Here is a 288,358-nt window from a genome sequence, read left to right as displayed (position 1 = left end):
AAGGCAACAGTGGTCAAGGAAAATCTCCTTCAAAAACTATAGGAAGAAACCTTGGGAGGAACCAAGACTCACAAGAGGAAACATCATCCTGGTGCCCTTAATACAGGTAATGAGTGGAGGACAGAGAAGCCTCTTAAAGAAGTTGTTACAGGTCTGTAACAAAAAAAAAAAAAACATAATATAAACAAAAAACCTTCATTCCATCATTAAACATGAATAGAACTATAAATAATTTTGTATCTTTGTTTCTTCCAGTGTTAGAAGAATAATTTAGACAGGTACATCACTGTTTAAATCTAAGGGACCTTGGTAGTTGGTCATTACAACAACCGGTAGTCCACAGCAGATTCACTGAGCCTGAAAGGGTAAGAGGAATGGTTGTGTCCCAGATGTGGTATTCTTTGACTCTTCTGATAGCTCTCTCCACCAGGATTCAGAGACGAGCTATGGCTTGTGTTTTCTCCGTGTCCTCCTTGCTGAAGCAGGTGGATTTCTTGAAGGGGGGGATGATGAGTGTTGCACCAACATCAGACAGCATCTGGTCAATGATAAAGCCCTTGTCTGCCCTTGTCTCCTGGTTCCAGTAGGCTGAGAATTCCAGACTGTCTTGTTATTTCTTTGTCAGACACTGCCCCTGTGAAGAGCTTTGAAACAAAGGTGATTACACCACATAGGGCAACACCTATCAGTGCTCTAAAAGTTGTGTGATTCTTGTACACTGAAAATGTTTCAGACTGGAGTGTAAGCGATGATGGAGTTTTGCATCTGATTTCTGTACAGTCCAGGATCACTCTTAACGTTTGAACAGTACTGTTTAAACTTCTCTGGCATGGTTGCTTGGACCTGTTCCCTTTACATCCAGGTTGGCACTGACCCCAAGACCAGGTATAAATAGTTGGCCCATGTGATGAGAACTCTGCTTACAGTTGTTGTGCTGACCCCAAAGATGTCTGCAAGAACCTTCTCTTTCAGGCCAACTGCAACACAGCAGCAGTACATGAACAATTCATCCACAAGTGCCAGTCTTTGGTTTGGACTTGGTTTCTCAATTTCCATCACACCCTCGTTCAATACTGTTCATTTGTTAAAAAACATCTGCAATACATTAGCGTATACCCGATTATTGGTTATGATTTTTTAAATTCCTGTTTGATTTTTGGGTCTGGGGTAAAAAGTAAAAAAAAAATACATAAACATTTTAGGTTTATATACTATATGTATTTTATACACACACTATGTTTTATACACGCACTCCTTTATAATCGTGTGTCCTGTAATCAATAGATTAACATAAATACTGCGTCCTGCTTTAAAAATGTGATTTGCATATCTGTCACGTGCTGCATGCCGGCGTGATGTTTGTTGGACACGCCCCCACGCGATGCGATGCTGGCGACTCGGCGACGGAGAGCGATTTTATCGCTTTCGGTGTGAACGCACAGTTAAATGCGAGGTCAGTGATAAGAGCAATGAATAGCCAACCATATGACCATAAAATAGCTTTATTGTAATGTGCTGTTATGGTACCAGACTAGGAGGGTTTGGGTTAGCTAACGTTTATATTAAAACTTGTCAGAAAGCTCTCTGAAACATAAAGTTACATTACTCTCTGGCCACGTCCAAAACTGCTACTACACTGAATGTGTAAAAAATAAAATATAATGAATAAAACAAATAAACGAATAAATAAAAGGACACCATGGTTTGAAGTGTTTTCAGTAGTGCAGTATGTAATGTTCCAGAGTGTGCTGTTTGGGACACGGACTGTCCAACATTAACGTTAGTCTTGTCTAGTCAGGAAACCTTAACATACATTTTTTGTCATTTCATTTCAGCATGCCACCAAAGAAACAAATAAAACCACAGGACACAACACTCCTGAGTTTTTTTTTTAAAGAGCGGAAATAGTTTAAGTAAATAATAATAATCAAACCTGTTATATTATTTTAAATATTATGTATCACCTTATTAGGAGAGTACTGGTACAAAGATACAGTAACAGTGCAGAAGCTGCAGAGATCATTCATGCTTTGCCTTCAGAGGTACATGGATTATTTGGGCAAGTGGAAGCTCTGGTTGCTTTTAGTAGTCCATGTTTCATCCTCTGAGGCAGAGAGAAGTTTTTTGGTTATATCTGAATATAATCCATACATTGCATGCATAATTTATTTAAAGTTTGTGGACAACAGTCATGTTGTATTTTGTTTATTTGCAATTTACCGTAATTCCACAAATGTTCTATGTCACTATACATACAGTGATTAACTACCTTGCCTACAGTGGAATCAGTTTATATTAATATTTTAGAGGATAGGATGGGCTTTGATTTGATAGCAAATGTATGTCTGTCTGCGGGTTAGGAGGCGCCGAGGCCGCTGGAGCATCTGGGGAGGAACATGGACATGCCCTTGCGCCGCCCCTCAGTCCCCTCTTCCTCCCCACATTGCCAATGGGGTCGGTCTGATGAGACATGAGGGCCCGACGCATAGGCTCATAGCACCCCCCCAAAAAAAGTCTTAGGAAAATCCACCATACTGGTGGAGAAGACCACTCCAGGAAGAGGTGTAGTAGCACCTACAGTCTCAGACATGCTGTAGGGCTGGGGGGCAACACCGGAGAACCTAGCCTGTAAGAGTTTGAAAAACCCCTCCACAGTCCAGGCTTCCTCCGTCCGGTGCGCAAGGATGATGTTTGCCCACTGAAGCGCCTTTCCCTGTAGTCTTGCCCTCATAAAGAGCACCAGAGCCTTTTCCGGTGGCATAGGGCATGTCAGGAACTGAAAATACAGGCTACATTGTAGAACAAAGGCATCAGCATTACGCTCCTCTCCATCGTACATGTCTGGGGAGTCAGTTAAAGAGGGCATTGCAACAGGTTTACCTGCAGTGTCCAAAATGAAACATGACTGCAAATAGTCCAGCTGTACCTGAAAGTCCTCATCATCTTTGGGAGGAGGCAAGCAAGCAACATGCCTCACTCCACTGTCCGCTGCGTTCATTGTAGGTCGGTTATTCGGTAACAACTAGGAGAGAGGGCTGAACGCAAGTGCGGACTGAACAATGAATTTAATGACAAAACTGATACATATACACAAAGCACACAAAACATACCCCAAGAATAATCAAACACCTAACTTATGAACCAAACAACACTAACAGGAATAGCTGGGTGGACAAGGCTAAATAAAAGCAAAGACATCAACAAGCAATACCCCTAGAGAAACCAAAGTCACACAAAATACAAGGAGTACATACAGACTAGTATTACAGACACAAAAGACCAAGATACCAAATCGCATACAAACAAGAGATTAAACACAAGACTTAAATACACTAACCGACCAAGGGACTCAACAAGACACAGCAGAAAGCAATAACGAGGGGGCAGGGGAGTGAAGACAGACACAACTAAGAAATTTCAAAATAAAAGACAAACAGAAGACATGACCGACAGGAGGGAGGCAGGACTGACACTGACCCATTTTCATGCCTGTTTAAAGACTGGTTTAGGCCAGTGGTTAGCAACAACCGAGAGGCCACTTCAGTCGCCGCTTTAAGTCATGCTGGTATTAAAAAATATTTTGTAGGTATTAAAAAGGTATTAAATTCAACTTAAGAATCTCTGTATATACCCTGATGTATTAAATCTGTATTTATATTACCAGCCTGTTACCTTAATTAATGAAATATGCAAACATTGTGTAGAAAAGGAACATTTAATAAACATTAATCATCAAATGAAATGTATTTATATAGTGGTTTTTACACAAAGCACCCTTATAGAAGTCCAGAATCATCAACAACAAAAAAAAAAACCCTGGTGAGCAAGCCAAAGGCAACAGTGGTCAAGGAAAATCTCCTTCAAAAACTATAGGAAGAAACCTTGGGAGGAACCAAGACTCACAAGAGGAAACATCATCCTGGTGCCATTAATACAGGTAATGAGTGGAGGACAGAGAAGCCTCTTAAAGAAGTTGTTACAGGTCTGTAACAAAAAAAAAAACATAATATAAACAAAAAACCTTCATTCCATCATTAAACATGAATAGAACTATAAATAATTTTGTATCTTTGTTTCTTCCAGTGTTACAAGAATAATTTAGACAGGTACATCACTGTTTAAATCTAAGGGACCTTGGTAGTTGGTCATTACAACAACCGGTAGTCCACAGCAGATTCACTGAGCCTGAAAGGGTAAGAGGAATGGTTGTGTGCCAGATGTGGTATTCTTTGACTCTTCTGATAGCTCTCTCCACCAGGATTCAGAGACGAGCTATGGCTTGTGTTTTCTCCGTGTCCTCCTTGCTGAAGCAGGTGGATTTCTTGAAGGGGGGGATGATGAGTGTTGCACCAACATCAGACAGCATCTGGTCAATGATAAAGCCCTTGTCTGCCCTTGTCTCCTGGTTCCAGTAGGCTGAGAATTCCAGACTGTCTTGTTATTTCTTTGTCAGACACTGCCCCTGTGAAGAGCTTTGAAACAAAGGTGATTACACCACATAGGGCAACACCTATCAGTGCTCTAAAAGTTGTGTGATTCTTGTACACTGAAAATGTTTCAGACTGGAGTGTAAGCGATGATGGAGTTTTGCATCTGATTTCTGTACAGTCCAGGATCACTCTTAACGTTTGAACAGTACTGTTTAAACTTCTCTGGCATGGTTGCTTGGACCTGTTCCCTTTACATCCAGGTTGGCACTGACCCCAAGACCAGGTATAAATAGTTGGCCCATGTGATGAGAACTCTGCTTACAGTTGTTGTGCTGACCCCAAAGATGTCTGCAAGAACCTTCTCTTTCAGGCCAACTGCAACACAGCAGCAGTACCTGAACAATTAATCCACAAGTGCCAGTCTTTGGTTTGGACTTGGTTTCTCAATTTCCATCACACCCTCGTTCAATACTGTTCATTTGTTAAAAAACATCTGCAATACATTAGCGTATACCCGATTATTGGTTATGATTTTTTAAATTCCTGTTTGATTTTTGGGTCTGGGGTAAAAAGTAAAAAAAAAAAACATAAACATTTTAGGTTTATATACTATATGTATTTTATACACACACTATGTTTTATACACGCACTCCTTTATAATCGTGTGTCCTGTAATCAATAGATTAACATAAATACTGCGTCCTGCTTTAAAAATGTGATTTGCATATCTGTCACGTGCTGCATGCCGGCGTGATGTTTGTTGGACACGCCCCCACGCGATGCGATGCTGGCGACTCGGCGACGGAGAGCGATTTTATCGCTTTCGGTGTGAACGCACAGTTAAATGCGAGGTCAGTGATAAGAGCAATGAATAGCCAACCATATGACCATAAAATAGCTTTATTGTAATGTGCTGTTATGGTACCAGACTAGGAGGGTTTGGGTTAGCTAACGTTTATATTAAAACTTGTCAGAAAGCTCTCTGAAACATAAAGTTACATTACTCTCTGGCCACGTCCAAAACTGCTACTACACTGAATGTGTAAAAAATAAAATATAATGAATAAAACAAATAAACGAATAAATAAAAGGACACCATGGTTTGAAGTGTTTTCAGTAGTGCAGTATGTAATGTTCCAGAGTGTGCTGTTTGGGACACGGACTGTCCAACATTAACGTTAGTCTTGTCTAGTCAGGAAACCTTAACATACATTTTTTGTCATTTCATTTCAGCATGCCACCAAAGAAACAAATAAAACCACAGGACACAACACTCCTGAGTTTTTTTTTTAAAGAGCGGAAATAGTTTAAGTAAATAATAATAATCAAACCTGTTATATTATTTTAAATATTATGTATCACCTTATTAGGAGAGTACTGGTACAAAGATACAGTAACAGTGCAGAAGCTGCAGAGATCATTCATGCTTTGCCTTCAGAGGTACATGGATTATTTGGGCAAGTGGAAGCTCTGGTCAGGTTGCTTTTAGTAGTCCATGTTTCATCCTCTGAGGCAGAGAGAAGTTTTTTGGTTATATCTGAATATAATCCATACATTGCATGCATAATTTATTTAAAGTTTGTGGACAACAGTCATGTTGTATTTTGTTTATTATTTGCAATTTACCGTAATTCCACAAATGTTCTATGTCACTATACATACAGTGATTAACTACCTTACCTACAGTGGAATCAGTTTATATTAATATTTTAGAGGATAGGGTGGGCTTTGATTTGATAGCAAATGTATGTCTGTCTGCGGGTTAGGAGGCGCCGAGGCCGCTGGAGCATCTGGGGAGGAACATGGACATGCCCTTGCGCCGCCCCTCAGTCCCCTCTTCCTCCCCACATTGCCAATGGGGTCGGTCTGATGAGACATGAGGGCCCGACGCATAGGCTCATAGCACCCCCCCCAAAAAAGTCTTAGGAAAATCCACCATACTGGTGGAGAAGACCACTCCAGGAAGAGGTGTAGTAGCACCTACAGTCTCAGACATGCTGTAGGGCTGGGGGGCAACACCGGAGAACCTAGCCTGTAAGAGTTTGAAAAACCCCTCCACAGTCCAGGCTTCCCCCGTCCGGTGCGCAAGGATGAGGTTTGCCCACTGAAGCGCCTTTCCCTGTAGTCTTGCCCTCATAAAGAGCACCAGAGCCTTTTCCGGTGGCATAGGGCATGTCAGGAACTGAAAATACAGGCTACATTGTAGAACAAAGGCATCAGCATTACGCTCCTCTCCATCGTACATGTCTGGGGAGTCAGTTAAAGAGGGCATTGCAACAGGTTTACCTGCAGTGTCCAAAATGAAACATGACTGCAAATAGTCCAGCTGTACCTGAAAGTCCTCATCATCTTTGGGAGGAGGCAAGCAAGCAACATGCCTCACTCCACTGTCCGCTGCGTTCATTGTAGGTCGGTTATTCTGTAACAACTAGGAGAGAGGGCTGAACGCAAGTGCGGACTGAACAATGAATTTAATGACAAAACTGATACATATACACAAAGCACACAAAACATACCCCAAGAATAATCAAACACCTAACTTATGAACCAAACAACACTAACAGAAATAGCTGGGTGAACAAGGCTAAATAAAAGCAAAGACATCAACAAAGCAAAATCACTAGAGAAACCAAAGTCACACAAAGTACATCTAATAGGGAATACAAAATACAAGGAGTACATACAGACTAGTATTACAGACACAAAAGACCAAGATACCAAATCGCATACAAACAAGAGATTAAACACAAGACTTAAATACACTAACCAACCAAGGGACTCAACAAGACACAGCAGAAAGCAATAACGAGGGGGCAGGGGAGTGAAGACAGACACAACTAGGAAATTTCAAAATAAAAGACAAACAGAAGACATGACCGACAGGAGGGAGGCAGGACTGACACTGACCCATTTTCATGCCTGTTTAAAGACTGGTTTAGGCCAGTGGTTAGCAACAACCGAGAGGCCACTTCAGTCGCCGCTTTAAGTCATGCTGGTATTAAAAAATATTTTGTAGGTATTAAAAAGGTATTAAATTCAACTTAAGAATCTTTGTATATACCCTGATGTATTAAATCTGTATTTATATTACCAGCCTGTTACCTTAATTAATGAAATATGCAAACATTGTGTAGAAAAGGAACATTTAATAAACATTAATCATCAAATGAAATGTATTTATATAGTGGTTTTTACACAAAGCACCCTTATAGAAGTCCAGAATCATCAACAACAAAAAAAAACCCTGGTGAGCAAGCCAAAGGCAACAGTGGTCAAGGAAAATCTCCTTCAAAAACTATAGGAAGAAACCTTGGGAGGAACCAAGACTCACAAGAGGAAACATCATCCTGGTGCCATTAATACAGGTAATGAGTGGAGGACAGAGAAGCCTCTTAAAGAAGTTGTTACAGGTCTGTAACAAAAAAAAAAACATAATATAAACAAAAAACCTTCATTCCATCATTAAACATGAATAGAACTATAAATAATTTTGTATCTTTGTTTCTTCCAGTGTTAGAAGAATAATTTAGACAGGTACATCACTGTTTAAATCTAAGGGACCTTGGTAGTTGGTCATTACAACAACCGGTAGTCCACAGCAGATTCACTGAGCCTGAAAGGGTAAGAGGAATGGTTGTGTCCCAGATGTGGTATTCTTTGACTCTTCTGATAGCTCTCTCCACCAGGATTCAGAGACGAGCTATGGCTTGTGTTTTCTCCGTGTCCTCCTTGCTGAAGCAGGTGGATTTCTTGAAGGGGGGGATGATGAGTGTTGCACCAACATCAGACAGCATCTGGTCAATGATAAAGCCCTTGTCTGCCCTTGTCTCCTGGTTCCAGTAGGCTGAGAATTCCAGACTGTCTTGTTATTTCTTTGTCAGACACTGCCCCTGTGAAGAGCTTTGAAACAAAGGTGATTACACCACATAGGGCAACACCTATCAGTGCTCTAAAAGTTGTGTGATTCTTGTACACTGAAAATATTTCAGACTGGAGTGTAAGCGATGATGGAGTTTTGCATCTGATTTCTGTACAGTCCAGGATCACTCTTAACGTTTGAACAGTACTGTTTAAACTTCTCTGGCATGGTTGCTTGGACCTGTTCCCTTTACATCCAGGTTGGCACTGACCCCAAGACCAGGTATAAATAGTTGGCCCATGTGATGAGAACTCTGCTTACAGTTGTTGTGCTGACCCCAAAGATGTCTGCAAGAACCTTCTCTTTCAGGCCAACTGCAACACAGCAGCAGTACCTGAACAATTAATCCACAAGTGCCAGTCTTTGGTTTGGACTTGGTTTCTCAATTTCCATCACACCCTCGTTCAATACTGTTCATTTGTTAAAAAACATCTGCAATACATTAGCGTATACCCGATTATTGGTTATGATTTTTTAAATTCCTGTTTGATTTTTGGGTCTGGGGTAAAAAGTAAAAAAAAAAAACATAAACATTTTAGGTTTATATACTATATGTATTTTATACACACACTATGTTTTATACACGCACTCCTTTATAATCGTGTGTCCTGTAATCAATAGATTAACATAAATACTGCGTCCTGCTTTAAAAATGTGATTTGCATATCTGTCACGTGCTGCATGCCGGCGTGATGTTTGTTGGACACGCCCCCACGCGATGCGATGCTGGCGACTCGGCGACGGAGAGCGATTTGATCGCTTTCGGTGTGAACGCACAGTTAAATGCGAGGTCAGTGATAAGAGCAATGAATAGCCAACCATATGACCATAAAATAGCTTTATTGTAATGTGCTGTTATGGTACCAGACTAGGAGGGTTTGGGTTAGCTAACGTTTATATTAAAACTTGTCAGAAAGCTCTCTGAAACATAAAGTTACATTACTCTCTGGCCACGTCCAAAACTGCTACTACACTGAATGTGTAAAAAATAAAATATAATGAATAAAACAAATAAACGAATAAATAAAAGGACACCATGGTTTGAAGTGTTTTCAGTAGTGCAGTATGTAATGTTCCAGAGTGTGCTGTTTGGGACACGGACTGTCCAACATTAACGTTAGTCTTGTCTAGTCAGGAAACCTTAACATACATTTTTTGTCATTTCATTTCAGCATGCCACCAAAGAAACAAATAAAACCACAGGACACAACACTCCTGAGTTTTTTTTTTAAAGAGCGGAAATAGTTTAAGTAAATAATAATAATCAAACCTGTTATATTATTTTAAATATTATGTATCACCTTATTAGGAGAGTACTGGTACAAAGATACAGTAACAGTGCAGAAGCTGCAGAGATCATTCATGCTTTGCCTTCAGAGGTACATGGATTATTTGGGCAAGTGGAAGCTCTGGTCAGGTTGCTTTTAGTAGTCCATGTTTCATCCTCTGAGGCAGAGAGAAGTTTTTTGGTTATATCTGAATATAATCCATACATTGCATGCATAATTTATTTAAAGTTTGTGGACAACAGTCATGTTGTATTTTGTTTATTATTTGCAATTTACCGTAATTCCACAAATGTTCTATGTCACTATACATACAGTGATTAACTACCTTACCTACAGTGGAATCAGTTTATATTAATATTTTAGAGGATAGGGTGGGCTTTGATCTGATAGCAAATGTATGTCTGTCTGCGGGTTAGGAGGCGCCGAGGCCGCTGGAGCATCTGGGGAGGAACATGGACATGCCCTTGCGCCGCCCCTCAGTCCCCTCTTCCTCCCCACATTGCCAATGGGGTCGGTCTGATGAGACATGAGGGCCCGACGCATAGGCTCATAGCACCCCCCCCAAAAAAGTCTTAGGAAAATCCACCATACTGGTGGAGAAGACCACTCCAGGAAGAGGTGTAGTAGCACCTACAGTCTCAGACATGCTGTAGGGCTGGGGGGCAACACCGGAGAACCTAGCCTGTAAGAGTTTGAAAAACCCCTCCACAGTCCAGGCTTCCCCCGTCCGGTGCGCAAGGATGAGGTTTGCCCACTGAAGCGCCTTTCCCTGTAGTCTTGCCCTCATAAAGAGCACCAGAGCCTTTTCCGGTGGCATAGGGCATGTCAGGAACTGAAAATACAGGCTACATTGTAGAACAAAGGCATCAGCATTACGCTCCTCTCCATCGTACATGTCTGGGGAGTCAGTTAAAGAGGGCATTGCAACAGGTTTACCTGCAGTGTCCAAAATGAAACATGACTGCAAATAGTCCAGCTGTACCTGAAAGTCCTCATCATCTTTGGAAGGAGGCAAGCAAGCAACATGCCTCACTCCACTGTCCGCTGCGTTCATTGTAGGTCGGTTATTCTGTAACAACTAGGAGAGAGGGCTGAACGCAAGTGCGGACTGAACAATGAATTTAATGACAAAACTGATACATATACACAAAGCACACAAAACATACCCCAAGAATAATCAAACACCTAACTTATGAACCAAACAACACTAACAGAAATAGCTGGGTGAACAAGGCTAAATAAAAGCAAAGACATCAACAAAGCAAAATCACTAGAGAAACCAAAGTCACACAAAGTACATCTAATAGGGAATACAAAATACAAGGAGTACATACAGACTAGTATTACAGACACAAAAGACCAAGATACCAAATCGCATACAAACAAGAGATTAAACACAAGACTTAAATACACTAACCAACCAAGGGACTCAACAAGACACAGCAGAAAGCAATAACGAGGGGGCAGGGGAGTGAAGACAGACACAACTAGGAAATTTCAAAATAAAAGACAAACAGAAGACATGACCGACAGGAGGGAGGCAGGACTGACACTGACCCATTTTCATGCCTGTTTAAAGACTGGTTTAGGCCAGTGGTTAGCAACAACCGAGAGGCCACTTCAGTCGCCGCTTTAAGTCATGCTGGTATTAAAAAATATTTTGTAGGTATTAAAAAGGTATTAAATTCAACTTAAGAATCTTTGTATATACCCTGATGTATTAAATCTGTATTTATATTACCAGCCTGTTACCTTAATTAATGAAATATGCAAACATTGTGTAGAAAAGGAACATTTAATAAACATTAATCATCAAATGAAATGTATTTATATAGTGGTTTTTACACAAAGCACCCTTATAGAAGTCCAGAATCATCAACAACAAAAAAAAACCCTGGTGAGCAAGCCAAAGGCAACAGTGGTCAAGGAAAATCTCCTTCAAAAACTATAGGAAGAAACCTTGGGAGGAACCAAGACTCACAAGAGGAAACATCATCCTGGTGCCATTAATACAGGTAATGAGTGGAGGACAGAGAAGCCTCTTAAAGAAGTTGTTACAGGTCTGTAACAAAAAAAAAACATAATATAAACAAAAAACCTTCATTCCATCATTAAACATGAATAGAACTATAAATAATTTTGTATCTTTGTTTCTTCCAGTGTTAGAAGAATAATTTAGACAGGTACATCACTGTTTAAATCTAAGGGACCTTGGTAGTTGGTCATTACAACAACCGGTAGTCCACAGCAGATTCACTGAGCCTGAAAGGGTAAGAGGAATGGTTGTGTCCCAGATGTGGTATTCTTTGACTCTTCTGATAGCTCTCTCCACCAGGATTCAGAGACGAGCTATGGCTTGTGTTTTCTCCGTGTCCTCCTTGCTGAAGCAGGTGGATTTCTTGAAGGGGGGGATGATGAGTGTTGCACCAACATCAGACAGCATCTGGTCAATGATAAAGCCCTTGTCTGCCCTTGTCTCCTGGTTCCAGTAGGCTGAGAATTCCAGACTGTCTTGTTATTTCTTTGTCAGACACTGCCCCTGTGAAGAGCTTTGAAACAAAGGTGATTACACCACATAGGGCAACACCTATCAGTGCTCTAAAAGTTGTGTGATTCTTGTACACTGAAAATGTTTCAGACTGGAGTGTAAGCGATGATGGAGTTTTGCATCTGATTTCTGTACAGTCCAGGATCACTCTAACGTTTGAACAGTACTGTTTAAACTTCTCTGGCATGGTTGCTTGGACCTGTTCCCTTTACATCCAGGTTGGCACTGAAACCAAGACCAGGTATAAATAGTTGGCCCATGTGATGAGAACTCTGCTTACAGTTGTTGTGCTGACCCCAAAGATGTCTGCAAGAACCTTCTCTTTCAGGCCAACTGCAACACGGCAGCAGTACATGAACAATTCATCCACAAGTGCCAGTCTTTGGTTTGGACTTGGTTTCTCAATTTCCATCACACCCTCGTTTCTCTGTGCTTTACTCCAGTACACCAACCTGGATGCTGAGGGAGCAACCGACTCCCAAAAGATCAAAAATACCTTCTCTGATGGAAAACGGGTGTAGAATCTGAACTTCTCATCAGTTGCACAAAATCTGTTGATTTGCAGGCCCCTGAGCTGAGATTCTAATTCTCTGACCTTGGCCTCCAATTCTCTGATTTTTTCAGCAGCAGCATCCAGGGCACCTGAAAAATGCCGACAAAAGCATCAGGGTAAAATGTCGTCTTTACAATACAGACATTTATATGGAAGCCCATTCCCACCACCTAAAGTAAAAAAAAACAGCACATATATTTTTTTCTCATTATTAAGTAAATTGCTATCTCATTATTTCGAGATACTAAGTCATTATTTTGAGATACTATAGTATATAATGACTTAGTATCTCAAAATAATGAGATAGCAATTTTTATTTTTTATTTTAGGTGGCGGAAATGGGCTTCCATACATTCAATTTATCTTCTTTATCAGAGCACTGTGTTTTAGAGCAGTATTGTGTAGCTCTTGTCGTGATAAAACGTTTAAAACGTGAGTCAGCTGCCCTCTAGTGGCTGGCTGCAGTACAACTTTTAACCCCGCCCATTCCCATGTTGGTGAACGGGCCGGACGACAAACTTTGAATTTTTATTACACGTAAAATAAGTTTTTTGAGCAATTATATTTTGTCAATTCTGTAAGACCCCATTGCGTTAGTATCTCTTCCAGTGTTTTTCTCTATGATAAACAGATTTTATAGAAGTTATTAAGTGTTACTTAAAGGGGTGTGGCGATAAGGTGATTGACAGTTAATAGCTGCGTTGGTTGACATCTAATACCAGACGCTCAAACGTGAACGCGAAACTCTCGACAGCAAAACTCTCGACAGCAATATTAAAACCTTTTACCTTTGTTTATTTTGTAAAACGTCAAAAGTGTCTATACTGGTGGGCGTATCCTAACAAATGTCGGAGCGGAGATAGGTCTCTGGCGGAGATACTGTCCTGCCTACCGGTTCTAATGCGCATGCTCTGGCTGCAATTTTCAAGATGGCAGCGTCCTTGTGGCCATCTTGGTGGCTTCAAAAACTCACAATGGGAGTCAACGGTGACGTACCGTCCATTTTATATACAGTCAATGTCACTGACCCGAGCTCTCGCCTCGCTGGAGCGGCGGGTAGTTTGCGCCCGTGTTAAACGCGAGGTCAGTGATAAGAGCAATGAATAGCCAACCATATGACCATAAAATAGCTTTATTGCAATGTGCTGTTATGGTACCAGACTAGGAGGGTTTGGGTTAGCTAACGTTTATATTAAAACTTGTCAGAAAGCTCCCTGAAACATAAAGTTACATTACTCTCTGGCCACGTCCAAAACTGCTACTACACTGAATGTGTAAAAAATAAAATATAATGAATAAAACAAATAAACGAATAAATAAAAGGACACCATGGTTTGAAGTGTTTTCAGTAGTGCAGTATGTAATGTTCCAGAGTGTGCTGTTTGGGACACGGACTGTCCAACATTAACGTTAGTCTTGTCTAGTCAGGAAACCTTAACATACATTTTTTGTCATTTCATTTCAGCATGCCACCAAAGAAACAAATAAAACCACAGGACACAACACTCCTGAGTTTTTTTTTTTTAAGAGCGGAAATAGTTTAAGTAAATAATAATAATCAAACCTGTTATATTATTTTAAATATTATGTATCACCTTATTAGGAGAGTACTGGTACAAAGATACAGTAACAGTGCAGAAGCTGCAGAGATCATTCATGCTTTGCCTTCAGAGGTACATGGATTATTTGGGCAAGTGGAAGCTCTGGTTGCTTTTAGTAGTCCATGTTTCATCCTCTGAGGCAGAGAGAAGTTTTTTGGTTATATCTGAATATAATCCATACATTGCATGCATAATTTATTTAAAGTTTGTGGACAACAGTCATGTTGTATTTTGTTTATTATTTGCAATTTACCGTAATTCCACAAATGTTCTATGTCACTATACATACAGTGATTAACTACCTTACCTACAGTGGAATCAGTTTATATTAATATTTTAGAGGATAGGGTGGGCTTTGATTTGATAGCAAATGTATGTCTGTCTGCGGGTTAGGAGGCGCCGAGGCCGCTGGAGCATCTGGGGAGGAACATGGACATGCCCTTGCGCCGCCCCTCAGTCCCCTCTTCCTCCCCACATTGCCAATGGGGTCGGTCTGATGAGACATGAGGGCCCGACGCATAGGCTCATAGCACCCCCCCCAAAAAAGTCTTAGGAAAATCCACCATACTGGTGGAGAAGACCACTCCAGGAAGAGGTGTAGTAGCACCTACAGTCTCAGACATGCTGTAGGGCTGGGGGGCAACACCGGAGAACCTAGCCTGTAAGAGTTTGAAAAACCCCTCCACAGTCCAGGCTTCCCCCGTCCGGTGCGCAAGGATGAGGTTTGCCCACTGATGCGCCTTTCCCTGTAGTCTTGCCCTCATAAAGAGCACCAGAGCCTTTTCCGGTGGCATAGGGCATGTCAGGAACTGAAAATACAGGCTACATTGTAGAACAAAGGCATCAGCATTACGCTCCTCTCCATCGTACATGTCTGGGGAGTCAGTTAAAGAGGGCATTGCAACAGGTTTACCTGCAGTGTCCAAAATGAAACATGACTGCAAATAGTCCAGCTGTACCTGAAAGTCCTCATCATCTTTGGGAGGAGGCAAGCAAGCAACATGCCTCACTCCACTGTCCGCTGCGTTCATTGTAGGTCGGTTATTCTGTAACAACTAGGAGAGAGGGCTGAACGCAAGTGCGGACTGAACAATGAATTAAATGACAAAACTGATACATATACACAAAGCACACAAAACATACCCCAAGAATAATCAAACACCTAACTTATGAACCAAACAACACTAACAGAAATAGCTGGGTGAACAAGGCTAAATAAAAGCAAAGACATCAACAAGCAAAATCACTAGAGAAACCAAAGTCACACAAAATACAAGGAGTACATACAGACTAGTATTACAGACACAAAAGACCAAGATACCAAATCGCATACAAACAAGAGATTAAACACAAGACTTAAATACACTAACCAACCAAGGGACTCAACAAGACACAGCAGAAAGCAATAACGAGGGGGCAGGGGAGTGAAGACAGACACAACTAGGAAATTTCAAAATAAAAGACAAACAGAAGACATGACCGACAGGAGGGAGGCAGGACTGACACTGACCCATTTTCATGCCTGTTTAAAGACTGGTTTAGGCCAGTGGTTAGCAACAACCGAGAGGCCACTTCAGTCGCCGCTTTAAGTCATGCTGGTATTAAAAAATATTTTGTAGGTATTAAAAAGGTATTAAATTCAACTTAAGAATCTTTGTATATACCCTGATGTATTAAATCTGTATTTATATTACCAGCCTGTTACCTTAATTAATGAAATATGCAAACATTGTGTAGAAAAGGAACATTTAATAAACATTAATCATCAAATGAAATGTATTTATATAGTGGTTTTTACACAAAGCACCCTTATAAAAGTCCAGAATCATCAACAACAAAAAAAAAACCCTGGTGAGCAAGCCAAAGGCAACAGTGGTCAAGGAAAATCTCCTTCAAAAACTATAGGAAGAAACCTTGGGAGGAACCAAGACTCACAAGAGGAAACATCATCCTGGTGCCCTTAATACAGGTAATGAGTGGAGGACAGAGAAGCCTCTTAAAGAAGTTGTTACAGGTCTGTAACAAAAAAAAAAAAAACATAATATAAACAAAAAACCTTCATTCCATCATTAAACATGAATAGAACTATAAATAATTTTGTATCTTTGTTTCTTCCAGTGTTACAAGAATAATTTAGACAGGTACATCACTGTTTAAATCTAAGGGACCTTGGTAGTTGGTCATTACAACAACCGGTAGTCCACAGCAGATTCACTGAGCCTGAAAGGGTAAGAGGAATGGTTGTGTGCCAGATGTGGTATTCTTTGACTCTTCTGATAGCTCTCTCCACCAGGATTCAGAGACGAGCTATGGCTTGTGTTTTCTCCATGTCCTCCTTGCTGAAGCAGGTGGATTTCTTGAAGGGGGGGATGATGAGTGTTGCACCAACATCAGACAGCATCTGGTCAATGACAAAGCCCTTGTCTGCCATGCATGCATCTCCTGGTTCCAGTAGGCTGAGAATTCCAGACTGTCTTGTTATTTCCAGTCTTGTTGTGCCAGTCTTTGGCTTGGACTTGGTTTCTCAATTTCCATCACACCCTCGTTCCTCTGTGCTTTACTCCAGTACACCAACCTGGATGCTGAGGGAGCAACCGACTCCCAAAAGATCAAAAATACCTTCTCTGATGGAAAACGGGTGTAGAATCTGAACTTCTCATCAGTTGCACAAAATCTGTTGATTTGCAGGCCCCTGAGCTGAGATTCTAATTCTCTGACCTTGGCCTCCAATTCTCTGATTTTTTCAGCAGCAGCATCCAGGGCACCTGAAAAATGCCGACAAAAGCATCAGGGTAAAATGTCGTCTTTACAATACAGACATTTATATGGAAGCCCATTCCCACCACCTAAAGTAAAAAAAAACAGCACATATATTTTTTTCTCATTATTAAGTAAATTGCTATCTCATTATTTCGAGATACTAAGTCATTATTTTGAGATACTATAGTATATAATGACTTAGTATCTCAAAATAATGAGATAGCAATTTTTATTTTTTATTTTAGGTGGCGGAAATGGGCTTCCATGCATTCCATTTATCTTCTTTATCAGAGCACTGTGTTTTAGAGCAGTATTGTGTAGCTCTTGTCGTGATGAAACGTTTAAAACGTGAGTCAGCTGCCCTCTAGTGGCTGGCTGCAGTACAACTTTTAACCCCGCCCATTCCCATGTTGGTGAACGGGCCGGACGACAAACTTTGAATTTTTATTACACGTAAAATAAGTTTTTTGAGCAATTATATTTTGTCAATTCTGTAAGACCCCATTGCGTTAGTATCTCTTCCAGTGTTTTTCTCTATGATAAACAGATTTTATAGAAGTTATTAAGTGTTACTTAAAGGGGTGTGGCGATAAGGTGATTGACAGTTAATAGCTGCGTTGGTTGACATCTAATACCAGACGCTCAAACGTGAACGCGAAACTCTCGACAGCAAAACTCTCGACAGCAATATTAAAACCTTTTACCTTTGTTTATTTTGTAAAACGTCAAAAGTGTCTATACTGGTGGGCGTATCCTAACAAATGTCGGAGCGGAGATAGGTCTCTGGCGGAGATACTGTCCTGCCTACCGGTTCTAATGCGCATGCTCTGGCTGCAATTTTCAAGATGGCAGCGTCCTTGTGGCCATCTTGGTGGCTTCAAAAACTCACAATGGGAGTCAACGGTGACGTACCGTCCATTTTATATACAGTCAATGTCACTGACCCGAGCTCTCGCCTCGCTGGAGCGGCGGGTAGTTTGCGCCCGTGTTAAACGCGAGGTCAGTGATAAGAGCAATGAATAGCCAACCATATGACCATAAAATAGCTTTATTGCAATGTGCTGTTATGGTACCAGACTAGGAGGGTTTGGGTTAGCTAACGTTTATATTAAAACTTGTCAGAAAGCTCCCTGAAACATAAAGTTACATTACTCTCTGGCCACGTCCAAAACTGCTACTACACTGAATGTGTAAAAAATAAAATATAATGAATAAAACAAATAAACGAATAAATAAAAGGACACCATGGTTTGAAGTGTTTTCAGTAGTGCAGTATGTAATGTTCCAGAGTGTGCTGTTTGGGACACGGACTGTCCAACATTAACGTTAGTCTTGTCTAGTCAGGAAACCTTAACATACATTTTTTGTCATTTCATTTCAGCATGCCACCAAAGAAACAAATAAAACCACAGGACACAACACTCCTGAGTTTTTTTTTTTAAGAGCGGAAATAGTTTAAGTAAATAATAATAATCAAACCTGTTATATTATTTTAAATATTATGTATCACCTTATTAGGAGAGTACTGGTACAAAGATACAGTAACAGTGCAGAAGCTGCAGAGATCATTCATGCTTTGCCTTCAGAGGTACATGGATTATTTGGGCAAGTGGAAGCTCTGGTCAGGTTGCTTTTAGTAGTCCATGTTTCATCCTCTGAGGCAGAGAGAAGTTTTTTGGTTATATCTGAATATAATCCATACATTGCATGCATAATTTATTTAAAGTTTGTGGACAACAGTCATGTTGTATTTTGTTTATTATTTGCAATTTACCGTAATTCCACAAATGTTCTATGTCACTATACATACAGTGATTAACTACCTTACCTACAGTGGAATCAGTTTATATTAATATTTTAGAGGATAGGGTGGGCTTTGATTTGATAGCAAATGTATGTCTGTCTGCGGGTTAGGAGGCGCCGAGGCCGCTGGAGCATCTGGGGAGGAACATGGACATGCCCTTGCGCCGCCCCTCAGTCCCCTCTTCCTCCCCACATTGCCAATGGGGTCGGTCTGATGAGACATGAGGGCCCGACGCATAGGCTCATAGCACCCCCCCCAAAAAAGTCTTAGGAAAATCCACCATACTGGTGGAGAAGACCACTCCAGGAAGAGGTGTAGTAGCACCTACAGTCTCAGACATGCTGTAGGGCTGGGGGGCAACACCGGAGAACCTAGCCTGTAAGAGTTTGAAAAACCCCTCCACAGTCCAGGCTTCCCCCGTCCGGTGCGCAAGGATGAGGTTTGCCCACTGAAGCGCCTTTCCCTGTAGTCTTGCCCTCATAAAGAGCACCAGAGCCTTTTCCGGTGGCATAGGGCATGTCAGGAACTGAAAATACAGGCTACATTGTAGAACAAAGGCATCAGCATTACGCTCCTCTCCATCGTACATGTCTGGGGAGTCAGTTAAAGAGGGCATTGCAACAGGTTTACCTGCAGTGTCCAAAATGAAACATGACTGCAAATAGTCCAGCTGTACCTGAAAGTCCTCATCATCTTTGGGAGGAGGCAAGCAAGCAACATGCCTCACTCCACTGTCCGCTGCGTTCATTGTAGGTCGGTTATTCTGTAACAACTAGGAGAGAGGGCTGAACGCAAGTGCGGACTGAACAATGAATTTAATGACAAAACTGATACATATACACAAAGCACACAAAACATACCCCAAGAATAATCAAACACCTAACTTATGAACCAAACAACACTAACAGAAATAGCTGGGTGAACAAGGCTAAATAAAAGCAAAGACATCAACAAGCAAAATCACTAGAGAAACCAAAGTCACACAAAATACAAGGAGTACATACAGACTAGTATTACAGACACAAAAGACCAAGATACCAAATCGCATACAAACAAGAGATTAAACACAAGACTTAAATACACTAACCAACCAAGGGACTCAACAAGACACAGCAGAAAGCAACGAGGGGGCAGGGGAGTGAAGACAGACACAACTAGGAAATTTCAAAATAAAAGACAAACAGAAGACATGACCGACAGGAGGGAGGCAGGACTGACACTGACCCATTTTCATGCCTGTTTAAAGACTGGTTTAGGCCAGTGGTTAGTAACAACCGAGAGGCCACTTCAGTCGCCGCTTTAAGTCATGCTGGTATTAAAAAATATTTTGTAGGTATTAAAAAGGTATTAAATTCAACTTAAGAATCTTTGTATATACCCTGATGTATTAAATCTGTATTTATATTACCAGCCTGTTACCTTAATTAATGAAATATGCAAACATTGTGTAGAAAAGGAACATTTAATAAACATTAATCATCAAATGAAATGTATTTATATAGTGGTTTTTACACAAAGCACCCTTATAGAAGTCCAGAATCATCAACAACAAAAAAAAAAACCCTGGTGAGCAAGCCAAAGGCAACAGTGGTCAAGGAAAATCTCCTTCAAAAACTATAGGAAGAAACCTTGGGAGGAACCAAGACTCACAAGAGGAAACATCATCCTGGTGCCCTTAATACAGGTAATGAGTGGAGGACAGAGAAGCCTCTTAAAGAAGTTGTTACAGGTCTGTAACAAAAAAAAAAAAAACATAATATAAACAAAAAACCTTCATTCCATCATTAAACATGAATAGAACTATAAATAATTTTGTATCTTTGTTTCTTCCAGTGTTAGAAGAATAATTTAGACAGGTACATCACTGTTTAAATCTAAGGGACCTTGGTAGTTGGTCATTACAACAACCGGTAGTCCACAGCAGATTCACTGAGCCTGAAAGGGTAAGAGGAATGGTTGTGTCCCAGATGTGGTATTCTTTGACTCTTCTGATAGCTCTCTCCACCAGGATTCAGAGACGAGCTATGGCTTGTGTTTTCTCCGTGTCCTCCTTGCTGAAGCAGGTGGATTTCTTGAAGGGGGGGATGATGAGTGTTGCACCAACATCAGACAGCATCTGGTCAATGATAAAGCCCTTGTCTGCCCTTGTCTCCTGGTTCCAGTAGGCTGAGAATTCCAGACTGTCTTGTTATTTCTTTGTCAGACACTGCCCCTGTGAAGAGCTTTGAAACAAAGGTGATTACACCACATAGGGCAACACCTATCAGTGCTCTAAAAGTTGTGTGATTCTTGTACACTGAAAATGTTTCAGACTGGAGTGTAAGCGATGATGGAGTTTTGCATCTGATTTCTGTACAGTCCAGGATCACTCTTAACGTTTGAACAGTACTGTTTAAACTTCTCTGGCATGGTTGCTTGGACCTGTTCCCTTTACATCCAGGTTGGCACTGACCCCAAGACCAGGTATAAATAGTTGGCCCATGTGATGAGAACTCTGCTTACAGTTGTTGTGCTGACCCCAAAGATGTCTGCAAGAACCTTCTCTTTCAGGCCAACTGCAACACAGCAGCAGTACATGAACAATTCATCCACAAGTGCCAGTCTTTGGTTTGGACTTGGTTTCTCAATTTCCATCACACCCTCGTTCAATACTGTTCATTTGTTAAAAAACATCTGCAATACATTAGCGTATACCCGATTATTGGTTATGATTTTTTAAATTCCTGTTTGATTTTTGGGTCTGGGGTAAAAAGTAAAAAAAAAAAACATAAACATTTTAGGTTTATATACTATATGTATTTTATACACACACTATGTTTTATACACGCACTCCTTTATAATCGTGTGTCCTGTAATCAATAGATTAACATAAATACTGCGTCCTGCTTTAAAAATGTGATTTGCATATCTGTCACGTGCTGCATGCCGGCGTGATGTTTGTTGGACACGCCCCCACGCGATGCGATGCTGGCGACTCGGCGACGGAGAGCGATTTTATCGCTTTCGGTGTGAACGCACAGTTAAATGCGAGGTCAGTGATAAGAGCAATGAATAGCCAACCATATGACCATAAAATAGCTTTATTGTAATGTGCTGTTATGGTACCAGACTAGGAGGGTTTGGGTTAGCTAACGTTTATATTAAAACTTGTCAGAAAGCTCTCTGAAACATAAAGTTACATTACTCTCTGGCCACGTCCAAAACTGCTACTACACTGAATGTGTAAAAAATAAAATATAATGAATAAAACAAATAAACGAATAAATAAAAGGACACCATGGTTTGAAGTGTTTTCAGTAGTGCAGTATGTAATGTTCCAGAGTGTGCTGTTTGGGACACGGACTGTCCAACATTAACGTTAGTCTTGTCTAGTCAGGAAACCTTAACATACATTTTTTGTCATTTCATTTCAGCATGCCACCAAAGAAACAAATAAAACCACAGGACACAACACTCCTGAGTTTTTTTTTTAAAGAGCGGAAATAGTTTAAGTAAATAATAATAATCAAACCTGTTATATTATTTTAAATATTATGTATCACCTTATTAGGAGAGTACTGGTACAAAGATACAGTAACAGTGCAGAAGCTGCAGAGATCATTCATGCTTTGCCTTCAGAGGTACATGGATTATTTGGGCAAGTGGAAGCTCTGGTTGCTTTTAGTAGTCCATGTTTCATCCTCTGAGGCAGAGAGAAGTTTTTTGGTTATATCTGAATATAATCCATACATTGCATGCATAATTTATTTAAAGTTTGTGGACAACAGTCATGTTGTATTTTGTTTATTTGCAATTTACCGTAATTCCACAAATGTTCTATGTCACTATACATACAGTGATTAACTACCTTGCCTACAGTGGAATCAGTTTATATTAATATTTTAGAGGATAGGATGGGCTTTGATTTGATAGCAAATGTATGTCTGTCTGCGGGTTAGGAGGCGCCGAGGCCGCTGGAGCATCTGGGGAGGAACATGGACATGCCCTTGCGCCGCCCCTCAGTCCCCTCTTCCTCCCCACATTGCCAATGGGGTCGGTCTGATGAGACATGAGGGCCCGACGCATAGGCTCATAGCACCCCCCCAAAAAAAGTCTTAGGAAAATCCACCATACTGGTGGAGAAGACCACTCCAGGAAGAGGTGTAGTAGCACCTACAGTCTCAGACATGCTGTAGGGCTGGGGGGCAACACCGGAGAACCTAGCCTGTAAGAGTTTGAAAAACCCCTCCACAGTCCAGGCTTCCTCCGTCCGGTGCGCAAGGATGATGTTTGCCCACTGAAGCGCCTTTCCCTGTAGTCTTGCCCTCATAAAGAGCACCAGAGCCTTTTCCGGTGGCATAGGGCATGTCAGGAACTGAAAATACAGGCTACATTGTAGAACAAAGGCATCAGCATTACGCTCCTCTCCATCGTACATGTCTGGGGAGTCAGTTAAAGAGGGCATTGCAACAGGTTTACCTGCAGTGTCCAAAATGAAACATGACTGCAAATAGTCCAGCTGTACCTGAAAGTCCTCATCATCTTTGGGAGGAGGCAAGCAAGCAACATGCCTCACTCCACTGTCCGCTGCGTTCATTGTAGGTCGGTTATTCGGTAACAACTAGGAGAGAGGGCTGAACGCAAGTGCGGACTGAACAATGAATTTAATGACAAAACTGATACATATACACAAAGCACACAAAACATACCCCAAGAATAATCAAACACCTAACTTATGAACCAAACAACACTAACAGGAATAGCTGGGTGGACAAGGCTAAATAAAAGCAAAGACATCAACAAGCAATACCCCTAGAGAAACCAAAGTCACACAAAATACAAGGAGTACATACAGACTAGTATTACAGACACAAAAGACCAAGATACCAAATCGCATACAAACAAGAGATTAAACACAAGACTTAAATACACTAACCGACCAAGGGACTCAACAAGACACAGCAGAAAGCAATAACGAGGGGGCAGGGGAGTGAAGACAGACACAACTAAGAAATTTCAAAATAAAAGACAAACAGAAGACATGACCGACAGGAGGGAGGCAGGACTGACACTGACCCATTTTCATGCCTGTTTAAAGACTGGTTTAGGCCAGTGGTTAGCAACAACCGAGAGGCCACTTCAGTCGCCGCTTTAAGTCATGCTGGTATTAAAAAATATTTTGTAGGTATTAAAAAGGTATTAAATTCAACTTAAGAATCTCTGTATATACCCTGATGTATTAAATCTGTATTTATATTACCAGCCTGTTACCTTAATTAATGAAATATGCAAACATTGTGTAGAAAAGGAACATTTAATAAACATTAATCATCAAATGAAATGTATTTATATAGTGGTTTTTACACAAAGCACCCTTATAGAAGTCCAGAATCATCAACAACAAAAAAAAAAACCCTGGTGAGCAAGCCAAAGGCAACAGTGGTCAAGGAAAATCTCCTTCAAAAACTATAGGAAGAAACCTTGGGAGGAACCAAGACTCACAAGAGGAAACATCATCCTGGTGCCATTAATACAGGTAATGAGTGGAGGACAGAGAAGCCTCTTAAAGAAGTTGTTACAGGTCTGTAACAAAAAAAAAAACATAATATAAACAAAAAACCTTCATTCCATCATTAAACATGAATAGAACTATAAATAATTTTGTATCTTTGTTTCTTCCAGTGTTACAAGAATAATTTAGACAGGTACATCACTGTTTAAATCTAAGGGACCTTGGTAGTTGGTCATTACAACAACCGGTAGTCCACAGCAGATTCACTGAGCCTGAAAGGGTAAGAGGAATGGTTGTGTGCCAGATGTGGTATTCTTTGACTCTTCTGATAGCTCTCTCCACCAGGATTCAGAGACGAGCTATGGCTTGTGTTTTCTCCGTGTCCTCCTTGCTGAAGCAGGTGGATTTCTTGAAGGGGGGGATGATGAGTGTTGCACCAACATCAGACAGCATCTGGTCAATGACAAAGCCCTTGTCTGCCATGCATGCATCTCCTGGTTCCAGTAGGCTGAGAATTCCAGACTGTCTTGTTATTTCCAGTCTTGTTGTGCCAGTCTTTGACTTGGACTTGGTTTCTCAATTTCCATCACACCCTCGTTCCTCTGTGCTTTACTCCAGTACACCAACCTGGATGCTGAGGGAGCAACCGACTCCCAAAAGATCAAAAATACCTTCTCTGATGGAAAACGGGTGTAGAATCTGAACTTCTCATCAGTTGCACAAAATCTGTTGATTTGCAGGCCCCTGAGCTGAGATTCTAATTCTCTGACCTTGACCTCCAATTCTCTGATTTTTTCAGCAGCAGCATCCAGGGCACCTGAAAAATGCCGACAAAAGCATCAGGGTAAAATGTCGTCTTTACAATACAGACATTTATATGGAAGCCCATTCCCACCACCTAAAGTAAAAAAAAAAAAAAAACAGCACATATTTTTTTTTCTCATTATTAAGTAAATTGCTATCTCATTATTTCGAGATACTAAGTCATTATTTTGAGATACTATAGTATATAATGACTTAGAATCTCAAAATAATGAGATAGCAATTTTTTTTTTATTTTACGTGGCGGAAATGGGCTTCCATACATTCCATTTATCTTCTTTATCAGAGCACTGTGTTTTAGAGCAGTATCGCGTAGCTCTTGTCGTGATAAAACGTTTAAAACGTTAAGTCAGTGCTTAATTTGTAAATCAAACGATGCCAGAACGCAAACAGCGGCATGAGACAAGGGGTCACTGATGCCAACAATGTCACCGGCACGCACACAAAACACAACGCTTAGGCACACAAATGTCAAAATAGCAAGCCAATTCGTATATATAAATGACTTTTAAATGATTTACGTGTGTTTTATAAGTGTTTTAAGTGCAGAAGTGCATTTAAGTGCATTTTCAAGTACTTTAGCCTAAATTCCAGCAATTTACAAATCTGAAACACAAAGCAACATTAAAATTTGTCAGGTAAATATTCCTTCCCCTGTTTTTGAGGGGTGTTTCTTTATACTACTAACTAGCACACTAAATAATGTGACGCGGCAAGTATAAACGCCTCCTCCTCCTCCGGAGGTTCGCGCGATGTGTGCGGAGTCGCGCGCTACGGTCACTCGCTAAAGTATAACTAGCTTTATAGGGGAGACGCCTAAAGGCATCGCTAAAAAGGAGGGCTCTTATGTGATTTAGGAAGCCTGAATGTGGCTCTTGTGTTTAAAAAATGTATTTTATAGAATTATTTGTTCAATTAATTGGTTTAACACAGACAGATTTCTTCATAACTTATAATTAGTAGGCTTGAAAGTTACCGGATCGAGGCAGACAGTTCCCGGAACGCACCCTTCAAAATGAAAGAGTTCCCGGATCCTGTTCCGGCAGGATCCGGCTCAAATTAAGCCCTGGTTTTAGTGTACTAATGTGCTAATATACTAATGTACTGAATGTGGTTATCTTGTTTTATCTGTGGCTAATTCCTTGCTGTCAGTTGCACCCAGTGGTGAAAATAAAAATTACATGTAATCAGTTGAACTCCCATTTCAGCTAAAGGTATGCTTACGGGAGTAATCACCACACCTTACAAATCTGTTTAGATGATTTTGTTCTTTCAAATTATAACCAAACATCACAAGCTTTTTGCTAATATCAAAACCTTTTTACTCTCCTTGTTTCCAACCACAATTCCCAGCAGGGCCGGAGTGGGCCACTTTTTCAGCCCGGGAGTTTCATGCCCAAATCCGGCCCAAAATTATTTTTCCCTCCTAATCGGCCCAAACTAGAGATTGACATGAGCCGGCCCATCGGGAATCCTCCCGAATCTCCCGATTAGCCACTCCGGCACTGATTCCCAGCAGCTATAGTTGTGTGAAGTTGATCAGCACATTTCTGGCTTCTCAGGATGTACCACAGCACTAATCAATTTTTGTGGAAGGCATATGACCTCTTTCAGGTACCAGACACTAGGTGGATGAGAGCCCATTTTGAAGATATCCCATTTTGTTTTAAAACAGGTGAAAATACCATATCTTGGCTGTCTAAATGGGCATAATGGCAGGTTGTACAATTTTACTGTTGGCATTTACCATGTCAATGGATGTGTTTATTTTGGCTTTTAAGGGGGTTGTTGGTGGAAAGAAGTTGCAGGATGGCACTCAAATCCCTTCTTTCAGAGAATACATGTATGATATGACACCACTCACAACTCATCTTCAATATACTCATTGGTTGCTTGACTGATAATTTAAAGCTAGGTGTCATGCACAAAACCAAATTACACAGTGGACAGGGAGTCAGGTGATGGGAAAAAAACAGTTTATTTTTTTACACCAACAGGGTATGCAATAACAAAGTCGTTGAGAACAACATAAAACCTTAATTTTGGAGTGTTGGATGTGAATCCTCCATTCGTGTCCCTTTCTCTTACCTTCAAGCTCCTCCCTCTCTTACACCTGGTAGCTGAACTGTCATGATGTAATTGTCCTTCATTCATCAGCTTTGACCCAAGTATGATGCTAGTAGGAAGCAGTTGAAGCAGGCTTTGACCCAACTATGACCTATGACCTCTCAAAGACTGTGGGTTGATGCTGAGGCCTCAGGCCCATTTAATGCTTTACATGGTTCCTTACAGTACACAATAAGGTGATGGAGGGATTCTGCATCTCAGATGCAAAAACCTAACTGTATCAGTCCCCTGATAGAAGTTTGTCATGACACTTGTCAGAAGAAATCTGACAACATGGATGAAGAACAGGATGATGTTCTTGATGACGGTTTCAGTGAAAGTGAACAAGCTCACTCTGGTCAGGATCAAAAGGATATTTACACAGATTCAGCCTATTTGATATGAGTGCTTTAATTCACCTAAATGCAGTATGAACCTAAAATGGATTTATGAGGAAATGGTACAGTGAAATATGCAAAAACTTACTGTTATGATAGTTAAGGGTTCATACTCTCATGCAGCAGTGGAATTCTTTTGGCATTATGGGAGACTTCTGAGAAACTGATAACCAATTTCTGAGAAATGTATCTCCAAGCCCTAACAAAATTAAGACTTCAGTGTGGATTTTTGAAAAATGGTACAGCAGAATCTGTCTACATTTGCCCTGGGGGATAAACAAAGGCTACCAATTCTTGGGTGGTAGTAGAATTTTTTTGGCATTATGGGAAAATTCAGACAAATAGGAAACCAGTCTCAGAATTAAACAAGCATTTAAGCAGAGATGCTAGGTGAGGGAGTGCAGTTATGACTGACACAGTCCCCAAACGACCGGGGCCCATTTGGTTTTTTCAAGCGGCCAAAATCCCTAGAACTGGAAACTGCTAATATTTAAGATGAGTTTTCTCCTAAGCACATCCCACATTAACCCCATACTTCTGTTTTCCATTCTAGAATTATCCATTACAAATTATTTTGTTCATAACTTTATTGTGTCATTTAAATCAGCAGGACTGGTTGTGTAAAGATCATGGACATGTAAAGGTATAGAATCTAGTAAATTATCAAGAAAATCTCATTTACAGTTTTTAATGGTCAGGTTGAATTTCAGTGTTCCTTTACATTTTGTGTGCACTGAGAAACCAAGTTATTGCTTAGGTAACATGCTATTATACTTTATTTGTTATATGAGCATATGGAAGCATTTCTTTTGTCTTGTCTTTAACACTTCCGCTCCTCACGCGCTCGTCTGCCTTCTCTAGAGCCTGGCGCACCAGACAGAGACGCTGCCGCATCTTCCCTGCAGTCATCGCCGTTGGGCTCAAAGGCGTCCGCGGTTGCCACGGGCCTCTCTAAAGCCACGTGCCCGTCGCCCCCCTGTGAGCAGAGGTCGTGGTTGGCCTCTGGGGGCGCCGTGGTGCCTTTCGTCACATGGGTGTCGTAGCAGTAGATGGGCTCCTCAGCCGAGGCCGTCTGGGTGCGAGGCGTGGTGTCGGTTGGCTTAGCTGGCGTCTCGGGGGCTGAATGGGGCCTGTGCGGAGGCGGGGACAGCGGGGACATGTTGAGTGAGAGGCTCGGACATCGCTTTTGTCCGTCCAGAGGAAGGCGAAGGAGGGAGCGTGGCATCAGAGCACGATGGCTTGGAGCTGAACAGAGAAGAAAAAGGCAGCAGTGTTACTCACTTCATCTACCTGCAGTGTTTCCTTTCTATTCGCTGAATGAGTGAATCTGAAAGATGACCAGAGCGGCTTGTGTACCTGTATGCGTTCTTTCTGAGCTGGGAGTCCAACCCGCTGGTGGGGCTCACCAGGGAAGATAAAGATGCTCCAATTTCTGTAGCCTGAACAACGCAAGCAACAAAAAGCTGTTAACGGCCATTTGATGGCTTCAGTTTACCGATTATATTACTTAATGGGTTCACAATTCCTCTGTCTAATTCCTCTTGTCTAATAGTATTATCTGAATACTGAAGCTGATGGAACTACACAGCTATAGCATTTCAGGAGTAGAACCAGGAAACCATGTGCTGTTTGCAAATATTCAAATGAAAGCATTTTTGGTCTTTAAATGTTAAAGTAATATAAAACATACATATGCAGAATTTAAAAAATACTGTGATAAAAAAGGTACCCCACCGAAAACACCATCGCTTAATCAGCTTTGACTGATCAATTTATACCTTATCACATGGTTTGAAGCCATTGACTTTATGGTGGCCATTTTGGGCACTGTGAACAAGTCCCGATCCGTTTTCTCGTGGGAGAATTCCGGGGAAGCAACTGGAACCGTTGGTCTTGGGCGTGAGGGAGCTTGAGCTGTGGAAGAGGGGACCATCCATCCCACCTTTCCCGTCGGATGCCTTGGCACCAGGGTAAGACTTCCCTGTGCCATTATCCAAGGCTCCGCCTTCCTGGTCGGACTCGTCGGATGACTCTTGGCCATACGGAACCAGGAAAGCTGCTCTATTGTGAGCGGCGGCGCCACCGTTCACCTGCACAGGCCAACTGAGGTCTGAGGTAGACTGTGGTGCGCTGGAGGAAGAGGACGAGGGCAGCGGGCGCAGGTGGGATGCGGCAGCCGAAGAACTGCAGGGGCTGGGCCGGCTCTTCGGGACGCTGCTGCTGTTGCTGCCGCCAGGCTTTGAGCCACCTTGGTCCTCCTTCATGGGAGAGTTATTCTGCAAAGTGAACAGCGGTCAGTTATGGGAAATCTGAATATAAGGAACAGAAAGTAAGAGTTTAACAGTGTAAACAAACAAAACACAGCCCTCTCAATTATACTAGTGAACAATAACAACCAGTTCCCAGTCAGATTTCCTGGCATGGTGCAGTGGTGCGGTGATACCTTTGCCATGTGAGGAGGAAGCTGTGGACCGATGACGGAGGTGGAGGTGAACTGAGGCCCGTTCACCTTGGCCGTGCTGACCGGGCGAGGGGAGCAATGACCGGGACCATGGGTCACAGAGTTACATAAGATCTGTTGACCTAAAAATGATGCATTGGGGGGGGGATAAAAGTGTATAAAATGCCTTTCATACCACTGCTCATTACTAGTTTGTAATGGATAATTGAAACTTGGAAAGAAAGTTGACCCTTATGCACCTGAGTGACATTAAGTTGGTATTAGTCCTCAGTAGTACAGTTGTGGTCAAAAGTTTACATACACTTGTAAAAAACATAATGTTATGGCTGTCTTGAGTTTTCAATAAGTTCTACAACTCTTATTTTTCTGTGATAGAGTGATCGGAACACATACATGTTTGTCACAAAAAACAGTCATAAAATTTGGTTCTTTCATAAATTTATTATGGGTCTGCTGAAAATGTCACCAAATCTGCTGGGTCAAAAATATACATACAGCAACAAAATTTGTCAATTTTGGTGATGTAGCGAGTTGTGTCAATCAAATTAGCTTCATGTCATGGCCTCTTCACTTCTTGTAAGTGATTCTGATTGACTACAGCTGTTGACTTCTCATGAGCCCATTTAAATAGGGCTCATTTGACCCAGTGATTAGACTCAGCTACAAAAGCTACAATGGGAAAGTCAAAGGAACTCAGTGTGGATCTGAAAAAGCGAATTATTGACTTGAACAAGTCAGGGAAGTCACTTGGAGCCATTTCAAAGCAGCTACAGGTCCCAAGAGCAACTGTGCAGACAATTATACGCAAGTACAAAGTGCATGGAACAGTTGTGTCACTGCCACGATCAGGAAGAAAACGCAAGCTATCACATGCTGCCGAGAGGAGATTGGTCAGGATGGTCAAGAGTCAACCAAGAATCACCAAGAAGCAGGTCTGCAAGGATTTGGAAGCTGATGGAACACAGGTGTCAGTCTCCACAGTCAAGCGTGTTTTACATCGCCATGGACTGAGAGGCTGCCGTGCAAGAAAGAAGCCCTTGCTCCAGAAAAGGCACCTTAAGACTCGGCTGAAGTTTGCTGCTGATCACATGGACAAAGATAAAACCTTCTGGAGGAAAGTTCTCTGGTCAGACGAAACAAAAATTGAGCTGTTTGGCCACAACACCCAGCAATATGTTTGGAGGAGAAAAGGTGAGGCCTTTAATCCCAGGAACACCATGCCTACTGTCAAGCATGGTGGTGGTAGTATTATGCTCTGGGGATGTTTTGCTGCCAGTGGAACTGGTTCTTTGCAGAAAGTAAATGGGATAATGAAGAAGGAGGATTACCTCCAAATTCTGCAGGAAAACTTAAAACCATCAGCCCGAAGGTTGGGTCTTGGGCGCAGTTGGGTGTTCCAACAAGACAATGACCCAAAACACACATCAAAAGTGGTAAAGGAATGGCTAAACCAGGCTAGAATTAAGGTTTTAGAATGGCCTTCCCAAAGTCCTGACTTAAACCCCATTGAGAACATGTGGACAGTGCTAAAGAAACAGGTTCATGCAAGAAAACCATCACATTTAGCTGAACTGCACCAATTCTGTCAAGAAGAGTGGTCAAACATTCGACCTGAAGCTTGCCAGGAGCTTGTGGATGGCTACCAAAAGCGCCTAGTTGCCGTGAAAATGGCCAAGGGACATGTAACCAAATACTAATGTTGCTGTATGTATATTTTTGACCCAGCAGATTTGGTGACATTTTCAGCAGACCCATAATAAATTTATGAAAGAACCAAATTTTATGACTGTTTTTTGTGACAAACATGTATGTGTTCCGATCACTCTATCACAGAAAAATAAGAGTTGTAGAACTTATTGAAAACTCAAGACAGCCATAACATTATGTTTTTTACAAGTGTATGTAAACTTTTGACCACAACTGTAGGTGGCTTGGCGCTGGGTGAAGACCCGTCTGGGTCGCAGCTGAGGCGGCGCACACACTTCCGCTCCTCACACGCTCGTCTGCCTTCTCTAGAGCCTGGCGCACCAGACAGAGACGCCACCGCATCTTCCCTGCAGTCATCGCCGTTGGGCACAAAGGCGTCCGCGGTTGCCACGGGCCTCTCTAAAGCCACGTGCCCGTCGCCCCCCTGTGAGCAGAGGTCGTGGTTGGCCTCTGGGGGCGCCGTGGTGCCTTTCGTCACATGGGTGTCGTGGCAGTAGATGGGCTCCTCAGCCGAGGCCGTCTGGGTGCGAGGCGTGGTGTCGGTTGGCTTAGCTGGCGTCTCGGGGGCTGAATGGGGCCTGTGCGGAGGCGGGGACAGCAGGGGAGCGATATCCTGAGTAAGAGGCTCGGACATCGCTTTTGTCTGTCCAGAGGAAGGCGAAGGAGGGAGCGTGGCATCAGAGCACGATCTACTGAGTCTGGTAATAGTCCTCAGTAGTAGGTCGCTTGGCGCTGGGTGAAGACTCGTCTGGGTCGGAGCTGAGGCAGCGCTTACGTTTGTCTAAGCTGTGGCCAGAGCGACACTCCATTCGAGGCTCCTCCTCCAAGTTGTGCCTCCTCCTCTTCTTTTTCATCTTTTTGTGTCGGAAGGAGCTGCTGTCCCCATTCCTGTCTGATGGGTCCCTCTCAGAACTCCTGCAGATTGAAAATGATTTGCTTAAGGAAACTGTAGTACACTTTCTGGCTTATGGTTGCTAGATTTTCTACAACAGTAACAGTTCTGTTTGCTGACCCCTCCTGGTCACACACAGTATAGCAATGGCCGTTCTCATGCAACATAAATAGCTCCTTACCTCCGCTTGTCCTTCTTCTTCTTCTTGGATTTCTTATGTTTTTTGACAGGCCGCTCTTCACATGGATCCTCCCTGTCCGACAGGCTACGCTTTTGTGCCTGGGGCCGCGGGGCAGGGCTGGCGGGGCGTGGTGCTTTAGCCCGCTTGTGTCCCGAGTCTTTCTTCCCAACATAGTACTCAAATGAGCGAGGGAAGTCACCTTGACCATTCTCCACATCCCGGTCTCGTTCGTCCTTGCTGCTGTGATGGCGCCGGTGGTGGTAGTGGTCTCGGCGGTGGTGGGTGTGCCCGTCCCGGTGGCGATCTCCCTCTCGCTCTCCAGGGATCCTCTCTCGACTGGCCGAGCGATCCTTATCAGTATGGTGGTCTCTGTTGGAACGATGGCGATGGCGATGGCGGTGCCCGTAGCGCTCCCGACTCCGGTTTTCCCGCTCGCGATAATGTCCCTGCCTGGATCTGCCTCGCTCCTTCAGGGTGGAGGAAAGGTGTGGCTGCCCAGAGTCTTTATCACACTTCCGCTCCTCACGCGCTCGTCTGCCTTCACTAGAGCCTGGCGCACCAGACAGAGATGCTGCTCTATTGTGAGCGGCGGCGCCACCGTTCACCTGCACAGGCCGTCTGAGGTCAGAGGTCGGGGATGCGGCAGCCGAAGAACTGCAGGGGCTGGGCTGGCTCTTCGGGACGCTGCCGCTGTTGCTGCCGCCAGGCTTTGAGCCACCTTGGTCCTCCTTCACGGGAGAGTTATTCTGCAAAGTGAACAGCGGTCAGTTATGGGAAATCTGAATATCAGGAACAGAAAGTAAGAGTTTAACAGTGTAAACAAACAAAACACAGCCCTCTCAATTATACTAGTGAACAATAACAACCAGTTCCCAGTCAGATTTCCTGGCATGGTGCAGTGGTGCGGTGATACCTTTGCCATGTGAGGAGGAAGCTGTGGACCGATGAAGGAGGTGGAGGTGAACTGAGGCCCGTTCACCTTGGCCGTGCTGACCGGGCGAGGGGAGCAATGACCGGGACCACGGGTCACAGAGTTACAGTCAATAAAAGTGTATAAAATACCTTTCTAAATATTCCACTATTCAAAAATCTGGAGCTGGTTTAAACATTAGGTTGAACTTACCGGATGTAGAACAGTAAATACGCTTGTTGGTTCAGCACTGATTGTATGTCGCTTACAGTTACTGATGCGTCGTTCATCTTATACCACTGCCCATTACCAGACTGAAATAAAAACATTATTCCATCCATTAGCTAGAGCAGAAACTCAGTGCAAAAACGCAGAGAATGCTGAAACCGCGCAGCACATCAAACCTTCACATAGCAGTAGTAGTGTCCGGCGTGGCAGCTAATCCCGGAGTGGACCAGCACAGCGTACAGGCCGTAGAGCTGTGGCTCTCCGTGGGACTGCGACATGAACGGACGCATGTCCAGATACTCTGGATACCTCACGTCCTGCACAGGGGGACAGAGAACAGTTGTGCAACGGCATAGATCACGTGCAACGACTAAGGAAAGTGTACAACAGTGCGGCAGAATTAAGTACGGTGGTCAAACCTTTGCAATTTTGCTTCCGTTGAAGTCGAAGCGCTTTAAAACAATGGTGAGCACATTCGAGCTACGGTGGACGGTAAATCTTTTTCAGGCATGAACCATTTTCTTACATCTACAAACACAACCAAATTCACAATGAGGACAGAAAAGATAATAGGCAACACAGACCACAGTAAATTCACCACTAGTGGTCCCATGACAACAAATAGAGCTTGGTTTATCTCCAGAGATAAACTGGTGTGCCTCAGACTTATCCAAGATAGACTTGCCGTGTGTTAAGGGACAGAAGTAAAGAGCACCTTTATCCCAGTCATCATCGTTGGGCACAAAGGCGTCTGCGGTTGCCACGGGCCTCTCTCCGTTGGTCTTGGGCGTGAGGGAGCTTGAGCTGTGGAAGAGGGGACCATCCATCCCACCTTTCCCGTCGGATGCCTTGGCACCAGGGTAAGACTTCCCTGTGCCATTATCCAAGGCTCCGCCTTCCTGGTCGGACTCGTCGGATGACTCTTGGCCATACGGAACCAGGAAAGCTGCTCTATTGTGAGCGGTGGCGCCACCGTTCACCTGCACAGGCCAACTGAGGTCTGAGGTAGACTGTGGTGCGCTGGAGGAAGAGGACGAGGGCAGCGGGCGCAGGTGGGATGCGGCAGCCGAAGAACTGCAGGGGCTGGGCCGGCTCTTCGGGACGCTGCTGCTGTTGCTGCCGCCAGGCTTTGAGCCACCATGGTCCTCCTTCATGGGAGAGTTATTCTGCAAAGTGAACAGCGGTCAGTTATGGGAAATCTGAATATAAGGAACAGAAAGTAAGAGTTTAACAGTGTAAACTAACAAAACACAGCCCTCTCAATTATACTAGTGAACAATAACAACCAGTTCCCAGTCAGATTTCCTGGCATGGTGCAGTGGTGCGGTGATACCTTTGCCATGTGAGGAGGAAGCTGTGGACCGATGAAGGAGGTGGAGGTGAACTGAGGCCCGTTCACCTTGGCCGTGCTGACCGGGCGAGGGGAGCAATGACCGGGACCACGGGTCACAGAGTTACAGTCTCAGTTTAAGATCTGTTGACCTAAAAATGATGGATTGGGGGGGGGGGAATAAAAGTGTATAAAATGCCTTTCTAAATATTCTAAATATAATGGTTTAAACATTAGATTGAAATGACTGGATGTAGAACAGTAAGTACGCCTGTTGGTTCAGCACTGATCGTATGTCACTTAGAGATACTGATGCATCGTTCATCTCATACCACTGCTCATTACTAGTTTGTAATGGATAATTGAAACTTGGAAAGAAAGTTGACCCTTATGCACCTGAGTGACGTTAAGTTGGTAATAGTCCTCAGTAGTAGGTCGCTTGGCGCTGGGTGAAGACCCGTCTGGGTCGCAGCTGAGGCGGCGCACACACTTCCGCTCCTCACGCGCTCGTCTGCCTTCTCTAGAGCCTGGCGCACCAGACAGAGACGCCACCGCATCTTCCCTGCAGTCATCCTCGTTGGGCACAAAGGCGTCCGCGGTTGCCACGGGCCTCTCTAAAGCCACGTGCCCGTCGCCCCCCTGTGAGCAGAGGTCGTGGTTGGCCTCTGGGGGCGCCGTGGTGCCTTTCGTCACATGGGTGTCGTGGCAGTAGATGGGCTCCTCAGCCGAGGCCATCTGGGTGCGAGGCGTGGTGTCGGTTGGCTTAGCTGGCGTCTCGGGGGCTGAATGGGGCCTGTGAGGAGGCGGGGACAGCGGGGGGAGCGACATCCTGAGTGAGAGGGTCGGACATCGCTTTTGTCTGTCCAGAGGAAGGCGAAGGAGGGAGCGTGGCATCAGAGCACGATCTACTGAGTCTGGTAATAGTCCTCAGTAGTAGGTCGCTTGGCGCTGGGTGAAGACTCGTCTGGGTCGGAGCTGAGGCGGCGCTTACGTTTGTCTAAGCTGTGGCCAGAGCGACACTCCATACGAGGCTCCTCCTCCAAGTTGTGCCTCCTCCTCTTCTTTTTCATCTTTTTGTGTCGGAAGGAGCTGCTGTCCCCATTCCTGTCTGATGGGTCCCTCTCAGAACTCCTGCAGATTGAAAATGATTTGCTTAAGGAAACTGTAGTACACTTTCTGGCTTATGGTTGCTAGATTTTCTACAACAGTAACAGTTCTGTTTGCTGACCCCTCCTGGTCACACACAGTATAGCAATGGCCGTTCTCATGCAACATAAATAGCTCCTTACCTCCGCTTGTCCTTGTTCTTCTTCTTGGATTTCTTATGTTTTTTGACAGGCCGCTCTTCACATGGATCCTCCCTGTCCGACAGGCTACGCTTTTGTGCCTGGGGCCGCGGGGCAGGGCTGGCGGGGCGTGGTGCTTTAGCCCGCTTGTGTCCCGAGTCTTTCTTCCCAACATAGTACTCAAATGAGCGAGGGAAGTCACCTTGACCATTCTCCACATCCCGGTCTCGTTCGTCCTTGCTGCTGTGATGGCGCCGGTGGTGGTAGTGGTCTCGGCGGTGGTGGGTGTGCCCGTCCCGGTGGCGATCTCCCTCTCGCTCTCCAGGGATCCTCTCTCGACTGGCCGAGCGATCCTTATCAGTATGGTGGTCTCTGTTGGGACGATGGCGATGGCGATGGCGGTGCCCGTAGCGCTCCCGACTCCGGGTTTCCCGCTCTCGATAATGTCCCTGCCTGGATCTGCCTCGCTCCTTCAGGGTGGAGGAAAGGTGTGGCTGCTCAGAGTCTTTATCACACTTCCGCTCCTCACGCGCTCGTCTGCCTTCACTAGAGCCTGGCGCACCAGACAGAGATGCTGCTCTATTGTGAGCGGCGGCGCCGCCGTTCACCTGCACAGGCCGTCTGAGGTCAGAGGTCGGGGATGCGGCAGCCGAAGAAATGCAGTGACTGGGCTGGCTCTTCGGGACACTGCTGCCAGGCTTTGAGCCACCTTGGTCCTCCTTCATGGGAGAGTTATTCTGCAAAGTGAACAGCGGTCAGTTATGGGAAATCTGAATATAAGGAACAGAAAGTAAGAGTTTAACAGTGTAAACAAACAAAACACAGCCCTCTCAATTATACTAGTGAACAATAACAACCAGTTCCAAGTCAGATTTCCTGGCATGGTGCAGTGGTGTAGTGATACCTTTGCCATGTGAGGAGAAAGCTGTGGACTGATGACGGAGGTGGAGGTGAACTGAGGCCCGTTCACCTTGGCCGTGCTGACCGGGCGAGGGGAGCAATGACCGGGACCACGGGTCACAGAGTTACAGTCAATAAAAGTGTATAAAATGCCTTTCTAAATATTCCACTATTCAAAAATCTGGAGCTGGTTTAAACATTAGGTTGAACTTACCGGATGTAGAACAGTAAATACGCTTGTTGGTTCAGCACTGATTGTATGTCGCTTACAGTTACTGATGCGTCGTTCATCTTATACCACTGCCCATTACCAGACTGAAATAAAAACATTATTCCATCCATTAGCTAGAGCAGAAACTCAGTGCAAAAACGCAGAGAATGCTGAAACCGCGCAGCACATCAAACCTTCACATAGCAGTAGTAGTGTCCGGCGTGGCAGCTAAACCTGGAGTGGACGAGCACAGCGTACAGGCCGTAGAGCTGTGGCTCTCCGTGGGACTGCGACATGAACGGACGCATGTCCAGATACTCTGGATACCTCACGTCCTGCACAGGGGGACAGAGAACAGTTGTGCAACGGCATAGATCACGTGAAACGACTAAGGAAAGTGTACAACAGTGCGGCAGAATTAAGTACGGTGGTCAAACCTTTGCAATTTTGCTTCCGTTGAAGTCGAAGCGCTTTAAAGCAATGGTGAGCACATTCGAGCTACGGCGGACGGTAAATCTTTTTGAGGCATGAACCATTTTCTTACATCTACAAACACAACCAAATTCACAATGAGGACAGAAAAGATAATAGGCAACACAGACCACAGTAAATTCACCACTAGTGGTCCCATGACAACAAATAGAGCTTGGTTTATCTCCAGAGATAAACCGGTGTGCCTCAGACTTATCCAAGATAGTCTTGCCGTGTGTTAAGGGACAGAAGTAAAGAGCACCTTTATCCCAGTCATCGTCGTTGGGCACAAAGGCGTCCGCGGTTGCCACGGGCCTCTCTCCGTTGGTCTTGGGCGTGAGGCAGCTTGAGCTGTGGAAGAGGGGACCATCCATCCCACCTTTCCCGTCGGATGCCTTGGCACCAGGGTAAGACTTCCCTGTGCCATTATCCAAGGCTCCGCCTTCCTGGTCGGACTCGTCGGATGACTCTTGGCCATACGGAACCAGGAAAGCTGCTCTATTGTGAGCGGCGGCGCCACCGTTCACCTGCACAGGCCAACTGAGGTCTGAGGTAGACTGTGGTGCGCTGGAGGAAGAGGACGAGGGCAGCGGGCGCAGGTGGGATGCGGCAGCCGAAGAACTGCAGGTGCTGGGCCGGCTCTTCGGGACGCTGCCGCTGTTGCTGCTGCCAGGCTTTGAGCCACCTTGGTCCTCCTTCATGGGAGAGTTATTCTGCAAAGTGAACAGCGGTCAGTTATGGGAAATCTGAATATCAGGAACAGAAAGTAAGAGTTTAACAGTGTAAACACACAAAACACAGCCCTCTCAATTATACTAGTGAACAATAACAACCAGTTCCCAGTCAGATTTCCTGGCATGGTGCAGTGGTGCGGTGATACCTTTGCCATGTGAGGAGGAAGCTGTGGACTGATGAAGGAGGTGGAGGTGAACTGAGGCCCGTTCACCTTGGCCGTGCTGACCGGGCGAGGGGAGCAATGACCGGGACCACGGGTCACAGAGTTACAGTCTCAGTTTAAGATCTGTTGACCTAAAAATGATGGATTGGGGGGGGGGGGGGGGGGGATAAAAGTGTATAAAATGCCTTTCTAAATATTCTAAATATAATGGTTTAAACATTAGATTGAAATGACTGGATGTAGAACAGTAAGTACGCCTGTTGGTTCAGCACTGATCGTATGTCACTTACAGATACTAATGCATCGTTCATCTCATACCACTGCTCATTACTAGTTTGTAATGGATAATTGAAACTTGGAAAGAAAGTTGACCCTTATGCACCTGAGTGACGTTAACTTGGTATTAGTCCTCAGTAGTAGGTCGCTTGGCGCTGGGTGAAGACCCGTCTGGGTCGCAGCTGAGGCGGCGCACACACTTCCGCTCCTCACGCGCTCGTCTGCCTTCTCTAGAGCCTGGCGCACCAGACAGAGACGCCGCCGCATCTTCCCTGCAGTCATCGCCGTTGGGCACAAAGGCGTCCGCGGTTGCCACGGGCCTCTCTAAAGCCACGTGCCCGTCGCCCCCCTGTGAGCAGAGGTCGTGGTTGGCCTCTGGGGGCGCCGTGGTGCCTTTCGTCACATGGGTGTCGTGGCAGTAGATGGGCTCCTCAGCCGAGGCCGTCTGGGTGCGAGGCGTGGTGTCGGTTGGCTTAGCTGGCGTCTCGGGGGCTGAATGGGGCCTGTGAGGAGGCGGGGACAGCAGGGGAGCGACATCCTGAGTAAGAGGCTCGGACATCGCTTTTGTCTGTCCAGAGGAAGGCGAAGGAGGGAGCGTGGCATCAGAGCACGATCTACTGAGTCTGGTAATAGTCCTCAGTAGTAGGTCGCTTGGCGCTGGGTGAAGACTCGTCTGGGTCGGAGCTGAGGCGGCGCTTACGTTTGTCTAAGCTGTGGCCAGAGCGACACTCCATACGAGGCTCCTCCTCCAAGTTGTGCCTCCTCCTCTTCTTTTTCATCTTTTTGTGTCGGAAGGAGCTGCTGTCCCCATTCCTGTCTGATGGGTCCCTCTCAGAACTCCTGCAGATTGAAAATGATTTGCTTAAGGAAACTGTAGTACACTTTCTGGCTTATGGTTGCTAGATTTTCTACAACAGTAACAGTTCTGTTTGCTGACCCCTCCTGGTCACACACAGTATAGCAATGGCCGTTCTCATGCAACATAAATAGCTCCTTACCTCCGCTTGTCCTTGTTCTTCTTCTTGGATTTCTTATGTTTTTTGACAGGCCGCTCTTCACATGGATCCTCCCTGTCCGACAGGCTACGCTTTTGTGCCTGGGGCCGCGGGGCAGGGCTGGCGGTGCGTGGTGCTTTAGCCCGCTTGTGTCCCGAGTCTTTCTTCCCAACATAGTACTCAAATGAGCGAGGGAAGTCACCTTGACCATTCTCCACATCCCGGTCTCGTTCGTCCTTGCTGCTGTGATGGCGCCGGTGGTGGTAGTGGTCTCGGCGGTGGTGGGTGTGCCCGTCCCGGTGGCGATCTCCCTCTCGCTCTCCAGGGATCCTCTCTCGACTGGCCGAGCGATCCTTATCAGTATGGTGGTCTCTGTTGGGACGATGGCGATGGCGATGGCGGTGCCCGTAGCGCTCCCGACTCCGGTTTTCCCGCTCGCGATAATGTCCCTGCCTGGATCTGCCTCGCTCCTTCAGTGTGGAGGAAAGGTGTGGCTGCTCAGAATCTTTATCACACTTCCGCTCCTCACGCGCTCGTCTGCCTTCACTAGAGCCTGGCGCACCAGACAGAGATGCTGCTCTATTGTGAGCGGTGGTGCCACCGTTCACCTGCACAGGCCGTCTGAGGTCTGAGGTCGGGGATGCGGCAGCCGAAGAACTGCAGGGGCTGGGCTGGCTCTTCGGGACGCTGCTGCTGTTGCTCCCGCCAGGCTTTGAGCCACCTTGGTCCTCCTTCATGGGAGAGTTATTCTGCAAAGTGAACAGCGGTCAGTTATGGGAAATCTGAATATCAGGAACAGAAAGTAAGAGTTTAACAGTGTAAACAAACAAAACACAGCCCTCTCAATTATACTAGTGAACAATAACAACCAGTTCCCAGTCAGATTTCCTGGCATGGTGCAGTGGTGCGGTGATACCTTTGCCATGTGAGGAGAAAGCTGTGGACTGATGACGGAGGTGGAGGTGAACTGAGGCCCGTTCACCTTGGCCGTGCTGACCGGGCGAGGGGAGCAATGACCGGGACCACGGGTCACAGAGTTACAGTCAATAAAAGTGTATAAAATGCCTTTCTAAATATTCCACTATTCAAAAATCTGGAGTTGGTTTAAACATTAAGTTGAACTTACCGGATGTAGAACAGTAAATATGCTTGTTTATTCAGCACTGATTGTATGTCGCTTACAGTTACTGATGCGTCGTTCATCTTATACCACTGCTCATTACCAGACTGAAATAAAAACATTATTCCATCCATTAGCTAGAGCAGAAACTCAGTGCAAAAACGCAGAGAATGCTGAAACCGCGCAGCACATCAAACCTTCACATAGCAGTAGTAGTGTCCGGCGTGGCAGCTAATCCCGGAGTGGACCAGCACAGCGTACAGGCCGTAGAGCTGTGGCTCTCCGTGGGACTGCGACATGAACGGACGCATGTCCAGATACTCTGGATACCTCACGTCCTGCACAGGGGGACAGAGAACAGTTGTGCAACGGCATAGATCACGTGAAACGACTAAGGAAAGTGTACAACAGTGCGGCAGAATTAAGTACGGTGGTCAAACCTTTGCAATTTTGCTTCCGTTGAAGTCGAAGCGCTTTAAAGCAATGGTGAGCACATTCGAGCTACGGTGGACTGTAAATCTTTTTGAGGCATGAACCATTTTCTTACATCTACAAACACAACCAAATTCACAATGAGGACAGAAAAGATAATAGGCAACACAGACCACAGTAAATTCACCACTAGTGGTCCCATGACAACAAATAGAGCTTGGTTTATCTCCAGAGATAAACCGGTGTGCCTCAGACTTATCCAAAATAGACTTGCCGTGTGTTAAGGGACAGAAGTAAAGAGCACCTTTATCCCTCTTATCCATTGGTTTCAAAGCCCTCTGTAGTACGTGGCCGAAGACGGCTTTTTGAGTTTTATGTGAAAATATTTTGAAAATGAGGCTGGCAGTTTGTATCCGCCTTCCTGAGTCTAAAGTTACTGGTCATGCTACTTTTGGAAAAAACACATGGTTACCCTGTTGGACAGCATGGTGGAGCAGATCTGAGCTGGGACACTTACTTGGTGCACTTGTAGGCATTGTCTCCATCAAGCTGCTCAGGCTTAACAAACTGCTCAAGAGCTTTGGTGATGGTTGGAGCAGTCTACAAAACACATGTAAACACGCTTAGGCACAGACACAGGGCTAAAGAAAATCTTGTCAAACTGATCCCATGATGCTTTACATCTCAGACACCAGTTTGGGACAAGCAATTATCAATTCACTGAGTAATCATTAATTCACTAAGACAGCAACTCTCATACAAGACTAAATTGTAAGCCAGACATGCCATGATTAGCAGACCTAATTAATAATCTAAACAAATGTCCACCTCACACATGTACACATGCACGCACACACTTTAACAAACTGATAGAATCAATTTCAAAGCCCAGATCATTTCTATGGACATCTTTATAAAAGATACAACAGAGTGACTGATGGCTACCTCAATGTCCAGTGCAATGTCCAAATACTGATCAAACGTATCAGATACTCCATTGCAGTTCAAACACTCCACTGTGAAATCAGAAAGAATATAATCAATTTAACTGATCAAAAACATCTCAAATAGCATTGCCAGTCATACACATTGAACACTTATGAAATAAATAATTTATAGTAACATTTTACAGTAAATACCATTTTACCATTTGATGTTCACAAATTGAAATGAAGTATGACTGACAAACTCACATCTTGACCTCAGGTAACCTCCAAATATCTGATGGATCAGAGTGGTTGCCTGTGTTTCCCTGTCCAGTCTGATTAAATAAAAACATCAGACAAGGCAGAAAATGTAATTTATTCAGATAGAAACTAAAACAAGAAATTAAAAAGAGAATATAAACAAACATGCAATTGTAAGAGTACAACCTTTAAGTGTATCTAAACGCCTTTCTGAATAACGCTTTCTAAAAGCACAAAGCAGAACAGAAATGAGGTCTGACGTGAAAATTGCCAGAAACTAGAACGACGCAGCGATTCCCTGATGGATTCATCTCCACACGTAACTGGTAAAGTCAAACGCTTCGTTCTGAATGTAGGCTGCTGGCTGGCCAGTAGTGGAGAGATGTTGAGAAGCAGCAGCTGGCACCGCATCAAAGCAACTTGGGAGAGAGCGCACAGCCCACATACAGAGCGCTGGTGGACTAACGTGTTAGCCACACATAAACAAGCTGTCGACTGTGGTATGGAAGAGAGGGGTGAGAGTAAACCACCCTGTATGCCTGTGCAGTTTCTGCACAAATGCAGAACTACTTCTATTTTCTTAGACCAACCTGGCCTCATTTAGATACAGGACAATCTTAATAACTGGTGGATACATCAGCAATTTTCTTCACACCGGTATCAAGCACCAGTCTCCGCTCTTTTTTCAGTCAGTGAAATGGAAAGCACAAAAAACGCCAAAAAAGGACCCTTGGATCCACGTATTTACTCTCCAAATAATATTAATAATAATAATAATAATAATAATAATAATAATAATAATAATACACCTGACTAACAGCCACAGCTGCACCTGCTAGAAGTGACATTTTTAAATATCTGTCTGCAAGAAGAGTCAAGTAACAATTCTGCGACCCACAGATATCCAACAAACATGCTAAGAAATAGATGAATGCTAAAATTTCAATAATTTAGCAACTTGAGCAATAATATAGGGTGTGGTCCAAGTAAACATACATGCTCCAAAACAGGCAGGACTCTTGCATAGTGTCCACTGTGTACCGCAAGAACTCATGAGCGTCTTCTTGACTCCCAAAACAGAAATGACTTGCAATACCTTTGAAAAAGAAAAGGAGATGGACCACAATTAGAAATGTTCATATTTAACGGTGCTCAAAGGAATATGATGTTGCTTTTGTCCATCACCATTTGCATACTCACATTTTAGTTCATTCAGCACACTGATGGGTTTAATGACTTTTCCTGAATTGGCAAACACCTGGGTGATGTGATTCTCCATGATGCACATCATGCAAAATCCAGGTTCATGACCTTCGGGGGAAAAAGAGGACTCAGAATTAAGGCATAATAAATATACAGATGGTATCACTAAATACCAGTAGATAATCTTGAAAGTTAATAAGCAGTTAATAAGCAGGTAATTAACACAGCCATGTTTCCAACCAAATGTTTTCTATGTATATCAATTAGAAAACCTTTACGGAAGCAAATAACATTGACAAACTCACAATAATGTTAAATAGTTTGTACAAAGGACAACTGCACCCCTTGGTTGATAAAGACTTCATTCAACAGATGGGAAAACATACAATAAACCCAAAACATCATAGCAAATGTTCATCAGATCTGCGTTTTGTCTTACAGCATTACATAGAAACTCTGAACACATTGTGAAATTAAGGACTGTGTGTAGATCATCCTGAGATGATCGAGATACTGAATGAACTGTTGCAGCCAATGGGAAGAAGCACACTCTGCTCCCAACAAAGACACCTGCTGGTTCATGCAAAACAGAGGCCTGCTGACACCTCTGTTAACACCTTTTATTGAACAGCCCTAAATATCGTCTCATACCAGTGGACACTCCATTCTTTACCCAACATTGGTCTAGACAACCAAGCTTAATTTCTGCTCCTCTCTTGTGATATTAGAAATGTTAGACAATTTACTCTTGTTCAACTTGCAGTCAGCTCATATAAGGCTGATTACATAATGATGCAAGAACTAAAACAGGCTACGTTGGATATGTTAAATACTTTAGAACCAAGATGTGTGGCAGGAGGAGAAGGATGGGGAGTGACTCACATGTTGTGGAATGCTCTCTGGACAGCATGTAGTTGGCGAGAGGAGCAGTGTAGGAGAGACACTGAAGGGCAGAGTTTAAAAAACACGTGTTGCCCAGGTTCTGTAGACCTGCTCCAATACGATGGACCTGGTTCCAATTTAAACAGAGGTGTTCTGCTGGGAACAGGACCATCTGGGGTAGAGGGATGCCATCGCCACTGGCAAGCACCACTACATGGACAAACAGAGGCATTCGTTACGGCTTTCGTACAGCAACACGGTTGCTTCAGAAATGCTTGCAGGACACAGAACCGGTGCATCCCTGGAACATGGAGTAAACGGTAAAGTACTCACCAGTCTCCTTGGGCTTATCTTCTCCATGGTCACTATTCATTCCTGCCAGATAGAATCAGATCGTTGAAGTTAGATGCACTTTTCAAGAACTCACCTGTGGTAATTGCTCAGAATGACACAAACAGAACATACATGCTGGCTGGGGGGGGGGGGGGGGGGGGGTCACATTGTTACAACTATTACTTGAGGTCTACTGCCTCAAGCTTGTACGATAACCTGTTTTGTTACTCAAAATCAAACAGTAAAATGCCCTCAAATTGGATACTCCAACCATTTTTTGGTACAGTTCACTGTTGAGAAATTAGTTACAGGTACATGCAGACATGGACGTAATTTTGTAATAAAAAGTGGGGGGGGTATTTAAATATTTGGTTTTAACCGTAAAAACTGGGGGGGTCCAAAACTGGCTTTTGAAAAAGTGGGGGTGACATGACCCCCCCTCCCCCCCCAAATTACGTCCGTGCATGCAGATACACAGGGTTGCCAACTCTCACGCATTGAGCGTGAGACACACGCATTAGACCGTCTTCACACGCTCTCACGCCACACATACGATTTCTCAAGCCGGAAAAAAAATCTAGTTTATTTACCTCTGATTCACATCTATGATTCAATGAGTTACTAGTTCGCTCTGGTGCCAACCACTGGCGATCGATCGCGATATAATACTTAATTTGTGTCCATTTTACACCCCGGCCGGTGACAACTTACGTTCGCAACCCCCCCACCCACCCACTGCGTGAGAAATCGGAAGTGTGGCGTGAGAGCGAGTGAAGACGGTCAAATGCGTGTGTCATTTGGCAACCCTGTTTTAAATGCAAAACACCAACCCAGGGCACAGAGGAAGCATGAGTCTATAAGATCATCAGGTCTATAAGAAAAAAAATAGAGATAAAAGCTATCACAAATAATTAAATACAATTGATTTAAATAGAACAAAAATTCAATAATGAAATGTTAGAAATAAATTTATAGAGGAAAACACATTATTAAATTTTAAATTAAATGTAGACATTTAAATAAAACGTTTGACATAAAAGATATAAAGTGCATCAAATCAAAGCTACAGAATAGCTGTGCTTTTCACTTGAGAGCTAAAACAGCTGAATAAATCTGTAAGGCATGGGAGCACATTTTTTCTGTTTCTGAAAGTGACTATAATCTGTGCAGATCTCATGACTTCAAGAAGTTTATTCCTCTTATATTCCTTTATTCTTATTGTAAGTGATTATGAACAAGTGATTATAAGAAGGGCTATGGTGCCATGTGATGTCATTAGAATGTGGGGAGAATGCATAAGAATTTGTGATGTCATGTCATGAAACCCGTTTCTTTTTAAAAATGTTTATTTGTATTTGCATTTTCCATGGCAACATGGAGAATGTTAACATGGTGGGATTTATGAAAATTGTGCTGAGTCAAAGAAATAACCCATGCTCCATTAATTATAATAATCAAAATGTCCTGTACACATGAAATAAAGAGCTTGAAAGTCACCAGTAGAATACATATATATATATATATATATATATATATATATATATATAGGTTATTTTTCTAAACCTTAGAAAACTACATACATGTGTATATTACATTTTTAATATAAATAAGCCTATGGAAATCAATACTCATAAGCAATGTTCACTAAATGTACTGTCTTATATAGAAGTATACAGGGTTGCCAACTTTTGAAGATCGCTTGGAGTGAGATTTGAACCTGGAGGAGGTGGCGAGTGTAAATTGGTGGCGAACGTAAGTTGTCGACGGGGGGTGAACATAAAATGGACACAAATTAAGTGTTATATCGCGATCTATCGATAAAATGGACACAAATTAAGTATTATATCGATCGCCGGTGGTTGGCGCCAGAGCGAACTAGTAACTAATTGAATCATAGATGTAGATCAGAGATAAATAAACCGGATTTTTTTTTTCGCCGTGAGATATCGCAAGTGTGGCGTGAGAGCGTGTGAAGACGGTCAAATGTGTGTGTCTCACGCTCAATGCGTGAGAGTTGGCAACCCTGAGTATAAAGTTATGTACAGTATATGAACATTTTTTTCTCACCATGAGTGGTAAAATCTGGCGTGTCCATGACGTGGTTCTGTTCCTGCCCAGGCAGGTCAGTTATCAGAGGGTAAAAACTCATTCTCAAAGTGAAGATTAGAAAATCGCATTAGATTGTAAATCGCAGAGCAAAATCTCATACGACCGGTTTTGAGCTTTTCAGCATCGAAACTGAAATCCAAACATTCCACCTTCCCAATCAAACATTCAAAACCAAACATTCTAAGTGGCTTAGCACGCGCGATGTCACGACTTCCAAATGTTTTAACCAAAACACCAAATCAGCCAGGCTGCTACAATAACCTGATGAATATGGAGCTAAAAATATGGAGCATAAATATTTGAATCTGAATTTTGTATATTTGTATTATATTTACATTACATTTAATACACTTGAAATATTTAATGGCGTAATTCATACATTTGAATTTTAACAATGCTTTTTTATGTTTTGAACTTGCGAGATGGTGAAATTTGCTGTTGGAAAAAAATAAATTTCAATATTACAACTTGCATTTTTCACATGAAAAAAAATTAGATCCTTAAATTCAAATCGCTATGATTCAAAACTCAGAAATACAGATTCAGACCCGCGATGAAACATCCGGGCTTCTCAGGAAAAGTAAACCTTAGAGCAATCCAACGCATTAAACCAATCACAGCGGTGCCTCACTCTCGGTCGCGTCTGTGGGTGAAGATCAGTCGCGTTTGTGGCGGAGACAACTAATGGAGCACAACGAGGTAAGTGCATCCAAAGTTATTCAGATTCAACGCGGCAAGTTTGATGTGTTGCGTTACGTAACGGTGGTTGCGTTATAACGCGGGGGAACTTTAGCTAGTTAGCTAGCTTGTTAGTAGAGGTTAACTAAGAGCTTTGGTTGGTATGAGCTGCTCTCATATAAAGAGTTTGAAGTGTACTGATTAACATTATCGTTTAAGTATGTGTTTCCCTGACGTAGTAACATTCATTTGTCAGAATGGTTGTAGGATAGAAAATAGTTAATTTTAGGGCATAAAACAATCAGGGTCTTGCTGGTTCTAGTTATCAGAACTAGCTACAGGCTGTAAAACGGGCAATACGTTTAAACTTCGCGTTTGGACCGTTCAAAAGTATCGTAGTAAATGGTTTGCTATTGGCAGTTAATGTTTTAAATGCATATAAAAAACAAAGGCATAGCAGAGTGTTTCAGAAGTTGTTCATGCCGCCATTTTATACATGTTTATTCATTCTTGTTAAACCCTTTATTTTCTTTCCACGATTGGCAGCATGGCGGGAATGCGTAGGATGCAAGAAAGGGTACAAATATTAGTTGTGTTTTCTTTGTGCTTGTAGGGAAATGCAAATGTTATCAGGTCCACAAGGAACCTGTTGTCCTTGTTGACCTCGCAGTCAGGAAGTGCAGCTGGCCCTAGTCAAGATAATGTCAGGTCTCTTATATATTTTAATGTAGTGAGCTAAATATTTTGTACTATGTGCTACAATACAAATAATATGTTGTGGTCAAATTTGTGAATAATGGAAATAATGAAGATAATGAAATGAAATTTTCAAGGAAGGAATAAAATACAATTGGCCTACAGGATATGGAACCACATCAACATTACTTTGATCAATACAGGTCAAATGTCAAGGTCAAAGATTAAGGGAGGAATTACTGGTTATCCTTTCTGTGGAGCGTCTAAGCTACATGTACTCGACCTGCAGGATGCGCGTTTTTGTACTGAACAAATTCACTCATTGCCGGTTCTCGGATGGTTATGAAATTTCACATGGTAGCAGTTAAGAGTTTATAAAATCTTCCTAACCATGAATTAATTCTGCCTTCGAACAGGAAGTTACTTTATTTAGCGCTTACAAATCACCTTAATCTTCAAAACTCCAGAACTTTTGATCTACTGAACGGTATATAACAGAACAAACACGAACATGTTCAACAAGATTTGATATGTTCGAAATTACGTAAATCACATAAAATTAGCCACTAATTCATTCATTTTAAGTGCGAGTCCAGCGAGACCACGAAAAAGTGGTCTGAAATTGCTGTTTAACAGATTTCTTCTTGAATGGGATACCAACCATAGACAGTTATTTCTGTTTCACTTATTATTGGCATCTAGACTAAATAATGCTCAACTGAATCTGAACTCTGTAGAGAAAACATATTTACCTTCCTTAAAGTGCTTTCAGTGCACCTTCCTGATCATGTTTCAACAGTTATACAGAAATAACTTCTGGTTCATTTGCAGCAAGTATAGCCATTATCAGTAAATATTCATATCAGTAATTTTTTCATCACCACCTAAATAACTAGCCCATAGTTAGTTCATTGATCTGATCTAAGAAGTACCATGCTCAGTTATTTATCAATTGAATCTTCAAAATCATGTCTAGCTTGCAAGATTTAGGCTGCAGGTGTTGGGCTAGACGTTTCTGTACCTTTTCAAGTCAAAAATTGTAAAGCATTGTAAAGCTTTTTGTATGAAAGAACAGTAGGAAATGTCTAGTCAATACAGCAAAAATATAGTCTGTAGTATTAATAATTTTAACCCCAAGAATTTGAGCCAAGATCTTTATTGTGGATGATAATAGAATGACCCTAATTCAGTTTCTGATATTGGAGGACTAAGTCCAGCACACCACCTTCAACTTGTTAATTGTTAATTCATTTACACAACTTGTTAATTTCTGTGTTTTTATCTTTTAAATTGTGTTTACCATATTAGGAGATGTTGCTGTTGGTGAAGGAGTGACAAGATACTTCTTTTCAGCAATTATTCAAAGGCTTAAAGCTGGCTTCAGTATTAATCTAGGTATGATGATCATTGTTACACATGTTTATTACTTTTTCTTGGAATTAGAAATGTTGACATTCGTGTCCATCTTTCAATTACAGGAAATACCGAAAGGACATGCCTATTTGAAGGTGAACCTGATCATCTGGTCCCTTCATCATCCCAGTTCCTCATTGAGGGTGACATGTTTCTAGTAGCTGGACGGATGCTGGGACATTCTTACATGGGGGGCCTCGGCTGCCTGGACTCAGCAGAGCAATTGTCCATGATTCACCTGAGACAGCCACAGTGCAAATAGAAGATTGTCCTGACCATGATATACGAGAAATCATCAAATTGGTATGTACATCATGTGTTTAATTTTTTTTTCTTTCTATTTTTATTGAAAAAGTTGTTGCAGCCATTTATGTCCAGGTTGATGGAGATGATGAACTCAGTGAAGATGAATGCCAGGCTGTCCTTGAATCTTTCTTGGGATCTACCTGGCCCAACCAATACAAACAGAAGGTGGCTCTTTGAACGCCTTTTGTCACATGCGGTAACATGCCCTATCTACACATTCCATTTCACTGCAAATTTTAATACATTACATGAAATTAAGCAGTATTGTATTGTGACTTTTGCCAAATCTGCAGGTAATTGGTAGACGATTGCGTCAGTTGAAACAAATTTGGAAAGGACTAAAGGAAACCAAGGTGTGGTCACTGTTGATTGAAAGGAAAGATGTGCAGGTTTTTCCAAAGGAAAGTGAATATTCACTTATGCCACAGGTATGTTTATGTACATATTTTTTAAAGAAAACAATTTTCGATAACACATTTATGTGGTGTACATGACCTAGACATATACAAACGGCAGGAGTCTTGAGTGCTTTTGTTTTTAAGATATTGCTCCCATACATACGCTGGCCCACTGAAAGCAGTGCAGATGATGATGATGACGACTGACCACTGGAAAACAAGTGTCGCATCTCGGGATATTTTCAGCAGTTCATTGAGACTGGTATGAGTTTCTTTCAATTATTATTGTGCTGTTAGCTTGTGCTGTTAGTGTTGTAAGTGTAGCTTTAGCACCTCCTATTAGTGATTTTGTAAATAGTCAGTAACATCACAGGAAGTAGAAAGTTCATGCATGTTTTACATGTGTTTGATGACTGACAGATAATCCACATGCATCTGCCTTCATCCTTCGTCTTTCGTGGTATCGTCTGTATGTATATTGTTTATTTACTTATATTTAGTTCTATCATGATATATTGCAATATCAGATAAATTTATTCTGTAGCTGTCATATATTATTGAAGCCAAATGTTTATAGTGCACTAATACAGTGTCAATGTATGCTATGTTACACTGTAGGGACCGTGTATTATTACAATAGTATATGTTGTAATTGTATTTTGTTGTAGTTTTTATTCAGTTTCACACTGATGATGATCATTGTTACACATGTTTATTACTTTTTCTTGGAATTAGAAATGTTGACATTCGTGTCCATCTTTCAATTACAGGAAATACCGAAAGGACATGCCTATTTGAAGGTGAACCTGATCATCTGGTCCCTTCATCATCCCAGTTCCTCATTGAGGGTGACATGTTTCTAGTAGCTGGACGGATGCTGGGACATTCTTACATGGGGGGCCTCGGCTGCCTGGACTCAGCAGAGCAATTGTCCATGATTCACCTGAGACAGCCACAGTGCAAATAGAAGATTGTCCTGACCATGATATACGAGAAATCATCAAATTGGTATGTACATCATGTGTTTAATTTTTTTTTCTTTCTATTTTTATTGAAAAAGTTGTTGCAGCCATTTATGTCCAGGTTGATGGAGATGATGAACTCAGTGAAGATGAATGCCAGGCTGTCCTTGAATCTTTCTTGGGATCTACCTGGCCCAACCAATACAAACAGAAGGTGGCTCTTTGAACGCCTTTTGTCACATGCGGTAACATGCCCTATCTACACATTCCATTTCACTGCAAATTTTAATACATTACATGAAATTAAGCAGTATTGTATTGTGACTTTTGCCAAATCTGCAGGTAATTGGTAGACGATTGCGTCAGTTGAAACAAATTTGGAAAGGACTAAAGGAAACCAAGGTGTGGTCACTGTTGATTGAAAGGAAAGATGTGCAGGTTTTTCCAAAGGAAAGTGAATATTCACTTATGCCACAGGTATGTTTATGTACATATTTTTTAAAGAAAACAATTTTCGATAACACATTTATGTGGTGTACATGACCTAGACATATACAAACAGCAGGAGTCTTGAGTGCTTTTGTTTTTAAGATATTGCTCCCGTACATACGCTGGCCCACTGAAAGCAGTGCAGATGATGATGATGACGACTGACCACTGGAAAACAAGTGTCGCATCTCGGGATATTTTCAGCAGTTCATTGAGACTGGTATGAGTTTCTTTCAATTATTATTGTGCTGTTAGCTTGTGCTGTTAGTGTTGTAAGTGTAGCTTTAGCACCTCCTATTAGTGATTTTGTAAATAGTCAGTAACATCACAGGAAGTAGAAAGTTCATGGATGTTTTACATGTGTTTGATGACTGACAGATAATCCACATGCATCTGCCTTCATCCTTCGTCTTTCGTGGTATCGTCTGTATGTATAGTTCTATCATGATATATTGCAATATCAGATAAATTTATTCTGTAGCTGTCATATATTATTGAAGCCAAATGTTTATAGTGCACTAATACAGTGTCAATGTATGCTATGTTACACTGTAGGGACCGTGTATTATTACAATAGTATATGTTGTAATTGTATTTTGTTGTAGTTTTTATTCAGTTTCACACTGATGATGATCATTGTTACACATGTTTATTACTTTTTCTTGGAATTAGAAATGTTGACATTCGTGTCCATCTTTCAATTACAGGAAATACCGAAAGGACATGCCTATTTGAAGGTGAACCTGATCATCTGGTCCCTTCATCATCCCAGTTCCTCATTGAGGGTGACATGTTTCTAGTAGCTGGACGGATGCTGGGACATTCTTACATGGGGGGCCTCGGCTGCCTGGACTCAGCAGAGCAATTGTCCATGATTCACCTGAGACAGCCACAGTGCAAATAGAAGATTGTCCTGACCATGATATACGAGAAATCATCAAATTGGTATGTACATCATGTGTTTAATTTTTTTTTCTTTCTATTTTTATTGAAAAAGTTGTTGCAGCCATTTATGTCCAGGTTGATGGAGATGATGAACTCAGTGAAGATGAATGCCAGGCTGTCCTTGAATCTTTCTTGGGATCTACCTGGCCCAACCAATACAAACAGAAGGTGGCTCTTTGAACGCCTTTTGTCACATGCGGTAACATGCCCTATCTACACATTCCATTTCACTGCAAATTTTAATACATTACATGAAATTAAGCAGTATTGTATTGTGACTTTTGCCAAATCTGCAGGTAATTGGTAGACGATTGCGTCAGTTGAAACAAATTTGGAAAGGACTAAAGGAAACCAAGGTGTGGTCACTGTTGATTGAAAGGAAAGATGTGCAGGTTTTTCCAAAGGAAAGTGAATATTCACTTATGCCACAGGTATGTTTATGTACATATTTTTTAAAGAAAACAATTTTCGATAACACATTTATGTGGTGTACATGACCTAGACATATACAAACAGCAGGAGTCTTGAGTGCTTTTGTTTTTAAGATATTGCTCCCGTACATACGCTGGCCCACTGAAAGCAGTGCAGATGATGATGATGACGACTGACCACTGGAAAACAAGTGTCGCATCTCGGGATATTTTCAGCAGTTCATTGAGACTGGTATGAGTTTCTTTCAATTATTATTGTGCTGTTAGCTTGTGCTGTTAGTGTTGTAAGTGTAGCTTTAGCACCTCCTATTAGTGATTTTGTAAATAGTCAGTAACATCACAGGAAGTAGAAAGTTCATGGATGTTTTACATGTGTTTGATGACTGACAGATAATCCACATGCATCTGCCTTCATCCTTCGTCTTTCGTGGTATCGTCTGTATGTATAGTTCTATCATGATATATTGCAATATCAGATAAATTTATTCTGTAGCTGTCATATATTATTGAAGCCAAATGTTTATAGTGCACTAATACAGTGTCAATGTATGCTATGTTACACTGTAGGGACCGTGTATTATTACAATAGTATATGTTGTAATTGTATTTTGTTGTAGTTTTTATTCAGTTTCACACTGATGATGATCATTGTTACACATGTTTATTACTTTTTCTTGGAATTAGAAATGTTGACATTCGTGTCCATCTTTCAATTACAGGAAATACCGAAAGGACATGCCTATTTGAAGGTGAACCTGATCATCTGGTCCCTTCATCATCCCAGTTCCTCATTGAGGGTGACATGTTTCTAGTAGCTGGACGGATGCTGGGACATTCTTACATGGGGGGCCTCGGCTGCCTGGACTCAGCAGAGCAATTGTCCATGATTCACCTGAGACAGCCACAGTGCAAATAGAAGATTGTCCTGACCATGATATACGAGAAATCATCAAATTGGTATGTACATCATGTGTTTAATTTTTTTTTCTTTCTATTTTTATTGAAAAAGTTGTTGCAGCCATTTATGTCCAGGTTGATGGAGATGATGAACTCAGTGAAGATGAATGCCAGGCTGTCCTTGAATCTTTCTTGGGATCTACCTGGCCCAACCAATACAAACAGAAGGTGGCTCTTTGAACGCCTTTTGTCACATGCGGTAACATGCCCTATCTACACATTCCATTTCACTGCAAATTTTAATACATTACATGAAATTAAGCAGTATTGTATTGTGACTTTTGCCAAATCTGCAGGTAATTGGTAGACGATTGCGTCAGTTGAAACAAATTTGGAAAGGACTAAAGGAAACCAAGGTGTGGTCACTGTTGATTGAAAGGAAAGATGTGCAGGTTTTTCCAAAGGAAAGTGAATATTCACTTATGCCACAGGTATGTTTATGTACATATTTTTTAAAGAAAACAATTTTCGATAACACATTTATGTGGTGTACATGACCTAGACATATACAAACGGCAGGAGTCTTGAGTGCTTTTGTTTTTAAGATATTGCTCCCATACATACGCTGGCCCACTGAAAGCAGTGCAGATGATGATGATGACGACTGACCACTGGAAAACAAGTGTCGCATCTCGGGATATTTTCAGCAGTTCATTGAGACTGGTATGAGTTTCTTTCAATTATTATTGTGCTGTTAGCTTGTGCTGTTAGTGTTGTAAGTGTAGCTTTAGCACCTCCTATTAGTGATTTTGTAAATAGTCAGTAACATCACAGGAAGTAGAAAGTTCATGGATGTTTTACATGTGTTTGATGACTGACAGATAATCCACATGCATCTGCCTTCATCCTTCGTCTTTCGTGGTATCGTCTGTATGTATATTGTTTATTTACTTATATTTAGTTCTATCATGATATATTGCAATATCAGATAAATTTATTCTGTAGCTGTCATATATTATTGAAGCCAAATGTTTATAGTGCACTAATACAGTGTCAATGTATGCTATGTTACACTGTAGGGACCGTGTATTATTACAATAGTATATGTTGTAATTGTATTTTGTTGTAGTTTTTATTCAGTTTCACACTGATGATGATCATTGTTACACATGTTTATTACTTTTTCTTGGAATTAGAAATGTTGACATTCGTGTCCATCTTTCAATTACAGGAAATACCGAAAGGACATGCCTATTTGAAGGTGAACCTGATCATCTGGTCCCTTCATCATCCCAGTTCCTCATTGAGGGTGACATGTTTCTAGTAGCTGGACGGATGCTGGGACATTCTTACATGGGGGGCCTCGGCTGCCTGGACTCAGCAGAGCAATTGTCCATGATTCACCTGAGACAGCCACAGTGCAAATAGAAGATTGTCCTGACCATGATATACGAGAAATCATCAAATTGGTATGTACATCATGTGTTTAATTTTTTTTTCTTTCTATTTTTATTGAAAAAGTTGTTGCAGCCATTTATGTCCAGGTTGATGGAGATGATGAACTCAGTGAAGATGAATGCCAGGCTGTCCTTGAATCTTTCTTGGGATCTACCTGGCCCAACCAATACAAACAGAAGGTGGCTCTTTGAACGCCTTTTGTCACATGCGGTAACATGCCCTATCTACACATTCCATTTCACTGCAAATTTTAATACATTACATGAAATTAGGCAGTATTGTATTGTGACTTTTGCCAAATCTGCAGGTAATTGGTAGACGATTGCGTCAGTTGAAACAAATTTGGAAAGGACTAAAGGAAACCAAGGTGTGGTCACTGTTGATTGAAAGGAAAGATGTGCAGGTTTTTCCAAAGGAAAGTGAATATTCACTTATGCCACAGGTATGTTTATGTACATATTTTTTAAAGAAAACAATTTTCGATAACACATTTATGTGGTGTACATGACCTAGACATATACAAACGGCAGGAGTCTTGAGTGCTTTTGTTTTTAAGATATTGCTCCCATACATACGCTGGCCCACTGAAAGCAGTGCAGATGATGATGATGACGACTGACCACTGGAAAACAAGTGTCGCATCTCGGGATATTTTCAGCAGTTCATTGAGACTGGTATGAGTTTCTTTCAATTATTATTGTGCTGTTAGCTTGTGCTGTTAGTGTTGTAAGTGTAGCTTTAGCACCTCCTATTAGTGATTTTGTAAATAGTCAGTAACATCACAGGAAGTAGAAAGTTCATGGATGTTTTACATGTGTTTGATGACTGACAGATAATCCACATGCATCTGCCTTCATCCTTCGTCTTTCGTGGTATCGTCTGTATGTATATTGTTTATTTACTTATATTTAGTTCTATCATGATATATTGCAATATCAGATAAATTTATTCTGTAGCTGTCATATATTATTGAAGCCAAATGTTTATAGTGCACTAATACAGTGTCAATGTATGCTATGTTACACTGTAGGGACCGTGTATTATTACAATAGTATATGTTGTAATTGTATTTTGTTGTAGTTTTTATTCAGTTTCACACTGATGATGATCATTGTTACACATGTTTATTACTTTTTCTTGGAATTAGAAATGTTGACATTCGTGTCCATCTTTCAATTACAGGAAATACCGAAAGGACATGCCTATTTGAAGGTGAACCTGATCATCTGGTCCCTTCATCATCCCAGTTCCTCATTGAGGGTGACATGTTTCTAGTAGCTGGACGGATGCTGGGACATTCTTACATGGGGGGCCTCGGCTGCCTGGACTCAGCAGAGCAATTGTCCATGATTCACCTGAGACAGCCACAGTGCAAATAGAAGATTGTCCTGACCATGATATACGAGAAATCATCAAATTGGTATGTACATCATGTGTTTAATTTTTTTTTCTTTCTATTTTTATTGAAAAAGTTGTTGCAGCCATTTATGTCCAGGTTGATGGAGATGATGAACTCAGTGAAGATGAATGCCAGGCTGTCCTTGAATCTTTCTTGGGATCTACCTGGCCCAACCAATACAAACAGAAGGTGGCTCTTTGAACGCCTTTTGTCACATGCGGTAACATGCCCTATCTACACATTCCATTTCACTGCAAATTTTAATACATTACATGAAATTAAGCAGTATTGTATTGTGACTTTTGCCAAATCTGCAGGTAATTGGTAGACGATTGCGTCAGTTGAAACAAATTTGGAAAGGACTAAAGGAAACCAAGGTGTGGTCACTGTTGATTGAAAGGAAAGATGTGCAGGTTTTTCCAAAGGAAAGTGAATATTCACTTATGCCACAGGTATGTTTATGTACATATTTTTTAAAGAAAACAATTTTCGATAACACATTTATGTGGTGTACATGACCTAGACATATACAAACGGCAGGAGTCTTGAGTGCTTTTGTTTTTAAGATATTGCTCCCATACATACGCTGGCCCACTGAAAGCAGTGCAGATGATGATGATGACGACTGACCACTGGAAAACAAGTGTCGCATCTCGGGATATTTTCAGCAGTTCATTGAGACTGGTATGAGTTTCTTTCAATTATTATTGTGCTGTTAGCTTGTGCTGTTAGTGTTGTAAGTGTAGCTTTAGCACCTCCTATTAGTGATTTTGTAAATAGTCAGTAACATCACAGGAAGTAGAAAGTTCATGGATGTTTTACATGTGTTTGATGACTGACAGATAATCCACATGCATCTGCCTTCATCCTTCGTCTTTCGTGGTATCGTCTGTATGTATATTGTTTATTTACTTATATTTAGTTCTATCATGATATATTGCAATATCAGATAAATTTATTCTGTAGCTGTCATATATTATTGAAGCCAAATGTTTATAGTGCACTAATACAGTGTCAATGTATGCTATGTTACACTGTAGGGACCGTGTATTATTACAATAGTATATGTTGTAATTGTATTTTGTTGTAGTTTTTATTCAGTTTCACACTGATGATGATCATTGTTACACATGTTTATTACTTTTTCTTGGAATTAGAAATGTTGACATTCGTGTCCATCTTTCAATTACAGGAAATACCGAAAGGACATGCCTATTTGAAGGTGAACCTGATCATCTGGTCCCTTCATCATCCCAGTTCCTCATTGAGGGTGACATGTTTCTAGTAGCTGGACGGATGCTGGGACATTCTTACATGGGGGGCCTCGGCTGCCTGGACTCAGCAGAGCAATTGTCCATGATTCACCTGAGACAGCCACAGTGCAAATAGAAGATTGTCCTGACCATGATATACGAGAAATCATCAAATTGGTATGTACATCATGTGTTTAATTTTTTTTTCTTTCTATTTTTATTGAAAAAGTTGTTGCAGCCATTTATGTCCAGGTTGATGGAGATGATGAACTCAGTGAAGATGAATGCCAGGCTGTCCTTGAATCTTTCTTGGGATCTACCTGGCCCAACCAATACAAACAGAAGGTGGCTCTTTGAACGCCTTTTGTCACATGCGGTAACATGCCCTATCTACACATTCCATTTCACTGCAAATTTTAATACATTACATGAAATTAAGCAGTATTGTATTGTGACTTTTGCCAAATCTGCAGGTAATTGGTAGACGATTGCGTCAGTTGAAACAAATTTGGAAAGGACTAAAGGAAACCAAGGTGTGGTCACTGTTGATTGAAAGGAAAGATGTGCAGGTTTTTCCAAAGGAAAGTGAATATTCACTTATGCCACAGGTATGTTTATGTACATATTTTTTAAAGAAAACAATTTTCGATAACACATTTATGTGGTGTACATGACCTAGACATATACAAACAGCAGGAGTCTTGAGTGCTTTTGTTTTTAAGATATTGCTCCCGTACATACGCTGGCCCACTGAAAGCAGTGCAGATGATGATGATGACGACTGACCACTGGAAAACAAGTGTCGCATCTCGGGATATTTTCAGCAGTTCATTGAGACTGGTATGAGTTTCTTTCAATTATTATTGTGCTGTTAGCTTGTGCTGTTAGTGTTGTAAGTGTAGCTTTAGCACCTCCTATTAGTGATTTTGTAAATAGTCAGTAACATCACAGGAAGTAGAAAGTTCATGGATGTTTTACATGTGTTTGATGACTGACAGATAATCCACATGCATCTGCCTTCATCCTTCGTCTTTCGTGGTATCGTCTGTATGTATAGTTCTATCATGATATATTGCAATATCAGATAAATTTATTCTGTAGCTGTCATATATTATTGAAGCCAAATGTTTATAGTGCACTAATACAGTGTCAATGTATGCTATGTTACACTGTAGGGACCGTGTATTATTACAATAGTATATGTTGTAATTGTATTTTGTTGTAGTTTTTATTCAGTTTCACACTGATGATGATCATTGTTACACATGTTTATTACTTTTTCTTGGAATTAGAAATGTTGACATTCGTGTCCATCTTTCAATTACAGGAAATACCGAAAGGACATGCCTATTTGAAGGTGAACCTGATCATCTGGTCCCTTCATCATCCCAGTTCCTCATTGAGGGTGACATGTTTCTAGTAGCTGGACGGATGCTGGGACATTCTTACATGGGGGGCCTCGGCTGCCTGGACTCAGCAGAGCAATTGTCCATGATTCACCTGAGACAGCCACAGTGCAAATAGAAGATTGTCCTGACCATGATATACGAGAAATCATCAAATTGGTATGTACATCATGTGTTTAATTTTTTTTTCTTTCTATTTTTATTGAAAAAGTTGTTGCAGCCATTTATGTCCAGGTTGATGGAGATGATGAACTCAGTGAAGATGAATGCCAGGCTGTCCTTGAATCTTTCTTGGGATCTACCTGGCCCAACCAATACAAACAGAAGGTGGCTCTTTGAACGCCTTTTGTCACATGCGGTAACATGCCCTATCTACACATTCCATTTCACTGCAAATTTTAATACATTACATGAAATTAAGCAGTATTGTATTGTGACTTTTGCCAAATCTGCAGGTAATTGGTAGACGATTGCGTCAGTTGAAACAAATTTGGAAAGGACTAAAGGAAACCAAGGTGTGGTCACTGTTGATTGAAAGGAAAGATGTGCAGGTTTTTCCAAAGGAAAGTGAATATTCACTTATGCCACAGGTATGTTTATGTACATATTTTTTAAAGAAAACAATTTTCGATAACACATTTATGTGGTGTACATGACCTAGACATATACAAACAGCAGGAGTCTTGAGTGCTTTTGTTTTTAAGATATTGCTCCCGTACATACGCTGGCCCACTGAAAGCAGTGCAGATGATGATGATGACGACTGACCACTGGAAAACAAGTGTCGCATCTCGGGATATTTTCAGCAGTTCATTGAGACTGGTATGAGTTTCTTTCAATTATTATTGTGCTGTTAGCTTGTGCTGTTAGTGTTGTAAGTGTAGCTTTAGCACCTCCTATTAGTGATTTTGTAAATAGTCAGTAACATCACAGGAAGTAGAAAGTTCATGGATGTTTTACATGTGTTTGATGACTGACAGATAATCCACATGCATCTGCCTTCATCCTTCGTCTTTCGTGGTATCGTCTGTATGTATAGTTCTATCATGATATATTGCAATATCAGATAAATTTATTCTGTAGCTGTCATATATTATTGAAGCCAAATGTTTATAGTGCACTAATACAGTGTCAATGTATGCTATGTTACACTGTAGGGACCGTGTATTATTACAATAGTATATGTTGTAATTGTATTTTGTTGTAGTTTTTATTCAGTTTCACACTGATGATGATCATTGTTACACATGTTTATTACTTTTTCTTGGAATTAGAAATGTTGACATTCGTGTCCATCTTTCAATTACAGGAAATACCGAAAGGACATGCCTATTTGAAGGTGAACCTGATCATCTGGTCCCTTCATCATCCCAGTTCCTCATTGAGGGTGACATGTTTCTAGTAGCTGGACGGATGCTGGGACATTCTTACATGGGGGGCCTCGGCTGCCTGGACTCAGCAGAGCAATTGTCCATGATTCACCTGAGACAGCCACAGTGCAAATAGAAGATTGTCCTGACCATGATATACGAGAAATCATCAAATTGGTATGTACATCATGTGTTTAATTTTTTTTTCTTTCTATTTTTATTGAAAAAGTTGTTGCAGCCATTTATGTCCAGGTTGATGGAGATGATGAACTCAGTGAAGATGAATGCCAGGCTGTCCTTGAATCTTTCTTGGGATCTACCTGGCCCAACCAATACAAACAGAAGGTGGCTCTTTGAACGCCTTTTGTCACATGCGGTAACATGCCCTATCTACACATTCCATTTCACTGCAAATTTTAATACATTACATGAAATTAAGCAGTATTGTATTGTGACTTTTGCCAAATCTGCAGGTAATTGGTAGACGATTGCGTCAGTTGAAACAAATTTGGAAAGGACTAAAGGAAACCAAGGTGTGGTCACTGTTGATTGAAAGGAAAGATGTGCAGGTTTTTCCAAAGGAAAGTGAATATTCACTTATGCCACAGGTATGTTTATGTACATATTTTTTAAAGAAAACAATTTTCGATAACACATTTATGTGGTGTACATGACCTAGACATATACAAACGGCAGGAGTCTTGAGTGCTTTTGTTTTTAAGATATTGCTCCCATACATACGCTGGCCCACTGAAAGCAGTGCAGATGATGATGATGACGACTGACCACTGGAAAACAAGTGTCGCATCTCGGGATATTTTCAGCAGTTCATTGAGACTGGTATGAGTTTCTTTCAATTATTATTGTGCTGTTAGCTTGTGCTGTTAGTGTTGTAAGTGTAGCTTTAGCACCTCCTATTAGTGATTTTGTAAATAGTCAGTAACATCACAGGAAGTAGAAAGTTCATGGATGTTTTACATGTGTTTGATGACTGACAGATAATCCACATGCATCTGCCTTCATCCTTCGTCTTTCGTGGTATCGTCTGTATGTATATTGTTTATTTACTTATATTTAGTTCTATCATGATATATTGCAATATCAGATAAATTTATTCTGTAGCTGTCATATATTATTGAAGCCAAATGTTTATAGTGCACTAATACAGTGTCAATGTATGCTATGTTACACTGTAGGGACCGTGTATTATTACAATAGTATATGTTGTAATTGTATTTTGTTGTAGTTTTTATTCAGTTTCACACTGATGATGATCATTGTTACACATGTTTATTACTTTTTCTTGGAATTAGAAATGTTGACATTCGTGTCCATCTTTCAATTACAGGAAATACCGAAAGGACATGCCTATTTGAAGGTGAACCTGATCATCTGGTCCCTTCATCATCCCAGTTCCTCATTGAGGGTGACATGTTTCTAGTAGCTGGACGGATGCTGGGACATTCTTACATGGGGGGCCTCGGCTGCCTGGACTCAGCAGAGCAATTGTCCATGATTCACCTGAGACAGCCACAGTGCAAATAGAAGATTGTCCTGACCATGATATACGAGAAATCATCAAATTGGTATGTACATCATGTGTTTAATTTTTTTTTCTTTCTATTTTTATTGAAAAAGTTGTTGCAGCCATTTATGTCCAGGTTGATGGAGATGATGAACTCAGTGAAGATGAATGCCAGGCTGTCCTTGAATCTTTCTTGGGATCTACCTGGCCCAACCAATACAAACAGAAGGTGGCTCTTTGAACGCCTTTTGTCACATGCGGTAACATGCCCTATCTACACATTCCATTTCACTGCAAATTTTAATACATTACATGAAATTAGGCAGTATTGTATTGTGACTTTTGCCAAATCTGCAGGTAATTGGTAGACGATTGCGTCAGTTGAAACAAATTTGGAAAGGACTAAAGGAAACCAAGGTGTGGTCACTGTTGATTGAAAGGAAAGATGTGCAGGTTTTTCCAAAGGAAAGTGAATATTCACTTATGCCACAGGTATGTTTATGTACATATTTTTTAAAGAAAACAATTTTCGATAACACATTTATGTGGTGTACATGACCTAGACATATACAAACGGCAGGAGTCTTGAGTGCTTTTGTTTTTAAGATATTGCTCCCATACATACGCTGGCCCACTGAAAGCAGTGCAGATGATGATGATGACGACTGACCACTGGAAAACAAGTGTCGCATCTCGGGATATTTTCAGCAGTTCATTGAGACTGGTATGAGTTTCTTTCAATTATTATTGTGCTGTTAGCTTGTGCTGTTAGTGTTGTAAGTGTAGCTTTAGCACCTCCTATTAGTGATTTTGTAAATAGTCAGTAACATCACAGGAAGTAGAAAGTTCATGGATGTTTTACATGTGTTTGATGACTGACAGATAATCCACATGCATCTGCCTTCATCCTTCGTCTTTCGTGGTATCGTCTGTATGTATATTGTTTATTTACTTATATTTAGTTCTATCATGATATATTGCAATATCAGATAAATTTATTCTGTAGCTGTCATATATTATTGAAGCCAAATGTTTATAGTGCACTAATACAGTGTCAATGTATGCTATGTTACACTGTAGGGACCGTGTATTATTACAATAGTATATGTTGTAATTGTATTTTGTTGTAGTTTTTATTCAGTTTCACACTGATGATGATCATTGTTACACATGTTTATTACTTTTTCTTGGAATTAGAAATGTTGACATTCGTGTCCATCTTTCAATTACAGGAAATACCGAAAGGACATGCCTATTTGAAGGTGAACCTGATCATCTGGTCCCTTCATCATCCCAGTTCCTCATTGAGGGTGACATGTTTCTAGTAGCTGGACGGATGCTGGGACATTCTTACATGGGGGGCCTCGGCTGCCTGGACTCAGCAGAGCAATTGTCCATGATTCACCTGAGACAGCCACAGTGCAAATAGAAGATTGTCCTGACCATGATATACGAGAAATCATCAAATTGGTATGTACATCATGTGTTTAATTTTTTTTTCTTTCTATTTTTATTGAAAAAGTTGTTGCAGCCATTTATGTCCAGGTTGATGGAGATGATGAACTCAGTGAAGATGAATGCCAGACTGTCCTTGAATCTTTCTTGGGATCTACCTGGCCCAACCAATACAAACAGAAGGTGGCTCTTTGAACGCCTTTTGTCACATGCGGTAACATGCCCTATCTACACATTCCATTTCACTGCAAATTTTAATACATTACATGAAATTAAGCAGTATTGTATTGTGACTTTTGCCAAATCTGCAGGTAATTGGTAGACGATTGCGTCAGTTGAAACAAATTTGGAAAGGACTAAAGGAAACCAAGGTGTGGTCACTGTTGATTGAAAGGAAAGATGTGCAGGTTTTTCCAAAGGAAAGTGAATATTCACTTATGCCACAGGTATGTTTATGTACATATTTTTTAAAGAAAACAATTTTCGATAACACATTTATGTGGTGTACATGACCTAGACATATACAAACAGCAGGAGTCTTGAGTGCTTTTGTTTTTAAGATATTGCTCCCATACATACGCTGGCCCACTGAAAGCAGTGCAGATGATGATGATGACGACTGACCACTGGAAAACAAGTGTCGCATCTCGGGATATTTTCAGCAGTTCATTGAGACTGGTATGAGTTTCTTTCAATTATTATTGTGCTGTTAGCTTGTGCTGTTAGTGTTGTAAGTGTAGCTTTAGCACCTCCTATTAGTGATTTTGTAAATAGTCAGTAACATCACAGGAAGTAGAAAGTTCATGGATGTTTTACATGTGTTTGATGACTGACAGATAATCCACATGCATCTGCCTTCATCCTTCGTCTTTCGTGGTATCGTCTGTATGTATATTGTTTATTTACTTATATTTAGTTCTATCATGATATATTGCAATATCAGATAAATTTATTCTGTAGCTGTCATATATTATTGAAGCCAAATGTTTATAGTGCACTAATACAGTGTCAATGTATGCTATGTTACACTGTAGGGACCGTGTATTATTACAATAGTATATGTTGTAATTGTATTTTGTTGTAGTTTTTATTCAGTTTCACACTTTCTACGTTATTAAACCTGTGGACAACCTGTGGTCTTCAGAGTATTAATGGAAGAGAAGTGTTCAACCTTGCTGCCAGTTCCTCCTCTGCACAGTGCAAAGTTGGAAGGACAGTACAATTATGGTGATTGCGTTACATTTTGCTATTGTTTGTTGGTTGGCGAGTACATTATTTACATAGCCCGCTAGCTAGTAGCCACACGGCAATCGCGGACAATCTCTAATAGTAGCAAAAAAAAAAAAGATGCAGCTCATTGTGAGCTATTTTTAGAACAGGCCCGCGGGCGACTCATGACGTCCTTGCGGGCGCCATGTTGGTGACCCCTGCTCTAGAGGATCTGTTGATTTTCTAAGTGGAAAAAATTTTCTTTGACCATGGTTACATTTTACCATATATATATCCTATATAGACATAAATATATATATATTAGTGGTGGGCCGTTATCGGCGTTAATGCCGTTAACGGCCCACCACTAATTTTTATTATTACTTTTATTAACATGCTGACTGTGCAAGCATTGTTACAATTGTGCATGTCTTTGAATGTCTGTTTACATTCTGCAGAGAAGTGTTTCTCTACTGTAATGCATAAACCCTTTTTTGTTACCATACACCACCTTTCATTAACAAAATATTGGTCACAAGTGACAATCTTGGAAGTACATAAACTTTTATTTGTGTTCTACTTGACATTGTGAATTACAAATAAAATTGTAATGAATACATTTAAGCTTTTATGGGATATCTTTATACTTCCTATTAGGAAACTACTAGTTTTAAGACATTGATGAAAACTTAAATGTTTAAGGCAATAGTGTCTTAACATTTCCAGTCTTTTCTATTTGAAAACGATCCACTGCAGCAGTTTTCTTGCCTTCACCCCCATCATCCTCCAAAACACATTCATAAACCTCTCACTCAAAGAGTCTGGTAGAACTGCACAGCAGCCATGTAGATGTCAGCACCACGTGACTGTGATGTTGCTCTGGGGTCAATGAGGTCTCTGAGTGCTGTAAACTGCTCTGCTGTAAGTGGACAGCCTGTTGCAGCAACATGAATTCCAGCATTTCTAATGTGAGGTAACCCACTGCTCTCCCAGTCAATCTCTGGGATGTCCAATGCCTAGATAAAAAATAAAAAAGCAAAAATCAAGGAAGTGCGTTGTACCAACCAATAGTTTGAGATTTCTTATAGTACTTAAACCTGACCTGGCTTAAACCAGGGGTTCTAAACCCTGGTCCTGGAGTACCTCATGCCCTACATGTTACTATTTACCCTGCATCCATACCACCAAATACGTTCATTAACAAACCCTCTATTAGGTTAAGGAGGTGTGTTAGAGGAAGAAATACACAAAAATATGCAGGACTGGGTAATCCAGGGTCAGTGTTGAATCAAAAAAACTTCCAAGTGTATTAGAGTAAATACAGACATGTGATGGGTAACAACATACCCACCTCCTCATTTTGGGGCTCCTGAACTGGCTGATAAACGTGTCCTATTGCCCACAGTTGGTTTGGAGTCCTGTTGCCTTCTGGTGATTGTCCCAGCCATCTTGAAAAATGTCTAGGTCATCTTGAAGTCTTGGTACAAAGGTATAATGGCAACAGAAAATGTATGTTTGGTCTGCCATGTCAAGATAGTTGCCTTCCTCAAGATAGTGGAGGACATCATAGTACACGCTGGTCACTGCAGTCCACACATCTCTCCATAATCTCTCGATACTAAAAAGTAAAAGTACTGCACCTCAGAAGACAGTAAGTACTGCTGTAGTAGCCTCCATTTACAATATGGAATGGTCCTGTTTCGAAATAATTACTTATAGAAAGCATGTTAGAATTCCTGAATAACATTAAAATTTGGGTTAAGGCCAAAACACAGGTAAAAGCATGTAATTTTTAATCAACTAAAAGCGTTAATTGTTACATTAAGAGCAGAAAAATCATCAAAGCCTACAATGTTACTTGAAAACAAGACTACAGTTTGTGTATCCTTAATCTCAGAGATCTTCACAGGATTAAAGAGAATATGAGAATGTCTGATACATATTTTGGTTTAAACGCACCGCTGGTTGTGGACACTTTTTCCAGAAATGAAACTGCTCCTCCCAGTACCACGGACTGAACATGAAGCGTGCTATCTGGACATTCTCAACTCCCTGATCCCCCCTTACTCTAGAATGTTGCAGAATATATAAAAATAAAAAATATGTGAATGGCACAATTATTAACTTAATGGTACATATTTGCTACTAAGCAAAGCACTAGCAATGGCAAGGTCATGGGTTTGGCTGAAACAATTGTGAAAATTTTGTAATTAAAAGAGCATTTAAAAAATATGTAAAATATTACAATATGCTCAACATTTATTGGAAAAAAAAATTAAAAGCTTAAAACAGTGTAATTGTCATTATGTGCACATTTTATAGAGTACTGTAACATACCTAAGAGGGAAGCCAAATAATAACAGTTTTCACATTGACAAGGAGTTAATGCTGGTAATGTAAGAAATAAAAACAAAATTTAAAAAGGTACTGCAATTCAATATATATATATATATATATATATATATATATATATATATATATATATGTATGTGTGTGTGTGTGTGTGTGTGTGTGTACAAAAACGAAAACAGTAAACACTTATCAAATATACAGAGAAGTATACAGATGCTGTTTGAAAACAACCCCCCCCCCCCCCCCCCCCCCGGACACCATCTTGTCAGCTACAGCGCTGCCCTATTACACCGTATCATCTGCCACAGCGAGACCTGTTCCAGAGGCCCGCCTGGGGCCTGCACCCGTTCCAGAGGCCCGCCTGGGGCCTGCACCCGTTCCAGAGGCCCGCCTGGGGCCTGCACTCGTCCAGCCATGCAGCTGTCCATCTGGTCCCTGTGCATGTTTGTCTTACCATTGTGTTAACCTCTTCCCCTACTCCCAGACCGCTCTCTTCTTGACTTCCATCTGTCTTCCTCCGTTATCCGCTCTGTCTCCCCCAGGCTCATTCCTATGTCTCAACCAGACCCCCCACGTTTGCTCTACTCCTCAATCCTGTTCCCTTGCCCCAACCAGTTTCCTGTCCTGGCTGCCCATTTGGGTCAGAGCACTCCGCGGGGTGAGACACTTCTCACCCTCAGTGTTCCCCTTCCTTGTATTGTTTACCTGTTCCATGCCTGTTCAGCCCCTCGTTTGTCATGTTTCATCTGTGTCATGTTCCTGTCTTCAATTAGTTTACTCTAGTCTTTGCCAAGTCTGCAGCCATCTTTAAAATGAATGGTTCATAACAAAATGGCAGTGGATTCTGTATATTAATACAAGCTTTTCATGTGTACAAAATTGTATGCGTTTATGGTAGCTTATGTTTGTTGAGGGTTTTCTCTTAACCCTCATGTTGTCTTAATATTCTGTATATACCCCGTAAAAAATGACCATGGCAAGGAAAAACTCCAGGAAGAACCCATTCTCCATTGGGCGCCCAAGGTAAGTGACTTGCAAACATTAGTTAGCTAACTAAGTTAGCCTACTCTGTACTAGCTAGTAGCTAACAAACCTGTTAACTAGTGGTAATTATAGCAAGTAGCTGTTAACGGAGGGCTATTTATCTAACGTTAATGTAACAAAGTAGTACAGCATATTTTCAGTTTTAAATGAGAATGTCAAGATGTGTCTGTAACAAGCCTTTAGCTCTCCACAGGTGAAGTTGTCAGTAAGCTAATCAAGCTAACTCTCCCCCTTTCAAATGCAGTGTCAGATATAGTGAATGAGGAAGTAGTGGTGCAGGCAAGGTGTTACCGGTCGATGAGAAAAAACGAGGAGCCCCATACACTACAGGTTTCTCAATGTTCAGGAGTCCGAAACGATGCCCTACTCCGTATTCCTTAGAAACATCCACATGCATTAGCCGGTGCCCTCTAGTGCATTATATTTTATTTCTTCTTACACACCTGATAACGTGACCAGTGAAGGTAGCTACAGGGCAAGTGTTCTAATAAACTGGCAACTCTTTGTATATCACAAATGAGTAGAATCAGGTTCACTAAATGAGGGCAAATGCAGAAATGTTAATGCTGTGGGGCAGGGGCGATTTTAGGATCTGGTCTTTAGGGGTGCCCAGCCCCCAGTGCTCACAGAGGCACAATACCAAAGTATTGCGCAGGTACAGAGCAAGGTTTTTGCATAATATAATATTTAAAAAATGTGTTGAGCCAGGGGGTGCTGAGCAACTTCACGGTGGTGCTTTAGCACCACTAAAAATACCCTAGCCTCGCCCCTGCTGTGGGGTCCTCAGGACTGCTGTAAGGATTGCCACATCATTGGACACCTAAGTCTAATGCAGTGCATGGTAGGATTTAAACTGTTCCTCAGTTTAATTTCAGGCACACAAAAAAAACAAATCTCAAAACTATGTAGTGAATAGGGTGCAGTTTTGGACAGTTTAAAGTTTATAATTTGTTCCTTTCAGTTACATTGATCAGCCAATACATGTTGGGTTTCCAAATTTTGCTTTAGTTTTAAACTGAAGCTGCAATACTAATGTGGCTATTAATTACTGAAAGTCAAGAGTCACCTGAATCCTTAAGTTCTATGTCTTGAATCATATCGACTAGTCTGAACTCCCTACAGATCTTGTATGCTGTTTTAGTGGATTGAGGTAAGTTTTGGGCTTGTAGTTATGGAAACGGTTTGGGTGATAATTGGCATCCAGTGATTCAAAGTCTTTTAAGCTTTGCGGCTCCATTTTTTTCACTGAAATAGGGGAAAATGTTTTTGCCAATCTGCTACACTTAAGTGGAAAATTGTGAGAATTAGATTTTTTTAACTTAACCATTCCTTATGAGTGAGTGTATTCTTATAGTGTAACATCTGCATCTTTTATTCTAATGTTGTTGTTCTTTCTTTCAAGGTTGTACTGCAAGCAGTTATGAAGCCTGTGGTGTTAAACAGCTTCGGCTTTGTGTAACCATTTGGTTGCACTGCTTTTTCAAGCTGCACACTACAGCACAATGGGGGCAAAAACAGTGCCACCACCACTATCATGCACTAGTGTCCTTCAAACATGGCACAGACCAAGGAACCAGGTAAGATGTCTGAACCAGTTTGATAGTTTAAAGTTTGCAGGTTCAAATTGTTGGTAAACAGTTGCATCCTGCAGTCAAGCAGTTGGTCTTCACAGTATATTAGTGCCCGTGTACGCCCCATGCTATATACTTATACTATATATGACATTCCCATACTTGCATGGGACTGTTATGTCTGATATACCAAACAATGTCAGTGTCACTGCTGTGAATGTGGTACAGAGGGGGTATTTTGCAGATCAGCTGCGGCTCTGCAGACAGTAATTGTACACTTAAGGTCACTGTGATGTATTGACCTGATAAAATGGCCAGTGAAGGTAGCTACAGGGCAGGTGTTTTAATTAACTGGTAACTCTTCTGGTGACTGTTTCTGCATTTGTTAAAGGGGATTCGTCCAGAACCCATAGATGAACTTGTGGTACGGAAGCCAAAGGCACCAGGACGAAGCTGTGTTAAGTCTACATTCTATCGAGCATACCCAGGTGAGTATTTTAATAATATAATTTGGTATAATTAAGCAATAGAGAGGGACTGTGTTATTCATGATAACATAACACACAACCTCGAGAGTTGCTTTTATACAACAGTTTTTACAAAATAAAGAAAGAAAATAAGTCATAGAAGCCCTAAATGTCATACTGAATATGTCTTAATATTGACAATACTTTATAACGAGAGACAGCACTCGTTATACATGTGGAACTAGTTTTTGGTGGAAGATATTGTCAATATTAAAGCATATTCAATATGAAATTCAGGGCTTCTTTGATTTATCCTCTTTATTTTGTAAAAATTGTTGTATGAAAGCAATAGAACACTTGAGGGCATGTGTTATCGCGAATAACATCACGTCTGTGATGATGATATTCGAAATAACACACTCCCTCTCATGTTCTGTTGTTTTAACATCGCCCACGCCTTTTTAGCGGTTGGTAGGACTGATAGTTTTTGTTTTTTAGGACCCCTTCCTGACCCAGCAGTTTTATCAGCTGGAGCCCTGTTAAGAGACCTTAGACCGATTTCTTCCGTTACCTTCAAGTGCGCAGTTTTGCTAACTCAATGAACCCCCAGTTTCCACTAACTCCACAGTCTACACCAGGCGTACTCAACTAAATTTGTCCGCGGTCCAATTTTGCCAGATACCTGTGACCTGAGGTCCGTTGCGGGGGTGGCGAACGTAAGTTGTTGAGCGGGGGGGGGGGGTGGCGAACGTAAAGCCTTGAAAATGGACCTTGAAAGTGACGTACAAGTGCTTGAATTCCACCTTATAAAGGTGTATGAACCCTGAAAACGTGACTTTGTTCATTGCGCTGAAGCGCGGCGCGCGCGAAGTTACAAAATTCGAGAGGTGCACGACCTCGCGAACCGACAGCGCGCGAGGCACGCGCGCACACGCGGAGCCACAGCGATTACGTCATTTTCGCCGCGCGGACCCTCGCGCCGCTCGCGAAGCGTCAACCAGGCAGGCTTTTATTTTAAATTGTTGAGAGGGTGGCGAACGTAAGTTGTTGAGCGGGGGTGGTAAACGTAACACTCGTGACGGAGTGTTTTGTCAATAGCCCTGAAATAAATGCTCCGGTTTTGTTTTGGTCCGTATCCAGTTAATCAGGAATGAGATTGGGTCCGGACAGGACTGCGTTCGGGTCCGGATCCGGACCGCGGTCCGCCAGTTGAGTACCCCTGGTCTACACCATTCGATGAGTTTTTAAGACCGCAAACTACATTTAAGAAAATTATTTCTCATCTATACAACTTAATTAGCTCGGTCCAAACTACACCCTTACTGAATCTTAAAGAACAATGGGAGAAGGATCTAGGTGTGCCCCTGCCCGATGATGACTGGCAGCAAATATTGTATAGGATCCATTCATCATCCTATTGTGCCAGACATGGAATGATCCAATGTAAAGTCTTTCATCGGGTATATTGGACTAAAGTTAGACTTAACAAAATTTACCCAGATGTGGACCCAAAATGTGATCGCTGCCACCAAAGTCCCGCCTCCCTAATACACATGCTCTGGCAGTGCCCATCACTGTTCACATTCTGGACTGAAATCTTTTCAACACTATCAGAGGTTTTGGAGCTACAGTTTGATCCTAACCCTGTCACAGCCGTATTCGGTGTTACACCACCTGAACTGTTCTTGCCAAAATATCGCTCTGATTTTGTGGCCTTTGTGACCTTATTAGCAAGACGTCTAATTTTATTAAAATGGAAGCTCCCTGCTCCACCCACATATCCCGAGTGGATCAGAGATGTCCTTCTGTATTGTACTCTGGAACGAATTCGATGCACTCTGAACGGTTCTCTCTCCAAATTTGAAAGATCATGGAAGCCTTTTTTTGCTTTTATGGAAAAGCTTTTACTTACAGCAATTCCAGAATAACGATATGACCTCTCTCCCTGTCTTCAAGGCCTGATATGCTGTTGTTGTTCAGAATCGTGTAAAAGCCTGATACAGAGTAAGATATGGAGTGACGAGCTCCTTGCTTAGCGCCTAGGGACTATGTCTATGTAAGGAGGGGTTGGGGTGTTCTTTTATTTTATTTTATTTTTTATTTTATTCTCCTCTCTCTTATTAGTTCACTCACTCTGTGAGATGAATGTGTATGTGTTGTCTTATGAACCTGTGCAATGGAAATCTCTGTAATATATGTACTCTGCTCCCCTATGTTCAGTGTTAAAATTAAAACTGACAATAAAAAGATTTACTCAAAAAAAAAAGAGACCTTAGACCACAACCAGGAATTTGCAAGGTCTTGTGCGGCTTATCTGATATGAGAGAACTGAACCATGTGGGACAGGTCCAAATTTTGAGTCCACTAAAGTCATATCAGTGTCCACCAGTGGTAACACAAGAAATCAGTAAGCATGGTAATGCCCCCTTATTCCCACAGCTTCCAGTACATGGCTAAAATTTGGAACAACATCTTCATTTTGTTCCAAATTACCATCACTTTTACCATTTAGAGAGTTTAGAGATCACTAGTGAGTTATCCAGCATCATTGAGAAGAACACAAGGGGCCTGTCAGAAAATCCACTGTGGAAGCAAGTGCGTCAGCCACGATTGACCTCCAGCAGATTTGGGGAAGTTTGCAATGTTCAGGGGGAGTCATCTAGTCAGGCTTTAGCAGTCAGGATCCTAAAGGGGGTGCGGCAGACGTCAGCCATGAAGAGGGGTATTGACCTAGAGCCAGAGGTCTTGCAGCAGTATAGTGACCTGTGTAATGTAGATGTGTTACTGTCTGGATTTTTAATACATCCTGATGCACCTTACCTTGGTACCAGCCCTGATGCTAAGGTATATGATCCTTCTGCACATCTTCCCTTTGGGCTTGCTGAAGTCAAATGCCCAAACATTGACTGTATATCGGACGCCACACACATCAGGTTCATCAATGGTCAGGCCAAACTGAAAAGGAACCACAAGTACTTTTGGCAGGTTCAAGGCCAGTTGGTAGTAACTGGTTTGCTCTGGTGTGATTTTATCACATCTACCAAAAGCGACCTCACAGTTGAGAGTTTGGCGAGATGACTCTGTGCTCAGGGAAATGAAGATGAAACTTGACCTTTTCTTTTTCAACACCTATATGGAAACCTATCTGAATGTGCAGTGATGGGCCAGCATTTTAGTATTAAAGGGGCTCATATCCTACATTTTTATGTAACATTCTTGTACATAATTCATTGTTTTTGTTATTGTGACTTTATTTTGCCTGCCAGTACAGTGGTACCTCGAGATACGAGCTGCTCTATATACGAGCGATCCAAGATGCGAGCACCGAGACGAGCAAAATTTCTGTTCGACACCCGAGTGCACGCTCGAGATACGAGCATGAACCACTAGGTGGCAGTACAGTACTATATGGAAAAAAAGATTTTTTACAGTTGAAACATGTTCTCTGTTAATTTCTATTGTTCAGCATGTACGTACGTGTGTCCGGTGCATCGATCAGGTTCCTCACCCCCCGTACTCCCTCCCCCCTCCCTTTTGTCTTCTCAGCTTTAATTCGCCTGTCTCGTTTAGACTGTGAAAGTGTTTCTATTGTTAAGCATATGTGTGGTATGTCCGGTGAAGTAGACTCGTACAACACCCCCCACTCCCCCCACCCCCCGCAGCGCCATTTAAGGATTACAGTACGTACTTACTGTACTGTACCATGTTTATTGATACTACTGTACTGTAATAACTATTTCTCCTACATTTATTTTATTGTTTAATTATACATGTTGCGTGTGCCTTTATTAATAAAGAACATGTCTTTTTTCCCCACATTTACGCTAGTTTTGTGACTTTTTTAAGGACCGGAACCAATTACAATACTTTACATTGTTAAATTGCTTCCAGAACCGAGCAGTTCGAGATACGAGCACGGGTCTGGAACGGATTAAACTCGTATCTCGAGGTACCACTGTATACTCAATGTTTTTGTGCAGTGGTTCCCTACCCTAGTCCTGGAGTAACCTAGAAGTTGTGCTTTATGCCCCCATGCTAATATGTATTAAATCTGTATTTATATTACCAGCCTGTTACCTTAATTAATGAAATATGCAAACATTGTGTAGAAAAGGAACATTTAATAAACATTAATCATCAAATGAAATGTATTTATATAGTGGTTTTTACACAAAGCACCCTTATAGAAGTCCAGAATCATCAACAACAAAAAAAAATTCTGGTGAGCAAGCCAAAGGCAACAGTGGTCAAGGAAAATCTCCTTCAAAAACTATAGGAAGAAACCTTGGGAGGAACCAAGACTCACAAGAGGAAACATCATCCTGGTGCCATTAATACAGGTAATGAGTGGAGGACAGAGAAGCCTCTTAAAGAAGTTGTTACAGGTCTGTAACAAAAAAAAAACATAATATAAACAAAAAACCTTCATTCCATCATTAAACATGAATAGAACTATAAATAATTTTGTATCTTTGTTTCTTCCAGTGTTAGAAGAATAATTTAGACAGGTACATCACTGTTTAAATCTAAGGGACCTTGGTAGTTGGTCATTACAACAACCGGTAGTCCACAGCAGATTCGCTGAGCCTGAAAGGGTAAGAGGAATGGTTGTGTCCCAGATGTGGTATTCTTTGACTCTTCTGATAGCTCTCTCCACCAGGATTCAGAGACGAGCTATGGCTTGTGTTTTCTCCGTGTCCTCCTTGCTGAAGCAGGTGGATTTCTTGAAGGGGGGGATGATGAGTGTTGCACCAACATCAGACAGCATCTGGTCAATGATAAAGCCCTTGTCTGCCCTTGTCTCCTGGTTCCAGTAGGCTGAGAATTCCAGACTGTCTTGTTATTTCTTTGTCAGACACTGCCCCTGTGAAGAGCTTTGAAACAAAGGTGATTACACCACATAGGGCAACACCTATCAGTGCTCTAAAAGTTGTGTGATTCTTGTACACTGAAAATGTTTCAGACTGGAGTGTAAGCGATGATGGAGTTTTGCATCTGATTTCTGTACAGTCCAGGATCACTCTAACGTTTGAACAGTACTGTTTAAACTTCTCTGGCATGGTTGCTTGGACCTGTTCCCTTTACATCCAGGTTGGCACTGAAACCAAGACCAGGTATAAATAGTTGGCCCATGTGATGAGAACTCTGCTTACAGTTGTTGTGCTGACCCCAAAGATGTCTGCAAGAACCTTCTCTTTCAGGCCAACTGCAACACGGCAGCAGTACATGAACAATTCATCCACAAGTGCCAGTCTTTGGTTTGGACTTGGTTTCTCAATTTCCATCACACCCTCGTTCCTCTGTGCTTTACTCCAGTACACCAACCTGGATGCTGAGGGAGCAACCGACTCCCAAAAGATCAAAAATACCTTCTCTGATGGAAAACGGGTGTAGAATCTGAACTTCTCATCAGTTGCACAAAATCTGTTGATTTGCAGGCCCCTGAGCTGAGATTCTAATTCTCTGACCTTGGCCTCCAATTCTCTGATTTTTTCAGCAGCAGCATCCAGGGCACCTGAAAAATGCCGACAAAAGCATCAGGGTAAAATGTCGTCTTTACAATACAGACATTTATATGGAAGCCCATTCCCACCACCTAAAGTAAAAAAAAACAGCACATATATTTTTTTCTCATTATTAAGTAAATTGCTATCTCATTATTTCGAGATACTAAGTCATTATTTTGAGATACTATAGTATATAATGACTTAGTATCTCAAAATAATGAGATAGCAATTTTTATTTTTTATTTTAGGTGGCGGAAATGGGCTTCCATACATTCCATTTATCTTCTTTATCAGAGCACTGTGTTTTAGAGCAGTATTGTGTGTCGTGATAAAACGTTTAAAACGTGAGTCAGCTGCCCTCTAGTGGCTGGCTGCAGTACAACTTTTAACCCCGCCCATTCCCATGTTGGTGAACGGGCCGGACGACAAACTTTGAATTTTTATTACACGTAAAATAAGTTTTTTGAGCAATTATATTTTGTCAATTCTGTAAGACCCCATTGCGTTAGTATCTCTTCCAGTGTTTTTCTCTATGATAAACAGATTTTATAGAAGTTATTAAGTGTTACTTAAAGGGGTGTGGCGATAAGGTGATTGACAGTTAATAGCTGCGTTGGTTGACATCTAATACCAGACGCTCAAACGTGAACGCGAAACTCTCGACAGCAAAACTCTCGACAGCAATATTAAAACCTTTTACCTTTGTTTATTTTGTAAAACGTCAAAAGTGTCTATACTGGTGGGCGTATCCTAACAAATGTCGGAGCGGAGATAGGTCTCTGGCGGAGATACTGTCCTGCCTACCGGTTCTAATGCGCATGCTCTGGCTGCAATTTTCAAGATGGCAGCGTCCTTGTGGCCATCTTGGTGGCTTCAAAAACTCACAATGGGAGTCAACGGTGACGTACCGTCCATTATATATACAGTCAATGTCACTGACCCGAGCTCTCGCCTCGCTGGAGCGGCGGGTAGTTTGCGCCCGTGTTAAACGCGAGGTCAGTGATAAGAGCAATGAATAGCCAACCATATGACCATAAAATAGCTTTATTGTAATGTGCTGTTATGGTACCAGACTAGGAGGGTTTGGGTTAGCTAACGTTTATATTAAAACTTGTCAGAAAGCTCTCTGAAACATAAAGTTACATTACTCTCTGGCCACGTCCAAAACTGCTACTACACTGAATGTGTAAAAAATAAAATATAATGAATAAAACAAATAAACGAATAAATAAAAGGACACCATGGTTTGAAGTGTTTTCAGTAGTGCAGTATGTAATGTTCCAGAGTGTGCTGTTTGGGACACGGACTGTCCAACATTAACGTTAGTCTTGTCTAGTCAGGAAACCTTAACATACATTTTTTGTCATTTCATTTCAGCATGCCACCAAAGAAACAAATAAAACCACAGGACACAACACTCCTGAGTTTTTTTTTTAAAGAGCGGAAATAGTTTAAGTAAATAATAATAATCAAACCTGTTATATTATTTTAAATATTATGTATCACCTTATTAGGAGAGTACTGGTACAAAGATACAGTAACAGTGCAGAAGCTGCAGAGATCATTCATGCTTTGCCTTCAGAGGTACATGGATTATTTGGGCAAGTGGAAGCTCTGGTTGCTTTTAGTAGTCCATGTTTCATCCTCTGAGGCAGAGAGAAGTTTTTTGGTTATATCTGAATATAATCCATACATTGCATGCATAATTTATTTAAAGTTTGTGGACAACAGTCATGTTGTATTTTGTTTATTTGCAATTTACCGTAATTCCACAAATGTTCTATGTCACTATACATACAGTGATTAACTACCTTGCCTACAGTGGAATCAGTTTATATTAATATTTTAGAGGATAGGATGGGCTTTGATTTGATAGCAAATGTATGTCTGTCTGCGGGTTAGGAGGCGCCGAGGCCGCTGGAGCATCTGGGGAGGAACATGGACATGCCCTTGCGCCGCCCCTCAGTCCCCTCTTCCTCCCCACATTGCCAATGGGGTCGGTCTGATGAGACATGAGGGCCCGACGCATAGGCTCATAGCACCCCCCCAAAAAAAGTCTTAGGAAAATCCACCATACTGGTGGAGAAGACCACTCCAGGAAGAGGTGTAGTAGCACCTACAGTCTCAGACATGCTGTAGGGCTGGGGGGCAACACCGGAGAACCTAGCCTGTAAGAGTTTGAAAAACCCCTCCACAGTCCAGGCTTCCTCCGTCCGGTGCGCAAGGATGAGGTTTGCCCACTGAAGCGCCTTTCCCTGTAGTCTTGCCCTCATAAAGAGCACCAGAGCCTTTTCCGGTGGCATAGGGCATGTCAGGAACTGAAAATACAGGCTACATTGTAGAACAAAGGCATCAGCATTACGCTCCTCTCCATCGTACATGTCTGGGGAGTCAGTTAAAGAGGGCATTGCAACAGGTTTACCTGCAGTGTCCAAAATGAAACATGACTGCAAATAGTCCAGCTGTACCTGAAAGTCCTCATCATCTTTGGGAGGAGGCAAGCAAGCAACATGCCTCACTCCACTGTCCGCTGCGTTCATTGTAGGTCGGTTATTCGGTAACAACTAGGAGAGAGGGCTGAACGCAAGTGCGGACTGAACAATGAATTTAATGACAAAACTGATACATATACACAAAGCACACAAAACATACCCCAAGAATAATCAAACACCTAACTTATGAACCAAACAACACTAACAGGAATAGCTGGGTGGACAAGGCTAAATAAAAGCAAAGACATCAACAAGCAATACCCCTAGAGAAACCAAAGTCACACAAAATACAAGGAGTACATACAGACTAGTATTACAGACACAAAAGACCAAGATACCAAATCGCATACAAACAAGAGATTAAACACAAGACTTAAATACACTAACCAACCAAGGGACTCAACAAGACACAGCAGAAAGCAATAACGAGGGGGCAGGGGAGTGAAGACAGACACAACTAGGAAATTTCAAAATAAAAGACAAACAGAAGACATGACCGACAGGAGGGAGGCAGGACTGACACTGACCCATTTTCATGCCTGTTTAAAGACTGGTTTAGGCCAGTGGTTAGCAACAACCGAGAGGCCACTTCAGTCGCCGCTTTAAGTCATGCTGGTATTAAAAAATATTTTGTAGGTATTAAAAAGGTATTAAATTCAACTTAAGAATCTTTGTATATACCCTGATGTATTAAATCTGTATTTATATTACCAGCCTGTTACCTTAATTAATGAAATATGCAAACATTGTGTAGAAAAGGAACATTTAATAAACATTAATCATCAAATGAAATGTATTTATATAGTGGTTTTTACACAAAGCACCCTTATAGAAGTCCAGAATCATCAACAACAAAAAAAAAACCCTGGTGAGCAAGCCAAAGGCAACAGTGGTCAAGGAAAATCTCCTTCAAAAACTATAGGAAGAAACCTTGGGAGGAACCAAGACTCACAAGAGGAAACATCATCCTGGTGCCCTTAATACAGGTAATGAGTGGAGGACAGAGAAGCCTCTTAAAGAAGTTGTTACAGGTCTGTAACAAAAAAAAAAAAACATAATATAAACAAAAAACCTTCATTCCATCATTAAACATGAATAGAACTATAAATAATTTTGTATCTTTGTTTCTTCCAGTGTTACAAGAATAATTTAGACAGGTACATCACTGTTTAAATCTAAGGGACCTTGGTAGTTGGTCATTACAACAACCGGTAGTCCACAGCAGATTCACTGAGCCTGAAAGGGTAAGAGGAATGGTTGTGTGCCAGATGTGGTATTCTTTGACTCTTCTGATAGCTCTCTCCACCAGGATTCAGAGACGAGCTATGGCTTGTGTTTTCTCCATGTCCTCCTTGCTGAAGCAGGTGGATTTCTTGAAGGGGGGGATGATGAGTGTTGCACCAACATCAGACAGCATCTGGTCAATGACAAAGCCCTTGTCTGCCATGCATGCATCTCCTGGTTCCAGTAGGCTGAGAATTCCAGACTGTCTTGTTATTTCCAGTCTTGTTGTGCCAGTCTTTGGCTTGGACTTGGTTTCTCAATTTCCATCACACCCTCGTTCCTCTGTGCTTTACTCCAGTACACCAACCTGGATGCTGAGGGAGCAACCGACTCCCAAAAGATCAAAAATACCTTCTCTGATGGAAAACGGGTGTAGAATCTGAACTTCTCATCAGTTGCACAAAATCTGTTGATTTGCAGGCCCCTGAGCTGAGATTCTAATTCTCTGACCTTGGCCTCCAATTCTCTGATTTTTTCAGCAGCAGCATCCAGGGCACCTGAAAAATGCCGACAAAAGCATCAGGGTAAAATGTCGTCTTTACAATACAGACATTTATATGGAAGCCCATTCCCACCACCTAAAGTAAAAAAAAACAGCACATATATTTTTTTCTCATTATTAAGTAAATTGCTATCTCATTATTTCGAGATACTAAGTCATTATTTTGAGATACTATAGTATATAATGACTTAGTATCTCAAAATAATGAGATAGCAATTTTTATTTTTTATTTTAGGTGGCGGAAATGGGCTTCCATACATTCCATTTATCTTCTTTATCAGAGCACTGTGTTTTAGAGCAGTATTGTGTAGCTCTTGTCGTGATAAAACGTTTAAAACGTGAGTCAGCTGCCCTCTAGTGGCTGGCTGCAGTACAACTTTTAACCCCGCCCATTCCCATGTTGGTGAACGGGCCGGACGACAAACTTTGAATTTTTATTACACGTAAAATAAGTTTTTTGAGCAATTATATTTTGTCAATTCTGTAAGACCCCATTGCGTTAGTATCTATCCCAGTGTTTTTCTCTATGATAAACAGATTTTATAGAAGTTATTAAGTGTTACTTAAAGGGGTGTGGCGATAAGGTGATTGACAGTTAATAGCTGCGTTGGTTGACATCTAATACCAGACGCTCAAACGTGAACGCGAAACTCTCGACAGCAAAACTCTCGACAGCAATATTAAAACCTTTTACCTTTGTTTATTTTGTAAAACGTCAAAAGTGTCTATACTGGTGGGCGTATCCTAACAAATGTCGGAGCGGAGATAGGTCTCTGGCGGAGATACTGTCCTGCCTACCGGTTCTAATGCGCATGCTCTGGCTGCAATTTTCAAGATGGCAGCGTCCTTGTGGCCATCTTGGTGGCTTCAAAAACTCACAATGGGAGTCAACGGTGACGTACCGTCCATTATATATACAGTCAATGTCACTGACCCGAGCTCTCGCCTCGCTGGAGCGGCGGGTAGTTTGCGCCCGTGTTAAACGCGAGGTCAGTGATAAGAGCAATGAATAGCCAACCATATGACCATAAAATAGCTTTATTGCAATGTGCTGTTATGGTACCAGACTAGGAGGGTTTGGGTTAGCTAACGTTTATATTAAAACTTGTCAGAAAGCTCCCTGAAACATAAAGTTACATTACTCTCTGGCCACGTCCAAAACTGCTACTACACTGAATGTGTAAAAAATAAAATATAATGAATAAAACAAATAAACGAATAAATAAAAGGACACCATGGTTTGAAGTGTTTTCAGTAGTGCAGTATGTAATGTTCCAGAGTGTGCTGTTTGGGACACGGACTGTCCAACATTAACGTTAGTCTTGTCTAGTCAGGAAACCTTAACATACATTTTTTGTCATTTCATTTCAGCATGCCACCAAAGAAACAAATAAAACCACAGGACACAACACTCCTGAGTTTTTTTTTTTTTAAGAGCGGAAATAGTTTAAGTAAATAATAATAATCAAACCTGTTATATTATTTTAAATATTATGTATCACCTTATTAGGAGAGTACTGGTACAAAGATACAGTAACAGTGCAGAAGCTGCAGAGATCATTCATGCTTTGCCTTCAGAGGTACATGGATTATTTGGGCAAGTGGAAGCTCTGGTCAGGTTGCTTTTAGTAGTCCATGTTTCATCCTCTGAGGCAGAGAGAAGTTTTTTGGTTATATCTGAATATAATCCATACATTGCATGCATAATTTATTTAAAGTTTGTGGACAACAGTCATGTTGTATTTTGTTTATTATTTGCAATTTACCGTAATTCCACAAATGTTCTATGTCACTATACATACAGTGATTAACTACCTTACCTACAGTGGAATCAGTTTATATTAATATTTTAGAGGATAGGGTGGGCTTTGATTTGATAGCAAATGTATGTCTGTCTGTCTGCGGGTTAGGAGGCGCCGAGGCCGCTGGAGCATCTGGGGAGGAACATGGACATGCCCTTGCGCCGCCCCTCAGTCCCCTCTTCCTCCCCACATTGCCAATGGGGTCGGTCTGATGAGACATGAGGGCCCGACGCATAGGCTCATAGCACCCCCCCCAAAAAAGTCTTAGGAAAATCCACCATACTGGTGGAGAAGACCACTCCAGGAAGAGGTGTAGTAGCACCTACAGTCTCAGACATGCTGTAGGGCTGGGGGGCAACACCGGAGAACCTAGCCTGTAAGAGTTTGAAAAACCCCTCCACAGTCCAGGCTTCCCCCGTCCGGTGCGCAAGGATGAGGTTTGCCCACTGATGCGCCTTTCCCTGTAGTCTTGCCCTCATAAAGAGCACCAGAGCCTTTTCCGGTGGCATAGGGCATGTCAGGAACTGAAAATACAGGCTACATTGTAGAACAAAGGCATCAGCATTACGCTCCTCTCCATCGTACATGTCTGGGGAGTCAGTTAAAGAGGGCATTGCAACAGGTTTACCTGCAGTGTCCAAAATGAAACATGACTGCAAATAGTCCAGCTGTACCTGAAAGTCCTCATCATCTTTGGGAGGAGGCAAGCAAGCAACATGCCTCACTCCACTGTCCGCTGCGTTCATTGTAGGTCGGTTATTCTGTAACAACTAGGAGAGAGGGCTGAACGCAAGTGCGGACTGAACAATGAATTAAATGACAAAACTGATACATATACACAAAGCACACAAAACATACCCCAAGAATAATCAAACACCTAACTTATGAACCAAACAACACTAACAGAAATAGCTGGGTGAACAAGGCTAAATAAAAGCAAAGACATCAACAAGCAAAATCACTAGAGAAACCAAAGTCACACAAAATACAAGGAGTACATACAGACTAGTATTACAGACACAAAAGACCAAGATACCAAATCGCATACAAACAAGAGATTAAACACAAGACTTAAATACACTAACCAACCAAGGGACTCAACAAGACACAGCAGAAAGCAATAACGAGGGGGCAGGGGAGTGAAGACAGACACAACTAGGAAATTTCAAAATAAAAGACAAACAGAAGACATGACCGACAGGAGGGAGGCAGGACTGACACTGACCCATTTTCATGCCTGTTTAAAGACTGGTTTAGGCCAGTGGTTAGCAACAACCGAGAGGCCACTTCAGTCGCCGCTTTAAGTCATGCTGGTATTAAAAAATATTTTGTAGGTATTAAAAAGGTATTAAATTCAACTTAAGAATCTTTGTATATACCCTGATGTATTAAATCTGTATTTATATTACCAGCCTGTTACCTTAATTAATGAAATATGCAAACATTGTGTAGAAAAGGAACATTTAATAAACATTAATCATCAAATGAAATGTATTTATATAGTGGTTTTTACACAAAGCACCCTTATAAAAGTCCAGAATCATCAACAACAAAAAAAAAAACCTGGTGAGCAAGCCAAAGGCAACAGTGGTCAAGGAAAATCTCCTTCAAAAACTATAGGAAGAAACCTTGGGAGGAACCAAGACTCACAAGAGGAAACATCATCCTGGTGCCATTAATACAGGTAATGAGTGGAGGACAGAGAAGCCTCTTAAAGAAGTTGTTACAGGTCTGTAACAAAAAAAAAACATAATATAAACAAAAAACCTTCATTCCATCATTAAACATGAATAGAACTATAAATAATTTTGTATCTTTGTTTCTTCCAGTGTTAGAAGAATAATTTAGACAGGTACATCACTGTTTAAATCTAAGGGACCTTGGTAGTTGGTCATTACAACAACCGGTAGTCCACAGCAGATTCACTGAGCCTGAAAGGGTAAGAGGAATGGTTGTGTCCCAGATGTGGTATTCTTTGACTCTTCTGATAGCTCTCTCCACCAGGATTCAGAGACGAGCTATGGCTTGTGTTTTCTCCGTGTCCTCCTTGCTGAAGCAGGTGGATTTCTTGAAGGGGGGGATGATGAGTGTTGCACCAACATCAGACAGCATCTGGTCAATGATAAAGCCCTTGTCTGCCCTTGTCTCCTGGTTCCAGTAGGCTGAGAATTCCAGACTGTCTTGTTATTTCTTTGTCAGACACTGCCCCTGTGAAGAGCTTTGAAACAAAGGTGATTACACCACATAGGGCAACACCTATCAGTGCTCTAAAAGTTGTGTGATTCTTGTACACTGAAAATGTTTCAGACTGGAGTGTAAGCGATGATGGAGTTTTGCATCTGATTTCTGTACAGTCCAGGATCACTCTTAACGTTTGAACAGTACTGTTTAAACTTCTCTGGCATGGTTGCTTGGACCTGTTCCCTTTACATCCAGGTTGGCACTGACCCCAAGACCAGGTATAAATAGTTGGCCCATGTGATGAGAACTCTGCTTACAGTTGTTGTGCTGACCCCAAAGATGTCTGCAAGAACCTTCTCTTTCAGGCCAACTGCAACACAGCAGCAGTACCTGAACAATTAATCCACAAGTGCCAGTCTTTGGTTTGGACTTGGTTTCTCAATTTCCATCACACCCTCGTTCAATACTGTTCATTTGTTAAAAAACATCTGCAATACATTAGCGTATACCCGATTATTGGTTATGATTTTTTAAATTCCTGTTTGATTTTTGGGTCTGGGGTAAAAAGTAAAAAAAAAAAACATAAACATTTTAGGTTTATATACTATATGTATTTTATACACACACTATGTTTTATACACGCACTCCTTTATAATCGTGTGTCCTGTAATCAATAGATTAACATAAATACTGCGTCCTGCTTTAAAAATGTGATTTGCATATCTGTCACGTGCTGCATGCCGGCGTGATGTTTGTTGGACACGCCCCCACGCGATGCGATGCTGGCGACTCGGCGACGGAGAGCGATTTTATCGCTTTCGGTGTGAACGCACAGTTAAATGCGAGGTCAGTGATAAGAGCAATGAATAGCCAACCATATGACCATAAAATAGCTTTATTGTAATGTGCTGTTATGGTACCAGACTAGGAGGGTTTGGGTTAGCTAACGTTTATATTAAAACTTGTCAGAAAGCTCTCTGAAACATAAAGTTACATTACTCTCTGGCCACGTCCAAAACTGCTACTACACTGAATGTGTAAAAAATAAAATATAATGAATAAAACAAATAAACGAATAAATAAAAGGACACCATGGTTTGAAGTGTTTTCAGTAGTGCAGTATGTAATGTTCCAGAGTGTGCTGTTTGGGACACGGACTGTCCAACATTAACGTTAGTCTTGTCTAGTCAGGAAACCTTAACATACATTTTTTGTCATTTCATTTCAGCATGCCACCAAAGAAACAAATAAAACCACAGGACACAACACTCCTGAGTTTTTTTTTTAAAGAGCGGAAATAGTTTAAGTAAATAATAATAATCAAACCTGTTATATTATTTTAAATATTATGTATCACCTTATTAGGAGAGTACTGGTACAAAGATACAGTAACAGTGCAGAAGCTGCAGAGATCATTCATGCTTTGCCTTCAGAGGTACATGGATTATTTGGGCAAGTGGAAGCTCTGGTTGCTTTTAGTAGTCCATGTTTCATCCTCTGAGGCAGAGAGAAGTTTTTTGGTTATATCTGAATATAATCCATACATTGCATGCATAATTTATTTAAAGTTTGTGGACAACAGTCATGTTGTATTTTGTTTATTATTTGCAATTTACCGTAATTCCACAAATGTTCTATGTCACTATACATACAGTGATTAACTACCTTACCTACAGTGGAATCAGTTTATATTAATATTTTAGAGGATAGGGTGGGCTTTGATTTGATAGCAAATGTATGTCTGTCTGCGGGTTAGGAGGCGCCGAGGCCGCTGGAGCATCTGGGGAGGAACATGGACATGCCCTTGCGCCGCCCCTCAGTCCCCTCTTCCTCCCCACATTGCCAATGGGGTCGGTCTGATGAGACATGAGGGCCCGACGCATAGGCTCATAGCACCCCCCCCAAAAAAGTCTTAGGAAAATCCACCATACTGGTGGAGAAGACCACTCCAGGAAGAGGTGTAGTAGCACCTACAGTCTCAGACATGCTGTAGGGCTGGGGGGCAACACCGGAGAACCTAGCCTGTAAGAGTTTGAAAAACCCCTCCACAGTCCAGGCTTCCCCCGTCCGGTGCGCAAGGATGAGGTTTGCCCAATGAAGCGCCTTTCCCTGTAGTCTTGCCCTCATAAAGAGCACCAGAGCCTTTTCCGGTGGCATAGGGCATGTCAGGAACTGAAAATACAGGCTACATTGTAGAACAAAGGCATCAGCATTACGCTCCTCTCCATCGTACATGTCTGGGGAGTCAGTTAAAGAGGGCATTGCAACAGGTTTACCTGCAGTGTCCAAAATGAAACATGACTGCAAATAGTCCAGCTGTACCTGAAAGTCCTCATCATCTTTGGGAGGAGGCAAGCAAGCAACATGCCTCACTCCACTGTCCGCTGCGTTCATTGTAGGTCGGTTATTCTGTAACAACTAGGAGAGAGGGCTGAACGCAAGTGCGGACTGAACAATGAATTTAATGACAAAACTGATACATATACACAAAGCACACAAAACATACCCCAAGAATAATCAAACACCTAACTTATGAACCAAACAACACTAACAGAAATAGCTGGGTGAACAAGGCTAAATAAAAGCAAAGACATCAACAAGCAAAATCACTAGAGAAACCAAAGTCACACAAAGTACATCTAATAGGGAATACAAAATACAAGGAGTACATACAGACTAGTATTACAGACACAAAAGACCAAGATACCAAATCGCATACAAACAAGAGATTAAACACAAGACTTAAATACACTAACCAACCAAGGGACTCAACAAGACACAGCAGAAAGCAATAACGAGGGGGCAGGGGAGTGAAGACAGACACAACTAGGAAATTTCAAAATAAAAGACAAACAGAAGACATGACCGACAGGAGGGAGGCAGGACTGACACTGACCCATTTTCATGCCTGTTTAAAGACTGGTTTAGGCCAGTGGTTAGCAACAACCGAGAGGCCACTTCAGTCGCCGCTTTAAGTCATGCTGGTATTAAAAAATATTTTGTAGGTATTAAAAAGGTATTAAATTCAACTTAAGAATCTTTGTATATACCCTGATGTATTAAATCTGTATTTATATTACCAGCCTGTTACCTTAATTAATGAAATATGCAAACATTGTGTAGAAAAGGAACATTTAATAAACATTAATCATCAAATGAAATGTATTTATATAGTGGTTTTTACACAAAGCACCCTTATAGAAGTCCAGAATCATCAACAACAAAAAAAAACCCTGGTGAGCAAGCCAAAGGCAACAGTGGTCAAGGAAAATCTCCTTCAAAAACTATAGGAAGAAACCTTGGGAGGAACCAAGACTCACAAGAGGAAACATCATCCTGGTGCCATTAATACAGGTAATGAGTGGAGGACAGAGAAGCCTCTTAAAGAAGTTGTTACAGGTCTGTAACAAAAAAAAAACATAATATAAACAAAAAACCTTCATTCCATCATTAAACATGAATAGAACTATAAATAATTTTGTATCTTTGTTTCTTCCAGTGTTAGAAGAATAATTTAGACAGGTACATCACTGTTTAAATCTAAGGGACCTTGGTAGTTGGTCATTACAACAACCGGTAGTCCACAGCAGATTCACTGAGCCTGAAAGGGTAAGAGGAATGGTTGTGTCCCAGATGTGGTATTCTTTGACTCTTCTGATAGCTCTCTCCACCAGGATTCAGAGACGAGCTATGGCTTGTGTTTTCTCCGTGTCCTCCTTGCTGAAGCAGGTGGATTTCTTGAAGGGGGGGATGATGAGTGTTGCACCAACATCAGACAGCATCTGGTCAATGATAAAGCCCTTGTCTGCCCTTGTCTCCTGGTTCCAGTAGGCTGAGAATTCCAGACTGTCTTGTTATTTCTTTGTCAGACACTGCCCCTGTGAAGAGCTTTGAAACAAAGGTGATTACACCACATAGGGCAACACCTATCAGTGCTCTAAAAGTTGTGTGATTCTTGTACACTGAAAATATTTCAGACTGGAGTGTAAGCGATGATGGAGTTTTGCATCTGATTTCTGTACAGTCCAGGATCACTCTTAACGTTTGAACAGTACTGTTTAAACTTCTCTGGCATGGTTGCTTGGACCTGTTCCCTTTACATCCAGGTTGGCACTGACCCCAAGACCAGGTATAAATAGTTGGCCCATGTGATGAGAACTCTGCTTACAGTTGTTGTGCTGACCCCAAAGATGTCTGCAAGAACCTTCTCTTTCAGGCCAACTGCAACACAGCAGCAGTACCTGAACAATTAATCCACAAGTGCCAGTCTTTGGTTTGGACTTGGTTTCTCAATTTCCATCACACCCTCGTTCAATACTGTTCATTTGTTAAAAAACATCTGCAATACATTAGCGTATACCCGATTATTGGTTATGATTTTTTAAATTCCTGTTTGATTTTTGGGTCTGGGGTAAAAAGTAAAAAAAAAAAACATAAACATTTTAGGTTTATATACTATATGTATTTTATACACACACTATGTTTTATACACGCACTCCTTTATAATCGTGTGTCCTGTAATCAATAGATTAACATAAATACTGCGTCCTGCTTTAAAAATGTGATTTGCATATCTGTCACGTGCTGCATGCCGGCGTGATGTTTGTTGGACACGCCCCCACGCGATGCGATGCTGGCGACTCGGCGACGGAGAGCGATTTGATCGCTTTCGGTGTGAACGCACAGTTAAATGCGAGGTCAGTGATAAGAGCAATGAATAGCCAACCATATGACCATAAAATAGCTTTATTGTAATGTGCTGTTATGGTACCAGACTAGGAGGGTTTGGGTTAGCTAACGTTTATATTAAAACTTGTCAGAAAGCTCTCTGAAACAAAGTTACATTACTCTCTGGCCACGTCCAAAACTGCTACTACACTGAATGTGTAAAAAATAAAATATAATGAATAAAACAAATAAACGAATAAATAAAAGGACACCATGGTTTGAAGTGTTTTCAGTAGTGCAGTATGTAATGTTCCAGAGTGTGCTGTTTGGGACACGGACTGTCCAACATTAACGTTAGTCTTGTCTAGTCAGGAAACCTTAACATACATTTTTTGTCATTTCATTTCAGCATGCCACCAAAGAAACAAATAAAACCACAGGACACAACACTCCTGAGTTTTTTTTTTAAAGAGCGGAAATAGTTTAAGTAAATAATAATAATCAAACCTGTTATATTATTTTAAATATTATGTATCACCTTATTAGGAGAGTACTGGTACAAAGATACAGTAACAGTGCAGAAGCTGCAGAGATCATTCATGCTTTGCCTTCAGAGGTACATGGATTATTTGGGCAAGTGGAAGCTCTGGTCAGGTTGCTTTTAGTAGTCCATGTTTCATCCTCTGAGGCAGAGAGAAGTTTTTTGGTTATATCTGAATATAATCCATACATTGCATGCATAATTTATTTAAAGTTTGTGGACAACAGTCATGTTGTATTTTGTTTATTATTTGCAATTTACCGTAATTCCACAAATGTTCTATGTCACTATACATACAGTGATTAACTACCTTACCTACAGTGGAATCAGTTTATATTAATATTTTAGAGGATAGGGTGGGCTTTGATTTGATAGCAAATGTATGTCTGTCTGCGGGTTAGGAGGCGCCGAGGCCGCTGGAGCATCTGGGGAGGAACATGGACATGCCCTTGCGCCGCCCCTCAGTCCCCTCTTCCTCCCCACATTGCCAATGGGGTCGGTCTGATGAGACATGAGGGCCCGACGCATAGGCTCATAGCACCCCCCCCAAAAAAGTCTTAGGAAAATCCACCATACTGGTGGAGAAGACCACTCCAGGAAGAGGTGTAGTAGCACCTACAGTCTCAGACATGCTGTAGGGCTGGGGGGCAACACCGGAGAACCTAGCCTGTAAGAGTTTGAAAAACCCCTCCACAGTCCAGGCTTCCCCCGTCCGGTGCGCAAGGATGAGGTTTGCCCACTGAAGCGCCTTTCCCTGTAGTCTTGCCCTCATAAAGAGCACCAGAGCCTTTTCCGGTGGCATAGGGCATGTCAGGAACTGAAAATACAGGCTACATTGTAGAACAAAGGCATCAGCATTACGCTCCTCTCCATCGTACATGTCTGGGGAGTCAGTTAAAGAGGGCATTGCAACAGGTTTACCTGCAGTGTCCAAAATGAAACATGACTGCAAATAGTCCAGCTGTACCTGAAAGTCCTCATCATCTTTGGGAGGAGGCAAGCAAGCAACATGCCTCACTCCACTGTCCGCTGCGTTCATTGTAGGTCGGTTATTCTGTAACAACTAGGAGAGAGGGCTGAACGCAAGTGCGGACTGAACAATGAATTTAATGACAAAACTGATACATATACACAAAGCACACAAAACATACCCCAAGAATAATCAAACACCTAACTTATGAACCAAACAACACTAACAGAAATAGCTGGGTGAACAAGGCTAAATAAAAGCAAAGACATCAACAAAGCAAAATCACTAGAGAAACCAAAGTCACACAAAGTACATCTAATAGGGAATACAAAATACAAGGAGTACATACAGACTAGTATTACAGACACAAAAGACCAAGATACCAAATCGCATACAAACAAGAGATTAAACACAAGACTTAAATACACTAACCAACCAAGGGACTCAACAAGACACAGCAGAAAGCAATAACGAGGGGGCAGGGGAGTGAAGACAGACACAACTAGGAAATTTCAAAATAAAAGACAAACAGAAGACATGACCGACAGGAGGGAGGCAGGACTGACACTGACCCATTTTCATGCCTGTTTAAAGACTGGTTTAGGCCAGTGGTTAGCAACAACCGAGAGGCCACTTCAGTCGCCGCTTTAAGTCATGCTGGTATTAAAAAATATTTTGTAGGTATTAAAAAGGTATTAAATTCAACTTAAGAATCTTTGTATATACCCTGATGTATTAAATCTGTATTTATATTACCAGCCTGTTACCTTAATTAATGAAATATGCAAACATTGTGTAGAAAAGGAACATTTAATAAACATTAATCATCAAATGAAATGTATTTATATAGTGGTTTTTACACAAAGCACCCTTATAGAAGTCCAGAATCATCAACAACAAAAAAAAACCCTGGTGAGCAAGCCAAAGGCAACAGTGGTCAAGGAAAATCTCCTTCAAAAACTATAGGAAGAAACCTTGGGAGGAACCAAGACTCACAAGAGGAAACATCATCCTGGTGCCATTAATACAGGTAATGAGTGGAGGACAGAGAAGCCTCTTAAAGAAGTTGTTACAGGTCTGTAACAAAAAAAAAACATAATATAAACAAAAAACCTTCATTCCATCATTAAACATGAATAGAACTATAAATAATTTTGTATCTTTGTTTCTTCCAGTGTTAGAAGAATAATTTAGACAGGTACATCACTGTTTAAATCTAAGGGACCTTGGTAGTTGGTCATTACAACAACCGGTAGTCCACAGCAGATTCACTGAGCCTGAAAGGGTAAGAGGAATGGTTGTGTCCCAGATGTGGTATTCTTTGACTCTTCTGATAGCTCTCTCCACCAGGATTCAGAGACGAGCTATGGCTTGTGTTTTCTCCGTGTCCTCCTTGCTGAAGCAGGTGGATTTCTTGAAGGGGGGGATGATGAGTGTTGCACCAACATCAGACAGCATCTGGTCAATGATAAAGCCCTTGTCTGCCCTTGTCTCCTGGTTCCAGTAGGCTGAGAATTCCAGACTGTCTTGTTATTTCTTTGTCAGACACTGCCCCTGTGAAGAGCTTTGAAACAAAGGTGATTACACCACATAGGGCAACACCTATCAGTGCTCTAAAAGTTGTGTGATTCTTGTACACTGAAAATGTTTCAGACTGGAGTGTAAGCGATGATGGAGTTTTGCATCTGATTTCTGTACAGTCCAGGATCACTCTAACGTTTGAACAGTACTGTTTAAACTTCTCTGGCATGGTTGCTTGGACCTGTTCCCTTTACATCCAGGTTGGCACTGAAACCAAGACCAGGTATAAATAGTTGGCCCATGTGATGAGAACTCTGCTTACAGTTGTTGTGCTGACCCCAAAGATGTCTGCAAGAACCTTCTCTTTCAGGCCAACTGCAACACGGCAGCAGTACATGAACAATTCATCCACAAGTGCCAGTCTTTGGTTTGGACTTGGTTTCTCAATTTCCATCACACCCTCGTTTCTCTGTGCTTTACTCCAGTACACCAACCTGGATGCTGAGGGAGCAACCGACTCCCAAAAGATCAAAAATACCTTCTCTGATGGAAAACGGGTGTAGAATCTGAACTTCTCATCAGTTGCACAAAATCTGTTGATTTGCAGGCCCCTGAGCTGAGATTCTAATTCTCTGACCTTGGCCTCCAATTCTCTGATTTTTTCAGCAGCAGCATCCAGGGCACCTGAAAAATGCCGACAAAAGCATCAGGGTAAAATGTCGTCTTTACAATACAGACATTTATATGGAAGCCCATTCCCACCACCTAAAGTAAAAAAAAACAGCACATATATTTTTTTCTCATTATTAAGTAAATTGCTATCTCATTATTTCGAGATACTAAGTCATTATTTTGAGATACTATAGTATATAATGACTTAGTATCTCAAAATAATGAGATAGCAATTTTTATTTTTTATTTTAGGTGGCGGAAATGGGCTTCCATACATTCCATTTATCTTCTTTATCAGAGCACTGTGTTTTAGAGCAGTATTGTGTAGCTCTTGTCGTGATAAAACGTTTAAAACGTGAGTCAGCTGCCCTCTAGTGGCTGGCTGCAGTACAACTTTTAACCCCGCCCATTCCCATGTTGGTGAACGGGCCGGACGACAAACTTTGAATTTTTATTACACGTAAAATAAGTTTTTTGAGCAATTATATTTTGTCAATTCTGTAAGACCCCATTGCGTTAGTATCTCTTCCAGTGTTTTTCTCTATGATAAACAGATTTTATAGAAGTTATTAAGTGTTACTTAAAGGGGTGTGGCGATAAGGTGATTGACAGTTAATAGCTGCGTTGGTTGACATCTAATACCAGACGCTCAAACGTGAACGCGAAACTCTCGACAGCAAAACTCTCGACAGCAATATTAAAACCTTTTACCTTTGTTTATTTTGTAAAACGTCAAAAGTGTCTATACTGGTGGGCGTATCCTAACAAATGTCGGAGCGGAGATAGGTCTCTGGCGGAGATACTGTCCTGCCTACCGGTTCTAATGCGCATGCTCTGGCTGCAATTTTCAAGATGGCAGCGTCCTTGTGGCCATCTTGGTGGCTTCAAAAACTCACAATGGGAGTCAACGGTGACGTACCGTCCATTATATATACAGTCAATGTCACTGACCCGAGCTCTCGCCTCGCTGGAGCGGCGGGTAGTTTGCGCCCGTGTTAAACGCGAGGTCAGTGATAAGAGCAATGAATAGCCAACCATATGACCATAAAATAGCTTTGTTGCAATGTGCTGTTATGGTACCAGACTAGGAGGGTTTGGGTTAGCTAACGTTTATATTAAAACTTGTCAGAAAGCTCCCTGAAACATAAAGTTACATTACTCTCTGGCCACGTCCAAAACTGCTACTACACTGAATGTGTAAAAAATAAAATATAATGAATAAAACAAATAAACGAATAAATAAAAGGACACCATGGTTTGAAGTGTTTTCAGTAGTGCAATATGTAATGTTCCAGAGTGTGCTGTTTGGGACACGGACTGTCCAACATTAACGTTAGTCTTGTCTAGTCAGGAAACCTTAACATACATTTTTTGTCATTTCATTTCAGCATGCCACCAAAGAAACAAATAAAACCACAGGACACAACACTCCTGAGTTTTTTTTTTTTAAGAGCGGAAATAGTTTAAGTAAATAATAATAATCAAACCTGTTATATTATTTTAAATATTATGTATCACCTTATTAGGAGAGTACTGGTACAAAGATACAGTAACAGTGCAGAAGCTGCAGAGATCATTCATGCTTTGCCTTCAGAGGTACATGGATTATTTGGGCAAGTGGAAGCTCTGGTTGCTTTTAGTAGTCCATGTTTCATCCTCTGAGGCAGAGAGAAGTTTTTTGGTTATATCTGAATATAATCCATACATTGCATGCATAATTTATTTAAAGTTTGTGGACAACAGTCATGTTGTATTTTGTTTATTATTTGCAATTTACCGTAATTCCACAAATGTTCTATGTCACTATACATACAGTGATTAACTACCTTACCTACAGTGGAATCAGTTTATATTAATATTTTAGAGGATAGGGTGGGCTTTGATTTGATAGCAAATGTATGTCTGTCTGCGGGTTAGGAGGCGCCGAGGCCGCTGGAGCATCTGGGGAGGAACATGGACATGCCCTTGCGCCGCCCCTCAGTCCCCTCTTCCTCCCCACATTGCCAATGGGGTCGGTCTGATGAGACATGAGGGCCCGACGCATAGGCTCATAGCACCCCCCCCAAAAAAGTCTTAGGAAAATCCACCATACTGGTGGAGAAGACCACTCCAGGAAGAGGTGTAGTAGCACCTACAGTCTCAGACATGCTGTAGGGCTGGGGGGCAACACCGGAGAACCTAGCCTGTAAGAGTTTGAAAAACCCCTCCACAGTCCAGGCTTCCCCCGTCCGGTGCGCAAGGATGAGGTTTGCCCAATGAAGCGCCTTTCCCTGTAGTCTTGCCCTCATAAAGAGCACCAGAGCCTTTTCCGGTGGCATAGGGCATGTCAGGAACTGAAAATACAGGCTACATTGTAGAACAAAGGCATCAGCATTACGCTCCTCTCCATCGTACATGTCTGGGGAGTCAGTTAAAGAGGGCATTGCAACAGGTTTACCTGCAGTGTCCAAAATGAAACATGACTGCAAATAGTCCAGCTGTACCTGAAAGTCCTCATCATCTTTGGGAGGAGGCAAGCAAGCAACATGCCTCACTCCACTGTCCGCTGCGTTCATTGTAGGTCGGTTATTCTGTAACAACTAGGAGAGAGGGCTGAACGCAAGTGCGGACTGAACAATGAATTTAATGACAAAACTGATACATATACACAAAGCACACAAAACATACCCCAAGAATAATCAAACACCTAACTTATGAACCAAACAACACTAACAGAAATAGCTGGGTGAACAAGGCTAAATAAAAGCAAAGACATCAACAAGCAAAATCACTAGAGAAACCAAAGTCACACAAAGTACATCTAATAGGGAATACAAAATACAAGGAGTACATACAGACTAGTATTACAGACACAAAAGACCAAGATACCAAATCGCATACAAACAAGAGATTAAACACAAGACTTAAATACACTAACCAACCAAGGGACTCAACAAGACACAGCAGAAAGCAATAACGAGGGGGCAGGGGAGTGAAGACAGACACAACTAGGAAATTTCAAAATAAAAGACAAACAGAAGACATGACCGACAGGAGGGAGGCAGGACTGACACTGACCCATTTTCATGCCTGTTTAAAGACTGGTTTAGGCCAGTGGTTAGCAACAACCGAGAGGCCACTTCAGTCGCCGCTTTAAGTCATGCTGGTATTAAAAAATATTTTGTAGGTATTAAAAAGGTATTAAATTCAACTTAAGAATCTTTGTATATACCCTGATGTATTAAATCTGTATTTATATTACCAGCCTGTTACCTTAATTAATGAAATATGCAAACATTGTGTAGAAAAGGAACATTTAATAAACATTAATCATCAAATGAAATGTATTTATATAGTGGTTTTTACACAAAGCACCCTTATAGAAGTCCAGAATCATCAACAACAAAAAAAAACCCTGGTGAGCAAGCCAAAGGCAACAGTGGTCAAGGAAAATCTCCTTCAAAAACTATAGGAAGAAACCTTGGGAGGAACCAAGACTCACAAGAGGAAACATCATCCTGGTGCCATTAATACAGGTAATGAGTGGAGGACAGAGAAGCCTCTTAAAGAAGTTGTTACAGGTCTGTAACAAAAAAAAAACATAATATAAACAAAAAACCTTCATTCCATCATTAAACATGAATAGAACTATAAATAATTTTGTATCTTTGTTTCTTCCAGTGTTAGAAGAATAATTTAGACAGGTACATCACTGTTTAAATCTAAGGGACCTTGGTAGTTGGTCATTACAACAACCGGTAGTCCACAGCAGATTCACTGAGCCTGAAAGGGTAAGAGGAATGGTTGTGTCCCAGATGTGGTATTCTTTGACTCTTCTGATAGCTCTCTCCACCAGGATTCAGAGACGAGCTATGGCTTGTGTTTTCTCCGTGTCCTCCTTGCTGAAGCAGGTGGATTTCTTGAAGGGGGGGATGATGAGTGTTGCACCAACATCAGACAGCATCTGGTCAATGATAAAGCCCTTGTCTGCCCTTGTCTCCTGGTTCCAGTAGGCTGAGAATTCCAGACTGTCTTGTTATTTCTTTGTCAGACACTGCCCCTGTGAAGAGCTTTGAAACAAAGGTGATTACACCACATAGGGCAACACCTATCAGTGCTCTAAAAGTTGTGTGATTCTTGTACACTGAAAATATTTCAGACTGGAGTGTAAGCGATGATGGAGTTTTGCATCTGATTTCTGTACAGTCCAGGATCACTCTTAACGTTTGAACAGTACTGTTTAAACTTCTCTGGCATGGTTGCTTGGACCTGTTCCCTTTACATCCAGGTTGGCACTGACCCCAAGACCAGGTATAAATAGTTGGCCCATGTGATGAGAACTCTGCTTACAGTTGTTGTGCTGACCCCAAAGATGTCTGCAAGAACCTTCTCTTTCAGGCCAACTGCAACACAGCAGCAGTACCTGAACAATTAATCCACAAGTGCCAGTCTTTGGTTTGGACTTGGTTTCTCAATTTCCATCACACCCTCGTTCAATACTGTTCATTTGTTAAAAAACATCTGCAATACATTAGCGTATACCCGATTATTGGTTATGATTTTTTAAATTCCTGTTTGATTTTTGGGTCTGGGGTAAAAAGTAAAAAAAAAAAACATAAACATTTTAGGTTTATATACTATATGTATTTTATACACACACTATGTTTTATACACGCACTCCTTTATAATCGTGTGTCCTGTAATCAATAGATTAACATAAATACTGCGTCCTGCTTTAAAAATGTGATTTGCATATCTGTCACGTGCTGCATGCCGGCGTGATGTTTGTTGGACACGCCCCCACGCGATGCGATGCTGGCGACTCGGCGACGGAGAGCGATTTGATCGCTTTCGGTGTGAACGCACAGTTAAATGCGAGGTCAGTGATAAGAGCAATGAATAGCCAACCATATGACCATAAAATAGCTTTATTGTAATGTGCTGTTATGGTACCAGACTAGGAGGGTTTGGGTTAGCTAACGTTTATATTAAAACTTGTCAGAAAGCTCTCTGAAACATAAAGTTACATTACTCTCTGGCCACGTCCAAAACTGCTACTACACTGAATGTGTAAAAAATAAAATATAATGAATAAAACAAATAAACGAATAAATAAAAGGACACCATGGTTTGAAGTGTTTTCAGTAGTGCAGTATGTAATGTTCCAGAGTGTGCTGTTTGGGACACGGACTGTCCAACATTAACGTTAGTCTTGTCTAGTCAGGAAACCTTAACATACATTTTTTGTCATTTCATTTCAGCATGCCACCAAAGAAACAAATAAAACCACAGGACACAACACTCCTGAGTTTTTTTTTTAAAGAGCGGAAATAGTTTAAGTAAATAATAATAATCAAACCTGTTATATTATTTTAAATATTATGTATCACCTTATTAGGAGAGTACTGGTACAAAGATACAGTAACAGTGCAGAAGCTGCAGAGATCATTCATGCTTTGCCTTCAGAGGTACATGGATTATTTGGGCAAGTGGAAGCTCTGGTTGCTTTTAGTAGTCCATGTTTCATCCTCTGAGGCAGAGAGAAGTTTTTTGGTTATATCTGAATATAATCCATACATTGCATGCATAATTTATTTAAAGTTTGTGGACAACAGTCATGTTGTATTTTGTTTATTATTTGCAATTTACCGTAATTCCACAAATGTTCTATGTCACTATACATACAGTGATTAACTACCTTACCTACAGTGGAATCAGTTTATATTAATATTTTAGAGGATAGGGTGGGCTTTGATTTGATAGCAAATGTATGTCTGTCTGCGGGTTAGGAGGCGCCGAGGCCGCTGGAGCATCTGGGGAGGAACATGGACATGCCCTTGCGCCGCCCCTCAGTCCCCTCTTCCTCCCCACATTGCCAATGGGGTCGGTCTGATGAGACATGAGGGCCCGACGCATAGGCTCATAGCACCCCCCCCAAAAAAGTCTTAGGAAAATCCACCATACTGGTGGAGAAGACCACTCCAGGAAGAGGTGTAGTAGCACCTACAGTCTCAGACATGCTGTAGGGCTGGGGGGCAACACCGGAGAACCTAGCCTGTAAGAGTTTGAAAAACCCCTCCACAGTCCAGGCTTCCCCCGTCCGGTGCGCAAGGATGAGGTTTGCCCACTGAAGCGCCTTTCCCTGTAGTCTTGCCCTCATAAAGAGCACCAGAGCCTTTTCCGGTGGCATAGGGCATGTCAGGAACTGAAAATACAGGCTACATTGTAGAACAAAGGCATCAGCATTACGCTCCTCTCCATCGTACATGTCTGGGGAGTCAGTTAAAGAGGGCATTGCAACAGGTTTACCTGCAGTGTCCAAAATGAAACATGACTGCAAATAGTCCAGCTGTACCTGAAAGTCCTCATCATCTTTGGGAGGAGGCAAGCAAGCAACATGCCTCACTCCACTGTCCGCTGCGTTCATTGTAGGTCGGTTATTCTGTAACAACTAGGAGAGAGGGCTGAACGCAAGTGCGGACTGAACAATGAATTTAATGACAAAACTGATACATATACACAAAGCACACAAAACATACCCCAAGAATAATCAAACACCTAACTTATGAACCAAACAACACTAACAGAAATAGCTGGGTGAACAAGGCTAAATAAAAGCAAAGACATCAACAAGCAAAATCACTAGAGAAACCAAAGTCACACAAAGTACATCTAATAGGGAATACAAAATACAAGGAGTACATACAGACTAGTATTACAGACACAAAAGACCAAGATACCAAATCGCATACAAACAAGAGATTAAACACAAGACTTAAATACACTAACCAACCAAGGGACTCAACAAGACACAGCAGAAAGCAATAACGAGGGGGCAGGGGAGTGAAGACAGACACAACTAGGAAATTTCAAAATAAAAGACAAACAGAAGACATGACCGACAGGAGGGAGGCAGGACTGACACTGACCCATTTTCATGCCTGTTTAAAGACTGGTTTAGGCCAGTGGTTAGCAACAACCGAGAGGCCACTTCAGTCGCCGCTTTAAGTCATGCTGGTATTAAAAAATATTTTGTAGGTATTAAAAAGGTATTAAATTCAACTTAAGAATCTTTGTATATACCCTGATGTATTAAATCTGTATTTATATTACCAGCCTGTTACCTTAATTAATGAAATATGCAAACATTGTGTAGAAAAGGAACATTTAATAAACATTAATCATCAAATGAAATGTATTTATATAGTGGTTTTTACACAAAGCACCCTTATAGAAGTCCAGAATCATCAACAACAAAAAAAAACCCTGGTGAGCAAGCCAAAGGCAACAGTGGTCAAGGAAAATCTCCTTCAAAAACTATAGGAAGAAACCTTGGGAGGAACCAAGACTCACAAGAGGAAACATCATCCTGGTGCCATTAATACAGGTAATGAGTGGAGGACAGAGAAGCCTCTTAAAGAAGTTGTTACAGGTCTGTAACAAAAAAAAAACATAATATAAACAAAAAACCTTCATTCCATCATTAAACATGAATAGAACTATAAATAATTTTGTATCTTTGTTTCTTCCAGTGTTAGAAGAATAATTTAGACAGGTACATCACTGTTTAAATCTAAGGGACCTTGGTAGTTGGTCATTACAACAACCGGTAGTCCACAGCAGATTCACTGAGCCTGAAAGGGTAAGAGGAATGGTTGTGTCCCAGATGTGGTATTCTTTGACTCTTCTGATAGCTCTCTCCACCAGGATTCAGAGACGAGCTATGGCTTGTGTTTTCTCCGTGTCCTCCTTGCTGAAGCAGGTGGATTTCTTGAAGGGGGGGATGATGAGTGTTGCACCAACATCAGACAGCATCTGGTCAATGATAAAGCCCTTGTCTGCCCTTGTCTCCTGGTTCCAGTAGGCTGAGAATTCCAGACTGTCTTGTTATTTCTTTGTCAGACACTGCCCCTGTGAAGAGCTTTGAAACAAAGGTGATTACACCACATAGGGCAACACCTATCAGTGCTCTAAAAGTTGTGTGATTCTTGTACACTGAAAATGTTTCAGACTGGAGTGTAAGCGATGATGGAGTTTTGCATCTGATTTCTGTACAGTCCAGGATCACTCTAACGTTTGAACAGTACTGTTTAAACTTCTCTGGCATGGTTGCTTGGACCTGTTCCCTTTACATCCAGGTTGGCACTGAAACCAAGACCAGGTATAAATAGTTGGCCCATGTGATGAGAACTCTGCTTACAGTTGTTGTGCTGACCCCAAAGATGTCTGCAAGAACCTTCTCTTTCAGGCCAACTGCAACACGGCAGCAGTACATGAACAATTCATCCACAAGTGCCAGTCTTTGGTTTGGACTTGGTTTCTCAATTTCCATCACACCCTCGTTTCTCTGTGCTTTACTCCAGTACACCAACCTGGATGCTGAGGGAGCAACCGACTCCCAAAAGATCAAAAATACCTTCTCTGATGGAAAACGGGTGTAGAATCTGAACTTCTCATCAGTTGCACAAAATCTGTTGATTTGCAGGCCCCTGAGCTGAGATTCTAATTCTCTGACCTTGGCCTCCAATTCTCTGATTTTTTCAGCAGCAGCATCCAGGGCACCTGAAAAATGCCGACAAAAGCATCAGGGTAAAATGTCGTCTTTACAATACAGACATTTATATGGAAGCCCATTCCCACCACCTAAAGTAAAAAAAAACAGCACATATATTTTTTTCTCATTATTAAGTAAATTGCTATCTCATTATTTCGAGATACTAAGTCATTATTTTGAGATACTATAGTATATAATGACTTAGTATCTCAAAATAATGAGATAGCAATTTTTATTTTTTATTTTAGGTGGCGGAAATGGGCTTCCATACATTCCATTTATCTTCTTTATCAGAGCACTGTGTTTTAGAGCAGTATTGTGTAGCTCTTGTCGTGATAAAACGTTTAAAACGTGAGTCAGCTGCCCTCTAGTGGCTGGCTGCAGTACAACTTTTAACCCCGCCCATTCCCATGTTGGTGAACGGGCCGGACGACAAACTTTGAATTTTTATTACACGTAAAATAAGTTTTTTGAGCAATTATATTTTGTCAATTCTGTAAGACCCCATTGCGTTAGTATCTCTTCCAGTGTTTTTCTCTATGATAAACAGATTTTATAGAAGTTATTAAGTGTTACTTAAAGGGGTGTGGCGATAAGGTGATTGACAGTTAATAGCTGCGTTGGTTGACATCTAATACCAGACGCTCAAACGTGAACGCGAAACTCTCGACAGCAAAACTCTCGACAGCAATATTAAAACCTTTTACCTTTGTTTATTTTGTAAAACGTCAAAAGTGTCTATACTGGTGGGCGTATCCTAACAAATGTCGGAGCGGAGATAGGTCTCTGGCGGAGATACTGTCCTGCCTACCGGTTCTAATGCGCATGCTCTGGCTGCAATTTTCAAGATGGCAGCGTCCTTGTGGCCATCTTGGTGGCTTCAAAAACTCACAATGGGAGTCAACGGTGACGTACCGTCCATTATATATACAGTCAATGTCACTGACCCGAGCTCTCGCCTCGCTGGAGCGGCGGGTAGTTTGCGCCCGTGTTAAACGCGAGGTCAGTGATAAGAGCAATGAATAGCCAACCATATGACCATAAAATAGCTTTGTTGCAATGTGCTGTTATGGTACCAGACTAGGAGGGTTTGGGTTAGCTAACGTTTATATTAAAACTTGTCAGAAAGCTCCCTGAAACATAAAGTTACATTACTCTCTGGCCACGTCCAAAACTGCTACTACACTGAATGTGTAAAAAATAAAATATAATGAATAAAACAAATAAACGAATAAATAAAAGGACACCATGGTTTGAAGTGTTTTCAGTAGTGCAATATGTAATGTTCCAGAGTGTGCTGTTTGGGACACGGACTGTCCAACATTAACGTTAGTCTTGTCTAGTCAGGAAACCTTAACATACATTTTTTGTCATTTCATTTCAGCATGCCACCAAAGAAACAAATAAAACCACAGGACACAACACTCCTGAGTTTTTTTTTTTTAAGAGCGGAAATAGTTTAAGTAAATAATAATAATCAAACCTGTTATATTATTTTAAATATTATGTATCACCTTATTAGGAGAGTACTGGTACAAAGATACAGTAACAGTGCAGAAGCTGCAGAGATCATTCATGCTTTGCCTTCAGAGGTACATGGATTATTTGGGCAAGTGGAAGCTCTGGTTGCTTTTAGTAGTCCATGTTTCATCCTCTGAGGCAGAGAGAAGTTTTTTGGTTATATCTGAATATAATCCATACATTGCATGCATAATTTATTTAAAGTTTGTGGACAACAGTCATGTTGTATTTTGTTTATTATTTGCAATTTACCGTAATTCCACAAATGTTCTATGTCACTATACATACAGTGATTAACTACCTTACCTACAGTGGAATCAGTTTATATTAATATTTTAGAGGATAGGGTGGGCTTTGATTTGATAGCAAATGTATGTCTGTCTGCGGGTTAGGAGGCGCCGAGGCCGCTGGAGCATCTGGGGAGGAACATGGACATGCCCTTGCGCCGCCCCTCAGTCCCCTCTTCCTCCCCACATTGCCAATGGGGTCGGTCTGATGAGACATGAGGGCCCGACGCATAGGCTCATAGCACCCCCCCCAAAAAAGTCTTAGGAAAATCCACCATACTGGTGGAGAAGACCACTCCAGGAAGAGGTGTAGTAGCACCTACAGTCTCAGACATGCTGTAGGGCTGGGGGGCAACACCGGAGAACCTAGCCTGTAAGAGTTTGAAAAACCCCTCCACAGTCCAGGCTTCCCCCGTCCGGTGCGCAAGGATGAGGTTTGCCCACTGATGCGCCTTTCCCTGTAGTCTTGCCCTCATAAAGAGCACCAGAGCCTTTTCCGGTGGCATAGGGCATGTCAGGAACTGAAAATACAGGCTACATTGTAGAACAAAGGCATCAGCATTACGCTCCTCTCCATCGTACATGTCTGGGGAGTCAGTTAAAGAGGGCATTGCAACAGGTTTACCTGCAGTGTCCAAAATGAAACATGACTGCAAATAGTCCAGCTGTACCTGAAAGTCCTCATCATCTTTGGGAGGAGGCAAGCAAGCAACATGCCTCACTCCACTGTCCGCTGCGTTCATTGTAGGTCGGTTATTCTGTAACAACTAGGAGAGAGGGCTGAACGCAAGTGCGGACTGAACAATGAATTAAATGACAAAACTGATACATATACACAAAGCACACAAAACATACCCCAAGAATAATCAAACACCTAACTTATGAACCAAACAACACTAACAGAAATAGCTGGGTGAACAAGGCTAAATAAAAGCAAAGACATCAACAAGCAAAATCACTAGAGAAACCAAAGTCACACAAAATACAAGGAGTACATACAGACTAGTATTACAGACACAAAAGACCAAGATACCAAATCGCATACAAACAAGAGATTAAACACAAGACTTAAATACACTAACCAACCAAGGGACTCAACAAGACACAGCAGAAAGCAATAACGAGGGGGCAGGGGAGTGAAGACAGACACAACTAGGAAATTTCAAAATAAAAGACAAACAGAAGACATGACCGACAGGAGGGAGGCAGGACTGACACTGACCCATTTTCATGCCTGTTTAAAGACTGGTTTAGGCCAGTGGTTAGCAACAACCGAGAGGCCACTTCAGTCGCCGCTTTAAGTCATGCTGGTATTAAAAAATATTTTGTAGGTATTAAAAAGGTATTAAATTCAACTTAAGAATCTTTGTATATACCCTGATGTATTAAATCTGTATTTATATTACCAGCCTGTTACCTTAATTAATGAAATATGCAAACATTGTGTAGAAAAGGAACATTTAATAAACATTAATCATCAAATGAAATGTATTTATATAGTGGTTTTTACACAAAGCACCCTTATAAAAGTCCAGAATCATCAACAACAAAAAAAAAAACCTGGTGAGCAAGCCAAAGGCAACAGTGGTCAAGGAAAATCTCCTTCAAAAACTATAGGAAGAAACCTTGGGAGGAACCAAGACTCACAAGAGGAAACATCATCCTGGTGCCATTAATACAGGTAATGAGTGGAGGACAGAGAAGCCTCTTAAAGAAGTTGTTACAGGTCTGTAACAAAAAAAAAACATAATATAAACAAAAAACCTTCATTCCATCATTAAACATGAATAGAACTATAAATAATTTTGTATCTTTGTTTCTTCCAGTGTTAGAAGAATAATTTAGACAGGTACATCACTGTTTAAATCTAAGGGACCTTGGTAGTTGGTCATTACAACAACCGGTAGTCCACAGCAGATTCACTGAGCCTGAAAGGGTAAGAGGAATGGTTGTGTCCCAGATGTGGTATTCTTTGACTCTTCTGATAGCTCTCTCCACCAGGATTCAGAGACGAGCTATGGCTTGTGTTTTCTCCGTGTCCTCCTTGCTGAAGCAGGTGGATTTCTTGAAGGGGGGGATGATGAGTGTTGCACCAACATCAGACAGCATCTGGTCAATGATAAAGCCCTTGTCTGCCCTTGTCTCCTGGTTCCAGTAGGCTGAGAATTCCAGACTGTCTTGTTATTTCTTTGTCAGACACTGCCCCTGTGAAGAGCTTTGAAACAAAGGTGATTACACCACATAGGGCAACACCTATCAGTGCTCTAAAAGTTGTGTGATTCTTGTACACTGAAAATGTTTCAGACTGGAGTGTAAGCGATGATGGAGTTTTGCATCTGATTTCTGTACAGTCCAGGATCACTCTTAACGTTTGAACAGTACTGTTTAAACTTCTCTGGCATGGTTGCTTGGACCTGTTCCCTTTACATCCAGGTTGGCACTGACCCCAAGACCAGGTATAAATAGTTGGCCCATGTGATGAGAACTCTGCTTACAGTTGTTGTGCTGACCCCAAAGATGTCTGCAAGAACCTTCTCTTTCAGGCCAACTGCAACACAGCAGCAGTACCTGAACAATTAATCCACAAGTGCCAGTCTTTGGTTTGGACTTGGTTTCTCAATTTCCATCACACCCTCGTTCAATACTGTTCATTTGTTAAAAAACATCTGCAATACATTAGCGTATACCCGATTATTGGTTATGATTTTTTAAATTCCTGTTTGATTTTTGGGTCTGGGGTAAAAAGTAAAAAAAAAAAACATAAACATTTTAGGTTTATATACTATATGTATTTTATACACACACTATGTTTTATACACGCACTCCTTTATAATCGTGTGTCCTGTAATCAATAGATTAACATAAATACTGCGTCCTGCTTTAAAAATGTGATTTGCATATCTGTCACGTGCTGCATGCCGGCGTGATGTTTGTTGGACACGCCCCCACGCGATGCGATGCTGGCGACTCGGCGACGGAGAGCGATTTTATCGCTTTCGGTGTGAACGCACAGTTAAATGCGAGGTCAGTGATAAGAGCAATGAATAGCCAACCATATGACCATAAAATAGCTTTATTGTAATGTGCTGTTATGGTACCAGACTAGGAGGGTTTGGGTTAGCTAACGTTTATATTAAAACTTGTCAGAAAGCTCTCTGAAACATAAAGTTACATTACTCTCTGGCCACGTCCAAAACTGCTACTACACTGAATGTGTAAAAAATAAAATATAATGAATAAAACAAATAAACGAATAAATAAAAGGACACCATGGTTTGAAGTGTTTTCAGTAGTGCAGTATGTAATGTTCCAGAGTGTGCTGTTTGGGACACGGACTGTCCAACATTAACGTTAGTCTTGTCTAGTCAGGAAACCTTAACATACATTTTTTGTCATTTCATTTCAGCATGCCACCAAAGAAACAAATAAAACCACAGGACACAACACTCCTGAGTTTTTTTTTTAAAGAGCGGAAATAGTTTAAGTAAATAATAATAATCAAACCTGTTATATTATTTTAAATATTATGTATCACCTTATTAGGAGAGTACTGGTACAAAGATACAGTAACAGTGCAGAAGCTGCAGAGATCATTCATGCTTTGCCTTCAGAGGTACATGGATTATTTGGGCAAGTGGAAGCTCTGGTTGCTTTTAGTAGTCCATGTTTCATCCTCTGAGGCAGAGAGAAGTTTTTTGGTTATATCTGAATATAATCCATACATTGCATGCATAATTTATTTAAAGTTTGTGGACAACAGTCATGTTGTATTTTGTTTATTTGCAATTTACCGTAATTCCACAAATGTTCTATGTCACTATACATACAGTGATTAACTACCTTGCCTACAGTGGAATCAGTTTATATTAATATTTTAGAGGATAGGATGGGCTTTGATTTGATAGCAAATGTATGTCTGTCTGCGGGTTAGGAGGCGCCGAGGCCGCTGGAGCATCTGGGGAGGAACATGGACATGCCCTTGCGCCGCCCCTCAGTCCCCTCTTCCTCCCCACATTGCCAATGGGGTCGGTCTGATGAGACATGAGGGCCCGACGCATAGGCTCATAGCACCCCCCCAAAAAAAGTCTTAGGAAAATCCACCATACTGGTGGAGAAGACCACTCCAGGAAGAGGTGTAGTAGCACCTACAGTCTCAGACATGCTGTAGGGCTGGGGGGCAACACCGGAGAACCTAGCCTGTAAGAGTTTGAAAAACCCCTCCACAGTCCAGGCTTCCTCCGTCCGGTGCGCAAGGATGAGGTTTGCCCACTGAAGCGCCTTTCCCTGTAGTCTTGCCCTCATAAAGAGCACCAGAGCCTTTTCCGGTGGCATAGGGCATGTCAGGAACTGAAAATACAGGCTACATTGTAGAACAAAGGCATCAGCATTACGCTCCTCTCCATCGTACATGTCTGGGGAGTCAGTTAAAGAGGGCATTGCAACAGGTTTACCTGCAGTGTCCAAAATGAAACATGACTGCAAATAGTCCAGCTGTACCTGAAAGTCCTCATCATCTTTGGGAGGAGGCAAGCAAGCAACATGCCTCACTCCACTGTCCGCTGCGTTCATTGTAGGTCGGTTATTCTGTAACAACTAGGAGAGAGGGCTGAACGCAAGTGCGGACTGAACAATGAATTTAATGACAAAACTGATACATATACACAAAGCACACAAAACATACCCCAAGAATAATCAAACACCTAACTTATGAACCAAACAACACTAACAGAAATAGCTGGGTGAACAAGGCTAAATAAAAGCAAAGACATCAACAAGCAAAATCACTAGAGAAACCAAAGTCACACAAAATACAAGGAGTACATACAGACTAGTATTACAGACACAAAAGACCAAGATACCAAATCGCATACAAACAAGAGATTAAACACAAGACTTAAATACACTAACCAACCAAGGGACTCAACAAGACACAGCAGAAAGCAATAACGAGGGGGCAGGGGAGTGAAGACAGACACAACTAGGAAATTTCAAAATAAAAGACAAACAGAAGACATGACCGACAGGAGGGAGGCAGGACTGACACTGACCCATTTTCATGCCTGTTTAAAGACTGGTTTAGGCCAGTGGTTAGTAACAACCGAGAGGCCACTTCAGTCGCCGCTTTAAGTCATGCTGGTATTAAAAAATATTTTGTAGGTATTAAAAAGGTATTAAATTCAACTTAAGAATCTTTGTATATACCCTGATGTATTAAATCTGTATTTATATTACCAGCCTGTTACCTTAATTAATGAAATATGCAAACATTGTGTAGAAAAGGAACATTTAATAAACATTAATCATCAAATGAAATGTATTTATATAGTGGTTTTTACACAAAGCACCCTTATAGAAGTCCAGAATCATCAACAACAAAAAAAAAAACCCTGGTGAGCAAGCCAAAGGCAACAGTGGTCAAGGAAAATCTCCTTCAAAAACTATAGGAAGAAACCTTGGGAGGAACCAAGACTCACAAGAGGAAACATCATCCTGGTGCCCTTAATACAGGTAATGAGTGGAGGACAGAGAAGCCTCTTAAAGAAGTTGTTACAGGTCTGTAACAAAAAAAAAAAAACATAATATAAACAAAAAACCTTCATTCCATCATTAAACATGAATAGAACTATAAATAATTTTGTATCTTTGTTTCTTCCAGTGTTAGAAGAATAATTTAGACAGGTACATCACTGTTTAAATCTAAGGGACCTTGGTAGTTGGTCATTACAACAACCGGTAGTCCACAGCAGATTCACTGAGCCTGAAAGGGTAAGAGGAATGGTTGTGTCCCAGATGTGGTATTCTTTGACTCTTCTGATAGCTCTCTCCACCAGGATTCAGAGACGAGCTATGGCTTGTGTTTTCTCCGTGTCCTCCTTGCTGAAGCAGGTGGATTTCTTGAAGGGGGGGATGATGAGTGTTGCACCAACATCAGACAGCATCTGGTCAATGATAAAGCCCTTGTCTGCCCTTGTCTCCTGGTTCCAGTAGGCTGAGAATTCCAGACTGTCTTGTTATTTCTTTGTCAGACACTGCCCCTGTGAAGAGCTTTGAAACAAAGGTGATTACACCACATAGGGCAACACCTATCAGTGCTCTAAAAGTTGTGTGATTCTTGTACACTGAAAATGTTTCAGACTGGAGTGTAAGCGATGATGGAGTTTTGCATCTGATTTCTGTACAGTCCAGGATCACTCTTAACGTTTGAACAGTACTGTTTAAACTTCTCTGGCATGGTTGCTTGGACCTGTTCCCTTTACATCCAGGTTGGCACTGACCCCAAGACCAGGTATAAATAGTTGGCCCATGTGATGAGAACTCTGCTTACAGTTGTTGTGCTGACCCCAAAGATGTCTGCAAGAACCTTCTCTTTCAGGCCAACTGCAACACAGCAGCAGTACATGAACAATTCATCCACAAGTGCCAGTCTTTGGTTTGGACTTGGTTTCTCAATTTCCATCACACCCTCGTTCAATACTGTTCATTTGTTAAAAAACATCTGCAATACATTAGCGTATACCCGATTATTGGTTATGATTTTTTAAATTCCTGTTTGATTTTTGGGTCTGGGGTAAAAAGTAAAAAAAAAATACATAAACATTTTAGGTTTATATACTATATGTATTTTATACACACACTATGTTTTATACACGCACTCCTTTATAATCGTGTGTCCTGTAATCAATAGATTAACATAAATACTGCGTCCTGCTTTAAAAATGTGATTTGCATATCTGTCACGTGCTGCATGCCGGCGTGATGTTTGTTGGACACGCCCCCACGCGATGCGATGCTGGCGACTCGGCGACGGAGAGCGATTTTATCGCTTTCGGTGTGAACGCACAGTTAAATGCGAGGTCAGTGATAAGAGCAATGAATAGCCAACCATATGACCATAAAATAGCTTTATTGTAATGTGCTGTTATGGTACCAGACTAGGAGGGTTTGGGTTAGCTAACGTTTATATTAAAACTTGTCAGAAAGCTCTCTGAAACATAAAGTTACATTACTCTCTGGCCACGTCCAAAACTGCTACTACACTGAATGTGTAAAAAATAAAATATAATGAATAAAACAAATAAACGAATAAATAAAAGGACACCATGGTTTGAAGTGTTTTCAGTAGTGCAGTATGTAATGTTCCAGAGTGTGCTGTTTGGGACACGGACTGTCCAACATTAACGTTAGTCTTGTCTAGTCAGGAAACCTTAACATACATTTTTTGTCATTTCATTTCAGCATGCCACCAAAGAAACAAATAAAACCACAGGACACAACACTCCTGAGTTTTTTTTTTAAAGAGCGGAAATAGTTTAAGTAAATAATAATAATCAAACCTGTTATATTATTTTAAATATTATGTATCACCTTATTAGGAGAGTACTGGTACAAAGATACAGTAACAGTGCAGAAGCTGCAGAGATCATTCATGCTTTGCCTTCAGAGGTACATGGATTATTTGGGCAAGTGGAAGCTCTGGTTGCTTTTAGTAGTCCATGTTTCATCCTCTGAGGCAGAGAGAAGTTTTTTGGTTATATCTGAATATAATCCATACATTGCATGCATAATTTATTTAAAGTTTGTGGACAACAGTCATGTTGTATTTTGTTTATTTGCAATTTACCGTAATTCCACAAATGTTCTATGTCACTATACATACAGTGATTAACTACCTTGCCTACAGTGGAATCAGTTTATATTAATATTTTAGAGGATAGGATGGGCTTTGATTTGATAGCAAATGTATGTCTGTCTGCGGGTTAGGAGGCGCCGAGGCCGCTGGAGCATCTGGGGAGGAACATGGACATGCCCTTGCGCCGCCCCTCAGTCCCCTCTTCCTCCCCACATTGCCAATGGGGTCGGTCTGATGAGACATGAGGGCCCGACGCATAGGCTCATAGCACCCCCCCAAAAAAAGTCTTAGGAAAATCCACCATACTGGTGGAGAAGACCACTCCAGGAAGAGGTGTAGTAGCACCTACAGTCTCAGACATGCTGTAGGGCTGGGGGGCAACACCGGAGAACCTAGCCTGTAAGAGTTTGAAAAACCCCTCCACAGTCCAGGCTTCCTCCGTCCGGTGCGCAAGGATGAGGTTTGCCCACTGAAGCGCCTTTCCCTGTAGTCTTGCCCTCATAAAGAGCACCAGAGCCTTTTCCGGTGGCATAGGGCATGTCAGGAACTGAAAATACAGGCTACATTGTAGAACAAAGGCATCAGCATTACGCTCCTCTCCATCGTACATGTCTGGGGAGTCAGTTAAAGAGGGCATTGCAACAGGTTTACCTGCAGTGTCCAAAATGAAACATGACTGCAAATAGTCCAGCTGTACCTGAAAGTCCTCATCATCTTTGGGAGGAGGCAAGCAAGCAACATGCCTCACTCCACTGTCCGCTGCGTTCATTGTAGGTCGGTTATTCTGTAACAACTAGGAGAGAGGGCTGAACGCAAGTGCGGACTGAACAATGAATTTAATGACAAAACTGATACATATACACAAAGCACACAAAACATACCCCAAGAATAATCAAACACCTAACTTATGAACCAAACAACACTAACAGAAATAGCTGGGTGAACAAGGCTAAATAAAAGCAAAGACATCAACAAGCAAAATCACTAGAGAAACCAAAGTCACACAAAATACAAGGAGTACATACAGACTAGTATTACAGACACAAAAGACCAAGATACCAAATCGCATACAAACAAGAGATTAAACACAAGACTTAAATACACTAACCAACCAAGGGACTCAACAAGACACAGCAGAAAGCAATAACGAGGGGGCAGGGGAGTGAAGACAGACACAACTAGGAAATTTCAAAATAAAAGACAAACAGAAGACATGACCGACAGGAGGGAGGCAGGACTGACACTGACCCATTTTCATGCCTGTTTAAAGACTGGTTTAGGCCAGTGGTTAGCAACAACCGAGAGGCCACTTCAGTCGCCGCTTTAAGTCATGCTGGTATTAAAAAATATTTTGTAGGTATTAAAAAGGTATTAAATTCAACTTAAGAATCTTTGTATATACCCTGATGTATTAAATCTGTATTTATATTACCAGCCTGTTACCTTAATTAATGAAATATGCAAACATTGTGTAGAAAAGGAACATTTAATAAACATTAATCATCAAATGAAATGTATTTATATAGTGGTTTTTACACAAAGCACCCTTATAGAAGTCCAGAATCATCAACAACAAAAAAAAAACCCTGGTGAGCAAGCCAAAGGCAACAGTGGTCAAGGAAAATCTCCTTCAAAAACTATAGGAAGAAACCTTGGGAGGAACCAAGACTCACAAGAGGAAACATCATCCTGGTGCCCTTAATACAGGTAATGAGTGGAGGACAGAGAAGCCTCTTAAAGAAGTTGTTACAGGTCTGTAACAAAAAAAAAAAAAACATAATATAAACAAAAAACCTTCATTCCATCATTAAACATGAATAGAACTATAAATAATTTTGTATCTTTGTTTCTTCCAGTGTTACAAGAATAATTTAGACAGGTACATCACTGTTTAAATCTAAGGGACCTTGGTAGTTGGTCATTACAACAACCGGTAGTCCACAGCAGATTCACTGAGCCTGAAAGGGTAAGAGGAATGGTTGTGTGCCAGATGTGGTATTCTTTGACTCTTCTGATAGCTCTCTCCACCAGGATTCAGAGACGAGCTATGGCTTGTGTTTTCTCCATGTCCTCCTTGCTGAAGCAGGTGGATTTCTTGAAGGGGGGGATGATGAGTGTTGCACCAACATCAGACAGCATCTGGTCAATGACAAAGCCCTTGTCTGCCATGCATGCATCTCCTGGTTCCAGTAGGCTGAGAATTCCAGACTGTCTTGTTATTTCCAGTCTTGTTGTGCCAGTCTTTGGCTTGGACTTGGTTTCTCAATTTCCATCACACCCTCGTTCCTCTGTGCTTTACTCCAGTACACCAACCTGGATGCTGAGGGAGCAACCGACTCCCAAAAGATCAAAAATACCTTCTCTGATGGAAAACGGGTGTAGAATCTGAACTTCTCATCAGTTGCACAAAATCTGTTGATTTGCAGGCCCCTGAGCTGAGATTCTAATTCTCTGACCTTGGCCTCCAATTCTCTGATTTTTTCAGCAGCAGCATCCAGGGCACCTGAAAAATGCCGACAAAAGCATCAGGGTAAAATGTCGTCTTTACAATACAGACATTTATATGGAAGCCCATTCCCACCACCTAAAGTAAAAAAAAACAGCACATATATTTTTTTCTCATTATTAAGTAAATTGCTATCTCATTATTTCGAGATACTAAGTCATTATTTTGAGATACTATAGTATATAATGACTTAGTATCTCAAAATAATGAGATAGCAATTTTTATTTTTTATTTTAGGTGGCGGAAATGGGCTTCCATACATTCCATTTATCTTCTTTATCAGAGCACTGTGTTTTAGAGCAGTATTGTGTAGCTCTTGTCGTGATGAAACGTTTAAAACGTGAGTCAGCTGCCCTCTAGTGGCTGGCTGCAGTACAACTTTTAACCCCGCCCATTCCCATGTTGGTGAACGGGCCGGACGACAAACTTTGAATTTTTATTACACGTAAAATAAGTTTTTTGAGCAATTATATTTTGTCAATTCTGTAAGACCCCATTGCGTTAGTATCTCTTCCAGTGTTTTTCTCTATGATAAACAGATTTTATAGAAGTTATTAAGTGTTACTTAAAGGGGTGTGGCGATAAGGTGATTGACAGTTAATAGCTGCGTTGGTTGACATCTAATACCAGACGCTCAAACGTGAACGCGAAACTCTCGACAGCAAAACTCTCGACAGCAATATTAAAACCTTTTACCTTTGTTTATTTTGTAAAACGTCAAAAGTGTCTATACTGGTGGGCGTATCCTAACAAATGTCGGAGCGGAGATAGGTCTCTGGCGGAGATACTGTCCTGCCTACCGGTTCTAATGCGCATGCTCTGGCTGCAATTTTCAAGATGGCAGCGTCCTTGTGGCCATCTTGGTGGCTTCAAAAACTCACAATGGGAGTCAACGGTGACGTACCGTCCATTATATATACAGTCAATGTCACTGACCCGAGCTCTCGCCTCGCTGGAGCGGCGGGTAGTTTGCGCCCGTGTTAAACGCGAGGTCAGTGATAAGAGCAATGAATAGCCAACCATATGACCATAAAATAGCTTTATTGCAATGTGCTGTTATGGTACCAGACTAGGAGGGTTTGGGTTAGCTAACGTTTATATTAAAACTTGTCAGAAAGCTCCCTGAAACATAAAGTTACATTACTCTCTGGCCACGTCCAAAACTGCTACTACACTGAATGTGTAAAAAATAAAATATAATGAATAAAACAAATAAACGAATAAATAAAAGGACACCATGGTTTGAAGTGTTTTCAGTAGTGCAGTATGTAATGTTCCAGAGTGTGCTGTTTGGGACACGGACTGTCCAACATTAACGTTAGTCTTGTCTAGTCAGGAAACCTTAACATACATTTTTTGTCATTTCATTTCAGCATGCCACCAAAGAAACAAATAAAACCACAGGACACAACACTCCTGAGTTTTTTTTTTTAAGAGCGGAAATAGTTTAAGTAAATAATAATAATCAAACCTGTTATATTATTTTAAATATTATGTATCACCTTATTAGGAGAGTACTGGTACAAAGATACAGTAACAGTGCAGAAGCTGCAGAGATCATTCATGCTTTGCCTTCAGAGGTACATGGATTATTTGGGCAAGTGGAAGCTCTGGTCAGGTTGCTTTTAGTAGTCCATGTTTCATCCTCTGAGGCAGAGAGAAGTTTTTTGGTTATATCTGAATATAATCCATACATTGCATGCATAATTTATTTAAAGTTTGTGGACAACAGTCATGTTGTATTTTGTTTATTATTTGCAATTTACCGTAATTCCACAAATGTTCTATGTCACTATACATACAGTGATTAACTACCTTACCTACAGTGGAATCAGTTTATATTAATATTTTAGAGGATAGGGTGGGCTTTGATTTGATAGCAAATGTATGTCTGTCTGCGGGTTAGGAGGCGCCGAGGCCGCTGGAGCATCTGGGGAGGAACATGGACATGCCCTTGCGCCGCCCCTCAGTCCCCTCTTCCTCCCCACATTGCCAATGGGGTCGGTCTGATGAGACATGAGGGCCCGACGCATAGGCTCATAGCACCCCCCCCAAAAAAGTCTTAGGAAAATCCACCATACTGGTGGAGAAGACCACTCCAGGAAGAGGTGTAGTAGCACCTACAGTCTCAGACATGCTGTAGGGCTGGGGGGCAACACCGGAGAACCTAGCCTGTAAGAGTTTGAAAAACCCCTCCACAGTCCAGGCTTCCCCCGTCCGGTGCGCAAGGATGAGGTTTGCCCACTGAAGCGCCTTTCCCTGTAGTCTTGCCCTCATAAAGAGCACCAGAGCCTTTTCCGGTGGCATAGGGCATGTCAGGAACTGAAAATACAGGCTACATTGTAGAACAAAGGCATCAGCATTACGCTCCTCTCCATCGTACATGTCTGGGGAGTCAGTTAAAGAGGGCATTGCAACAGGTTTACCTGCAGTGTCCAAAATGAAACATGACTGCAAATAGTCCAGCTGTACCTGAAAGTCCTCATCATCTTTGGGAGGAGGCAAGCAAGCAACATGCCTCACTCCACTGTCCGCTGCGTTCATTGTAGGTCGGTTATTCTGTAACAACTAGGAGAGAGGGCTGAACGCAAGTGCGGACTGAACAATGAATTTAATGACAAAACTGATACATATACACAAAGCACACAAAACATACCCCAAGAATAATCAAACACCTAACTTATGAACCAAACAACACTAACAGAAATAGCTGGGTGAACAAGGCTAAATAAAAGCAAAGACATCAACAAGCAAAATCACTAGAGAAACCAAAGTCACACAAAATACAAGGAGTACATACAGACTAGTATTACAGACACAAAAGACCAAGATACCAAATCGCATACAAACAAGAGATTAAACACAAGACTTAAATACACTAACCAACCAAGGGACTCAACAAGACACAGCAGAAAGCAATAACGAGGGGGCAGGGGAGTGAAGACAGACACAACTAGGAAATTTCAAAATAAAAGACAAACAGAAGACATGACCGACAGGAGGGAGGCAGGACTGACACTGACCCATTTTCATGCCTGTTTAAAGACTGGTTTAGGCCAGTGGTTAGTAACAACCGAGAGGCCACTTCAGTCGCCGCTTTAAGTCATGCTGGTATTAAAAAATATTTTGTAGGTATTAAAAAGGTATTAAATTCAACTTAAGAATCTTTGTATATACCATGATGTATTAAATCTGTATTTATATTACCAGCCTGTTACCTTAATTAATGAAATATGCAAACATTGTGTAGAAAAGGAACATTTAATAAACATTAATCATCAAATGAAATGTATTTATATAGTGGTTTTTACACAAAGCACCCTTATAGAAGTCCAGAATCATCAACAACAAAAAAAAAACCCTGGTGAGCAAGCCAAAGGCAACAGTGGTCAAGGAAAATCTCCTTCAAAAACTATAGGAAGAAACCTTGGGAGGAACCAAGACTCACAAGAGGAAACATCATCCTGGTGCCCTTAATACAGGTAATGAGTGGAGGACAGAGAAGCCTCTTAAAGAAGTTGTTACAGGTCTGTAACAAAAAAAAAAAAAACATAATATAAACAAAAAACCTTCATTCCATCATTAAACATGAATAGAACTATAAATAATTTTGTATCTTTGTTTCTTCCAGTGTTAGAAGAATAATTTAGACAGGTACATCACTGTTTAAATCTAAGGGACCTTGGTAGTTGGTCATTACAACAACCGGTAGTCCACAGCAGATTCACTGAGCCTGAAAGGGTAAGAGGAATGGTTGTGTCCCAGATGTGGTATTCTTTGACTCTTCTGATAGCTCTCTCCACCAGGATTCAGAGACGAGCTATGGCTTGTGTTTTCTCCGTGTCCTCCTTGCTGAAGCAGGTGGATTTCTTGAAGGGGGGGATGATGAGTGTTGCACCAACATCAGACAGCATCTGGTCAATGATAAAGCCCTTGTCTGCCCTTGTCTCCTGGTTCCAGTAGGCTGAGAATTCCAGACTGTCTTGTTATTTCTTTGTCAGACACTGCCCCTGTGAAGAGCTTTGAAACAAAGGTGATTACACCACATAGGGCAACACCTATCAGTGCTCTAAAAGTTGTGTGATTCTTGTACACTGAAAATGTTTCAGACTGGAGTGTAAGCGATGATGGAGTTTTGCATCTGATTTCTGTACAGTCCAGGATCACTCTTAACGTTTGAACAGTACTGTTTAAACTTCTCTGGCATGGTTGCTTGGACCTGTTCCCTTTACATCCAGGTTGGCACTGACCCCAAGACCAGGTATAAATAGTTGGCCCATGTGATGAGAACTCTGCTTACAGTTGTTGTGCTGACCCCAAAGATGTCTGCAAGAACCTTCTCTTTCAGGCCAACTGCAACACAGCAGCAGTACATGAACAATTCATCCACAAGTGCCAGTCTTTGGTTTGGACTTGGTTTCTCAATTTCCATCACACCCTCGTTCAATACTGTTCATTTGTTAAAAAACATCTGCAATACATTAGCGTATACCCGATTATTGGTTATGATTTTTTAAATTCCTGTTTGATTTTTGGGTCTGGGGTAAAAAGTAAAAAAAAAATACATAAACATTTTAGGTTTATATACTATATGTATTTTATACACACACTATGTTTTATACACGCACTCCTTTATAATCGTGTGTCCTGTAATCAATAGATTAACATAAATACTGCGTCCTGCTTTAAAAATGTGATTTGCATATCTGTCACGTGCTGCATGCCGGCGTGATGTTTGTTGGACACGCCCCCACGCGATGCGATGCTGGCGACTCGGCGACGGAGAGCGATTTTATCGCTTTCGGTGTGAACGCACAGTTAAATGCGAGGTCAGTGATAAGAGCAATGAATAGCCAACCATATGACCATAAAATAGCTTTATTGTAATGTGCTGTTATGGTACCAGACTAGGAGGGTTTGGGTTAGCTAACGTTTATATTAAAACTTGTCAGAAAGCTCTCTGAAACATAAAGTTACATTACTCTCTGGCCACGTCCAAAACTGCTACTACACTGAATGTGTAAAAAATAAAATATAATGAATAAAACAAATAAACGAATAAATAAAAGGACACCATGGTTTGAAGTGTTTTCAGTAGTGCAGTATGTAATGTTCCAGAGTGTGCTGTTTGGGACACGGACTGTCCAACATTAACGTTAGTCTTGTCTAGTCAGGAAACCTTAACATACATTTTTTGTCATTTCATTTCAGCATGCCACCAAAGAAACAAATAAAACCACAGGACACAACACTCCTGAGTTTTTTTTTTAAAGAGCGGAAATAGTTTAAGTAAATAATAATAATCAAACCTGTTATATTATTTTAAATATTATGTATCACCTTATTAGGAGAGTACTGGTACAAAGATACAGTAACAGTGCAGAAGCTGCAGAGATCATTCATGCTTTGCCTTCAGAGGTACATGGATTATTTGGGCAAGTGGAAGCTCTGGTTGCTTTTAGTAGTCCATGTTTCATCCTCTGAGGCAGAGAGAAGTTTTTTGGTTATATCTGAATATAATCCATACATTGCATGCATAATTTATTTAAAGTTTGTGGACAACAGTCATGTTGTATTTTGTTTATTTGCAATTTACCGTAATTCCACAAATGTTCTATGTCACTATACATACAGTGATTAACTACCTTGCCTACAGTGGAATCAGTTTATATTAATATTTTAGAGGATAGGATGGGCTTTGATTTGATAGCAAATGTATGTCTGTCTGCGGGTTAGGAGGCGCCGAGGCCGCTGGAGCATCTGGGGAGGAACATGGACATGCCCTTGCGCCGCCCCTCAGTCCCCTCTTCCTCCCCACATTGCCAATGGGGTCGGTCTGATGAGACATGAGGGCCCGACGCATAGGCTCATAGCACCCCCCCAAAAAAAGTCTTAGGAAAATCCACCATACTGGTGGAGAAGACCACTCCAGGAAGAGGTGTAGTAGCACCTACAGTCTCAGACATGCTGTAGGGCTGGGGGGCAACACCGGAGAACCTAGCCTGTAAGAGTTTGAAAAACCCCTCCACAGTCCAGGCTTCCTCCGTCCGGTGCGCAAGGATGATGTTTGCCCACTGAAGCGCCTTTCCCTGTAGTCTTGCCCTCATAAAGAGCACCAGAGCCTTTTCCGGTGGCATAGGGCATGTCAGGAACTGAAAATACAGGCTACATTGTAGAACAAAGGCATCAGCATTACGCTCCTCTCCATCGTACATGTCTGGGGAGTCAGTTAAAGAGGGCATTGCAACAGGTTTACCTGCAGTGTCCAAAATGAAACATGACTGCAAATAGTCCAGCTGTACCTGAAAGTCCTCATCATCTTTGGGAGGAGGCAAGCAAGCAACATGCCTCACTCCACTGTCCGCTGCGTTCATTGTAGGTCGGTTATTCGGTAACAACTAGGAGAGAGGGCTGAACGCAAGTGCGGACTGAACAATGAATTTAATGACAAAACTGATACATATACACAAAGCACACAAAACATACCCAAAGAATAATCAAACACCTAACTTATGAACCAAACAACACTAACAGGAATAGCTGGGTGGACAAGGCTAAATAAAAGCAAAGACATCAACAAGCAATACCCCTAGAGAAACCAAAGTCACACAAAATACAAGGAGTACATACAGACTAGTATTACAGACACAAAAGACCAAGATACCAAATCGCATACAAACAAGAGATTAAACACAAGACTTAAATACACTAACCGACCAAGGGACTCAACAAGACACAGCAGAAAGCAATAACGAGGGGGCAGGGGAGTGAAGACAGACACAACTAAGAAATTTCAAAATAAAAGACAAACAGAAGACATGACCGACAGGAGGGAGGCAGGACTGACACTGACCCATTTTCATGCCTGTTTAAAGACTGGTTTAGGCCAGTGGTTAGCAACAACCGAGAGGCCACTTCAGTCGCCGCTTTAAGTCATGCTGGTATTAAAAAATATTTTGTAGGTATTAAAAAGGTATTAAATTCAACTTAAGAATCTCTGTATATACCCTGATGTATTAAATCTGTATTTATATTACCAGCCTGTTACCTTAATTAATGAAATATGCAAACATTGTGTAGAAAAGGAACATTTAATAAACATTAATCATCAAATGAAATGTATTTATATAGTGGTTTTTACACAAAGCACCCTTATAGAAGTCCAGAATCATCAACAACAAAAAAAAAAACCCTGGTGAGCAAGCCAAAGGCAACAGTGGTCAAGGAAAATCTCCTTCAAAAACTATAGGAAGAAACCTTGGGAGGAACCAAGACTCACAAGAGGAAACATCATCCTGGTGCCATTAATACAGGTAATGAGTGGAGGACAGAGAAGCCTCTTAAAGAAGTTGTTACAGGTCTGTAACAAAAAAAAAAACATAATATAAACAAAAAACCTTCATTCCATCATTAAACATGAATAGAACTATAAATAATTTTGTATCTTTGTTTCTTCCAGTGTTACAAGAATAATTTAGACAGGTACATCACTGTTTAAATCTAAGGGACCTTGGTAGTTGGTCATTACAACAACCGGTAGTCCACAGCAGATTCACTGAGCCTGAAAGGGTAAGAGGAATGGTTGTGTGCCAGATGTGGTATTCTTTGACTCTTCTGATAGCTCTCTCCACCAGGATTCAGAGACGAGCTATGGCTTGTGTTTTCTCCGTGTCCTCCTTGCTGAAGCAGGTGGATTTCTTGAAGGGGGGGATGATGAGTGTTGCACCAACATCAGACAGCATCTGGTCAATGACAAAGCCCTTGTCTGCCATGCATGCATCTCCTGGTTCCAGTAGGCTGAGAATTCCAGACTGTCTTGTTATTTCCAGTCTTGTTGTGCCAGTCTTTGACTTGGACTTGGTTTCTCAATTTCCATCACACCCTCGTTCCTCTGTGCTTTACTCCAGTACACCAACCTGGATGCTGAGGGAGCAACCGACTCCCAAAAGATCAAAAATACCTTCTCTGATGGAAAACGGGTGTAGAATCTGAACTTCTCATCAGTTGCACAAAATCTGTTGATTTGCAGGCCCCTGAGCTGAGATTCTAATTCTCTGACCTTGACCTCCAATTCTCTGATTTTTTCAGCAGCAGCATCCAGGGCACCTGAAAAATGCCGACAAAAGCATCAGGGTAAAATGTCGTCTTTACAATACAGACATTTATATGGAAGCCCATTCCCACCACCTAAAGTAAAAAAAAAAAAAAACAGCACATATTTTTTTTTCTCATTATTAAGTAAATTGCTATCTCATTATTTCGAGATACTAAGTCATTATTTTGAGATACTATAGTATATAATGACTTAGAATCTCAAAATAATGAGATAGCAATTTTTTTTTTATTTTACGTGGCGGAAATGGGCTTCCATACATTCCATTTATCTTCTTTATCAGAGCACTGTGTTTTAGAGCAGTATCGCGTAGCTCTTGTCGTGATAAAACGTTTAAAACGTTAAGTCAGTGCTTAATTTGTAAATCAAACGATGCCAGAACGCAAACAGCGGCATGAGACAAGGGGTCACTGATGCCAACAATGTCACCGGCACGCACACAAAACACAACGCTTAGGCACACAAATGTCAAAATAGCAAGCCAATTCGTATATATAAATGACTTTTAAATGATTTACGTGTGTTTTATAAGTGTTTTAAGTGCAGAAGTGCATTTAAGTGCATTTTCAAGTACTTTAGCCTAAATTCCAGCAATTTACAAATCTGAAACACAAAGCAACATTAAAATTTGTCAGGTAAATATTCCTTCCCCTGTTTTTGAGGGGTGTTTCTTTATACTACTAACTAGCACACTAAATAATGTGACGCGGCAAGTATAAACGCCTCCTCCTCCTCCGGAGGTTCGCGCGATGTGTGCGGAGTCGCGCGCTACGGTCACTCGCTAAAGTATAACTAGCTTTATAGGGGAGACGCCTAAAGGCATCGCTAAAAAGGAGGGCTCTTATGTGATTTAGGAAGCCTGAATGTGGCTCTTGTGTTTAAAAAATGTATTTTATAGAATTATTTGTTCAATTAATTGGTTTAACACAGACAGATTTCTTCATAACTTATAATTAGTAGGCTTGAAAGTTACCGGATCGAGGCAGACAGTTCCCGGAACGCACCCTTCAAAATGAAAGAGTTCCCGGATCCTGTTCCGGCAGGATCCGGCTCAAATTAAGCCCTGGTTTTAGTGTACTAATGTGCTAATATACTAATGTACTGAATGTGGTTATCTTGTTTTATCTGTGGCTAATTCCTTGCTGTCAGTTGCACCCAGTGGTGAAAATAAAAATTACATGTAATCAGTTGAACTCCCATTTCAGCTAAAGGTATGCTTACGGGAGTAATCACCACACCTTACAAATCTGTTTAGATGATTTTGTTCTTTCAAATTATAACCAAACATCACAAGCTTTTTGCTAATATCAAAACCTTTTTACTCTCCTTGTTTCCAACCACAATTCCCAGCAGGGCCGGAGTGGGCCACTTTTTCAGCCCGGGAGTTTCATGCCCAAATCCGGCCCAAAATTATTTTTCCCTCCTAATCGGCCCAAACTAGAGATTGACATGAGCCGGCCCATCGGGAATCCTCCCGAATCTCCCGATTAGCCACTCCGGCACTGATTCCCAGCAGCTATAGTTGTGTGAAGTTGATCAGCACATTTCTGGCTTCTCAGGATGTACCACAGCACTAATCAATTTTTGTGGAAGGCATATGACCTCTTTCAGGTACCAGACACTAGGTGGATGAGAGCCCATTTTGAAGATATCCCATTTTGTTTTAAAACAGGTGAAAATACCATATCTTGGCTGTCTAAATGGGCATAATGGCAGGTTGTACAATTTTACTGTTGGCATTTACCATGTCAATGGATGTGTTTATTTTGGCTTTTAAGGGGGTTGTTGGTGGAAAGAAGTTGCAGGATGGCACTCAAATCCCTTCTTTCAGAGAATACATGTATGATATGACACCACTCACAACTCATCTTCAATATACTCATTGGTTGCTTGACTGATAATTTAAAGCTAGGTGTCATGCACAAAACCAAATTACACAGTGGACAGGGAGTCAGGTGATGGGAAAAAAACAGTTTATTTTTTTACACCAACAGGGTATGCAATAACAAAGTCGTTGAGAACAACATAAAACCTTAATTTTGGAGTGTTGGATGTGAATCCTCCATTCGTGTCCCTTTCTCTTACCTTCAAGCTCCTCCCTCTCTTACACCTGGTAGCTGAACTGTCATGATGTAATTGTCCTTCATTCATCAGCTTTGACCCAAGTATGATGCTAGTAGGAAGCAGTTGAAGCAGGCTTTGACCCAACTATGACCTATGACCTCTCAAAGACTGTGGGTTGATGCTGAGGCCTCAGGCCCATTTAATGCTTTACATGGTTCCTTACAGTACACAATAAGGTGATGGAGGGATTCTGCATCTCAGATGCAAAAACCTAACTGTATCAGTCCCCTGATAGAAGTTTGTCATGACACTTGTCAGAAGAAATCTGACAACATGGATGAAGAACAGGATGATGTTCTTGATGACGGTTTCAGTGAAAGTGAACAAGCTCACTCTGGTCAGGATCAAAAGGATATTTACACAGATTCAGCCTATTTGATATGAGTGCTTTAATTCACCTAAATGCAGTATGAACCTAAAATGGATTTATGAGGAAATGGTACAGTGAAATATGCAAAAACTTACTGTTATGATAGTTAAGGGTTCATACTCTCATGCAGCAGTGGAATTCTTTTGGCATTATGGGAGACTTCTGAGAAACTGATAACCAATTTCTGAGAAATGTATCTCCAAGCCCTAACAAAATTAAGACTTCAGTGTGGATTTTTGAAAAATGGTACAGCAGAATCTGTCTACATTTGCCCTGGGGGATAAACAAAGGCTACCAATTCTTGGGTGGTAGTAGAATTTTTTTGGCATTATGGGAAAATTCAGACAAATAGGAAACCACAGTCTCAGAATTAAACAAGCATTTAAGCAGAGATGCTAGGTGAGGGAGTGCAGTTATGACTGACACAGTCCCCAAACGACCGGGGCCCATTTGGTTTTTTCAAGCGGCCAAAATCCCTAGAACTGGAAACTGCTAATATTTAAGATGAGTTTTCTCCTAAGCACATCCCACATTAACCCCATACTTCTGTTTTCCATTCTAGAATTATCCATTACAAATTATTTTGTTCATAACTTTATTGTGTCATTTAAATCAGCAGGACTGGTTGTGTAAAGATCATGGACATGTAAAGGTATAGAATCTAGTAAATTATCAAGAAAATCTCATTTACAGTTTTTAATGGTCAGGTTGAATTTCAGTGTTCCTTTACATTTTGTGTGCACTGAGAAACCAAGTTATTGCTTAGGTAACATGCTATTATACTTTATTTGTTATATGAGCATATGGAAGCATTTCTTTTGTCTTGTCTTTAACACTTCCGCTCCTCACGCGCTCGTCTGCCTTCTCTAGAGCCTGGCGCACCAGACAGAGACGCTGCCGCATCTTCCCTGCAGTCATCGCCGTTGGGCTCAAAGGCGTCCGCGGTTGCCACGGGCCTCTCTAAAGCCACGTGCCCGTCGCCCCCCTGTGAGCAGAGGTCGTGGTTGGCCTCTGGGGGCGCCGTGGTGCCTTTCGTCACATGGGTGTCGTAGCAGTAGATGGGCTCCTCAGCCGAGGCCGTCTGGGTGCGAGGCGTGGTGTCGGTTGGCTTAGCTGGCGTCTCGGGGGCTGAATGGGGCCTGTGCGGAGGCGGGGACAGCGGGGACATGTTGAGTGAGAGGCTCGGACATCGCTTTTGTCCGTCCAGAGGAAGGCGAAGGAGGGAGCGTGGCATCAGAGCACGATGGCTTGGAGCTGAACAGAGAAGAAAAAGGCAGCAGTGTTACTCACTTCATCTACCTGCAGTGTTTCCTTTCTATTCGCTGAATGAGTGAATCTGAAAGATGACCAGAGCGGCTTGTGTACCTGTATGCGTTCTTTCTGAGCTGGGAGTCCAACCCGCTGGTGGGGCTCACCAGGGAAGATAAAGATGCTCCAATTTCTGTAGCCTGAACAACGCAAGCAACAAAAAGCTGTTAACGGCCATTTGATGGCTTCAGTTTACCGATTATATTACTTAATGGGTTCACAATTCCTCTGTCTAATTCCTCTTGTCTAATAGTATTATCTGAATACTGAAGCTGATGGAACTACACAGCTATAGCATTTCAGGAGTAGAACCAGGAAACCATGTGCTGTTTGCAAATATTCAAATGAAAGCATTTTTGGTCTTTAAATGTTAAAGTAATATAAAACATACATATGCAGAATTTAAAAAATACTGTGATAAAAAAGGTACCCCACCGAAAACACCATCGCTTAATCAGCTTTGACTGATCAATTTATACCTTATCACATGGTTTGAAGCCATTGACTTTATGGTGGCCATTTTGGGCACTGTGAACAAGTCCCGATCCGTTTTCTCGTGGGAGAATTCCGGGGAAGCAACTGGAACCGTTGGTCTTGGGCGTGAGGGAGCTTGAGCTGTGGAAGAGGGGACCATCCATCCCACCTTTCCCGTCGGATGCCTTGGCACCAGGGTAAGACTTCCCTGTGCCATTATCCAAGGCTCCGCCTTCCTGGTCGGACTCGTCGGATGACTCTTGGCCATACGGAACCAGGAAAGCTGCTCTATTGTGAGCGGCGGCGCCACCGTTCACCTGCACAGGCCAACTGAGGTCTGAGGTAGACTGTGGTGCGCTGGAGGAAGAGGACGAGGGCAGCGGGCGCAGGTGGGATGCGGCAGCCGAAGAACTGCAGGGGCTGGGCCGGCTCTTCGGGACGCTGCTGCTGTTGCTGCCGCCAGGCTTTGAGCCACCTTGGTCCTCCTTCATGGGAGAGTTATTCTGCAAAGTGAACAGCGGTCAGTTATGGGAAATCTGAATATAAGGAACAGAAAGTAAGAGTTTAACAGTGTAAACAAACAAAACACAGCCCTCTCAATTATACTAGTGAACAATAACAACCAGTTCCCAGTCAGATTTCCTGGCATGGTGCAGTGGTGTGGTGATACCTTTGCCATGTGAGGAGGAAGCTGTGGACCGATGACGGAGGTGGAGGTGAACTGAGGCCCGTTCACCTTGGCCGTGCTGACCGGGCGAGGGGAGCAATGACCGGGACCATGGGTCACAGAGTTACATAAGATCTGTTGACCTAAAAATGATGCATTGGGGGGGGGATAAAAGTGTATAAAATGCCTTTCATACCACTGCTCATTACTAGTTTGTAATGGATAATTGAAACTTGGAAAGAAAGTTGACCCTTATGCACCTGAGTGACGTTAAGTTGGTATTAGTCCTCAGTAGTACAGTTGTGGTCAAAAGTTTACATACACTTGTAAAAAACATAATGTTATGGCTGTCTTGAGTTTTCAATAAGTTCTACAACTCTTATTTTTCTGTGATAGAGTGATCGGAACACATACATGTTTGTCACAAAAAACAGTCATAAAATTTGGTTCTTTCATAAATTTATTATGGGTCTGCTGAAAATGTCACCAAATCTGCTGGGTCAAAAATATACATACAGCAACAAAATTTGTCAATTTTGGTGATGTAGCGAGTTGTGTCAATCAAATTAGCTTCATGTCATGGCCTCTTCACTTCTTGTAAGTGATTCTGATTGACTACAGCTGTTGACTTCTCATGAGCCCATTTAAATAGGGCTCATTTGACCCAGTGATTAGACTCAGCTACAAAAGCTACAATGGGAAAGTCAAAGGAACTCAGTGTGGATCTGAAAAAGCGAATTATTGACTTGAACAAGTCAGGGAAGTCACTTGGAGCCATTTCAAAGCAGCTACAGGTCCCAAGAGCAACTGTGCAGACAATTATACGCAAGTACAAAGTGCATGGAACAGTTGTGTCACTGCCACGATCAGGAAGAAAACGCAAGCTATCACATGCTGCCGAGAGGAGATTGGTCAGGATGGTCAAGAGTCAACCAAGAATCACCAAGAAGCAGGTCTGCAAGGATTTGGAAGCTGATGGAACACAGGTGTCAGTCTCCACAGTCAAGCGTGTTTTACATCGCCATGGACTGAGAGGCTGCCGTGCAAGAAAGAAGCCCTTGCTCCAGAAAAGGCACCTTAAGACTCGGCTGAAGTTTGCTGCTGATCACATGGACAAAGATAAAACCTTCTGGAGGAAAGTTCTCTGGTCAGACGAAACAAAAATTGAGCTGTTTGGCCACAACACCCAGCAATATGTTTGGAGGAGAAAAGGTGAGGCCTTTAATCCCAGGAACACCATGCCTACTGTCAAGCATGGTGGTGGTAGTATTATGCTCTGGGGATGTTTTGCTGCCAGTGGAACTGGTTCTTTGCAGAAAGTAAATGGGATAATGAAGAAGGAGGATTACCTCCAAATTCTGCAGGAAAACTTAAAACCATCAGCCCGAAGGTTGGGTCTTGGGCGCAGTTGGGTGTTCCAACAAGACAATGACCCAAAACACACATCAAAAGTGGTAAAGGAATGGCTAAACCAGGCTAGAATTAAGGTTTTAGAATGGCCTTCCCAAAGTCCTGACTTAAACCCCATTGAGAACATGTGGACAGTGCTAAAGAAACAGGTTCATGCAAGAAAACCATCACATTTAGCTGAACTGCACCAATTCTGTCAAGAAGAGTGGTCAAACATTCGACCTGAAGCTTGCCAGGAGCTTGTGGATGGCTACCAAAAGCGCCTAGTTGCCGTGAAAATGGCCAAGGGACATGTAACCAAATACTAATGTTGCTGTATGTATATTTTTGACCCAGCAGATTTGGTGACATTTTCAGCAGACCCATAATAAATTTATGAAAGAACCAAATTTTATGACTGTTTTTTGTGACAAACATGTATGTGTTCCGATCACTCTATCACAGAAAAATAAGAGTTGTAGAACTTATTGAAAACTCAAGACAGCCATAACATTATGTTTTTTACAAGTGTATGTAAACTTTTGACCACAACTGTAGGTGGCTTGGCGCTGGGTGAAGACCCGTCTGGGTCGCAGCTGAGGCGGCGCACACACTTCCGCTCCTCACGCGCTCGTCTGCCTTCTCTAGAGCCTGGCGCACCAGACAGAGACGCCACCGCATCTTCCCTGCAGTCATCGCCGTTGGGCACAAAGGCGTCCGCGGTTGCCACGGGCCTCTCTAAAGCCACGTGCCCGTCGCCCCCCTGTGAGCAGAGGTCGTGGTTGGCCTCTGGGGGCGCCGTGGTGCCTTTCGTCACATGGGTGTCGTGGCAGTAGATGGGCTCCTCAGCCGAGGCCGTCTGGGTGCGAGGCGTGGTGTCGGTTGGCTTAGCTGGCGTCTCGGGGGCTGAATGGGGCCTGTGCGGAGGCGGGGACAGCAGGGGAGCGATATCCTGAGTAAGAGGCTCGGACATCGCTTTTGTCTGTCCAGAGGAAGGCGAAGGAGGGAGCGTGGCATCAGAGCACGATCTACTGAGTCTGGTAATAGTCCTCAGTAGTAGGTCGCTTGGCGCTGGGTGAAGACTCGTCTGGGTCGGAGCTGAGGCAGCGCTTACGTTTGTCTAAGCTGTGGCCAGAGCGACACTCCATTCGAGGCTCCTCCTCCAAGTTGTGCCTCCTCCTCTTCTTTTTCATCTTTTTGTGTCGGAAGGAGCTGCTGTCCCCATTCCTGTCTGATGGGTCCCTCTCAGAACTCCTGCAGATTGAAAATGATTTGCTTAAGGAAACTGTAGTACACTTTCTGGCTTATGGTTGCTAGATTTTCTACAACAGTAACAGTTCTGTTTGCTGACCCCTCCTGGTCACACACAGTATAGCAATGGCCGTTCTCATGCAACATAAATAGCTCCTTACCTCCGCTTGTCCTTGTTCTTCTTCTTGGATTTCTTATGTTTTTTGACAGGCCGCTCTTCACATGGATCCTCCCTGTCCGACAGGCTACGCTTTTGTGCCTGGGGCCGCGGGGCAGGGCTGGCGGGGCGTGGTGCTTTAGCCCGCTTGTGTCCCGAGTCTTTCTTCCCAACATAGTACTCAAATGAGCGAGGGAAGTCACCTTGACCATTCTCCACATCCCGGTCTCGTTCGTCCTTGCTTCTGTGATGGCGCCGGTGGTGGTAGTGGTCTCGGCGGTGGTGGGTGTGCCCGTCCCGGTGGCGATCTCCCTCTCGCTCTCCAGGGATCCTCTCTCGACTGGCCGAGCGATCCTTATCAGTATGGTGGTCTCTGTTGGAACGATGGCGATGGCGATGGCGGTGCCCGTAGCGCTCCCGACTCCGGTTTTCCCGCTCGCGATAATGTCCCTGCCTGGATCTGCCTCGCTCCTTCAGGGTGGAGGAAAGGTGTGGCTGCCCAGAGTCTTTATCACACTTCCGCTCCTCACGCGCTCGTCTGCCTTCACTAGAGCCTGGCGCACCAGACAGAGATGCTGCTCTATTGTGAGCGGCGGCGCCACCGTTCACCTGCACAGGCCGTCTGAGGTCAGAGGTCGGGGATGCGGCAGCCGAAGAACTGCAGGGGCTGGGCTGGCTCTTCGGGACGCTGCCGCTGTTGCTGCCGCCAGGCTTTGAGCCACCTTGGTCCTCCTTCACGGGAGAGTTATTCTGCAAAGTGAACAGCGGTCAGTTATGGGAAATCTGAATATCAGGAACAGAAAGTAAGAGTTTAACAGTGTAAACAAACAAAACACAGCCCTCTCAATTATACTAGTGAACAATAACAACCAGTTCCCAGTCAGATTTCCTGGCATGGTGCAGTGGTGCGGTGATACCTTTGCCATGTGAGGAGGAAGCTGTGGACCGATGAAGGAGGTGGAGGTGAACTGAGGCCCGTTCACCTTGGCCGTGCTGACCGGGCGAGGGGAGCAATGACCGGGACCACGGGTCACAGAGTTACAGTCAATAAAAGTGTATAAAATACCTTTCTAAATATTCCACTATTCAAAAATCTGGAGCTGGTTTAAACATTAGGTTGAACTTACCGGATGTAGAACAGTAAATACGCTTGTTGGTTCAGCACTGATTGTATGTCGCTTACAGTTACTGATGCGTCGTTCATCTTATACCACTGCCCATTACCAGACTGAAATAAAAACATTATTCCATCCATTAGCTAGAGCAGAAACTCAGTGCAAAAACGCAGAGAATGCTGAAACCGCGCAGCACATCAAACCTTCACATAGCAGTAGTAGTGTCCGGCGTGGCAGCTAATCCCGGAGTGGACCAGCACAGCGTACAGGCCGTAGAGCTGTGGCTCTCCGTGGGACTGCGACATGAACGGACGCATGTCCAGATACTCTGGATACCTCACGTCCTGCACAGGGGGACAGAGAACAGTTGTGCAACGGCATAGATCACGTGCAACGACTAAGGAAAGTGTACAACAGTGCGGCAGAATTAAGTACGGTGGTCAAACCTTTGCAATTTTGCTTCCGTTGAAGTCGAAGCGCTTTAAAACAATGGTGAGCACATTCGAGCTACGGTGGACGGTAAATCTTTTTCAGGCATGAACCATTTTCTTACATCTACAAACACAACCAAATTCACAATGAGGACAGAAAAGATAATAGGCAACACAGACCACAGTAAATTCACCACTAGTGGTCCCATGACAACAAATAGAGCTTGGTTTATCTCCAGAGATAAACTGGTGTGCCTCAGACTTATCCAAGATAGACTTGCCGTGTGTTAAGGGACAGAAGTAAAGAGCACCTTTATCCCAGTCATCATCGTTGGGCACAAAGGCGTCTGCGGTTGCCACGGGCCTCTCTCCGTTGGTCTTGGGCGTGAGGGAGCTTGAGCTGTGGAAGAGGGGACCATCCATCCCACCTTTCCCGTCGGATGCCTTGGCACCAGGGTAAGACTTCCCTGTGCCATTATCCAAGGCTCCGCCTTCCTGGTCGGACTCGTCGGATGACTCTTGGCCATACGGAACCAGGAAAGCTGCTCTATTGTGAGCGGTGGCGCCACCGTTCACCTGCACAGGCCAACTGAGGTCTGAGGTAGACTGTGGTGCGCTGGAGGAAGAGGACGAGGGCAGCGGGCGCAGGTGGGATGCGGCAGCCGAAGAACTGCAGGGGCTGGGCCGGCTCTTCGGGACGCTGCTGCTGTTGCTGCCGCCAGGCTTTGAGCCACCATGGTCCTCCTTCATGGGAGAGTTATTCTGCAAAGTGAACAGCGGTCAGTTATGGGAAATCTGAATATAAGGAACAGAAAGTAAGAGTTTAACAGTGTAAACTAACAAAACACAGCCCTCTCAATTATACTAGTGAACAATAACAACCAGTTCCCAGTCAGATTTCCTGGCATGGTGCAGTGGTGCGGTGATACCTTTGCCATGTGAGGAGGAAGCTGTGGACCGATGAAGGAGGTGGAGGTGAACTGAGGCCCGTTCACCTTGGCCGTGCTGACCGGGCGAGGGGAGCAATGACCGGGACCACGGGTCACAGAGTTACAGTCTCAGTTTAAGATCTGTTGACCTAAAAATGATGGATTGGGGGGGGGGGAATAAAAGTGTATAAAATGCCTTTCTAAATATTCTAAATATAATGGTTTAAACATTAGATTGAAATGACTGGATGTAGAACAGTAAGTACGCCTGTTGGTTCAGCACTGATCGTATGTCACTTAGAGATACTGATGCATCGTTCATCTCATACCACTGCTCATTACTAGTTTGTAATGGATAATTGAAACTTGGAAAGAAAGTTGACCCTTATGCACCTGAGTGACGTTAAGTTGGTAATAGTCCTCAGTAGTAGGTCGCTTGGCGCTGGGTGAAGACCCGTCTGGGTCGCAGCTGAGGCGGCGCACACACTTCCGCTCCTCACGCGCTCGTCTGCCTTCTCTAGAGCCTGGCGCACCAGACAGAGACGCCACCGCATCTTCCCTGCAGTCATCCTCGTTGGGCACAAAGGCGTCCGCGGTTGCCACGGGCCTCTCTAAAGCCACGTGCCCGTCGCCCCCCTGTGAGCAGAGGTCGTGGTTGGCCTCTGGGGGCGCCGTGGTGCCTTTCGTCACATGGGTGTCGTGGCAGTAGATGGGCTCCTCAGCCGAGGCCATCTGGGTGCGAGGCGTGGTGTCGGTTGGCTTAGCTGGCGTCTCGGGGGCTGAATGGGGCCTGTGAGGAGGCGGGGACAGCGGGGGGAGCGACATCCTGAGTGAGAGGGTCGGACATCGCTTTTGTCTGTCCAGAGGAAGGCGAAGGAGGGAGCGTGGCATCAGAGCACGATCTACTGAGTCTGGTAATAGTCCTCAGTAGTAGGTCGCTTGGCGCTGGGTGAAGACTCGTCTGGGTCGGAGCTGAGGCGGCGCTTACGTTTGTCTAAGCTGTGGCCAGAGCGACACTCCATACGAGGCTCCTCCTCCAAGTTGTGCCTCCTCCTCTTCTTTTTCATCTTTTTGTGTCGGAAGGAGCTGCTGTCCCCATTCCTGTCTGATGGGTCCCTCTCAGAACTCCTGCAGATTGAAAATGATTTGCTTAAGGAAACTGTAGTACACTTTCTGGCTTATGGTTGCTAGATTTTCTACAACAGTAACAGTTCTGTTTGCTGACCCCTCCTGGTCACACACAGTATAGCAATGGCCGTTCTCATGCAACATAAATAGCTCCTTACCTCCGCTTGTCCTTGTTCTTCTTCTTGGATTTCTTATGTTTTTTGACAGGCCGCTCTTCACATGGATCCTCCCTGTCCGACAGGCTACGCTTTTGTGCCTGGGGCCGCGGGGCAGGGCTGGCGGGGCGTGGTGCTTTAGCCCGCTTGTGTCCCGAGTCTTTCTTCCCAACATAGTACTCAAATGAGCGAGGGAAGTCACCTTGACCATTCTCCACATCCCGGTCTCGTTCGTCCTTGCTGCTGTGATGGCGCCGGTGGTGGTAGTGGTCTCGGCGGTGGTGGGTGTGCCCGTCCCGGTGGCGATCTCCCTCTCGCTCTCCAGGGATCCTCTCTCGACTGGCCGAGCGATCCTTATCAGTATGGTGGTCTCTGTTGGGACGATGGCGATGGCGATGGCGGTGCCCGTAGCGCTCCCGACTCCGGGTTTCCCGCTCTCGATAATGTCCCTGCCTGGATCTGCCTCGCTCCTTCAGGGTGGAGGAAAGGTGTGGCTGCTCAGAGTCTTTATCACACTTCCGCTCCTCACGCGCTCGTCTGCCTTCACTAGAGCCTGGCGCACCAGACAGAGATGCTGCTCTATTGTGAGCGGCGGCGCCGCCGTTCACCTGCACAGGCCGTCTGAGGTCAGAGGTCGGGGATGCGGCAGCCGAAGAAATGCAGTGACTGGGCTGGCTCTTCGGGACACTGCTGCCAGGCTTTGAGCCACCTTGGTCCTCCTTCATGGGAGAGTTATTCTGCAAAGTGAACAGCGGTCAGTTATGGGAAATCTGAATATAAGGAACAGAAAGTAAGAGTTTAACAGTGTAAACAAACAAAACACAGCCCTCTCAATTATACTAGTGAACAATAACAACCAGTTCCAAGTCAGATTTCCTGGCATGGTGCAGTGGTGTAGTGATACCTTTGCCATGTGAGGAGAAAGCTGTGGACTGATGACGGAGGTGGAGGTGAACTGAGGCCCGTTCACCTTGGCCGTGCTGACCGGGCGAGGGGAGCAATGACCGGGACCACGGGTCACAGAGTTACAGTCAATAAAAGTGTATAAAATGCCTTTCTAAATATTCCACTATTCAAAAATCTGGAGCTGGTTTAAACATTAGGTTGAACTTACCGGATGTAGAACAGTAAATACGCTTGTTGGTTCAGCACTGATTGTATGTCGCTTACAGTTACTGATGCGTCGTTCATCTTATACCACTGCCCATTACCAGACTGAAATAAAAACATTATTCCATCCATTAGCTAGAGCAGAAACTCAGTGCAAAAACGCAGAGAATGCTGAAACCGCGCAGCACATCAAACCTTCACATAGCAGTAGTAGTGTCCGGCGTGGCAGCTAAACCTGGAGTGGACGAGCACAGCGTACAGGCCGTAGAGCTGTGGCTCTCCGTGGGACTGCGACATGAACGGACGCATGTCCAGATACTCTGGATACCTCACGTCCTGCACAGGGGGACAGAGAACAGTTGTGCAACGGCATAGATCACGTGAAACGACTAAGGAAAGTGTACAACAGTGCGGCAGAATTAAGTACGGTGGTCAAACCTTTGCAATTTTGCTTCCGTTGAAGTCGAAGCGCTTTAAAGCAATGGTGAGCACATTCGAGCTACGGCGGACGGTAAATCTTTTTGAGGCATGAACCATTTTCTTACATCTACAAACACAACCAAATTCACAATGAGGACAGAAAAGATAATAGGCAACACAGACCACAGTAAATTCACCACTAGTGGTCCCATGACAACAAATAGAGCTTGGTTTATCTCCAGAGATAAACCGGTGTGCCTCAGACTTATCCAAGATAGTCTTGCCGTGTGTTAAGGGACAGAAGTAAAGAGCACCTTTATCCCAGTCATCGTCGTTGGGCACAAAGGCGTCCGCGGTTGCCACGGGCCTCTCTCCGTTGGTCTTGGGCGTGAGGCAGCTTGAGCTGTGGAAGAGGGGACCATCCATCCCACCTTTCCCGTCGGATGCCTTGGCACCAGGGTAAGACTTCCCTGTGCCATTATCCAAGGCTCCGCCTTCCTGGTCGGACTCGTCGGATGACTCTTGGCCATACGGAACCAGGAAAGCTGCTCTATTGTGAGCGGCGGCGCCACCGTTCACCTGCACAGGCCAACTGAGGTCTGAGGTAGACTGTGGTGCGCTGGAGGAAGAGGACGAGGGCAGCGGGCGCAGGTGGGATGCGGCAGCCGAAGAACTGCAGGTGCTGGGCCGGCTCTTCGGGACGCTGCCGCTGTTGCTGCTGCCAGGCTTTGAGCCACCTTGGTCCTCCTTCATGGGAGAGTTATTCTGCAAAGTGAACAGCGGTCAGTTATGGGAAATCTGAATATCAGGAACAGAAAGTAAGAGTTTAACAGTGTAAACACACAAAACACAGCCCTCTCAATTATACTAGTGAACAATAACAACCAGTTCCCAGTCAGATTTCCTGGCATGGTGCAGTGGTGCGGTGATACCTTTGCCATGTGAGGAGGAAGCTGTGGACTGATGAAGGAGGTGGAGGTGAACTGAGGCCCGTTCACCTTGGCCGTGCTGACCGGGCGAGGGGAGCAATGACCGGGACCACGGGTCACAGAGTTACAGTCTCAGTTTAAGATCTGTTGACCTAAAAATGATGGATTGGGGGGGGGGGGGGATAAAAGTGTATAAAATGCCTTTCTAAATATTCTAAATATAATGGTTTAAACATTAGATTGAAATGACTGGATGTAGAACAGTAAGTACGCCTGTTGGTTCAGCACTGATCGTATGTCACTTACAGATACTAATGCATCGTTCATCTCATACCACTGCTCATTACTAGTTTGTAATGGATAATTGAAACTTGGAAAGAAAGTTGACCCTTATGCACCTGAGTGACGTTAACTTGGTATTAGTCCTCAGTAGTAGGTCGCTTGGCGCTGGGTGAAGACCCGTCTGGGTCGCAGCTGAGGCGGCGCACACACTTCCGCTCCTCACGCGCTCGTCTGCCTTCTCTAGAGCCTGGCGCACCAGACAGAGACGCCGCCGCATCTTCCCTGCAGTCATCGCCGTTGGGCACAAAGGCGTCCGCGGTTGCCACGGGCCTCTCTAAAGCCACGTGCCCGTCGCCCCCCTGTGAGCAGAGGTCGTGGTTGGCCTCTGGGGGCGCCGTGGTGCCTTTCGTCACATGGGTGTCGTGGCAGTAGATGGGCTCCTCAGCCGAGGCCGTCTGGGTGCGAGGCGTGGTGTCGGTTGGCTTAGCTGGCGTCTCGGGGGCTGAATGGGGCCTGTGAGGAGGCGGGGACAGCAGGGGAGCGACATCCTGAGTAAGAGGCTCGGACATCGCTTTTGTCTGTCCAGAGGAAGGCGAAGGAGGGAGCGTGGCATCAGAGCACGATCTACTGAGTCTGGTAATAGTCCTCAGTAGTAGGTCGCTTGGCGCTGGGTGAAGACTCGTCTGGGTCGGAGCTGAGGCGGCGCTTACGTTTGTCTAAGCTGTGGCCAGAGCGACACTCCATACGAGGCTCCTCCTCCAAGTTGTGCCTCCTCCTCTTCTTTTTCATCTTTTTGTGTCGGAAGGAGCTGCTGTCCCCATTCCTGTCTGATGGGTCCCTCTCAGAACTCCTGCAGATTGAAAATGATTTGCTTAAGGAAACTGTAGTACACTTTCTGGCTTATGGTTGCTAGATTTTCTACAACAGTAACAGTTCTGTTTGCTGACCCCTCCTGGTCACACACAGTATAGCAATGGCCGTTCTCATGCAACATAAATAGCTCCTTACCTCCGCTTGTCCTTGTTCTTCTTCTTGGATTTCTTATGTTTTTTGACAGGCCGCTCTTCACATGGATCCTCCCTGTCCGACAGGCTACGCTTTTGTGCCTGGGGCCGCGGGGCAGGGCTGGCGGTGCGTGGTGCTTTAGCCCGCTTGTGTCCCGAGTCTTTCTTCCCAACATAGTACTCAAATGAGCGAGGGAAGTCACCTTGACCATTCTCCACATCCCGGTCTCGTTCGTCCTTGCTGCTGTGATGGCGCCGGTGGTGGTAGTGGTCTCGGCGGTGGTGGGTGTGCCCGTCCCGGTGGCGATCTCCCTCTCGCTCTCCAGGGATCCTCTCTCGACTGGCCGAGCGATCCTTATCAGTATGGTGGTCTCTGTTGGGACGATGGCGATGGCGATGGCGGTGCCCGTAGCGCTCCCGACTCCGGTTTTCCCGCTCGCGATAATGTCCCTGCCTGGATCTGCCTCGCTCCTTCAGTGTGGAGGAAAGGTGTGGCTGCTCAGAATCTTTATCACACTTCCGCTCCTCACGCGCTCGTCTGCCTTCACTAGAGCCTGGCGCACCAGACAGAGATGCTGCTCTATTGTGAGCGGTGGTGCCACCGTTCACCTGCACAGGCCGTCTGAGGTCTGAGGTCGGGGATGCGGCAGCCGAAGAACTGCAGGGGCTGGGCTGGCTCTTCGGGACGCTGCTGCTGTTGCTCCCGCCAGGCTTTGAGCCACCTTGGTCCTCCTTCATGGGAGAGTTATTCTGCAAAGTGAACAGCGGTCAGTTATGGGAAATCTGAATATCAGGAACAGAAAGTAAGAGTTTAACAGTGTAAACAAACAAAACACAGCCCTCTCAATTATACTAGTGAACAATAACAACCAGTTCCCAGTCAGATTTCCTGGCATGGTGCAGTGGTGCGGTGATACCTTTGCCATGTGAGGAGAAAGCTGTGGACTGATGACGGAGGTGGAGGTGAACTGAGGCCCGTTCACCTTGGCCGTGCTGACCGGGCGAGGGGAGCAATGACCGGGACCACGGGTCACAGAGTTACAGTCAATAAAAGTGTATAAAATGCCTTTCTAAATATTCCACTATTCAAAAATCTGGAGTTGGTTTAAACATTAAGTTGAACTTACCGGATGTAGAACAGTAAATATGCTTGTTTATTCAGCACTGATTGTATGTCGCTTACAGTTACTGATGCGTCGTTCATCTTATACCACTGCTCATTACCAGACTGAAATAAAAACATTATTCCATCCATTAGCTAGAGCAGAAACTCAGTGCAAAAACGCAGAGAATGCTGAAACCGCGCAGCACATCAAACCTTCACATAGCAGTAGTAGTGTCCGGCGTGGCAGCTAATCCCGGAGTGGACCAGCACAGCGTACAGGCCGTAGAGCTGTGGCTCTCCGTGGGACTGCGACATGAACGGACGCATGTCCAGATACTCTGGATACCTCACGTCCTGCACAGGGGGACAGAGAACAGTTGTGCAACGGCATAGATCACGTGAAACGACTAAGGAAAGTGTACAACAGTGCGGCAGAATTAAGTACGGTGGTCAAACCTTTGCAATTTTGCTTCCGTTGAAGTCGAAGCGCTTTAAAGCAATGGTGAGCACATTCGAGCTACGGTGGACTGTAAATCTTTTTGAGGCATGAACCATTTTCTTACATCTACAAACACAACCAAATTCACAATGAGGACAGAAAAGATAATAGGCAACACAGACCACAGTAAATTCACCACTAGTGGTCCCATGACAACAAATAGAGCTTGGTTTATCTCCAGAGATAAACCGGTGTGCCTCAGACTTATCCAAAATAGACTTGCCGTGTGTTAAGGGACAGAAGTAAAGAGCACCTTTATCCCTCTTATCCATTGGTTTCAAAGCCCTCTGTAGTACGTGGCCGAAGACGGCTTTTTGAGTTTTATGTGAAAATATTTTGAAAATGAGGCTGGCAGTTTGTATCCGCCTTCCTGAGTCTAAAGTTACTGGTCATGCTACTTTTGGAAAAAACACATGGTTACCCTGTTGGACGGCATGGTGGAGCAGATCTGAGCTGGGACACTTACTTGGTGCACTTGTAGGCATTGTCTCCATCAAGCTGCTCAGGCTTAACAAACTGCTCAAGAGCTTTGGTGATGGTTGGAGCAGTCTACAAAACACATGTAAACACGCTTAGGCACAGACACAGGGCTAAAGAAAATCTTGTCAAACTGATCCCATGATGCTTTACATCTCAGACACCAGTTTGGGACAAGCAATTATCAATTCACTGAGTAATCATTAATTCACTAAGACAGCAACTCTCATACAAGACTAAATTGTAAGCCAGACATGCCATGATTAGCAGACCTAATTAATAATCTAAACAAATGTCCACCTCACACATGTACACATGCACGCACACACTTTAACAAACTGATAGAATCAATTTCAAAGCCCAGATCATTTCTATGGACATCTTTATAAAAGATACAACAGAGTGACTGATGGCTACCTCAATGTCCAGTGCAATGTCCAAATACTGATCAAACGTATCAGATACTCCATTGCAGTTCAAACACTCCACTGTGAAATCAGAAAGAATATAATCAATTTAACTGATCAAAAACATCTCAAATAGCATTGCCAGTCATACACATTGAACACTTATGAAATAAATAATTTATAGTAACATTTTACAGTAAATACCATTTTACCATTTGATGTTCACAAATTGAAATGAAGTATGACTGACAAACTCACATCTTGACCTCAGGTAACCTCCAAATATCTGATGGATCAGAGTGGTTGCCTGTGTTTCCCTGTCCAGTCTGATTAAATAAAAACATCAGACAAGGCAGAAAATGTAATTTATTCAGATAGAAACTAAAACAAGAAATTAAAAAGAGAATATAAACAAACATGCAATTGTAAGAGTACAACCTTTAAGTGTATCTAAACGCCTTTCTGAATAACGCTTTCTAAAAGCACAAAGCAGAACAGAAATGAGGTCTGACGTGAAAATTGCCAGAAACTAGAACGACGCAGCGATTCCCTGATGGATTCATCTCCACACGTAACTGGTAAAGTCAAACGCTTCGTTCTGAATGTAGGCTGCTGGCTGGCCAGTAGTGGAGAGATGTTGAGAAGCAGCAGCTGGCACCGCATCAAAGCAACTTGGGAGAGAGCGCACAGCCCACATACAGAGCGCTGGTGGACTAACGTGTTAGCCACACATAAACAAGCTGTCGACTGTGGTATGGAAGAGAGGGGTGAGAGTAAACCACCCTGTATGCCTGTGCAGTTTCTGCACAAATGCAGAACTACTTCTATTTTCTTAGACCAACCTGGCCTCATTTAGATACAGGACAATCTTAATAACTGGTGGATACATCAGCAATTTTCTTCACACCGGTATCAAGCACCAGTCTCCGCTCTTTTTTCAGTCAGTGAAATGGAAAGCACAAAAAACGCCAAAAAAGGACCCTTGGATCCACGTATTTACTCTCCAAATAATATTAATAATAATAATAATAATAATAATAATAATAATAATAATACACCTGACTAACAGCCACAGCTGCACCTGCTAGAAGTGACATTTTTAAATATCTGTCTGCAAGAAGAGTCAAGTAACAATTCTGCGACCCACAGATATCCAACAAACATGCTAAGAAATAGATGAATGCTAAAATTTCAATAATTTAGCAACTTGAGCAATAATATAGGGTGTGGTCCAAGTAAACATACATGCTCCAAAACAGGCAGGACTCTTGCATAGTGTCCACTGTGTACCGCAAGAACTCATGAGCGTCTTCTTGACTCCCAAAACAGAAATGACTTGCAATACCTTTGAAAAAGAAAAGGAGATGGACCACAATTAGAAATGTTCATATTTAACGGTGCTCAAAGGAATATGATGTTGCTTTTGTCCATCACCATTTGCATACTCACATTTTAGTTCATTCAGCACACTGATGGGTTTAATGACTTTTCCTGAATTGGCAAACACCTGGGTGATGTGATTCTCCATGATGCACATCATGCAAAATCCAGGTTCATGACCTTCGGGGGAAAAAGAGGACTCAGAATTAAGGCATAATAAATATACAGATGGTATCACTAAATACCAGTAGATAATCTTGAAAGTTAATAAGCAGTTAATAAGCAGGTAATTAACACAGCCATGTTTCCAACCAAATGTTTTCTATGTATATCAATTAGAAAACCTTTACGGAAGCAAATAACATTGACAAACTCACAATAATGTTAAATAGTTTGTACAAAGGACAACTGCACCCCTTGGTTGATAAAGACTTCATTCAACAGATGGGAAAACATACAATAAACCCAAAACATCATAGCAAATGTTCATCAGATCTGCGTTTTGTCTTACAGCATTACATAGAAACTCTGAACACATTGTGAAATTAAGGACTGTGTGTAGATCATCCTGAGATGATCGAGATACTGAATGAACTGTTGCAGCCAATGGGAAGAAGCACACTCTGCTCCCAACAAAGACACCTGCTGGTTCATGCAAAACAGAGGCCTGCTGACACCTCTGTTAACACCTTTTATTGAACAGCCCTAAATATCGTCTCATACCAGTGGACACTCCATTCTTTACCCAACATTGGTCTAGACAACCAAGCTTAATTTCTGCTCCTCTCTTGTGATATTAGAAATGTTAGACAATTTACTCTTGTTCAACTTGCAGTCAGCTCATATAAGGCTGATTACATAATGATGCAAGAACTAAAACAGGCTACGTTGGATATGTTAAATACTTTAGAACCAAGATGTGTGGCAGGAGGAGAAGGATGGGGAGTGACTCACATGTTGTGGAATGCTCTCTGGACAGCATGTAGTTGGCGAGAGGAGCAGTGTAGGAGAGACACTGAAGGGCAGAGTTTAAAAACACGTGTTGCCCAGGTTCTGTAGACCTGCTCCAATACGATGGACCTGGTTCCAATTTAAACAGAGGTGTTCTGCTGGGAACAGGACCATCTGGGGTAGAGGGATGCCATCGCCACTGGCAAGCACCACTACATGGACAAACAGAGGCATTCGTTACGGCTTTCGTACAGCAACACGGTTGCTTCAGAAATGCTTGCAGGACACAGAACCGGTGCATCCCTGGAACATGGAGTAAACGGTAAAGTACTCACCAGTCTCCTTGGGCTTATCTTCTCCATGGTCACTATTCATTCCTGCCAGATAGAATCAGATCGTTGAAGTTAGATGCACTTTTCAAGAACTCACCTGTGGTAATTGCTCAGAATGACACAAACAGAACATACATGCTGGCTGGGGGGGGGGGGGGGGGGGGGTCCACATTGTTACAACTATTACTTGAGGTCTACTGCCTCAAGCTTGTACGATAACCTGTTTTGTTACTCAAAATCAAACAGTAAAATGCCCTCAAATTGGATACTCCAACCATTTTTTGGTACAGTTCACTGTTGAGAAATTAGTTACAGGTACATGCAGACATGGACGTAATTTTGTAATAAAAAGTGGGGGGGGTATTTAAATATTTGGTTTTAACCGTAAAAACTGGGGGGGTCCAAAACTGGCTTTTGAAAAAGTGGGGGTGACATGACCCCCCCTCCCCCCCCAAATTACGTCCGTGCATGCAGATACACAGGGTTGCCAACTCTCACGCATTGAGCGTGAGACACACGCATTAGACCGTCTTCACACGCTCTCACGCCACACATACGATTTCTCAAGCCGGAAAAAAAATCTAGTTTATTTACCTCTGATTCACATCTATGATTCAATGAGTTACTAGTTCGCTCTGGTGCCAACCACTGGCGATCGATCGCGATATAATACTTAATTTGTGTCCATTTTACACCCCGGCCGGTGACAACTTACGTTCGCAACCCCCCCACCCACCCACTGCGTGAGAAATCGGAAGTGTGGCGTGAGAGCGAGTGAAGACGGTCAAATGCGTGTGTCATTTGGCAACCCTGTTTTAAATGCAAAACACCAACCCAGGGCACAGAGGAAGCATGAGTCTATAAGATCATCAGGTCTATAAGAAAAAAAATAGAGATAAAAGCTATCACAAATAATTAAATACAATTGATTTAAATAGAACAAAAATTCAATAATGAAATGTTAGAAATAAATTTATAGAGGAAAACACATTATTAAATTTTAAATTAAATGTAGACATTTAAATAAAACGTTTGACATAAAAGATATAAAGTGCATCAAATCAAAGCTACAGAATAGCTGTGCTTTTCACTTGAGAGCTAAAACAGCTGAATAAATCTGTAAGGCATGGGAGCACATTTTTTCTGTTTCTGAAAGTGACTATAATCTGTGCAGATCTCATGACTTCAAGAAGTTTATTCCTCTTATATTCCTTTATTCTTATTGTAAGTGATTATGAACAAGTGATTATAAGAAGGGCTATGGTGCCATGTGATGTCATTAGAATGTGGGGAGAATGCATAAGAATTTGTGATGTCATGTCATGAAACCCGTTTCTTTTTAAAAATGTTTATTTGTATTTGCATTTTCCATGGCAACATGGAGAATGTTAACATGGTGGGATTTATGAAAATTGTGCTGAGTCAAAGAAATAACCCATGCTCCATTAATTATAATAATCAAAATGTCCTGTACACATGAAATAAAGAGCTTGAAAGTCACCAGTAGAATACATATATATATATATATATATATAGGTTATTTTTCTAAACCTTAGAAAACTACATACATGTGTATATTACATTTTTAATATAAATAAGCCTATGGAAATCAATACTCATAAGCAATGTTGACTAAATGTACTGTCTTATATAGAAGTATACAGGGTTGCCAACTTTTGAAGATCGCTTGGAGTGAGATTTGAACCTGGAGGAGGTGGCGAGTGTAAATTGGTGGCGAACGTAAGTTGTCGACGGGGGGTGAACATAAAATGGACACAAATTAAGTGTTATATCGCGATCTATCGATAAAATGGACACAAATTAAGTATTATATCGATCGCCGGTGGTTGGCGCCAGAGCGAACTAGTAACTAATTGAATCATAGATGTAGATCAGAGATAAATAAACCGGATTTTTTTTTTCGCCGTGAGATATCGCAAGTGTGGCGTGAGAGCGTGTGAAGACGGTCAAATGTGTGTGTCTCACGCTCAATGCGTGAGAGTTGGCAACCCTGAGTATAAAGTTATGTACAGTATATGAACATTTTTTTCTCACCATGAGTGGTAAAATCTGGCGTGTCCATGACGTGGTTCTGTTCCTGCCCAGGCAGGTCAGTTATCAGAGGGTAAAAACTCATTCTCAAAGTGAAGATTAGAAAATCGCATTAGATTGTAAATCGCAGAGCAAAATCTCATACGACCGGTTTTGAGCTTTTCAGCATCGAAACTGAAATCCAAACATTCCACCTTCCCAATCAAACATTCAAAACCAAACATTCTAAGTGGCTTAGCACGCGCGATGTCACGACTTCCAAATGTTTTAACCAAAACACCAAATCAGCCAGGCTGCTACAATAACCTGATGAATATGGAGCTAAAAATATGGAGCATAAATATTTGAATCTGAATTTTGTATATTTGTATTATATTTACATTACATTTAATACACTTGAAATATTTAATGGCGTAATTCATACATTTGAATTTTAACAATGCTTTTTTATGTTTTGAACTTGCGAGATGGTGAAATTTGCTGTTGGAAAAAAATAAATTTCAATATTACAACTTGCATTTTTCACATGAAAAAAAATTAGATCCTTAAATTCAAATCGCTATGATTCAAAACTCAGAAATACAGATTCAGACCCGCGATGAAACATCCGGGCTTCTCAGGAAAAGTAAACCTTAGAGCAATCCAACGCATTAAACCAATCACAGCGGTGCCTCACTCTCGGTCGCGTCTGTGGGTGAAGATCAGTCGCGTTTGTGGCGGAGACAACTAATGGAGCACAACGAGGTAAGTGCATCCAAAGTTATTCAGATTCAACGCGGCAAGTTTGATGTGTTGCGTTACGTAACGGTGGTTGCGTTATAACGCGGGGGAACTTTAGCTAGTTAGCTAGCTTGTTAGTAGAGGTTAACTAAGAGCTTTGGTTGGTATGAGCTGCTCTCATATAAAGAGTTTGAAGTGTACTGATTAACATTATCGTTTAAGTATGTGTTTCCCTGACGTAGTAACATTCATTTGTCAGAATGGTTGTAGGATAGAAAATAGTTAATTTTAGGGCATAAAACAATCAGGGTCTTGCTGGTTCTAGTTATCAGAACTAGCTACAGGCTGTAAAACGGGCAATACGTTTAAACTTCGCGTTTGGACCGTTCAAAAGTATCGTAGTAAATGGTTTGCTATTGGCAGTTAATGTTTTAAATGCATATAAAAAACAAAGGCATAGCAGAGTGTTTCAGAAGTTGTTCATGCCGCCATTTTATACATGTTTATTCATTCTTGTTAAACCCTTTATTTTCTTTCCACGATTGGCAGCATGGCGGGAATGCGTAGGATGCAAGAAAGGGTACAAATATTAGTTGTGTTTTCTTTGTGCTTGTAGGGAAATGCAGATGTTATCAGGTCCACAAGGAACCTGTTGTCCTTGTTGACCTCGCAGTCAGGAAGTGCAGCTGGCCCTAGTCAAGATAATGTCAGGTCTCTTATATATTTTAATGTAGTGAGCTAAATATTTTGTACTATGTGCTACAATACAAATAATATGTTGTGGTCAAATTTGTGAATAATGGAAATAATGAAGATAATGAAATGAAATTTTCAAGGAAGGAATAAAATACAATTGGCCTACAGGATATGGAACCACATCAACATTACTTTGATCAATACAGGTCAAATGTCAAGGTCAAAGATTAAGGGAGGAATTACTGGTTATCCTTTTCTGTGGAGACTTTAGCGTCTAAGCTACATGTACTCGACCTGCAGGATGCGCGTTTTTGTACTGAACAAATTCACTCATTGCCGGTTCTCGGATGGTTATGAAATTTCACATGGTAGCAGTTAAGAGTTTATAAAATCTTCCTAACCATGAATTAATTCTGCCTTCGAACAGGAAGTTACTTTATTTAGCGCTTACAAATCACCTTAATCTTCAAAACTCCAGAACTTTTGATCTACTGAATGGAATATAACAGAACAAACACGAACATGTTCAACAAGATTTGATATGTTCGAAATTACGTAAATCACATAAAATTAGCCACTAATTCATTCATTTTAAGTGCGAGTCCAGCGAGACCACGAAAAAGTGGTCTGAAATTGCTGTTTAACAGATTTCTTCTTGAATGGGATACCAACCATAGACAGTTATTTCTGTTTCACTTATTATTGGCATCTAGACTAAATAATGCTCAACTGAATCTGAACTCTGTAGAGAAAACATATTTACCTTCCTTAAAGTGCTTTCAGTGCACCTTCCTGATCATGTTTCAACAGTTATACAGAAATAACTTCTGGTTCATTTGCAGCAAGTATAGCCATTATCAGTAAATATTCATATCAGTAATTTTTTCATCACCACCTAAATAACTAGCCCATAGTTAGTTCATTGATCTGATCTAAGAAGTACCATGCTCAGTTATTTATCAATTGAATCTTCAAAATCATGTCTAGCTTGCAAGATTTAGGCTGCAGGTGTTGGGCTAGACGTTTCTGTACCTTTTCAAGTCAAAAATTGTAAAGCATTGTAAAGCTTTTTGTATGAATTCAAAGAACAGTAGGAAATGTCTAGTCAATACAGCAAAAATATAGTCTGTAGTATTAATAATTTTAACCCCAAGAATTTGAGCCAAGATCTTTATTGTGGATGATAATAGAATGACCCTAATTCAGTTTCTGATATTGGAGGACTAAGTCCAGCACACCACCTTCAACTTGTTAATTGTTAATTCATTTACACAACTTGTTAATTTCTGTGTTTTTATCTTTTAAATTGTGTTTACCATATTAGGAGATGTTGCTGTTGGTGAAGGAGTGACAAGATACTTCTTTTCAGCAATTATTCAAAGGCTTAAAGCTGGCTTCAGTATTATTCTAGGTATGATGATCATTGTTACATATGTTTATTACTTTTTCTTGGAATTAGAAATGTTGACATTTGTGTCCATCTTTAAATTACAGGAAATACCGAAAGGACATGCCTATTTGAAGGTGAACCTGATCATCTGGTCCCTTCATCATCCCAGTTCCTCATTGAGGGTGACATGTTTCTAGTAGCTGGACGGATGCTGGGACATTCTTACATGGGGGGCCTCGGCTGCCTGGACTCAGCAGAGCAATTGTCCATGATTCACCTGAGACAGCCACAGTGCAAATAGAAGATTGTCCTGACCATGATATACGAGAAATCATCAAATTGGTATGTACATCATGTGTTTTTTTTTTTCTTTCTATTTTTATTGAAAAAGTTGTTGCAGCCATTTATGTCCAGGTTGATGGAGATGATGAACTCAGTGAAGATGAATGCCAGGCTGTCCTTGAATCTTTCTTGGGATCTACCTGGCCCAACCAATACAAACAGAAGGTGGCTCTTTGAACGCCTTTTGTCACATGCGGTAACATGCCCTATCTACACATTCCATTTCACTGCAAATTTTAATACATTACATGAAATTAAGCAGTATTGTATTGTGACTTTTGCCAAATCTGCAGGTAATTGGTAGACGATTGCGTCAGTTGAAACAAATTTGGAAAGGACTAAAGGAAACCAAGGTGTGGTCACTGTTGATTGAAAGGAAAGATGTGCAGGTTTTTCCAAAGGAAAGTGAATATTCACTTATGCCACAGGTATGTTTATGTACATATTTTTTAAATAAAACAATTTTCGATAACACATTTATGTGGTGTACATGACCTAGACATATACAAACAGCAGGAGTCTTGAGTGCTTTTGTTTTTAAGATATTGCTCCCATACATACGCTGGCCCACTGAAAGCAGTGCAGATGATGATGATGATGACGACTGTCCACTGGAAACAAGTGTCGCATCTCGGGATATTTTCAGCAGTTCATTGAGACTGGTATGTGTTTCTTTCAATTATTATTCGCTAGTTGCACGGGATGACGTGTTACTACTTCCGGTTTTTCGAGGGTGCGCGTGAATAGTTCCGCTCCGGCACACAGGACAGACGCACAGAAGCGAAGGTGGCTGTGTTTTACACTAGGTGCCTCCAAGACCTACCAAAGATTACCATCACCCATGTGCATCGGATAGTCCAAGCGGCCAGCTCAACCCCAAGGAGCAAAAGGGAAAAAGGATATAAGATGTATATATCCAGTTACATCGACAACTATGAAGGTATGTCACACCATTACACAGCTAGCTAGCCAGCCTAGTTAGCTACACACCCACCCTGTGATTTAGCTGAGCTTATTGTCTAACTAGGACTCTAACGACGGTTGTATCCAGTGTCAGATGTTTAAATGACATTCAGTGTAACTTTTATGTATATTGTAAATGATGTCCTGTTTAAATGCCCACAGTTTCAAACAGAGATTCGTCAGGGAGAGTGAGCATCAGGGCTACCTGTTACAGGTCGATGAGGAAGAGTGAAAAACCTCACGACCTCAGAGTAGGGAGGAAAAACAGTGTTTGTTGGTTCACAGCCTCAGTTGTTATTTACTGTATATTTAGTATAATACATGCAGGGTCCAAATATCTTAATGACTTGGCAGTGGTAAGTATTTTGTACCCTGCGCCTGTTCCTTTGTTTTACTAACACTGTTTTACTAACACAGTTCAGTGATTCACTAACTTTAAAATATTTGAAGAAAATTGAGACAAGGGATATGATAAAAGGTAGATAAGTTTATCGTTATTTCTTATATTGCAGCAAGAGGGAGTAAACTTATATTGCTTATACTCTTGGTGATACAATTGATAACCTGCCTTGATTAAGCCCAGGGGTGTCCCGACTTGTGTGTAAAGGTCTGGGTTGGAAGCAGGTATTTGCTACATAATGAGCAGCAAAAAACATATAATTAAACAAGTGTAATCAGTTGTTTAAGCATCTATTGTTATATATTTGGCTGGGATAAAAACCTGCAGCCACACCATTCCTTTGCATATAAAATTGGACACCACTCATTTATCCTGAGATTTTGACTGTTTTTTTTTTTATGTTTAGATTGTCTTTGAAGACCGTGTATCGGTGGACATTGCAGTGGCCGAGTGCTCCTGTGTGGCTGGGACAGCACTCTGCAACCACAATGTTGCACTACTGTTTCAGACTGCACACTACTCCACACTGAACCTGGCTGCTGTACCCCCAGTCCTAAGCTGCACAGAAACAGAACAACGCTGGCACAAGCCAAGAACCATGGTGAGTATGTGTTCCCAACCATACCTAAGTTAAATTATTTCTTCAACAAGCTACATTTTGAGCTGATGTACTATGTCACATCAACAAACATTTAAAGTAGTGTGATCATTCTTTTATGTAATTAATAGGGTGTGAAACCAGGCAGAGTAAGTGACATGGTATTTTTGTCCTCCAAGCCGAAGCAGTTTACAGTTGCTGATGGTGTAAGGTAAAATTAATTTTCCTATGTATGCTTTGCTTACTGTATAACCTTTGTTGTATGAGTGTACAAAGTCCTTACTGTGGAATTCGATTTTTCAAAGGAGTAAACGTTACAAGGCAGTGCGAGGGGAGCTGCCAGATCCAGATGTCCTCAAAGTTGATGAGCAGTACAAGGACTTCACTGCAGACATTGCTCCACTCATCACCACCATGGCCATAAGTGCTGACGTCCCGCTGGTTGATTCAGCTTTTGGGAAAGTCCAGGCGGGTAGTCCCATATCCTACCAGCATCCAGTACCAGTGAGTCGGGTTGTAGTACACCATCCAGATGCCCCTCTGCCATCACCTCTACCTGTAGACGGCTATAGGCTTGAGCCTACTAACTGCCAGTTCGTGTGCAGTCACCAACAACACCTCCATCTGCAGTCACTTGTCACTACATTTGACATGGCAAGGAAGATAGAGGTTGCCACTAGGGGTGCGAATCTCTCAGTGTCTGGCGATGCGATTCGATTCCGATTTTTGGGGTCACGATTCGATTCAGAAACGATTTTCTATTCAGGAACGATTTTTCTATTCAAATGGTCTATATATTTTGTTTTAATTATGTGATTGACAAGATGAAAAGATGAAACAACAACGTAAACAAATAGGACATTTATTTAAAACAATACTTTTAGGTTCCTTGTTGTATTAAATCTTTTTGCACCATATTTATACCAAAAATAGGACTGTGCATAAAATTCTGTAACTTAAATTACCAGTATTAGGTTAGCTTAGCTGCCTGGCTATTTCTTTAAAAAAAAGAAAGAAAAAAAAAATCTATCAATGAACAATAATTCAAAATATATTAATACAAAAGTAAACATAGACTTTAGTCTACCATAATGCATTTACCTTTAACTGAAAACAAAATACAGACTTAAAAGTGATTAAACAAACTGAACTAGAAAAGTGACTTTATATTTTGTAAAACTTAACCTTCAAAAAAAAAAAAAAGTCTTAACTATAGTGCATTTATATTTGGTAAATCTATATTTATATTTGGTAAGTCTGCACAAAAACACTTCTGAACTGCATGTAACTAGATGACTAGATTCTTTTGCAGAAAAAGGAGCTGATCAACATGATCAGACGTTAGAGTGCTGCGCTGTGCTGTCACAATGTCCCCTGCTGTAGAGAACACTCGTTCTGCAGCAATACTGGTGCCAGGGATGCCTAGGTAGCGTTTAGCAATTTTAGACAGTAGAGGAAACTCTCCCTCATGAAATCTCCACCACTGAAGAGGGTCTTCTGAGAGAGGCAGTGGAGGGACTTCCAGGTACTTCTTGAGCTCCTCTTCAGCTGTGGTTCTGGTGGATTTAGGGAGGACACTGACCTTGGTAAATGTCTTCCCTAAGAGATTAACCAGTGCCGATTTTTTTTTTTGGAGAAGGACCCTCATCTTGGCTTGATGCTGGCTCCTGGCGATGTTGTCTCTCATCTGGCCTCTCTTCAACCTGTGAAAAAAGAAAAATCATAATAAGTTTTTTTGTATACTCATCGTGTATATATAAGTTTTGTATAGTGTGAGAGAAAAGTTACCCCTTGAGCTGCAGCTTCATCTATTACTTTCCCATGGATCTCCTGACGTTGCTCTTCACTGAGAAATGGTAGTGTTTTGAATCTTGGATCCAAGGTAGAAGCAGTATAAAGAAGTGTCTTGCTCTGCTCACTTGTGTATCTCTTTGCCAGATCTTCGTTGATTGCTTTTTTGACTTCACGGACAACTAGTGTATCAGAGATGTCTGCCTGTGTGTCAAGAAGTAGCTGAGCATGCAATGGAGCGATTACTGATAGAGTTGGTGTGGAGTCCTCCGACATTGTTGGTGGCATCTTTCATGGGTTTGAGAGTCATAGCTATTTGTTCGGCTTGGGTGATGTCAGTCTCATTGAGAGTGCAAATGTCATCTGCATGTCCACATTTTCTCACCTGAGGTGAAAGGAGGGCGGCGCAAATTGCAGGCTGCTGCTCCAGAAATCTTTCAAGCATCTCATAACAGCTGTTCCATCTTGTAACAACATCAGATTTTAGCTTGTGTGGTGGCATTCCCAAAAGTTTTTGTTTGTCCTGCAGCACATGACTTGCAAGTGGGCTGCGGTGAAAAAATGAACAAATTCTCCTGATCCTGCCAAGAAGCCGTGCCACAGTGTTTACTTTTAAAGCTCGCTGAGCAGCAAGATTTAACGAATGGGCAAAACACGTGATGTGTGTCAGGTTCTCCAGCTGTGCAGCAGCAAGCATATTTGCAGCATTATCGGTGACAATGACAACGTCTGCGATGTTAAGTCCCCATTCCTCTGCTACAGCGTGAAACATGGCATTCAGGTTTACTGCGGTGTGACTTTCGCTCATCACTCGTGTCTGCAAAACACACGACTTCATCTGCCAGTCATTTGTAATGAAGTGTGCCGTAAATGTGACAAACGACTGGGTGGCTCTTGAAGTCCAGGAGTCACACGTAAGTGCTACTCTATTGGCATTAATCAGAGCTTCTCCCACTTTATTCTTCGTTTCATTGTAGAGTTGTGGCACTGCTTTATCGCTAAAATAGCTACGTGAGGGTATAACGTACCTTGGGTCAAGCGTATTCACCATAAACTTAAAGCCCTCTCCTTCGACTGAGCTGTATGGTCGTAAATCCTTTGCGATATAGCAGGCGATGGAGTTGGAAATCTTCACAGCCCTTGGGGAATTAGCTGGATGTGTGTTGCATTGCTCCAGAGTTCGCTGGTTGGCTGCTTTTGGCCGCTTTTCAACTTCTTTAAGCTCAGGGTGATGTCGCGCCAAATGGGCTCGTGCATTTGTCGTATTTCCGAAGTACTTCAATTTCATTTTACACTTCTTGCAAACAATTGTGCTCATGTCAAGCTCGCTCTTCCCCGGGACATTGTAGAATCCAAATTGTGCCCAAACACTGGCTTTTAGCGACGACGGGGCGGGCTTAATTACGCTTTCCTCCTGCTCCATGCTAGCGGACTCCATTCAGTCAAAGGGAGCTGGATAACTAGCTTGTCGTACGGTGGCCAATTGGACACGTAATGCCATATAGGTAGTATATAGTAGGAGCGGGGAAAAAAAAAACTTAAACGCATTCTAAAATCGATTTTTGGCCATTTTGAATCGATTCAGAATTGCCAGGACTAAGAATCCCGATCCTTTAAAGAATCGATTTTTTTCGGCACCCCTAGTTGCCACCAGAGAGCAGAGCAACTCTGTGGAGTGGCACCGAGTCAGGGGGCCAAGAATAACCTCCTCCCGATTCAGGGAAATATGCCATGTCAGAGGTCAGAGTTCTGCAGAAATCCTGTCACAAAGGATTCGAAAGGGAGTGAATCAAACTGCTGCAATGAAGAGGGGATTGGCACTGGAACCGGTTGCCATACAGGAGTACTGCAGAATAAAAACACCAATTACTGGCCTTGTGGGTTTGTCATCCACCCTGATGCCCCCTGGTTAGGGGCATCTCCTGATGGTCTGGTGTTTGACCCGACTGAGAGCCCACCCTTTGGACTGGTGGAAATTAAATGCCCCAATGCAAAAAGCTATGTGGACTGTAGCTACCTGAAAATGCAGAGTGGCACACTGAAATTGAAGCAGACTCACAGTTACTACTGGCAGGTACAAGGCCAGCTCCTACTTACAGGTATGGAGTGGTGTGATTTTGTTGTATTTGCAGAGGATGATATTCTCATTCAGCGCATATACAGAGACTGTGAAGTGGCTAAAACCATTAGAGAGAAGGGAGATTTTTTATTTTTTTATTTTTACATGTCAGTGTAATGACTTCTCATCACGTTTGGCAGTTATCTATTTAAAATGCAGTAAATTTATGAACTAATGATATTTTAATGATTGATTCTTAATAAATCTTAAATGTGTTGACATTGAGTCCTTTTCTTTATGCTACCATGCTTTCCCATATGTGTAAAACAATGCCGAAACCAGACTGAGCAGAATCTTATACAGAGAGACAGAAGAACTACAAGATGTAAATATAGAACTGCCCTATATTTGTAGAGCTGATAAAATAAATTAAGGTGGCATTAAAGTTGTACTCATTTAGTGTATAATAAAAAAAAAGATGTAATACAGAAACTGAATAATGGTTGTTTAACACTAGAATGACTAAAGCATGACTTGGTTGACTTGGTTGTTTCCAAGCATGAAATATGCATATATAAACTGCCATAACCCTCACTGAAATAATGAAATTGAATTGAGCTCTCTTCTTTTCTGTATATCTCTACTAAATTGGTAAGTTACAGTGTTACTAGTAGTAAGTACTAGTGTTACAGAGAGAAAAATGAGATGTTACACTAACAACAATCAATAATGTAGTGTATACAGTGTGGATGTCTATATGTAACTATAACGTGTTTGTGTATGTGTGTGTGTGTATATATATATATATATATATATGAGACAGAGAAAGGGAGTGAAAGAGAGATGTTATACTAGGGGGCTTTCTGAATGTACCACAGAGTTGCTGCCTGAGTGTTTCTCTATGAATTAACATAATAAAGGCTGACTTATGGCTCTCTTAATTACTGGGAAGAAGGAGGGGTGATGTCCTCAGGATCTTGAAATTTCAGTCATTCTAGTGTTAATCAATTATGGTCAAGGAGTTATTATAACATTCATAAAAAAAACTATTTACAAGCACCAAATAAGCAAACATTATATAAAAAAACAATAACAATGTGTATATATATAACAATATACAAAACTATATAACTGTAATAAAAACTATAACTATAATATAGTACAATATATAACTATAATAAAACTATTTAAACAGCAAATAAGCAAAAATTAAATTTCAATGAGGCCAGAGTTCATTGCGAAGTTGCCCACGCCTTTACCAGTGGTCCGGTCTGGTAGTTGACCAGGAAGCAAGCCACATTAAAGAGCTCTTCAATGCTTCCACAAACAGAGAGTGGTATGGCCTTGTCAAAAAGTTTGTTCTCTTTCACCCTCCTAATGCATCTCTCCACATGAACCCTCAGACGTGCAATAGATTGAGTCTGCCTGACATCCTCCCTACTCATTTGGGTGTTTCTTGAAAGAAAGGCAGGTCTGTAAACCTTGCAGGGAGCCAGGTTGTCCACAAGAAACCCTTTGTCAACCATAATTGCCATGTCTGGTGTGAGCAGGTTTGTAATGCCAGACAGCTTGAAGATCTCACGATCACTCATAGATCCTGCATACAAGCCAGACACAAATGTAATGGCTCCATGAGGTGCCATGCCAATCATGGCCTTAAACGTAGAGTGTGATTTGTACGCTGAAAACACCTCACTCTGTAGCAGGAGAGAAGATGGTGTCTGGCAAACGAGTTCAGTGCAGTCAAGCACCACCTGTGTGTCTGGGAAAGCTGCAAACTCAGGTGGAAGGTGAGCTCTGACAACTTCAGGGGGGATCCATAGACGTTGGCTTCCTAGCAGGATGTATAGGAAGTGTGTCCAGGTGGAAATAATCCTGCTAGCTGTGGTTCGGTGAATGCCAAACCGTTCTGCAAGATCCCTGAGAGGCAGGCCCACTGACAGGTACATGAGAAACAGCAGCAGCTCATCTATTGGTGGAAGTTTCTGTAAAAATACAAAAGTTGTATACTTAGTGACAGTGATAAATTATTACTAGATATATTAACTTAACCTTTACTTAAAGGAGAAAATTCAGTGTGAAATGAACTTGGGGTGTAGTAGTGAAACATGGGAAGTAGGAACTTTTGTCCAATAGGCCACCTCCATTTACCCATGCCCTAACACAGCTTGTATGCTACATACCGTTGCTGCTGGACAGAATTCAGAGCTGCTGGCAGATGCAGCCTGGGCACTGGTAATCCGCACCATCTTGGTGTTGACTGCAGGCTCCACCAATTTCCAAAAGGCCTGGAAGTGCTTGTATGAAGCAAACCTAAGAAAGTAACAATGTTCATGTTAGACTTTGTTTTGTTTGTTTATTATTTTTTTAAATTAGCTTCTCTAGCTAAAAACATGTTTTTCAAACTCTTCTTAGCTATATAACCTTGCTGAAAAAAAATCAGCTCTAGTCCAGCTTATGCTGATAGATGTTTTTAGTCTAATCAGACCTTTGATATCCAATTAAGGATTAACGTTATAAAAATATACTCTACATTGGTCAAGAGCCGAGTTGGTCAACCAGCTTATTTAAGTACAGTGATTACAAGTCAACATAATTATAAGAATCTTTATGAACCAACCTGGTGTAAAAGCGAATCTCCTCATCTGACCCCGCCAGGCGATGAATACCAAAACGGGTCCTCAGCTGTAGCACTTCCAGCTGGTGTTGGAGTTCCCCGATTTTCTGGCGCAGGGCTTCATTCTCACTGGCCACTTCAGCTGCCATCACCGCCGTCGCTGGAGTTAAGCAATAATCATAATCCGGCGCCTCTGTGTCCATGTCGTTCTCCGACTCGGAGTCTGCAGGCAGGTCCGGGAGAGGGTCCTCCGACCTCGGACAGCGCTGCCACACATTCTGCCTTGGTGTAGGTAGAGTGTACCCATTCCAGGAAAATAGAAGGGGTACAGCTCCACTCTGCAACCTCCTCAGTCCCCCTGCAGTCACCGCGAAGTCTCCCGGTTGGAAATGCCGGCCACACACACGGGTGTTCACTGTTGGAGTGAACTTGTCCCTACGGATCTTAGTTAGCCACTTAGCACGCAGCGCGGGGTCAACGGGAAACTTGTGAAAGCTTAGTTCGGCGTTATAGCGCGACGAACAGGTACACAAGGGCACACAGCAATGTAACGCTGACTTTCTTACCCGTTGGAAGGCCAGTCTTCTCTCTTTAACCCTGAATGCACTCATTATTTCCAACTAGCTCACTATCTCTTCGTGTTGATATTAATACTAAAACCACGGAAGTGCTCAGACCGGAACTTCTCATGCACACCCTCAAATGCCGGAAACAGAATGGACGCCATCTTGTGCATGGAGCCAATTGTGCTGTTAGCTTGTGCTGTTAGTGTTGTAAGTGTAGCTTTAGCACCTCCTATTGGTGATTTTGTAAATAGTCAGTAACATCACAGGAAGTAGAAAGTTCATGGATGTTTTACATGTGTTTGATGACTGACAGATAATCCACATGCATCTGCCTTCGTCTTTCGTGGTATCGTCTGTATGTATATTGTTTATTTACTTATATTTAGTTCTATCATGATATATTGCAATATCAGATAAATTTATTCTGTAGCTGTCATATATTATTGAAGCCAAATGTTTATAGTGCACTAATACAGTGTCAATGTATGCTATGTTACACTGTAGGGACCGTGTATTATTACAATAGTATATGTTGTAATTGTATTTTTTTGTAGTTTTTATTCAGTTTCACACTTTCTACGTTATTAAACCTGTGGACAACCTGTGGTCTTCAGAGTATTAATGGAAGAGAAGTGTTCAACCTTGCTGCCAGTTCCTCCTCTGCACAGTGCAAAGTTGGAAGGACAGTACAATTATGGTGATTGCGTTACATTTTGCTATTGTTTGTTGGTTGGCGAGTACATTATTTACATAGCCCGCTAGCTAGTAGCCACACGGCAATCGCGGACAATCTCTAATAGTAGCAAAAAAAAAAGATGCAGCTCATTGTGAGCTATTTTTAGAACAGGCCCGCGGGCGACTCATGACGTCCTTGCGGGCGCCATGTTGGTGACCCCTGCTCTAGAGGATCTGTTGATTTTCTTAGTGGAAAAAATTTTCTTTGACCATGGTTACATTTTACCATATATATATCCTATATAGACATAAATGTATATATATATATATATATATATATATATATATATATATATATATATATATATATATATATATATATATATATATATTAGTGGTGGGCCGTTATCGGCGTTAATGCCGTTAACGGCCCACCACTAATTTTTATTATTACTTTTATTAACATGCTGACTGTGCAAGCATTGTTACAATTGTGCATGTCTTTGAATGTCTGTTTACATTCTGCAGAGAAGTGTTTCTCTACTGTAATGCATAAACCCTTTTTTGTTACCATACACACCACCTTTCCTTTAACAAAATATTGGTCACAAGTGACAATTCTGGAAGTACATAAACTTTTATTTATGTTCTACTTGACATTGTGAATTACAAATAAAATTGTAATGAATACATTTAAGCTTTTATGGGATATCTTTATACTTCCTATAAGGAAACTACTAGTTTTAAGACATTGATGAAAACTTAAATGTTTAAGGCAATAGTGTCTTAACATTTCCAGTCTTTTCCATTTGAAAACGATCCACTGCAGCAGTTTTCTTGCCTTCACCCCCATCATCCTCCAAAACACATTCATAAACCTCTCACTCAAAGAGTCTGGTAGAACTGCACAGCAGCCATGTAGATGTCAGCACCACGTGACTGTGATGTTGCTCTGGGGTCAATGAGGTCTCCGAGTGCTGTAAACTGCTCTGCTGTAAGTGGACAGCCTGTTGCAGCAACATGAATTCCAGCATTCCTAATGTGAGGTAACCCACTGCTCTCCCAGTCAATCTCTGGGATGTCCAACGCCTAGATAAAAAATAAAAAAGCAAAAATCAAGGAAGTGCGTTGTACCAACCAATAGTTTGAGATTTCTTATAGTACTTAAACCTGACCTGGCTTAAACCAGGGGTTCTAAACCCTGGTCCTGGAGTACCTCATGCCCTACATGTTACTATTTACCCTGCACCCATACCACCAAATACGTTCATTAACAAACCCTCCATTAGGTTAAGGAGGTGTGTTAGAGGAAGAAATACACAAAAATATGCAGGACTGGGTAATCCAGGGTCAGTGTTGAATCAAAAAAACTTCCAAGTGGATTAGAGTAAATACAGACATGTGATGGGTAACAACATACCCACCTCCTCATTTTGGGTCTCCTGAACTGGCTGATAAACGTGTCCTATTGCCCACAGCTGGTTTGGAGTCCTGTTGCCTTCTGTTCTTAAGGGGTGATTGTCCCAACCATCTTGAAAAATGTCTAGGTCATCTTGAAGTCTTGGTACAAAGGTATAATGGCAACAGAAAATGTGTGTTTGGTCTGCCATGTCAATCTTGGTATGAGCTTGGTATAAGAGCTTGGTATAAGTCAATCTTGGTATAAGTTGCCTTCCTCAAGATAGTGGAGGACATCATAGTACACGCTGGTCACTGCAGTCCACACATCTCTCCATAATCTCTCGATACTAAAAAGTAAAAGTACTGCACCTCAGAAGACAGAAAGTACTGCTGTAGTAGCCTCCATTTACAATATGGAATGGTCCTGTTTTGAAATAATTACTTATAGAAAGCATGTTAGAATTCCTGAATTACATTAAAATTTGGGTTAAGGCCAGAACAGGTAAAAGCATGTAATTTTTAATCAACTAAAAGCATTAATCGTTACATTAAGAGCAGGAAAATCATCAAAGCCTACTATGTTAGTTGAAAACAAGACTACAGTTTGTGTATCTCAGAGGTCTTCACAGGATTAAAGAGAATATGAGAATGTCTGATACATATTTTGGTTTAAACGCACCGCTGGTTGTGGACACTTTTTCCAGAAATGAAACTGCTCCTCCCAGTACCACGGACTGTGAACAGGAGGAGCACTGCCAGAGCCCTGCAAAATGACCTCCAGCAGGCCACAAATGTGCATGTGTCTGCACAAACGGTTAGAAACCGACTCCATGAGGATGGTATGAGGGCCCGACATCCACAGATGGGGGTTGTGCTCACAGCCCAACACCGTGCAGGACGCTTGGCATTTGCCAGAGAACACCAGGATTGGCAAATTCGCCACTGGCGCCTTGTGCTCTTCACAGATGAAAGCAGGTTCACACTGAGCACATGTGACAGACGTGACAGAGTCTGGAGACGCCGTGGAGAGCGATCTGCTGCCTGCAACATCCTTCAGCATGACTAGTTTGGCAGTGGGTCAGTAATGGTGTGGGGAGGCATTTCTTTGGAGGGACGCACAGCCCTCCATGTGCTCACCAGAGGTAGCCTGACTGCCATTAGGTCCCGAGATGAGATCCTCAGACCCCTTGTGAGACCATATGCTGGTGCGGATGGCCCTGGGTTCCTCCTAATGCAGGACAATGCTAGACCTCATGTGGCTGGAGTGTGTCAGCAGTTCCTGCAAGATGAAGGCATTGAAGCTATGGACTGGCCCGCCCGTTCCCCAGACCTGAATCCGATTGAGCACATCTGGGACATCATGTCTCGCTCCATCCACCAACGTCACGTTGCACCACAGACTGTCCAGGAGTTGGCGGATGCTTTAGTCCAGGTCTGGGAGGAGATCCCTCAGGAGACCATCCGCCACCTCATCAGGAGCATGCCCAGGCGTTGTAGGGAGGTCATACAGGCAAGTGGAGGCCACACACAATACTGAGCCTCATTTTGACTTGTTTTAAGGACATTACATCAAAGTTGGTTCAGCCTGTAGTGTGTTTTTCCACTTTAATTTTGTGTGTGGCTCCAAATCCAGGCCTCCATTGGTTAATAAATTTGATTTCCATTGATGATTTTTGTGTGATTTTGTTTTCAGCACATTCAACTTTGTACAGAACAAAGTATTCAATGAGAATATTTCATTCAATTAGATCTAGGATATGTTATTTGAGTGTTCGCTTTATTTTTTTTTAGCAGTGTATATACACACAGTGGAGTAATGTTAATTTCGATTAATTAATTACAGGGAAAATAACGAACTAAAAAAATTAACGCATTTTAATGCGTTTAACGCATGAGACACTTTTGCACCGTGGATTGTTTCTCAGTGCACGAGTTCCAGGCATACAGATTATATGGACGCACAATAAGATGAGCATGATGGAGATGACTGAAGAGGCTACGCTGGTGGATGGGAAATTTAAATACAAGAAACTTCCAGATGGAAGTACAAACACAAATAGTGTTATTTGCACTTTATGTAGGAAGGAGTTCGCTTATCACAGGAGCACTTCCACCCTTTGTTACCCCTCAACGCAAAACATGTTGGGGCTAACGCGCAGGTCAGTAATGATAACTTAGCTGCTAAATGTATTCCTAGTACAATAGGGTGACCAAACGTCCGTATTTCACATCCTATCCCGGGTTTTTTTAAGTGAGGAAATGTCCTGGGTTTTAAATTACCTTTGGAACATTGGACTATTAAGACTGATTAAACTTAAATAAGACTGGATTAAACTTTCGCGAGTGACCGTAGCGCGTGACTCCGCCCACCTCGCGCGAGCAGCGGAGGCGTTTAAACTTACGAGGCTGAAGTTGGTTCCTTATTCACCAGTGTCTTATTCGCACTTTCCATTCCACCTTAAAAAATAAGCAGATGCTATTTGCACCCGGGTATATGCAGCAGTATGTGTTATTTGCACCCGGGTGTACATAGCAGTGTGTGCTATTTGCACTCGTGTATATTCAGCAGTGTGTACTATTTGGACCCGGGTATATGCAGCAGTGTATGCTATTTGCACCCGTGTATATGCAGCAGTGTATGCTATTTGCACCCGGGTATACGTAGCAGTGTGTACTATTTGCACCCGACATTTTGATTTATCAGAGATTAGTACTATTCTTTTGTGTTTTGTGACAAAAAAACATTTTACTTACAAATTATTTTACAAGAGGTGAAGATACTTTTGTTTGGGGTTATGGGGTGGACCTCAGTTTGTTCTTATTGAATTTTGTTTTTCACTTGTGAGTCTCTTCTTTGTTTTTCTTTACCATGCTTAGAATTTAAATAGCAATTTAATTATCCTAAGTTGCTTGCCGCTAATGGCAGTAATCACATGCTAAATACTACATTATAATATACACTGCTAGTGATAAATGTTAAAACAAAATGTAACACAAGTTAATATCTGTCTGTAGCACCCTGATATGTACACCACATTGTATGATGTATACAAATATTCTTCCTGCCAGTACATTATCCGCCCCTTTAATTTTATTTAATTTCACAGAATGCAGAAGACAGATTTGACTTTTTTATTCATTTTTTCTGGATGGTTTGTAAATTTTTTAAAGAAGTAAATTGGGGTTTTTATTATTTACATCATGTTTAAATAAATTTTAATTTTGTGCATTGGATGGTAGCCCTCTTCACTCCATAATCTCAGTGCTCTCTGGAATTCCTCATAACTGTCGAAGGAGTCTCCTTCACAAATGTTCTTTAGTTTTTCTTCCTTCTTGGGAGAAAACACAAATATTAGCTTATATAAAATAGTCATTACATTATAAGTCTGGCATATTGACTCTGTCATGCAAAAACCTTAATTCAAAAGGACAACTGTATATATTTTGTTACACACATTGTAAGATAGCAATGCGACTATCACGTAGGGCTACTGTCACTTCGGGTTCCTGTCCTCGTGTCTGTGTTGTTCCCTGCGTCTGTCTCCATGGTTTCCCCTCGTCTGACACGCCCGTGTCATCAGTGTCTTCACCTGTGTGTCTAGTTTAGTTTTGTGTATTTATAGTCCCAGTGTTTCACATATCGGTTATCGGTTGTTTTGTTCCAATTCGTTAGTTTGTGCTCTTGTTATTCATGCTCTTTGGTCAGTGTTCTACGCTTCCTGGTCTCTGAGTTCTACTCGTTTTGTTGCTCAGTCGTCTGTGTTTTCCGTAGCCTGATTTTCTAGTTTGTATGTGTTTACCCCGTGTTTGGTTTCACGTTCGCATATTCAGAATTCGTTCTTAAATAGCTTTAAATCAGTTATTGCAAAGGTGCCAAAATATGAAAATTCTAATTTCTGGCAACATAAACAACCACCTACAACTCCGTTTACGTCAGGAATAGGCGTATTTTAATTGTAGATAACATGTTATTGTAAATGTACTGCTGTCACCTCTGCAACGTCTAAGGCACCATCTACAAATTACCTTAACACGGTTAACACGGACGCACGTGGCGGTCTTAAAGGTTCCAGAGCACTGCACACTTTTTTGAACAGTCCATCATAAGAGCACCAAACAAGTTGTATTACATAAAGTACATCCTAAACAACAACTTACAACGCAGATATGGGTATTTCTATATCTTACCTATTTGTGGTGGTGAGTTTTTATCTTATAATTTCAATAGCTTTTAAACGGTGCATCATAAGAGCACCAGTCAAGTTGTATTACATAAAGTGCATTCTAAACAACAACCTACAACTCGGATATGGGTATTTCTACCTCTTACCTATTTGTGGTGGTGAGTTTTAACCTTATAATTTCAATAGCTTTTAAACGGTGCATCGTAAGAGCACGAGTCAAGTTGTATTACATAAAGTGCATTCTAAACAACAACCTACAACACAGATATGGGTATTTCTACCTCTTACCTATTTGTGGTGGTGAGTTTTTATCTTATAATTTCAATAGCTTTTAAACGGTGCATCTAATCTGTATCTCCTGATTCTTACATCGTCTCAGAGATCTGACAAGCATGTAAGAATCAGGAGATACAGCCATAGAAAGTAAGACCAATGCACAGTACATTATCGCCTGACATGGCAAGTTCACAGGACAATTAAAAAAATATTCTACGGTAAAACCTCTTCTTCTTCTGGATTTACACAGTCACTTATGTGGTCAATCAAAACTGCTTGTCAGATCTCTGAGACGATGTAAGAATCAGGAGATACAGCCATAGAAACTAAGACCAATGCACTGTATGCACAGTACATTATCACCTGACATGCCAAGTTCACAGGACGATTATAAAAATATTCTACAGTAAAAAACCTTCTTCTTTTGGATTTATACAGTCACTTAGGTGGTCAATCAAACCTGCTCGTCAGATTTCTGAGATGATGTAAGAATCAGGAGATACAGCCATAGAAACGTACAATACATTCTATCGCGACGACATAATTAAACTACCACATTATTTTTTAAGGTGGAATGGAAAGTGTGAATAAGACACTGACGAATAAGTAACCAACTTCAGCCTCGTCTACCTGATTCACAACCTCTACCTCTTCTAACCTTCTTTCCCTTTCATTTTCTTGATTCATCACTCACTCAAAATACTCCTTCCACCTTCCCAAAATACTCCTTCCACCTTCCCAACTTCTGTAGCCCTAAAAGTGTTGAGTGAAATGAGTACAATATAATGGAAGTATAGATAGATTTATAGAAGTAGATGACGTCATAATCAATTTCAGGATTTGTTTGACCTTACTATAATGCCGTCATAAAGACATTACAGAGGATCGGGAAAAATAATTTTAAGGCCGTTTTTGTCAAGTAAGGGTTCATTGATAGGATCGTGAAATTATATGCCCTGTAATGCATGTCAACAATTGTGCAAAAAATAATGAACAATGCTCATATTATCATATATTCATATTGGTCAGTTAATTTGTGACTCAAATACAAAGTACAAGTGGAAGACACATTAGTTGTGAGTCTTGTGTCCGGTTTTGGCTTGTAGAAATAGTAGACGAGGGTCAGGATTGGTAAGGCCTATCTAAATTCTGTTAAAAGCAGTGTCTCCCAAATACTGTACAATTGACACAATACTGCCAGTTTTCAAGATTAGCTAAAATGTTATCAAGCTAGCTAATCTGTTTGTTTATCACTAGGACTAAATTGAGCCACATCAAAGAAGAGTATGCTTTTTAAAAATAAACAATAATTAAAACATCTGACGTAAGGTAAAAATAAACACTAAAATGTGTTATGTAAATGTAAATAAGTAAACATAGATATTTAACCAAATGTGCTGTACATTTTTTTTTCAATATGTGATTTTGTGAAATCGATGACTATAAGTAAATAAATAAATATTAACGAAGGGAGGAAGTGCAGTCGAACCTTTATTTTGTAGGAAAACGCTCTTCCTGAGCAATTCTAACGTCGCAGTTTTCACACTGTTTGTTGCCGAAAAATCTTACGCTCAGTTGTTGATGGGTCCTATTGCTGATCCAATGAATACATATAACTGTGTTAAATTTTGAAATTGTTCAAACTATTCTCAGTCCACTAAATTACATAGAGTGGGTAGCTGGGCAGTTACCAGGACGCAGCTGTCTAGATGTTGAGTTGGGTCAGGTGTTAAAATACAAAAGAATTTTTAAGCCATAAGGTGCAGGTATGAGCTTTTTCAGTTTTGGTCAAAGTGCTGAAATCGATATAGTTTTGAATGACGGTGAAACAAGGAAGAAGGTGGAACACAAGACAGAAGATGGCAAAAAGGACAAATATTTTCTGTTCTACGATGGCGAGACGGTTTCAGGAAAAGTCAACATAACGCTTAAGAACCCAGGGAAAAGACTCGAACATCAAGGGATCAAGATAGAATTTATAGGACAGATTGGTAAGTAACATCATAAAATGAATCTTCAGTATAGCTACATTGTTTCAGAATATATTGGATTGTTTCAAAATACACTGTTCACGTTCACGGTGATGTCGCAAGCAAGAATCAGTTCTTGACTAGCTATCTAGAACAGATATCGTGCGTTTTCTGTATTTGTTGGGGGTGTAAAGATCAAGATTTAATGCATTTAGATTATGTCAAGATTTGTACAGCTCCTGTCTCGTGACACATGCGACATCCGGTGAAAAACCCGCTATTATCAATTGGCCTTTGGCCTGTCGCGAGGATCACGTGACAAGTGTCTTCTTCCTTCGTGTGGCGGCCTTTGAGCGGATAATACTCGGCAGGACGCATAATTACTAGGCTAGACAGTTCCTGACACACACACACACACACACACACGTGTGTGTATGTATATATATTTCCTCTTCCCCCCACACACTGTAAGAAGTGTGTGTGTATGACTTGTGAATGTTTAAAAGGAGGCCATTGGGTTGTGTGCAAAACGTGTATATGTGCTACAGACATACATTCTCTCTTTCTAATGTGTCTTAATTTATGGTTTCAGAGCTATATTATGACAGAGGGAACCATCATGAGTTTGTGTCTTTGGTGAAGGACCTGGCTAGGCCAGGTGAAATGACCCAGTCTCAGACTTTTGACTTTGAGTTCACACATGTGGAGAAACCATACGAGTCCTACACCGGCCAGAACGTCAAGCTCCGGTATGCATATTCTGTTATTCAATTTCATGTGGTAGGCCTACGTATGTTTGCTTAATGTATTAACTGTTATACATATACATTTTATACATATAAAAAAAATAATTAAGCTGATGTGTTTCTGGAATAAGCTTTTGGAATAGGAATTTCTCATATGTCTTCAGTGCAGAATAAAGGAAGGAAGCAGATGCAAGTTCTATAACTGAAGGGTTTAATGAAAAGGAGCAGAGATGAAACCAAACATGAGTACACTAACCAATGATCTTGCAAACAGGACAGGCTGAAATAAGGCTAACCCTTGCACAACAACCCCACAGGGTACCAGTAGGGGGTGCACACTGTACCAAACCCCAGACCTCCAACCTCCTGCAAATGGTTGGGTGCTCCCAGGGCTTGGAGTACAGCTGGCACTTCACTGCACTGGGTGGAGGCCCCTCTCTTATCGTTAAGATCCGCGTATACTGACCGAGTCATACTCACACGCCCCTTCACTAGACATGGCTCTCCATGTCGAGCAGTCGGGGTGTCACCGTTGCCTTGGCGGGGCCTTCCTTCGTTTGCCCCTTGTCAAGCTGGTGCAGGGCGGTGCTCCCTCTAGTGGGCTGGGCCCTCCTCACTGATGGGGACACAATTGGCACTGGAGTAATTGTTGCCCCTTATCGGTCACGGAATCCCTCACTGGTTGACCCACTGGTACCTCGTCGAAAGGGTTCCGCTCTAGACCGGCGACATGCCAGAATTCAAATGCTTGCACACACAGCACAGCAGTTAGACACATCCCTGGGCGGGCCTCCAGACAGACCTGTCCACATGACGGTTATGTTTGGACTGGTCTGACCCCTTGTAAATCCCCAAGAAGTTCCAAGGGGGAACCTCCCTCCCTGGAGCAGTGGGACTGGGATCCCCAGCCAGTGAAGCTACTGGAGGCCTTGAAGGTAGCTCCTCCCTCAGCAGGCCGACTGTGACATCTCCCTCACTGCCTCGACGAGGAAGCCGCTGCAGATGGTGCCTGCATCCCTGTTAACCCTCAGGGAATGATCTGTAATTCCAAAAGGACACACATGGAGAGCTCCAGGGAACAGTGTGCTGACACATCACACTATAGAGACACACACACACACACGACAGATGAAAAAGAAGAAAGAAAGAAAAAGGAGAGCAGTTTTTTCCAAATGGTTGGACATATTGTAATGTGCAAAGAACGTGTAGAAAAAAGGAAGGAAGCAATTGTCTTTAATTGAAGCGTTTCATGTAAGTAACGAATATAAAAAGTTCACTGACTACAAAAGCAGTGTAAAACACAATGACCAACAAATGGTTGTGTTAACTAAACATGCTAAATAATTAAGGCTAAATCTAACATAACAGCCCCCAGGTGGTGTGACAGACGAGGCACAACACACACCACCTGAGGAAGGCGTGTCCAAAACAAGAACAACATGAAGGCACAACATAAACACAATACCATGTGCTCTACCGCCACTGCATTCTCACGGGCACCAACAGGGGGCGGCATCATTATATGATAATATGCTAAACGTATTTTTTATTGCAATCATAAGATGGTTCCTCTGAATTGCGTTTTTGTTTCTCCAAGCTATTTTTTGCGAGCAACCGTCAGTAGAAGGCTAAATGACCTCAGCAAGGAGATGGACATCGTGGTGCACACGCTCAGCACATACCCAGAACTGAACTCCTCCATCAAGATGGAGGTTGGAATTGAGGACTGCCTCCACATCGAGTTTGAATACAACAAGTCGAAGTAAGTGCTAGTGGTGCTGTCAGGTGTGTGCGTGCTGTGGCGTCTGGTGTGTGCAGATTTATTGCATCAGGTATGTTAGATTTGGGTGATAACTGGCATGGTGGAAACATGGTTTCATAAATCATGTTGTTAGCATCAGTGAAAGGCAGATGAACAGAAAATAACTAAATAGTCAAATTTATGCTTCTGTGCTTTTCTTTTCTCCTCCCAGGTACCATCTGAAGGATGTGATAGTTGGGAAGATCTATTTCCTGTTGGTGCGGATTAAAATCAAGCACATGGAGATCGATATCATTAAAAGAGAGACGACAGGGACTGGTCCCAACGTCTACCATGAAAACGACACCATTGCAAAATATGAAATCATGGATGGCGCTCCTGTCCGAGGTACAGCAAAACAGTCCTGGGGGTTAAAAGATTTCTTGCCTCTTTTGAAGGTACATTTAATTACGAACATTTGATTATTGTTCGTGTTTATCGAGGTACGTTATCTTTTCTTTTTTTTGTGCAGGCTTCATGTTTAGTTGATTTATGATATAATGATTGTAAAGCGGGTTTGCGGAATGCATGTGAGTAGAGTAACAGCATGTTTGATTCTTATGTAACAAAGGCGGTTTAGATTTCCCCAGAAAGAAGAGAAAACGGTTAGATTTCCAAAATGAGGGAAATTTTGAGTGCAGTTTCTTACACGTCTTGTATATCCAGTAATGTGATGACAGTTGCAAAATTTGTATATTTGCATTGGACTTCCATGTATGTAGTGATCTAGAATGCCATCAGTTCTTTAATTTTGTATGTGCAGGCGAATCAATCCCAATCCGGCTCTTCTTGGCTGGTTATGAGATGACACCTACCATGAGGGATATAAACAAGAAGTTTTCAGTTCGTTATTACCTCAATCTCGTGCTCATTGATGAAGAGGAGAGACGTTACTTCAAACAACAGGTATGTATGGTACAAGAGTCTGTGTTGAGGGTGTGTCACAGAATCTCACAGTAAACAACAGATCCAAGAGACACAAGACTCAATATTAATTGGTGTTTGTAGCATAGCCAATACTGAAATAATTTGTCATGGTGGTCACATATATTCTATATGATCTTTCAAAATTATCCTTCAATTTCTAATGTATATATTTGTAATGCCATCATGTTTTTTATAATGAAATGGGTTAGATTAAGCCGTTGTTCCCTGACCCTGACCTTGTCCCTACTTTAAGGTGTTTTCACACCTGATGAATGTCCCCACATGCTGCTTTTGCATCTTTTACACAGTGAACACACCTTGTGTGTGTGTGTGTGTGTGTGTGTGTGTGTGTGTGTGTGTGGGACACACACATGTGGCAGCATATCTGTCAGCCCACTCATGCCTTGAACCCTTATCCCCAGTTCTCCCAGTTTGCTTCAACTGTGCATTTGTGCTGGTTGTGCAGGAGATCACATTATGGAGGAAGGGAGACATTCTGAGGAAGAGCATGTCCCACCAGGCTGCCATCGCCTCCCAGCGTTTTGAAGGCTCTGCTTCTGCTGAGAAGGCCCTTGCCCAGGCCAAGGAGAACAACCACTGAACCCACCGGTGTCATCGCAACATCTGAACACGAAGAGAAATCTGTGCGTGTGTGAGTGTGTGCGTGCGTGTGTGTGAGAGAGAGAGCACATCTTTTAAATGTATATGGAGGTGCAGCTATGGCATAATTACCTTCTCCATTCCTAAACATTTGAATTTGTGTAAAACTAGGAAGGAGCTTTTGTTTGTTTGTTTGGTTTTTAAAGGGATGTAAGGAATGAAAGTGTCTTGGTCTCATCTGCCGATACTAAACTCTTGAATTCCAATTGTATGGTCCATCCAAAACAACTCCACACATTCCAGTCTGTGTTTAATAGTGATATGTGGTGATGTTGGTGTTTTTTCAGATGTTAACATGGTACCAACATCTTAATTAATGGCCCTGATAAAGTAGCTTATAATGAATGCATTCCATGTATTTTAGTGATTTTTCCAGTTTATCTAATACCTTAATTCTTTAAATTAGCTTTTTCTATTCATAAATCTTGCATTAAAGCATTTTTAGGGAGGACTGTCGTAAGTTGTTTAAGGTTTAATGTAGCATCAAGAAGATCCAAACTCAATTTATTGGGACTTTTTGGACAAAAAATACATCATACATGCAAATTCAGTATTAAAACTCAACTGAGACACTCTCCTGATTTGTGAGGGCAACTCTATGGGGTCATTAATAGGACTTTTGTCTAGACATACCTTGTTTTCATTCTAGTTTTCTCATTGTTCTGTTAATGAGGTGCCACATGAGGCTTTAATCATTTTCTTAATTTTCATGCCTAATTATCGACTTCCTGTTTTCACCTTCTACAGTACTGAAAATGCAACATTGTCTTTGCCTCAAAAACATCTAACCATTAACTACTTCTTAGAAAATTTGCTAACAGAAATGTTTGAGTGTAACAACTTCAAATAAAATGTAAGGTCATTTTGGAAAACGTAGAAAGGTATTAGTGTGCATGATGGCATCACCTATCGGCGCCCCACTAGTGTAAAGCTATAATGTAGCTACATGTGTTTTGTGGGGTCTTGGTAAAGAATGTAGCTTCCCTCTGGTAGAGCACTGAAACACTGGAAGTCTTGACTTCCATGATCGTTGCTTCAGGTGTATGGCTGTCCGGGCATTCTGTCATTATTCCCGATCTATGTCATCAGGCCAAGATGCTACAGTACCGTCACGGTACACTTCTTTTGACCCTTTCTTTGGCCTCCAGAGTATTCCATTGCCTAGCGTTTGGTTGTGGACCAGCCTAGCCGAGTCTGCAGGTGTAAATGGGTCTGTGCTTCATCCTTCTGGGGGAGTGCTATATTGCCATAGGCCTGCTTGATGAAAAGTAGTCATTGTGAACGTGGGAGAGCTCACATGGCCAAAGCTCTTAACTGAGGTCATACATATCCCACTGAAGGCAGATTGCTGTGCTTAAGGATTGTGGAAGCCATGGTTGGCCTGACGGTTCTCGTGACCATGGCACAGATCACCATTGTAAGCCCTTTAAGTGGTTGAGGGGGAAGATTTTATTTTTTGGCTTGCTGTAGGATAAAGTTTCTAACTTCCTAATCATTTATCATTGTGCAGAAAAATAAACGCTTTAAACTGAACTAGTCAAGTAATTACACTTCTATAATATTATGTATGTACAAAATTTATTTGCAAATATGAAAGTATATATGAGTTTGAAGCAAAGTCTTTAGAAATCGCTTATGCCAAGCTTTAGGGCAGAGTTTGTGGGAAAGGAGTAAAACCCTCGCGTGTTGGATGCTAAAATAAGGGTGGGCAGTACTTCAGCACTATTGACTGCGCTGTCTCCACTTGTGTCCTATGTTCTGTAAATGAAAATGTGTTTTTACTCTGATTGACCTGATTAAACCAGCCCCCTGACAGTTTGAACGCTCGTCTCTGTTAAACCGCTTCTTCGTTCTCCCTCCTTTGCCCTGATTCTCATTCATCCAGTTCTGTGCTGAAGCTCACGTTGATCTCCGTGTCGTTGGCGTGATGGCGATGTGGGGGAACAGCCTTGAAGGCTGCACATTCCTGAGTGTTCGCTTTGGTCCCAAAATACTAATCTGTCCTTTATAAGAGAAGTTTGACCACCTCAATTTAATGCGTTTTGCATTTTGTATATATGTTTCTGTCCTTGGGGAATGTTGGACTGCGAAAATGACCTGGAAATAGTTTTGAAACGTAGAAGTGAATGCCGTTGTATTTTTTGCGACGATTTCCAGTTACTTTTTACTCTATACTTTAGTAACAGATATAAAAATGTCTTTAGACAGTATTGTGGCATATTTTAATTATCTATTTATTCTTATTCTTTATATATATATATATATATATATATATATATATATATAGAGATTTATTTTTTTCTCCCCAAAATTTAGAAGGCTGTTTTACTACTTTTGGTGTGGAGGCAAAGACACTGCTATTTTCACTAATTGCAGTATGTGCTCATGACCACTAGGAGGCAGTCCCATTCTGTGCAGAACTGAGGGTTTAAGTCTTGTGTCTTATTCCAGAATAATTTATTGTAGCCGCTTTGCTGTTGCACCATATGACAGGGAGTTACAATGGTTGTCACGGTGATCCGACTGTCTTTTATTGTGAAGATGCATAGACCTGCAAATCTACACTCACAGCATTGTCTTAATTATTTTTACATGATATTACCATTGATCTTTGATTTCCATAATCATTATTCTAAATGTAAGCTGCCATCAGCCCAAATAGCTGTATGTTCAGAATGGTATGTATGGTGTTTCTGTTACACTAGCTGTTTGGCTGGAAGAGGATAAATTGGTATTGATCAGTACATAGTGCTGACGGCTGTGTTTTTCAGGCCGGAGACTGAAACAGCAGGAAGAGCTGCCTCTCTCAAGAGCACATTGATTATATCCAGGGGAGAGTCGGCCTGCTCTGGGGCGGCTGAGTGAAGACCTGCTCTGCTCTCACACTTAGAAAGCGTCTGACGCTGAGCGCTCGCTGCTATAGGAAGGTGCGGCGTACACTGGTGGCTTTGAAGGAGCAGGAGCTCAGACAGGAACTGAGGGAGAGGTTTTGTGATTCACTCATATAGTCATAACGTATATCGGCAAGACGGGCATCACCGCTGCTTCATTATATGACGCTACGGTAAAGAAGGGCAAAGAGGCTGTCTCCATGATAACCACAGAAACCGCCTCAAGTGCAGTACTGGGCTGTGCCAGCAGGTTCCTATAGCAACGGGGGCCTCTTCGTCATTCTGACTTTTTTTTCTCTGTTGCGTGAGAGGAAATGTGTGTGTGTGTGTGCGTGCGCATATGGGGGGGGGGGGTGTTGCAGATTGAGGAAAAATCAGGTCATTACAGCTTGTCCTTGACGGGGGTTTACTGATCTATCCCACTCACATCCTCATTAGAGATCATATAATAAAGGCGGAAATTTAGACTGAGGAAATGAGAGAAGCTTTCAGAATGATTGCTTATTAAATTTGGTATTATGCCATTACATTACACAAAGGCCCTTTTCTGGTTTGTGATTTGATATATTGTAATATTTGTGACTAAAGAAATGGGATTTTTCTGCGTTTTCTATGGGATTAAACATCTAACAGTGTTTAACAGACCAGTAGGTGGGCTGAATGTTCCGTGAGAGATGATGTCATTTCTGGAGTTTGGCAGCATGTACCTCCCCCTCAATACATAAACAGTCTGGTCTCTGTTTTCCTCACGCTCTCTCCCGCTTCACAAACATACACTCAGACGGTAACAGTGCTATTAAACCTTTCCTGACTTTTTTTGCAGTGTGATAAGGTTCATTGTCTTTCTGCAAGAGGCCACTGCCGCTAGGGAATATACTGTTGCCATGAAGATTTTTTTTAGCTAGATAATGTGTGTTAAAGTAATATGCCAGGAGCCAAGAACATTGCTCAGAGCGTCCCAGTGCCAGCTCGCCTCCTTCCTATAGTGCATCCGGATGCCATCTCTCCCTCAGGCAAATGACGCAGAAGCACATGGCTATCCACATGATGCAAAACGAAATGTGATTACCAGACCAGGTCACTTTCTTCCATTATTCCATGGTCCACTTCTGGTGTGCATACTTATGGATCACACAAGAGTGTCACCTGTTTCTGAAGTAGGTGGGTATAGAGTGAAGGATTGTGCCTGTTTCATGGAGTATAATGATCAAAGAATGAAAGGGCTCAGAGGAGAATTGTTATGATGAGCAGGATGCTCACAGTCAAGCACAATGAAGCTAAATACGACTCTGGTGCGCCAACGGATATTTCTGAATGTACAACTTGTAGTTCTATAGCACAGATGGGCTATAACAGCAAACAGCTTGAATGCCGTTGCACAAGGTAAAAAGTTTAAAAATCCCAGAGCAGCATAAAATTGTCAGATGAATTCATATTTTTGTTGCACTGATGGAAGGGTCAGAAATTGGTGCAAGCAGCATAAATTGATGAGCTCTTCCTGTCAGGTGTCAACAGACTGGTGGACATGGAGGAATGGTGTGGGGATTGTTTTCTTGGCACACCCTGATACCTGTGGTCGGATGTTAGGACAATAGGCCTTAGCTATAACTGGATGGATGTTGGAACAATAGGTCTTACCTATGACCTCACTGCGGATGGATGTTAGGACACTAGACATTAGTTATGACCTCACTGTGGTGGGACATTAGACCTTACCTATGACCTCACTGTGAATGGATGTTGGGACAATAGAGCTTTACCTATGACTTCACTGTTGAAGATAGTATGACATAATATGCAGTAGTATGAGGCAGTATGCGATAGTATCATGTAATATGAACAGTGATGTCAGTAACGTGTTACTCTAATCTTATCACTTTTTACAGTAACGAGTAATATAACGAGTTACTATTTCCAGTCCAGTAATCAGATTAAAGTTACTTATCCAAGTAACTGTGCGTTACTATTTTTATTTTCCTTAGTAAAAAATATATTTTTGCTTTCTTCAGTTATACTTTTGCGTCTGACCGTAGCAGTCGACTCCGCAGAGCTCCGACTGTGAGAGCGCGAGCGTGTTGATGTAATTCTGTGCAGTGTTCTCCGTAATGATATGTGGTAGTGTAAAGAAATACCCCTTAAAAACAGGCGAAGGAACATTTACCTAACGAATTTTAATGTTGTATTATGTTCCAGGTTTGAAAAGTGCTGGAATTTTGGCTAACGTACTTAAAAATACTTGAAATTGTATTGGTATTTCGTTTCACAACAAATAGCTGTCTGATTGAATAGTTCGCTTGTATTACGTTTACAAATACATTTACAAATAATACCGCGCAGCAACTCCAACGTAATGTAAGGAGATACATTGTGACTGTTAAATATGCACTTCCAATCAAGTGAGTATTGGAAAAACTCATTTTGCGTAATCTAACGTAGTCACTTTTAAAATCAAGTAATATGTAACGTAACTAAGTTACTTTTTAAACGAGTAATCAGTAATCGGATTACTTTTTCAAGGTAACTAAGCCATCACTGAGTATGAAGTAGTATGAGATTGTATGGGGTAGTATATGGTAGTATGATGTAGTATGAAATAGTATAACATAATATGATGTAGTATGAGGCAGTATGCAGTAGTATGAGGTAGTTTGATATAGTATGACGTAGTTTGACCTAGTATGATGTAGTATGATATAGTATGGGGTAGTATATGGTAGTGATTGTTTGCGCGTGTGTTTTGTTCAGTGAGATTGTGTGATTTTAATAAGTTACAAATACACGCAATATGAACGTTGCATTCAATGGTTTTATGAATATGGTAAGTTGTTAAAGTATGTGAAAGCCACGGTTTGCCGTGCCGGATGTTATCCTGACCATCTTTATGTGGAAGCTTGTGTGTAAATTTTATTATTGAAGACAGCGTCACAATCCTTCCATCCCCGCCTGCAGCGTGTGGCATGTGGTGCGAGTGTAAATTGTAGAGAGCTTTGTCTATAATCTGCTAAATCACATGCTAATCTGTTACGTATGCATGGAGTCCATCAGCCTGTGCACACACAATAGTGGCCAGATCAATGTGTTCATGCTCAGGTTTGTGTTTGTCTGTGTGTGTGTGTGTGTGTGTGTGTGTGCAAAGAATGGAGATCAAATTAAAATCAACCGGGGATTAGAGGCAATGACTACAAACAAAATGTGACATCACAAATGGTGTGTTTTTGAGTGTGCATTTTAGAAGAGAGGAGGTGATTCAGTGGCTCATGTGAATGGACATAGCTTCTGTATTCCCCATCACTTCACATTAGCTACAGCCGTGCACAGGACCTCTGGCGATATTTATTCAGGTAATTCACATGTAAATTGACCTGTGCTTGTTTACAAATGTATTAAAATCACCGGGTCAGTACAGCCTATTGGCGGAGACCTTTTGTCGATCTGATGGCAGGAAAATGTTGCCTGCTTTGTTTCTTTTGTCTCTGGTCTTTCAATCTTTATCGAAGTGAAACCCTGCTGTTGAGCATTGGAGACATTAGGGGGCGCTGTGTGCTCCTGCACACTTGTGCACTGCGAATGTATGGAGAGCACCGGAGAAGGGCCAGGACTCCAGCCGTCAGCCCAGAACAGTTCATGACAAAGAGAAACAAGGTGTGAAGGTAGAGCCTTCCACCATCGCTTCCTCCCCCCCACAATCCCTCTCTTGTGAATATGGAGGCCTCAGACAGAGGGAGAGAGGGAGGGAGGGAGAGATGTGGGGGCGTGGACAAAGTGAGCAAATGAGGAGAGAAGCAGGAGGGGGAGGGGCAGGGATGATTCGGTCAGTTGCCGTAGCGATGCGCAGGCTCCGTAAGCAGAGCAAGGCTGCTGCTTATTGATCAGAAGTAAAGCTCCTGCACCTCCTCTAACCCAGGCTCCGAGCAAGAGCAGCATTACACACACACACACACACACACACACACGCTCGCGCACAAGCAGCCATTGTGAAAGACATTGCTCCTGCTATCTGTGCTCGGGTCTGTGTGCGTAAGACGCCGCAAAGGAGTCCAAGAGAAATGAGAGCCTGTGCTATTGCGCCATCGTGCTTGGGATTCGCTGATGGTGACATGGTCCTGATCTGCTCGGACTAGGAGGGGTTCTCGCAAACCTGCTACACAACACAGAGATTTGACTGCAGGTAATCCCCTCTCTTCCCTACAATCCTCCATTGTTTTCACTCCGTTTCCATCTCTAGGGAGTGTGTAACCTTCGTCTCCTCCTTCCTCTCTATGCATCCACTGTTTCATTCCTCCTCTTCCTCATTTTTTTCCTTCATAGGTTCAGTGTGTTTCCAGTGTGTATTTTTTCTGACATTCATATACATTCCTATACTCAATGTTCAATGTAGCATCAGTATATTGAGTGTCGTATTAAATTAGAAATTCTTCGTTCCATACGGCGTGGTTTTAGAAGACCCTCATTTAATCTGTGTCTGATACATGGTGGCTTGGTTTATTTCACCCCAGCCATCTCACCCCACCATGCTTTTGTTTTTTATTCCCGCTCCGCTAGTGGCCTGTTAGATATTTATTACCTGAGATGCACATGCCGTATTAACACATCAAACCAGGTGCACAGATCAGCCAGCTCTGATGTCTCTATGTATAGCCATTGCATGCAGTATATTTATTACACTGCAAAAATGTCCACTTGAATAGTATTATGCACTTATTTTAGGTATTGCATCAGAAATGTGAAAATGACAATTTGTTCCCCAGTTCAGAGCTGGAAAGGTCACACAGAACAGGATTTCTCTCTTTTTCTTTGGCCATGGGATTTGCTTTCCAGCGATTGGCCTTTTGTCAACGTTCTATTTCCGATCCAGAACAATGCTGCCTTTGCTCTCCTCCTCTAGAGTGATTCAGGACATGCTACCTGTCACCATGGTGCTACACCGTGTGACCTGTCCCTGGTGTTAAGATTACTTAGTGCTGTGTGCTGGGTTTGGGCTGGTATTGGCCTCATGCTTGGAGTCAGGAAGACATCCAAAGCTAGGCATATATAAAGATCAAAGATTATATCATAAATACACACACACACACACACACACACACACACACACACACACACACACACACACACACACACACACACACACACACAAGCAAACAAAGAGACATTAGGCACCATAAAGCAATAGATAGCATTAGTGAAGGGGTACTTTGCTGAGTAATGCATTGCAGAAGGAAAGGCCTTTAGGCAGTCCTGTTTAAATGGATTTTGATGCGTCTGCCTTTTGACTGGTGATGTTCAAGTTTCACACACCCTTTCCTGTGCATTCATGTCAACAATATATAGGGCATATTTCTCAAAGACTTTGAAGTAAAATCACTTATACATTGACACTTTGTGAAAACCAATGTTCTTCTACTTATTTTTTTAAACTTTCAAAATACTTTGGGATACTTAGTTCACTTAATATAGCATTTATTTCTTTTTCTGTCTTAAAATTCATTTCTGCAGGTGCTGTTGGTTTAGTTATGTACATTTAGTGTGTACTTGTTATACATCAATATATAAATCATAGACACATCTAGTTGTAACAACCTATCCTTCTGGTGTTCTCTTGCTCATGGTCACCGAGTAAAGCATGTGGCTAAATTATGATGAAAAGTTGATATCATACTAAATAGACATTGTTGGAGTTTTCGCTTTTTTCACACTAGCTGCCTGAGGATCCACTTGACAAGCTTGTCCTGTGTGGCGGATGTTTTTTAAAGAAAAAACATTTGAACCTGAACCTTTGGGTGGTGTGACATGAATGAATACATATTTGAATGAAGATATTTGAATGAAAATTTCTAAATGCTAAACTCACTTTACTCACTTGGATTAAGAATGAACTGTGATTTTTTTTTTAGTGTTGTAGACCTAGACTCAGCATTTCCAGATACACTATTTGGCAGTGGGAAAGGCTCTAACTGGTACAGCCTTATTAACTGAAACCTTCTGATGCTGATGCCTCTTCTGTGATTTTACTCCTTGCATGAAACAGAGACAGCTAATGTTCTGAAACCCCATTTTGTGAGCTTAAATAATTCACTAAACATGCATTGGTGGTTTATTCACTTAAAGTGGCTTCCCTTTGTTGCTATTCTATACTACACACTGCTTGTCTCTCGCAATGGCCTCTAATTAAAGCCTCAATGTCAGTGTAAATTTTGAGATCCTTTCTAATTCATGCTCTGCTAACTCACACATTTTTGTTGCTGTGTTGGTCAGGGCCGTGATTGTGTTGATCTTCAAACGGGCAAGTGTGCGAGGCTAGTGGCATGGAGGCTCCACTTGTCTGTCTGGATGAGGAGTTCGAGGACCTGCGGCCCTGCAAACTGGACGAGCTGGAGGTGGATGCAGTGCTGGGCCCCTGCCGGCCCTGTGGAGCCCCACCACCTCTGGTCCCGCTCAGCCGGGAGGACTTCTCAGAGCTGGAGAACTTCTCTGAGATGATGAGCTTCAAGTCCATGGAGGACCTCGTGAATGAGTTTGATGAGAAGCTCAATGTGTGTTTCCACAACTACAACACGAAGACGGAGGGTCTGGCCCCTGTGCGCAACCAGTCACACACTGAAGAGGATGAGGAGCGACTTCAGGACGAAGAGTGAGTGTGTCTTTTTCCATGCTTTCCATTCAGTATTCACATTTGTGATACATTTTTCAAATTATTATTTATATGGAGGTGTCTGTCAGACTAATCAGCCCAGTATTTTATTAATATTTAGGAAATGCTGATTAAAAATGTTATTTTTTTTATAAGTAAGAGAATATATAACCAGCCTTTATTTACAATGTCTGTTAGATATAAACAGACTTACAATTAAAGCAGAAACTTTAACAGGTATAGATAAAGACCTCAGGCTATAGTAAGTGTCTGTAGCTTAATAATAAGGCTACGTTCACATTACAAGCTATAGTCTTTTGCTGACATCGCATTTTCTAATCTTGACGTTTGAACTTTATAATTACAAGTGATATGTATGTCTCATATGATATGATAGATATGTATATGAACGCATTTGTACTCTGAAACGGCACATTTATGCACGTCACCTGCATCACCAACGACAAAAAACGTCACATTTTTTTTAGATGACTCATATTATTAAAACATGCTAATTGGTCGCGCTAGAAGCTCATGCGTGTATGACATTTTGTCTTGGAGGACGGCAAACATTTCTTATGTATATAATGAGGTAAAAAAAAAAACGGGTGAAAAAGCTTTTGTTGTATTCGCAGCTGCTGCGGTCCCTGCTGTCCTCTTCCTCCATTGTTGTTTTGACAATGTCACCGCTACGCGCATGCGTATAGGCGAAGAGCCTAACGTTCTCTTTGACCGTTCTCGTTCAAGACGCAGTCAATAATTGGAAACGAATCCCATAGGACCACGTGTGATTTTAAAAGATTGAATTTATGTGTCCACAAAGCCCTGCAAAAATTATGATTTGAGTCACATGTAGGCAAAAAAAATTGATTTGAGACACTTCATGTTGGTAATGTGAATGTAGCCTAACTAAAATGTCCATGTCACCTAAATACAGCTTCCATAATGCTGTAGTTAACACAAAACTGTGTGTGTGTGTGTGTGTGTGTGTGTGTGTGTGTGTGCGTGTGTGCGTGTGCGCGCATGCACGCGTCCTGAATGATTTACCATATTTTGATATGCTTCAGAGCTTTAGTTTGTCTCAGACTGTCTGTTGGCTAGATGTCACCATATTGTTCTTTGGCTCGAGGATCTCAGACAGTTTTCACTCTGCCTTGAATATAAAATACTCCCTCTAAATATCTAGTGGTGCAGAACCATTTTCAGTATTTCTATTGAGGGGTTCTTGAGCACTCATCAATGAAATATCAATACCGGTATCGATATTAGAGAAAAACATTGATGTTATCGCATTGATGTGATGCTTGTTTAAGGGTTTCTTGTGTTAGCAAGTCAGTTCAGGGCCAGCGTGGTGTTGTGCTACTCACAGGTTCCTGCTGGGATCTGTTCTTCTTCCCTGTGGCTCCTGTTCTTGGCCCGATTACACACACACACACACACACACACACACACACACACACACACACACACACACACACACACACACACACATATATATATATATATATATATATATATATATATATATATATATATATATATATATATATACCTATTTCACACACACATACCTATTCCTGTTCTAGACTAGAATAAGAATTCAGCAGAAAATATCATTTGCATACTAAGCCATGTGATGTGAAGCCATTTCATGTGCAGGTCCAGAGTTTTTGAGTTGTACACTGATGACTGAGAATTGTGGAACCGTAACTGGGTGTTTGGTCTGGGTTCAGAGTATGAGATGGGTCAGTAGCAGTTTGTTTGGCAAATGGGTCAGTACCAGCTTGTTCCTGCTGCGGTGCTCCTCTGGAAGTCTTTGGTGCAAGCAAGTGTGCGTATGTGTGTGTGTGTGACTGTGTGTGTGTGTGTGTGTGTGTGTGTGTGTGTGTGTGTGTGTGTGTGTGTGTGTGTGTGTGTGGGTCTAAGGTCACAGCCTTGTGAATGAGTGCTTGTTCCCTGACTGGCCAGTAAGACTGGGAGGTGTGGTCGAGCCCACCCTAGTGGGCATACAGACAAGAAACAAAAGAACATCTTTGTCATTCAGTATGTTATGTAGCCTAAATAGGCAAAGAAATTACTGCATAGTAACGTGAATCTGGTTCACATTGCTTCATATTATAAACCCCCTGTACAGGTGTGAATTGCACTCATGGTTATGGCATTTGAATCACTTATACAGTTGTTCCACTTTAAACCTGCATGTGCTTATTTGTGTTTGTCAGTTTTGTGTTTGTTTTGTGTAATTTCTAGGCCATGTCTTGCTGTAACTCACATTACAGCAGGACTCTTGTATGTTTAGCATGTTTATGTCTGTGTAAATGTGTGTGCTTGTGTTTGTAGTGTGTGGGACGCTCTGACTGATAACTACATGCCATCCTCTGTGTCCAGCTGGGACAGCTCCAATTCAGAGACACTGAACGGCAACCTCTCAGATGACGAGGTGAGTAGGGTTACGACTGATTCTTCGAATATCATATAAATTTAATACATCTCATTACATGTCATGTACATTGTTAAACACAGCATTATTACATCTTGTGTTATGTCTCCGTTTGACAGACAGTCTGTCTCTGACACTTCACGTCTTTTCACATATCTGTCTGAATACAGCATTGCTGGCAGCATTCATACTTGGAAGTAATATGCCTGCAACAAAAGATATTTATCTCTCTCTCTCATGCTTTTTCTCTTTCTCTGTCTTTCTCCCTCTTGGCATACAGCCAGACTCTTGTCTCTGCACCAGACACACACTGTTCAAGCTGCACATAATGGGTGTCAGAAATGTTAACTCTAGAGCTCTTAGCTGTTCTCTCAGCCATGTGTGAGATGTCCAACAGATGAGAGACCGGACCTGGAGTGTTCACACCAGTCCACTCACACCACTCCACACCACTCACACCACTCCTACCTCACACCACACCACTCAACACACACCACACCACTCCTACCCACTCACACCACTCCACACCACTCACACAACTCCTACCTCACACCACACCACTCAACACACCACTCCTCCCCACTCACATCACTCAACTCACACCACTCCTGCCCACACCACTCCTACTCAATCACACCTCACCACACCACACAGACCACACCTCACCACACCACTCACACCACACCACTCCTACTCACTCACACCTCACCACACCACTCACACCACTCCTACTCAATCACACCTCACCACACCACTCACACCACTCAACTCACACCACTCCTACTCACCCATACCTCTCCACACCACTCACATCACACCACTCGTACCCACTCACACCTCACCACACCACACCGCACCACTCCTACCCACTCACACCTCACCACACCGCACCACTCCTACCCACTCACACCACACCACAACACTTAGACCACACCACTCCTACTCACCCATACCTCATCACACCACTCACATCACACCACTTCTACCCACTCACACCACACCACACCACTTAGACCACACCACTCCTACCAACTCACACCTCACCACACCACACCACTCGTACCCACTCACACCTCACCACACCACACCACACCACTCCTACCCACTCACACCACACCACAACACTTAGACCACACCACTCCGACCCACTCACACCTCACCACTCACACCACACCACTCGTACCCACTCACACCTCACCACACCACACCACACCACTCTTACCCACTCACACTTCACCACTCACACCACTCCTACTCACTCACACCACACCACTCACACCACACCACTCACACCACACCACTCACACCACACCACTCACACCACACCACTCACACCACACCACTCACACCACACCACTCACACCACACCACTCACACCACTCACACCACACCACTCCTACCCACTCACACCTCACCACTCCTACCCACTCACACCACACCACAACACTTAGACCACACCACTCCTACTCACTCACACCACACCACTCACACCACACCACACCACTCACACCACACCACACCACTCACACCACACCACACCACTCACACCACACCACACCACTCCTACCCACTCACACCTCACCACACCGCACCACTCCTACCCACTCACACCACACCACACCACTCCTACCCACTCACACCACACCACACCACTCCTACCCACTCACACCTCACCACACCACACCACACCACTCCTACCCACTCACACCACACCACACCACTCCTACCCACTCACATCACACCACACCACTCCTACCCACTCACACCTCACCACACCACACCGCACCACTCCTACCCACTCACACCACACCACACCACTCCTACCCACTCACACCTCACCACACCACACCACTCCTACCCACTCACACCACACCACACCGCACCACTCCTACCCACTCACACCACACCGCACCACTCCTACCCACTCACACCACACCGCACCACTCCTACCCACTCACACCACACCGCACCACTCCTACCCACTCACACCACACCACACCACTCCTACCCACTCACACCACACCACACCACTCCTACCCACTCACACCACACCACACCGCACCACTCCTACCCACTCACACCTCACCACACCACACCACTCACACCACTCCTACCCACTCACACCACACCACACCACTTCTATCTGCTCCACTCAAAGCACAGAGTTATAATAATGATAATTACAACAAAGATAAAAAACATGTAGCTTTTTAATCTGGAAGAATTACTTGCCCCAATATATAATCAGATGTTTGAGGTGATAATTCACCTAAAAAAACTCTTTTCACGCATTCATGTGTTCATAAAAGAATATCTGAAGTCATTCAAGACTAGTGCACTAACACATGCACTAGTGTGTAGCAGACTGCTGAGACTCCGGGACCCTGAATTCTCCAGTGCTGAATATGGAATACTACAGAAATGCAGAATAAAGTAGACATTTGCTGCTATGCCATTTATCTTGTATTGGCATGACACTAATTTTGTCAAACTTGGTGTGAGGGTTGCCATAACAACCCTGCTACTCCCATTCCTTTTATAGATCCATGAAAAGGAGGAGGAAGAGATGAACGAAAAGAATGAAAATGGCAACTGTCTCAGTGAGGAGTCTCTCATCACTGCTGACCAGGTGAGCTGTCTGAGCGAGGAGTCCCTGACCAGGTGAGCTGTCTGAGCGAGGAGTCCCTGACCAGGTGAGCTGTCTGAGCGAGGAGTCCCTGACCTGGTGAGCTGTCTGAGCGAGGAGTCCCTGACCTGGTGAGCTGTCTGAGCGAGGAGTCCCTGACCTGGTGAGCTGTCTGAGCGAGGAGTCCCTGACCTGGTGAGCTGTCTGAGCGAGGAGTCCCTGACCTGGTGAGCTGTCTGAGCGAGGAGTCCCTGACCTGGTGAGCTGTCTGAGCGAGGAGTCCCTGACCTGGTGAGCTGTCTGAGCGAGGAGTCCCTGACCTGGTGAGCTGTCTGAGCGAGGAGTCCCTGACCTGGTGAGCTGTCTGAGCGAGGAGTCCCTGACCTGGTGAGCTGTCTGAGCGAGGAGTCCCTGACCTGGTGATCTGTCTGAGCGAGGAGTCCCTGACCAGGTGAGCTGTCTGAGTAAGGAGTCTCTGACCAGGTGAGCTGTCTGAGGGAGGAGTCCCTTATCACTGCTGAGCAGGTAAGCTGGCATCAGAGGACATTTTTCCTTCAGGTACTTGCTGATAGTGGACCGCTCCTTCGGTGAAGTGGAAGTTTGTTCTATGTTGAGTCTGATTGTATCAGATTGTATTGTCACTGTGGAATGGTGGTTCGTGCTCTGGGAGAAGTATACTTCTAAATTTGTCCTAGCTCAAATTTAGTATAGTAAGCTTCATTTTAACTAGAGTGTGAAGTGGTTTAATTCATGCAAGGCTTTGGCAAAGTGTTCGTGGTAACAGTATAATATATACTACATTCACTCTATTATTTGGTAACATTCCTGATGCTCTGAAATGTATGTATTGATTCAGACTGCTATTAATCACAACAGGAGATTTACTGTGTCCGTTTAATACAAGTTTTCATTTTTGACAATTCAAAAATGTGTATGTGTGTTTGTGTGTTGTAAATATACGTTCACACCTCCATCTTAATCTTCATCAGGTGATAGAGGAGATCGCTGAGATGATGGGGAACTCTCCTGACCCGGGTGAGACTGAGGAAGAGGAAGAAGATGAAGAAAGTGGGGTCACCAACTCCTCTTTGCTGGCGGAGATCCGCGTTCTCTCTCAGGCTTTAAATAACAACTGTTCCTACGAAGGTCAGACAACAGCCAGAACGAAACACGGTGCTCTAAGTGGTCTAATAACTGTCTGACTCACCAATATCTGTGTTCCAGTATGCTAAATATCAGGCTAAAGACTCTCATGAGATATCCCTCTCTGGTGCACAGTCAATATAGGAACTTCATTTTCTTACCAAATGGTTTTCTTGAATGTAATGCAATTACACCTACATGAAAATCCATGCTCAAAGGTTTAAGGCTCAAATGAGATGCCATCATTGCCACTACTGTAGATTCAAAGTGTAAGCAGCAGCTCCCTCTTGTGGTCAAGTGAAGCACAAGAAATTGCCGCTTTGTAATTAATTTACTACATTCATTAATAACATTAAAGAAAAAATTTTAATAAAGAAGCATGGATAAAAAAACCAACATTACAGGTGTAATTCTGTGGAATGTTTTAGTATGTGTCTGTGTTTCTAAGTGTTCTTATGATGTACGACGTTGTCCCGTTTTGACTTACACATTAACCTCACCTGAATGTTTTGTCTTCATTTTGTCTGACTGTGTTTTCCATTTAACCCCCAGAGCAAAGTAAATCAGTTTAGCTGACCATGCTCACTCTGTGTGGCAGGACTGAGTCTGATGCCCAGCTCCACCCTGATGGAGCTGCTCCGTCGCGTGCAGGCAGCCATCCAGGAGTTCTCGGAGGAGCTGGTGGCCCAGCTGGCCCGCCGTGAGGAGCTGGAGTTTGAGAAGGAGGTGAAGAACACGTTCATCACGGCCCTGATGGAGGTGCAGAACCGGCAGAAGGAGCAGCGGGACCTGAGCAAGCGGCGGCGCAAAGACAAGGCCATGAGCATGCAGGCCTCCACCCGCCCGGAGAAACCCGCCGGGAGCATGCCAGCCAAGGTGAGAGACAGAGAGACAGAGAGACAGAGAGACAGAGAGACAGAGAGACAGAGAGACAGAGAGAGAGAGAGAGAGAGAGAGAGAGAGGGGTTTGCCCTTGTTGTATGTGCAAGAGAGAGAATGGGTTCATTAGTACGCCTGTTTATGTGTTTGTGTGTGAGAGAATGAAACTGAGTGACAGTGAGTTAGTAGGAGAATCTGAGGTACTTTCTGTAGTCAGAGTGTCTCTGGTTAATGGGCCAGAAACTGACATCCATTAGCTAAAACTGCACTTAGCACTTACTGGAAGAGCAAAGGAAGCATTCTCAGACATCCACCCGCATCAGACTGAGGTTGAGCTAGTGCTGTCTGCACTGTTACTGTAATGGATTTACTTTCATGGTTGTAGTTATAGCTCTGACTCAAACTCATGTGAACATCACAGATTGGACTCTTCATGTTTTTTCATGGTAGAACTTTCTCTGATTTAGGAAGGTCAGTCAGATTCTTCACAATCCTGTGGTGTTAAAAGTGGATACGTCCATCATGTGATCTTCTGGGAAAAAAAAAAAGCCTGAAGCTAAGAAGTCTGATCCAGACAAAAATAAGTTCTTATTCAGTTTCTTGAAAGGTCCAGTTGCAGAGGCCAAGGGTGTTTTTACTGTTTGATAGGAGCTAAGAGAGGTTTGAGAGGTGTTTGAAAGGTGTTTAATTCTACATGTCTCAACATGTATTATGCAGCGGTTTAGTATGGAAGGACTGTCGAACATCCTGCAGACAGGGATCAGACAGACGTTTGGGAACTCAGGGACAGAGAGACAGGTGAGTGGTATATGTGTAATTTTCCCAAGTGGAACTACACCCACAGCATTGTCTGTTCCTCTGAAAGTTGCTTCGTTTTCTGCTGTTTTGCATAGTACCTAAACACAGTTATTCCATATGAGAAGAAAAGCTCAGCTCCATCCGTAAACGAACTTCAAATGCTCACGAAAAGTAAGTTCATTGGTACTGTACTTGAACCTGGGTTACAATTTCATGTAAACACATCTGTGCAGTGCATCACATAATTTGTCTTCGACTATAGTTGCCTAAGTAGCATGTTCTTAAAATAAATGTACAAAACGCAGAAATAGACGAAAGGCTGAAATAAACCCAATGGAGCGGTTGAATGTAAAAACGTTACGTCCACTCTGACGTTCACGTGGTTCTGCTTCCTTCCTTTTAGTCTTGTCTGCCATGAAAGAGGACAGCGATAAAGTTCCAACCCTGCTAACTGACTATATACTGAAAGGTAAACATACTCCGACTTCTTCTAAGGTCTGAATTACAATCAGCCCTCAGAAATATTCACCAGGTTCCGAGCGTTTCTCGTTAAAGGTCACAAATCGCAGTGAAGCGACTCGTTTGTTTTGGAGTGTGCGTCCGCCTCTGACTGCGTCTAACCTCTGTTTTGCAGTGCTGTGCCCCACATAAACTGCTGCTTCTGCACTCCTGTCTGTGGGACTGTGGAGAAGGCAGATGGTCTCTCTCCCTTTCTCCTCGTGCTCCAGCCCCTTCTGCATGAGCTCTCTCACCTACCCATCATCAAAGGACCCTGGACATCTAATCGTCCTCCCTGTGCTTCAGCTGGTTCACCCCTCACTGTCCATCCTACCTGCCCACGCCCGAGAGGCCGGTACAGCGGTGCTTTTCACACGGTTTCCTTCACCTTATATCTGACCAACGGGGCAAAAGCCATACGCCGCATGTTAGGGGGAGACAGTTGAGCGCCCGGTTCACTCTCTGATCAGGTATCTCTATATTGTTATCTATTTTTTTTAAGCTAAGCCCATTCCGAGGGTGCTGCATTCATTCCTGTGTGTCCAGATCGCAGGTGTGTTTGGCAGACGTCGCCACGTAGGTCAAACCTGGACACGTTCTTTGAGAACATCGTTTGATAGTCTGTGCATCTTCTGCTTTTTGCTGTTTCAGTATTGTGGCTTCATTTCAGCAGATAGCATGTTGTAATGTCCAACAATAAAGCCAGTTTAGGGGGAACTCCGCAACGGTAACTCGATGGTAACGTTTTCCTGCAATTTCTGACCATTGATCATTTGTTGATGATAGAACATATTTTTTTTTATCATGTCATTTCTCAGCAGAAAGTGCAGTTTCTTTACTGTATTAGTGTAACAGTCATTATGCCATAATGAACTCATATCTTTAATGTATATATTTCTTATTTACTAAGGAGCATGGAGCAAAGTATGGCTGAGTCAAAGTTCAAATAAATGTCGAAACCTGTGAAGAAAGACATCAGTAGTGTTTGTTTATTTGTGCTCCTCCCTGCTACTTTAAAGCTGTTTGGGAATCGCCATTACCCTCTGCAGCTTTTGACTGAATGCTGATACTATGCAGCTTAATCGAGCATTTAAAAGCAGTAACTCTTCAGTCCTCTAGAGGGGAGCCTTGTAAAGATAACTGCAGTTTTTCCAGGGCTCAATGGGCTGACAGTCAGCCAGTATGCAATGGGCGCTGAATGCAGTTTTCCAGTTAAGAAAATATATTTTTGTATAATTTATTACAATTTTTTGTGTCGTTTTAATAGGATTTCTTTGAAAAAGAACTTTGACAACAAAGCATTCCTTGCAGCCTGTTCTCATTTAATTAAAAATATTTTCTTTTCAATGTACAGCAAATGCCCCGGATACAGAATGTGAGGTCCCCCAGAACACAGCGTGAATTCATAAAAGCTAGAACAGTCCGCCCAGGTTATGGACATACAACACGTGACTGGCCACGTACAGTAATGTGCTCATTCCAAGTCACAGTAATGACTATGTACTACAGAAATGCAGCTCAGAGTACAGCTACAATATACCAAGCACAACATAATTAGGATATCCTGAACCAAGACTCAAATACAAAAGATTTTGCAAAATAATAACATCTCAAAGCACAAATAAAGGACAATCTATCCTGGGTTTTGCAGCATTATGAGAAAAGAGCCTTTGAGGAGAAAAACCACAGCGTTCTGACAAAGAGGTCTCCTGGAGTCTCGCCTTTGTGCAAGTCCCACAGCAGGCCAGAATGTGTGTTTTGTGTACTTTAGTGAAAAGCGATGGGTTCCCCTGCAGTGCTGTGTCCTTGACGTAACTGTTGACCGTGGAAACGGGTCCACTTCTGTAGAAGACCTCACAGGTAACATCATACTGAAAAATGAAAATGACAACACTGTATTCTGTTGGAAAGGAGAACCACACATATGGATTAGCCCTGTGGTTTCTGATCTTCAGTTTGCTTCAGAGTTCTTGTGTAATCAGATACAATGATCACAATACCACATACATACTGGAACATAAATACTCACTGACCTATATATCTTTGGTTTAATATTCAGTCCGCATATAAGCCAAAGAGTTATTTCACTAAGTTGGGAAAATATTGAGCTGGAATAACATTTTACTTTTCAGGTAGAATATTAATTACAACTCATTATCTAAACAATATACATCATTATTGCTATGTTATGTCTCATAGCAATACAGTTAAATTATATTTTATTTACCAAATCCTACATTCTCAGCAAACAGCTGACAAATTAAAAGCTACAACATGCCCATCTAAGCACTAAGTGTGTTTGGCTAAAAACATTTAAAGGTAAAAGTATGTTTTATGTTCATAGCATATGAAAACAACCTTTCCAGGTCAGTTTATTTATTCTGCTAATGTACAAGTGACAAGTGGATTTAAGATACAAATCTAAAAAGGTGAAGTATATAATGTGCTAGAATACATTTTTGACATGTTTTACCACCTCTACTTTTTAAAAAGACACATGAATAAATCACTGACCACATTCATGGCAGAAACAAACACCTGGATCCTTTTAGTGATGGTGAACTGCAAATTCTCCATTACACCATATCAGTAATTTCACATCAAGGCCAGGCCTTACACTGACTTTCCTGGAATACTCTGTAAAAGGCTAAAAATGTTAAAAGTGAATCTATTAAATAACAGAATAAATGTTTAAAAAACAGTTTTGTGTTTTTTAGAATTTAGTTTGCACAAATTCTTAATACATATGTAAAAAACCATTTTAAAAAAATCATTACATTAAACAAAGTTTCATCACACTGCATTTGCTCAGGACACAGGCGTCCAAAGGACCGCGGTGGTTGATGAAGCCGCCTGTCTAGTCAAATCCAAATACAGTTCTCTAATCTCCATTCCACCATGACGTCCAGCGGATGTGGCTCACACCAGAGAGCCTGCCTGGTTCTGTGCTGGCACCATGATGGGAACTCCACCCATGCGGGAGATGTTGGCGATGCTGATGCCGGAGGGGATGTGAGGCGGATGCGGTGGAGGTTGCTGGGACATATCTGTCCTGGGCATGGAGTCTCCACCGAAGGTGGATAAAACGAGCGGTTGGGCGGGGCTAGTGCTGTAGCCAGGAAGAGTGTTCTCAGGGGTCGGCGAGATGGCAACGGGGCGGGGCCGGTAACCCATGATGCTGCCTGTAGCCGTGGTGATGGATGCGGTGTCGGAGATGGGGTGGGCGTGGGGATACGGGTAGGGGTTGTGGCTGTGGGTGTCTTGGGGGTGAGAGACAGAATTCATGGAAGATAGGGTGCCATTTTTAGAGATGATGTCCGAGCCAGTGCCGCTCTTTATCCACGAGATACGCTTGGGAGCTTGAGCGTCCTCCCTGTTTCTCACGCACACACACACACACACACACACACACACACACACACACACACACACACACACACACACACACACACACAATTTAGGATACATTGTACATTTACTATTTATCACTTTTATTCATAGTGACATACAAGTGATTTATCATCTACTCATATTTGTCTCATCTACCTCAGTTTCAAACAGAGCTACATTCCATAAGAGGGAATATCTGCCTACAAGGGTCCAAAGAAACTGATCACTGTACATCCTCATATAGAGTAGAACCATGATGGCCCATAAAGTAGGAGACGTACTTGATGTCATTGGCCAGATCGTCCTCTGTGGTCCGCCTTCTTTTCCATAAGTAAAGGATGAGGAAGATGAGGAGGATGAGGAGGATCAGGCATACAATTGCACCCACCGTGGCTCCAGCTATCACCCCGGCGTTAGTGGCTAGGCAGCAGAAACACGACATATACCACATAGTCTCACAATTGTACATCAAGCTCAGCAGAGATGGGCACTCAAGTGAGCGACTCCAGTCTTCAGACTTCACTTGAAACTCGTACCTAATGATTCTTGACTCGACAAAAAAACAAACCTCAAGAACAAGAGTCAGTCTGTTATCCAAGTGCTGTGTGAAAATACTTTTTTTCCTTACTTGTTGCTATTATTCCTTACTTTTGTTTAGGTGATTTGGGACACACCCCTTTTTACATGACATATAACAACATCCGCTTATCGCGAGCGGGAAATCTGAGAGAAAGATCAAATGTAAACAAATGAGGTTGCCATGGCTACGGCTGAAGTGTCACATGTGGAGCTTGACTATAGGGAGTTTAAATCCTTGGATCGAAGGATGCAACGTGTAAAGAATGTAGGAAACAGACACTCGATCACCACATAAAAATTGATAAGGCACATGAAAACATCCAGATAGGTATGTTTAGTTTATGCTAGCAACTTACCTGCCAATATATTGATTATATACTGCTCAAAAAAATAAAGGGAACACTAATACAACACATCCTAGATCTCAATTAATAAAAATCATTGAAATCAGTTGAAAATCTCTCATTTCTACCTGTTGTCTGTTCCATTTGCACAAGTGTGGATGACTTGGAGTTACATTGTGTTGTTTAAGTGTTCCCTTTATTTTTTTGAGCAGTGTATAATATACAGTAATACGCTTTTCTGAATCTGCGGTGACAGATTACTGCGAAAATGGTAGTTGGTGTCTTTTGCCCTAATTATATCGTATATAAAGAAAATGATAGCATAGCATAGCATGCGCTAAGGAGAGTTCAGCGTCTCAGAAGACGCAGGCGGGCACAAGATGGCGGACAGTACACTTACATGTACATACAGTATGTATGGTATCTTACCATCTTACATGGTATCTGTACATATTTAGTTTTACCTGAACAATTTTAAATGGTAATGTAAATCATATAATTTTTTTAATGAACCAAAGTGTTTTGGTGACATATTTAGTGTTTAACATATGAAGGTAGGGTCTTTAGCTATAGGCCTGTTAGTTGTCCAAAACTCAACTTAGAATCAGGCCTAAACACTTGTGACTTGATTTGGACTTTTGTGGTATTTTGTGACATCCACAAATCTCTGTAAGCTTATCCAAATATTTGGGGACACAGTTGATGAAGTATCTGAATGAAGAGTGTCGAGAGTGTTGCAGTGTAACAGCCAGCATAAGAAGAGGGACAGACAGGTAGGGGGCATCAGGTCATACCAGAGATGACTTCCAGGTTTATGTAGCACTTGGTCTCTCCTACCACGTTGGAGGCCGAGCACTCGTACTTCCCCGACATGTTACTGCTCAGCCTATTCAACTTCAGGGTGCCTGTATTCTCATCTGAAAGACAACACACAAGCACTTTTATGTTTTATTTGCCCAGGTCAACTTGGCAGTCAGTCTAGCCAAATTAAACAACCAATCATGTGCTATGCATGGCACTATTATCAGTGACCATGCAGTGATTCGTTAGTGGACACCGTCACATGGACGCACGACAGGAGCGTGTGTGAAGGACTTACTGAACATGGGAGGGAAGAACACCTCCTTGGACGAGCCGCTCTTGAACCACTTGTACTTGGGTGTGGGTTTGCCAGCGCTGCACTGGCAGTTGAGTGTGACGTTTGCGCCGAGCTCTGGCGTCCCTTGCAGTGTACACTTAGGCACAGCAGGGGGCACTGTGGCACAGAGCAATGGAGGATTAGAAGAACTGTCTCTCCACCCCTTGTAAGGTTTTCCTCAAACAGCAGTCTGCAGCAGTCTTTACTGTGACTGCAGTTATAGATTATTACGCTGTAAGGTTAGGATGTGATTGTCGACTTTGAACATGCTTTTCACAGTTCTGAAAAGCTCCTTTCATAGAAAAATATAATAAAGGATGTGCGTGTGTATTAGGACTCATTATACACGTTGTGTGTGTCTGTATGTCAGTGTGGGTGTGTCACTCTTCCAGTGGGAGTGGTCTCCTACACCTACCTAGCACGTTAAGGGTGAGCTCCTTCAGGGACCCGCTGGAACCAGGAAGGATCTGACACATATATCGCCCTGAATCTGACTCCACCGTGCTGTTCATGAAGATTGACAAATTGTTGTTGGGCATTGGAGAGGCAAAACGCACTCTGGTCTTAAACCGATCCCCAAGATTTACAGAACCATCTGCATATGAAATTACCTAAAGTGATATAGAGAGAAAGATAGAGAATCAATGGCCTAGAAAAAAATCTCTGCAAGCACATAAATCACAACAGTAGTTGAATTAAATCTGGGAGATTCTCCCTTTTCACATATTGAACATTGTGGTCTCTTCTCAACCAGGAGGACTGAACAGACACATACAACCCACCGGTTCAACATTGTCAGCCAGGTAGTTCCAGAGGATGCTGCTCCTGCCAATGTCATTACCGATGTAGGAGGCCTGGAGTAGTACCAACTGCCCCTGTGTTACCTCCACATATGTCTGGGGCATATGAATCTGGGCCTGGATTCCTAGAGAAAGAAACAGAGGGAGGGAGGGAGAGAGAGAAAGAAGAGCAAAAGAGAAAATGAGAGATGGTAGAAAAACCTTAAAGCTCACTGACCTCAGTTGGGTACAAATGTCCATCTCTGTTCAACACTGGTCTTTCTGGTTGTCATCGCATGTATGTAAGCCTATGCAACACAGCAGAGGTGTCCAGACTTTTCTACACAGGTCTGGTGAGTCAGCAGCTTAAACAAAATTATACTCTAACCCAGGGGTGGCCAACCCGTCAGAGACCAAGAGCCACTTTTTTATTGTGTTACAGCAAAGAGCCACATCCTACACATGGGCACGCTTGTACATCCATCCATCCATCCCTCCCTCTCTCCCTCCCTCACACACACACACACACACACACACACACAGGACTTTGGCACAGTTAGAGGAGGTGGGCGCACACAACGAGCTCTGTTATGTACGCTACTGTTGTTTTCTAAGTAAAAAGTGAATAAACTCTGTTATCAGCACTCTTTACAACGCCACTGACCGGCGCTCACCTTTAGGAAGAAGAGAATAGACAGTGTCAGTAGTTTTGAAGCCTCCCTCAGTCGTGTGCGGTGCCTTTGCTGCACCTCGTATGTGATTTATTCCAAAAGGTGTGACAGAAGATGGATTTCCACTACACCGGTTTTAAATGTGTTAGCAGCTCGCTAGGCTTGTAAACCGCGATCCACGAAGGTGTAGCAGTCTGTCGCCCTCAGAGTTGATGAGGTAACCGGGCCACAGCACAGACCGTTAGTGCAGGTGAGAGTGCGGACCGGCTGGGGAGCCGCATGAAACCAAAGAGCCGCAGGTTGGCCACTGCTGCTCTAACCAAACAGCAGCAGCAAGAAGTTCAAATCTTTGAAGTCTGATTAACCGTCTGATTAACCATCTGATTAATTGTGTGGAATCAGACGCAGAGGATCCCTTCCTGGCTAGACTTGGACACCTCTGGTGTTAATGCAGCTCTGGAGCAGACGTAGTTCATCCACATCCAGCAGCACCTCCCTCTCCTTCAACAAAACTCTCCTCAGCATGCAGGTCTGACGCAGGTGATCTTAAAATCACCTCACCGACCTTTAAAGCCTGATTTCACACAGACACATCTAACATATAAAACCAAAACGTAAAGACACTGGTGCGTGTTCCCCTCAACAGTCTTCCGTTATAAGGCAACACCTCACCTTAGAGGTTTAATAGAAACACACCTGGGCTTTCATGCTCCGCCAGTTACTTCTCCCTGTCCAAGGGTCAGTAGGCATTAGAATGTCTTCAGTAGAATGGAAAAGGCCATACGAGACCCAGATACGTAATTCTGATTCTCCATTCTGAGCATTCAGGGAGAGGACCAAATTCTAAAGGGAGGGTGAGTGTCAGATGCTGACATCTGACCAGTTACTAGGGAGTGCCGGGTCATAATTCAGCCCATGCATGAAATAGCAGAGGATGACAAAAAAGGAGAAGTGTCAATCCAGCCATGCACGGGACAGACACTGGGAAGCCCTGCCAGCCAATCAAAAGCAAGAGAACTGGCCCTCAAGCCATTAATGATCTGCCATTATCACAGTCCTCTAATGACAGCTTCCATCAGGCCTAAGAGCTAATCTAATTGAAACGATTTCACCACATTAGCTCATCTAATGACCTACTAAATTACATCTAGCATTCTAGATTCCTGTTTGGAATACTACTCACAGAAACAGCCTTCTGAATATTTTGATTTGAATTTTTAGGCTTGCATGACCATAAGTCATTTTTAATATCTGAAAAAGCTCATATGAAAAGTCTATGCAAGAACGCCTATCACAGTTAATTGCCACCACCAGTATGAATTCACAACCAAATTGACCAAAAGTCGAGAGAGAAGGAAAGAGTAAGAAAGACTTTCACTGGATAGAGGAAGAGGAAGGGAAGGAGAGAAACCGTCAGAGCTGGGTATGCTGCTGAGGACGACAGGTAGAAGATAAGATGAAGATAAATGAGGCAGACCAGCGGAGAGAGAGACACAGTGCCTGACACACAGAGAGAGAGACAGAGACAGAGTGCTTGACAGAGAGAGACAGAGAGACAGAGTGCTTTACACAGAGAGAGAGAGAGAGAGAAAGAGAGAGAGAGACAGAGAGAGAGACAGAGAGAGAGAGAGACTGACAGAGAGAGATGGGGGAGCATGGTAGTTAAGTTGGAATGAGGAACGTTTGCGGTAATCTCTCTTATAATAGAGGACCTGCTCTTAGCCATGCTACGAAGCACACACACGATGAGGCAAGGGGAGAGGAGAGAGAAAAAGCGGAGGGATGTGGGGGGAGAGAGGGAGAGAGAGATGCTGCTATCTGCCGTTTCCCTTTCTGATCTATAGCTATTAATCCAACTAAACAGACCTGAATTATAGACATGCTCTGTTAATCTCACTTCTTTTGCTCTATTCTCAAGAACACAACACATACTGAGCACCTGTCAAACGGCTGAAACTTTCCATAGTAACGTCTGAAACTTTTCCATAGTAACATCTCAAACCTGAACATAGCACAGTCCACTTTTAAGTGCATATTTCTCTGAGCTAAGCACAAGAACAGGAAGAAGTGGAAGGTGAATCTTTATGTCCTGTTCTTCATTAACACAGGCAGTGCGACCTGATTGGTTCTACTGACAGACCTGTGGCTAACCATGTTTATCACATTTAGAAGCATCTTAAGTTTGAATGTAACCCTGTGTTGTAGTAATAACAGTAGTGAAAATATAAAGGCAGTTGAATGGGTACCAATCTTCCAGTGATGCTCTATCCTTGTGGATACTGTGCTGTATCAGTTTTCTTCCAAAGCTTCCACAATATGATATAATGATATTTAAAAGACATGTAACATAATACAAGAGGATATTTTACTATGCTTCATCTGAATAGCATGGCAACAATCAACTACTTGGGGTCATACAGGCCTACATCTCCAGCAGCGTTGACTACGATAATGGTCTCTTAACCGGGATCCGCAAAAAGACCATTCAACAGTTATTCAGTGTTATTCAAAATGTTTCTGTGAGTTTGACCTGGACACAGGGCACATTTTTTCAGTTCTAAAATCTCTATTCTGGCTTCAGAATTGACTTTAAAGTGCTACTACTAGTCTGCAAATCACTGAATAGCAGGAAGGGCAGAGTGACTCTCTGGCTTGCCCTTGGGTGCACTAACATTTCACACAGAAGAACTGAACAGAGCTCCTGTTAATGTGTTTATTCCTCTTCATCCTCAATAGGATGAAGTCTTGATGAGTCAAAGAGCTCCTTCCGCTTCACTTCCTGGCTCGGGGGGAGGCGTCTTCCTCCCTAACCGCCATCAAAGCCTTAAAATCATGTCCCATTCTCATTACAACCTCCAGGGCTTTCTTGGTTCAGAATAAAGTCAAGTGTGTCCTCTGAAATCTCACTGACACTACGTAGAACAATTGGTGGAGCAATGTGACTGGCCAACTCAAAGCTACAGCTCTAACCACGATGGTTTGCATCACAGTACCCTGTGAAAGAATGAGAGATATGATGGAGTTGAGTGTCTGTGACTTGTGATTCGGAGACACCTTGACAGGCGGCTGGCTGGGCAGTGCGGAAGCTCAGCTCCTGGAAGACGATCTGACCATAGCTCCCAGAATCTGACCAAAGCTCTCAGGATCTGACCACAGCTCCTAGAATCTGACCAAAGCTCTCAGGATCTGACCACAGCTCCCAGGATCTGACCACAGCTCCGAGAATCTGACCAAAGCTCTCAGGATCTGACCACAGCTCCTAGAATCTGACCAAAGCTCTCAGGATCTGACCACAGCTCCTAGGAAAAACCACAGAGCTGAGCAGGGAGGCGAGCTTATCTACAGTGAGATGAGCTTATCTACTGCTGCACCTCAAAACCGCTTTGAGGAAAGAAAAAAACAGTGGCTAATTATCAGATAAACAGAAACAGCTCATTTACCCAACCCCCACACCCCAAATACACATGATGGTAATTACAGACAACAGAGCAGAGGATGTATTTGAACCATCACACTGACAGTTAATTCGAGATATGTTTATATGGCATTTGTTTAATTGCTGTGTAAGGATGGGAGGAGGTCTGTGTGTGGCATTATGTAGGGTGTGTGTGTGTTTTGCTTTATTATATCTGCCTATGAGTGAGACAGCAAATGCTGAATGTGAAGTTACAGAGAGCTCACAGGGAAACTGCAGAGAGACTCAGAGTTGAGAGTGAAACATCAGCCTTCTAGTCTGCCTCACTGGACTGAGTACTGATAGAACACTGTACAGCAGCGGTGTAGTAGGGGCAAAGTGCACCTGGAGGTGGACCACCTCCATCCTCCAACCCTCTACTCCCAAACCTCCAACCCTCAACCCTCCACCCTCAATCTCTACCCCAACCCTCCACCCTCAAATCCCCAACCTCCCTCAATCCTCTACCCCCCCAACCCTCCTTGTTCAATTCCCCAATCCCCAACCCTAAAGCCTCCCAACCCTCCACCCTTCCACGGCCCCCTCCCTCCACCTCCTCTACTACGAGTTTCCTTTGCCTTCTACAGCCAAGAGAGACAGGAAGACCTGTGCCTAGTGATAAAAACAAAGATTGGATGCAATCCAAAAGTAGCAATCAAAACACACACACAGGATATAGAGTTTTCCATGAGAGCAGCCTTTTGGGCCGACTTAATCAATCCATCAGCATTAGTGTGGTACACGACGGCTCACAGACCCGCACTTACAGCAGATACAATGTCTCACAGACTCGCACTTACAGCAGATACAATGTCTCACAGACCCGCACTTACAGCAGATACAATGTCTCACAGACCCGCACTTACAGCAGATACAATGTCTTACAGACCCGCACTTACAGCAGATACAATGTCTCACAGACCCGCACTTACAGCAGATACAATGTCTCACAGACCCGCACTTACAGCAGATACAATGTCTCACAGACCCGCACTTACAGCAGATACAATGTCTCACAGACCTGCACTTACAGCAGATACAATGTCTCACAGACCTGCACTATACACAATACACTATATTGCCAAAATTATTCGCTCACCCATCCAAATGATCGAAATTAGGTGTTCCAATCGCTTCCTTGGCCACAGGTGTATAAAATTAAAGCACCTAGGCATGCAGACTGTTTTAACAAAGAATGGGTTGCTCTCAGGAGCTCAGTGAATTCCAGCATGGAACTGTGATAGGATGCCACCTGTGCAACAAATCCAGTCGTGAAATTTCCTTGCTCCTAAATATTCCAGTCAAATGTCAGCTGTATTATAAGAAAATGGAAGTGTTTGGGAATGACAGCAACTCAGCCACGAAATGGTAGACCACGTCAACTGACGGAGCGGGGTCAGCGGATGCTGAAGCGCAGGGGTGCTCACACCCTTTCAGCTTGCGAGCTACTTATAAGATGACCAAGTCAAAATGATCTATCTACAATGAAAATGCAAAACAAATGTATTTCTTCTATATTATAATTATTTGTTATTATTATTATTGCAATTTAATATTGTGTACCGTTTCTTTCCTTTTCCTTTTAGGATAAATAATGTGAAAATGAAAGGAACTCTGAATGCTTCAGCATACGAAGATATTTTGGACAATTTCATGCTCCCAACATTGTGGGAACAGTTTGGAGCTGACCCCTTCCTCTTCCAACATGACTGTGCACCAGTGCACAAAGCAAAGTCCATAAAGAAATGGATGTAAAGTCTGGTGTGGATGAATGTCACTGGCCTCAAGTATCAGTATGTGACCTCACAAATGTGCTCACAAATGGAAAAATAGTCAAAACTCCCTATAAACATACTCCTAAACCTTGTAGACACCCTTCCCAGAAGAGCAGTGTAGAGGCTTAAATGGATGAACAAAAAATAATTAATGTTATAAATGGACTTAAATTCATTAGTAATGAGCCCTGTATGTACAAATTGAAGACCTAATCGAAGTCCAAATCAGATCAGTCTGAAAAAACCCAGTCTAAATCACTGAGAATAGGGGGATCTCCCTTCCATCATAAAGAGGCTGGAGGAAAAACCTGTCTGGTGCAATAAGAAAACAAGAAAAATAAGAAAACCATTTTCTATATTCCTTCAAACAATACTAAAACATACTCATCCTATACAGTCACCACACTGTGTCACATCCTCCTATTGTCTCTGAATCATATTTTGGCCTCTTGCACATCTCATGCAGAGAATCCACGGCCCTGCTCAGAGTTAAAACATTCGCCTTTCATTTTCAAATATATACAATATTATTTGGCAAAAAGCTGTAGAACAGCACTGGGATGATCTAATATTCTGTCTGATGGTTCAACAGCTGTGAGCTCAGTCTGTGGCAGGTGACTGAAGATGCTCTGGACATGCTGGATTAACACGATGAGTTCTGGTTGGATTACAGCACACAAATCTCATGTCTCATATCTGATCCAGCATGGAGCCACTGAGTACTATTAACTAATACCTACATTGGATATAGAGAGAGACACAGAGAGAGAGAGAGAGTGTGTGCAGTTTGGAGGAATTTTCAGGCCCACATTTCTTGTGCTGGTTTTAATCTGCTTTAATGCCTGCGTGGGTAAATACTCATGAGAACTTTGATTAAGACTACACATTCAGATTAGCATATAAATTAGGTTTAAAATCAGTGATTCACCCAAAAGACTAGATAAGAGGGGAAAATTTAAATAAATGTGACAAGATAAATGAAGCATTCGTGTAACTTTGTGACTTTGATATTTAAACTGATGCATGCTAATGGTGCATCTTGATAAAATGTTTTAAATGTCTGCTTTCTAGTATTCTTATCTGAACCTCAAACAAAAGAGCTCAGATAGAAATTCAGTACTGGCTGATAAAAATATTTTCATAGGGTGAAAAAAGGTCATTTTAGGACAATTATTATCCAATGTGGTTTAACAAAATTAGTAGTGCCACAGGACAGTTCGGACATCATGCAAGTCAGATTACATTTACTTAATCTCACAGCGTTTGTTACTCACATGCTGTCAAATTAATTCAGAGATGGTTACTCATCTGGTAAACATCTGGCACAATTCCACTGTTAATCATCCCACACAAGCAACTGGCCTGGTCCACAATGATGGAACCAAATCAGTTTATGTATCACTGACGAAGAGTCAAGGAAGTCTCAATGTTGAAGGAACTCTGGAAGTTCAGAGGTTTGGAAGTGAGCTTGAATTAAGAGGCATTATAGGCGTTGAAACAACCAGGCATGGGAGTTGTGATTAGCGCGCACACACACACACACACACACACACACACACACACACACACACACACACACACACACACACACACACACACACACACACACACACACACACACACACACACACACACACATGGCAGGAGTCCTCTAGGCCCACAGTGTACTGTCCCAGACTGTCCCAGAATGGAACTGCTGTCAATTTTCTGTATAGTTCTGCCTCTACGATAGGATGACAAGTGTCTTGACTACTTGGCTAAATATAAATATTTTAAAGGAAAACTATTTGTTCTGTGGAAAAACGTGGCTGTGATAACACTGCCTTAAATGATGAAGAACTGTTTATAGGAACATACTTGGCTGAATTCCTAACTTCAGACAGACAGAAGTCCCAAAAGTCCAAGGAGTAGAGTACAGCAACAACTGAAACATTACGGTGGACTAACATACAAATCTGGACTCAGACATACAATAAAAAGAAACATGCAGCAGTAGAACAACCATGTCAAGTTGATTTGCATGCAAGAAGCACAGACACATGTACACTTAAGGCACTGTGCAGTCACATGACTAAGGCTCCATTCACACTATATATAGGATTTACTTTACTTTACCAAGACTCCATACACACTACATACAGGATTCACCTTACTTTTACCAAGACCTCACTTCATACACACTATACCGTATATGGAATTCAGTTTACTTTGTTAAGGTTCATATTACCAATTTACCACATTAGACTCATGCTATAATTACTAAACTCTTAATTTCAAGTGGTGGTAGAGACAGGCTAATCCATTCTCTAATCCATTCCCCAGGATGTAAGGTTTATGACATTGCTGGATAGCAATTTCAGACAGGTGGTCTGAATGACAAATACCCCATAACTCCTGCTGTACTCAATACATCTCAAATCTGCTTCAAGAATTTTATCATAACTTACTCACTCCTCAAGCACTCCATAAAATACATGACAGAGAAATTAATACAGCAGGCTTTTCACTGAGCATAAAAAATGTGAGGCGCTGATCTAGGATCAGACTCAGCGAGCTGTTTCTTGCCGCGGTCTCCACTGCCGTGCTCGTTAGGGTTTAGTACCCAGATGTTTGTAAAGCTGCTTTATGACAGCATGAATAAAGCACATAATACATCAGACTCTACATTTTTGCTGGTCTACATTTCTGCGGTTATTTTCATTTCTTTAGGATAAGAATAGGATTTATTGATCTCCATGGTGGAAATTCATTCATAAACATTCACAAACATGACAAGCATTTAAAAATTACACTTGTCAAATGTTACAAATTAAAAGTCAGGTACACTGAAATCTTTATAAAACTTTAAAGTATTGTACCTACTTATGGTTATGTCTTGGGTTAAGATTATGTCCTGGGTTAGGGCTTTGTCTTGAGTTAGGGTTATGTCCTGGGTTATGTTTAGGAAAATGTAAAGTGGTGCAATGGACATGCAGAAATGGCAGTGAATGAGGAGGTGCTGCACCACACACACACACGCAAACATGCATGCATAACACACACAAACACACACACACGCACGCACGCACGCATGCAGACACACACGTGCATGCATGCAGACACACACGTGCATGCATGCAGACACACCACGTGCATGCATGCAGACACACCACGTGCATGCATGCAGACACACCACGTGCATGCATGCAGACACACCACGTGCACCCACATGTGCACATGAAGAGAGACAGAGAGAGCGAGAGTGAGAGAGAATCTGGGTGTACCCGGAGTGAAGTTAAGGCATTGCTTGTGTTCCTTTATGGCAGCACTATGATTTCTATTTCTAGTTTGATTTCTATTAAACCGTTCGGAACATATTTGGAGAAGCTTCTGTTTGTGTAGGTGTGTCATTTGGGAGATACAGCTGTCAGCAGGACTATTTTTAATCCACCTTCTTGTGGTGGTTAACCATAAAAGATTTTCCAGGTTCATGTATTTTGAATCAGTATCTGAATCATTTGCATCTTTGAGGATACAGCGACATATTTTTTAACCTTTCCTGAGAACATATGTTGAAGGCAAAACACTATATTACTGTGGGTCTTTGCCATTTGTATGATGACATCATATTGCTGACTATAGTCAACTGTGGTTTACCATAAGAAGACGTGAAGATGCCTCCTGCACACATGCTAGGTTGCATGGTTTTCCCTTATATGCATTTCGGGATTTATGGGTGTCCCAAAGAAACCTGAATACAAAATCACACAAGACTTTTTTCCACCCCCCAACAGTTCACTGCAGTACTGAGCCCTGATGAGTAAAGGCTGACACAGGAGAGCGGATCTGTTCTTCAGGAGAGCGGATCTGTTCTTCGGGAGAGCGGATCTGTTCTTCGGGAGAGCGGATCTGTTCTTCGGGAGAGCGGATCTGTTCTTCGGGAGAGCGGATCTGTTTTTCAGGAGAGCGGATCTGTTCTTCAGGAGAGCGGATCGGTTCTTCAGGAGAGTGGATCAGTTCTTCAGGAGAGTGGATCTGTTGTTTTTTAGGGTTCACACACATAGTGTGGGAACCCTATTGTAATTGCTCGGATTTTTCTTTTTTCTTATTATTATTTTTCTCCGGATAAAACGCATACTGCAGCCTAGACCGTAAGGCCCAGGGAGACCAAACTTGGCAGCTTGGTGTAGTCTGTTTGCGGGACCGTGCTAAAGTACAGACACCCACATTGGCCTGATGGTGGCGCTATAGCGCAGCATTTTGCGTTTTGGTCCATATCTTCCACCCCATAGGTCCTAGAAACAAAATTACACTTCAGGTGCATTCCTTGGCTTCAGACAAACAAAAAAGCCTCAAGAACCATTAAGCTCCGCCTACTTAGATTTTTTGCTAATTTGCATAATATGCAAAACCTATTTTTTTATACTAGTCCCTGGTTTTTCATCTGATCACCACAGTCTTGGTGTCAAAATATTCACAAGAATCTCATTATCAATAAATATCAACAAAACTGTGACATTGGTATACAGTCTGGTTGTCACATGTCAATCAATAGCTCTGAGGCGTGGCCAAATTGACTTCAGCAGCTATATCTCAGCAATGCTTTGACCAATATTCATGGAAATTTATCAGTTGTTAGGGCACATGACTCAGAGGTCACAGCTCAAAGCTGGCCATGATTGTTCAATAGGGGGCGCTATAACATGGGAAAAACTGTTTCTCAGAAACCATTAGTCACATCAAGCCAAAATTTTACAGCCATCATCAGGGGCCCAAGTGGTATCAAGGCACACAATGATGACATCATCACTCAAAAAACATGGCCGCCATATGCCAATTAATTTTAATTTGAATTAATTGGCCATTTCACAGACTTACCATAGGTACATACACATGAAACTGACATGGTATGTTCATGTACACACCCTCTAAGACATACTCATGTTAGAAGGGAATTGCACCACTAGGTGGCGCTATACTAGAAAATCCAGAATTTCTCCTACATATTTTCACTTATCAAGAAATGCTTGCACTCATATGATTGTATGCAGAATTCCTAGCAACTTTCTAATTACATGTGCTTTGCAAATATGTACCACTTTTTCACTATTATCAAATATATATAACTTGTCATTTTCATACTAGTCCTAGCATTTTAACTCCATCACCTTTAAATCACACCTTGTAATACTCAGCAGACTCTGAAATGCTAAGATTAGGGAGAAAATCCTAAGGTTTTCACAAATTAATATTTTTCATATGCATCACAATGCTACCATCGTAACACATCAAATTCACAGTTCAATAACTACGCCATAGTATGTCTGATTGTTATGAAAATTGACATCCACATTCACATGACCATTGTGGTGTGATGTGCCAATTTTGAGCCAAATCCGTCCACAAACAGCTCTACAGTGAATATTTTCATTTTCCATACTGAGCTGTGCAGGGAGAAGACGAGAGCTGCTCAGCCCACACGCACGTGCCATTCTCGCACACGCTGCCCCCCTCCTCCACTCCCCCACCCTTCTAACATTTTACAACCCATGGGCTCTCCCTCCTCCCTCTCTCTCTTTCACATGCACTCACAAAAACAAAGGCCTCTCTGGCCTATAGGTTTCACATACACACTAATTCTAGCCATTACTACCAATTACCCAGTGACTAATATACAGATATTTAGCCTCTTTTTTCCACACACCCTCACATAGGACTTCCTATATGCTTCATATATACAATTCTCTAGCCATTTCCAAAACACTAACTGATATTTAGCTTCATTTTTCCATCCACACTCTCAACACATGCCCTCTATACATCCTGAAATGACATAAGAGAGGACAGACACATGTAATTCACATTTCACACACAACCTCTAAATAACTGCATGCTTTACTTATCATCAAAGTCTTGTTAGATACACATTCCTAGTGGCCTCCCTACTATGGGCACAACAGTGAGAACATGTCAGAGTAGGGATGAGAACATCATGAACAGGCAAAGATAAGAATATTTGTGTTATTTTATTGTATAGTAAGCCATTACTCTTTGGTTTGTTTGAGATTCACATGTGACAGATTTTGTCAGCTAAATGAAAAGGGTTAAAGAGTGGGGTTTACATGTGGGGCATTAACAAGAGCTCTCCTGCTGCTATGTTCACAACTTCTGACAAATTCAGCCAAAGGTATATTTATTTGACTAGGCCCCTGGGTCAGTGTGTCAGTGCTTTTAACCTAATCTCAGCATTTGATTTAGTTGTATGGTCTGAATCATTTTGTTTAATATCTTCCACACTGTATGGCCTAGAAACAAAATTCTACTTCAGCTGTATTCCTTTGCTCAAGCCAACCAAAAAAAGCCTCAAGAAGCCCTTACTGCATACATGAAAAAACACACAAACACACACATACAAAGCTAATCACAGCATTTGATTAACTTCTATGATCTGAATCATTTTGCCATGACATTTTGTTTTGATCTTTTGGGCCTTTATTGCCCCAGTTGAATATTTTTTTGCAAATTACTTTATCTGTCCATTTTTTGGACTGAAGTAGCTTCATATCACTTGTTGGTCTAAAAGACCCTTTGGGCTTTTGTGCCTTTTTTTGTGTGAACCCGCCAATCGCCGCTTGCGGCTATATTTAGGGCTCCGAGCACCAAAGGTGCTGGAGGCCTATTGTAATTGTTAGGATTTTTCTCCTTATTATTATTATTATTATTATTATTCTTTTTCTGCCTTAAAACGATTCACACAGCCCAAACCGTAAGGCCTACAGACTTGAAACTTGGTCAATAGGTAGTAGTCCCTCCCGCTACTCAGGCGCAAGACGCCAGCCAAATCCGCCCATAGGTGGCGCTACAGCGCACGCAAACGCATTCAAGTAAATTGCCAGTACCACGTATGTCCTAAATTTAAAATTCTTTCATACACATGTTCCTTGTCTCCAAACCTACCAAAAAGCCTCAAGAACCCATAAGCTCCGCCTACTTCGTTTTCGAGCTAATTTGCATAATATGCAAAATCGCACACATTTTTGAGAGCTAACTAGTCCCTGGATTTTTCACATACATGCACATATGTGGTATCAAAACGTTTAGAAGAGTCTGATCTTTAATAATTTTAAACAAAAAATGCACATTTCTGCACAAGGGCGTGGCCACATGCCACACAAGTCAAGGGGCAAAAATTTCACAGCCAAAAATGCACATTTTCTGCTGTATCTCATGCATACTTTTACATATTCACACCAAATTTCATATACATGTACCTGTTGGGCGTCTACACCTGCCCATACATTTTGGCACACATTCACACCTAGGGGGCGCTATAACTGCCAAAAAACTCTCCTGCACACACCGATTGGCCAAATAACACGAAACTTGGTATGCATCATCTACATGCACCTCTGAGACAGGTCCTAGGTCTGCACCATCATATGTCCAATATGGCCGCCACCATCGACCAATTAGCTGTCAGTATACAATTTCACAAGCTTTACAAGCTTTACATATGTCAATTGACCTGAAACTCACATGGCATGTTCAGGTGCACACCCTCTAAGACATACTGGGGTATGATGGCAATTGCACCACTAGGTGGCGCTATACTAGAAACTCCTGAATTACGCCCACATAGTATGACATAAAACAACAAACTTGGACTCATATGATTCTACGTAGAATCCTTAACAACTTTGTAATTGCAAGTGCTTTACAAAAATGTACGGATTTTGACATATTATCAAATATGTATAATTTCCATTTTCCACACTACTCCTAGGATTTTCACTCCATCACCTCAAATCACACCTTGATATACTCAGCAGACTATGCAATGCAAATGTTGTGCAAAAAATCCTAAGATTTCCACAAATTTATATTTTTCATATGCATCACAATGGTACCATCATAACACATCAAATTCCTATTTTAATAACTCCGCCATAGTATGTCCGATCTTTATGAAAATTGACATGCACATTCACATGACCATTGTGGTGATATGTGCCAAGTTTGAGCTAAATCCGTGCACAAATGACTCTACAGTGAATATTTTCATTTTCCATACTCAGCAGTGCAAGGAGCGGTAGAGAGCCGTTTGCAGGCACGCACGCTCTCATTCTCGCAGACGCAGAGTGCCCCTCTCATCCACTCCCCACCCCCCACTCCCCCAACCTTCTAACACTTAACAACCCATGTCTCTGTCTCCCCCTCCCTCTCTCTATTTCACATGCACTCACTTCTCACACACGCAGAGTGCCCCTCTCATCCACTCCCCCCACACTCCCCCAACCTTCTAACACTTAACAACCCATGGTCTCTGTCTCCCCCTCCCTCTCTCTATTTCACATGCACTCACAAAAAAACAGGCCTCCCTATAAGCTTCACATACACACTGCCTTAGCCATGCCTACCCATACATTAGAGTAACACATAAAAACACCTAATTCACACACACACACACACACACACACACACACACACACACACACACACACACACATACACCTACTTATGTGTATGCATCACAGATTGAGCACATACATGTCTGACATGACAGTGTGAGTTCACTGTGACAACTAAGACTGCCCATTATATGCAATCACTCACACACATACACAGCTCTAACTGATGAACACAAACATTATCACACCAAACCTCTCTCTCTCTATTACACATGCACACACATGCACTGGCCTACCAATAGGTTTCACATACACACTGGCCTAGCCATATCTACTATGCCTTCGCCGCAGGCATGCAAGTCGGTACCTATGCCACTTGCGAGGAGCCCGCTCATTGCCGCTTGCGGCTATATTTATTAGGGTTCACACACATAGTGTGGGAAACCTATTGTTATTGCTCGGATTTTTCTTTCTTATTATTATTATTATTTTTCTCCGCATAAAACGCATACTGCAGCCTAAACCGTAAGGCGCAGGGAGACCAAACTTGGCAGACTGGTGTAGTCTGTTTGCGGGACCGTGCTTAAGTACAGACACCCAAATTGGCCTCATGGTGGCGCTATAGCGCAGCATTTTGCATTTGGATTCATATCTCCCACCCCGTAGGTCCTAGACACAAAATTCCACTTCAGTTGCATTCCTTGGCTCCAGACAAACAAAAAAGCCTCAAGAACCATTAAGCTCCGCCTACTTAGATTTTTTGCTAATTTGCATAATATGCAAAACCTACTTTTTTATACTAGTCCCTGGTTTTTCATCTGATCACCACAATCTTGGTGTCAAAATATTCACAAGAATCTCATTATCAAGGAACATCAACAAAACTGTGACATTGGTATACCGTCTGGTTGTCACATGTCAATCAATAGCTCTGAGGCGTGGCCAAATTGACTTCAGCAGCTATATCTCAGCAATGCTTTGACCTATCTTTATGAAAATTTATCAGTTGTTAGGGCACATGACTCAGAGGTCACAGGTCAAAGCTGGCCACGATTGTCCAATAGGGGGCGCTATAACATGGGGAAATTTGTTTCTCAGAAACCATTAGTCACATCAAGCCCAAACTTTACAGGCATCATCAGGGGCCCAAGTGGTATCAAGGCACACAATGATGACCTCATCACTCAAAAAACATGGCCGCCATGAGCCAATTAATTTTTATTTGAATTAATTGGCCATTTGACAGACTTACCATTGGCCAATCAACATGAAACCTCATCACTGTACATATCCCAGGACTATGTGTCATACTGTGCAGTGTTGAAACATTTGGCCACTAGGTGGCGCTATTTGTGAAAATCATACATAACTCCTCCAAATTTTCACTTAGGAACATACAACTTGTTTCATTTTATACCTTGCAGTAGACCTGACAACTTTGCAATTACAAGTCCTATTAAAAAATGCATACTTTTGTCACATTCATCAATTGTTTGAAAATAGCTCTTTAAGAACTAGTCCTAGGAATTTGATCCAATGATGGCAAAAATGGCATAGGCATAATCTGTAGACACTGTAGTTAACTAAATAAGGAAAAAATGTTGCATTTTTATTTGTCTGATTGGTCAATTTTTCCATTATATCCTTCTGGCCATGCCATAAATGACCTTTATTGCTATCACTCATAAACCATGTAAGTGATCAACTCCCAATTTGAAAGGCTTTTATAGACTGAGGTCCTTGTGAGGTAGGCCAAGTTTGGTTCAAATTGGCCTGTCGGAGGCGCTACAGTACCCAAAAACCTGAGAAATCATAAAAACTCACGCAGCAATCTTGTTATGCAGAATACAGACAAGTAATGGGGCTTGTATGATTCAGATCAATGAGGTCTATAACATTGCAATTACATCTCATAACAAAAAGTGCACTGCCTGACCAGAAATGAACCTTTTAATTCACCAAAATGTCATTGCATTACTGAGATTAATGAGATATCAGTATGATAGTACTTGGGCTCCATCTAGTGGCCAAACACCGAAACTGACTGAAAACAATTGCTCACATGAAACACCACACAAACGCACACAAAGCTGATCTCAGCATGTGATTTAGTTCTGTGATCTGAATCATTTTGCCAATACACATTATTTTGATCCTTTTGGGCCTTTAGTGCCTCAGTTGAATTGAATGTTTTGTCACATTGATTTACTTATGCATTTTTTCCACTCAAACAGCTTCTATTCACTTTTGGGTCTAAAGGACCTATTGGGCTTCTTTTTGCCTATTGAGGCCAAGAGGCCAATTTGTTGGTCTAAAAGACCCTTTGGGCTTTTTTGCCTTTTTTTGTGTGAACCCGCCAATCGCCGCTTGCGGCTATATTTATTATTATTATTCTTTTTCTGCCTTAAAACGATTCACACAGCCCAAACCGTAAGGCCTACAGACTTGAAACTTGGTCAATAGGTAGTAGTCCCTCCCGCTACTCAGGCGCAAGACGCCAGCCAAATCCGCCCATAGGTGGCGCTACAGCGCACGCAAACGCATTCAAGTAAATTGCCAGTACCACGTATGTCCTAAATTTAAAATTCTTTCATATACATGTTCCTTGTCTCCAAACCTACCAAAAAGCCTCAAGAACCCATAAGCTCCGCCTACTTCGTTTTCGAGCTAATTTGCATAATATGCAAAATCGCACACATTTTTGAGAGCTAACTAGTCCCTGGATTTTTCACATACATGCACATATGTGGTATCAAAACGTTCAGAAGAGTCTGAACTTTAATAATCTTTAACAAAAAGTGCACATTTCTGCACATGGGCGTGGCCACATGCCACACAAGTCAAGGGGCAAAAATTTCACAGCCAAAAATGCACATTTTCTGCTGTATCTCATGCATACTTTTACATATTCACACCAAATTTCATATACATGTACCTGTTGGGCGTCTACACCTGCCCATACATTTTGGCACACATTCACACCTAGGGGGCGCTATAACTGCCAAAAAACTCTCCTGCACACACCGATTGGCCAAATAACACGAAACTTGGTATGCATCATCTACATGCACCTCTGAGACAGGTCCTAGATCTGCACCATCATATGTCCAATATGGCCGCCACCATCGACCAATTAGCTGTCAGTATACAATTTCACAAGCTTTACAAGCTTTACATATGTCAATTGACCTGAAACTCACATGGCATGTTCAGGTGCACACCCTCTAAGACATACTGGGGTATGATGGCAATTGCACCACTAGGTGGCGCTATACTAGAAACTCCTGAATTACGCCCACATAGTATGACATAAAACAACAAACTTGGACTCATATGATTCTACGTAGAATCCTTAACAACTTTGTAATTGCAAGTGCTTTACAAAAATGTACGGATTTTGACATATTATCAAATATGTATAATTTCCATTTTCCACACTACTCCTAGGATTTTCACTCCATCACCTCAAATCACACCTTGATATACTCAGCAGACTATGCAATGCAAATGTTGTGCAAAAAATCCTAAGATTTCCACAAATTTATATTTTTCATATGCATCACAATGGTACCATCATAACACATCAAATTCATATTTTAATAACTCCGCCATAGTATGTCCGATATTTATGAAAATTGACATGCACATTCACATGACCATTGTGGTGATATGTGCCAAGTTTGAGCTAAATCCGTGCACAAATGACTCTACAGTGAATATTTTCATTTTCCATACTCAGCAGTGCAAGGAGCGGTAGAGAGCCTTTGAAGCCACGCACGCTCTCATTCTCGCAGACGCAGAGTGCCCCTCTCATCCACTCCCCACCCCCCACTCCCCCAACCTTCTAACACTAAACAACCCATGTCTCTGTCTCCCCCTCCCTCTCTCTATTTCACATGCACTCACTTCTCACACACGCAGAGTGCCCCTCTCTTCCACTCCCCCACACTCCCCCAACCTTCTAACACTTAACAACCCATGGTCTCTGTCTCCCCCTCCCTCTCTCTATTTCACATGCACTCACAAAAAAAGCAGGCCTCCCTATAAGCTTCACATACACACTGCCTTAGCCATGCCTACCCATACATTAGAGAGTAACACATACAAACACCTAATTCACACACACACACACACACACACACACACACACACACACACACATACACCTACTTATGTGTATGCATCACAGATTGAGCACATACATGTCTGACATGACAGTGTGAGTTCACTGTGACAACTAAGACTGCCCATTATATGCAATCACTCACACACATACACAGCTCTAACTGATGAACACAAACATTATCACACCAAACCTCTCTCTCTCTATTACACATGCACACACATGCACTGGCCTACCAATAGGTTTCACATACACACTGGCCTAGCCATATCTACTATGCCTTCGCCGCAGGCATGCAAGTCGGTACCTATGCCACTTGCGAGGAGCCCGCTCATTGCCGCTTGCGGCTATATTTAGGGTTCACACACATAGTGTGGGAACCCTATTGTAATTGTTAGGATTTTTCTTTCTTCTTCTTCTTCTTATTATTATTATTCTTTTGCCCATTTTTTGACCTAAAACGCATTGTGCAGCCTAGACCGTAAGGCCTAGAAACACCAAACTTGGCAAATTGATAATGTATGGTCCAAGGACCAGACTCAAGTACAGAGACCCACATTGGCCTGATGGTGGCGCTATAGCACACCATTTTGTCGTTTGGTCCATATCTCCCAATCCGTAAGTCATAGAAACAAAATTCCACTTTTTATGGATTCCTTGGCAAAATTCAATAGGACTATTCATATACAACCATTAAGCTCCGCCTACTTAGATTTTTTGCTAATTTGCATAATATGCAAAACCTATTTTTTTATACTAGTCCCTGGTTTTTTATCTGATCACTACAATCTTGGTGTCAAAATATTCACAAGAATCTCTTTGTCAATGAATATCAACAAAACTGTGACATTGGTATACAGTCTGACTGTCACATGTCAATCAATAGCTCTGAGGCGTGGCTAAATTTACTTCAGCAGCTATATCTCAGCAATGCTTTGACCAATCTTCATGAAAATTTATCAGTTGTTAGGGCACATGACTCAGAGGTCACAGGTCAAAGCTGGCCACGATTGTCCAATAGGGGGCGCTATAACATGGGGAAATTTGTTTCTCAGAAACCATTAGTCACATCAAGCCCAAACTTTACAGACGTCATCAGGGGCCCAAGTGGTATCAAGGCACACAATGATGACCTCATCACTCAAAAAACATGGCCGCCATAAGCCAATTAATTTTAATTTTAATTAATTGGCCATTTGACAGACTTACCATAGGTACATACACATGAAACTGACATGGTATGTTCATGTACACACCCTCTAAGACATACTCATGTTAGAAGGGAATTGCACCACTAGGTGGCGCTATACTAGAAAATCCAGAATTTTTCCTACATATTTTCACTTATCAAGAAATGCTTGCACTCATATGATTGTATGCAGAATTCCTAGCAACTTTCGAATTACATGTGCTTTGCAAAAATGTACCACTTTTTCACTATTATCAAATATATATAACTTGTCATTTTCATACTAGTCCTAGCATTTTAACTCCATCACCTTTAAATCACACCTTGTAATACTCAGCAGACTCTGAAATGCTAAGATTAGCAAGAAAATCCTAAGGTTTTCACAAATTAATATTTTTCATATACATCACAATGCTACCATCGTAACACATCAAATTCACAGTTCAATAACTACGCCATAGTATGTCTGATTGTTATGAAAACTGACATCCACATTCACATGACCATTGTGGTGAAGTGTGCCAAGTTTGAGCCAAATCCGCCTGCAAACGGCTCTACAGTGAATATTTTCATTTTCCATACTGACCAGTGCAGGGAGGCATAGACAGCTGCTAAGACACGCACGTTCTCACACACGCTGCCCCCCTCCTCCACTCCCCCATCCTTCTAACATTTTACAACCCTTGGGCTCTCCCTCCCCCTCTCTCTCTTTCACATGCACTCACACAAACAAAGGCCTCTCTGGCCTATAGATTTTACATACACACTAATTCTAGCCATTACTACCAATTACCCAGTGACTAATATACAGATATTTAGCTTCTTTTTTTCCCCACACACCCTCACACAGGACTTCCTATATGCTTCATATATACATTTCTCTTGCCATTTCCAACACACTAACTGATATTTAGCTTCATTTTTCCATCCACACTCTCAACTCATGCCCTCTATACATCCTGAAATGACATAAGAGAGGACAGAGATATGTAATTCACATTTCACACACAACCTCTATATAACTGCATGCTTTACTTATCATCAAAGTCTTGTTAGATACACATTCCTAGTGGCCTCCCTACTATGGGCACAACAGTGAGAACATGTCAGAGTAGGGATGAGAACATCATGAACAGGCAAAGATAAGAATATTTGTGTTATTTTATTGTATAGTAACCCATCACTCTGGTTTGTTTGAGAATCACATGTGACATATTTTGTCAGCTAAATGAAAAGGGTTAAAGAGTGGTGTTTACATGTGGGGCATTAACCAGAGCTCTCCTGCTGCTATGTTCACAACATCAGTCAAATTCAGCCAAAGGTATATTTATTTGACTAGGCCCCTGGGTCAGTGTGTCAGTACTTTTAACCTAATCTCAGCATTTGATTTAGTTGTATTGTCTGAATCATTTTGCTAATATCTTCCACACTGTATGGCCTAGAAACAAAATTGTACTTCAGCTGTATTCCTTTGCTCAAGCCAACCAAAAAAGCCTCAAGAAGCCCTTACTGCATACATGAAAAAACACACACACACATACAAAGCTAATCACAGCATTTGATTAACTTCTATGATCTGAATCATTTTGCCAATACATTTTGTTTTGATCTTTTGGGCCTTTATTGCCTCAGTTGAATAAGACACGCACGTTTGCCATTCTCACACACGCTGCCCCCCTCCTCCACTCCCCCACGCTTCTAACACTTTACAACCCTTGGGCTCTCCCTCCCCCTCTCTCTCCTTCACATGCACTCACAAAAACAAAGGCCTCTCTGGCCTATAGGTTTCACATACACACTCATTCTAGCCATTACTATCAATTACCCAGTGACTAATATACAGATATTTAGCTTCTTTTTTCCACACACCCTCACACAGGACTTCCTATATGCTACATATATACATTTCTCTAGCCATTTCCAACACACTAACTGATATTTAGCTTCATTTTTCCATCCACACTCTCAACTCGTGCCCTCTATACATCCTGAAATGACATGAGAGGACAGAGATATGTAATTCACATTTCACACACAACCTCTATATAACTGCATGCTTTACTTATCATCAAAGTCTTGTTAGATACACATTCCTAGTGGCCTCCCTACTATGGGCACAACAGTGAGAACATGTCAGAGTAGGGATGAGAACATCATGAACAGGCAAAGATAAGAATATTTGTGTTATTTTATTGTATAGTAAGCCATCACTCTTTGGTTTGTTTGAGATTCACATGTGACAGATTTTGTCAGCTAAATGACAAGGGTTAAAGAGTGGGGTTTACATGTGGGGCATTAACAAGAGCTCTCCTGCTGCTATGTTCACAACTTCTGACAAATTCAGCCAAAGGTATATTTATTTGACTAGGCCCCTGGGTCAGTGTGTCAGTGCTTTTAACCTAATCTCAGCATTTGATTTAGTTGTATGGTCTGAATCATTTTGTTTAATGTCTTCCTCACTGTATGGCCTAGAAACAAAATTCTACTTCAGCTGTATTCCTTTGCTCAATCCAACCAAAAAAGCCTCAAGAAGCCCTTACTGCATACATGAAAAAACACACAAACACACACATACAAAGCTAATCACAGCATTTGATTAACTTCTATGATCTGAATCATTTTGCCATGACATTTTGTTTTGATCTTTTGGGCCTTTATTGCCCCAGTTGAATAATTTTTTGCAAATTACTTTATCTGTCCATTTTTTGGACTGAAGTAGCTTCATATCACTTGTTGGTCTAAAAGACCCTTTTTAGGGTTCACACACGTAGTGTGGGAAACCTATTGTAATTGTCGGGTTTTTTCTTCTTATTATTATTAGGGTTCACACACACAGTGTGGGAAACCTATTGTTATTGTCGGGTTTTTTCTTTCTTTCTTTCTTATTAGGGTTCACACACGTAGTGTGGGAAACCTATTGTAATTGCTGAGATTTTTAGGGTTCACACACGTAGTGTGGGAAACCTATTGTAATTGTCGGGTTTTTTCTTTCTTATTATTATTATTATTATTATTTTTCTCCGCATAAAACGCATACTGCAGCCTAGACCGTAAGGCCCAGAGACACCAAACTTGGCAGAATGGTGTAGTCTCTTTGCGAGACCGTGCTAAAGCACAGAGACCCACATTGGCCTGATGGTGGCGCTATAGCGCACCATTTTGCGTTTTGGTCCATATCTCCCAAACCGTAGGGCCTAGAAACAAAATTCCACTTCTGATGGATTCCTTGGCTCAAGCCAAACAAAAAAGCCTCAAGAACCATTAAGCTCCGCCTACTTAGATTTTTTGCTAATTTGCATAATATGCAAAACCTACTTTTTTATACTAGTCCCTGGTTTTTTATCGGATCACCACAACCTTGGTGTCAAAATATTCAGGAGAATCTCATTATCAAAGTTGCTTAAAAACATTTTGAGATTTGCATATAGTCTGGCTGTCACATGTCAATCAATAGCTCCGAGGCGTGGCCAAATTTACTTAAACAGCCATATCTCAGCAACGCTTTGACCGATCTTCATAAAATTTTAACCGTTGTTAGGGCACATGACTACGAGGTCATACGTCAAAGCTGGCCACGATTGTCCAATAGGGGGCGCTATAACATGGGAAAAACTGTATCTCAGAAACCATTAGTCACATCAAGCCAAAACTTTACAGGCATCATCAGGGGCCCAAGTGATATCAAGACACGCAATGATGACATCATCACTCAAAAAACATGGCCGCCATGAGCCAATTAATTTTTATTTGAATTAATTGGCCATTTGACAGACTTACCATTGGCCAAACAACATGAAACCTCACCACTGTGCATATCCCAGGACTATGTGTCATGCTGTGCAGTTTTAAAACATTTGGCCACTAGGTGGCGCTATTTGTGAAAATCATGCATAACTCCTCCAAATTTTCACTTAGGAACATGCAACTTGTTTCTTTTTATTCCTTGCAGTAGACCTGACAACTTTGCAATTACAAGTCCTATTAAAAAATGCATACTTTTGTCACATTCATCTATTGTTTGAAAATAGCTATTTACAAACTAGTCATAGGAATTTGATCCAATTATGGAAAAATTGCTATGAGCATAATCAGTAGACTCTGTAGGTAAAAACTGATTAAAAAAATGTTGGATTTTTATTTATCTGATTGGTCCATTTTCCCATTATATCATTGTGGCCATGCCATATATGACCTATATTGCTATAACTCATAAACCATGTATGCAATCAACTCCCAATTTGAAAGGCTTTTATATCCTGAAGTCCTTGTGAGGTATGCCAAGTTTGGTTCAAATTGGCCTGTCGGGGGCGCTACAGTACCCAAAAACCTAAGAAAACATAAAAACTCATGCTGCAATCTTGTTATGCAGAATACAGACAAGTAATTGGTCTTGTATGATCCAGATCAATAAGTTCTATAACATTGCAATTGCATCTTATAACAAAAAGTGCACTGCCTGACCAGAAATGAACCTTTTAATTCACCAAAATGTCTTATTGCATTACTGAGATTAATGAGATATCAGTATGGTGGTACTTGGGCTCCATCTAGTGGCCAAACATCAGAACGGACTGAAAACTATTGCTCACGTGAAACACCACACAAACACACACACAAAGCTGATCTCAGCATGTGATTTAGTTCTGTGATTTGAATCATTTTGCCAATACACATTATTTTGATCCTTTTGGGCCTTTAGTGCCCCAATTGAAAATTTTTTTGCACATTGATTTATTTGTGCATTTTTTCCACTCAAACAGCTTCTTTTGGGTCTAAAGGACCTATTGGGTCTATTGCCTATTGAAGCCAAGTGGCCTATTCGTGTGTGAACCCGCCAATTGCCGCTTGTTATTAGGGTTCACACACACAGTGTGGGAAACCTATTGTAATTGCTGAAGTTTTTCTTATTATTATTTTTCCCCCTGTAAAACGCATACTGCAGCCTAGACAGTAAGGCCCAGAAAGACCAAACTTGGCAACAAGGTGCAGCAGGTGTGCAATGAGAGAAATAGAGACAGGGACCCACATTGGCCTGATGGTGGCGCTATAGCGCAGCATTTTGCGTTTTGGTCCATATCTCCCACAACGTAGGGCCTAGAAACAAAATTCCACTTCTGTTGGATTCCTTGGGTCAAGGCAAATAAAAAATAAATTTGAACTATTAAGCTCCGCCTACTTAGATTTTTTGCTAATTTGCATAATATGCAAAACCTACTTTTTTGTACTAGTCCCTGGTTTTTCATCGGATCACCACAACCTTGGTGTCAAAATATTCAGGAGAATCTCATTATCAAAGTTGCTTAAAAACATTTTGAGATTTGCATACAGTCTGGTTGTCACATGTCAATCAATAGCTCCAAGGCGTGGCCAAATTTACTTAAACAGCCATATCTCAGCAACACTTTGATGGATCTTCATAAAATTTTAACAGTTGTTAGGGCACATGACTCCGAGGTTATAGGTCAAAGCTGGCCACGATTGTCCACTAGGGGGCGCTATAACATGGGAAAAACTGTATCTCAGAAACCATTAGTCACATCAAGCCAAAACTTTACAGGCATCATCAGGGGCCCAAGTGATATCAAGACACACAATGATGACATCATCACTCAAAAAACATGGCCGCCATGAGCCAATTAATTTTTATTTGAATTAATTGGCCATTTGACAGACTTACCATTGGCCAAACAACATGAAACCTTACCACTGTGCATATCTCAGGACTATGTGTCATGCTGTGCAGTTTTAAAACATTTGGCCACAAGGTGGCGCTATTTGTGAAAATCATGCATAACTCCTCCAAATTTTCACTTAGGAACATGCAACTTGCTTCTTTTTATTCCTTGCCGTAGACCTGACAACTTTGCAATTGCAAGTCCTAAAAAAAAATGCATACTTTTGTCACATTCATCTATTGTTTGAAAATAGCTATTTACAAACTAGTCATAGGAATTTGATCCAATTATGGAAAAATTGCTATGAGCATAATCAGTAGACTCTGTAGGTAAAAACTGATTAAAAAAATGTTGGATTTTTATTTATCTGATTGGTCCATGTTCCCATTATATCATTGTGGCCATGCCATATATGACCTATATTGCTATAACTCATAAACCATGTATGCAATCAACTCCCAATTTGAAAGGCTTTTATATCCTGAAGTCCTTGTGAGGTATGCCAAGTTTGGTTCAAATTGGCCTGTCGGGGGCGCTACAGTACCCAAAAACCTAAGAAAACATAAAAACTCATGCTGCAATCTTGTTATGCAGAATACAGACAAGTAATTGGTCTTGTATGATCCAGATCAATAAGTTCTATAACATTGCAATTGCATCTTATAACAAAAAGTGCACTGCCTGACCAGAAATGAACCTTTTAATTCACCAAAATGTCATTGCATTACTGATATTAATGAGATATCAGTATGATAGTACTTGGGCTCCATCTAGTGGCCAAACACCGAAACTGACTGAAAACTATTGCTCACATGAAACACCACACAAACACACACAAAGCTGATCTCAGCATGTGATTTAGTTCTGTGATCTGAATCATTTTGCCAATACACATTATTTTGATCCTTTTCGGCCTTTAGTGCCTCAACTGAATCTTTTTTTTTTACATAAAGTACACAGCCTGACCAGAAACGAACCTTTTAATTCACCAAAATATCCTATTTCATTACTGACATTAATGAGATATCAGTATGGTAGTACTTGGCCTCCATCTAGTGGCCATATTCTGACTGAAAACTATTGCTCACATGAAATACCACACAAACACACACAAAGCTGATCTCAGCATGTGATTTAGTTCTGTGATCTGAATTATTTTGCCAATGCACATTATTTTGATCCTTTTAGCCCTTTAGTGCCCCAATTGAACCTTTTTTTGCACATTGATTTATTTGTGCATTTTTTCCACTCAAACAGCTTCTTTTTCACATTTAGGGTCTAAAGGACCTTTGCCTTTGCCTATTGAGGCCAAGAGGCCTATTCGTGTGTGAACCCGCCAATTGCCGCTTGCGGCTATATTTCTTATTATTATTATTATTATTTTTCCCCCTGTAAAACGCATACTGCAGCCTAGACCGTAAGGCCCAGAAAGACCAAACTTGCCAGCAAGGTGCAGCAGGTGTGCAATGAGAGAAATAGAGACAGGGACCCACATTGGCCTGATGGTGGCGCTATAGCGCACCATTTTGCGTTTTGGTCCTTATCTCCCAAACCGTAGGGCCTAGAAACAAAATTCCACTTCTGATGGATTCCTTGGCTCAAGCCAAACAAAAAAGCCTCAAGAACCATTAAGCTCCGCCTACTTAGATTTTTTGCTAATTTGCATAATATGCAAAACCTACTTTTTTGTACTAGTCCCTGGTTTTTCATCGGATCACCACAACCTTGGTGTCAAAATATTCAGGAGAATCTCATTATCAAAGTTGCTTAAAAACATTTTGAGATTTGCATACAGTCTGGTTGTCACATGTCAATCAATAGCTCCGAGGCGTGGCCAAATTTACTTAAACAGCCATATCTCAGCAACGCTTTGACCGATCTTCATAAAATTTTAACAGTTGTTAGGGCACATGACTCCAAGGTCATAGGTCAAAGCTGGCCACGATTGTCCAATAGGGGGCGCTATAACATGGGAAAAACTGTATCTCAGAAACCATTAGTCACATCAAGCCAAAACTTTACAGGCATCATCAGGGGCCCAAGTGATATCAAGACACACAATGATGACATCATCACTCAAAAAACATGGCCGCCATGAGCCAATAAATTTTTATTTGAATTAATTGGCCATTTGACAGACTTACCATTGGCCAAACAACATGAAACCTCACCACTGTGCATATCTCAGGACTATGTGTCATGCTGTGCAGTTTTGAAACATTTGGCCACTAGGTGGCGCTATTTGTGAAAATCATGCATAACTCCTCCAAATTTTCACTTAGGAACATGCAACTTGTTTCTTTTTATTCCTTGCAGTAGACCTGACAACTTTGCAATTACAAGTCCTATTAAAAAATGCATACTTTTGTCACATTCATCTATTGTTTGAAAATAGCTATTTACAAACTAGTCATAGGAATTTGATCCAATTATGGAAAAATTGCTATGAGCATAATCAGTAGACTCTGTAGGTAAAAACTGAGTAAAAAAATGTTAGATTTTTATTTTTCTGATTGGTCCATTTTCCCATTATATCATTGTGGCCATGCCATATATGACCTATATTGCTATAACTCATAAACCATGTATGCAATCAATTCCCAATTTGAAAGGCTTTTATATCCTGAAGTCCTTGTGAGGTATGCCAAGTTTGGTTCAAATTGGCCTGTCGGGGGCGCTACAGTACCCAAAAACCTAAGAAAACATAAAAACTCATGCTGCAATCTTGTTATGCAGAATACAGACAAGTAATTGGTCTTGTATGATCCAGATCAATAAGTTCTATAACATTGCAATTGCATCTTATAACAAAAAGTGCACTGCCTGACCAGAAATGAACCTTTTAATTAACCAAAATGTCATATTGCATTACTGAGATTAATGAGATATCAGTATGGTAGTACTTGGGCTCCATCTAGTGGCCAAACATCGGAACGGACTGAAAACTATTTCTCACATGAAATACCACACAAACACACACACAAAGCTGATCTCAGCATGTGATTTAGTTCTGTGATTTGAATCATTTTGCCAATACACATTATTTTGATCCTTTTGGGCCTTTAGTGCCCCAATTGAACATTTTTTTGCACATTGATTTATTTGTGCATTTTTTCCACTCAAACAGCTTCTTTTGGGTCTAAAGAACCTATTGGGTCTATTGCCTATTGAAGCCAAGTGGCCTATTCGTGTGTGAACCCGCCAATTGCCGCTTGCGGCTATATTTATTATTATTTTTCTACTGATAAAACGCATACTGCAGCCTAGACCGTAAGGCCCAGGGAGACCAAACTTGGCAGGATGGTGTAGTCTCTTTGCGAGACCGTGCTAAAGCACAGAGACCCACATTGGCCTGATGGTGGCGCTATAGCGCACCATTTTGCGTTTTGGTCCATATCTCCCAAACCGTAGGGCCTAGAAACAAAATTCCACTTCTGATGGATTCCTTGGCTCAAGCCAAACAAAAAAGCCTCAAGAACCATTAAGCTCCGCCTACTTAGATTTTTTGCTAATTTGCATAATATGCAAAACCTACTTTTTTATACTAGTCCCTGGTTTTTTATCGGATCACCACAACCTTGGTGTCAAAATATTCAGGAGAATCTCATTATCAAAGTTGCTTAAAAACATTTTGAGATTTGCATATAGTCTGGCTGTCACATGTCAATCAATAGCTCCAAGGCGTGGCCAAATTTACTTAAACAGCCATATCTCAGCAACGCTTTGACCGATCTTCATAAAATTTTAACAGTTGTTAGGGCACATGACTCTGAGGTCACAGGTCAAAGCTGGCCACGATTGTCCAATAGGGGGCGCTATAACATGGGAAAAACTGTTTCTCAGAAACCATTAGTCACATCAAGCCAAAACTTTACAGGCATCATCAGGGGCCCAAGTGATATCAAGACACACAATGATGACATCATAACTCAAAAAACATGGCCGCCATGAGCCAATTAATTTTTATTTGAAATAATTGGCCATTTGACAGACTTACCATTGGCCAAACAACATGAAACCTCACCACTTTGCACATCTCAGGACTTCGTGTCATGCTGTGCAGTTTTGAAACTATTGGCCACTAGGTGGCGCTATTTGTGAAAATCATGCATAACTCCTCCAAATTTTCACTTAGGAACATGCAACTTGTTTCATTTTATTCCTTGCAGTAGACCTGACAACTTTGCAATTACAAGTCCTATTAAAAAATGCATACTTTTGTCACATTCATCAATTGTTTGAAAATAGCTATTTACAAACTAGTCATAGGAATTTGATCCAATTATGGAAAAATTGCTATGAGCATAATCAGTAGACTCTGATGATAAAAAGTGATTAAAAAAATGTTGGATTTTTATTTTTCTGATTGGTCCATTTTCCCATTATATCATTGTGGCCATGCCATATATGACCTATATTGCTATAACTCATAAAGCATGTATGCAATCAACTCCCAATTTGAAAGGCTTTTATATCCTGAAGTCCTTGTGAGGTCTGCCAAGTTTGGTTCAAATTGGCCTGTCGGGGGCGCTACAGTACCCAAAAACCTAAGAAAACATATAAACTCATGCTGCAATCTTGTTATGCAGAATACAGACAAGTAATTGGTCTTGTATGATCCAGATCAATAAGTTCTATAACATTGCAATTGCATCTTATAACAAAAAGTGCACTGCCTGACCAGAAATGAACCTTTTAATTCACCAAAATGTCATATTGCATTACTGAGATTAATGAGATATCAGTATGGTAGTACTTGGGCTCCATCTAGTGGCCAAACATCGGAACGGACTGAAAACTATTGCTCACATGAAACACCACACAAACACACACACAAAGCTGATCTCAGCATGTGATTTAGTTCTGTGATCTGACTCAATTTCCCAATACACATTATTTTGATCCTTTTGGGCCTTTAGTGCCCCAATTGAACCTTTTTTTGCACATTGATTTATTTGTGCATTTTTTCCACTCAAACAGCTTCTTTTGGGTCTAAAGGACCTATTGGGTCTATTGCCTATTGAAGCCAAGTGGCCTATTCGTGTGTGAACCCGCCAATTGCCGCTTGCGGCTATATTTATTATTATTTTTCTCCGCATAAAACGCATACTGCAGCCTAGACCGTAAGGCCCAGAGACACCAAACTTGGCAGAATGGTGTAGTCTCTTTGCGAGACCGTGCCAAAGCACAGAGACCCACATTGGCCTGATGGTGGCGCTATAGCGCACCATTTTGCGTTTTGGTCCATATCTCCCAAACCGTAGGGCCTAGACACAAAATTCCACTTCAGGTGCATTCCTTGGCTTCAGACAAACAAAAAAGCCTCAAGAACCATTAAGCTCCGCCTACTTAGATTTTTTGCTAATTTGCATAATATGCAAAACCTACTTTTTTATACTAGTCCCTGGTTTTTCATCGGATCACCACAAACTTGGTGTCAAAATATTCAGGAGAATCTCATTATCAAAGTTGCTTAAAAACATTTTGAGATTTGCATACAGTCTGGTTGTCACATGTCAATCAATAGCTCCGAGGCGTGGCCAAATTTACTTAAACAGCCATATCTCAGCAACGCTTTGACCGATCTTCATAAAATTTTAACCGTTGTTAGGGCACATGACTACGAGGTCATACGTCAAAGCTGGCCACGATTGTCCAATAGGGGGCGCTATAACATGGGAAAAACTGTATCTCAGAAACCATTAGTCACATCAAGCCAAAACTTTACAGGCATCATCAGGGGCCCAAGTGATATCAAGACACACAATGATGACATCATCACTCAAAAAACATGGCCGCCATGAGCCAATTAATTTTTATTTGAATTAATTGGCCATTTGACAGACTTACCATTGGCCAAACAACATCAAACCTCACCACTGTGCATATCTCAGGACTATGTGTCATGCTGTGCAGTTTTGAAACATTTGGCCACTAGGTGGCGCTATTTGTGAAAATCATGCATAACTCCTCCAAATTTTCACTTAGGAACATGCAACTTGTTTCTTTTTATTCCTTGCAGTAGACCTGACAACTTTGCAATTACAAGTCCTATTAAAAAATGCAGACTTTTGTCACATTCATCAATTGTTTGAAAATAGCTCTTTAAGAACTAGTCATAGGAATTTGATCCAATTATGGCAAAATTGCTATGAGCATAATCAGTAGACTCTGTAGGTAAAAAGTGATTAAAAAAATTTTGGATTTTTATTTTTCTGATTGGTCCATTTTCCCATTATATCATTGTGGCCATGCCATATATGACCTATATTGCTATAACTCATAAACCATGTATGCAATCAACTCCCAATTTAAAAGGCTTTTATATCCTGAAGTCCTTGTGAGGCATGCCAAGTTTGGTTCAAATTGGCCTGTCGGGGGCGCTACAGTACCCAAAAACCTAAGAAAACATAAAAACTCATGCTGCAATCTTGTTATGCAGAATACAGACAAGTAATTGGTCTTGTATGATCCAGATCAATAAGTTCTATAACATTGCAATTGCATCTTATAACAAAAAGTGCACTGCCTGACCAGAAATGAACCTTTTAATTCACCAAAATGTCATATTGCATTACTGAGATTAATGAGATATCAGTATGGTAGTACTTGGGCTCCATCTAGTGGCCATACATTGAAACGAACTGAAAACTATTGCTCACATGAAACACCACACAAAAACACACACAAAGCTGATCTCAGCATGTGATTTAGTTCTGTGATTTGAATCATTTTGCCAATACACATTATTTTGATCCTTTTGGGCCTTTAGTGCCCCAATTGAACATTTTTTTGCACATTGATTTATTTGTGCATTTTTTCCACTCAAACAGCTTCTTTTGGGTCTAAAGGACCTATTGGGTCTATTGCCTATTGAAGCCAAGTGGCCTATTCGTGTGTGAACCCGCCAATTGCCGCTTGCGGCTATATTTAGGGTTCACACACGTAGTGTGGGAAACCTATTGTAATTGCTCGAATTTTTCTTCTTTTTTTTTCTTCTTATTAGGGTTCACACACGTAGTGTGGGAAACCTATTGTAATTGCTGAGATTTTTCTTATTAGGGTTCACACACGTAGTGTGGGAAACCTATTGTAATTGCTGAGATTTTTCTTATTATTATTATTATTATTTTTCCCCCTGTAAAACGCATACTGCAGCCTAGACCGTAAGGCCCAGAAAGACCAAACTTGCCAGCAAGGTGCAGCAGGTGTGCAATGAGAGAAATAGAGACAGGGACCCACATTGGCCTGATGGTGGCGCTATAGCGCACCATTTTGCGTTTTGGTCCATATCTCCCAAACCGTAGGGCCTAGAAACAAAATTCCACTTCTGATGGATTCCTTGGCTCAAGCCAAACAAAAAAGCCTCAAGAACCATTAAGCTCCGCCTACTTAGATTTTTTGCTAATTTGCATAATATGCAAAACCTACTTTTTTGTACTAGTCCCTGGTTTTTCATCGGATCACCACAAGCTTGGTGTCAAAATATTCAGGAGAGTCTCATTATCAAAGTTGCTTAAAAACATTTTGAGATTTGCATACAGTTTGGTTGTCACATGTCAATCAATAGCTCCAAGGCGTGGCCAAATTTACTTAAACAGCCATATCTCAGCAACGCTTTGACCGATCTTCATAAAATTTTAACCGTTGTTAGGGCACATGACTACGAGGTCATACGTCAAAGCTGGCCACGATTGTCCAATAGGGGGCGCTATAACATGGGAAAAACTGTATCTCAGAAACCATAAGTCACATCAAGCCAAAACTTTACAGGCATCATCAGGGGCCCAAGTGATATCAAGACACACAATGATGACATCATCACTCAAAAAACATGGCCGCCATGAGCCAATTAATTTTTATTTGAATTAATTGGCCATTTGACAGACTTACCATTGGCCAAACAACATGAAACCTCACCACTGTGCATATCCCAGGACTATGTGTCATGCTGTGCAGTTTTAAAACATTTGGCCACTAGGTGGCGCTATTTGTGAAAATCATGCATAACTCCTCCAAATGTTCACTTAGGAACATGCAACTTGTTTCTTTTTATTCCTTGCAGTAGACCTGACAACTTTGCAATTACAAGTCCTATTAAAAAATGCATACTTTTGTCACATTCATCTATTGTTTGAAAATAGCTATTTACAAACTAGTCATAGGAATTTGATCCAATTATGGAAAAATTGCTATGAGCATAATCAGTAGACTCTGTAGGTAAAAACTGATTAAAAAAATGTTGGATTTTTATTTATCTGATTGGTCCATTTTCCCATTATATCATTGTGGCCATGCCATATATGACCTATATTGCTATAACTCATAAACCATGTATGCAATCAACTCCCAATTTGAAAGGCTTTTATATCCTGAAGTCCTTGTGAGGTATGCCAAGTTTGGTTCAAATTGGCCTGTCGGGGGCGCTACAGTACCCAAAAACCTAAGAAAACATAAAAACTCATGCTGCAATCTTGTTATGCAGAATACAGACAAGTAATTGGTCTTGTATGATCCAGATCAATAAGTTCTATAACATTGCAATTGCATCTTATAACAAAAAGTGCACTGCCTGACCAGAAATGAACCTTTTAATTCACCAAAATGTCTTATTGCATTACTGAGATTAATGAGATATCAGTATGGTGGTACTTGGGCTCCATCTAGTGGCCAAACATCAGAACGGACTGAAAACTATTGCTCACGTGAAACACCACACAAACACACACACAAAGCTGATCTCAGCATGTGATTTAGTTCTGTGATTTGAATCATTTTGCCAATACACATTATTTTGATCCTTTTGGGCCTTTAGTGCCCCAATTGAAAATTTTTTTGCACATTGATTTATTTGTGCATTTTTTCCACTCAAACAGCTTCTTTTGGGTCTAAAGGACCTATTGGGTCTATTGCCTATTGAAGCCAAGTGGCCTATTCGTGTGTGAACCCGCCAATTGCCGCTTGTTATTAGGGTTCACACACACAGTGTGGGAAACCTATTGTAATTGCTGAAGTTTTTCTTATTATTATTTTTCCCCCTGTAAAACGCATACTGCAGCCTAGACAGTAAGGCCCAGAAAGACCAAACTTGGCAACAAGGTGCAGCAGGTGTGCAATGAGAGAAATAGAGACAGGGACCCACATTGGCCTGATGGTGGCGCTATAGCGCAGCATTTTGCGTTTTGGTCCATATCTCCCACAACGTAGGGCCTAGAAACAAAATTCCACTTCTGTTGGATTCCTTGGGTCAAGGCAAATAAAAAATAAATTTGAACTATTAAGCTCCGCCTACTTAGATTTTTTGCTAATTTGCATAATATGCAAAACCTACTTTTTTGTACTAGTCCCTGGTTTTTCATCGGATCACCACAACCTTGGTGTCAAAATATTCAGGAGAATCTCATTATCAAAGTTGCTTAAAAACATTTTGAGATTTGCATACAGTCTGGTTGTCACATGTCAATCAATAGCTCCAAGGCGTGGCCAAATTTACTTAAACAGCCATATCTCAGCAACACTTTGATGGATCTTCATAAAATTTTAACAGTTGTTAGGGCACATGACTCCGAGGTTATAGGTCAAAGCTGGCCACGATTGTCCACTAGGGGGCGCTATAACATGGGAAAAACTGTATCTCAGAAACCATTAGTCACATCAAGCCAAAACTTTACAGGCATCATCAGGGGCCCAAGTGATATCAAGACACACAATGATGACATCATCACTCAAAAAACATGGCCGCCATGAGCCAATTAATTTTTATTTGAATTAATTGGCCATTTGACAGACTTACCATTGGCCAAACAACATGAAACCTTACCACTGTGCATATCTCAGGACTATGTGTCATGCTGTGCAGTTTTAAAACATTTGGCCACAAGGTGGCGCTATTTGTGAAAATCATGCATAACTCCTCCAAATTTTCACTTAGGAACATGCAACTTGCTTCTTTTTATTCCTTGCCGTAGACCTGACAACTTTGCAATTGCAAGTCCTAAAAAAAAATGCATACTTTTGTCACATTCATCTATTGTTTGAAAATAGCTATTTACAAACTAGTCATAGGAATTTGATCCAATTATGGAAAAATTGCTATGAGCATAATCAGTAGACTCTGTAGGTAAAAACTGATTAAAAAAATGTTGGATTTTTATTTATCTGATTGGTCCATGTTCCCATTATATCATTGTGGCCATGCCATATATGACCTATATTGCTATAACTCATAAACCATGTATGCAATCAACTCCCAATTTGAAAGGCTTTTATATCCTGAAGTCCTTGTGAGGTATGCCAAGTTTGGTTCAAATTGGCCTGTCGGGGGCGCTACAGTACCCAAAAACCTAAGAAAACATAAAAACTCATGCTGCAATCTTGTTATGCAGAATACAGACAAGTAATTGGTCTTGTATGATCCAGATCAATAAGTTCTATAACATTGCAATTGCATCTTATAACAAAAAGTGCACTGCCTGACCAGAAATGAACCTTTTAATTCACCAAAATGTCATTGCATTACTGATATTAATGAGATATCAGTATGATAGTACTTGGGCTCCATCTAGTGGCCAAACACCGAAACTGACTGAAAACTATTGCTCACATGAAACACCACACAAACACACACAAAGCTGATCTCAGCATGTGATTTAGTTCTGTGATCTGAATCATTTTGCCAATACACATTATTTTGATCCTTTTCGGCCTTTAGTGCCTCAACTGAATCTTTTTTTTTTACATAAAGTACACAGCCTGACCAGAAACGAACCTTTTAATTCACCAAAATATCCTATTTCATTACTGACATTAATGAGATATCAGTATGGTAGTACTTGGCCTCCATCTAGTGGCCATATTCTGACTGAAAACTATTGCTCACATGAAATACCACACAAACACACACAAAGCTGATCTCAGCATGTGATTTAGTTCTGTGATCTGAATTATTTTGCCAATGCACATTATTTTGATCCTTTTAGCCCTTTAGTGCCCCAATTGAACCTTTTTTTGCACATTGATTTATTTGTGCATTTTTTCCACTCAAACAGCTTCTTTTTCACATTTAGGGTCTAAAGGACCTTTGCCTTTGCCTATTGAGGCCAAGAGGCCTATTCGTGTGTGAACCCGCCAATTGCCGCTTGCGGCTATATTTATTATTATTATTATTTTTCCCCCTGTAAAACGCATACTGCAGCCTAGACCGTAAGGCCCAGAAAGACCAAACTTGCCAGCAAGGTGCAGCAGGTGTGCAATGAGAGAAATAGAGACAGGGACCCACATTGGCCTGATGGTGGCGCTATAGCGCACCATTTTGCGTTTTGGTCCATATCTCTCAAACCGTAGGGCCTAGAAACAAAATTCCACTTCTGATGGATTCCTTGGCTCAAGCCAAACAAAAAAGCCTCAAGAACCATTAAGCTCCGCCTACTTAGATTTTTTGCTAATTTGCATAATATGCAAAACCTACTTTTTTGTACTAGTCCCTGGTTTTTCATCGGATCACCACAAGCTTGGTGTCAAAATATTCAGGAGAGTCTCATTATCAAAGTTGCTTAAAAACATTTTGAGATTTGCATACAGTTTGGTTGTCACATGTCAATCAATAGCTCCAAGGCGTGGCCAAATTTACTTAAACAGCCATATCTCAGCAACGCTTTGACCGATCTTCATAAAATTTTAACCGTTGTTAGGGCACATGACTACGAGGTCATACGTCAAAGCTGGCCACGATTGTCCAATAGGGGGCGCTATAACATGGGAAAAACTGTATCTCAGAAACCATAAGTCACATCAAGCCAAAACTTTACAGGCATCATCAGGGGCCCAAGTGATATCAAGACACACAATGATGACATCATCACTCAAAAAACATGGCCGCCATGAGCCAATTAATTTTTATTTGAATTAATTGGCCATTTGACAGACTTACCATTGGCCAAACAACATGAAACCTCACCACTGTGCATATCCCAGGACTATGTGTCATGCTGTGCAGTTTTAAAACATTTGGCCACTAGGTGGCGCTATTTGTGAAAATCATGCATAACTCCTCCAAATTTTCACTTAGGAACATGCAACTTGTTTCTTTTTATTCCTTGCAGTAGACCTGACAACTTTGCAATTACAAGTCCTATTAAAAAATGCATACTTTTGTCACATTCATCTATTGTTTGAAAATAGCTATTTACAAACTAGTCATAGGAATTTGATCCAATTATGGAAAAATTGCTATGAGCATAATCAGTAGACTCTGTAGGTAAAAACTGATTAAAAAAATGTTGGATTTTTATTTATCTGATTGGTCCATTTTCCCATTATATCATTGTGGCCATGCCATATATGACCTATATTGCTATAACTCATAAACCATGTATGCAATCAACTCCCAATTTGAAAGGCTTTTATATCCTGAAGTCCTTGTGAGGTATGCCAAGTTTGGTTCAAATTGGCCTGTCGGGGGCACTAGAGTACCCAAAAACCTAAGAAAACATAAAAACTCATGCTGCAATCTTGTTATGCAGAATACAGACAAGTAATTGGTCTTGTATGATCCAGATCAATAAGTTCTATAACATTGCATTTACATCTTATAACAAAAAGTGCACTGCCTGACCGGAAATGAACCTTTTAATTCACCAAAATGTCATTGCATTACTGAGATTAATGAGATATCAGTATGGTAGTACTTGGGCTCCATCTAGTGGCCAAACACCGAAACTGACTGAAAACTATTGCTCACATGAAATACCACACAAACACACACAAAGCTGATTTCAGCATGTGATTTAGTTCTGTGATTTGAATCATTTTGCCAATACAAATTATTTTGATCCTTTTGGGCCTTTAGTGCCCCAATTGAACATTTTTTTGCACATTGATTTATTTGTGCATTTTTTCCACTCAAACAGCTTCTTTTGGGTCTAAAGGACCTATTGGGTCTATTGCCTATTGAAGCCAAGTGGCCTATTCGTGTGTGAACCCGCCAATTGCCGCTTGCGGCTATATTGGCAATTATAATTGCTTAGATAATAATCTAAAACTGTAACTACAGCCTACGGCATACATCCTACAACCATGAAACTTGGCAGAAAGGTGTAGTCTCTTTGCAAGACCGAGCACAAGTACAGAGACCCATATTGGCCTGATGGTGGCGCTATAGCGCACCATTTTGCGTTTTGGTCCATATCTCCCACACCGTAGGTCCTAGAAACAAAATTCCACTTCAGGTGCATTCCTTGGCTCCAGACAAACAAAAAAGCCTCAAGAACCATTAAGCTCCGCCTACTTAGATTTTTTGCTAATTTGCATAATATGCAAAACCTACTTTTTTATACTAGTCCCTGGTTTTTCATCGGATCACCACAACCTTGGTGTCAAAATATTCAGGAGAATCTCATTATCAAAGTTGCTTAAAAACATTTTGAGATTTGCATACAGTCTGGTTGTCACATGTCAATCAATAGCTCCGAGGCGTGGCCAAATTTACTTAAACAGCTATATCTCAGCAACGCTTTGACCAATCTTTATAAAAATTTATCAGTTGTTAGGGCACATGACTCAAAGGTCACAGGTCAAAGCTGGCCACGATTGTCCAATAGGGGGCGCTATAACATGGGAAAAACTGTTTCTCAGAAACCATTAGTCATATTAAGACAAAACTTTACATGCATCATCAGGGGCCCAAGTGGTATCAAGGCACACATTGATGACATCATCACTTAAAAAACATGGCCACCATTCACCAATTAATTGGTTTTGGCCATTTCACAGGCTTAACATAAGTACATACACATGAAACAGATATGGTATGTTCATCTACACACCCACACACATCTGAATCATTTTGGCAATATCTCCCACACTGTAGGGCCTAAGCAGAGAACTGCTAAACCACGCACGCTGGCCATTCTCACACACGCAGAGCGCCCTCCCTTCCTCCACTCCCTCCAGACTCCCCCGTCCTTCGAACAACCCAATGGCGATGCCTCCACCCCTCTCTCTTTCACATGCACTCACAAAAACACAGGCCTCTCTAAAAAATAAAACGCAAATACACATTATTTTGATCCTTTTGGGCTTTTAGTGCCTCAATTGAACCTTTTTTTGCACATTGATGTAATTATGCCTTTTTTCCACTGAAACAGCTTCTTTTCACTTTTAGGTCTAAAGGACCTTATGGGTTTCTTTTTGCCTATAGAGCCCAAGAGGCCTATTCGTGTGTGAACCCGCCAATTGCCGCTTGCGGCTATATTTATTATTATTATTTTTCTCCGCATAAAACGCATACTGCAGCCTAAACCGTAAGGCCCAGGGAGACCAAACTTGGCAGACTGGTGTAGTCTGTTTGCGGGACCGTGCTAAAGTACAGAGACCCACATTGGCCTGATGGTGGCGCTATAGCGCAGCATTTTGCGTTTTGGTCCATATCTCCCACCCCGTAGGTCGTAGAAACAAAATTCCACTTCAGGTGCATTCCTTGGCTCCAGACAAACAAAAAAGCCTCAAGAACCATTAAGCTCCGCCTACTTAGATTTTTTGCTAATTTGCATAATATGCAAAACCTACTTTTTTATACTAGTCCCTGGTTTTTCATCTGATCACCACAATCTTGGTGTCAAAATATTCACAAGAATCTCATTATCAAGGAACATCAACAAAACTGTGACATTGGTATACAGTCTGGTTGTCACATGTCAATCAATAGCTCTGAGGCGTGGCCAAATTGACTTCAGCAGCTATATCTCAGCAATGCTTTGACCTACCTTTATGAAAATTTATCAGCTGTTAGGGCACATGACTCAGAGGCCACAGGTCAAAGCTGGCCACGATTGTCCAATAGGGGGCGCTATAACATGGGGAAATTTGTTTCTCAGAAACCATTAGTCACATCAAGCCCAAACTTTACAGGCATCATCAGGGGCCCAAGTGGTATCAAGGCACACAATGATGACCTCATCACTCAAAAAACATGGCCGCCATGAGCCAATTAATTTTTATTTGAATTAATTGGCCATTTGACAGACTTACCATTGGCCAATCAACATGAAACCTCATCACTGTGCATATCCCAGGACTATGTCTCATACTGTGCAGTAATGAAACATTTGGCCACTAGGTGGCGCTATTTGTGAAAATCATGCATAACTCCTCCAAATTTTCACTTAGGAACATGCAACTTGTTTCTTTTTATACCTTGCAGTAGACCTGACAACTTTGCAATTACAAGTCCTATTAAAAAACGCATACTTTTGTCACATTCATCAATTGTTTGAAAATAGCTCTTTAAGAACTAGTCCTAGGAATTTGATCCAATGATGGCAAAAATGGCATAGGCATAATCTGTAGACACTGTAGTTAACTAAATTTGGAAAAAATGTTGCATTTTTATTTGTCTGATTGGTCAATTTTTCCATTATATCCTTCTGGCCATGCCATAAATGACCTTTATTGCTATAACTCATAAACCATGTAAGTGATCAACTCCCAATTTGAAAGGCTTTTATAGACTGAGGTCCTTGTGAGGTAGGCCAAGTTTGGTTCAAATTGGCCTGTCGGAGGCGCTACAGTACCCAAAAACCTGAGAAATCATAAAAACTCACGCAGCAATCTTGTTATGCAGAATACAGACAAGTAATGGGGCTTGTATGATTCAGATCAATGAGGTCTATAACATTGCAATTAAATCTCATAACAAAAAGTGCACTGCCTGACCAGAAATGAACCTTTTAATTCACCAAAATGTCATTGCATTACTGAGATTAATGAGATATCAGTATGATAGTACTTGGGCTCCATCTAGTGGCCAAACACCGAAACTGACTGAAAACAATTGCTCACATGAAACACCACACAAACGCACAGAAAGCTGATCTCAGCATGTGATTTAGTTCTGTGATCTGAATCATTTTGCCAATACACATTATTTTGATCCTTTTGGGCCTTTAGTGCCTCAGTTGAATTGAATGTTTTGTCACATTGATTTACTTATGCATTTTTTCCACTCAAACAGCTTCTATTCACTTTTGGGTCTAAAGGACCTATTGGGCTTCTTTTTGCCTATTGAGGCCAAGAGGCCAATTTGTTGGTCTAAAAGACCCTTTGGGCTTTTTTGCCTTTTTTTGTGTGAACCCGCCAATCGCCGCTTGCGGCTATATTTATTATTATTTTTCTCCGCATAAAACGCATACTGCAGCCTAAACCGTAAGGCCCAGGAAGACCAAACTTGGCAGACTGGTGTAGTCTGTTTGCGGGACCGTGCTTAAGTACAGACACCCAAATTGGCCTGATGGTGGCGCTATAGCGCAGCATTTTGCGTTTTGGTCCATATCTCCCACCCCGTAGGTCGTAGAAACAAAATTCCACTTCAGTTGCATTCCTTGGCTCCAGACAAACAAAAAAGCCTCAAGAACCATTAAGCTCCGCCTACTTAGATTTTTTGCTAATTTGCATAATATGCAAAACCTACTTTTTTATACTAGTCCCTGGTTTTTCATCTGATCACCACAATCTTGGTGTCAAAATATTCACAAGAATCTCATTATCAAGGAACATCAACAAAACGGTGACATTGGTATACAGTCTGGTTGTCACATGTCAATCAATAGCTCTGAGGCGTGGCCAAATTGACTTCAGCAGCTATATCTCAGCAATGCTTTGACCAATCTTCATGAAAATTTATCAGTTGTTAGGGCACATGACTCAGAGGTCACAGGTCAAAGCTGGCCACGATTGTCCAATAGGGGGCGCTATAACATGGGAAAAACTGTTTCTCAGAAACCATTAGTCACATCAAGCCAAGACTTTACAGGCATCATCAGGGGCCCAAGTGGTATCAAGGCACACAATGATGACCTCATCACTCAAAAAACATGGCCGCCATGAGCCAATTAATTTTAATTTTAATTAATTGGCCATTTGGCAGACTTACCATAGGTACATGCACATGAAACTGACATGGTATGTTCATGTACACACCCTCTAAGACATACTCATGTTAGAAGGGAATTGCACCACTAGGTGGCGCTATACTAGAAAATCCAGAATTTCTCCTACATATTTTCACTTATCAAGAAATGCTTGCACTCATATGATTGTATGCAGAATTCCTAGCAACTTTCTAATTACATGTGCTTTGCAAAAATGTACCACTTTTTCACTATTATCAAATATATATAACTTGTCATTTTCATACTAGTCCTAGCATTTTAACTCCATCACCTTTAAATCACACCTTGTAATACTCAGCAGACTCTGAAATGCTAAGATTAGCGAGAAAATCCTAAGGTTTTCACAAATTAATATTTTTCATATGCATCACAATGCTACCATCATAACACATCAAATTCACAGTTCAATAACTACGCCATAGTATGTCTGATTGTTAGGAAAATTGACATCCACATTCACATGACCATTGTGGTGCTGTGTGCCAAGTTTGAGCCAAATCCGTCTACAAACAGCTCTACAGTGAATATTTTCATTTTCCATACTGACCAGTGCAGGGAGGCATAGACAGCTGCTAAGACACGCACGTTCTCACACACGCTGCCCCCCTCCTCCACTCCCCCATCCTTCTAACACTACAACCCATGGGCTCTCCCTCCCCCTCTCTCTCTTTCACATGCACTCACACAAACAAAGGCCTCTCTGGCCTATAGGTTTCACATACACACTAATTCTAGCCATTACTTCCAATTACCCAGTGACTAATATACAGATATTTAGCTTCTTTTTTCCACACACCCTCACACAGGACTTCCTATATGCTTCATATATACATTTCTCTAGCCATTTCCAACACACTAACTGATATTTAGCTTCATTTTTCCATCCACACTCTCAACACATGCCCTCTATACATCCTGAAATGACATAAGAGAGGACAGAGATATGTAATTCACATTTCACACACAACCTCTATATAACTGCATGCTTTACTTATCATCAAAGACTTGTTAGGCCAAGTTTGAGCCAAATCCGTCCACAAACAGCTCTACAGTGAATATTTTCATTTTCCATACTGAGCTGTGCAGGGAGAAGACGAGAGCTGCTCAGCCCACACGCACGTGCCATTCTCGCACACGCTGCCCCCCTCCTCCACTCCCCCATCCTTCTAACATTTTACAACCCATGGGCTCTCCCTCTTCCCTCTCTCTCTTTCACATGCACTCACACAAACAAAGGCCTCTCTGGCCTATAGGTTTTACATACACACTAACTCTAGCCATTACTACCAATTACCCAGTGACTAATATACAGATATTTAGCTTCTTTTTTTCCACACACCCTCACACAGGACTTCCTATATGCTTCATATATACATTTCTCTAGCCATTTCCAACACACTAACTGATATTTAGCTTCACTTTTCCATCCACACTCTCAACTCATGCCCTCTATACATCCTGAAATGACATAAGAGAGGACAGAGATATGTAATTCACATTTCACACACAACCTCTATATAACTGCATGCTTTACTTATCATCAAAGTCTTGTTAGATACACATTCCTAGTGGCCTCCCTACTATGGGCACAACAGTGAGAACATGTCAGAGTAGGGATGAGAACATCATGAACAGGCAAAGATAAGAATATTTGTGTTATTTTATTGTATAGTAAGCCATCACTCTTTGGTTTGTTTGAGATTCACATGTGACAGATTTTGTCAGCTAAATGACAAGGGTTAAAGAGTGGGGTTTACATGTGGGGCATTAACAAGAGCTCTCCTGCTGCTATGTTCACAACTTCTGACAAATTCAGCCAAAGGTACATTTATTTGACTAGGCCCCTGGGTCAGTGTGTCAGTGCTTTTAACCTAATCTCAGCATTTGATTTAGTTGTATGGTCTGAATCATTTTGTTTAATGTCTTCCTCACTGTATGGCCTAGAAACAAAATTCTACTTCAGCTGTATTCCTTTGCTCAATCCAACCAAAAAAGCCTCAAGAAGCCCTTACTGCATACATGAAAAAACACACAAACACACACATACAAAGCTAATCACAGCATTTGATTAACTTCTATGATCTGAATCATTTTGCCATGACATTTTGTTTTGATCTTTTGGGCCTTTATTGCCCCAGTTGAATAATTTTTTGCAAATTACTTTATCTGTCCATTTTTTGGACTGAAGTAGCTTCATATCACTTGTTGGTCTAAAAGACCCTTTGGGCTTTTGTGGCTTTTTTTGTGTGAACCCGCCAATCGCCGCTTGCGGCTATATTGTTCTTTTTAATTTTCTTACCTCTGATTAGTTGTTAGGATCACTGATTTAAATTCTGGGTTTGTTCCATTGTTTTGCATTATATGCACTATGGGTTAGACCATGAAGATCACTGACCCAAATTCTGTCTCACTCAGATTTGTATTATCACATTCCACCTCTCCATCCATCCTACGTCCATCCTACGTCAAGCCTACATCCATCTTGCATCAACCCTGCATCCATCCTGTATCCATCCTACGTCCATCCTACAAGCACCCTCATTCCTCGTGCACTCCTATCGCACCTCACAGCCCATCCAGGGCCATCGGCTGTCACCCAATCCAAACGCCCTTCTCCAACCCCTCACTCCAACACTGTTACAAACCCTGACTGTTACTGAGCAATATAATTTTAATAACTTTGCATTTAAAGGGCTTTACTAACTGATATATGCCATGAGCTTAAATATTAACATTAACATATTAACATTCAGTTTTTCTTCTAAATCCTTTGAAAAATCAAACTTGTTAAATGCATGTCTTTCTGGTGAGTAAACATGCTCCTCCCATTCTTAAGGTCATGAAAAGCCTTATTGTAACGGCGCTCGCGCCACGGAGCGAGGAGACGGACACAAATGCTGAGAAGAGCGAGATATTTTATTAAAGGACATACCGTATGCAGAGTCGTTGTCACAAGCAGGGGTCGTAACGGGAGAGCCATCAAGGTGGGACAAATACAGGGGCATAATGAATCAGGTAAAACAAAATCAAGGCAGGGTAACACAGAACAGAGAACAACGGGCGATCAGGACTAAGTACAATGACAGTGTGAACCAACACAAACCGACAGAGTAGACAAAACCACGGATGACTCGACTGGGGGAATGACGGGACTTAAATACATAGAACTGAAACAAGGAACAGGTGATAATGACACGGGGGCGTGGTAACAAACGAGGAATCACGGAGACAACGAGTAGGGCGGGACAAACAGGCAGGGAATACAGACATGAGGGAACCCAGAGTGACAGCTACGAGAGGGGGCGTTGCCCTACGTGACACTTATAAGGGGACAAACACAGGAAGTGTAGCCATGGAGACACAGGTCGCTGGCCCTGGGTTCTGGACCATTGTAAAGCACTCCATCTACTCTTATCTATTGACTATTAACCCAAGTCAGTGACCGTGGCCACATCCTTGTCCATAAAAGGCAGGAACCCAACAGTGAAATGTATGAGTGTGACTGTATGAATAGCTGTACAGGATTTGCTGTGTAAAATTCTGAGTGGGAAGTGAAGCAGTCTAACCCCTTCTGTGGTTCTGAGGGCACTGTAGTTGTGTTCTGAGGGCACTGTAGATGTGTTCTGAGGGCACTGTAGTTGTGTTCTGAGGGCACTGTAGATGTGTTCTGAGGGCACTGTAGATGTGTTCTGAGGGCACTGTAGATGTGTTCTGTCTCAGTCAGTGGGTGCTAAGCCTGAGTGCCTCCATCCAATACTCCACCAGCTAATAACAGACTTAGACACACACGCTCATGCACACACACACACACACACACACACACACACACACACACACACACACACACACACACACACACACACACACACACACACACACACGCTTCTTCCTGACCGTTTCCATTAAGCCTTTGACTTACATTACTCTAATGACTTCAGGCAAAACATCTGAAATATCTGAGCATGTTCTTGACAAACACATCTCATCAATGTAAGGCAGCAACTACAGGATGTAAATAGACTGAAACAGCAGCCCAGACTCTCACATCCTTCTGCCCAAGACAGGATCCTAAGCTATTTCCTCTGTGGGGAGTTGGTGCAATACTGTCAAGTTATAACTTGAAATCAACAGTCCTCCTGAAAAGGTACATTCAGTAAACTAAATGAACATCTTGACCTTTGTTTCTTGGTAACCTATTGTCATGCTGCTATTCTGCATTCTTTAGCATGTAGGCCTCACATCACTAGTTGGTGTGCATTAGCCAGTCAGCATAGCTTCTCTTGGTAACACCAAGTCCCACGAGACAGGAGACAATAGTGGCGGTCTCCTGGAGCCTACAAAGGGCCTCTTTGCTGCTGTAGTGTCTAACAGGGATCCAGTAACAGGAAGGCAGGGTGGAGTCCTGGTCAACAAAGCTACACCCCCCCCCACCCCATCCTGTTGAGATTAGACCACAGACAAAACCACCAGTGACCACAATCTGTGAAAGTCATTTTTTAAAGACCTATTGTTTAAGAGATTCACTCACAAGCATTGATATTGTGTAAATTGTGATATTTCTTGACAAATTAAGTTAAAGGCTCGTCTCCCTTGTGATTCTTCCATTATCTATACATGTCCATGTCTGTATACACCTTTAGAAGAGCCTTTTCACTCAGGCAATGTTTAAATGGACGCCTACCTGACTACCTGTATTTTGATTCTGTAGGCAAACATTCAATGCGCCCAGATTCATTCAAGCTATTACATATGATATCACTGGTTAGCTCAATGTGTATCTCACACCCAGAATCACTCTCTCTCACACACACACACACACACACACACACACACACACACACACACACACACACACACACACACACACACACACACACACACACACACAGACACTCACTCTCTCTCTCTCTCTCTCTCTCTCTCTCTCTCTCTCTCTCTCCCTCTCTCCCTCTCCCCTTTATTCTGTATCAACCAACTAAATCCCAATCCATCAGATTGTGGACATTTCCACTATCTCAGTTCGTGCCCAGGAAGGATCCTCCCTCTATATCTCTGTGCCGCAGGCTGGAAGAGGAATGACGTCCTAACCGTGCCCGTGAAATGCATTTATTTATTTTGTGGCATTATCAAGCTAATCTGGGAGCTGAGCAATTGCTGTGTGCGAGAATGCCAGAGCTTATCAGGGAGTGGTAGGCAACCCAGGGAGGAAGTGGAGACCAGTAGAGGAAAAGCCCAAACGGATGTGCTTCCTGGAGATACACAACCCCAGGGATCTGCCGTGGCCGTTAGCAGTCCAGTTTCTCCCCTTGTCTTTGAAATTCAAAAGAAAACACCTTGTGGCTGCCTAAACAATGCAAGTTCTTCTCCGCAGACCAGGAAAGAAGGCACAGCATGAGCGCACACACAAGGCCACACTGTTCCTCCGCCAGCCAGACACGGTCTGCAGGTATAATGTCAGCTGGTATAAATACACCCTTCCACTTTCATGTACAGGATTCAACCTCAGCAATTATCAACGCAAATGTTACAATTGTTAATGTTTGAGGTAAAAACAACCAGATGTGTCAATTCCAGGTTCAGAAAGTAAAAGTCCTCACCAGGATTTTGCTCAAGCTTGCTAGATTTTCTAATTAGTGCAATCCAGGTAAAATTAGTGGAACACAATCCAGGAAGCCTGAGCAAAATCCTGGTGAGGACTTTTACTTTCTGAACCTGGAATTGACACCTCTGAAAACAACAAATTCCTCTTTACACCAATACATACCACACAAATACCAGCATCCTAAATGGTAGATAAAAAACCAACAAACTAATAATTAAATCGAATAGTAAATAAATAAATCTAAAAGTGGTTTTAATAATAAATTCAACTTCAAGTTAAAATGAACATTAGTTGCTTAAATTATTTCCTTGATGCTTAAGAAGATTAAGCCTGACCCTTGTGTAAAGGAATTCCCAATGACTGAGCTTGGGCACTTCAGTTCAGTCCAAGACGAGATGTGTCACGTGTGAAAAACCTGCCCTTGGTGTAACAGGCTTTTATAATCTTAATGTTAAAGTACATCAGAACACAACAGCATTCCTAGTACAGGGTAGGGCTGCACGATATTGGAAAAATCTGACATTGCGATATTTCGGTTTTCTGCGATATATATTGCGATATTAAACAATGCAGCTTTTCACCAGAGCTGACCAAAAATTGAAGTAAATGACCCAACAAATGAGAAAAGGTAAATGAGACAATGTATGTTTATTACTAAGAAATTCTTATCCTAAGTAAGTGGCTCATATATGAGTGATATATTATAGAAGGAATACAGTAGAAGATTACAGACTTCTACATCGCTGTGTTCATTTGAAACAGCATTAAATCAAGCTTCAAGCTTCAATAGGGAATTAACATGAATGAACCTTTTATTTAACAATGAAGTTATTTTCAAGTTGTAAACAAAATAGCAGCTATACAACATTTCCCTGAGTGGTATACATACATTTTAAAATAAATGTCATGCTGATATAAAATAATATAAATTTAAATAAAGTTATAATAATATCCACATGGCACCTTTGAATCACAAACTAAAGGTTTTAAAATAACGTTTTCAGTGCCAAAGTAAAACAACTGCTGGTGATTGTGTCTAAACAAAGATAAGGTTAACCTTTTGAACACCATCAACCCTTCTAATGTATAAAATAAATCTCTTAATTTAAATGAAACTCAACTGTTGCATACAGTAAAATCTAATAACTAAACATCTGGAGCTGCACTGCTCAAATAAGCTTAGAGGTTTTTGGATAAAAATACCAGTCTATCCACCATTGCAGGCTTGAGACAAGAACGCTGGCAAGTGATGATGTTTCCACTTGCACTAAAAAGCCTCTCTGAGGGAGAGCTTGTAGCAGGAATACAAAGATACTTGCGTGCAAGTTTCGCAAGACGTGGAAAGCTCACTTTGTGTGTTTTCCACCATGCAAGTGGATCCTCTTCTTTGTCAATTGAAGGTGTAAGCAGGTAGTTGTTTAACTCTGCATCCACAGCATCCTTAAGGGTCGGAGAAGAATCACCCTTTGCAGCAGTTCCACTCTGTTTAAAGAAACTTCCCAAGGACTTCTTGGCTTTTTTTGCCTGGGATGTGTCAGCAACTTTGGGCTCCACTTCAGTGCTGGAGCTTGAAGTCTCCTGACATTCCAGCATCTCTGATGTCAGTCGGGCCTTGACTTTGGGCTTGTTGTCTGCACTGATGAACTCCATCTTGAACCGAGGGTCCAAAGAAGATGCCATATTTAGCAGCTCCTGAGTAGCTTCATCTTCATATTTCTCGTTGAGGTAGTCCAAAATCTCACTCTTCAGCTTCTTTGTCAGGTCTGTGTCTTCCTCTTGCCTTTGCAGAATTGAAGTGTTAAAGAGATGAAGAACTGGCTTCACATACGACACACTTACATAGTCTTCGCCTGAAAGGGCATCCGTGAAGTCCAGAAGAGGGCCCAGAGTCTTACTTACAGATTCCAGGACGTCTATGTCTTGCCAGGTTGGAATTAGATGCCGTACCTTCTTTTCTGCAGACAGGACCAGTGTTAAAGCCTTCTGCTGCTCTAGTATCCTGCTCATCATCATTTGTCTAGAACCCCATCTTGTTTGGCACTCTGATATGAGGGAATGTGATGGTAGATTCAGTTCCTTCTGAGCTTTTTCAAGAGCAACTCTGGCCTTCCAGCTGTGAGAAAAGTGACACACCAGCTTCTTGCAGACACCTGTAGCACGGTTGATGCGTTCTTCATTTTTGACTGCATTTTCTAGGGGAAAAGACAGCACAACATACTAAGTAATTCTTGGCTTTGAACCAAAATAATAATAATAATATGCACAATAAAATGCTCAACATGTTTTACAGCTCATTAAATTAAGACAACATATTTTCTGCATACTTTTTTACATTTTAAAACAGCTACATATTCATTTTCAAAGAATATGCCTCATGAACTTTATTAGTAATGTGCCCTACAGTTTTTAAATGTGCCCCTATAACGACAAGCAACTGTTACTGTATGCATGTTCACTGAATGTAAGTATACATGTATGTTACATGTTCATTTACCATCAGTTAAATGTTGGTGTAGAACTTGTTAGATTGTCAACACTTAAATGTAAGGTGACCTAACCTTATGAATCACCTATGAATGGAGACATTTATCCTATTACTTTGACACCCACAGTCTGTATCTGAGACAGCCATAAACGGCCAGTTTAGCGTTCGTTAGTAGGTTGGCTAACTTCGCTAATATTAAGTTTAACCGTTATTACACAAAACGTTGTGGTGGCAAACATAAAAAAGTGTTGATGTCGGTAGTTGAGGAGTTAAGTTAAGAACAACCAAATATTTTAGCCACAGTTCAGCCTTGCATGTTATATAATGTTTTATACCTTAACATATTCATGACTTACCAACAGCAAGATGCAGTCTGTGTCCAAAGCACTGCAGCCTGGTCCACTTGTTCAGGGCGGCTGCCTTGACCATATTGGCTGCGTTGTCTGTTGTAATGCAGACTTGACGTCCCTCATCAAGGCTCCAAGCAGCCACTGCTTCTCTCATCCCCGTTGCGATGTTCTCACTTGTATGGTCCTCCGGGAAAAATGTCGTTTGCAAACAGCGGCTTTTCAGTTGGAAATCCTCAGTAATGAAGTGGACGGTCAGACTTATATATGGGTCCGTTGTCCGGCTGGACCACATGTCTGTTGTAGTTGCATAATAATACACTTGCGACAGCTCCGCTTCAACTTGTGCCTTGCACTTCTCGTACATCTGTGGGATGCCAACTTGAGAAAAATATGTGCGTGATGGTAACTCGTACCGCTTATCAAGGGTCCGGATCATTTTTTTAAATCCCTCTTTGGTAACTGTGTTCATTGGTACCATATCTTTCGCGAGGTGAAAAGTTATTGCATCAGTGATTTCTCTCTGTCGCTTGGAACCTCTCTCATATGGTGTGACACTAGCAAATGCATCTAAAACAGTTTTCTGTTTTGGATAGCATCCAGATCTGGCTTTGCACTGGTCATGCAGAGCTTTGTGGTGGCGTTTCAAATGATCAAACAAATTAGTCGTGTTGCCTCGTAACAACTGCAAGGCATTGTCGACAAAGACACTGTTTTTGGTCAACGTCATCCTTTCTGTAGCCAAAATAGTTCCATATATCTGACGTTGATTTCCTTTTTGCAATTAAATCCTCTCTTTCTGTATTTTCCCTCTGCTCTCCACTCATTTTGAACGCGAAGTGGGGGAGGGGCCGCTTCAGGTGTTGACTGATAAGAATGACTGGATGCGTCACTGTAGCCGGGTTTCTATCCAAACCATTCGAAAAAATAATGCGCAATTTCCAAGTTTCGGCAGAAAAAATGCGAATTAAGCCTTGTTTCCATTCATTACAGTTATGCGAATAAACTTTAGATCACGTGAGAGGACGCCAAACAATAGTGGTTTTACGTCCATCTGGCAGTTACGCATTTTTGCACGTTGAGGTTTTGAAACATTTTTTTCTTTTTCTTTTCTATACATGGAGAAGTTAAATTCAATTTTTGCTCTCTCCAGAACTGTTTTTGTATGCATTTGCCATCTTTACATCGCGATCATGTACAGAACCACATGACTTGAGGCATGATACGTCATCGTTTATGCGAAAACCCTTTTCCATCCAGTTTTTCCGAATTTTGGCGATGCAATAGTCTAACTTTTCCACCTCCTCCCAGCGTAAAAATCTTTTTGCGATATTTGGGGCTTTTTTCGAATTTTGGACTTTTTCCATCCAGCTTTTTTCATGCGTATTTTCAAAATGCGCAAAAACTCGGTTACATTGCTTTAAATAACATTGCACGTCCTGCGATGTGACTATCGTGCATGCGTACATCGCGATGACGATGCGGAAACGATCTATCGTGCAGCCCTAGTACAGGGTGTTTTCAGATTGTAATAAGACATACACTTAGGTGATGTCCCATAGCCACAGGGAGGATTGGTTCTGTGTCCTGGACTATTAGGTCTTATTTATGTTTTTAAATGAATACATTTGGGGTGTTTATTACATTTATGGTTTGTTTATGGTTTGTAATGAACAAAACCATTAACATGACATTATTAATCCATTACTATTCAGATGATCTAGGATTAGGGTTAGGTTAGGGTAAAGCTAACTCATTACCATGACATTACAAATCCATTACTATTCGGATGATCTAGGGTTAGGGTTAGGTTAGGTTAACTCTTTCACATTACTGTGACATTATAAATCCATTACTATTCAGATGATCAACAGATCAGCTCAGGCCAACATCACAGTGATGACGATGATGAAAAGGACATCTTTAAAGGACAGGTATTGTCTTTTGTCCAATTATAACCACTGACTTATCACTGACATCATGCCTTCTTTGATCAGTGAGAGCAATTATGAAATAGATGTGATTGTGTGTGTGTGTGTGTGTGTGTGTGTGTGTGTGTGTGTGTGTGTGTGTGTGTGTGTGTGTGTGTGTGTGTGTGTGTGAGAAGATGAGAGGAGATTCATCCCCTACTGACTGTGTGAGGTCACCACTACCCGTAACCCTAACACACTCTCAAATACACTCACTGCAATCAGGGTTATCACTAACCCTGACCCTGACCCTATGATCCTAACCCACAAAGGTGTAGTGTAGAGGCACAGAAGCAACAGAGAAAGCACTCAGCTGAAGCCTTAATAGAAAAGGCATAAAATAAATTATCACAAAATGTCAAGTCAAGCATGACGAGGGTGCTAGGTCTGAGAAAGTGCTTTATATATTATATTCCTTTACAAACAGAGACCAGTGCCAGTGCTATAACAATTTAGATCCCTCCCTATAAACAAAAAATTAATGAGTAGCTAATTCAAGCTTAAATAATTTGTAAAGCACAAAGGTAATGTAGTAGTAGTGCAGTGATGAGGATGAGGTGATCTCTGTGGTAGTTTACTTTCTGGTGGTAACATCAATTCTCAGCTGCATGAGCAATTCTTGAGCTTTAGAGTAATCCATGGATTTCAGCTCTGAAAAGTCTCCATAAGCCATTTAAATGTCACCACTGCCATAACAATGTGCAGGCAGATTAAGATCTCACTGCCAATTTACTACACCAGGAAAACTGACTACACTAAATCAAAATCAATATCTAAAAATCCAGACTGGATAACTTTATATCTTACACATTTATTACCTTGATGGATGAATCATCCGATGAACTTATAGTTCAGAATCGGATGAACGTATAGCAACGCATTCTGCTAACATATACAGAGAGTCCCCGCTTAACTACGGGTCTGGTACACGACGGACCGGACTTTTTTGTAATTTTGGCAGGAGTGGCAGCACAGTGGAGTGTTGTGGAGGGTTCTGGAGGGTTGTGGAGTGTAGTGGAGCGATCACTCTTTCTCACGCTGTACGCACGCACGAGAACATGGTTAGTTTTTTTTCTATACTGTATTTACGATCAAAGCGTATCTAGGGTCACGCTTAACAACGAAAACTGCTTTAGGACGGACTTTTCAGTCTCTAACCCCATCGTTAAGCGGTGACTGTACTCACGGGCCACTTTATTAGGTACACCTGTCCAATTGCACTTTAATGCAAATGTCGAATCAGCCAATCACATGGAAGCAACTCAATGCATTTAGGCATGTAGACGTGGCCAAGACGATCTGCTGCATTTCAAACCGAGCATCAGAATGGAAAGAAATGTGATTTAAGTGACTTTGAATGTGGCCTGGTTGTTGGTGCCAGACGGTGTCACGTAGGGCTACGCCCCCTCTCCTCTCTGTCACTCCAGTGTCTCTGTTCCTCGTGGTTCTGTTGTTCCTTGCCCGTTAGCCCCGCCTTGCTTGTCTGTTGCCCCGGTTTCTGTCTGTCATGATCGTCTTCACCTGTGCTTTGTTAGTTCCGTGTTCATATAATCCCTGTAATTCCTCAGTCTGGTTATCGGTGGTTTTGTGCTGTTAGCCTTTGTTCATCCCTGTTCGCTGTATTGGTCCCGCTCGTGAGTTTGCTCTGTGTTATCCGTCTTCCGTGTTGACCTGCCTGTTGTGTTTTTCCGTCGTGTTTAGTTCCCTGTCCAAGTATGCCCGTTTATCTTTCATGTTCTGGCTGCCCTCCCGGTTTGACCCACGCCTGTCCATTCGACCATGGTTTTGGTATTCCCTTGAATAAATCTCGCTCTCCTCAGCGTTTGTGTCCGCCTCCTCGCTCCGCAGCGCGTGCTGCGTTACAGACGGGCTGGTCTAAGTATTTCAGAAACTGCTGATCTACTGGGATTTTCACGCACAACCATCTCTAGGGTTTACAGAGAAAAGTCCGAAAAAGAGAAAATATCCAGTGAGTTCTGTGGGCACAAATGCCTTGTTGATGCAAGAGGTCAGAGAAGAATGGCCAGACTGGTTCGAGCTGAACACCAACAGTAATTCAAATAACCAGTCGTTACAACCGAGAGGTATGCAGAAGAGCATCTCTGAATACACAACACGTCAAACATTGAGGTGGATGGGCTACAGCAGCAGAAGACCACACTGGGTGCCACTCCTGTCAGCTAAGAACAGGAAACTGAGGCTAAAATTCGCACAGGCTCACCTAAAATGGATTAAATTGGATTTCTGCTGCGACATTCCGATGGTAGGGTCAGAATTTGACGTCAACAACTTGAAAGCATGAATCCATCCTGCCTTGTATCAACAGTTCAGGCTGGTGGTGGTGCAATGGTGTGGGGATATTTTCCTGGCACACTTTGGGCCCATCAGTACCAATTGAGCATCACATCAATGCCACAACCTACCTGAGTATTGTTGCTGACCATGTCCATCCCTTTATGACCACAGTATACCCATTTCTGATGGCTACTTCCAGCAGGATAACGCACCATGTCATAAAGCGTGAATCATCTCAGACTGGTTTCTTGAACATGACAATGAGTTCACTGTACTTGAATGGACTTCAGTCACCAGATCTCAGTCCAGTAAAGCATCTTTGGGATGTGGTGGAACGGGAGATTCACATCATGGATGTGCAGCTGACAAATCTGCAGCAACTGCGTGATGCTATCATGTCAATATGGACCAGACTCTCTGAGGAATGTTTCCAGTACCTTGTTAAATCTATGGCAGTTCTGAAGGCAAAAGGGGGTCCAACCTGGTACTGGCAAGGTGTATGCCTACCTAATAAAGTGGCCAGTGAGTTTATGTATCAATGGAGCCAACCGCATGTGCTACAAAGTGGGCAGATCTATGTTTAAAGCCCCGTCCATCAAAACGTGTCAGTGACTTAAGGACTAAGCAAAGGAAGGGAGAGGGGAGGAGGACGTCTGTATAACACACACACACACACACACACACACACACACACACACACACACACACACACACACACACAAACTCCATGGTAGACTCACTCGTCCTGAAAAGTTAATTTGCTGATGCTTTATGATGCCCTAATAACATAATCCCTGCAGTAGTCCACAGAGACTTGATTAGATAGGCTAATCTGGAGCTCAGTAGCACGGTGGATCTTTAAAGGGAACCTCTCCTCATCATGGAACAAGCCCAGACACCCTCACCGGTCTCCAGGAACTCACAGTCTCTGCAGCAAACTCAAAAGCACTTTCATATTTCTTTGAAAAACCAGGACTGCACAATATGGACAAAAACACTGCCATACCACTGCAGCATACTACAGTTGACATGTGCATTGGAGTATATCGAAAACACTATGGTGAACCCTACATGACCTGGTTAAAGGCTGCTGTACTTTATATAGACCAAAATGAATGGTACTTATTGCATATGCACAGTTAATGATACATTGCTCAGCTCTAGTGAGGATGTGAGGAGTAAAGGAATTAGTCTTTCATACGAGAACTGTTCCAACTGTGCAGAACGAGAACAGCTTCTTCAGAAGCTCTCGTCTCATTAACATGTCTGACTTCCCCACGGCTTCCAGTCTGCTGAGCTAGAGGTGAAAGGTGAAACCCTTCAAACGAACATTTTGCAGATTCTCATCAAGTGCTCAATTATATATTACGCAGTAATTATGGCCTGAATTATCGATAGGGTCAAGGGAGTGAGCGAGCGTCCGATCCAGACAGCTGGGGCTATTTTTAAAAAGAGGAGAAGTCGAGATCCCTGGGGCTGCTGCCTGCAGCTGATCTCAGATCAGAGTGTGCAAGAGAACAGCCACATTTGGGCAGCTGGGGAGTCCTGGAGGGTCTTTTGGGTAAGGCTAGTGTCATGTTTGCTCCAACGTTGGCTTGTGTGAAGGGCTATGGAGAAGACTGGAGGGCTTTTGTTTCTAGAAGCATCTATGGAGGTGTCATGGAAACAGAAGAGGGATGGATGCATAGAGTGTCTTTCCCATGGTACTGAAGAGATGATACAGGATGAATATGTAGTTTCTGTCCATGAGCATGCATAGTGAAGTGATGGAGAAGATGGATTCTGAATGGATTACGACTGACCCTACGACCTCAGAGAAAGACACTTAAGAATTCTGGAACTCCACTTGAGTAGTCTATTAGCTATAGGCCACCATGTAGAGCATTTGAGTAGTTGAGTGTATCTGCAGTTATTTGAGTAGTGCAGTAGTTGAACTCAAAAATCAGCACTTGACGTGTGCTGCAAGACACCGGCCACATAACCTTCACCCGCCTTCACAGCACATTTACAGTCTGGGTGATGGGAAATATACAGTTAAGCGGCAAAACTGTCTCACAGACAATTTGCATCTACAATAATACTCACTAAACTGCCTAGACAAGATCATACTATCATAAATATTTCTTTATAAGTCTTTATAATAAGACTTTAAATATCCCAAATTCATCAAAATCTATTTAGCGTTAAAAATGGCATGAAATATTTCATTAGTGATGAGGCACAAGTCAAAGCCTGAAGTGAGCAAGTCAACAAGAGCCAATGATCAGACCCTAATGAAGTCAATGAGAGCCGATGATCAGACCCTAATGAAGTCAATGAGAGCAGATGATCAGACCCTAATGAATGCATTAACATGTTAGGGTCATGATGATCAGACCCTAATGAAACGCCAGATGTCCATGGGGGTTAGAGGGCACCTACAACTCATCTCATGACAGTTAGAACCATGGAACACCAACAAACTCTGACCTTTTCAAGTATGACAATTATATACACCAATGTGCAAAATATTATATCCTACTGAAAGTTGGCAGACACCAACCAAGAGGTATTCTACATTTCCTAACCCCAATAAATATATTCCTAAATTAGAGTGTGTCAAATCCACATATAATCCCCTACAGATCCTGCCTGAAATCCATTCTCTTTGAAGTTACTGCGTGGTTACTAATACTGTGTATGATCTATGCATGACATTATAACACATATTAGCAGTGGGTGGGGTGGGGGGGTGATGTTACTCTAAACACATGTTACTATATATGGTACACATAGGACACAAACAACACCTCCATTCTGTGGTTGTGTAATTTAACTCCATTTCCTTACATTGAAGTCAGACTTCCTGACTGATATTGTGTGGATATCTCAAGAGCCAGTGGCCTTAAACAATAAAGTTGACATCTAAATAAAGTAAATTCATTTGGGAGCATGCAAATCCTGCCCCTGCTACTAGACGGAAAACCTCTCCGACTCTCTCTCAGATCAGTGGTCCGTTCTGCCCTGACAGGGATTTGTCCATTTAGTCCCTCACAGATCTAAAATAATGGTCAAATTCTTGAAGTTTCATTTTTACAATTACCAGTTAAGATCAGCTAACAGTTTAACTTGAGACCACCCAGGAGGAAAACGATCCACAATATGACGTCATATCAAAGTGCAATGTAATCATTGTTTTGTTTGCCAACAAGTGGAATAACACTCATTGACATAACTGAGTCACAGGTCTCAACACAGCAGGGTGTAATACTGGTGTCACAGCTGGGGCCCTATAATCACAGTAGGCTATAGCAAAAACACACACGTATTCAGGACACCCCTGCCAGTACTTAGGTTTGGGTGTGTATATTATATATGACGATGACTGTCGCAGTGTGTGTGTGTATATAAGTACTCAAGGTTTGGCAGTAATGAGCTGTAGAAGGTGAATCCATCTCTACGACCCGAGAGTGCTGATAAACCCGCTAACACCAGACACTTCCCTTAACTGTTCTCTTGCACACAACCTGACAGGTGGCTAGATCTCTCCCTCTCTCTCTCTCTTTAGGGTCAGACTAAATCAGTGTCGAAAATTCTATAGCTGATCCAAAGTATATTTCTTGTTAATAACATGTTATTAAGGTATATACTGTCATAATAACCCACCCACCCCCACCTCCATGACCAAAGTGTGGATATACCAGCAGGTCTGTAGTGAACAGCACACAACACACATATACAGCAGTCAATACATCAAATAACTCAACTGATACATTTTTAAAACTCAAAAGCTGTCCCAGTATGCTTGTGTGTGCCACTACTGTCTCATCTGTCACAGAGCCAGAAACACTATAACTGTGTTTGTTTGTTTTGCCAACAAGAAGACACACCAAGGGACTGTTTTTGGGAATCAACTGGAGAAAGAAACCCTGGCTATAAATAATAACATTTAATGAGTCAGTCAGCAGCAATAGTAAAATGTCTCGCTAGAATATACATGCACTGTCGATGCTATGCTTTGTTATAATAGCAGATATCTCCTTTCCCTCCCCCCAGGATTTTACTGCTTTAAAATTGAGGAAGATAACTATAAGAGGAGGCAGAGAGAGAGAGAGAGAGAGAGAGAGAGAGAGAGAGAGAGAGAGAGAGTTGTGTTGGGAAACTAGCACAGTAGTTTTCTCATGACCCCTGTCCCATACTGAGACTTTTACTCTAGGGACCCAGAACAGCAGTGTGAGTGGGGGGGATTCTCACACATCCATTCATAATACACAGTGTCCCTAAATTCAGGCACTTCTTCACCCGATTTGATCAAATACATGTCACCTGTGAAGCACCATGTTGATTACAACATCTGGTGCTGTATTTTAGATCATCACCTCACACACACACACACACACACACACACACACACACACACACACACACACACACACACACACACACACACACACACACACACACACACACACTCACCTGATTTGTTCTGATTCATATATTCTAACAGACAGAGAGATTGTATACTATTTTGGACTTTCATCTGAGAGAAAGACAGAAACCACTTGCCAACAGCTTCACATAGGACTTGGAATCTTGGCACAAGGGCCTGACCTTACACAGGGAGTTGTGTTGAGAAATAATATTTATAGATAAGGAGAGGCTGGTACTGTCTGAGCCAGAGCATTCCCAGAGCATTCCCAGAGCATTCCCAGAGCATACCCAGAGCATTCCCAGAGCATACCCAGCGCTCCTCGAGCAGGCATGTCTGTATGCCCAGACACATGACTGAAGGAGGAGACGGTGAGTCAAAATACATACTGAGACAAACAGACAACATCGTCTGGTCAACAGCTAGCAGTCGTTGAATAGGTTCTGAGACGCCACCACTCCCTGTGTCCCAGTATGGGGACGCAAAGCAGAACGCAGGACACAGGACATGAAACCAGCTGCTGAAACAACGATGACGACAACAACAATGAGCTGTGGAGCAGAAGTCTTTATTCCCAAAGCAGGAGAACCAGTCCTGAATTGGTCAGACTGCTGTGGTCACTATGGCCAGTACATCCAGAGAGGCCCCTGAACACAACTTCTGTCTTCAAACAACTTGATTCCTTTATCTACAACAAATACAAATCCCGCACTAGCCTCAAGCCGTAGAACTGAATTGTGGACATGCTGAATGTTTTCTCTTGAAGTTCTGCGTCACAAGTAAGAGACGAATCACGAGTCCCCTGTTAGATAAGATTTAGCACCACTGACCAACAGCAAGCAGCTCACAGTTCTCTTATCAGACTCTTATAAGACGTTAGTCATCAAGGAACATCTTATCAGACGTTCACACATTATGTATACATCTCCATTCAGGTGGGCTATCAAAGAAATGACATGACCTTTGAATTTGGTTTGTTTACATATCAGTTCCAAAATAAATTTTTTCTAGTACACATATACTTGTATGGCTATTTAACTCTTCTTACACGCAAGTCCTTCCTGTATGTGTGATAAACATATTTGATTTTGCCCTGTAAACTGCTTTAAACCATTCAAATAGTTTTACAACATTTTTGTAAAATAATGCTCTAAAAAGGAATACAGCATGAAGCAGACCTCTTACTGAAAAGCCATTACACCATCGTCCAATGAGAATGAGCCGCCTAGTTGCCCAGTTTCCTGCAGCTGAGCATTCATCATGGCAATGCTGTACTGGCTTCTCTCCTTTTACAAGATGCTATTCTCTCCTGTTTCCTCTTCCATAAATAACACAGTCAATAGGAGGACACACCTGCAAATGTGTGTATTTGTGTGCATGTACATACACGTGTCTGCATGTGTGAGGGTACATGATAAAGTCCCAAACTTATGTACAATATCACTTGCATTTTTTAAATACAAACTGCTACTTTATTCCTTTTTGAGCAACAATCACGAGCACCATACCCCAACAATACCCCTGACTTGAGAAAACGTGTGGTGTTTTCTACACAAATGCTCTGTAAATTACTCTTAAAGACATTCTTTCTCAGACCTTGATGACCACAAGTGAGATGTGGTGTTATGGTAACAGATCTCATGAGGGTCAACTGACAATTTTCTCATGCATGTGTGGCACTGTTTGTGTATTGATATGCACATCTTAGATTATGACTTTAAAATATCATTATATGTATATATAATATGCCTAAAATGGCGTTCTACATGACAAGAATATAAAATATATAATATTATAATATAATAAAAATATAATGCTTTAGATTAGATTATGAAAGCAAAAGTACAGTGTCTAACAGACTGTCCTCACTATTAACAACCTCCATTGAAACGTTATTTTTACAATCTAAATGTTTATATGCCATCACGCTTTTAGATTTTAAATGTGCTGAAAAATTTTTTATGATTCTCTCTCATACAAGCACACACTCACGTCACATACATACATACATACATATACAACATACACATACATGTATATATACATATATATATATATATATATATATATATATATATACACATACATATATTACATATATTATTACATATAAATTATATATATACAAACCAAACCTATATATATATATATATATATATATATATATATATATATATATATATATATATATATATATATATATATATATCTTACAATGGAAAAAAGACAACGCCAACACTCTCTTGCAGGTTCACAAAGCGAACACCAGCTACATTCAAATACGTGAATCCTACCTGATAAAAGGCACAGAAGAGTCAGAACTGACAGCATGGTGCCAGGTTCCTCTAAAGTTCGGATCTCCATTTCTCAGCATAAAAACTGCGTCCGTTTCTTAGTCTCAGCACTGCTCCTCTGAAGTATCCGTTATCTAAACTTGCCTTAGGCAGAGCGAAGCGGTTAGCGTCCTTCAAGCGTCTTCCTACGTCCTATTAAACATCACAGTTCCGCGGCACATACGAGTTACAAATCATGTTTGACTCGAGAGGACGTCACCGAGACTCCGACAAGTCACACTGACTTCAAGTATCGGCTGTTTAGCAACGAATATCACACTGCAGGTGCGTTTTAAACGCCTAATTCTTTACGTTGTACTTTGCCCTAGAAACCTCTGAACGTGGTTATAACGGAGGTAAGCAAAACTGATACAAGCCATCCGGGTTTGAGTGAATTCCGATGTCCCGGTTGGCCAGTTGTTGCACCTGCATTCGACAGGAACTCCGCCCAGTTTGGCTACGTCATCACCTTTTCTGCAGGTGATTCATTCTTTCTTTCTCATACGGCGCTTTTGTTTTTCAATTTGTACTCTATACACTACACTGTATACTAACTAAAGACTAAACTTTTCTTTCATTTTTTACTGTTGTAACTTTTCCCACGCAGTCATTGTACGGCTTCACGTACGTTATATTTTACATAACTTTAGGATTGGATTGTATATTTAGGTTTTGTACATTTAAGATTTATTTGTACATGTAAACTTGTATTCTAATACTTACAGACCAACTTTAACAAACAAGATGGAATAAATTACATTTTTAAGAAATTAAATACAAGGGAAATCAGCATATATGAATAAATCAATATAAAAACCTAAAGCGTTTTACTTATAAGGGTTGAGCATGCAAGCACTTAGTAAGTTAGAATACATTGGATGTTTCTGCCATGTCTTCTACAGTCGTGACACTAGGACATGTTGATGCTGTTTATCTGTGCAACCCACAGCACAAACACAAAATTTGCCTTAGCTCTGGAGTTCCTAAATGGACAGGTGAACCCAAACAGGTGTTGAGGGTCATCTACAGTGCATCTGACTACATAGCCACACCCCCAGAAGTAGGTGACTTCTCATACCCCCCCCCCCGCCCCCGGCTTGTTGCTATAGAAACAGGGCTGAGGTTGCAGTATGATGCAGTCAGACCCTTGGCTATAAGGACACTGTGATCCTTGTGTGCCGATATCATGTTTTAAATGTTGGCCACCACATATGCAGTAGGGCAACAGAGAGTGGCAAATTAGTATTAGCCTCTTTCAATACAAAGACCTTTAAGCATACAGAAGAGTTTTCTATGATTATGTGTCTAGAACTTCTATACTATATGGGAATATATCTGATGAGTAACAACAATTATATAGGTGAAAGTAGCTACAGATATTTATATATATAATATTTATTTACAAATGCCTGGGACATCCATTTTTAACACTACTAAAACAAAGACCCTTCTCCAAACTTCTATTGATTCAATTTACAAGATAGTGCATCATTTTGGGGTGAAGGTCAATACAGTAGGTTATGCAAGCATGAAATGCACCAATCACATGCTACTTCTTTTGCTCCGTAATGGGGATGCACACATTTAACAGCTCAGAGATCCATGAGCCGTGATTAGCCTGGCTGAGGCCATCTCATCATATCTCAACACAAGCAGCTTTAGAAACGACTCGACCAAATCAGAAAGCAGCTCATAGCATCTCATCAAAATCCGAAAATGGGAGCCTATGGCAATATTGGCACTAATTTTACACATTGTATCGAAATTAAAAAAACATTTGAATAACAGAGCAAAAATGACCATGTATATGTATTATATTGCTCTATAAACGGTTGAATACTTACCGGAAACTTAAACAATGATAAATAGTCGATATATAACTTAATTGATTAAATTAAATAATTATTTTTCAATATATATAAAAATAACAGTTTATGAACTTAATGGTATCAAATTTTATTTTAAATATATCAAAAAAGTTCATAGCTTCCTCCAGTAAGGGTCTGATTAGCATATTAAATAAAAGGCCTACCCAAACGACAGAAAAAGTTAATTTTTGTGTAAGTGCAGTGATGTCACTGTAATATGACCCTGCGCCGTGAGGCCGTGCAGAGCGACGGGCCTTTTCGGCAGCACAGTGACCTGCCGTGCATGGCACCCTTAATAGATAATCTGTCTGAATAATTCATGTCTCTTGGCACATGTTAAAAGTAACAAAAGTATCATCTTAATTTTCTGTCAGTTCATTCACTATTACCTTAGATGTGTGCACAAAAAATTATTTGCCTTATACAAAATATACACTGTTCAGAACTAGAATGCGACGGTTAGAGAGGTTCTATACTCTTTTATCAGCAGTCATGTGTGGACCATTTGTTTAATTAAATACATTTCTGTGACCTACAAGATGCCAAGCTCCACTAGGCTGAAGACACATTTAACACAATACACCATCCTGAAGGTGGCCAAAAATAGTTGCTTAATTATTCACTGCTACAATTTGTTCAGAATCCAATGGGGTCTTGACTCGGGTTTCTACTGCCATCTGGTGGTAGCATGATGACAATTTTCTGGGTATTACACACAAACAAATATCCATACATTAGGATTCCCAGTCTCTACAATGCTTAATGTAATTAAAAATCTTTTGCAACTTTGTTTTGCATAATGTAAACATTTTAAGACTCTATATTTTAAAATAAAGTAAGACAAACAAAGAGCACCATTCAAAACGTATCTTAAAGAGACCAAGGCTGAAGAGCAGGGGTTCAGTCCCTTCATCATGAATGAATGGCGAATGACTGAAAGGTGCCCCATTTATTGTTTTTTTCTCCCAAACATGTAAACAATACTGTAAACTGGAAACAATCATACAGAAAGACACTGTGAATTCACAAATAAAAACATATAAACAAATATCGAAATACTGAAAACGTCCTTTGAATGCAATTTTTGGAAATGCTGGAATGCTTGACAACATCGATATTCTTAAATATATATATATATATATAGACTTCTATAGTGATAAACTTTGCATTTAAATTCATTTTTCCCCCCAGAGTTTTTATGGGAAATTAAAAGTGCCTTTGTCCCAACACATCCTTGTATCATTTGACCTCTGATGCATTGGTAGAAGAGATAAAAATAAAGGCAGTTTTTAAACAGAGAGGGTTTCACCTAGACGCCACCCTCTCCCTCGTTCCAACCTGAACAGGCTCACAGCTCCCTGATAAAGCCTACCACACCAACCTTCCCAAAAATGTTCAACCTGCACCCCCAAACCTGAACCACTTCAGACTCCGTTCAGCTAGTGTTCTAGAATTCACTCAAATCTTTCCTGCTGGCTGAAAAGTCTAGCTTGTGAGCTGAGCAACATCTGGATTGCTTCAATGTGGTCGTGCGACACAGACTTTAGTCAAATACATTTTTAGGCCAAGTTAATGGAAAGTTGGAGTTACAATGTGTCCTTCTTGTTGAACTTTAAGGTATACCCGATTGCAATTTCTAAACATTCCACCAAGGATCCAGCTGAGAGAAAGTCTAGCTCAACCTCTATGAATTTAATGTAGATGGGCAGGTGGGGAGAGGAGGCCGCGTGTTTGGCTTGGCTGGAGTTCTCCTGCAGGAACCTGCTGATGGCCGAGGGCTCAGCCCGGCTGCAGTGCTTGCCTGAGCTCTGGAAGTGCTGGAACAGACATTGCTGCAGGGTCCTCTCCTCCGCTATGCCGAGGTAGCAGTAGGTCACTTTGGCTGACGTTCTCCTGCGCTTCTTCTCGTCCCCGCCACGCTCCGCCTCTTGCACTTTCACCGGCGAGCCGCCGCCTTCCGCACCGTGGCCCGCCCCCGTCCCCTCCTCGTACCCAATGGCGTACAGGCCATATGTTTTTGGGATGCCACCTGGCAGGAGGTACTGTGAGCCATCGCTGCAGCCCGTGGAGCCCGTCTGCGCTATGGCGATCCAGTCCACCTCCATGTGGAGCTCCAGACAACGCGCTTCACTGATTGTGATGTCCAAGAACTTGTAATACACGTTCTTCCAGTTCATCTTCTGCACCTTGGTCATGATCACGCGGCCCTCCGTCTTCTCTGGGTTGAAGTACTCGCGCAGGCGTTTTCCCAGCGGCACCTGGGAGCTGATCTCCGCGTAGTGGTAGCGGATCTCCTCACGCCAGCGTGTGTTGTAGCCCACGCCGAAGATGGCTAACTTGTTGGAGAGATGCAGCCGGGAAAAGTCCGTCCAGGTCTGGAAGTGCTCCCATTTGACCTCCACGGACTCCAGGATGCGCATCACGTTCTGCATCACTTCCTGTCGTCTGCAGGAAGTCACAACACCACTGGGTTTTCAGCAAATCACAATTTCACACATAAAAAACTCACATGGTGCAAAGACAAAACAGAAGAATATACTGATGAGCACATAGATGAAGCGAAACATCTGGAGTGGGTTCTCCAAAGGCGACATGTCCTTCATGACAACACTCATGCAATGGGAACACTACAAAACACTTACTGGACATGTTCAGAAACCTCTGGTCTTAACTGTAAAATTCTGTTCTTTGGAAGCTGGATTTCCTCTGTGAAAGATAAAGAACATGTGGCGAGTTTTAAAGTGAGACAAAATTTCAAGTATCTACACATCTCTGAGCTCTGTTTCCTCTGAACCCCCTTCCCATCTTCCCTATGTTGCACATATTTCTTATTCCAGCCTACCTTTTCCATCCTTCACTACCTTTAACCGTGTTGACTCTTCTTTCATTGCTAATATTATCATGTGCTCCAAGACTACAACTTCTCCCCTGGATCCTCTTCCTACTAACTTAACTAAAACCTGTCTACCCTCACTGCTTCCCCATCTCACCATTCTTATTAATCAATCACTCCTACTTGGAGAGGTCCATTCTATCTATAAAATAGCTGCTGTCACACCCATACTTAAGAAACCTGGTCTTGACCCTTCAGACCTCAACAATTATCGCCCTATCTCTAATCTACCCTTCCTGTCTAAGGCTTTTGAAAGAACTGTGGCCTCCCAATTGCAAGAGTATCTAGAAACCAATAATCTCTTCGAACCTTTTCAGTCTGGGTTCCGACCATTCCACAGCACTGAAACAGCCTTGGTTAGGGTTGTAAATGATCTGTTGGTAGCTGCTGATACTGGTTCCCTCAGCATTCTCCTGCTATTGGACTTATCTTCTGCATTTGACACAGTCAACCATTCCATTCTCTTGTCTCGTCTACATGACCTTGGCATTACTGGCTCTGCCTTGGACTGGTTTACCTCCTACCTGACAGACAGAAAACAGTATGTCACACTCTGTGGCTATAGCCTCCACTTCCATGATTAAACAAGGGGTCCCACAAGGATCAGTCCTGGGTCCTCTTCTTTTTATCATTTATATCCTTCCTCTTGGTCATATATTGCATCATTTCAACATAAATTTTCATTGTTACACACATGACACCCAGATTTCTCTCACTACCAGTTCTGTCAACAATCCACCCACTGCTCATATTGAAAACTGTCTATTAGAAATCAAAAACTGGTTGAAGCAAAACTTCCTTATGTTAAACGGCAAGAAGACTGAGCTTATCCTGATTGGCACCAAGTCAGTCCTGAGTAAAACTCCTCCATTCTCTCTCAACATTGACGGTGTACATATTTCACCTGTTACCCTGGTCCGGAATCTGGGTGTCCTCCTCGATCCTACCCTTAGTTTCACTGCCCACATAAACTCTGTTGTAAAAACTTCATTCTTCCAACTGCGCAATATAGCAAAGATCCGGCGATGCCTCTCTCAGTCTGCTGCTGAGCGCCTCATTCATGCTTTCATTTCAAGCAGGATAGACTATTGCAATTCACTATTGGCTGGTATTAGTTCTTCCTCTGTTCATAGGCTTTAAATGGTCCAAAACTCTGCTGCTCGTCTCCTTACTTTCACCCGTACGCATGATCAAATTACACCTGTTCTCTAAACAACATGGCTCCTCCTTATCTGTCTGACCTCCTACTTCCCTACAGACCTTCCAGATCTCTTAGATCTTCTACTGTTGGACTTCTAAAGGTACCATCATCTAAACTCTATAGCTTTGGTGATCTGATTTTTTCTAGACTCGCTCCTCGACTGTGGAACCCCCTTCCAACTGTGATCAAACAGTCTCCCTCTCCTTCCACATTTAAATCTAAACTTAAGACTCACCTCTTCTCTCTTGCCTATGATCTCCCTGCTCCATAGTTTTCTTTGTACTGTTTTGTATTATATGTTTGTTTCCTTATGTATTGTAAGCATCTTTGGGTTCAGAAATACCCTATATAAAAATAAAGTATTATTATTATTATTATTATTATTATTATTATGCTTGCTAGGACTAGGTGTTAGTCCTTGATAAATTAGCACATGTCCTCCATTGATGTACTCCTGGGTGGGGTTAGACCTGGGGGGGGATGGACCACCTTGAACACCACAGCCTCAATGGTTGTTTTGGCGTTTAATCACATATTCTTTGTATGAATTAATTTTCTAGATTCTAAAAACAGAAAATAAACATTTTGCCAAAAACTATAGATAAAGAACCCCACGATAAATGATTCTTATATCATAGAGTCAATCATACGCACAATCAGCACAGTATACACAGAATTAAATATGATTTATATTATTATATTATTTTATACAGTGGTGCATCTTGTGACAGTGAATGTCCTCTGTGCACCTTCAGGCCGCACTGATTTTCACTTCATTTGGTAGAGTGTGTAGTGCTAGCTAACAGGAAGCCTGGCCTGGAGTTGTTAGATATGGGCCCACAGCAGGGCTGTCTCACCAGCCTCAATTTCGCCCTCCTGGAAGGCGGCGGACAGGTCCTGGTTGCACCAGTCCTCCTGAGGGTAGTCCTCCATGGTGCTCCCGTCCGACTCCATCTCCTGGTACAGGCCGCTGCTGTTGATCAGCACCGGCTGGCAGCTTTGAGAGTCCCAGCCGCCCTGGCCAAACACCTTCTCCAGCTGCTCGATGGAGTAGCTGCTCTTCCTCTTCCCGATGCCGTGCTCCTTCACGCGGCTGTAGCACCTACGCAGGGTCTGTGGACCACCACAGAAACATCCCACCATACGAAAGATTCAGAATTCTGAACTGGATTTAAGTCTTCAGTATAAAACCAGAATGACATTCAGTGAACACACCTACAATATTATCCCTGTACTTTACTAAGTATGGTTGAATAATGGTACTAACTAGCAAAGAACATACTGAGAGGAGCTAATTTATGAGGGCAGCAAGTCCTTCATTCGGACACATGCTCGTACGTGCCCCTGATGTTCGGGACAGCGACGAGGATCTAAAATTAACAACCAGAACGACATTACAGCCTCAACGATGGAAATCATGGCACGCTAATAGCCTACGATATACCGGTCTATACCCAATGTTTTGATTTCGACTCTTGATTAAGCACAGAATGATCCGACGGCGCATTTTCCCGGTGTGATCAAACGGTGTGTGTGTGTGTGGAGGTACATTTGCTTACCTTCATCCTCTCCCTACACTGAGACGGGGTCCTTTCATATCCCAGCTCCGCCAAGGCTCTTGACACCCGCTCGTACATGGCTGGTCCGGGCGCTTTACCAGAAAACACCGTCCCTGCGACCTCCAACTGCTGCATCCGCGCCTCGGCTAACCGCTCGTTGCCCCACACAGCAATCAGGGCATTGGTTTCGGAGGGCGTCCACGACATGCCTCGGCACACGGTGAAACTGTTGGAGGAAGCAGAGGCCGATCCACTTCGGCCTGCGACCCCCGATATCGAAATGCCTACGTTTAACGGTGAAAATCTGTTAGGGGTAGAGGAATTAGAATGGTACTGGTTGCTGTCGCTCAAATCCTCGGATTCCGGAGACGGGACCTCGGTTTTGGGTATCTTCAGCGGCACCGATATTTCGGGAGAATGCTCCGCGTTACTGGGGGCCGCCATCTTGCTGTTGCTCTGTTGCTAAGGGGAGGGGGAAGGGAGGTTACGTGCGCGCTCCCGTCTCGTGCGGCGGCCACCGGATGTGCACTAAAGTAAGAGTTCACCTCAGGACATTGGGAAATGATAAAAAAGAGACTTTTCACATCTGCCGAAAAAATTATTGTAATTTGAAAAATGATTAAAAAGTACATAAAACAAAAGTAAAGGCGATAGGGCTGTTTGCGTTTGGATTGTATAAGTATTCGGACAAGCTAGATTTGTTCTCATGACAGACATACATAATTATTATTTACTTTTATTCTCCTTCTTGTTTATAGATTTAGTTTATGAAATAAATATTATGCCATGACATATTTACCATTTGTCCACTAGGCGGAGTTGCAAAGCTTCCGTCCAGTAGCTCGATGGTGAAGTGGGTTCGTCGTTATAAAGTCCTATTGAACGAGGTTTGCGATTTTCCATTTTTGCGGCAAGGAGAAACGTTACAAATAAATGCAGATGTTTTAAATGTTATAAAAATAAAATGTAGTACGTCAGTTGCATTGCATTTTGTCAGGAGCAAATTTGTACTATTCGGAGTAATTACCACTAGGGTACTTGGTCATCTGACATCATAATTGTAGGCGGGATCAAAAGTCAAAATATGAACGATTCATAGTTGCCAGATCACGTGCATTAAGTCGAACTGTTATGAAACGGCGGTCGCGTGTAAACAACAGCGTATTGTCTTAACTCAAACGTTTCTACATAACCTATATTTTGATTCGGTAGTGCATGAAAAGTTTCACACATGGTCTAACACATACAAAAGTGTTATCAAGTGGAAACGAAGCAGAGAGAGAGAGAGAAGAAAGACAATCAGGTGCAATCATTAGGTGAAGTAAATTTAGCTAAGGTCATTTTCTTAGTCTAACAATGCCGAGAAAATGTGGGAATGGGGAAAATATTGCAAGGAGTGGGAAAAAGAAAAGGGTTTAATGGAGTGGATCTAAAACGCGTACTGCACACGCTTGGCGGTGATCTAGTTGCACATGCTGCGCGGAGAAGCACAAAAGAACGCTCCAGCGTCCTCGCGTTCCAGAACACGAGCTGGCGCGAGCGGTTCGTTGCTAGGAGAACAGTTTCCGCGGCACAGAACCAAAAGCACAAAGCTTATCAAATCGGTGATGGGGCCTAGACAAAGGAAGCTCTCGTTAGTTAATCCATTTTGTTAAAAAATAATTGTGCATATCTAGGGTGTTAAAATGAGTATTGGTTTAGTTCTTCGAAAGCATGCTGACTTGAGATTTTGGGGTAGGTTTAGCTTCTGTTGGGTGTTTTAAACAGATATTGAACTATAATTTTTTATTTAATTTTTTGCTGAACCTAGCAAACCCTGTTTATTCCAGCAAGCACACTTGAGGTTAAAAATCAAATAGCTCTTCTTGTACATCAGAATAATCAGTAAAGGACTTAATGTTTGTGCTTTTCAAAGATGATTAGTCGACCAATGAAGAGTATACTCATACAAAATTATCTTTAATTAAGTGGGTATCAATTAGTCGCCCTTTTGCTGAACATGCTATTAAAAGAGGGACACCATTGGTGCATGTCATAGCAGGATGACATGCGGCCATTGTGAGGCCTGCTAATATCTCTTGCTAATGAGGATGGACTCTTTGATGGCCCCTTCAAACAGGGCATCTGGAGATGGGACTAAAGGACTTATTTCCTGTGATTTAATGCAAATGTTTAAGTACTGTGTCTTTTCAACGTTGTTTGTCAATATTCTTGAACATCTTGGAATCAGCAAAGCAACTTCAGGGTGAGATATTTGATGGTAAAGAATATTCTTTCTGTGTACGTAATGTAATAGGCCAGAAGTACACATTTCTGTATATTCTGTGGACTTTTTCGTGTGTTTTATGTGTGTGTGTGTGCATTATAGTAGTAAATATACAAATAGGTGTAAATATCTACTTTTTCAAGCATCTTATACTCAACTGTTTTGCATTAGACAGGTAAACAAAATGTGATAGTGAGCAAAAAAAATTAATTGTGCACCTAACGAGTGTTTCACTTTTGCCTGTTTCAAAACAGTGGGCTGATGTGTGACTGAGCTCCCTGTACATGGATTTCCCTTAAGTGGCCACTGATGAGTGAAATACTGCTGCTTTGAGTTAATTGTGTCGAGTTCTTTGTGGTGAAGAGTCATCATTGGCCATCCTGCGGGAGTACAGCTCAATTCATCTCAGCACTGCCAGCTGACCACCAGAGAAATGCAGGGCAGAGGTCACGACCTGGATGAACAGGGTCATTGTGTGTGTGTGTGTGTGTGTGTGTGTGTGTGTGTGTGTGTGTGTGTGTGTGTGTGTGTGTGTGTGTGTGTAAGTAAGCGAATGAGAGTAAGAGAGAGAGAGAGAGATCTGACAACTTCCATGTGTTTTGTGTCCACTAAAGGTTGGATATAAAGAGTCAAGAGACAGCATAACCTTTAAGCTCTAAATATCCTTCCTAGGCAGGCAGCTGTGCTGTGAGGCAAGTATCCTAAGGGCCCCATGCATCATTTCCTTTGCTGATCAGTGTGCATGAGAGACCGTAATACCTGGTGTGAGAAGGGCATAAGCTACAACACACACCCCTGCCTGTTTACATCCCTCAGCTTTTACACCCCAGACTGGACCCACACTGCCCCCTTAATTGTAGTGTTCCCTTCTTTGGGACACTTGATCCGACTCATGGTAGTAGTGTGTACCTGAGCAGCCCTATTACCGATTAAGACCCCACAGAAACTCGCACAGCAGTGAAGGGTCAGCACTCAGCACTGTTATTCTTTTCGTTTGCAAGGTGTTCAGCCCTTATCACATTAACCCTCTTTTTAAAAATCTTTTTTTTAAAAGAAAGAATCTGCATAATATAAATATACAGACCCTATAAAGCTGTGAAAACAAATTCAGCAAAATGGCACAGGATGGAATATTTGTGAATGCAAATCTTAAATGAGAATCTCATGTCATGTGCAAATTATACCCATCGACTATGCACTGCCACACCTACAGATTAATGAGGAGGGGACGATGCCTTGTCACGTTCCGGACTGAGGCGGTGTGATCCGGACTCGTTTCTGAAGAGCTGCTCGTCGCTTGGCTTAAACTGGCACTATTCTCAGTCAGATCACATCGATTGCACAGCACATGTGATTCTCCTCAATGTGAAACCCTGCCACTGGCCTACAACACCTCAGAGAAGTCTGCTTGCAAGAGGGGTTTTTTTTCATAACGCAGTGTGAGAAGAAATTCTAATGAGCCTTTGAAACATTCAGGGGTGTTGGGAGAGATGGCGAACCTGGTATTAGCAGTTTGTTATCTGAGCAAAGTTGCTGCGATTTGCTTAAGTGAGTTTGACGTCTAATATTTAGATTGGCAGTCTACATCCCTTTGCATTTCAAGAAAGCTCAATGAGCATATTTGCATAATGTCTAATGAGCACTGTTTGATTTGTATGGATATAAATATCAATGCCTTTCTCCGCAGCAATGCAAACATTTTTCAATTTTAGAAAAGCACAATTTTGTGTTTTAATGGGGAAAATTTAAAATGATTGCTAAATAAATAAAGCTGCGAGGAGACGGTTTGCCCTCTTTGGGTGGTTGGAGACTGACTGACCTCCCGTGGTGTCACAGATGTTCTGACACAGGGCTGGTAATGTGAGCTCTGACAACATCCTCCTCTCAGCACTTAATGTTGGAGTTCTCTCGCAGGTCCTGAATCATAATGACATGTTCATATAGGGGATGTGATACCAAAACAAATTTGAAACAATCTAAATCAAATCTGGACTATAAGTATAATCACTACTTTTTAATCATGGGGAAGTTAGCTGCGATCTCTCAAAGTTGCTTTAGTGTTGAGCCTTCACCTTTTCTGAGCGATTCATTATTGTTGGCCAATGTTTAACATCCTCCTTCAAATTCGGTTTCATCTCAGTGCCCTCGACTGGCTCCAGATCAGATCATTATCACGGCTGTGCGAATCATCATTAGATTCACTGAATGGCACAGGCTGATTGCAGATCAGATTATAATTATGCCAGTGTGAATCATCATTAGACTCGCTGTGGCTGATTGCTGCACCAGTGAGTTTAAATAGCAGAACCACTTTAGTGATGTTTCTGATGAGACCTCCTTCACACTGCAGCGTTCATCAGTATCATCACCAACCACACAGGAGACCACACGCAGTATCTGAATGGTGTGATTTTTAAAGTTTTAAAGTATAGCAAAATATCAGCATTAAGTAAATTTATGATTTGAAAAAATTTTGATGTTGAATAGCCATGTAAGGTAATTAATATTAACTAATAATTTGCAAGTTTTTATGTGAATGATTATAAAACAGTTCTGCTAAAACTGGCATTTCCAATAGTTCTGCATTAGTCCGCTGCTACAGGATGATGCATTCCTAGAATGCAAGGTCTAAATGAATATCTCAGCAGACAAATTAAAATGACGCCGCACGCCAGACTCATTCGCATGCGGCCTGTCCTTTGTCTCATTAACTGCCTCTCTGTCCTCTTGAATTCTCTCGCATGCCTTCCAATGGGAGCCTCTCTTCCTCATCAGAGAGGGAGAGGAAGCAGCCCCGCCCACCGCACTGTCCCAGTGTGGCTTTACCTTAGCGTCTCTCGCAGCTGAGACCTGGTCCTTGGGGAGCTCAGTGGCTGTGCTTAACCCCTCCAGTGGCGAGGCCCAGGTGTCTCTTCTCGGTTGGACGTCAGGGTAATTCGGCCAGACTCCTGTGCCACACGCGCCCCCTTGTCGGCGCCAACCCCCCCAACACCCCCCCAACACCACCCCCCCCCCCACCCCTCCCCCGGCCGGCTGCCCGACACGTTTCCATTAGAGGCTGGTCTCATTAGGGCCAGGAGGACACAGTCCCAGCTAATGAGAGGAGTCGTGATGAGGGAAAGTGCTTGGTCTCACAGGACAGGACGGATGCAAGGTCAGGGCCAAAGCCATGTCACGCTTTGTGAGGACCGGAGCGCAGGTGGGGGGGGGGGGGGGGGTGTGAGTGAGGGAATCCAAGTTCAAGGCTCCACCAAGACTGTGTTAACACTGGCGGCTGGGAGGGGCTGTGTCCCACAAATGGCGTACGACACAGCACTGCACAGCGTTACAAGACAGAGGTTATGACACCATTTATGTTCGTTCAGTCTTTCACAGAATTACTTTAAGTAGTGATCAAAAATAAAAAGTCAGTACTTTTGAATTTTAGCAACATTACATGTTGTATAGTGTGAATATGTACTGTGTGGGCTTTTGAAATGCAGAGGCTAAAATGTCAAGAGCAGTTGTCTGTGTACTTTCTTAAATACTTTTTATCAAACCCATGATTCTGATACAGGCAAAGTAAAAAATAAAAGAGCCAAAGACATCCAGGAGAACCAAAGACATCCAGGGGAACCAACGGCATTCAGGAGAACCTCCACAAACCATCCTGGTGTGTAGCTATGCTTGCTCTCATGGCTACACAATGTCTTAAACACACAGTGTGAATGAATGAATGAAGGGATGGATGAATTAATGAATTTATTGAAAATAAATGTTGATAGGATGTCATATGTATGTTTCCAGGACAGCGAGGTTATTGTTGTATTGGATATCATGGGTTGGGTATTTGTGATAATTTGCATCATAATGAAATGGCTTTTGATGAGTCTAATTGTGAGATGGAAATAACCTCAGGGAGGACCCACTAACAGTGTTACATATGGGGCCAGTAGGGAGCCTTCAAATGACAGGACAGCAGGTTCAGCTGGATATGAAGAAGAGTCAAGTTGCTCTATTTTCTTCTGTTCTTTTGTTTTTTTTTAATTCTTGTACCCATTATTATACTATTACCTTTTCAACATTGAGTGCCTCTTAATTTATGGTTACATAGATCATCACTGAGGAACATCACTTTATTAACACTGATTTTCCATAATTGAATTGGCTGATTGGCCAGAACGTGTGTGAGGTTTTCCAGCATGGAATATGAATCTTCTTTTTATCCTTTGTTGCCACTTTTAGACTTTCAAGGAGTTCGAATATCAGTTGTGTCTAAAACAGCAGACCTCCTGTGTGTTAGAGTGATGATGCTTCATCACTGTGTGGAATGGTAAATGGACAGATGTGTGTGTGTGTATGTGTGTGTGTGTGTGTGTGTGTGTGTGTGTTGGGGGGGGGGGCAGCAAATCAGGGCTTCATAATAATGCTTCGCTGGTGCATGGCAGTTGTGAATAATGCAGCCGTGCCCAGATTGATGTGCTGGGCAGATGATGTATGAGTGATGAGACAGCATGGCTGAAGCGTGGGTGAGGGGGGAGGGCCCGGGCGGGCTCTGTCCTGTGGTTACCCAGATGCAGGCCAGCTGCATTCTGACCCTTGAAGTGGAAAGATCAGGCATTGACCCCGTGCACACACCCCAGCTCAATACACCATTACCTCCACGCAGCTGCTCTGCCTGACACGCACTCGTGTGTCTGGATCTAGGCTTGTTACTGTGGTGGCTGTCCTACGAAGCTGTCCCGCACGTGGCAGAGTGGACACGTGTGGACACGTGTGGACAGAGTGTGTGAGTTCTGATCATTTGGACATGGTGACTTGTTTCGCTTCCTGTGTCCCCTGAAAAAAATAGCAAGAACCTCCAAAGTAGCGAGCAAAAAAGTTGAAAGAAGAACGAAGAGTTTACTTCATGATTTTAGTGGTTTAAAAAGCTCTAGAAGATTAAAAAGCTTTAAAAGGCAAAGATTCAAACTTTTAAGCACTTTTAAACACTATTTAAACTTGAAAAACACTTAATAACCAGCCTGGAGTGGATTTGTAAATATGTACTTTCTTAACATAAAATGTCCAATGGAAATTTCCGGAATCACATACACGCTTCTCGGATTGCCTCAAAATAAGACGTTAACGTGTGACTGAAGAGCACAAAACACCCAACAACATGGCATTTCAGATGCCAGCTCCCTAAATCACTGCGTGGTGATTCATTCAGGCAATGCCTAAAGCCCGTAATGAGCAGGATTGGCGTGGGGAAATTGGCCCACTTGCTGTCTCCTCACTTTTGTGTGCCGTTGATTGATAGCCACAATAAAGGCTGGGGCTGCTCCGTGGTGAGCGTACGTCTGCGTGGTCTTATCTCTGCCTGCTGACAGGGCCTCGATTAATCACCGCTCCTCAGGGGCGCACGCTACTCCTATCAGGGCGGAATCTAGATTCATGTCTGGGTTAGCGAGTTTGGAGATAGAAGTTGGGACTGAAGTCTCTAATATGGCTTCATGAATGTCAGTAAATCTTACAGTCCAATGCCAGAGGAGTTCTCCCACCACGCACCTTCAGCTGTGCCACATGAATTCTGAATAAAGTCAGAACCAGAACCATGTGTAATTTGAAGGCCATTAGCTGAGCTAGCTGCCAAAAAAAACAGAGACTCAGATAAAAATGTCACGTCTCTGGTCTTGATTTCTGCAGAAGTTACTTAATTTGCTGTTGTGCTTGTTAAGACCCCTTTCTAAGGAGTCGTGATTGGTTGTAGGTGGATTGACTTGTCATCTCTGGCCTCTGTGTGTGTGTGTGTGTGTGTCTGTGTGTCTCAGGGTTTAGGGGTCTTTGTCCTGGGCCAAAGTCCTGTGGCATGACATTTTCCTGCAGGGTTAAAGGTCTCTAGCCAAATGTCAACACGCCAGGAAGTGGGCAGATGGCCAGCAGTTCTACTGTGCCACGTGAGTGAAAGCGGCACTCCTGTTAACCTTCAAACAGGACCCAGCATCCCAGCACAGCCAGGACCAGTATCCCAGCACTGCTAGGACCAGTATCCCAGCACAGCCAGGACCAGTATCCCAGCACTGCTAGGACCAGTATCCCAGCACAGCCAGGACCAGTATCCCAGCACTGCCAGGACCAGTATCACAGCACTGCCAGGACCAGTATCCCAGCACTGCTAGGACCAGTATCCCAGCACTGCCAGGACCAGTATCCCAGCACTGCTAGGACCAGTATCCCAGCACAGCCAGGACCAGTATCCCAGCACTGCTAGGACCAGTATCCCAGCACAGCCAGGACCAGTATCCCAGCACAGCCAGGACCAGTATCCCACCAGTGCCTGGACCAGTTCAGCACTGCCTGGATGGCTTGTGATCTTCAGTGCAGAACAACTCCAAACATTTCTGTAGGGTGTGGAAGTCTTTTGGTCGAAAAATCTACCTTTGAAAATCCACCTTCAAACTTGAGTCTAAGACAGGATCGGAAGGAATAGTTCAAATAGTCACACTTAGTGTCACTATTCACTGCTTAACAGTGAGAAAATGTTTCCTGGTTGGAACTGGGCCTCGGAGTCAGTTACCGTGATTATGTTGTGACCTCGCTGGGTCTCCCGTAACTCATGTGCTGACAGTGATGAGGGGATGGATTGGTAATAGACTAAAAGAAAGAGAGTGATAGAGAGAGAGAATGAGAGGGGCGTCGGGGTGAGTGCGAGGGGGAGGCGTCCCTGCTGTGAGCCTAATTAAAAGGGGTTCAGAACAGAGGGGCTTCTGGGGAGCCCAGCAGGGCCGTGCGTCTCCTCTGTCTTTTATTAATGTAGAACACAACACACTCCTCTCTCTAATCTTACCTTACCTGATTTAATGTAGACCACTCCACAACAGTACAGAGTTATCCTTCCCTGCTGCATTGCTCACAATGAACTGTTTTGGTTAATGAGACTTATCTCAAATGCTAAAGTACCCCTTCTTTTCCCTCTCTCTCTTCTCCCTCCCTCTCTTTGTCTCTCTCTCCCTCCGTGTCCCTCCTTCTCTCTTTCTCTTCTCCCTCTCTCCTTCTCTTCTCTCTCTCTCTCTCCTCTCTTGCTACCTCTCCTCTCTCCCCACACTTCACAAAAACACATTCCATTTCTTATTTAAAGAGCTTGGCTTAGTGCTGTGTATCTAATGCTATAGTAGACCAGTAAGTAATTACAATGTAATTACATTGTCAGACAGTGTGGCTGTAGAGTGGCATACCAGTGCCTCGCAGGCATTGAAGGACGCACTTCTGTACAGCTAAAGGTCAGGCTGCTCTTCTGTGGCTCCGCCTTTTCATTCGCTTCCCAATTTTTCTGTTCAGGCTTTGAAAAGATCAGATTACATCATTAGATCTTGTGTTGATTCACAAGTAAATGTTAATGTGTTTTTATCTGAGTTTGCTAACAGGACTGTCAATGAATATTGCCATGTGCATTGTGATTCATGATGTATAAGACTCTGATGGCTGAGCAGGACTGAAACACAGTGCTGCTTTCATTAGCAGGTGTTCGATTATGTAGCAGGTTGAAGAGGGATGATTGTCTTAGTGCTGATTACACAGACTGTGTGTGAATGTATGTCTCATCCAAGATCAATTAAGTTAATTCTGAGAGGAAAAGCCATTGAACTAGACTAGATCGTATCTGTTCTCATATTTTGTCTGTCTGTTTGTGTGTGTGTGTGTGTGAGTGAGAGAGAGAGAGAGAGAGAGAGAGAGACACCCTGAGTGCATATATAATGGCAGCAGAGTGACTTTTTATGGGTGCCTAAAAGTCTAAGGAAGAAAACAAATAAATCTATTCCTCACTTTACCACATGGTCAGATGAGAAAGCTGCATCAGAACACAGCCATGATCTTCAGATCTACCAGATATGATTCACTCTGGTGACCTCATATATTGATGGGTAGGCAGAGGACAGCCCTCTGGCACAGTGGAGAAAGTTACTCTCTAGTAACACCTGACCTTTCGGCCCTCTCTATGCTCTCAAACTTACTCCCAGATCTTGTTTCAGCTAATTAACCACAGTTAATACAGCATTCCCCTCATGTCTGCTGAGCTCTGGCCATCTCCGCCGTGGAAGGGGCTGAGAATTCCATCTTAACGTTGTGGAACTCCCTCCCTAGTGCCGGCATGTCTCTCATTAGCATGGCTCCTTCATTAGCTGAGTTAAAGTCCGGCCTTCAGAGGGGAGCCGGCTCTTTTGTTCGCCCCAAACCTCCTCCAGATGACGGCAGGCCTGCTCGTCCATCACGCTGTCAGCGCACGGTGCTCTTCTGGGACCGGGCCATACCAGCCCATGCATATTCAACCAGCCATTGCCCCGCACACCCCCTAAAGCACGACAAATGTGGCCCTGGCAGGGCAAACAGTTCCATATACACCCCCACCACCATCGCCCACACCACACACCCATATTAATGCACTAATAAAGAGTCCAAAGATTCCCCCCACGGTGATGCGTCCCGTAGGAACAGGAGGGACAATTAAGGGCCTCCCGCCGTATATGAGCAACGATCACTCTTCCACAATGGATGTCGTCATGCACTTTGACATGAGAAATGTGGCTTCTCCTCAGGACACCAGCATCATACTTTCTTTCTTTGGTGACAATATTATGTTTTCCTCTGTGTTTTCCCAAGTCTCAGCCCACTTATTAGAGACCCAGTGCACGCCAGTCAATTCTTGTGTTTTTTTTTGTGTTTTTTTTTTTAGTGTTATAAATTATGTCCATGCCCTCACCATTCTGAGGGTGTTTCAAATTTATTTTGTCCTTTTGAATATTTCTCTGCATGAGCAGGCAGATATATAGTTGTCTTGCACAGATGAAGGGCAGAACTTTAATAACGGTTCTTATTAGGAGCAGAATTGATGTGATGAGCAGAATAAGTCTGGTCCTCCCTTTAGATATTCCCCTGCTGCTCTTGGCATTGTCACGCCACAGCAAATTGATATAAATAAAGGGACATGGGACATCGTGACTGCCATGTAATGCAGCTGCCTTATACATGAGACGTCTGCTTGTTTACGAGAAGTTTGTTTCTGAAAGACAATCGAGGTACATGGGGAGCAGAAGATCATTCAAACACCATAACTTTGGTAATGCATGCAGGGAAGGAACCTTCTACACTTCAACCCTGTACGGAAAGTTGATTGAGCAGCAAATGGTGATGAGACTGCGATGATTAGGCGAATGAAAAGACACACACCTAATTACAGGCCCTGCTCGTCGTGTGAGAGACTGCGGGTGAGTTGGCATTGTGTGAGGAGTGAGGGGAAGACCTCTGGGGAGGCAGACCCACCCTGGCCTTCACCACGCAAGAATCGGCTCGTCAGAAATGAGAGAAAGAGACATGCAGGGTGGAGGGGTGGGGTACGCTAGGACACATCTTTGGAACCCTGCATTTAAGACATTAGTGCCATCTATTATGATTCAGCACTTTATTGGTCATTTGTGTCTTCTTAACATGTGGTCCTCTCATGTGTCCTGTGATTGCTGAGTTCATGGTTATACATGGTTTTCTGTTTTCTGGTCTTCACACTTTTGCACACATTTATGGATGATTGGTTCGTTTTGGTTGCTAATCTGCCAGATTACAGCATTATCAGCTATATTAGTAACTTAATTATTAATACCAGCCTCCATTAAGAACAGACTTTAAGTAAGCTTGATATATTAACATGGCTCTGGTCTGTCATTAACATTTCTGCAGAACCAACTTTTAACACGCACTTTTGAGTTGCATGTATGTATGAAAGGTGCTAAACAAATAAAGATTATTATTATTATTATTATTATTATTAACCGATGCTCATGGAGCAGTAGCAGTGTGGTTCAGAAGTTGCATTACTGAGGAGGCGTGATGTTCACTGCACCTCATGTCTGCAGCTGCTGTGAGCGTGATAGTGGCAGCTCAGTGAAACACAATAATGCTCAGGGCTATTTCAGGAGCAGCCTGCACTGTGCACAGGGTTTGTCCCGCTCCACCAGTGTGTCTGTCCTACACCACCAGTGTGTCTCTCCTCCTCCACCAGTGTGTTTGTCCCGCTCCACCAGTGTGTCTGTCCTACACCACCAGTGTGTCTCTCCTCCTCCACCAGTGTGTCTGTCCTACTCCACCAGTGTATCTGCCCTACTCCACCAGTGTGTCTGTCCTACTCCACCAGTGTGTCTGTCCTACACCACCAGTGTGTCTGCCCTACTCCACCAGTATGTCTGTCCTACACCACCAGTGTGTCTGTCCTACACCACCAGTGTGTCTACCCTACTCCACCAGTGTGTCTGTCCTACACCACCAGTGTGTCTGCCCTACTCCACCAGTGTGTCTGTCCCACTCCACCAGTGTGTCTGTCCTACACCACCAGTGTGTCTGCCCTACTCCACCAGTGTGTCTGTCCTACTCCACCAGTGTGTCTGTCCTACACCACCAGTGTGTCTGTCCCACTCCACCAGTGTGTCTGCCCTACTCCACCAGTGTGTCTGCCCTACTCCACCAGTGTGTCTGTCCTACTCCACCAGTGTGTCTGTCCTACTCCACCAGTGTGTCTGCCCTACTCCACCAGTGTGTCTGTCCTACTCCACCAGTGTGTCTGTCCCACTCCACCAGTGTGTCTGTCCTACACCACCAGTGTGTCTGCCCTACTCCACCAGTGTGTTTGTCCTACTCCACCAGTGTGTCTGTCCTACTCCACCAGTGTGTCTGTCCCGCTTCACCAGTGTGTCTCTCCTCCTCCACGAGTGTGTCTCTCCTCCTCCACCAGTGTGTCTGTCCTACACCAGCAGTGTGTCTGTCCTACTCCACCAGTGTGTCTGTCCCACTCCACCAGTGTGTCTGTCCTACTCCACCAGTGTGTCTGTCCTACTCCACCAGTGTGTCTGTCCCACTCCACCAGTGTGTCTCTCCTACACCACCAGTGTGTCTGTCCCGCTTCACCAGTGTGTCTCTCCTCCTCCACCAGTGTGTCTGTCCTACTCCACCAGTGTGTCTCTCCTCCTCCACCAGTGTGTCTGTCCTACTCCACCAGTGTGTCTCTCCTCCTCCACCAGTGTGTCTCTCCTCCTCCACCAGTGTCTCTCCTCCTCCACCAGTGTGTTTGTCCTACCAGTCCTGTCAGGTCAGAAACAACAAATAAACATGTAGAAAATGCAGAGATAAAGAAAAGACAATTACAAAACATTTTTCTCCCATCGTGAGAGAATGGAATGCTGAACTTGGCTAGACGTGGCTTATGGAAGATGTGTCTGAATTGCAAATGTGAGGATTCAGGGATGCGTGATGTGTGATTTGAGATGCAGGAGTAAAGCCCTTACGCACAGGAGCTGCACAACTCCATCACTGCCTGGCTTCCCTTTCCTTCACCTAAAACAAGAGTCTGTTGCAGTCCTTTAATTACCTCCTTGTTCTGAGGCCAGGGTATTGGGGGAGCCTGAGGGGTCTCTCCCCTCTCTCTCCCCGAGGGGCTTTAGAGGGGCCCCCAAAATGAACATCAGAGGAAAGCAGGAAATCCTTCAGAAGGGACACTACACTGCAGGATTTTAGGTGTTTATGCATAGTTCTATGAGAAGCTTTTATTACTGCTGTTTGGGTAATCTAAACCAGTCTACATTTGCTTAACAACCTTTGCAGGAAAATATTGTTAGAAATATTGAAATATTTTTTTCCTTTTTAATGAGCATTCTGTTTTGTTTTGATGTAATGTTTTACTCTACACTTTTTACCTAAAGTTACTCCAAGGGGATGTTTGACACATCCAGCAGTTTACTTTGGCCGTTAATGTTTAATGAAACTTCTCTCCAAATCTATTTGAAAAACATACGGGGTAAAACACACGTCTAATTTGTTAAAATCACTGGAGGGCTCTTCATAGGCTGCGGAGCAACTTCTAATTTTCCAGAGCCTGATCTCTGTAGACACAGTTAACCAAGCGAGTCCCCGTTCTGCGCCGGTATCAGGGAGGGGCTCTGGAAATGAGCAAAATAAATTGAGAAAGAGAAGCTGACAACGAGTCCAGCTCATTGTGTAGTCTGTTAATCATTCTCCTGCCCCTCTGGCTTCAATAAAAGAGAATAAAAGAGAATAAAAGAACAATTTGGGCTGCCCCAGCTGCAGATGCCCTCTGCCTATCAGCCCCGGAGTGCCTGACTGGCGGCTGCTGTAATTCAGCGTGTGATCTCGGAAACGCCCCCTCTCTTTTGTTTAAGCGAGCCATCGGCAGCCAGATGGGGGAAATCCATAATGCAGAGTAGGGATAAGCACGTGCCCCCCCCACCCTCCCCTTTACCTACCCCACTCCTGCCTCACAAACCGGCCCATTACAGACCAATGGGGCTCCCTCTCGGCTAATTAAGCGCAGCTTTGCTAGCGCTGAGCGCGATGGGTTAGCGACCCCCAGTGAGACAGCAGCACCTGGGATGCTACCTGTTACACGGGCCGGTCACCGCCCCTGGGGGGTGGGGGGGTCAGCTGCTGGGGACTGGTGCTGGCCACGGCTGCCTGGTGACGCATGGTGCCTGTATGTGATTTGTCCACAGTGTTATCTTAACGGACGCGCTGGGTGGTTTGATGTCTTTGTGCTGGTGGATAAATGCCCTCTGTTTGGTGATGGCAGAGCATTTGTTTCCATACTGCCGTTTCCAAAGAGCCACCGTGAATGCACTGTAGTACTGTCTGCCCTGAGATTTGTTCAGCATCCATTCCTATCAGTGATAATTGAATTGAAGGTGTAATTCATTCAACTAATACTCCTTATTTCTTACAGATGTGAGAGGCGTGCTGCCTTCAAATGACTGTCCAGCTTCACAGTTCGATACGCCAGCTGTCCATAATAAAGAACGATACATCGGTCATACATTTGAAAAACTGAAAAGGATCAATGCATTTCATATAGAGAAGATTACTTTTCTAAGTAATGCCACTCAATATTCCAACCTGCGCCAGTGCCAGTTTGGTTTGGGAATGAGCTGAGGCCCTTTTTCTGAGGGATGTCATCGATTTTTTCCACTAGGTTAAATGACCTCAGATAGTGTGTGCGGACCTCCGAAAGTTGCCGAATGTCACGTTCCCTGAGCGAGGCAGATCAGGCAACTCTCCTTCGCACTTTCTCGAATGGCCGACCTAACAAATAATTCATCGTCCCTCGGCGATCGATATGAGACACTCTCGCAGTCTTTCCGTCGTGCTGATCTCTTTGTAGTGCTGATTGAGATGAGCCAGTCGCCTCCACACGCTCTGATTGTTAAATTGAGACGCTGCCCTGAGCGACCAAGCTCCTTTCAAGTCTGGAATGCCAAAGCCGTGCTGGTAAATTCAAAAGTCGCCGAAAGCTCCACAGAGCAAGCGTGAGGCCCCGGCACCTCTGCGAGGCAAGACATGGGCCAGAGGTTTTTTCAAATTAGTACCCTGTATCGGGCGGGGTGTGCTCCGCATATTTAAATGAGCGATTTGCATTTTTTTTTTTGCGCTTAATATAAAAAAATGAATTGAGAAAGGGGAATTGAGGTGAAAAAATGCATAAAGATGCCAATGTCTGCAGGAGAGGATTGACGGGGGTGTTTTGTGAGTTAACATGCATGGGGTCACAGCTAATTGTGGTTTTGTTGTGCGATTATGCTGCGTTTGCTCAGGCTTTGTGGGGAGTTAGCCATGTTGACAGAGGCTGGGTGTTTGCTGGCCCTCTCGTGCTCCTGGGCTCAAGTGTGCCTTGGCCTCCAGAGGACGGTTGGTCCCCTGGTGCCCCAACATATTGTCCCCGTCAGCCCGTCTTCCTGCCTTTCTGTCCACAAAAGAGGAAATTAGGGTGCAAGCTTGTCAGTGTTAGAGCATAATTGTGTTGTGACGTGATGTTTACTTTCTGGCCTCCTGAAGAGACGGCTAGCTCGGTGGGATTTCTGGGACAGGACTGCAGCAGCATGCCGGTGCTGTGGGTGGACGCCCTGCTCGGAGACGCTCTGCTCGGAGACGCACCTGCGGTGTCTGTGTGGGCTTCCATCAAGAGGTGAGCTTCCAATTATGCAACCTGGCATATGGGCAGTGCGGTCTAATGACAAAGAACACCAAATGCTTAGCAGGCAAAGGTCAGAGTCAGATTGTGGCAATGCCAAAAGAATCCCAATTACAGGAAGAGCTTTTCCCTGCTGGGGGCCCCCACATCCAGCTGTGGAAGCTGGAGACTGCACCTGCACAGCCTGTGAATGACACGTATGCACACACACACACACACACACACACACACACACACACACACACACGTACGCACACCTGCACTCTGGGTACCCAGAGACTGGCAGTCTGTCTGGTGGTCCCCATGCCCACGCGCCCTCCCCTTCTGACTACAAGCTGCTGTCCACACACACTCTCAAACGCTCTCTGTCTTCACCTTCACACCCCTAGCAGCAGCTCCCCAGCCGAGCACCACCGGCCCTGGGCACAGCTGTGGCACAAGGCCCTCGCACAGCTTGGCATTCTGGAGCAGATCTGTACCCTCTCAGCTGCACGTCTCACTCCCCACTACCCCAAACACATCTCTGCATATGGGCACATGGGCACAATGCCGCGCTTGAATGCTATGGCTGTGCGTGTGTGTGTGTGTGTGTGTGTGTGTGTGTGTGTGTGTTTATGCTGGCTTCCTGTGTGTGAGATAACATGTCAATATCCCCACCAATCATTCTTTGTCCGCAATCATTCTGTAGTGAAGCTGTGAAGGCGTTTGGCCACCACTCCACCCTCTCGTGACTCTCCATGAGAGCTTTACTAGCTCTTCACCGGCAGACAAAGGAGTTCAGTTGAAAGCAAAGTTCAATACCATCAATCTCTCGACAGAATACACAAATGACCATCTCTGGCAGTTTCATTGTAACAAACAATTCAAATAAGTATTTTGAAGAAACAAAGTCTTTTCTTTCCTTTGCTGTTTAAACATGTGAGGTTTGGTCAGTGAGCTGCTGCAGTCCGTCCTGCTGTGGTAATTGAGTTGGACTAGTAGTGGTGGTTTCTGGGGAGGCGTGGAGCAGTGCTGTAATGAGAGTGTGATTGTGATGGCCGTTTCTGGCAGGTTCGGGGCAAACACTGGACTTTCCAGTCAGATATTGATTTGTGTCTCTGCTGGTCTAGTTGTAATGTGACAGCTAGGAGCCAATTTTACTGATTGCGTCTTGAGTTTGGGGCCACTTAGTTCTTAAACAGACACACACATATAGAGAAGAAGAGAGAATGAGAGAGAAACAGAAACATCTGTTATTTTGTTATTTTTGATATCTTGAACATGTAGTTCAAAGGTCCCGGTTTAATTTTCAAGTATATTTCAGTTACAACAGCAAATACTTGATGGCAGGTAATTTGCATTTGACGCAGTGCCAGACTACAGAAACCCTTTTTCCTCAATGCCTTTAGTGGAATGAAGAATTAATGCACACACCCACACACACACATATATAATATACAGTATGTATATATAATAATATATGTATTCTGCAGTAGCGAACCGTGACCATTAAACCTGGGCCCGCTACTCCCCCCCCCCCCCCCCCCCAAAATTTTTTTTCCTCTCCTAATAAACTGCACTAAAGAATAAAGAAAAAACCGAGACGACAGTATAACTTTAGAAACGCATGTAGTGCGTTCAAATAACATTTGTACTAGATAACTTGTTAAGCAAAATAAGTTTCCAAACAAAATAAGGTTTCACAGCTCCGTGGTTCTCGCAAGCGGAATATGTAAATGAGGACGTCAAAGGGCCGAATCGAAACTAGTTAGCGGCCGTAGGCTAACGACAGCTAGCGTCGCCACAGCGGGCGGAAATTATCATACAGTTAAGCCCGCCCACTAAGAGGGAAGATATGATTGGTCAATTTTACTGTCATTTGAAACTGGTATTGCGCTGAATTATAACTGCCAGGCCCTCTGTAAACGAACAGCGGGCATCACAGTCCTGATAGGGGGAGACACAGGCTCACAGGCTTCCACTTAACCCCTCACCTTCCAACACAGATTGAATAGACACGGTTGAATAATTTATTTGCTTATATTTTTGTAACTGTTTAGATGTCGATTGTAAAACTGTAAGTAGATAAAATAAAATTGGATAATTATATATATATAATGTTTTAAGAATATTTTAGGCCCTCTGAGAGGGCGTAGAGGGCCCTGACGGTTCCCCACTGGTATTCTGATTCTAAATCCACTGGTCGTGTCTAGCACATATAATTTTGACATATATTATTTTTAAGTGCTTCATGTTGCTTTTGCAGGTTCATTATAATGTGCTATAATGTGTTGACAATATAAGTGGAAATATTCTCCTTACGTGAATTAATGATGTGTCTCATTCTTGTGTAGAAACACATGTTCTAAGGTCGGTCCCAGAACACTTTCCCTGCACAGTTGAGGCGGTTCTGTGGGAGGAAAGCAGTGTAGAGTTCAGCAGAGGTGATGCTAAATGATCCCGCATGCCATACTAGACTGTTTAGCCAATGGGATGGAAAACAGGATGAAGATGGGATGGTGTGTTATGGTGAAGAACCTCGGTGAGACGGTAAACAGTGAAAGCACTCTTACAGACATTCTCTGGCAGGATCACTATTGACCTGCTGTCCAGGACTTTACGTTACAAATATTTGATGCATTGCCCCTTTATTAGCATATTTCCTGGCACATTTTCCACATGCATACAGTAGCTGAGCAATGAGGACACACCTCCACAAACTTCCTCTCCAAAGACAGGAGGCACCATGGGGGTCGTCACGGCAACTTTGTAGCTTAGGCGTATCCCTTTGTCCTGCGACGCACTAGGGAAGGGCCACACTAATGAGAGTCACACTGAGACTGTCAGCCAACATACAGCCAGCACATGGGACCAGCAGACCCACAACACACACACACACACACACACACACACACACGTGCGCGCACACACCCACATCCATCCATATACGTGCATGCGTGCAGATGCACAGATTGTGAGGTGTGAACAGTACTAAAGGAATGATGCCACACACACACACACACACACACACACACACACACACACACACATATGGCAGTGAAGAGAGAAAGACTCGGATGAAAACGTTGGGAAACAGTCAGAAAATGGTTTTGTTTTTATCTTTAAAAAAACCCCGATGCTTGGAAGAGACGCTTTTTTGTTTTGGGGGCGGCGTCTGGCATCTAAAGATGAATGACCTGAAAAAGTGCTGATGGTGCCAAACATGCCACCCTAAAAAAAAACACATCCCTACAGAGAGGACGCTGCACACAAGTCACTTAAGTCTGATCGTGTCACATCTCAGATTTGATCTTATAAACTAGAATAGAAAAGAAATATTTATTCATATTGCACCTCTAGAGGAATAAGAGAATATATTGTCAAGAAATCCTGCGACAGCAGTTTCAGTTTCCCAGATGACACAACGTAGCAATAATTAACACATCAAGCAGGCGGACTGGAGTGAATGACAGGAGTGTGATTCCCCTGTTTGTTTGATAGTGTGTGAGTCTCTCACCCATTGTGAATATTTATACACACAAGTACTGTACATCTAGCTACCTTTAGTGAGGATAGAGTGGGATAGTGACGGTGTATTCTGCTGTTTCTCTAGGGATGATTATTAATCCAATAATTAAACATTTATTGCCAGATGCACCTGCTCACCCCCTTGACGGAGACCCCCCCCCCTCCCCAGGGGACACCATCAAACCATCACAGAAAGCCAGAGAACCAAAGAGAGAAGAGGGAGGGAAGGAGGGAGGGATGATTGGAGAGCGAGAGAGAAAGGGAGAGGGGGGGAGAGTGAGGTAGAGAGAGAGAGAGCGAGAGAGAGTGAGTGAGAGGAGGGGTCTGGAAAAAGAGCAGTGATTCAGGAGGGTCATCAGATAGCAGGATTCTTTCACACCGGCGGGATGTTATGGTGCAGGAGGACGAAGCGTGTGTGAAGTTATGTGACTTCAGAACAAAGACAGAAGAATAGACAAGTGACAGTGGGGTCCGTCCCCCCTCCGACTGCAGCCTCCCAACGGAGCCCCACCACCCAGTGAGAAAAGTTTTCAGCTGTCCTTTATCACTTAATCGGACTCTAATTCTCATTTTTACTAATTCATTTTTTTCTTTATTTTGAAGGGAGATAAGAGAGACTTTTGTTAAATCTGCCTCTCGGCAAGAAACACAACTAGCGCTGCGCTGAGTTGCTGTGTTCCTGAGAGCGACGGTGATTGGGGGGACCGTGAGACAGGAACGTCCAGCGGGCGGGTGAGAGGGTCCGGCGGGTGAGAGGGTCCGGGGGGCCCTGCCGTGGCGTGAGGAGATGCTGCGATACCTGATCAAAACGCTGCTCCAGATGAACCTGTTCACCGACACCATGCGTGACAGCTCCAACGGCACCGACGCGCTCTACAACCTCTCCATGCCCATCTTCAACGGCTCGCTGCTCGACTGGGCCAACTTCACCGGCTTCAACGGTCAGTGCGCCCGCACGCGAGTCTTCGGGAGATCTGGGAGTGGCACAGAGCAGAGGGTGGGCATCACAAGGGCAAGTGGGATGGGGGGGTGGGGGGGTTGCTCACTTCATAAGGAGGAAGTTTTGGGCAAGAGAGTGATAAATGAGCAGGAGAGTGACGTTTGGGCAGGAGAGTGAATATTTGGCGTTTGTGATTTTCAGAGCTCTTTCAGAGTTGTGTATTTCTGCGAAGTTGAACTGTCAGAGTGTCCAGTGGTGCTCTAGTGACGTTTGTTGTATTTAGGTTTGACCAGTAAACTTTAGGGTGTTTATCATGCTTTTTAAGTTACTCACTGATAGAGGATAGATTTTGCTTATAATCTTTATAATCTCATTAACAATATTTATGACTTGTATGCAGTTCTTACAATAACAAATCATTTTAAATGATATAAAACCTTTTACAAGTGTACCTCACAAGTACCTCACGAGTGCCAAGCAAGAACAAAACTGCTTGAGTTTCAAAAAGTTTTTTTCATGCATGTCGTGCGTGTGTGTTTGTGTGTGCACTTGCACATATGTATATGTCTGTGAGAGTGAGAGACAGAGATGGAAGGAGAGAAAAAGATAGATATATAGAAAGAAAAATTGAGCTAGAGAGAGAGGGAGAGAGTATTTGTCAGTGCTAGCCATTGCTTAAGCAGTGCGTGTAGAGGGTATCTCCTACTGTGTTCTTATCCTCAGATGGGTTAATGACAGACAGCAGCGGATGTGTGAAGGGATGTATATAGGTGTGTGTGTGGGGGGGGGGGGGGATATGTGTGTGCACGTGTGTGTTTTTGCTTATCTGTGAAGGTAATTGGCAAGAAGTTATTTCACCGTGATGCCTGTGTTTAATGAGCTTTCATGTGTGTCGCACTGTTCAAATCAATATCACGTGATCCCCAACACACCACCATTCACAAGAGAACTGTCAAGGTGACAGTCCCAGGGTCTGGCTGTGTCTTACCTGCAGATGGAGCACCAATGTGGAATCACGCACACACATAAGTAGAGTGATAGCTGGCTGTGTCTGAGCTTTTTTTCTTTCTTGCTTTCTCTCTCTTAACCTGCTTCTTTCTGTCTTCTTCCGGTCATCTCCCATCATTTCCCACAGTCTAGTGTATTCTGCAGCTCACACTGCTGTACTGTTTACCCTGTTAGATCTAATAGAGGTGATAGGAGAGGGGAAGAGAGAGGAGGAGAGAGGAGGAGAGGGGAGGGGAGGTAAAGAGAGGAGAAGAGAGGGGAGGAGATCTTGGAGGAGCAGCTTGACTCTGCAGTGGTTGATGTACTGATGATTCTGGAGACTCTAGTGCCACTCGCAGACCTTCACGTGCACTTGTGTGTGTGTTTGTATTCTCCCTTTGTTTCAAATACACTGTTTAGAGAGCACTGGTGGAAACAGTGTGTGCATACATACACACACGCGTGCACACGTGCACAAACACACACACATATGCAGTTGGCCTGTGTTCAAGACATTTCCTGTGCCTCTGCTGATGGATAGTGAACATAATTCAGCTGTGTGTTGTAATTGAAGTCTTTGTTCCTGCTGGTGTATGACTATATGTTTGAGCATGCTGTGAGTCTAATGAATACGCCCCCCCCCCCCCCCCCCCCCCCCCCCAGCTGTATGGCTACTGTCACAACGTGTGACTCAGGGACATCACAGAAGTTAAAATGGCATTAGAAGTCAATTTAACCAAAATTTTAAAATGTCTAAAGTTTTTTTTTTGGTCATATAAATTTTATTATGTTTTATAGGACTACAGAAGTTGCATCAGCTGTTTTTGTAGGAAATGTTCTGTTCTGTGCTTGTGAACTAACGCAGTTTGGTCCAAGCCCACCTGGGGAGGACCAGGAAGGACCTGCTCCATGGGTTTGGAGTATGTGTCCAGAGCAGAAGGAGCTTGTATGTGTGTGTGTGTGTGTGTGTGTGTGTGTGTGTGTGTGTGTCCTCGCTTTTGGTCTGTCTGAAACAGTTTTTCTGCTTCTCTGTTTCTGTCTGTGTATGTTCTGTCTGAGTATGTCTGTATGGTCCTGCTCCTGTCTCTCTGCTGTTGTCTCTGTGTTTCTGTCTCCCTGCTCCTGTCTCTCTGCTGTTGTCTCATTGTTGCTGTCTCCCTGCTCCTGTCTATCTGCTGTTGTCTCTGTGTGTTACTGTCTCCCTGCTCCTGTCTCTCTGCTGTTGTGTGTGTTGCTGTCTCCCTGCTCCTGTCTGCTCCTGTCTGCCTATTTTCTGCTCAAGTCTTTCTAGTTCATGATGACCACTCAGTCTGTCCGAAGCAATCTATAGTGCACAGAGTCGATAGCAGACACGTGTCAATGTAAGCAAGGCTCGGTGCCATGAGAGGAAAGCCAGGCCCTCCTTCCTCCCACTGGATATAATCGAAGGTGGAGAAAATCAATATCACCCGATAACTAATCCAGGGAACTGTAGTGAATTTACACGGACACAGTCCGTCGGCCTCTCATGGGGATTTTTGGGTTAATCTATGGATTCACCCGTGTCCGGCGTTTTGTTCAGGATGCCAGCGTTCACAGAGCCAGAGAGAATGATTGGAAGGCTGATTCCATTTCTTTGGCTGGGATGGATCACATTTTTAACAGCTTGGTGGAATTCTCTTATCATTCCAGAACTGTGGTCATTCTGGATGAACGACCAGTCCTAGTTGTGGATCGTACACCCTAACATAATTGAATTTCCTTTGTGGAAATAGACTATTGCTTGTCTAGACTGCTTTATCACCCTCTACCACGTATTGCCCTTTGGACAGGACGGCTTGGTGTGTCTGGCGCCTTCATGTGTTTTGTTTCCCTGTTGTCTTGTGGAGCAGAAACCTCAAAAGTCTCTTGGTGTGTGCGGACCCTGTGTCTAAATAATCCCATCTGACTGGGCTCTAGATAATCAAATTTGTGCAGACGATCTGATTGTCATGACAGCTTATTTCGGTGACTAATGTGACAGTGAATATGAATTCATGAATTCTCAATGAATAGTGACAGTAAATGAGTTTGGTCACGTGGACAGCAGTACTGCACCTGAGGTCAGAGCTGCAGGGGCCTGGTGGAATGTAGTGGCTTAACAAGAGTTTTATTTTAATTTTGTCTGTGTGTGTGTGTGTGTGTGTGTGTGTGTGTGTGTGTGTAGGTGTCGTTGTATATGTCTGTGTGTGTTTTAATAGATTCTTCCCAACAAAGATATCCATATTTAAATATGTCACACACATCATACCCATGCCAGATGTCTTGGAGCATTATGCATATCTTGTGCAATCTTTTGTTACATTATGTTTTTACATGCATAACCAAGCATAATGCTTTGCTTTACACTTATTTATATACACTGTATATATATATATATATATATATATATATATATATATATATATATATATATATATATATATATATATATATATATAAACCTATATATATATATATAAAAACCTTTTCTTTGTGTACTACTGATATATATATATATATATCAGTAGTACACAAAGAAAAGGTTTTTTCCCCCTCTATGTTAATCCTTATCATGGCAGGGGCTTGATCCAGTGGTGTCTAATTGGCTAGGTTGTTGTTGGGGGTCTTGGGGTGGTGTTCTAATCCTGCACTGCTAATGGGTGTGCTAGTGTGCTTCAAAGGGTCAAGTGGGCTTCTGTCTCATTGCTATAGCAATCTCATAGGCTTTCATGCTCCCTATGGGCCTAGCAACTTGCCCTTAAATTGCCATGCTACTGAATTTACCAAGCTGCATCATTCCCTACAGAATAAGTCTTTGATTCAGGCAATTCATGTCAGTGTTTTTAAATGTGTTTTTAAAAGACTTTCTCAGCACTCAAATAACATTCTCTGCCAGCTTGTCAGTGACAGTGTTCCCCTTCATCAGACCACACAATCCTTTATTTGTCCCTGTAATTGAGCCCACAAGTCTAACAAGAGAAACGAGTTACTCCATTACTAGCTTGAACAATATCGCAAAAATATTTCTAATTGGGAAATTGCAATTAGAAATTCAATTCCAAGTTTGATCCAATTACCGAGCCATTGTGATGAGGCAGGATGTAAGCTTTGAAAGTGCCAACACCCCCCCCCCCCCCCCCCCCCCCAGCACCAACATATCACCCCCCAGCACCCCGTGGCATTTCCACAGCGAGTGGTGTGTCCTTGTGAGCTGTCTCTTCTCAGCCCAGCCGTCTGTGTTAGGGGCCAGTTCCCCCTGCGTGCCTTTCTCTGTTTGCTTGTTTCATTCTCTCTGTCTCTCTGGGATAGTCATTTAGTCTCTAAAAGTGGTGGCGAGGAGAGAAATGCATTATTAATGAACCTGAGCAGACTCTTTTAACAAAAGCCAAATATGTTTATTCATAACCATGTGGATAACCAGGAATGCAAAGTAGTCCCTGTTCATCGCTCAGCAAGTGACTATTAGGAACAGGTCCCACAGACGTATGAAGACCTATATACATTTACAATACCTTCAGCTTTTTTTAAATCCCTTAACCCTGCAGCAGAGCACACTGGCCAGACTCTGGAGATGGAGATGGATCCTCTGGATTAATCCAGTAATTCAGTATATCAGTGCTCTCTGAATGCATCTTACATCTACACAAAAAACACATTGTGTTTAGACAGACAATTAGACAGAGTCAGTCAGTCAGTCAGTCAGTCAGTCAGTCAGTCAGTCAGTCAGTCAGTCAGTCAGTCTGTCTGTCTATCTGTCTGTCTGTCTGTCTGTCTATCTATCTATCTATCTATCTATCTATCTATCTATCTATCTATCTATCTATCTATCTATCTATCTATCTATCTATTTCTACCTCACAATATCAAAGCATGCCTCCGTGATCCTCGTCCCCTTAGGAGTGGCAGCCTATGAATACAGATTGAGCACACATGTGTGCAGCAGCAGATGAC

At 42.2% G+C, this 288,358-nt stretch overlaps 15 protein-coding genes, 4 long non-coding RNA genes and 1 pseudogene across 26 annotated transcripts in view; 7 read left to right on the top strand and 13 right to left on the bottom strand.

Moving 5' to 3' along the window:
- Positions 1-28,323: 28,323 nt before the first annotated feature.
- LOC143524939 (uncharacterized) lies at positions 28,324-30,323 on the bottom strand. Its single transcript, XM_077018342.1, has 4 exons — positions 30,165-30,323; positions 29,500-29,997; positions 29,078-29,160; positions 28,324-28,966 (listed from the first exon to the last, which is right to left on the bottom strand). The coding sequence occupies exons 1-4, from the start codon at positions 30,171-30,173 to the stop codon at positions 28,822-28,824; spliced, it is 735 nt and encodes a 244-aa protein (XP_076874457.1). The 5' UTR covers positions 30,174-30,323; the 3' UTR covers positions 28,324-28,821.
- Positions 30,324-32,578: 2,255 nt separating this feature from the next.
- LOC143526218 (uncharacterized) lies at positions 32,579-34,378 on the bottom strand. Its single transcript, XM_077020862.1, has 3 exons — positions 34,277-34,378; positions 32,963-33,708; positions 32,579-32,804 (listed from the first exon to the last, which is right to left on the bottom strand). Exons 1-3 carry the CDS (start codon positions 34,376-34,378, stop codon positions 32,579-32,581), a joined length of 1,074 nt encoding a protein of 357 aa, XP_076876977.1.
- Positions 34,379-36,335: 1,957 nt separating this feature from the next.
- Positions 36,336-38,690, bottom strand: LOC143526217 (uncharacterized). The gene is made up of 7 exons (XM_077020861.1): positions 38,561-38,690; positions 38,265-38,373; positions 38,022-38,162; positions 37,831-37,931; positions 37,621-37,696; positions 36,720-37,453; positions 36,336-36,561 (listed from the first exon to the last, which is right to left on the bottom strand). The coding sequence occupies exons 2-7, from the start codon at positions 38,361-38,363 to the stop codon at positions 36,336-36,338; spliced, it is 1,377 nt and encodes a 458-aa protein (XP_076876976.1). The 5' UTR covers positions 38,364-38,373; positions 38,561-38,690.
- A 1,396-nt stretch (positions 38,691-40,086) lies between these two features.
- On the bottom strand, positions 40,087-41,886 carry LOC143526215 (uncharacterized). The gene is made up of 5 exons (XM_077020860.1): positions 41,785-41,886; positions 41,594-41,694; positions 41,384-41,459; positions 40,471-41,216; positions 40,087-40,312 (listed from the first exon to the last, which is right to left on the bottom strand). Exons 1-5 carry the CDS (start codon positions 41,884-41,886, stop codon positions 40,087-40,089), a joined length of 1,251 nt encoding a protein of 416 aa, XP_076876975.1.
- Positions 41,887-42,006: 120 nt separating this feature from the next.
- On the bottom strand, positions 42,007-47,898 carry LOC143525973 (ubiquitin carboxyl-terminal hydrolase 42-like). Its single transcript, XM_077020479.1, has 9 exons — positions 47,692-47,898; positions 45,625-45,666; positions 45,292-45,501; positions 44,407-44,517; positions 44,203-44,302; positions 43,213-43,280; positions 42,965-43,035; positions 42,537-42,619; positions 42,007-42,136 (listed from the first exon to the last, which is right to left on the bottom strand). Exons 1-9 carry the CDS (start codon positions 47,771-47,773, stop codon positions 42,022-42,024), a joined length of 882 nt encoding a protein of 293 aa, XP_076876594.1. The 5' UTR covers positions 47,774-47,898; the 3' UTR covers positions 42,007-42,021.
- Positions 47,695-51,215, top strand: LOC143525975 (uncharacterized). Its single transcript, XR_013133788.1, has 4 exons — positions 47,695-48,432; positions 50,416-50,502; positions 50,586-51,022; positions 51,120-51,215. It is a non-coding gene; the product is annotated as an uncharacterized LOC143525975 (long non-coding RNA).
- A 14,430-nt stretch (positions 51,216-65,645) lies between these two features.
- Positions 65,646-67,779, top strand: LOC143525972 (uncharacterized). Its single transcript, XR_013133787.1, has 2 exons — positions 65,646-65,699; positions 65,899-67,779. It is a non-coding gene; the product is annotated as an uncharacterized LOC143525972 (long non-coding RNA).
- Positions 66,907-68,456, bottom strand: LOC143525971 (uncharacterized). The gene is made up of 3 exons (XR_013133786.1): positions 67,983-68,456; positions 67,375-67,641; positions 66,907-67,039 (listed from the first exon to the last, which is right to left on the bottom strand). It is a non-coding gene; the product is annotated as an uncharacterized LOC143525971 (long non-coding RNA).
- Positions 68,457-68,641: 185 nt separating this feature from the next.
- Positions 68,642-72,131, top strand: LOC143525970 (uncharacterized). Its single transcript, XR_013133785.1, has 3 exons — positions 68,642-70,996; positions 71,382-71,478; positions 71,956-72,131. It is a non-coding gene; the product is annotated as an uncharacterized LOC143525970 (long non-coding RNA).
- Positions 72,132-125,168: 53,037 nt separating this feature from the next.
- On the bottom strand, positions 125,169-127,336 carry LOC143526214 (uncharacterized). The gene is made up of 5 exons (XM_077020859.1): positions 127,327-127,336; positions 127,134-127,273; positions 126,469-126,966; positions 126,047-126,129; positions 125,169-125,935 (listed from the first exon to the last, which is right to left on the bottom strand). The coding sequence occupies exons 1-5, from the start codon at positions 127,334-127,336 to the stop codon at positions 125,791-125,793; spliced, it is 876 nt and encodes a 291-aa protein (XP_076876974.1). The 3' UTR covers positions 125,169-125,790.
- A 2,211-nt stretch (positions 127,337-129,547) lies between these two features.
- LOC143526213 (uncharacterized) lies at positions 129,548-131,347 on the bottom strand. The gene is made up of 3 exons (XM_077020858.1): positions 131,246-131,347; positions 129,932-130,677; positions 129,548-129,773 (listed from the first exon to the last, which is right to left on the bottom strand). Exons 1-3 carry the CDS (start codon positions 131,345-131,347, stop codon positions 129,548-129,550), a joined length of 1,074 nt encoding a protein of 357 aa, XP_076876973.1.
- A 1,957-nt stretch (positions 131,348-133,304) lies between these two features.
- LOC143526212 (uncharacterized) lies at positions 133,305-135,968 on the bottom strand. The gene is made up of 7 exons (XM_077020857.1): positions 135,530-135,968; positions 135,234-135,342; positions 134,991-135,131; positions 134,800-134,900; positions 134,590-134,665; positions 133,689-134,422; positions 133,305-133,530 (listed from the first exon to the last, which is right to left on the bottom strand). Exons 2-7 carry the CDS (start codon positions 135,330-135,332, stop codon positions 133,305-133,307), a joined length of 1,377 nt encoding a protein of 458 aa, XP_076876972.1. The 5' UTR covers positions 135,333-135,342; positions 135,530-135,968.
- Positions 135,969-137,050: 1,082 nt separating this feature from the next.
- Positions 137,051-144,892, bottom strand: LOC143526211 (ubiquitin carboxyl-terminal hydrolase 42-like; annotated as a pseudogene).
- Positions 144,650-153,871, top strand: LOC143525969 (uncharacterized). 6 transcript variants are annotated; one of them, XM_077020474.1, is made up of 11 exons: positions 145,388-145,574; positions 145,903-145,933; positions 147,374-147,460; positions 147,544-147,977; positions 148,075-148,209; positions 148,362-148,443; positions 148,547-148,721; positions 148,907-148,995; positions 149,551-149,745; positions 149,874-149,953; positions 150,048-153,871. In XM_077020474.1, exons 5-11 carry the CDS (start codon positions 148,163-148,165, stop codon positions 150,556-150,558), a joined length of 1,179 nt encoding a protein of 392 aa, XP_076876589.1. In that variant the 5' UTR covers positions 145,388-145,574; positions 145,903-145,933; positions 147,374-147,460; positions 147,544-147,977; positions 148,075-148,162; the 3' UTR covers positions 150,559-153,871. The 6 variants fall into 6 exon arrangements, with proteins under 6 accessions (XP_076876592.1, XP_076876586.1, XP_076876589.1 ...); XM_077020471.1 differs by lacking the exons at positions 145,388-145,574; positions 145,903-145,933 and adding an exon at positions 145,130-145,377; XM_077020473.1 differs by having other exon boundaries at positions 145,388-145,933.
- Positions 153,872-164,830: 10,959 nt separating this feature from the next.
- vps26bl (vacuolar protein sorting 26 homolog B, like) lies at positions 164,831-171,237 on the top strand. Its single transcript, XM_077020470.1, has 6 exons — positions 164,831-165,302; positions 165,874-166,030; positions 167,625-167,789; positions 168,001-168,176; positions 168,592-168,734; positions 169,222-171,237. The coding sequence occupies exons 1-6, from the start codon at positions 165,080-165,082 to the stop codon at positions 169,354-169,356; spliced, it is 999 nt and encodes a 332-aa protein (XP_076876585.1). The 5' UTR covers positions 164,831-165,079; the 3' UTR covers positions 169,357-171,237.
- A 4,869-nt stretch (positions 171,238-176,106) lies between these two features.
- On the top strand, positions 176,107-188,293 carry fez1 (fasciculation and elongation protein zeta 1 (zygin I)). Of its 2 annotated transcripts, none has more exons than XM_077020469.1 (10): positions 176,107-176,474; positions 178,559-178,934; positions 181,323-181,374; positions 183,917-184,003; positions 184,990-185,146; positions 185,742-186,019; positions 186,740-186,820; positions 186,916-186,991; positions 187,224-187,289; positions 187,455-188,293. In XM_077020469.1, exons 2-10 carry the CDS (start codon positions 178,609-178,611, stop codon positions 187,469-187,471), a joined length of 1,140 nt encoding a protein of 379 aa, XP_076876584.1. In that variant the 5' UTR covers positions 176,107-176,474; positions 178,559-178,608; the 3' UTR covers positions 187,472-188,293. The 2 variants fall into 2 exon arrangements, with proteins under 2 accessions (XP_076876584.1, XP_076876583.1); XM_077020468.1 differs by having other exon boundaries at positions 176,108-176,474; positions 181,275-181,374.
- Positions 188,294-188,619: 326 nt separating this feature from the next.
- esama (endothelial cell adhesion molecule a) lies at positions 188,620-255,617 on the bottom strand. Its single transcript, XM_077020467.1, has 7 exons — positions 255,170-255,617; positions 193,552-193,694; positions 193,185-193,380; positions 192,731-192,886; positions 192,426-192,548; positions 190,990-191,128; positions 188,620-190,691 (listed from the first exon to the last, which is right to left on the bottom strand). The coding sequence occupies exons 1-7, from the start codon at positions 255,237-255,239 to the stop codon at positions 190,238-190,240; spliced, it is 1,281 nt and encodes a 426-aa protein (XP_076876582.1). The 5' UTR covers positions 255,240-255,617; the 3' UTR covers positions 188,620-190,237.
- Positions 241,932-245,444, bottom strand: LOC143524938 (E3 SUMO-protein ligase ZBED1-like). The gene is made up of 2 exons (XM_077018341.1): positions 244,212-245,444; positions 241,932-243,562 (listed from the first exon to the last, which is right to left on the bottom strand). The coding sequence occupies exons 1-2, from the start codon at positions 244,930-244,932 to the stop codon at positions 242,550-242,552; spliced, it is 1,734 nt and encodes a 577-aa protein (XP_076874456.1). The 5' UTR covers positions 244,933-245,444; the 3' UTR covers positions 241,932-242,549.
- Positions 255,618-258,006: 2,389 nt separating the features above from the next.
- Positions 258,007-263,757, bottom strand: msantd2 (Myb/SANT DNA binding domain containing 2). 2 transcript variants are annotated; one of them, XM_077020465.1, is made up of 5 exons: positions 263,529-263,757; positions 262,730-263,191; positions 262,028-262,283; positions 259,719-259,782; positions 258,007-259,521 (listed from the first exon to the last, which is right to left on the bottom strand). In XM_077020465.1, exons 1-5 carry the CDS (start codon positions 263,529-263,531, stop codon positions 258,663-258,665), a joined length of 1,644 nt encoding a protein of 547 aa, XP_076876580.1. In that variant the 5' UTR covers positions 263,532-263,757; the 3' UTR covers positions 258,007-258,662. The 2 variants fall into 2 exon arrangements, with proteins under 2 accessions (XP_076876580.1, XP_076876581.1); XM_077020466.1 differs by having other exon boundaries at positions 262,730-263,757.
- A 19,510-nt stretch (positions 263,758-283,267) lies between these two features.
- The window catches only part of robo3 (roundabout, axon guidance receptor, homolog 3 (Drosophila)), a 128,448-nt gene continuing 123,357 nt past the window's right edge, over positions 283,268-288,358 (top strand). The window contains exon 1 of the mRNA XM_077020462.1: positions 283,268-283,421. Within this exon, the coding sequence (XP_076876577.1) occupies positions 283,268-283,421 (154 nt within the window). The remainder of the gene's footprint in view (positions 283,422-288,358) is intronic.

This window comes from Brachyhypopomus gauderio, chromosome 10, assembly GCF_052324685.1.
Source record: "Brachyhypopomus gauderio isolate BG-103 chromosome 10, BGAUD_0.2, whole genome shotgun sequence".
NCBI classification, from domain to species: domain Eukaryota; kingdom Metazoa; phylum Chordata; class Actinopteri; order Gymnotiformes; family Hypopomidae; genus Brachyhypopomus; species Brachyhypopomus gauderio.
The sequence above is the reverse complement of the archived record's forward strand: the minus strand, read 5'-3'. Positions and strand labels throughout refer to the sequence as shown.

Coding starts and splice junctions, on each gene's coding strand:
- LOC143524939 (XM_077018342.1), bottom strand. Junction 29,161..29,499: donor GCTTCAAACCATGTGATAAG/GTATAAATTGAT, acceptor TGCGTTGTTCAG/GCTACAGAAATTGGAGCATC. Junction 28,967..29,077: donor CTCAGAAAGAACGCATACAG/GTACACAAGCCG, acceptor TTCTCTGTTCAG/CTCCAAGCCATCGTGCTCTG.
- LOC143526218 (XM_077020862.1), bottom strand. CDS start 34,378: ATGTCGCAGTCCCACGGAGAGCCACAGCTCTACGGCCTGTACGCTGTG. Junction 33,709..34,276: donor ACTACTACTGCTATGTGAAG/GTTTGATGTGCT, acceptor TTCACTTTGCAG/AATAACTCTCCCGTGAAGGA. Junction 32,805..32,962: donor AAGAAGAAGGACAAGCGGAG/GTAAGGAGCTAT, acceptor TTCAATCTGCAG/GAGTTCTGAGAGGGACCCAT.
- LOC143526217 (XM_077020861.1), bottom strand. CDS start 38,363: ATGGTTCATGCCTCAAAAAGATTTACCGTCCGCCGTAGCTCGAATGTG. Junction 38,163..38,264: donor ACGGAAGCAAAATTGCAAAG/GTTTGACCACCG, acceptor CCCCCTGTGCAG/GACGTGAGGTATCCAGAGTA. Junction 37,454..37,620: donor TTTCTCCTCACATGGCAAAG/GTATCACTACAC, acceptor TTCACTTTGCAG/AATAACTCTCCCATGAAGGA.
- LOC143526215 (XM_077020860.1), bottom strand. CDS start 41,886: ATGTCGCAGTCCCACGGAGAGCCACAGCTCTACGGCCTGTACGCTGTG. Junction 41,217..41,383: donor TTTCTCCTCACATGGCAAAG/GTATCACCGCAC, acceptor TTCACTTTGCAG/AATAACTCTCCCATGAAGGA. Junction 40,313..40,470: donor AAGAACAAGGACAAGCGGAG/GTAAGGAGCTAT, acceptor TTCAATCTGCAG/GAGTTCTGAGAGGGACCCAT.
- LOC143525973 (XM_077020479.1), bottom strand. CDS start 47,773: ATGAGTTTTTACCCTCTGATAACTGACCTGCCTGGGCAGGAACAGAAC. Junction 45,502..45,624: donor AGATAAGCCCAAGGAGACTG/GTGAGTACTTTA, acceptor TTGTCCATGTAG/TGGTGCTTGCCAGTGGCGAT. Junction 44,518..45,291: donor CAGAGAGCATTCCACAACAT/GTGAGTCACTCC, acceptor TTTCCCCCGAAG/GTCATGAACCTGGATTTTGC.
- LOC143526214 (XM_077020859.1), bottom strand. Junction 126,967..127,133: donor TTCCTCCTCACATGGCAAAG/GTATCACCACAC, acceptor TTCACTTTGCAG/AATAACTCTCCCATGAAGGA. Junction 126,130..126,468: donor GCTTCAAACCATGTGATAAG/GTATAAATTGAT, acceptor TGCGTTGTTCAG/GCTACAGAAATTGGAGCATC.
- LOC143526213 (XM_077020858.1), bottom strand. CDS start 131,347: ATGTCGCAGTCCCACGGAGAGCCACAGCTCTACGGCCTGTACGCTGTG. Junction 130,678..131,245: donor ACTACTACTGCTATGTGAAG/GTTTGATGTGCT, acceptor TTCACTTTGCAG/AATAACTCTCCCGTGAAGGA. Junction 129,774..129,931: donor AAGAACAAGGACAAGCGGAG/GTAAGGAGCTAT, acceptor TTCAATCTGCAG/GAGTTCTGAGAGGGACCCAT.
- LOC143526212 (XM_077020857.1), bottom strand. CDS start 135,332: ATGGTTCATGCCTCAAAAAGATTTACCGTCCGCCGTAGCTCGAATGTG. Junction 134,901..134,990: donor ACTACTACTGCTATGTGAAG/GTTTGATGTGCT, acceptor TTTTTATTTCAG/TCTGGTAATGGGCAGTGGTA. Junction 134,666..134,799: donor TATTTACTGTTCTACATCCG/GTAAGTTCAACC, acceptor TCGCCCGGTCAG/CACGGCCAAGGTGAACGGGC.
- LOC143525969 (XM_077020471.1), top strand. CDS start 148,163: ATGTGCAGGTTTTTCCAAAGGAAAGTGAATATTCACTTATGCCACAG. Junction 148,444..148,546: donor TCAGCAGTTCATTGAGACTG/GTATGTGTTTCT, acceptor TCCGGCACACAG/GACAGACGCACAGAAGCGAA. Junction 149,954..150,047: donor ACAGTTGCTGATGGTGTAAG/GTAAAATTAATT, acceptor GATTTTTCAAAG/GAGTAAACGTTACAAGGCAG.
- vps26bl (XM_077020470.1), top strand. CDS start 165,080: ATGAGCTTTTTCAGTTTTGGTCAAAGTGCTGAAATCGATATAGTTTTG. Junction 168,177..168,591: donor GGATGGCGCTCCTGTCCGAG/GTACAGCAAAAC, acceptor TTGTATGTGCAG/GCGAATCAATCCCAATCCGG. Junction 168,735..169,221: donor GACGTTACTTCAAACAACAG/GTATGTATGGTA, acceptor CTGGTTGTGCAG/GAGATCACATTATGGAGGAA.
- fez1 (XM_077020468.1), top strand. CDS start 178,609: ATGGAGGCTCCACTTGTCTGTCTGGATGAGGAGTTCGAGGACCTGCGG. Junction 184,004..184,989: donor CTCTCATCACTGCTGACCAG/GTGAGCTGTCTG, acceptor AATCTTCATCAG/GTGATAGAGGAGATCGCTGA. Junction 185,147..185,741: donor TAACAACTGTTCCTACGAAG/GTCAGACAACAG, acceptor TCTGTGTGGCAG/GACTGAGTCTGATGCCCAGC.
- LOC143524938 (XM_077018341.1), bottom strand. CDS start 244,932: ATGACGTTGACCAAAAACAGTGTCTTTGTCGACAATGCCTTGCAGTTG. Junction 243,563..244,211: donor CAGACTGCATCTTGCTGTTG/GTAAGTCATGAA, acceptor CTTTTCCCCTAG/AAAATGCAGTCAAAAATGAA.
- esama (XM_077020467.1), bottom strand. CDS start 255,239: ATGGAGATCCGAACTTTAGAGGAACCTGGCACCATGCTGTCAGTTCTG. Junction 192,887..193,184: donor GCTCACCCTTAACGTGCTAG/GTAGGTGTAGGA, acceptor TCTGTGCCACAG/TGCCCCCTGCTGTGCCTAAG. Junction 191,129..192,425: donor AAACCTGGAAGTCATCTCTG/GTATGACCTGAT, acceptor TCTGCTGCCTAG/CCACTAACGCCGGGGTGATA.
- msantd2 (XM_077020465.1), bottom strand. Junction 259,783..262,027: donor GGAGGGCGAAATTGAGGCTG/GTGAGACAGCCC, acceptor TATCTTTCACAG/AGGAAATCCAGCTTCCAAAG. Junction 259,522..259,718: donor GAGGTTTCTGAACATGTCCA/GTAAGTGTTTTG, acceptor GACTTCCTGCAG/ACGACAGGAAGTGATGCAGA.